The sequence below is a fragment of the Sturnira hondurensis genome, unplaced genomic scaffold, assembly GCF_014824575.4.
Source record: "Sturnira hondurensis isolate 20B ecotype Veracruz unplaced genomic scaffold, ASM1482457v3 Scaffold0001389, whole genome shotgun sequence".
In the NCBI taxonomy this organism is placed as follows: domain Eukaryota; kingdom Metazoa; phylum Chordata; class Mammalia; order Chiroptera; family Phyllostomidae; genus Sturnira; species Sturnira hondurensis.
In genome coordinates, this window is record NW_028074020.1 from 248,219 (window position 1) to 536,576 (window position 288,358).

The 288,358-nt window shown below is 36.3% G+C and overlaps 3 protein-coding genes, 1 long non-coding RNA gene and 1 pseudogene across 6 annotated transcripts; 2 read left to right on the plus strand and 3 right to left on the minus strand.

The window, feature by feature from the left end:
- The first annotated feature begins 51,357 nt into the window (after window positions 1-51,357).
- On the plus strand, window positions 51,358-62,729 carry CYLC1 (cylicin 1). Its single transcript, XM_037027860.1, has 5 exons — window positions 51,358-51,392; window positions 56,859-56,899; window positions 58,488-58,606; window positions 60,626-62,131; window positions 62,670-62,729. The coding sequence occupies exons 1-5, from the start codon at window positions 51,358-51,360 to the stop codon at window positions 62,727-62,729; spliced, it is 1,761 nt and encodes a 586-aa protein (XP_036883755.1).
- A 35,420-nt stretch (window positions 62,730-98,149) lies between these two features.
- Window positions 98,150-219,971, minus strand: RPS6KA6 (ribosomal protein S6 kinase A6). Of its 3 annotated transcripts, XM_037027886.1 has the most exons (23): window positions 219,303-219,386; window positions 217,570-217,674; window positions 194,377-194,436; window positions 185,751-185,867; window positions 178,938-179,019; window positions 177,942-178,022; window positions 177,065-177,144; window positions 167,378-167,484; window positions 167,061-167,098; window positions 155,628-155,770; window positions 152,260-152,330; window positions 151,936-152,024; window positions 151,110-151,168; window positions 146,088-146,190; window positions 145,149-145,279; window positions 143,877-143,999; window positions 143,078-143,167; window positions 139,360-139,518; window positions 137,381-137,542; window positions 127,593-127,669; window positions 125,865-125,982; window positions 104,092-104,232; window positions 98,150-103,629 (listed from the first exon to the last, which is right to left on the minus strand). In XM_037027886.1, exons 2-23 carry the CDS (start codon window positions 217,642-217,644, stop codon window positions 103,504-103,506), a joined length of 2,232 nt encoding a protein of 743 aa, XP_036883781.1. In that variant the 5' UTR covers window positions 217,645-217,674; window positions 219,303-219,386; the 3' UTR covers window positions 98,150-103,503. The 3 variants fall into 3 exon arrangements, with proteins under 3 accessions (XP_036883781.1, XP_036883792.1, XP_036883770.1); XM_037027897.1 differs by lacking the exons at window positions 217,570-217,674; window positions 219,303-219,386 and adding an exon at window positions 219,759-219,971; XM_037027875.1 differs by lacking the exon at window positions 217,570-217,674 and having other exon boundaries at window positions 219,303-219,672.
- LOC118974479 (putative monooxygenase p33MONOX) lies at window positions 141,548-142,511 on the minus strand (annotated as a pseudogene).
- A 16,123-nt stretch (window positions 219,972-236,094) lies between the features above and the next one.
- On the plus strand, window positions 236,095-236,666 carry LOC118974493 (28S ribosomal protein S36, mitochondrial-like). Its single transcript, XM_037027936.1, has one exon. The coding sequence runs from the start codon at window positions 236,111-236,113 to the stop codon at window positions 236,420-236,422; it is 312 nt and encodes a 103-aa protein (XP_036883831.1). The 5' UTR covers window positions 236,095-236,110; the 3' UTR covers window positions 236,423-236,666.
- A 166-nt stretch (window positions 236,667-236,832) lies between these two features.
- On the minus strand, window positions 236,833-239,900 carry LOC118974503 (uncharacterized). Its single transcript, XR_005063916.1, has 2 exons — window positions 239,862-239,900; window positions 236,833-236,886 (listed from the first exon to the last, which is right to left on the minus strand). It is a non-coding gene; the product is annotated as an uncharacterized LOC118974503 (long non-coding RNA).
- Window positions 239,901-288,358: the final 48,458 nt, after the last annotated feature.

The following is a 288,358-nucleotide window of genomic DNA, read 5'->3' on the forward strand; positions in this document are numbered from 1 at the left end:
TTGAAACTACATGATCTTATTAACTAATGTCACTCCAATAATTTAATTAAAGAGGAAAGCTGGAAAATTACAAATATGTGCATAGTAGACAACATTTCACTGAACAACTATTGAGTCAAAGAAGAAATAAAAAGCTACATAAAAACAAATGAAAATAAATATAACACATAAAAATTTTTGTGATGTAACAAAAGCAGTACAAAGCAGAAACTTTATAGCAATACAGGCCTATTCTACAAACAAGAAAAATCTCAAATAAGCAATTAAACATTACACCTTAAGGAACTAGAGAAAAGAGTATATAAAGCCCAAAATCAGTAGAAGTAAGGAAATAAAAGCAATCATAGTAGAAATAAAAGAAATAGAGAATACAAGTACTACAGATACATTAATGAGCTGGTTGTTTGAAAAGATAAACAAAATCGACAAATCTCTAGTTAGACTCAATAAGAAAAAGAGAGAAAGCTCTAGGCTATATATAACCAATTTGGACAGCCTAGAAGAAATGCGCAAATTCTTAGAAGCTTACAATCTCCCTACACTAAATAATGAAGAACTGGACAACCTAAACAGAGGAATCACTAGTAAAGTAATTGAAACAGAAATCAAACATCCCCAAAATAAAAATTCAGGACCACATGGTTTCACTGATGAATTTTACCAAACATTCAAAGATTTAATACCTATTTCTCTCATACTCCTGCAAACAATTAAAGAAGAGGAAGTGCCTAACTCATTTTATGAAGCTTACATACCCTGATACTAAAACCAAGTAAGGATATCACAAAATAAAAATTATAGTCCAACATCTCTGATGAACATAGATGCAAAAATCCAAAACAAAAGACAAATGAATTGAATACAATACATGAAAAGTTTCATACACCATGGCAAAGATAGTTCAACATCTACAAATCAATCAATGTGATACACAACATGAAAAAATAAAGGATAAAAATATTATTATCTCAATAGATTCAGAGAAAAAGCATTTCCAAAAAACATTGATTAATGATTAAAACACTCAATAAAATGAGTATAGAAGGAAAGTACCTCAACATAAGGCTACACCTTGGGGGACCCCCAAAAGCTGGAATTATCTTCTGGAGGGCAGGCCTCTTGTAGTAGAGGCTTCCCCCACCAAGTGAGTGTTTTAGGAGCCCATCTGTATTAGTGTACCAGCTGGCATTGTTGTGAGAGGCTGCATTTGGCTCCAGTGAATTTTTTCAAAATTCTTTGAATGCAATTACCCATTTCATGATGGATGATTTATGAGCACTCCTGCCCACCCCAGTTTTTGACTAAAAGTGGCATGTTCAGCAGTTTTTGACTAAAAAGGGCAAGACACCTCTGTCCTATTCTCCCTGTTCACCCAACCTCTCCTGGATTGACTTTTTCCCCCTTGATGAAAAAAATCCTCAAAGGGGAATGTTTTCCTGATGTGGAAGAGGTGAAACAGAAAAAAAAAGCTGAAGGACTAAAAGAAATCAAAATTGACAAGTTCAAAAACTGTTTTGAGCCCTGGCTGGTGTAGCTCAGTAGATTGAGCACAGGCCTGCGAACCACAGGATCGCAGCTCTATTCCCAGTCAGGGCACATGCCTGTGTTGCAGGCCAGTTCCCAGCAGGGAACTCACGAGAGGCAACCATACATTGATACTTCTCTCCTTCTCTCCTTCCCTTCCCCTCTAAATATAAATAAATAAAATCTTTTAAAAAATCCATGTGTCTTAAAAAAAACTGTTTTGAGTAGTGGAAAGAAATGCCTCAATAGGTGTATTGCATCAAATGGAGAGTACTTTGAAGGTGACTGAAGTTTAAGTATGTAAGAATAAATACAAAATTTTTATAAATAAATTCTGGTTTGGGGGACCCTTTGTATATGGCAAATGCTCAGCTAATATCACATTCAATGTTCAAAAACTGAAAGCTTTTTCTGTAAGATCAGGAACCAGAAAAGGATGCCTGCTGTTGATACTTATTCAACATAATACTGGAAGTCTAAGCCAGAACTACTAGACAAGGAAATGTAATAAACAGCATCCAAATTGGAAAAAACAGTAAAACTCTCAATATTTGCAGATAATATGATTTTATATGTAGAAAGCTCTGAAAGATTTTATCAGAAATTATTAGAAAAAATAAAAGAATACAGTGAAGTTTCAGGATACAAAATCAATATACAAAAATCTGTTGCATTTCTATGTACTGATAACAAAATATTAGAAAAAGAAAGATAAAAACGGTTCCATTTACAAATGCAATAAAAAGAATAAAATAAGTAGAAATACACTGCTCAAAGGAGTTGAAGGACCTGTATATTGAAAACCGCAAGGCATTGTCAAAAGAAATTGAAGGAGATACAAAGAAATAGAAAGATAATTAATGTTTGTGGTTCAGAAAAATGAACATGGTTAAATGGCATATAGGCTAATAGAGATACAGATTCAATTCAGTGTCTATGAAAATTCCAATGGTGTTTTTCACAGCAATAAAACAATGAATTTTCAAATTTTTATGGAACCATAAAAGATTCTGAATTGCAATGCATTCTTGATAAAAAAAGAATAAAGACAGGTATCACATGTCTCACTTAAAATTGTACTACAAAGCTATAGTAATCAATGCAGTATGGTATTGGCAGAAAATTAAACAGAACAATGGAATAGAATTGATATTCCCAGAATCAATGCATACATAAATGGACAACTAATTTTTTTAAGATTTCATTTATTTATTTTTAGAAAGAGAGAAGGGAAGGAGAAAGAGAGGGAGAGAAATATCAATGTGTGGTTGTCTCTTGCACGTCCCCTACTGGCACAACCCAGGCATTTGCCCTGACTGAGAATCCAACCAGTGACCCTTTGGTTTGCAGCTCACACTCAATACACTGAGCTACACCAGCCAGGGTGGACAACTAATTTTTGACAAAGGAGCCAAGGCCATACCACAGAGAAAAAAAGTCTCTTCAATAAATGATGTTAGGAAAATTGGACAACCACATGCATGACCAATCATTAAACTAAACTATCATGTTACACAATATGCAAAATTTACCTTCAAATGCATTAAAGACTTGAATGTAAGACCTGAAACAATAAAATACATGGAAGAAAATACAGACACTAACTTTATGGACATTGGTCTCAGAGGTGTTTTTATTCACTTATCTCCAAAAGCAAGGGAGATAAAAGCAAAATAAATAGGACTACATCAAACTAAAATTTTTCTGCACAGCAATAGAAACCATCAAACCATTAACAAATAAGGTAACCAACTGAATGGGATAAGATATTAGCAAATGATACTTCTGATAAGGAGCTAATATCCAAACATAAAGAATGCATACAACTGAACAACAACAGCAAAACGTCAGCAATTCCAATAAAAAATGGGCAGAGGATTTGAATAGATATTTTTACAAGGAAAATATGGATGGCCAAAGTACATATTAAAAGAAGTTAAATACCACTTGTTATTTGCAAAATACAAGTCAAAGCCATAGTGAGATCGCCTCATACCTATTAGAAGGGCTACTATCAAAAACCAAAAATAACAAGTGTTGGAGAGGTTAGGAGAAAGGGAAACCTCATATACCATTGGTACAAAGGTAAATTGGCACAGCTATGATGGAAAATAGTATGAAGGTTCCTCAAAAACTTACAAGGAGAACTACCATATAATCCAGCAATTCCTCTTATGGATATTTAGTCAAAAATTTGAAAGAAGACACTAGTTTGTAAAAATATATGTATATTTCTGTTAACTGCTGCATTATTTACAATAGGCAAGACATGGAAAGAATCTAATTTTCCATCAGCAGATAATTGGATAAAGATGACATATGGTCATCTTTAGAGTTCTATATGGTACATGTATGTATGTTAGAAACTACTCAGGCATAATAAAAATGAAATATTACATTTGCAACCACATGGCTGGATTTTGAAGGTATTATGCTAAGTAAAATAAGTCAGATGGACAAAAACCATTTGATTTCACTCTTGTAATGCAAAACAAAAAGTAACAAATGTATTAACAAAATACAAAATACACAAAAAGAAACTCATACATACAAACAAAAGAATGGTGGTTCCCAAAGGGGAAAGGGAGAGGGGGTCGGGGCAAATTGGGTAAAGGTGAAATATATGGTAATGCAAAGGAACTAGACCTTGGGTGGTGAACATACTATAGAGTATATAGATATTTAATTATAATGTTGCACACCAGAAATTCATATAATGTTTTACAGTAATAATTGGGGGATTTTATAATAAGGTTATTTTATAAAAAATTATACCTCAATAAATCTGATTTTAAATAAAGAACATAATTCTGAGGTACTAGCATTCTCATTATACTGTTATACTTGAAGAATACTTTGTAGTTTATAGAGTTCTTCACACACACAATCTTATTTTACCTCAAACAGGCAGACTTTGAAAAGTGTGATAATAGAAAAATGTATGAAACATGTGCAGTCCTTTTGAATTTTTTCTATTTTTTGTCATCAGAGCCCCATGTTCCTAGCAGATAAAGACATTACAATCGCTTCCACTGTATCATTTGGTATCTCAGCAGGAAACAAATGGCACGCTTAAGAAGATTTAATTTAAGAGACTTTAATAAAGGCACTTTTTGCAGAAGTGTTATCAGGATTAAAGAATCAATAAAGAATGAGGAAATATCTTGAGTTTAGAAACAGTGTTAAATCTTTACCACTTGTAGGTCTGAAGGGGTCTGAGAAAGCACTGTAGTACTAGAATATGGCAGGAGCTAGAGCTGAAGGAGAGGAGCTGACCAACAGGAACCCTGGTCACACAGCTGTTGCAGAAAGAAGGAAAAATATACCATGACCTCTGTCATCTGTACCCCAACTTCCTTTTTTAATGAAATATTTTTATTTAATTATTGTTCAAGTACAGTTTTCTGTACCCCAATTTCTTGACTCATATTGTGGAATCCAACAGAAAATCAGAAGGCAAGGGATTCTTGGTTATACAGTCCATAGAGATGAGTGTTTTAAGTAACAGAACACTTAGCAAATGTGAGGAGTAAATATTACAGGAGTAGGAAGCAAATAGAGACTATACAACACACCCACCATTTTATGAAGAAGTTTGTCCCTATAAAAATGCTATTACCTTAAATAGTCCAGCAAAGGGCTGACAAGTGCACTTAAGTGATGTAACAGAAAAGACACCTCTGAAATTCTATTATATTAGTATCTTCCTTTGGATTTTAACAAATTTCTTCATTTGCAAGAATCTTCTTTATTTTTTTCTTCTTTTATTGTTTTCAAGTAAAAATGAGTCTAGAAGTGGTAACACCACAACATGCTGTTGCTTAAAGGAGGGAAATTAGACTACTGTCTGCCAAATCTAGGTTGTGGTGATGCCATCTAGGAATAGGAGAGTTGTCTTGAAAAGTGAAAAAATTAAAGAAATGAATAACTGACTGCTGCCAAGGGCCAGAGTTAGTTGGTAATGATTGCTGGCCCATGTCCAGAAGAGTAGCCTGGTTACAGCCTAGTCAATTTGATAATAAAGCAAAACGCTACGCTTACACTATTTTACAACACACCTTCTCTTTCTGACATTTTGCAGGAACTGTGAAACATTTGCGTGCTGCTCAGAAGGTTTTGAAGGCCAAAATATTGTATGAACCTTCCTGCTTGAAATATGAAATAAAACTTGTTTCTAATACACATGACATTTAGGTTTTGAAGCAGTAAGCAATTATTGTTGCTTTTCAATGCCTAACACCGACTTCAAAGCTATTTCCTTCTTTCCGACACCTCATAACTAACTACTCTGGGAAAAACAGTTTATCTTGTAGCCCAGGCCTTCAAGTTCAGTATAGTAAGAATATATTTAATATTAAGGTAGATGACAAACTAAAAGACACAATTAAATGTACAAGTTTTTGCAACCTATTTCTTTATTCTCATCTCTAGCCAATAAAACCTTGTTGTTTTGTATATTTTATGTTATAATAAATTAATTTTTATACCAATAATCAGGCTCCAGACTACATGTTAGGTGTTTTGAAGACATTATCAAATTCAGTATTATATACATAATTATAAGAAAGTAAAGAGAGTTTAAGTAGCTTTACACTGCTTACACTTCAAGTAAATGGCAGAAATAGAATTTTAACAGACGTATAATTTTCTTGAGGGATTAGTTATTCTTCTACACTGCCTTATTTTCCCATTTTTTTTCAATTTTCCCCAATTGTTCATCTATCTGAACTGAGTATTTCTCAATATCTGGCTGGAAAAGGTCTATCTATCTTCTAGTTCAGTTCATATTGAATGCTTTCTAGAAAGACATTACCCTGCCCTCTTATTTAAAATTAGTCTGCATTATCTTCATGTTTTTCATTTTTATATACCTTCTCATATTCTACCTTATTTTTCAGTTATTTTAAATGTATATAGGACTTCCAGCCAAGATGGAGGCATAGGTAGACACACTGTGCCTCCTCACACAACCAAAATAAGGACAGCAACATTAAAAACAAAAAACAATCATAACTTCCAGAAAATTGAACTGTAGGGAGGTCTCACAACTAAGAAGCTAAAGAATAACCATTCATCCAGACCAGTAAGAGGGGTGGAGACAGGCAGCCAGACTGAGAGTACTTATGGCAAGGTGGCCTCTGGTTGACTGAGTGAGATGGTGGCTGGCAGACTGGGTGAGGCAGCAACTGGCAGAGCAGGCAGTCCCACATTTGCATGTGGGTAAACCAGGAGGAATAACTGGGAACTGAGACAGACCATGCAACCCAGGGCTCCAGTGTGGGGAAATAAAGTCTCAAAACCTCTGACTGAAAAAACCTGTGGGGGCTGACACAGCAGGAGAAATTCCCAGCCTCACAGAAGAATTCCTTGGAGAGATCCACAGGGTCCTAGAACATGCACAATATCACCAACCCAGAAATCAGCACCAGAAGGGCACAGTTTAATTGTGAGTAGCAGAGGAAGTGACCAAAATCCTGAAGAGAGCTGAACAATCAGCATTCTTCCCTCCTGAACCCCTCTTCCACAGACAGAGCCACAAGGCAGCAACATGAATTGCCCAGCCCTGGTGAATATCTAAGGCTCTGCCCTTTACTATGTAACAGGCATGCTCAGACAAAAAAAAAAAAAAATGGCCCAAATGAAAGAACAGATCAAAACCCCAGAAAAAAATAACTAAGCGATGAGAAGATAGACAACCTATCAGATGCAGAGTTCAAAACACTGGTAATCAGGATGCTCACAGAAATGGTTGAGTATGGTCGCAAAATAGAGGAAAAAGTGAAGGCTATACAAAATAAAATAAAGGAAAATGCACGGGGAACCAACAGTAACAGAAAGGAAACCAGGACTCAAATCAATGGTTTGGATCAGAAGAAAGAAACATTCAACCAGAACAGAATAAACAAACAAGAATTCAAACAAATGGGGACAGGCTTAGGAACCTCCAGGATGATGTTAAGTGTTCCAATATCAGAATCATAGGGGTGCCAGAAGGAGAAGAGGGAGGAAGGGCAAGAAGTGGCAATTGTTTTTGAACAAATAATGAAGGAGAACTTCCCCAATCTGGCAAAGGAAATAGACTTCCAGGAAGTCCAGGAAGCTCAGAGAGTCCCAAAGAAGTTGGATCCAAGGAAGCACACACCAGCACACATCATAATTACTTACCCAAGATTAAAGAGGAGAGAATCTTAAAAGCAGCAAGAGAAAAAAACACAGTTACCTACACAAAGGAGTGCTAATAAAACTATGAGCTGATTTCTCAAAAGAAAACTTACAGGTAAGAAGGGGATGGAATGAAGTATTCAAAGTCATGAAAGGCAAGGACCTACATGCAAGATGACTCTATCAGCAAAGCTATCATTTAAAATGGAAGGGCAGATAAAGTGCTTCCAAGATAAGGTCAAGTTCAAGGTGTTTATTATTACCAAGCCCTCATTATATGAAATGTTAAAGGGACTTATCTAAGAAAAAAGGATAAAAAATATGAACAGTAAAATGATAACAAACTCATAAGTCTTAAAAACAAAACCTAAAAAAAACAAAGTAAGCAAACAACTAGAACAGGAAGAGAATCACAGAAATGGAGATTACATGTAGGGTTATCAGCAGAGAGGGGGAGGTAGGGGAATGGGGGAAAAGGTACAGGGAATAAGAAGAATAAAGGGTAGTTAGAAGTTAGACAGGGGGAGGTTAAGAATAGTATAGGAAATGAAGAAGCCAAAAAAGTTATGTGTGCTATATCTATGGATATGAAGGAAGGTGGGGCTAAATTCTGATCGGAGGAAGGGTGCCAGGTGAAGGGGATTAAACAGTGGAAAAATGGGACAACTGTAATAGCATAATCAATAAAATATATATTTTAAAAGTATATAATTTCTTTAATTAAATATTAAGACTTTTACCCACAGCATGTATTAGAATCACATAGATTTGCAGATCATAGACTCCAACTCAAATATTTTATTCATTCATTTAATAAACATACATTAATTAGATGTGTGTATGTGCAAGTATGTGAGTGTGCATTCTTACCCAGATAGAATTTAATCCAACATCATCAAAATGCCACAGAAAATATCCCATACATTTTTTTTACAGCTTAGTTTCCCCATGAATAACAAGACTTCACTCAAGAAAGGACAATGTACATTGTAGATGAATCAAATTTGGAGTCAGGGTTGGCCAAAAGTCTGTATGATTTTTTTTCCATAAAAGACACATTTTTCACTTTCACTGATAACTTTATTGATTTGTATATTTTGAACATGTCAGCTATCTCCCAGATGGTAGAATGTTGATTATTCTCAACGAATGTCTCAATTTGATCTGTCATCTTCAACTGGTCTATCTGATCATGGAACATCATCCAGAAAGAAATCTCCAGCATGAAACTTTGCAAACCACCTTTGACATGTTGGATCAGTCACAGCTCCTCATCTATACACTGCACATATCTTTTTGTGCATTCCAGTTGAATTTTTACCTTCCTTGAAATAGTAAAGTATAATATGCCAAAAATGTTGCTTATTTTCTTCCATCCTCAATATTAAAATGGCTATACAAATATTCACCAATTTTAATGTTTTTAATTCATATTGATATGACAGCTGCCACAAGCAATCTAACAAAATTATTTCAAATGAAGTTAAAGAAAACCAAGCGCCACTAAAGCCATCCTATGGAGAAAACTATAGGATTGCCTCAAACTATATAATCATGTTTGACATCTATCAAATGGGGATAATACTAATATCTTCTTCACAAGTTTCTTATTAAATATAACAATAAAATAATAACATTGGAACTAATATTTATTGAACAATATACTATGCAAAACACCTTAAATTCATTATATGACATTTATTGCTGTAAAAAATAAGAGTTAATACTGGCAGAATATCATTTTACAAATGAAGAAACTGAAGTAAATTAAAGAAATTTTATCCAAGTCAGTTACATCAGTAGTAGATCTCAAAATGAATTTTAGTTTTGTTTGATTCTACAGTTTAACATGATGATATATATGAAAATGTGTCAGTTAGTATAATTTTTATAAATAGATAATTGCTAAGTGCTAATGACCACTTAGAGTTTAATTATTTGATCCTTCTAAGTGTATATTTTAAAAGAGGACTATCCATATAACAATGTTTTACTTTGGAGAAAGGAATCTTTAATGGTTGACTTTCAGACATTGGGATGTGGAAGTAAGGGCCTTTTATTCACACCATATAAAGCAGTGGTTCTCAACCTGAAGTGATTTTTCTCCCTAGGGGACATTTGGCAATGTCTGAATACATTTTGGTTGGTATGGCTCCTGGGGGTGGTGCTATGGGCACCAAGTCAATAGAGACCAGAGGTGCTGCTAGACATGCTACAATGCACAGGACAAGCCCTACAAGAAAGAATTATCCAATATAAGATGTTAGCAATATAAGGTTGGGAAAGCATGTTGTAGGTGACCCTTGCTCCTAGAAGTAGTATCTGGAAATAATCCGTTGAGATTTACCTCCCTATAATGTTGACTCATAGTTTACCTTTCTGTAGACATTTATCAATATTTATTTCTGCATTTAGGTTGCAAATTTATGAATGTTTCAACTGTTAGCTTAGACTTAGGTAGATGCAGAAACCAAATTTACAGCATTTTTTTTATTTATAAAGATCAGTAACACATTTGTCTTAGCACATAACTGAGAAGCCTCATCAGGACTCTTAGAGTTTGTATAAAGTTGGCTTCAGGAACTGCAGAACAGCATGCAACTCAGAGAATTGAGGGCCTTATGGTCTTGGTCTCATGACACATTACCTCAACCAAAGCCTCAACCACACATGAGTTATGAGACTGTTCAAGATAAAATATTTGGGTTACAAATAAAATCCATCTGTTGCTTGGGTTTTCTCCATCAGACAATTTAAAAGTATTTTACTCATAGAACATTTCTAGCCTGTATGATTTCAGTGAACTTTATAAAATGACTCTCTAATATCCTAAAAATATTCCTGATACTGTAGGTGCATAATGATTATTGTTAACTTAGAAAAATGGGAAGCAAGGTAATTATTAAGAAGCAAACTTTGCTTTTATCAATCAAGACTACAGCCAACAATTTTAGTCTTAGATTTCTCAGTCAAACCACTAATCATTCTGTTATGTTCCTGTTTAGCTAAAATCATTGACCCCAATAACTGGCTATTGACTTAGAAAAAAATACCTGTTAAAGTGACCAAACACCAAAACTGGAAGCAGAAGTCATTTCATTCATAGTTTTGGGATTCTCAAAGGAGATAAATATGAAAGGCAACATTTTGAGAACTGTGGGGGAGATTGGATAGAGGAATGCAAAAGCTCACCTTTATATTTCTTTCTTATTAAAATGCAATGGTGACAGACCACAAATCACCACCTTTTGGATTATATTAACCGCATCCCATAATACATCACAATGCTGAATAATAAATGAGATATTAACATTACTAAGCTTTCCAACAAGTTTAAAATATGTTATTACTTAGATATCCAGGCAGCAGTGTGTTACATTTCAATTTTGAGCAACAAGCCTTTCAGAAGAAGTGGAAGGGAGTGATGACAGTGTTTGCCCAGAATTCCCTCAAGTTAGAATGATCACAGTTGAGGACTGAGTACTTCAATATTAAATCTTAATAAATTATTTTAAGAGTGCTTTTCTCTAAAACTTTGATAGAGCAAGCTAAATTTAACTAGCAGCCCAGAGTCACTTGAGAATACAAACAAATATATATCAGCAATTGCACCTTGGGGAAGCAGTCAACATTCCATAGTTAAGATTCCATTGCATTCAATACTTAACACTCCATTTTTCCCTGCTTGGGCCAAAACTTTGTAATCAGAATAAGTGTTAAACTTAAAAAATTATTGTTTCCTATTCAAGGGACTAAATGTGTTAGGAAAATGAGTATGACTAATATATGTTCAAAATCACATTGCAACATAGGGCAAGTCCAATACTACCCTTTCCTTTTTCAAGGCTAATGCTCAGGCTACAGACAAAAGAGAGAAGATGAATGATGAGTGTGACTAAAGTGGACCAGTGCTAAAGTTTAACCAAAGGATTAATTCCCTCTGTAGGCAGTTTACATAAGAACAACAGTCCTAGAGTTTCAGGAAGATTCACATAACTTTTTTTCTTATTTTTTCTTATAGTATATCTGGCTGAGAGGAAGATATTTACAAATCTGAACTAGTGGAAAGAACATGAGCTTTGGAGTTACATAGGCCTAAGTGTGTATCCTAGTTTTCCCATTTTTCTAATTGGTTGATATTAGGCAAGATCCTGAATTTCCTAACTTTATTTATTTATTTATCTATTTATTTATTATTCATTTATTACTGAAGAAAGTAAATATATATAGTACTTTTCTGCAAAATATTTACTGATTTTTACCTGGCCAGTGGCTCAGCTGGTTAAGCATCATCTCATACACTAAAAGGTTGCAGGTTAAATTCTCAGTCAGGGCACACACCTAGGTTGCAGGTTTGGTCCCTGGTCAGTTGCAAATGGGAGGCAACTGATGGATATTTCTCACATTGGTGTTTCTCTCTCTCTTTCTCTCTCTCTCTCTCCCTCTCTCTCTCTCCCCCCACCACCCCCGCTTGTCTCACTTAAAAATTTAATAAGCATGTCTTTGGATGAGGATTTTTAAAAAATTACAGATTTTAAATGAACAATGTTAAATACACTTCTCAGTCATTCCTAAGTTTTCTAACCTTTAAATGAGAATATAATATCTGTTTCTCTTATAAAATCTACAATACAAAAAGCACATGGCAGTTAGTGGGCCTTGAAAAGTATACCCTTTAAGAAGCAAGGTTTTATCTGATTTAGCATTATTCCATATGTTTTAAAGATTAAGAAATTGATATTTAAAGTGGCAGTCATTTGTAGTGAGTATTATTTTGAACTTGACAATGACCTAGTGTTAACAAATAACTAACTTGGGGCAAAGAGAATATACACCATTCTTTAGGAATTACATATGTGGACTACCCTGTCTACAGTAGTTTCTTCCTTGAAAAGGGGAGCCACAATGTCAGCAGGCTTCACTCTCACACATGAAAGCCAAGGGAAAAAATCCTCATGCAACTTAACATATCAGAGGAAACAGATGATTAAGAGCATGGAAACTAAAACCAAAATTTTGGGTTCAAATCTCAGCTCTTTCCCTTACTAGCTGTGTGATTTAGGTCACAGCTCATATTACTTACCTTGTCTTGGTTTCAGTTTCTTCATTTGTAAAATGGGGTGACATAATCTACCTCATAGTGTCCTATAGCTGTATCATACCTGCTCATAAGGAATTGGTTTTTAATTTTAATGTACTTTTTAACTGATGTTAAACATAACCTTTATTAAAATTAAATTATATAAACTTAAAATTAAGTAAATTTTATTAAAGAACATGAATAGATACTGAAAAACTGTTGTTACTGGACCACTTCCATGTGGGGGGCTGGCCCTGCCCAAGTATGGTCCAGGGAATTTCATGTGTCAGGTAACCTCCAAGTTCTTGACTCAACCAGGAAAAAATTCAAGGATGATTCCAAGTAAGAAAAAAGCAAGTTTTACTCAGACAGGGAAACAAAAGGAGGACAGGGCACAGGTGCTTCTGTAAAATAAGTGAAAAGAATGTACCTGAATGGATGCAGGCCAACTCACTAGTGAATTGCACACATGGTCAGTTAGTTCTTGGGATTTTATGTTTCCAAGGAGGCAGTTGTCTGGAAGCTGTGTGGTGCCAAATTCTGACTCCTCCTTCTTGTTGAGAGGGGGTCTTTTTCCTAACTAATATGGTCCTTTTGGAGGCAGCATGAAGTTCTTCAATCTCTGTTCTCCTTCTACTTGTGGTATCAATTTTATTATAATGATGATATAATGAGCTTTGGGGCCATTCTCTGGTCAGTTTTTTTTCCATCTTGGATTAAACTGGATCTAACTGGTGTTTGTTATCTACCTCCCTGACTGTGATGATTTAAAACACCTCCTCATAGGCATCTTCAATTAGGAAGGATAGGTATTGTGATTGTTAGCTGGATATTAATTGCTCACTCATTCTGGTTATTTGTTTAGCCATTTGTCTCAGTTTCCCCATTCCACTTGTCAAGGAATTTTCCTTAGTTTCTTACCAAACTGACTCACCTAATTAGCTTAAGAACACCAGGAACAAACCTGCTGTCTAACAAAATCAGATTTCCTAATCCATTGCAATGAGAGACATTAGACACCAGAAGAATCATGGCATATCTCCAGAACAAAAGAGAAGATGGAGTTACAGAATTTTGGAGAAGAGTGGAGTTAGGTGAAATTTAAATGAAAGGGTTTTGATACACTCAAAGCAAAGCAGGGCTGTGTATACAAGAATCAACATCATGTATGGACTACAAAATGAACTCAGGGTCCTGTTTCCTTGGAACTGCTATGTTAAGATACATATGGATGTTGTATCTAGATACTATCTGAAACTCTGAACCTGAGCTGGAAATCGAGATTGCTTCTCTGAATCAAAGTGGCTTAGATTTTATAGACAAGTGTGGGATATTTCATTCTTACCAATATAATTTAAAACAGTGAAGTTTCCAAAATATTTTAGGAAGCAGTGTTCTCTAGTGAGTAAGAATGCAATAACCACTCAAAGGGGGATAATATGACATCTTACAGTTGCAAATGAATGTGGGGAAAGTATTGTTTCTTGTTTACATCACAGCTGCCTTTATCTCATCTTTTATTCCAACTTGATGATTGGCAGGGAAAATTTTTACAGTCCAAGTTAATTTCTATTTTCCACATTTCTTAATCGTGTAATATATAGGGTCTGGCACAAATAACATCCCTTTTTTATTACATAAAAATCTTTCATTACAAAATCATAAGCATGTAGTTCTGTAACATAACAATATCACACTCAAGCACACCAAATGACATTTTAGGTGAAATGTTCAAATTGCTCTTCGTCTCATGCAAGACATTCATGTACCCTATCAACTACACTCAATGGAGTTCCTTCTGCTGGACCCTATATTTTTACTATTATGTATGTTCTTGAGGTTATTTATATCTATTTTTACCTACATGATGGAAACACTACATAATGATTTGTTACTGCACACCCTTTCCCAACTGCATTTAGCAATGTTCATAGCAGCACAATTTACAATAGCCAAGAGTTGGAAGCAACCTAGGTGCCCGTCAGTAAATGAATGGATCAAAAAACTATGGTACATATACACAATGGAATTTTATGCTGCAGAAAGAAAGAAGGAGCTCCTACCTTTTGCAACAACATGGATGGAACTGGAAAGCATTATGCTGAGTGAAATAAGCCAGGTGTTGAAGGACAAATACCATATGATCTCACCTCTAACAGGAAGCTAAACAACAAAACAAACAAGCAAGCAAAATATAACCAAAGACACTGAAATAGAGAACAGGCTGACAGTGACCAGAGAGGAGAGGGGAGGGAATTTCAGGGGAAATAAGGGAGGGATTTAGAGGAACCTATATAAAGGATACATGGACAACTGAGAAGGGTGGAAATGGGAGGGAGGGGGGAGGATGGGGGGTGGGATGGGATGGGAGTAATAGACAGAAAACTGTACTTGAAAAATAATTAAATTAAAAAATTGGGGAAAAAAAGCAATATCATGCTGCTAGCTTGAAAATGACCATAGTAGAGTATTTATTACCACATAAATCAGAGCACTACACATTAGGTTTTCTTTTTTCTCCTCAGAGCTGATTGTTAAAGATTTACCAGCACATCACTGTTCATAAGTTTATTGTGAGGACTGAATAATTTAATGCATGCAAAGTGCTTACAGCATACTTGAATCCATAAGAATCGTTAAAAAATATTAGTTGTTATTATTAGCATCAAGAGGTGGAGGAGAAGGAAGAATAGTAGTAGTAGTAGTAACTATGAAACACACTTATAAGAATTCAACATTTTATGAAAAGGGAACCAAGTATAAGGGAAAATATACTTGCCAATGATACCTTGGACAAGAGATTTATTTTGAAAATATATAAAGAACTCACATGACTCCATTCTAGGAAGATAAGCAAACCTATTAAAAAATGGGCAAAGGACCTGAACAGACACTTTTCCAAGAAGGACATACAGAGGGCCCAGAGACATATGAAAAGATGCTCAACATCACTAGTCATCAGAGAGATGCAAATTAAAACCACAATGAGATACCACTTCACACCATTCAGAATGGCCATCATAACCAAATCAACAAACAACAAGTGCTGGCAAGGATGTGGAGAGAAGGGAACCCTAGTGTACTGTTGGTGGGAATGCATACTGGTGCAGCCACTGTGGAAAACAGTATGGAATTTCCTCAGAAAACTAAAAACGAACTGCCTTTTGCCTTGGCAATTCCACTTCTGGAAGTGTACCGTGAGAATCCTGAAACATCAGTCCAAAAGAACCTGTGCACCCCAATGTTCATAGCAGCACACTATATAACAGCCAAGTGCTGGAAGCAACCTAAGTGTCCATCAGAAAATGAGTGGATCAAAAAACTATCGTACATTTACACAATGGAATACTATGCAGCAGAAAGACAGAAAGAGCTCCTACCCTTTGCAACACCATGGATGGAACTGGAGAACATTATGCTATGTGAAGTAAGGCCAGGTGGTGAGGAACAAATACCATACAATCTCACCTATAAGTGAAAACTAATCAACAAAACAAACGAGCAAGCAAAACACAACCAGAAACATTGAAATAAAGAACAAACTGACAGTAGGCAGAGGGGAAGGGGGTGGAGGATAATGGCAGAAAATAGGGGAAGGGTCATCAAGGACCATGTATGAATGACCCATGGACAAAACCAAAGGGGATAGGATTGAATGTGGGAGGTGGGGAAGGGTGGGGTTGGGGAGAGTGTCGGGGAGAAAATGCAGACAACTGTACTCAAACAACAATAAAAAAATAATTTAACATTTTATAGTATGTTAAAACTAAAACTAGGAAATGGTAAGATGGCACCCAAAATCTTTTGTCCCTTATGTACATAGCTGCATAATTCCAGGGACTATGGTAACTGTTGATCCCATAAGTAAATTGTATGGCACACAGCTAATTTTATTTATTACATTGATTGGAGTGACACTGATTAATAAAATTATATAGGTTTTAAATGTACATCATCTGGATATTGCATTGTGTGTTTAGCACTGAAAGTCAAATCTCCTTCTCTCACCATATATTTTACCCTCTTTACCCTTTACTACCCCAACACACTTCCCTCTGGTAACCACCATACTATTGTCCATGTCTATGAGTTTTTCCATGTTCATTTGTTGCTTTCAGTCTTATATTCCACATATGAGCAAAATCATGTGGTTATTGACTTTTTCTGGCTGACTTATTTCATTCAGCACGTTATGCTCAAGGTTCATCCATGTTGTCACAAATGGCAGTATTTCATCTTTTTCTCATGGCTGAGCAGTATTCCATTGCATATATGCACCACATCTTCTTTATCCAATCCTCTATTGAAGGGCACTTCAGTTGTTTTCATGTCTTGGCCACATGAAAACAACTTCATGTGAATAAGCCACAATGAATATAAGGGTACATACATATTTACAAAGAAATGTTTTCAAATTTGGTGGGTAAATACCCAGATAAGGAGTTCCTAGGTCATATGGTAACTCCATTCTTAATTTTTTGAGGACCCGCCAGACTGTCTTCCATAGTGTCTGTGCCAGTTTACATTCCTACCAGCAGTGAGTGAGGGTCCCCTTTTCTCCACAAACTCTCCAACATTTGTTGTTGCCTGTCTTGTTGTTAATACCAAATCTAACAGGTGTGAGGTGGTATCTCATTATAGTTTTGATTTGCATTTCCTTAATAGCTAGTGAAGTTGAGTATCTTTCCAGATATCTGTTAGCTATTTGTTTGTCTTCTTAGGATAAGTTTCTATTCAGATCCTCTGCCCATTTTTTAATTGGACTGTTTTTCATTGTTGCTATTGTTGTTGTTGAATTGTATGAGTTCTCAAAATATTTTGGATATTAACCCCTTGTCAGCCGTTTTGTTGGAAATATCTTCTCCCATTCAAGTGGCTGCCTTATTATTTTTGTTTTTAGATTTTATTTATTTATTTTTAGAGAGAGAAGAAGGGGAGGAGAAAGAGAGGGAGAGAAACATCAGTGTGTGCTTGCCTCTCATGCACCCCCCACTGGGGACCCAGCCTGCAACCCAGGCATGTGCCTGGACTGGGAATTGAACCGGTGACTCCATAGCCTGTATGCCCACACTCAATCCACTCAGCCACACCAGCCAGGAATTTTATTCTTTTGCTAATAGTTACTTTTGCTGTGCAGAAGCTTTTTAGTTGATATGGTCCCATTCATTTATTTTTTGGCACAGATAATTTTAAGATAGGGAGATTAGGTGGGTCAGACCTTTTTACATGAGATCTTTAATTCTGAGTCTAGATGTCAGAGAGAAAGTTAAGTGAGAAGTTTGAAGCATGATGAGGATTTTATGCATTGTTGCTGGCTTGAAGATTGAGGAGAGTATGTGTCACAGAATGTGGGTGGCTTCTAGGAATTAAGAGCAGTCCCTGGCTAAGAGCCAGCAAGGAAATAGGAATCTCAGTTCTACAACTGCAAAGAAATAAATTCTATCAATAACTAGAATGAGCTTGGCAATTAATTTTCCTTTGAATCTCTCATACAGGAATTTAGTGTGCCCTACATGTGGATTTTAGCCTGGGCACAGAATTCAGTCAAGTCCACCCAGTATTCTGATCTCCATAATCCTCAAGTAATAAATGAATCTATAAAGATACTAAATTTGTAGTGAGTTTTTACACAGGAACTTTTTTTAAAGCAACTAGAGCCCTGGCTTGTGTAGCTCAGTGGATTGAGTGTGGACCTGTGAAACAAAGGATCGTGGTTCGATTCCCAGTCAGGGTACATGCCTGGGTTGCAGGCCAGTTCCCAGCGGGGTACGCACGAAAGGCAACCGTACATTGATATTTCTCTCCCTCTCTCCTTCCCTTCCTCTTTAAAGATAAATAAATAAAATATTTAAAAATTTGTTAAAAATATTTAAAAAATAAAAAAGCAACTAGAGCCCTGGCTGGTCTGACTCAGTTGGTTGGCGCATTGTCCCATAACCAAAAGGTTGTGGGTTTGATTTTCAGTCAGGGCACACACCTAGGTTGCAGGTATGATCTTCGATCTAGGTGTGTATAGGAGACTACCAATTGATGTTTCTCTCTCTCCCTTCCTCTCTTTTTTCCTCTCTGTCTAAAATCAATGAAAAAAGAAATGTCCTTGGGTGAGGACATAAAAAAAGAAGACAAAAACATAAATATGAATTGAAAAAAATGACTAAATACAATTCCTCGAGATTATTTCTTTTTTGTTATGTGATCAGTTTTGCCAAAATGAAATATAATAAAATCCTTATAGTAAAATGGCCATGCACTGTTCCACAAGGGCATCAGAAAGAAAGGGGCTAGCCCTGGCTGATGTAGCTCAGTGGATTGAGCGTGGGACTGTGAACCAGAGGATCTCGGTTCGATTCCCAATCAGGGCACATGCCTGGGTTGCGGGCCAGTTCCCAAGAGGGGACACACAAAAGGCAACCATACATTGACATTTCTCTCCCTCTCCCCTTCCCTTCCCCTCTACAGATAAATAAATAAAATCTTTTTTAAAAAAGAAAGAAAGGGGCTAGAAAAGCAAAATATATCATAAAAATACAGGCAACATTCTTGCATCCCTTCTCTCACCATCAATACCTTTAAGTTTAGAGCACAATAAAGAATAAAGGAAAGTAACCTTATATATTTTCTCCACATAGACCAATAAATTTCCTTCTCTTAGAACCTGGCTCCATGGACTGGAGTTAACTCTGCTGTAGGGTAAAAGTCATCTTCTCCAAACTGGAACTACAACCTCTATCTCCTCAAACTCTACTGACTCAGACCTGTATCTCACTTCAAGGATAGACTTCAGAAAAGTAAAGAAAGAAAAACCCCAATGGTAGAGTGGTATGTATTAGCCCATTAAGTCCTTTGTAGCATCCCAGAGCTTCATATAAGAGAATAACAGGGTAGGATAGGGAACAGTGCCCTTTAATCTAAGTTTGAGTTTTGTGGATGAGCGGTAGAGAAACTGTGTGGGATTTCACAATGGACATACAGTAAATCATCTCAAACTCAGTTACTGTGCAGATTAAATATAATAATTTATATACATTTTAAATTTTATTCATTTATTTTTAGAGAGGAAGGGAGGGAGAAAGAAAGGGAAACATCGATGTGTTGGTTGCCTCTCATGTGCCCCCTTCTGGGGACCTGATCTGCAATCCAGGGACGTGCCCTCACTGGGAATTGAACCAGCAACAATTTGGTTCACAAAGCAGCACTCAATCTACTGAGCTACACCAGCCAAGGCTAAATATAATAATTTATATATTAATAGATTGCTTGGCACATGGTAGGTGCTGATTTTTCTATTCATTCATATTTTATTAACTACTACTACTATTGCCTGTACTACTATTAATTATATATCACCCAAGGACACACCATGAGTTAGAATAATAGCTGGTTCTAAAGTTCAGGTCTCCTTTTTCTAAGGTTGTATATTGTAAAATAGTATAACAACATCAATAATAACTACCAATTATTGAACACTTTATATGTGGCACTGCTGTGCTAATACTTTGACTTTTTACCCTATGAAGGAGTTGCTCTCTCTGGGGCTTAAAAAACAGAAGTAAGGCTCAGAGTTTGAGGATGTGTCTGTTGGTATGAAAAATTTCACCATTTTATACCACCACACTGATTCACTAATACCTTCAGTATAAATGAATTTTGTTCTGCTTTTTCCTGGTGGAGTCAAAGAGGGTCATTATAAATAAGAACTAGAACGAGGAAGGCTGGAAGCTAAAGGTAAATCTTTTTTATCTATTTTCCCAAGCCTGATTGTAGTTGTGATATATAAATTTTGTGCAGAATATTGAAAAGTAATCAATGATTATGTATTTATGACACCTGACAAATATTTATATCATTGCCAATTTAAATACCTATAATTTTACAGTATGTTAGTGTTATTATCAGTATTACTGGATATTTACAATGATTGACCCTTACTTATGCCATTCACTCTGCTAGGTACTTTATATTCTTCATGTTAAATAACCTTATGTGAAAAGTATTAATATTTCCATTTTTAAAGAAGGAAATTAAAAACGATTGATAACTTATCCTAGGTCACAGAGCCTCTAAGTGGCTTGAGGTCAGGTATGACTGGCTCAAAAGTTTAAACGCTTAAGTACTAAACTGTACTAATTCTTCATAGACTATAACCTCAGTGTCCTCTATAGCAACACTGGTTCAGGACCAAATGCGCACTAGCTTTTCAACTACATGGATATTCATAAAATCAGCAACATGCCATACCTGTACATCAGGTTCTCATTGGAGAATACAACCTATACTTAGTGTTGCTCAACACTTTCAAAATCTAAATGGAAAGTGCTTATATTTATGCAGAAGTCTCATAATGGGTACCTATTCCCACTTGGATGCTTTACAATCTATGGCTGACTATAATCAGAGAAATGCGATTATAGACTATGGGTTACTTTATTTTGATATTGTATAGTTCTATAATCATTTTTGGGAAGACCACTTTAACATGATGAAATCAGTCCACAATTTGAAAATTTATTAAAAACAGACAATAAGAAACATGTTGCTATATTTACTCTGGAGGTGCTGCTGATATTGCTCACACATCTTCTTAAAGAGTGTTTATGAGAGAATAGTTCTCTGATCTCAGTAAAAATAAATCTTCTTAACAACTAGCTGAAATCTGTTTTTTATTTTTTAAACATTTTATTTATTTTTAGAGAGAGGGGAAGGGAGGGAGAAAGAGAGGGAGAGAAACATCCATGTGTGGTTGCCTCACACACGCCCCCTACTGGGGACCTGGCCCCCAACCCAGGTGTGTGGCTTGACTGGGAATCTAACCGGCAACCCTTTGGTGTGCAAGCTGGCACTCAACCCACTGAGCCATACTAGCCAGGGCTAAATCTATTGTTTGGAAAACTTGAATCATAAAGTGATAATGTTTCCCTCTTTGCATTGATAGCTTAAAAGTTCAGAATCAAATATGTAGCTCATGTTTAGCAAATGTGAATAAATTTTCAAGCAGAATTTTGCATGTTAACTGCATTCAGACATTGTTCATTAGCTCACTGCTATTTTCTAATTTTCAAAGTCATACATTTTCTAAGTTTTACAGATGTCATACATGTGTGTAGTGGTTATAATCATAGAATGTATGATTAGATCATCTGTGCTTGAATCTACTTCCTGTCCCTTTCTATGTGATCTTGGACAAGGTATTTACCTATTCTGTACTTCAATTTCTGTATTTGTTGAGGACATATCATAATAGTACCTACCTTCTAGGATTGTTATGAGTATGATATTGAGGTAATATATGTAAAATGTTTAGAACAGAGCCTGACACTCAGTAACACTGCATTCGATAACTCCAGAGGATATTATTTACCTAGAATGCAGTGTGAATGGCACCTCCTAGATTTGGACAAAGTAGTGGCTCTGCTGAGCCATAGTAAATGTCATGTACATGTTAACCATTTTTATTACTGTCACATATTCATAAAGTACAGTTATAGTGGACAAAAATAAATGGTATTTAACCTATTTTCCTATCTCTGTGTTTCCACAAAGTAAGGTGGATGAGCAAAAACCCAGCTGTCAGACAACTTTGTAATGCTTGCTTGCGAGGTTGTCTTTCTACCACAGCCAGCTGTAATCGTAATTTTGTTACTTTATTGTCTACAAGGACAGTGAGAAGGGAGCATCATTTGACATCCAAATATTATATGGCGATATGATGTTAGGAAGGCTATTTCATCAGACTTGTTATTCTAACTTTAAACAGCAAGTACAGCATTAAATAATTTTTAATTTGGCTTGTACCCACAAACTTTCTTAAGGGTTTGCTGTGATTTTCTAATACTAGGGTTACTGGGTTAAACTTGACATTTTGGGGCTCTTTGGTTTAAAGTCTCATTTGGAGTGAAGAAGATATTTTAAAAAGTAATGTCAAATAAGTATATACTTCCAATATACATACTCCACCACCATTGCCATCACCATCACCATCACCAATACTATCTTCTATAATTTGCTTAGTCTACCAAATTGCCTATCAATAACCATCTCAAAAGACAGAAATGTGAGATTGCAAAGAAGGCTTGCAGGGGTTTGTAAAACATATGAATGTCAAAATATTAACATTAAAATATTACATATAAATTTTTTAAATATAATAGTCTCAGTTCAGATGAAAATAGACCTGAGAGAAGAGGATTTTTCCCTTGGAAGGCATAAAATACATCTATTTGGTTACTGGTTTCAAAATAAGGTAGACCGTTTGGAAGGCAAACACGTCAGAATGACCACCATTAGTAAATCAACAAACAAGTGTTGGTGAGGATATAGAGAAAGAGGAATCCTGTGTACTGTTGGTGGGAATGCAAACTGGTACAGCTATTGATAAAAGGATTGCATTAGGTAATATTTAAAATGCTTAGTAAATGCCCTGGTACATAATGAGTGCATAGTAGTATATTATTACTCATATTTTTTAAAATTCAGGTTTTGATTGTTACTGATCAATCTGTTACCATTATTCTATTTCTTTTTTATTGTTGTTCAAGTACAGTTGTCTGCATTTCCCCCCACAACCTCCCCCACCCCAGCCATCCCCACCTCCCTCCCCTGATCCCACCGACCTTGGTTTTGTCCATGTGTCCTTCATAGTTGTTCCTGAAAACCCTTCTCCTCCCCCGCCATTATCCCCTCCCCTCTCCCCTCTGGTTACTGTCAGTTTGTTCTTAATTTCAGTGTCTCTGATTCTATTTTACTCTCTTGTTTGTTTTGTTGATTAGCCTTATTTTCATAGAAAAACAATATACAGATCAAATTGTACAACTTCAGAATAGATTCTAAGCTATAGAGTCTTGTAAAAATCATTGTCACAGTGCCATGATTATAATTAAATTAGGTCAAAAAATTCCAGTTATAATACTGGAATAATACAGTTTTAACCAAGAGTACATCCTAGCATGCATTCTTTTTATTATTTACCTGAAGAGCTTTATACAGACAAGTTGTATTGTCTGTATTACAAACAGTTTTGTAGATAATTAGAACTGTAGATCAATTACCACCAGAAAGACCAACTTATCTTAAATGAACTTTTTGTCCTTGATAGGTGTTTACCAACCTTTTTGTTATCAATCTTTAATAACTCCATTCAACATGTAAAAACATTTAACTACATGGAGATACATTTTAAAATTATGTAATTGCAGTTTCCTTTCAGAAATCCTCTCCTTTTTTGTGAAACACTCTTACTTGAATCTAATTAAAAGTGTTTTTTCAGTGTGCTGTCTAATATTCCATATATGTACCCTTTAATTGGTCATATTGTATAATTTTAAATGATGTAATTTAATGTTTTAGCTGTGGATTCTTGGAGAGTGACCTCTGTTAAATTCAGTTTTGAAATGAATAAATTAGGTCATATTATGTCAGAGAAAGAGTGGAGGCTTGCTAAATATATATATCTATATATTTATATAATAATAATAATAACAATAATAATAATAATAATAATGAACGCCTTGCTCTGTTCTTTCATTTGGGCCCTATTTCTTTGTCTTGGTGTGCTGTTTATATCTAGTTATAGATTATAATAGAAATAGGCTAGGCATCTATTAATATCTACTAGTATCTAGTTAAAGTTATAATAGAAATAGGCTAGGCATCTATCATATGTAACATTTTAAAATTAAGATTTCCCTTAGTATTCATTGTTATTAACTCATTTACCATTTCGTACTACATGTTCTGCTTTTTAGTTTCAAGGATTTTTTCTTCTTTCAGTAATTCACTTATGTAAATGAGATTATAGCAACAGAAACATTCAAAAGGAGAAACTCATGGTATAACTCTGGAATTTTGAGATCTGTCTGCATCCAACATTTTTAAATTTAGTAAATGCAGTTCTAACTCTCTGAGGGGACAGAGCCAGTAACAAAGTCAATTCTAGTAGAAACAATGAACTTCTAATGACTAGCCATATACATGCTGGTCCAATGAGATATGATCACTAATGAATTGGGAAGAGTTCTAACCAATGTAGAACTTTTAGTATGCAAGACAATCCTATGAACATGACAAGAGAAAACATACAAGTGGAGATCTTAGGCACTAGAAGAGGATCTATGTTTCTTCTTACATTTTACTCTAAATAAAAATAAACTCTCTACTACTAGTTTCATATTTATATTTCAAATAAACTCCTTTAGAAGTGCAAGTACCATCCCCCATTCTCCCAAAGTGTGTTTTTAAGTATTTTTTAAAATTATGCTATTACAGTTTTCTTAATTTTTCTCCCTTTACCCCCCTTCGCCTTGCCCCCTCCAAACCTCCAGCATTCCCTGCCTCAATTAATGTCCATGGGCTCTACATATAAGTCCTTTGAGTCCTCTGTTTCTCATACCATTTTTATCTCTCCCCATGTATTTTATGCCTACTAATTATGCTTCTTCTTCCCTGTATCTTTCCCCTCCCACTTCCCACTGAAATCCCTCCGTGTGATGTTCATTTCTCTGATTCCATTCCTGTTCTGATTGTTTGCTTAGTTTTTGTTTTTGTTGTTTTTCTTTTAGGTTCACTTGTTGATAGTTATGAGTTTTCTGTTATTTTACTGTTCATATTCTTGATCTTCTTTTTCTTAGATAAGTCCCTTTAAAATTTCATATAATAAGGGCTTGGTGATGATGAACTCCTTTAATTTGATCTTATCTGGGAAGCACTTGATCTGCCCTTCCATTCTAAATGATAGATCTGCTGGATAGAGCCATCTTAGATGTAGATCCTTGCCTTTCATGAGTTTGAATACTTCTTTCCAGCCCCTTCTTGCCTGTAAAGTTTCTTTGAAGAAATCAGCTGATAGTCTGATGGAACTCCTTTGTAGGTGACTGTCTCTTTATATCTTGCTGCTTCTAGGATCCTCTCTTTCATTTTTATCTTGGCTAATGTAATTATGATGTGCCTTGCTGTGTTCCTCCTTGGGTCCAACTTCTTTGAGACTCTTTGGGCTTCCTGGACTTCCTGGAAGTTTATTTCCTTTGCCAGATTGGGGAAGTTTACTTCATTATTTTTTCAAATAAGTTTTCAGTTTCTTGCTATTGTTCTTCTCCTTCTGCGACCTATATAATTCAAACATTGGAATGTTTCAGGTTGTCCCAGATGTTTGTAAGATTCTGCTCACCTTTTTGAATTCTCGTTTCTTCATTTTGTTCCAGTTGGATGTTTATTTTTCCCTTTTGTTCCAAATTATTGCTTTAACTCCTGGTTTCCTTCTTGTCACTGTTGGTTCCCTAAATACTTTGCTTTATTTCACTTTGGGTATTCTTCATTTGTTTTTTCATTTTTGACCAAGCTCAATCGGTTCTGTGAGCATTTTGAATTCCAGGGCTTTAAATTCTCTATCAGATAAGTTGGCTATATCCTTATAACTTAGTTCTCTTTCTGAAGTTTTGCTCTGTTCTTTCATTTGGGCCCTATTTCTTTGTCTTGGTGCGCCGGTCTGGTTGTTCTGGTGGATTTTTTCTTTAATTCCTTGGTTGTCAGAGTTTCATGCAGTTTGATTTTCTGGCAGTTCTGGTTGTTTATTGATTTTAGATTGGTTGCTACCCACCTTTTGGTTTTACAAGGAAGCAAAGGGTTTCTACCTATACCTCCATGTTGGCCAGAACTCATATTCTCCAAACTGTGTTAACTAGAGACTTTCAAATTATGATTGGAGCCTCCTACACAACATGGTTCTTGTGCTCCCTGTACATGTAGGTGCATACACACGTGGGGATTGTATCAGTAAACCCTAAAGATGCCCACAGGATGGCTTTCACAATTGTAAATGCACATTCCCCTTCATTCTGAGGTTACTCTTGGGGAATTTAGACTCAGAAATGCTGTATGTACATAAAGATGTATGTCCCAAGATATGTACAGCACCATTATTAGTAATAGCAAAAGACTTGGAACCAGCAAAAGTCCATTACTAGGGAGATGGTGAAATAATTTTGGTACATCCATGCTAGAGAACATGGCAACAAAATGGAAGAGTCCATGTGTGGCATGGGGGATTTTTAAGATGCACCATTAGGTAGAAAAATTCAGGTTGCAGGAGAGTGAGTGTAATATTATGCAATTTTTTTCATGTTTTTTAAAATAAAACTGTTTTGTGTGTGCATATTTAGGTTATTAAAATATATTAAATGTCTAGAAAATTATGAATGGAAGCTAATCATTTCAATTATTTCACCTAAAAACAGTTTGTTTTTCCCTTTCCCCAAGATATTTTAATGTCATTTGGTTAATAAAATAACAAGTCTAAATTTATGAATGAGAATCTTCATGAAAAGAACATTTTGAATACTTATTATTTGAAGGTTAAGGTAAGCATACCCCCTTTTTTGTGAACACAAGCCAATGCTTTTAAAATTACACATTGGGAATAATCTCTAAGACACAGTTTCATAACATTTTGCATTCATTTAAAAGAGAATGTATTTTATTTGTCTCATAGCCAACATTTTGAAGTCTCCCTCCTAGGCTTCTGTTCTTTTTTTAGGAGCCCCTTAGGACTGCTTTGATGCTCCTCAAATGAAAGATTCTACACTCTATAACACATGAGATTGTCAGAATTGGACTCTTTCCCAGAATGAAGGAGATTGCTGGAGGGAGAAGAATTTAAATAGAACTACATCTAATCCATCCTGAGCTGGTATTCCTATCATCAATATTTTTTAAAAAGTGCTGGCAAGGACAGTAAGCACAGCACTATACCTGAATAACTGAAGCAAGCATCATAACTTTCAACAATAAATGAATCTATTTTTTGTAACAACATTTCCTTCCTAGTGACATACTTGGCTCCAATAATTTGTGGGTGAATGCTCAGTGCTCCATGTTATAATTACAAAACAAAATGATCCAGAGCTACAACTAAAAGACTATCTTTATTTAGTTAACCCTCCAGCCTTACTAATAATAATAAAATGTTTATATCCTCATACAATTTTGTCCTTAATTTCATAGAAAACTCAGATTAATGACCAACAATATTAAAGAAAATTTATAGTATATTTTACATTGAATGTGATGTCTTTAATTCTAAATGAGGATATGCATAACCATAAATATTTTTAAAGCTGCTATAGGTCTTTCTTAAACCTAATGGAAAGTGTTAAATGCTACTAAACTAAGGGAGGTAGTAGGGAGAGTGTAAATAGCAAAGGACTAGGCAGTGGCAAGCCTAATTTAGTCCTAAATTTGTTAATTCTTGGCTTTTTAACTTTGGGAAAGCAGTTTACTGTATCTGAGTTTGAGTTTACCAGGCTGTAAAATGAGGATACTAATATGTTCCGTGCCTCTAATATGGTTATGCTATGAGGATTAAGTGAGGTAGTACATGTGGAAGCAGTTTTCACAATTAGATCTCAGAGTAGGTTGTATGATACCAAAGGATCAACCTCCAATGCAAAAATGTCAATCAACTAGTTTTTCTCAATATGACACCAGTAAAAACAGATTTTGTTAACAAAGTCGATTAGCTGCTTTTGGTGACTTGTAGTACAACCCCAGCAAGTTATATGAAGTGCCACTATTTATAATAAATGAATTTGCATTTAAGCCTCTGATCTCCAGTAGCAAGTGTCAGACTGCCCTCTGCAGTTCTCAGAGGAAGATCACATTTGGTTAGGATGAATCAGATAAAAATTCTAAAGAATTTATTTGAAAAATAAAATATAAATCAGAATACTGAGAAACTGGCTTTAATTCACATTTTCAGCTTTATTTCTCACTAAAGTTGCCCCCACGCACTTGAAGCTGCTAAGTACCCTGAATGATCCCAGCACTACCTGTTCTCTGTTCATTTTACTCCTGCCTGTAGTTCCTTTCTCACTGACTGATCAGAACACTGCACACCACCTCTGCCTCCATCATCACTTGGCACTCTCCCTGTCTGTATGCACATGTGTCCAAATTTTGTTCTTCTCATAAAGACATCACTCATTGTATTAGGGCCCAATTTATCCAGTACTTCCTCATTTTAACTTGATTACATCTGCAAAGACCCCATTTCCAAATTAGGTCAAGATCACAGGTACCAGATGATAAATAAATTTTTACGTGGAACATGACTCAATTCACAAAACTAGGTATTGTATTTTCTTCATTAAAGACATAGCTTCTAGAATTAAATCCCGTTGTATATCATTTATTTATATTTCTCAACTTTATTGAGACATAATTAATATATAACACTATGGAATTTTAAGGTGTAAAATGTAAGGGTTTGTTATACATGTATATTTAAAAATGATTACCACAGTATGATTAGTCAGCACCTTAATCGCACCACACAATTAGCATTCTTTTTTAAAGTATTTTTATTGATTGTGCTATTACAGTTGTCCCAATTTTCCCCCTTTATTGCCCCTCCACCCTCCACCCCATCCCTCCAACATTCCCCCCCTCAGTTCATGTCCATGGGTTGTACCATATAAGGTCTTTGAGTTCTCTGTTTCCTATACCATTTTTATCTCTCTCCATCTATTTTATACCATTCTATTTTTTGTTCTGATAATATTTAATGTCTACTCTTTTTGCAATTTTCATGTATATAATACAGTATTGTTAACTCTATCTGCCATGCGATATCTTAGATCCCAGAAACTTCTTCATCTTATAATTGGAAGTTTGTAGCCTCTGACATCTACATTTCCTGCACCCTCAGACCCCGAAAAACTTCATTCTACTATCTGTTTATATGAGTGCAACTTTTTTGCATTTTACATATAAGTGAGATTGTACATTTTTTTCTTTCTCCTTCTGACTTATTTCACATTAGCATAATGCCTTCAAGGTACATTTATCTTGTCACGAATGGCATGTTTTCTTTTTCTCTCATAGCTGAATTTTTCCATTATATATCCTTCCCCTCTGACAGGTGTCTGTCTGTTTCATGTGTCCATGTATCTGTTTCTATTTTGATCTTCAGTTTATTTTGTTCCTTAGATTTCACATATGAGTGAGGTCATATGGTATGCATTTTTCTCTGACTGGCTCATTTCACTTAGCATAATATTCTCCAGGTCTATCTATCCATGCTATCACAAAAAGATAAAGTTTCTTCTTTTATGGCCACGTAATATTCCATTGTATAAATGTACCAGTTTTTTACCCACTCATCTACTGATGGGCACTTGGGCTGCTTCCAAATTGTGGCTATTATAAATAATGCTGCAATGAACATAAGGGTGTGTTTTTACTTTTTAATTGGTGCTTTGGGATTCTTATTCCCAGAAGTGGGGTTGCTGGGTCAAAAGGCAGATCCATTTTTAGTTTTTTGAGGTATCTCCATACTGTTTTCCACAGTGGCCACAGCAGTTTGCATTCCCACCAGCAGTGCACTAGGGTTCCCTTTTCTCCACAACCTCATCAGCACTTGTTGTTTGTTGATTTATTAATGATAGTGCTTCTGGTAGGTGTGAGGCAAATATCAATTGTTCATCAACAAGTGGTTTGCAAATATTTTTCCTATTTAGTAGCACTTCTTTATGTTTTGATGATTGCTTTTTTTGCTAGATGAAAGATTTTCAGTTTAATGTAGCCCCCTTACTAATTTCTTTTGTTGGTTGCACATTTGGTGCATTTTTTCTTATACCTATTGGCCATTTGTATGTCGTCTTTGAAAACATCCATTCAGGTTCTTTGCCCATTTTTAATTAAGTTGCTATTTTACTACAAAGTTGTATGAGGTCTTTAATTATTTTGGATATCATTGTCTTATTACAGGGGTGTCAAACTCATTTTTGCTGGGGTCCACATCAGCCTCATGATTACCTTCAAAGGGCTGAAATAATTTTCAGACTGGATAAATGTAACTACTCCTTAACTACAGGCAAGGAGCTTGGTGCTTCTGCCAGTCAAAACAAGGTGCCAGGCCAGATAAAACAAGGTGGAGGGCCGGATTCAGGCCTTGTGTTTTCCACCTGTGTCTTATCAGATAATTCGTTTACAAATGTTTTTCCTATTTCACATGTTGCCTTTTCATTTTATTGATGGTTCCTTTACTGCACAGAAATGAAGTGATTTAGTTTTACATACTATTTCTACTTTATTTGCTTGTTTGTGGTTTGGTGTCATGTAAAAAAAAACTCAATGTCAAGAGAATATCAAGAAGATTTTTCTTATGTTTTTCCTATATGTACCTTTCATAGATTTTGCTTTTACTGTATGAATGCACAACTGATTTGTGTCTGTTGATTTTATATTCTGTAACTTTACTAAATTTTATTTCTAACAGTTGATTAATTGGAACAGTTCTGATGGAGTCAGAATAATGTTTCTAAGACATTTTCAAGGATAATACTATTCACATATTTGAAACTATTCAATATACCTATTGCCCACAGAATCATATCCAAACTACTTTACATGAAATTCAACTTACTCAATTTTTTGTTCTAAACATATTATCACCCCAACATTATTGCATTTTGCATTCCCACATTACATTTTAGTCAAATCAAATGTTTGCCATCTTATGGTTCCTGTTTAACAACTTTACTGGATTTACATTTGTTTTTAATATTCCCTTCTAAAATATTTTTCTCTCAGCTTCTTAAAATCCCACTTATTGTTCTGGATTTAATTTAAACAGTCTTTCATAGTTGCTACCAATGCATTTTTAGAACACTCTTAAATTATTATATTCTGCTTTCTGTTACACTTAATCATACATATTTTATGTATGCTCTGTCACCTCTACTTGAAGGGTGAAATTATTTTATGTTCATTTATATATTTCTCTATAGTGCCTAGTACATAAGACACCCTCAGCAAATGTCCATTTAATGGAATTTAAACTGAAAAAAATTTTCTATCTTGCCAAAGTTGCTCTTAATAAAATTTATAAAGAAATTCAGGACTAAAATTTTTAAAAGTTACATTAATAATGATGTTAGTGACATTTGTGATTGAATATTAGAAGGACTAGAGTATATTTCATGGTTCAATAATGTATGTAATTCTAAAACCATGTCAAATCTATGCTGCAATAAGAAACAACATATAGAAAAACATAGAGCTTTAAAGTTCTACATGTGACATTGTGAACAAAAAGAGGAGCTACCTTTATAAGCCTGAGAGGCTCAATAATGGAATGTAATTACACGGGATGTTTTCATCACGAAACAACTTCTAACTGAGCTCCCTATAATGGAAAGTCACATGCTAAGTCCTATGTGATAGACTTATCTTTATATCACACAAACCTTATTCATTGTTTTTGTGCATCTAAGATTACATACTTAAAAAGTCAGAATGATTTCTTCTCCAGGCCTCCAGAATTAAACACCCCTGATACTGAATCAAAACAACCCCAATATTCCTCATTATTGTATTTTACCCTCATAGCTCTGTAAATTGTGTATGTTAAATATTAACTACCATGCTCCCACCAATGTAAAAAATTTTTTTCTTCATTTTACTACTTATTTAATCCTAGAGATTTCTCTACTTTACTTTCTGCTACCTTCTTAATTTACTACCAATAGATTTCATGTAACTTCCTCATGTTTTATCATGTTATTATAATGTACAAAATAAATGGCAAAACTGCTATTCCTCAGGGCATTTCCTCAATCCTTTGAGTTTTTGCTTCTGGTACTGTACTTCAACATTTTGACTCAAATAATCCCTTTAAACATTTGGGTTTGGAATTTCTTTTATCAACATCTATTTTGGTGACTCAGATATGACTCCAAAGAAGACCACCCAGGATTAACCTGGAGCCCCAGACATGGTGTCACGTACCATCAGAGGCACACTGTGGCCAACTTTGTTGGCCAACTTTGTTCACTTTGCACAGTGTGAACTCAGGAGAGTTCTGTTTTGAAATTCAAGACCTCCCTTATTTTGGTTGCAGACTCTGATTTTATTTGAGTTTTTCTTTAAAAATCCTCAAGATGGCAGTAAAGGATAAAGGAAAGGAAGAAAAGGTAGCTTTCTGTTTTAGTCTTTCAATTGGGATTGCTTTCTCAAAGTCTAAACAAAGAAACAAATAATCTTTTGCTAATTAAATGAGAGCTAAATACATTCAGCTTCAAAGACAAAGGGGCACCTACTACCTCCAACTTGCATTTTGGGTGTTCTTAAGAGATTAAGAATTTTTGTGGAGGTGCATGGGGGAACTTTCAAGGTATAAAGTAGCCCCATAGAGAATTTATGTAACTATAATGTAATGAATAACTTCTGTATTTGTCATCTAGGCAAGTACATAAAGACCTTTTATCCAGCACTTCAACTCCTCATGATAGTATTAAATTGCTGGTCAGAAAAACAAAAACACATGAGAGGGTTTGAATGACTTGGGACAAAAAGACCTGAGGTGATGAACTCACAAGCAGCACACTATGACCCATGACGTAATATCCCTAACATCTTGTTCAGATTCTTCAGCTTTCAGAAAGAAACTAAACTGCTGGGCTACAGAGTAGATGGTAGCTGTGTCCACTTGCTCCTGCTCCCAAACTGCATTTACAGCTGAACTTCTGAACAGTCAACGTGCACCATCAACTGAAACCTAGCTGATATGCAACATTGTGACCCAGGAGTACAGAAGATGCTACCTAGAGACCGGAGGAAGGGTTCAGACATGGAAGGGGAAGCCCCTTCACAGAGCTGCAGGGCAGCTGGGAGAGCAGACAGATTTGCAGCTGCAGAGCTCTTTCTCCCAAGGAACAAGGGAATCCTCAACTCACAGAAAACAGAAGGAAAGAAGAGACTGTGTATCATCTGTGGGTGGGAATCACTGGGGACCCCCCAGGCCTAGGAGATTCAGAGTGCACCCTCACAGGGCACAGTGCTCCCACTGTTGTAGCTCCAGCCTGGCGAGCTCACAGTGCAGCTGTGACTGCTGGAAAGGCCAGCCGGTTCCCACACTCAGGTACCATGGAGCAGTCTGCTGGCTGCAGCCCGCAGTGACTTTATGGGCCATATTTTTCTGGGGAGGCTTTGGGCATAGACCCAGACAATGAGTTAACTGAGTGGCTTGGAGAAACGACCGGTCTCCCCCATTCCTAGCACACAGGCAGTGCTCTGCCCTCTCTACCTGTAAGGTCACACCTCATAAGGGTTTAATCTCCAAAATATACAAAGAACTTACATACGTCAACACCAGGAAGATGAAGAATCCTATTAAAAAATGGACAAAGGACCTGAACAGACACTTCTCCAAAGAGGACACACAGATGGCCCATAGACATATGAAAAGATATGCAATGTCACTAACCATCAGAGAAATGCAAATTGAAACCATAATGAGATATCACCTCACACCTGCCAGAATGGCTACCACCAATAAATTAGCAAACGACAGGTGCTGGCATGGTTGTGGAGAAAGGGGAATCCTAGTGCACTGTTGGTGGGAATGTAGGCTGGTGCAGCCGCTATGGAAAACAGTATGGAGTTTCCTCAGAAAACTGAAAATGGAACTGCCTTTTCACCCACCAATCTTACTGTTAGAAATAAAACAAGTTTCCTGAAACATCAATTCAAAAGAATATATGGACTTCTATGTTTATTGTAGCATTTTATACAATAGCCAACAAGATCTGGAAACAGTCCAAGTGCCCATAAGTAGCTGAGTAGATAAAAATGTTGTGGTACATCACAATGGATTACTACTAGCCCATAAAAAAGGAACGTTTACATTTTGCAACATCATGAATAGACCCAGAGATTATTATGCTAAGTGACTAAACCAGTCAGTAAAAGATAAATACTGTATTATGTCACTTATATGTGGAATCCAATAAACAAAATAAACTGAGGAACAAAATAGAAACAGAGGCATGGACATATACAACAGACTGACAGCTGTCAGAGGGGAGGTAGATTGGGGGACTGAATGAAAGAAAGAGAAGGGATTAGCCAAAGAACGTACACACATAACTCATAGACATAGCAGTGTAGTGATGTCCAGAAGGAAGGGGGTCCAAGACTGGGTAGAGATCAGCAAACGGGGTGAATATCTGTACTAGTGTAAACAATAACAATAAATAAAAAATATTTTCAAATAAGTTTATTTTGTATGATATAATTATTAGTACCTCAGGTCTAACATTCCATTTTCATCAAATATGTTTCTAATCCTTTGCCTTTCAGTCTGTGTGTGGCTTTTGTTCTGAGTTGAGTCACTTGCAGATGGCATATAAGTGGGTCTTTTTCCTTATCTAATCAGTTCTCTGTATCTTATGATTGGAGCATTTACACTTTAAGTGATTATTGTAGGTATATATTTATTGCCATTTTATCTTTATAAATATGTTTTTCCCCTTCTTAAAGAAGTTCCTGGGGGATTCCAAGATGGCGATGGAGTAGGACAGAGCAGATTACATTTCCCCATACACATGGAAGAAAATCCTGGCCGATATATGGAGGAACAGCACAAACAGCCAACAGTTCCCCAGCATATATGAAAATAAGAGACCAGAAATGGTAAGGGAGACTGAAAAATCAGACGATCCAGCTCACAAGCCTTTCCTCCCCAACAAGAGACTTATCTTTTGTTCATCCTCTCTTAAAAGTGGCAGGTTGGGTTGAAGATTATGGTTCACACTATATATAGCCTAAAGATCTTCTATCTCTTCTCTACCAACTGTAACTGTAAATATCATAACATACTCTCCCTCTGTCATAAACCATTTTGCCTCCCCTCCAACTGATCACACACACACACACAAAAAGAGTAGGTGGAAGTGGAGAACACTGCTAGGATATCTGAAGGAGACTGCACCACTGAATTTCACAGGCATTCTACCACAGAAGTTCACACCACAAACCCAGGGAGTAAGAACAGATCAATTTAAGAAGCTGAGGCTAACAAGAAGAGTCTCACAAACAATGGGGAGACAAAGAAACAACCCCCCACTGAAAGGAAAGGAGGAAGCCTCAGAAAGAATGCTAGATAAAATAGAGGCAGGTCAACTGTCAGCTATTAAATTCAAAGCACTGGTTATCAGGAAGTTTGAAGAGCTCACAATGAGCTACCAGAAACTACAGGGGAGCTACAATGAACTCACTGCAAACTATATCAACATGAAAAAGGAAATAGAAACCATCAGCAAGGGCCAAGAGGAAATGTAGAATACAATTTCTGACCTGAAGAACACAGTAGAAGGAATGAAAATCAGAATCGATGAAACAGAAGATCAAATCAGTGAGTTAGAGGAAAAAGAAGGAAAAATCTCCCAGAAAGAGCAAGAAAAGGAAAAGAGGCTCAGAAAGAATGAAGAGGGATTACGAGAAATACAAGACAATATGAAACATAATAACATCTGAATAATAGGGATACCAGAAGGAGAGGAAGAAGAACAAGGGACAGAAAACCTATTCAAAAAAGTAATGAAGGAAAACTACCCTAATTAGATGAGAGAAAAAGTCACATAAATCCAGGAATCACAGAGAGTTCCAATCAAGAGGAACCCAAAGAGGCTCATTTCAATACACATCATCACTAAAATGGCAAAATTCCAAGATAAAGAGAGAATCTTAAAGGCAGCAAGGGAGAAAAAGGAAGTAACATACAAGAGAGCCCCAATAAGGTTAGCTGCTAACTTGTCAGCAGAAACACTCCAAGCAAGAAGAGAATGGCAAGAAATATTCCAAGTAATGAGAACCAGAGACCTACAATCAAGGCTACTTTACCCAGCAAGGCTCTCAATCAAGATAGAAGGCCAAATAAAGAGCTTCCAACATGAAAGAAGTCTAAAAGAATACACCTTCGGTAATTATTTAAATAATTTGGTAATGAGCTCTGCAAGAGATGCTAAAAGGACTGCTTCAAGGAAAGGAAGGAAAAGAGAGAGAGGGAGAGGAACACAGGTACATAAATGGCAATGAAAAAGTAGCTATCAATAATAACATTAAATGTAAATGGATTAAATGCTCCAATCAAAAGACATAGAATAGCTGAATAGATAAGAAAGCCTGACCCACAGGTATGCTGCTTAAAAGAGACCAACCTCAGGACAAAACACCTACACAGACTGCAAGTGTAGGGCTGGAAACAAATTTTCCAAGCAAACAGACAGGGAAAAAAAAAGCCAAGGTAGCAATTCTCATTTCAGATAAAATAGACTTCAAAAAAAAAAAGGCCATAAAGAGGGACCCAGAAGGTCACTTTATAATACTGAAAGGAAGAATCCACCAAGAAGATATAAACATTGTAAATATATATGCACCCAATGTAGGAGCACCCAAATATGTAAAGAAAATCTCAGAGGACTTCAAGAAAGATATTGACAGCAACACAATTATAGTAGGGGATTTTAACACCCCACTGTCAAAAATGGACAGATCTTCCAAACAAAACATCAACAAATATTGTGGCATTGAACAACACCCTAGGTGAAATGAACTTAACTGATATATATAGGGCCCTTCACCCCAAAAAAGCTATACACATTCTTTTCAAATGCACATGGAACATTTTGAAAGATAGACCACATGATAGAACACAAAATGAGCCTCAACAAATTAAAAAAAAATTGAAATCATGCCAAGCATTTTCTCTGACCACAGGGGACTGAAACTGGAAACAAATCCCAAAGGAAAAACACAAAACACCCAAAATCATGGAGATTTAATAGCATGAAATTAAACAATGAATGGGTCAGGAATGAAATTAGGGAAGAAATCAAAAAGTTTTTGGAAACAAATGAAAATGAACTCATAACAACCCAAAACTTATGGGAAACAGCAAAGGCAGTCCTGAGAGGGAAGTTCATAGCAATACAGGCTTACCTAAAAAAAAGATACAAACATTTCAAACAAACAGCCTAACCCGACACCTACAAGAATTTGAGGAACAACAAAAAAGACAGCCCAGAGCAAGTAGAAGGAAGGAAATAACCAAGATCAGAGAAGAATTAAATTACATAGAGACTAAAAGCACAATTCTAAAAATCAATGAATCCAGGAGCTGGTTCTTTGAAAAGATAAACAAAATCCACAAGCCTTTAAGCAGGCTCATCAAGAAAAGAGAGAGAGGACCCAAATAAACACAATAAGAAATGAAAGAGGAAAGTTTACAACTGATACCGCAGAAATGGAAGGGATTGTAAGAAATTACTATGAAGAACTGTATGCCAAGAAGGTTGAAAACCTAGGTGAAATGGACAAATTTCTAGAAAAATATAATCTTCCAAAATTCAGTGAAGAAGAAGCAGAAAGCCCGAACAGACCAATAACAGGAGATAAAATTGAAGAAGTAATAAAAAAACAATGATCACACAAAAGCCCTGGATCAGATGGTTTCACAGAAAAATTCTACAAAGCATTTAAGGAAGAGCTAACCTCTATCTTTCACAGACTATTCCAAAGAATTCACAATGATGGAAGACTCACAAACTCTTTTTATGAAGCCAGCATCATCCTCATTCCAAAACCAGATGAAGACACAACAAAAAAGAACACTTAAGGCCAATATCGCTGAAGAACATAGACGCTAAAATCCTCAACAAAATGTTGGCAAATTGCATCCAACAACACATTAAAAAGTCCATACACCATGACCAAGTTGGATTCATCCCACAGATGCAAGGATGGTTCAATATCGGCAAATCAGTAAATGTAATACATCACATAAACAAAAGGAAAGACAAAGATCACATGATCATATCAAAGATGCAGAAAAAGCTTTTGATAAGGTTCAACACCTATTTATGATAAAAACACTTAGCAAAGTGGGAATAGAGGGAGCATTCCTCAATATAATAAAGGCCATATATGAGAGACCTACAGTCAACATCATATTCAATGGGCAAAAACTAAAAGCTTTTCCACTAAGATCAGGAACAAGACCAGGTTGTCCACTTTCACCACTTCTATTCAATATAGTATTGGAAGTTCTAGCCATAAAGATTAGACAAGAGAAGAAAATAAAAGGCATCCAAATCGGAAAGAAGGAAACAAACCCGTCATTGTTTGCAGATGACATGATAGTGCACATGGAAAATCCTATAAACTCTACCCAAAACTGCTTGACCTAATAAATGAATTTGGCAAAACAGTGGGATACAAAGTCAATATCCAGAAATCAAAGGCATTTTTGTATACCAACAATGAAACAGCAGAAGCAGAAACCAAGAAAAAAATCCCATTCAATATAGCAAAAAGATAAATAAAATACCTGGGAATAAACCTAACCAAGGAGGTAAAAGACCTGTATGCAGAAAACTACACAACACTGAAGAAAGAAATCAAGGAAGACACAAACAAATGGAAACATGTACCATGTTCATGGATTGGAAGAATTAATATCAAAATGCCCATACTACCCAAAGCAATGTACAGATTCAATGCAACACCTATTAAAGTACCAATGGCATATTTCACAGACATAGAACAAACACTTATATAGAAAATTTATATGGAACCATGCAAATTTTTGGACCATAAAAATTTATATGGAACCATAGCAGCTGCAATTTTGAGAAAGAAGAACAAAGTCACAGGGATCACAATACCTGATATCAAACTTTATTACAAGGCCATTGTAATCCAAACATCCTGGTACTGGCATAAACACAGGCACATAGACCAATGGAACAGAAGAGAGCCCAGAAATAAACCCAAGTCTCTACAGGCAATTAATATTCTACAAAGGGGGAAGCAACATAAAATGGAGTAAATATAGCCTCTTCAACTAATGGTGTTTGGAGAACTGGACTGCCACGTGCAAAAAAAGGAAACCCAAGCACCAATTTACAGCATACACCAAAATAAATTCAAGGCGGATAAAAGACTTAAATATTAGCCATGACACCATTAAAATTCTAGAGGAGAACATAGGCAGGAAAATCTCAGATATTTCACACAGCAACATTTTTACTGATATATTCCCTAGAGCAAGGGATATAAAGGAAGGAATAAACAAATGGGATCTCATCAAAATAAAAAGCTTCTGCATGGCTAAAGAAAATAGTATTAAAATAAAAGAGATCCAACTGTATGGGAAAACACATTTGCCAATGATACCTCAGACAAAGGTTTAATCTCCAAAATATAGAAAGAGCTTACATGACTCTACTCTAAGAAAACAAGCAACCCAATCAAAAAATGGGCAAAGGACTTGAGCAGATACTTCTCCAAGGAGGACATACAGAGGATCCAGAGACACATGAAAAGATGCTCAATATCACTAGCTATCAGAGAGATGCAAATTAAAAACACAATGAGATACCACTATATACTGGTCAGAATGGCTATGATAGATAAAGCAACAATCAACAAATGTTGGAGAGGTTGTGGGGAAAATGGGACCCTCGTTCACTGTTGGTGGGATTGCAGACTGGTACAACCATTATGGAAAACAGTATGGAATTTTCTAAGAAAACTAAAAATGAACATGCCTTTTGACCCAGAAATTCCACTATTAGGAGTATATCCTAAGAACCCTGAAACACCAATCCAAGAGATCCTATGCACCCCAATGTTCATAGCAGCACAATTTACAATAGCCAAGAGTTGGTAGCAATCTAGGTACCCATCAGTAAATGAATGGATCCAAAACCATGGTACATTTACACAATGGAATTCTATGCAGCAGAAAGAAAGAAGGAGCTCCTACTCTTTGCAACATGGATGGAACTGGAAAGCATTATGCTGAGTGAAATAAGCCAGGTGGTGAAAGACAAATACCATAAGATCTCTCCTTTTACAGGAACCTAAACAAGAAAACAAACATGCAAGCAAAATATAACCAAAGACACTGAAATACAGAACAGGCAGACAGGGACCAGAGGGGAGAGGGGAGGGAATTTCAGGGGGAAAGGGGAAGGATTTACAGGAACATGTATAAAGGACACATGGACAACAACTAAGGGGGGTGGACATGGTAGGGAGGTGGGGAGCACTAGGGGGGTAGGCTGGGAGGGAGTAAAAGACAGAAAACTGTACTTGAACAATAATTAGAAAAAAAGAAGTTCCTTAACATTTCTTGTAATACTGCTTTGATGGTAATGAACTCCTTTAGGGTTGTGTGTGTGTGTGTGTGTGTGTGTGTGTGTGTGTAGGGTAGCTCTTTATTTCTTCTTTATGTTTTTCATTTTTAAGTATATTTCATAGATAACACTATTACAGTTGTCCCAATTTTTCTGCCCTTTATTCCTCTATGCCCTGCACCCCTCCCAGTGTCCAGCATTCTTCCCCTAGTTAATGTCCATAGGTTGTACATATAGATTCTTTGGCTTCTCTATCTCCTACATTATTCTTAACCTCCTCTTAGACAAGAGGAGGCTATTTTATGCTTACCAATTATGCTTGTTATTCCCTGTACCTTTTTCCCCATTCTCCCCCTGGCCCCTCCCTGCTGATAACCCTCCATGTGATGTCCATTTTTCTGATTCTGTTCCTGTTCTAGTTGTTTGCCTAGTTTTTCTTTTTGCTTTTAGGTTCAGTTGATAGTTGTGAGTTTGTTGTCATTTTACTGTTCATGCTTTCTGATCTTTGTCTATTTCTTAGATAAGTCCATTAAACATTTCATATAATAAGGACTTTATTTCTTCTTTAATGTTAAATAATATCCTTCCTGATTAGAAAAGTCTGGTTGTAGGTCCTTGCTTTTCATCACTGATTATTTCATGCCAATCTTTCTGGCCTGAAATGTTTCTGTTGAGAAATCAGCTGACAGTCATATGGGGATTCCCTTGTAAATAACTATCTTTTCCTTGTTGCTTTTAAGACTCTCTGTCTCTGACTATTGCTATTTTAATTATGGGATATCTTTGTGTGGGCCTTTCAGGGTTCATCATTGTTGGGACTCCGCATTTCTTGGACTTGTGGGGTTTTTCTTCATTAGATTAGAGAAGTTTTCAGTCTTTATTTCTTCAAATATTGTCTATTCCCTTTTTCTTTTCTCCTATTACTTCTACAATGCAGATGTTGTTATGTTTCCTATTGTCCCAAAGTCCCCTAGACTATCCTAATTTTTTAAATTCTTTTTTATTTTTACTTCTTCTATTGGATGTTTTCTGCTACCTTATCGTCCTCTTTTTCTGCTTCATGGAACCAAATGGCATCACTTCAATTAATACATGTGATACTAAACCTAGACTTAATAACTGATTTAATTGCAGTTTCAACCTTCACCAGAAAAGTGATCTTAATCAATCTGTCTAGAAATTTTTGGTCAACAAAAATAATGTAATCTGCCACTTACACTTACTCTATCCCTGTAAGAAGAGGGAATCTGCATAACAAAATCCTTGCCATTCTGTTCTCCCCCCAAAAAATGTTCTAGCCTAAAAATAATCATGATTTTTCTTTTTCTAATAGCTCGCTTGCTCCAACCATTTTTCTATAAAAACCTGCCATTTTGCACAATTGCTCGAAGTGCTCTTCCAGTTGCTAGATGGGATTCTTCCTCATTTATGAATCACTTAACACCTATAAGGTACTCAGATTTACTCAGTTGAATTTTGTTCTGTAATACCATTCATTCAATGATGGACACTTGGGTTGTTTTCATTTATAGGCCACTGTAAATAATGCACCAGAGAACTTGAGAATGCAAATATCCCTTTTATACAGTTATTCCATTTCCTTCATATGAATACCCAGAAGTAGCATTATTAAATCATATGGTAGTTCTATTATTAATTTTTAAAAACCTTCCATGTGGACTTCTGGCCAAGATGGAAGCCTAGGTAGACACACTGTGCCTCCTCACACAACCAAGAGAAGGACAACAACAAATTTTAAAATGAAACAACTAGAACTGACAGAAAATAGAACTATATGGAGGTCTGACAACCAAGGAAATAAGGAAGAAATATTTATCCAGATGAGTAGGAGGGAAGGAGATGGGCAGCTGAGTGGAGAAGACTCACAGCAAGGCAGCAGCTAGAGGACCAGGTGGAGTGGCGGCTGGTAGACAGGGTGATCCCACATTCATGTGGGAATAAACTGAGTGGAACAACTGGGGAGTGAGACAGATTGCACAACCCAGGGTTGCAGTGCAGGGAAATAAAGCTTCAAAACCTCTGACTGAAAAAACCTGTGGGAATTGTGGCAGTGGGAGAAACTCCCAGCCTCACAGGAGTGTTCACTGGAGAGGGACCCACAGGGTCCTAGAATGTACACAATCTCACACCTGGGAATCAGCACCGAATGGCCCAGTTTGCTTGTGGGTAGAAGAGGAAGTGACTGAAAATGGGCAGAGAGCAGAGCAAGCAGCACTGTTCCCTCTTGGACCCCTCCCCCACATACAGCACCACAATGCAGCTATGTGGGTTGCCACACCCTGAAGAATACCTAAGGCTCCGCCCCTCACTATATAACAGGCATGCTGAGACAAAAAAAAATGGCCCAAATGAAAAAAACAAATCAAAGCTCTGGAAAAAATACAACTAAGTGATGAAGATGAAGAGATAGCCGACCTATCAGATGCAGAGTTCAAAGCACTGGTAATCAGGATGCTCACAGAATTGGTTGAAATGGTCACAAAACAGAGAAAAAAGTGAAGGCTATGAAAAGTGAAATAAAGGAAAATGCACAGGGAACCAGCAGTGATAGGAAGGAAACCAGGATCCAAGTCAATGGTTTGGAGCAAAAGGAATAAATAAACATTCAACCAGAACAGAATGAAGAAACAAGAATTCAAAAAAATGAGGAGAGGCTTAGAAACCTCCAGGACATCTTTAAATGTTTCAACGTCCGAATTACAGGGGTACCAGAAGGAGGAAAGAAACAGCCACGAGTGGAACACTTATTTGAACAAATAATAAAGGAGAACTTCCCCGGTCTGGCAAAGGAAATAGACTTCCAGGAAATCCAGGAAGCTCAGAGTCCCAAAGAAGTTGGACTCTGAGAAGGAACACACCAAGGCACATCATAATTACATTAGCCAAAATTAAAATGAAAGAGAGAATCCTAGAACCAGCAAGAGATAAGGGGACAGTTACCTACAAAGGAGTTCCCATCAGACTGTCAGCTGATTTCTAAAAAGAGACCTTACAGGCAAGAAGGGGCTGGAAAGAAATATTCCAAGTCATGAAATCCAAAGACCTACATCCAAGATTGCTCTATCTAGCAAAGCTATCATTTAAAATGGAAGGGCAGAGCCCTGGCTGTTGTAGCTCAGTGGATAGAGTGCAGGCCTGTGAATAAAAGGATCATGGTTCGACTTCCAGTCAGGGCACATGCCTGGGTTGCAGGCCAGTCCCCAGCAGGGGACACATGAGAGGCAACCACACATTGATATTTCTCTCCCTCTCTCCTTCCCTTCCCCTCTAAAGATAAATAAATAAAATATAAAAAATAAAATGGAAGGGCAGATAAACTGCTTCCCAGATAAGGTCAAGTTGAAGGAGTTCATCATCACCCAGCCCTTATTATATGAAATATTAAAGGGACTTATCTAAGAAAAAGAAGATAAAAAGCATATACAGTAAATGAAAGCAAACTCACAATTACTAACAACCACACCTAAAACAAAAGCAAACTAAGAATACAGCTAGATCGGGAGTGGAACCATAGAAATGGAGATCACGTAGAGGGTTAGCAACAGGGGAGTGGGAGGAGGAGAAGAGGGGAGAAGGTACAGAGAATAAGTAGCATAGACGGTAGGTAGAAAATAGATAGGGGAGAGGGCAAGAATAGTAGGGGAAATATAGAATCTAGAGAACTTGAGACATGTGGTCATAAACTAAAGGGCGGAAATGGTGGGGGAGGGGTGCGCAGAGTGGTGGGGAATGAAGAGGGGGAATGGAACAACTGTAATGGCATAATCAATCAAATATATTAAAAAGAAAAAAATTAAAAAAGGAAAAAAATATTGTCATGACCAATGTCAAAGAGTTTTTCCCTATGCTTTGTTCTATAGATAGTTTATATGTTAATCATTGTCTTGACCTACTTCAGTCTAGTATGTTGGATACTTTTTATTTCTTTCACAGATTTCCTTTTATCTAACCAAGTTCCCAAATGTGAGTGTAATTTTTATGAATTTGTAGATATACAAGTGGCTTTTACATTATTGGTCAAAGAGCATTGAAATAACTATAAAATTCAGACAGTATTCATTTCTAAGAAGTTGAAGCCAATTTATAGGTAGTTGCCTTGACCTTCAAATTAAAACCCATAAGAAATAAAAACTCTGAACATGAAAAAATCTTATCTGTCACAAAAAAATGGTGTATTATGAATATGTGTCTGTGGATATAACCTTCTAAATGAAAACTGTGGCTATTTGCCTGTGCAGCCCTATTTTTATGGAAAAATATCACACTTATTACCAGGATGCCTAAAAATAAAGATTAAAATTTGCTTAAAGCTAATGCCAATTGCCAGAGGTTTACAGTAGCTTAAAAGACACACAGATAACATGGAAAAGCCATGGCCACAGACAATATCTATAATATCAGCCAGCTATTTTTCAGATAAGCACAAAGGAAGTGGGATCATAAAACTGAATCAAACTTCCCACTGCCAATGAAAAAATTTCATGCCCTAAAAACAATGTCAGTAGTGAAATCTTTGATCTACAAATAATCAGCAAAAATAATTTTTGTGGTCCATTTATATGCTCAAGAATGAGCACATACTTATTTTGTTAATAAATAGATCCAAAGAAATTTTCTCTGGTTTCTTCATCATTTACCACCTTGTTTTTATATTTTCTTAGTGAGACTGTTAGTAATTGTGCTTTTAGCTGCAGATATTAAAGGCTCCTCACTCAAATAAGCTTGTGCAACCAAGATATTTATTATGTTACATAGCAGGATGTTTAAAGGTAGTATAAGTTTTAGGGTTGGTTAATTCAAGAGATCCCCAATGTCATAAAGAATATAATTTATATCTTTAAATTATACCACCTTAGTTGTTTAGCTTTATTTTTTGTCTGGTCCTCTTTAAGGTTACAAGATTACTGTTACAATGGTTTCAAGAACTGCAACACAAGTGTTTCTAAGAGATGAAAGTGGTCTGTCTTTTCTGGTAATTCTTACTTTAGATTATGGGAACCCTTTCCAGAACATTTCCCTCATATATCATTGGCTAGAACTGAATGTGCCTACCCATACATCAGTCAGTAACAAAAAGTATTAAACATGACTTAAAGCAACAGTGATTTATATTTAAAGCTCTAGGTAATTTTGTCCTCTTTTAAGTTATATAGGGCAAGTATAGGTAATGAAACAAAATTAGGGCTTTGTTACTAAGGAAAAATGGGCAAATGTATGTTGGTACATAACCAATTATAGCTACTATGGACCTGTAAGTGCCAGAAGAGTCTTTTAAAGGTCAAATTATTAGCATCTAGTACAATATCTGGCATAAAGTAGTTCCTCAATAATTACCTTTTGAATTGATTATTAACTCTGCCTGGCAAGCAACTAACTCTGGAGAATAATGGAGAAAGACCTCCCAGAAAAAGTGATATTTGATCTGGTTCTTGATTTTTAAAATGGTATAAAAAACAGAGAGGGAGAATACTATTTGAGACAAAGAGACACACTAGAAAAAGACACAAAGTCATAAATTGACATGGAAGGTTAGATCAGTTGCTATTACTTTCTGAAAAAAAAACACACAACAGAAATTGGTATTGACGGACAACAGCTTAAACCATAAGGATATTATTGTTTTCTTTTTTTACTAGCCTGTAGGACTATCCTCAAAGCCACATATATTTCCCTGCCCCCAGGTGTTATCTAGTTGTCTAATTTTTATTGATCTAAAGAGCGTTTAATAGTATTTGATTGTGTGAATTTACAGTTTTTTTAATTTATTTAATTATTTTTCAAGTACAGTATTCTGTCTATTACTCCCATCCCATCCCGCCCCCTGTGCTCCCCCCTCCCTCCCATTTCCACACTTCTCAGTTGTTGTCCATGTATCCTTTATATAGGTTCCTCTAAATCCCTCCCCTATTTCCCCTGAAATTCCCTCCCCTCTGGTCACTGTCAGCCTGTTCTCTATTTCAGTGTCTTTGGTTATGTTTTGCTTGCTTGTTTGTTTTGTTGTTTAACTTCCTGTTAAAGGTGAGATCATATGGTATTTGTGAAATAAGCCAGGTGTTGAAGGATATTATGGTTTTCTTAACAGGATTTCTGAAAGGAATATTTCCATAATTCATTCAGTGGCTTAATAATGCCATCAAGACCCAGTCTCCTACTATCTTTGTTCTCAGTTGTCTTTAGTAATGTCAATATGCCCCTTTATGTTTTGCAAGATGGCCACTGAACTTTTGAGTATTTTGCCATTAGGTAACAATATACAAAACAGGAAGAAGGTAGGGATTTTATCACAAAATAGCATCTCCAATACCTCCTACAAGTATTTTTATTTATTATTGTCTCAATCTAGCTCAAGTGGCCACTCCTAGCTTCAAGGAAGACTTAAAAAGTATGTACATGGACTTCATAGTTTCTATGGTGATGACAAGCAAGGAAGACAGAAGAAAGGAAAAATATTGGGCACACAACCAATAAGGCTTATCACAACATTTTTCAGTGGGTGTGGGTATCAAGGGTATGAGGAGAATGACCAAAAAACAGAAAAATGAATTGAATTCACATGTTCACCTACTAAAATGTGGGAGTTTCATATGTAGTTTCCTTCATAAGGAACAACAACAAAAAAGCAGTGCATGGGTGTTACCTGTCTATTTTTCTGATTACTTCTTTTTAAAAAAAAAAACTCACCATTTAAACAATCAGAATAAATATCTAATGAACTCTATCACTGACTTTCAGTTGTCTTTTCAAAGTTTAGTCACCATTTAGTTGCTATGGGCCTTACATGTAAATACAACACTTAGTAAAGTTTTCTCATATGTTTTAGACAAGCAGCACTTTTAAATGGCAAGCTCTTCTTTTTTTTAACATTTTATTTATTTATTTTTAGAGAGAGGGGAAGAGAGGGAGAGAAACATCAATGTGTGGTTGGCTCTCGAGCACCCCTTACTGGGGACCTGACCCACAACCCAGGCATGTGCCCTGACTGGGAATCAGACTGGCAACCCTTTGGCTTGCAAGCCAGCACTCCATCCACTGAATCACACCAGCCAGGGCAAATTGCAAGTTCCTCTGATTTACACAGTTTTTTGTGAGCATGTGGTTATAGTATATGTTTGAAAATGAGAACTTTTGAGCACATGCTTCAAGTAAAATATTCTAACAAAAACTATACAATACTGCACTATTTGCAATATAAAAACTATTGCAATATTGTCACTCAAGATCTGTAGAACATCCACTTTTGTATTATTTAAGTTATTGCCTGTCAGCCCTTTATGTCTACTTCAGTACAGGTATTTTTTATAATACATTCTCTTACATTATATATGCATTCAACAAATATTTATTGAGTACCTATTCTGAAGCAGTATGCTGATAAGCATGAGTGCAACAACAAAAACAAACAAGCAAACCCAAAAGTGGAAGTAGCTATACCTTCATATAGGGCTTGCTCTGGAAGTTCCAGGGAACATAAGACTGTGGGGTCAAATTTGACATCCTATTTTATGTTTTTTAGTTTGTTAAAAGTTTCATCTCACTAAATGTCAGTCACCTTAAGTATCCTTTTGACAAGCCTTGAGGTGTCCATCCTCAAGGATGGACATGTAACAATTATTTATATTATCTATTGATCAAAGTTTGATAGTGCACTCATGAATAATTAGAGTTAAGAGCCATTGTTCTAAGTAGATGGAGATACATCAGACTTTGTTTAACATGCTGGACCTTCCAGGGTAATGGTGAAAACAGGGCTTAGAAGGGCCATTTCAGATTTTTTTTTACCTTAAACTCTAACATCCATGAAGTTGTAGTTTTCACAATTATTCTCATTGTATATGGTTGCCCAAAACGATGTCTGATTAGTATGAAATGGCAATGCTAACTTAGTGGATCAATATACTGCATGCAAAAGAATTTAGATTTCTTTGCTTTATGTAGAACATATCTACACAGAATGGAACAATTTTTTGATGGAATATAGCTCTGGATCAATCTATTACTGTCCTCCTAGGTCCTTAACATTTTATATCACCTCAGGTGAACTAGATATGTAGTTCATCCTTGTTGCATATTGAGACACTAAGGGAAATTTAATTGGCTTGTCCAGGGCCATATAATAAGTGACAAGGTAAACATTTCAGTACTGGTTGTCTGAATCCCAATTCAATATGCTTTTACTGCCAAGGGTATCCTTTCAAATCACTCCATCCTCACAACAAGGACCAGCAGGGGCCAGTATAAAATGAAAATGCAACATAGTCACAAATTCTGGCTTAAAATTAGTGGCTAACATTGTTCTATAACTAGTAGGTGGCAGATTTATTTTTTAAATCTTATTTTTTAGTGGTTATTGACATCAACAATGCTCCCTTAGTGAAAGCAAATACCTGAGATAGGCAACATTTTATTATGTAATAATAGATTAGATTGTATAATTTATATGTTTAATAAAAATTTGTGAATGCCATCTATTTCCCAGGCACTATTCTTGGCAGTGGGGATACATAAGTATACGAAACAGAGAAACATCTTTGCTGTCATTGACTTTATTTTCTATTGGTAGGAGATAAACAGGTAAGTTCTGTAGAAGGTAATAAGAGTTAGGAAAAAATAATAATAGGGTGACAGGGAGGACCACAATAGGGTAGAAGATGTTAAAGGGGCTTTATGTTCAACAGAAGTTGTGATTGATCTCTTGCCAGTCTACTTGTAAATGTTGGTAAAGACTGAAAGTGGTGACAAAAAAGGGGAAAATGGAGGAAAATGGAGACAACTGTACTTGAACAACAATAAAAAAGAAGTGGGAAAATGTCAATCAATCAATCAAAAAAGGAAAGTTTTCTTCTGTTTCTTCAAAACTCAGCTATCTTTGAAGAAGTGCAGGGTGCATGAGAAATCTCATAGTATATGTCCATATGGTATTACAGTTTCCTAATATCTATGCAGGCAAAATCTCATTAAAATTAATTTGGGAAAGCTTTGAGGTGAAAGAAAAGAGAGAGCAAGTGGAACAAAATAGAAACAGAGGAGGAGACACGTGCAGTGTTGGTCGTTTCATGGTATTGAGTTGGTGATGGGGTCATACAATGCATGTACTGTACTTCATCCCAAGACATACAAGGTATTCTCTGGTCCCTTTCCCTATTCATTTTTTTCCCTAAGATTCAAAGTTCAAATGAGCAACAATATGTACAAATAAAACCCCAAAATTTTTATTTTATTCTCTACAGTAATTAAAATAATCAATTTAGAGCTTTATACTTTTGTAGTTATTATTTAGTCAGTATACCTTAACTAAGCCTTAGAAATGTTGAAGTAATCGTTGTTCATTAAAGTTGTGTTTATATTCATATAATTTTATGTTTTAATTGATTTATAATATAACAAAAGAATTAAAAAAGGGTTTACAGGAAGTACTAAAAAGGACACATTTTAGTAGGGGAGGGAGGTGGGGATGGCTGGGGTGGGGGAGGCAATAAAAAATAAAACAAAATAAATTGAAGTAGTTTTGTTTATCAAGATTATTTTTAATTGGGCTTTACTTAGCAGTTTTTAAAGATAATGTTTATTTATCAGCAGAAATAATCCAAGAATAGAAATGTTCTATAAGATTTCTATTTCAGTTGGAATGTTTTACATATATTGTTAATATTATTTTTTGGTTGTTTCTATATACATAGTATACAGAAAGTTTTTTCAGTATGATATATGATAAATAGCCTTTTAATAAATTAGGTGTGAAATAATTTTGTGTTAAGCTTCTGAGTAGTATGTACTTTGACCTAAATAATCCACAGAAATTTACATTTAAAAAAATTTTAAGTGACTTTTAATTTCAAAACATTACATGAAAAAATTAAAGTATAATTCTACTATTAAAATTCTGATGTCTTTCTTTCTTTATACAATAAATATGTTAGCTTCTTATGATTGATATCTAACCATAGGTACAGTTTTATATTCCTGATTTTTTCAAATTCAAATTTGGGGGATAAAGTGAGTGTAAAACAGACATGATTATTGCTCTCATAAAATTTTAGCATAGACAATAATGAAAGAAATCATTCTGTAATTTTAGAACTGTATAGTGTTTTTAAATTTTGATGTTTTATGTAAAATTGTAGTGAACATTTTTCAGGCCAAAATAATAAGTAATTTAGGATAAATTCCTAGGAGTAAAAAGACTGGGTGTGAGGGTATGGAAATTTTTCAAGGCTCTTTACACATTGTTATTTCTTTTTATGATCATGGTTTATTTTTAGTTAAAACTTGAATGGCTTTGTATTAATTTTGTTCAGAAGCCAGTATTGTGTGACAGGTTTGTGAATTTACTTTGGACACTGAAAGGTTTTTGGACCAGGGTGTTGGAAATCGAGAACCTCACCAAGGCTGTCCCTGAGGCCCACCTCCGGAACCAGGAAGCACCACATCATCCGCAGGAGGGTTGGGAGGGCTGGGGACATCCACTTTTTATGTCCGTCATTTCTCCGCCTCCGCCCTCTAATTCTTTGGTGGTGGAAAATTGTGTGAAATTTTCGGCTCGCGGTGGCCCCTGAGGGCCGGTTAACGGTTAACGGCTGCTCCGCCGCCCGCGCACGCGGGCGGATGGCGCAGCGGTCAAATTCGCTGCTTGGATGCCGGTAGAGGCAGTGAAGGCCGAACCGACTACTTCATTTTCTATTTATTTTCTTGACTTTTACTGAATATTGTGGTTAACATTGTTTAGTGCACCCACACAAGTGACAAGTGTAACTTTATTACCCAATATCTGTAAGTATTACACATTTTACCTTTGCTTAATTTACAAGTCGAAAAACAAATTATACTCAAGTTATTTTATGGGGAAATCATCATGAACATATACATAGTTTTTAAGGGAAAAGCCTGAATATAAAGATAATGTACAAAATTACAGCTGTGCTTTGCGCACAAATGTTTATATTCTTTTGTGTTACTTTCAGACCATATACTTCTTTCACCAACACATACATACACATTTTTATGCATCTATGTGCACATATAAATGCTCCAAAGCACTGTTAAAATAAATTATCAAACATGTATATGTTTATAAAACAACCAGTTAGATTCACTCAATAAAAACTGATACTCTTTCAAACTGTACTGTAAAATATAGCTACTCTGTCATGTCCCTTTAACTCCCTGTTGCTCACAGCCTCTTTATGATGTCATCGCTAAACACTGCCAGTTCAAACTTACTTTCCTGTGGTCCTGGCAACATATACACAGGGGAAATGTCCCTTCTAAGATCGTAAGTACTCTATTTAATACTTTTTACTATTTTTAAAAACTATCATGCTCAATTTAAACTACATATTTATATTGTTTAACATAAGTAATATTTCTCTTACAATAATTTTATTTGTAAATTAAATTTTCTATTATAAACACGCAAATGGAAGAATATCTTGAGTGCTGTGCTTTCACATTTGACTACTTCTGGCTCTTTCACCAAATAGCTCCATAGACTTGACCATTTACTCTGTGTCATTGTGTGTACTCATAACCACATCTTATTTTAGAAGGGAAGGAACTAATGTGTGAAACCACTATAAAGTGGAAAGCTAGATAAAACATACTAAGACTTCATGAGTTTTAATACACTTAATTGTATGTGTAAAGAAAACTAGATCATGCCAACTTCTGATAAAAACAAGAACTTACTAATATTTCCAATTACAGATAAAGTATACTGAGTTCTCTTTCTAAAAGGAGTCCTTTTGTGGGTACTTAAACAACAGTATTTCTGGAGGCTTCACTGGTTGCATCTTTCAATATTGTTTGATATTTCAAAAGGAAATGTACTCTAAAATATTGTGAAAATTAATACACAAATTTACAATGATATAGGCCATATTGACTTAGAGCTAACAATTAATATTCATGTGTATTAAGATGAACCATATTAGATTATTAATATTAAAACATTCTAATAAAAATTTATTATGGTACAATCTAATGTAAAAAGCTTATAAATAAAAATCATTAACAAAGATACAATTAAAGTGGCATAAAAATAAAGCATATTACCAGAAAACTTACAGAAAAGCATATATGAGTAACCAGTAAACACATGAAATGGTGTATAACCTGAACAATGAAAACAAAATTTAGAAAATCTTTGACTTCAAAATTCAAATTTTAAAAATCTACAAGGCCTTTTTCTTCTTAAACACATCCTGTACTGTTTGGATCTTTTGTATTTGTATGTGTCACTTTTACAAGAAGGAAACTCAATATCTTTGAAAGAAAAAGAATGATTTTATCCACAAATTAAAGTTAGTTGGATGCTGCCCACACCTGATATTACTGCTTACATCACAAAGGTCTCAGGATTATGTTATCATTGGGAATTATCCCTATCAAACACACTTTCATTAGCAAAATTCTCTGCTTCCTCTGTGAATTACCTCCACTTTTTTATCTAAAACATGTCTCTTTTTCAAAAACAGTTTTTTAAATTATATTTTTTACTGTTGTTCAAATACAGTGTTTTTTGCCTTTCCTCCCACCTCTCCCCTCCATCCCAGCCATCTCCACCTCCCACCCCTGATTTCACCCCTCCTTAGTTTTGTCCACGTGTGTGTCCTTTTTGTTACTGAAAACTCTTCCCTCTTTTCCCCCATTATCCTCCTCCCTGCTCCCCTCTAGTTACTCTCAGTTTGTTCTTTATTTCAATGTCTCTGGTTCTATTTTGCTATTTTCTTAATAGCCTCTGTAGTTGGGGCTGTTTTCCTTTCAACATCCACTCTTAACTGTGGACCAGACATGAATTATGTATCTTCTTAGTTACCTAATAGGTTTTCTAAGTCATTCTCCTTCTGTTCCCTAGAATTCAGTAGCTATGGGACTTGTGTCCTCAGATTGTATCACCTGTTACCTTTTTTTTTCTCACAATTTTAAATTTACTTTTATTTTTTCCATCACCATTTTTTTCCTCCCACACCCTCTTTCACCTCCACCCATCCTTGTGCCCCTACCTTGCCACCACCATCATGTTGTTCATGGTCATAACTTTTTTTCTTTTTTGCTGAATCCCTTTACCACACCAACCCTTCCCCCAGAGCTGTCAACCTGCTCTCTGAGTCTGTTTCTATTTTACTGTTTAGTTTCTTCATTAGATACCACATATGAGTGAAATCATATGGTACTTCTCTTTCTCATTACTAAGTGTAATGTTTTCCAAGTCTATCCATGCTGTCACAAAGGGTAAAAGTTTCTTCTTTTTTAAAGTTGAGTAGTATTCCATTGTGTAAGTGTGCCACAGCTGTTTTGTGCACTCCTTTACTGATGGACACCTGGGCCACTTCCAAATCTTGGTGATTGTACATAACACTACAGTTAATATAGGACTGTATATATTCATTCAAATTACTGTTTCAGGTTTATTTAGATAAATTCCCAGAAGTGGAATCACTGGGAATTTGTTATATGTTATTGGTTATTCTCTCCTTCCATAGTTTGAACATTTGGTTCCTCCGGTTCTAAATCTTTTTTCTTTATTTTTGCTTCCTGATTCACTTTATATTCATCAAACTTCTCAAATTTCCTTTCTATTTTGTTGTTATATGTATTTACATTATACTTTTATAGTTATCTTGTAGGCTATAAAATAATCCTTTCAATTATTACAGTTTAGTATGAATTACTATTTTTACTACTCCCCAGACAGTGGAAGCACCTCACAACATTTTAACTCCACTTATTCCATTCTCTTTTATGCACTATTACTACCATAAATATTATTTTGCATAAAATTCTTTTATTTTTAAACTCAATAGATTGCTACCATTATTAATTGTAAGTACTTGATATTTTTGCACTCATATATTTACTCATTTTGATAGTCTTTATTTATCTTATATTAACTAACTGTACATCACCTTGTCTCATTTTCTCCCACCTAAAGAATTCTCATTGATATTCATTTAGTGCTTTCTACTGGCAATAAAACTGACACATTTTGTTTGCATAAAACGCCTTTATGTTATTAAAAATATGTTTGCTATGGAAAAAATCCTAAGTTGACTTTTTCTTTTATACCTTTAAAATATTGCTTTGTCTTCTGACATCTGTTACTCATTTTCTCCTTTATGTCAACATACAGTTTGGGCTCATGTACCAAAAAAAATCACACAATCATTTATAAAATTAAAATAAAATCCTAATATGCTCTGAAAGGGTGAAAACTATTCAGAGTTGTAATTATATTTAAGCTTCTAATAACCTGACACCTAAATTGCATCTATATAAAACAAGCATAACATACATATGGCTAAATTGTCCTTTTTCTGACTGTTCTTTGATTGCTTTTTCTACTGTTCTCCAAAGTGAGGTACATGTGCAAAATAACCCATTTAAGTGTGTGAATAAGATATTAGAACTTCAATTTATATGTTTTATTTCATCTATAAAATTGTCTATTTTAAAGTGTGATTTATGTTATGTTATTACAGTAAAATATAAATTATACACAAGTTGTGCTCAAAAGTAAGTTTTGAAAACACCACTTTCAACCATAGAAAAGGAGTCAAAATCAATGTTAAATGCAATGTCTTTTTCCAAGAATATGAAAACAATAATCCACTTAGCAGATTAGATTTTCAAACTAAAATTCCCAGGGTCACAGACCATAATATCTTGTAGTTACACTATTGAATGACTATGATTCTAATGCAGACTAATTGATCAATTGCCTTTGCAAAAGCAACAAGCACAAGCTTGAACTATTTTAGGAATCTATGAAGTTTTTTTTTTTAACATAAAGTTTTTTTAAGATTTTATTTATTTATTTATCTTTAGAAGGGAAGGAGAGAGGGAGAGAAACATCAATGTATGGCTGCCTTTCGTGCATCCCCTGCTGGGAACTGGTCTGCAGGGAACCAGCCTGCAGCCTAGACATGTGCCCTGACTGGGAATCGAACTGTAATCCTATGGTTCGCAGGCCTGTGCTCAATCCACTGAGCTACACCAGCCAGGGCTTTGAAGTTTTCTTTTTAAAGACTATTCAGATCATTGGTTCCTAACCAGAACTGAGTATCCAAATAACCAGAGAAATTTTTTAAATAACCAGAGAACTTTTTTAAATGCATACTTGATTAAGCACAGCCACATACTCTGCTTCATGAATCCAGTAGTTCTCAGGAATATTTACTTTTCTTAAAATTCCTAAGTTAATTCTGATGTTTATTCTCAGTTGAGAACCACTAAACTAAATATTTTTATTACTCAGTGTCTCCAAAATCTTTCCCAGGTCAGTAATTATTTAATGATGAGTATTGACCAGGCTTTGGGCTGGATACTTTGGGAACAGATTATATGTAAGTATAATCTCAGAATTAGGAATGGTCACAACTCATTGTTCCTGCTAAATAATAAGGAAATATTATTTTAAAAATAAATTATACCATGTATATTTTCAGTAGACTATGTGATAATCACCAGATCAAGTTGGCACTTTCTAAATAAAATATATCATGGATCAGTTTTCCCTGTGTCTAAGAACAATTCATAATCCATATCAATACTTACATAGGCCACTATCATACATTATTATTGGTTTGATTTTATTAGTGGTACTGAGAAAACTAAAACAGTAATTTTTTTCAGAACTTATTTAGTGAATTTAGAAAATATGTGCTTACTATTATTTTAGACCTTTACACTAGAAAAATTGGAGGGATACTGGTTGGATTTACTGTTAAATAAAATATTTAAATTTAAAGTTAAATTTATATAAAAATTTAAAATATAAAATATATATATTTTTAAATATAAAAATTTAAAGTTAAATAAAATATTTTATATTTTTTACAATATATCAACCTAGCATTTTATTTTAGCTTTTGTTCCATTATTTATTTTTGTTCAAGTTTCTGGTAAAAATACACTTTCATTTATCTATAACTTGATTTAGAGGAAAGGAACTGTGATATGATTTATAAGTATACTTTTTTTAGATATGGAGTTCTTAGAATGCATAAGACTTCTTAATTTTACTATTGATGGTTTAATAATATTATCATTATTATATCTTTCAATAGCCATAGTATACATTAATTAAAACATTTTCTTTTTTTTAACAGACAAGAAGTAAACATCGAAGCACATGATAATACCTTGCAAAGTAAGAATTTAGTCTCTTTGGAGTTCAATACTATTTGGATTATATTTGAAAGGATATTTAGGGTTAAATTACTAAGTATCTACTACTCAATATGATAAAGTATAGAATGCCTTGGATTTGTGTTGCAACTTAGGAGAATGATTTGTGTGTGTATGTGTATGTATATGTTGGTATGTGTGTATATGTAAAATATTTCTAGTCTTGATGGGGATTTTTTACTCACTATGTTAAAAAGAAATAGTTTATTTCTTCTTCTTCATAATAAAAAACAACTTTAAATTCATAAGGTTCCCTTGTGTTTAAAATTCACAATAACAAAACCAAAAGTAGAAAACAAAAACATAGTTTAAAACATGAAAGTGGATGGTCTATTTATTACACAGACACAGCTTTAGAAATGTTCTCCTTAGTAAATTGAACTTAAATCTGTCTGCACTACTACAACAGTTACCCATTCACTCTAGTTCCTCCTTCAGGAAACACAAAAGAAGCTTCCAACTTTGTGGTTAAGAGAATGAACACTGGAACCAAACTATCTGTGTTTGAATTTTAATTCTTCTATTTACTTTTTCATTTGGTGCAAATGATATAATCTCTTTCAGTGCTTTATTTTTCTACATCTATAAAATGGAGGCAATTATAAATTATATTATCTAATTCAAAGTGTTGTTGAAAGATTAAATTAGTTCATATGCATAAAGTGCTTAAAACACTGTCTGGCACATAATAAGCATTATGTTAGTGTTAGTAGTTGCAGCTATTCTATAAATGCTATTACTACTATTCCATATAATGGAGTAAGTAAATACTCCATAAGTACTTAAATGTAATGATCAAATTTTTTATTAGCCTTCCCATTTCCAGGAGAACTGTCTTCAGTTACTTTAATAGAGCCTTTTTTTACATAGCTACCAGATATGGTGATTCTCCTGATCAATGTATTTTGGATATATTCAAGTGCATATATGTTCTGTTAGTAAATTTTATTGAATTCCTTGGGGTGCCATTGATTAATAAAACTATTTAGGTTTGAAGTATAAAATTCTATGATGCATCATCTGTATGTTGTATTGGGTATCCACCATCCAAAGTCAAGTCTTTTTCCTTTTTTAAAATAGAGTTCACAGAATTGAATGTAGTATTTGAGTCTCTGGCCTTAATTTTTGTGCCTTGAAATGTCATTGAGATCAGAGGAGTGCTAAACAAAACATTTAGATTTAATCAATTGAGACTTCTACTAATTACTTTATTCTCAGCATTGAGCTAGCTATTATGGGGACTATACAAGAAGTCACATTGTCTATAACCTCATTAACCATTGCCCCTTGATAAATTTAATTAAAATGTTTAAAAATTACAAACGTCATTTTAAAATATAATTATTTTTAAATGGGGAGATAAGCTTTTATGGGAAAATCTCATTGAAATCCCTAAGTAATTTGCAAATAAACTACAAACTCCAGGGGAAACGGAGATATTTTGAGTTGTAACTTAATTTAAATAATATATTTCTTACTCATGAATATTTCAGTGCTTATGAGGGTCCAGCCTCTAATCGCAAACTGTTTATTGTCTTCTCTTGTGTTAGTGAGTGAATCAAGCAGCAAACTATGTAATCAAGAATACTCCACTTTAACATTTCCTAAACCACCTCAGCCAGGCAGAAAAAAGAGATCAAGACTTTCAGAATTACACATCACAGTTCCTGTGAGTAACAAAATGGTCATTTTAAAACTAAATTTAAGATTATATAATAAATAAATATTGGTATGTGTAATTATAATTTTACTACCTTTGGAAGCAGATATTTAAAAATTTATAACTTTCCTTAAAACAGGTTGCCTTCACCTACCTCATATTTAGCTTTTACTTATATGTGCCTCTCCATTTCAAAGACATTATATAGCTAATAGAATAAGCAAACTAGAGAACCTAATGCTGCAAATGGTGGGATCTATCAGGAAAGTTTTACCAGCTACAAAAATATAAAATTTGAAACTTAGAACATGAGCTGATCTTGATGATATTTCAGACCTTCTCCATTTTCCTTAATTTGAACTAGATACTGGAAGATTCAGATTTTCTACTGCTTTTATAAAGTAGTTATTCACTAGCAAAAAGAAAGGCTATGCATGTGACAACTACCCATAATAAGAAGCAGAACATGGTGGCCTTTTATGTGTGTGGGCAAGACTGTGAACTCCTGGCTACCAGTGTGCGGCAAGTGAAAGTGTTCACAACAGTGAAAAGTTAAACATTATATTCCCTACTATGTGTTAAATATTCTGTCAGATGTTATAGTCTGATTGATGAGTAATGCATATACCCTCTGTTTGTGTATTCATGCACTTACCTTAGGAAACAAGTGTTATCAGGAATCTCTGCACTAAAGAGTTACCCTTCCCCTCTCCAGATGTGACTATTGAGGGCAGTTGTGGGAGTTTGCTTCCAGATGTTTTTCTCTGAATTCTCTCTCTCTCTCTCTCTCTCTCTCTCTCTCTCTCTCTCTCTCTCACACACACACACACACACACACACACACGGTGCCACTATGAACATCTTCCATTTGCTTTTCTCTGGTAATAGAGTGTCCTTGGCATATCACAGTCCTTCTGTTTCCTACTCAGCAGGTGCACCTCACTACAAGCCCCCATTATTAATTTGCCCTTCAGTCACTGCTAGTTAATAAACACAAGTTTTTTTTAATAAAAAAGGAAGGAAATTTATCAATTAAAAAAAGGCTAGTGTTCAAAGGTCAACCGATGCTGATATCAAAATAGGTTTTGAGGGCATCTCCCAAAGCAGAGTTACATTCAATGAATTTATTTAAGGGCCATTCATTATATCTGTAGTGATACAAGTACAGGCTTCTGTTCATGATCTTCCTTTAGTTCAATATGACCATTTCATTGCCTGGTGATATCTCTGTGGAATAGTTGAAAGAATATAAAAAGTAAATGTAAAATTAATCTATGTGGCCACTATGACCTTCAGATTTGTCAAATGTTTGGCTGGGAGTTTAAAAAATTACACTACTTCACCACAAATTAGTGTGGATCAAACAATTGTTTTATTTTATGTCCTTGCTTTTGACAGTACTTTACAGCCTAGGACTCCTAGGCTTTTAATTTGATCAAAGACTTTGAAAGAGGAGTAGAAATGAGGTCATGTCTGAAGCCAACAGCTATCACAAGAATTGTCATGACAATCTTGATGGGAATAAGCTTATTTTTTAACTAATTTGAGGGTGAAGGATACACAAAATGTTCCAAAAGATCTCTTGTTTTGAGGTCCGAAAGGAGCCCAGTATCAATTGTAAGTACAGGCCCTGAAAAACCATCAATATGGATCATTGTGGGGCTGCTTCAGCTCCAATATAAATAATTGAGAAAATCCTTAAGTTTCTTCTAAAATAAAGTAATTTGATTTTTAAAGTAAATTTATCTCACATAAACACAAAAGCACATAAAGGACACTGAAAAATAAAGCAAAGAAACAGTTTTAAATGGATGGTTAAAAAGAAGCTAAACTATTTTCAACTTTCACAATATAGAGGTATACCTCATTCAAAATCTGGTTTTGATTTTATGACATTTTTAAAACTAAATTTATTGGGGTGACATTTGTTTATAAAATTTATTATAGGTTTTAAGTGTACAATTCTATGATATGTTATATGTATATTGCATTGTCAAACATTCTTATTATTCTAACCAACATTTTTAGAGATATGAAAAAAGAAAATTAGAGGAAGTCCATAAACCAGCTCAGATATGGATAAGGAATTTCTTAAGAAAAAAATTCCAAAGGCCATCTAATTACTTCACTGTCAGAAGACAGGCTCTCTCTAGTCATCCTTATACTCCTAAAACCCATCCTGAAAAGCCAGAATCTGAAAAGTCAGAAGATTCCAAGAAAAATACTGGCCCACATGAAAAAACACCAGAATCCAAAGTAATAGCAAATGATAAAAAACCTAGAAGAGGAAATAAAACTTCATCAAAATCATCACATGAAAGTAAACTATCTAGGAAGTTGAACTACAAATCAGAAACAAACCCAGAATCCAAAGATTCTAAGGCAGTCTTAATGAAGGATCGAAGAAAACGTAAGAGATATTTTAAAAATTTCGAGAAGACAAATATTGAATCCATATGTACCCAAAAGGATTCTAAGAGCTCAGAGAACAATTCAGATGCCAGATCTGAGGCCTGCTCAAAAAACAGTGAAAATATAGATTTAATGGTATCTTTAGAGGAGTCTGGTGCTGAATCCATGGAATTTGATATGTGGTTGAAGAACTGCTCACAGAATAATTCAAAGAAACCTTCAAAGAAGGAAGCAAGTAAAAGCTCTGATACTGATTCTGTAGATTCAAAAGGTGGAAAGAAGGGTAATAAAGATAAAAAGAAAGACAAAAAGAAAGATGCAAAGAAAGACACAGAGTCTACTGATGAATCTGAAGCCTCAAAGGATAGAAAAAAAGGCACAAAGAAGACTAGGAGAGATATGAAGAAACGTGACAAAAAGAAAGAATCAAAGAAGGACACAGACTCTACTGATGCAGAATCTGAGTCTGAATCAGATGCAAAAAAGGGTAAGAAAATTTTAAAGAATAAGAAAGGTTCAAAGAAAAAGGATGCCAAGAAGGACACAGAGTCAACTGATGCTGATCCTCAATCTGAAAAGATTTCAAAAGAGGGTGGAAAAGATGCAAAGATGGTTAGGAGAATGTCAATAAAATTTGAGAAAAAGAAATCTGCAGTAAAGTCTCAAGAGTCTAGTGAAACTGAATCTGATCTGGATACAAAAAGACCTAAGAGAGGTTCCAAGAAGCAGGATACAATGAAGAAGATAGAGTCTACTGATACTGAATCTGATGAGTCTTCCAAGAAAGGCCCCAAGAAACCTGGATTGATCAAAAGTTCCGATGCTGATTCTGATGATTCAATGTATAAATATTGGGCTAAAGAGGAAGGAGTTCAAGAATCAGATGCCACATCTACAGATTCAAAGAAGGGAGTACTGGGACTAAAAAGAGATTTAAAAACATCATTCAGAAAGACCACATTCAAAGAAAAAGAAAAGGCAGTTAGGTGTAGAGCTCTTCCATCAAGAAGTCCACCACTACTAGCAACTCCTTGTGAGCCTATTATACTATCACCTAGGATCAAACATCAATGTCACTGCAAGAGGCATTCTCCACCTCCAAAACCAAGATATGCTCCTTTGGTATGTTTACTCTGTTTTATTTTAGAGACAATTGTGTTGAAAATGAAAGATATTTTAAAGATTTGAATTTCTATTTTCTTTAAAGAATAGTTCTCTTTTACTGCAATATTGACGAGTTTGGCACTCTCAGGTAAGAGAGATAAAGGATACTTTGAAATGACTCAAAAGGGTTGCAAAACAAATGTCAAAAAGTTAAGAATAATATTTAGACTGGGGCATAGAGAACTAGCTCGTGACTTAAGAAAATATTTTAAATTACTTGTAAATGAAGTCATGTTACAAAAGTAATTAACTGTTCTATAATTAAGAAAAAATAAACATGAAAATTGACTAACACTTGTACAGGGGCAAATTTAAGTAAGATATAAATACATCTCCTAGGAAGTTGCTGAATATAGCATAAACATAACCAAAATGTAGATAGGGCTAGTTGGAAATATAGTATATGGGGATTCAGATAGGCAAATATTAAATTATTTAATTTATATCTGAACTAACCCTCTTTATGTACCAGTATTACTGATAATCTGTCCTTTAGGGGATCTCCTCTTCCATCCTCCTTCATCCAAAATCTGGCTACATGAGGAAGCTTAAGTAGACATCTCACCTTGGATGAAGGGGCCCCTTGTTGTCCTCTGTTTATGGATTTCTCTGTTCTTTCATTGAAGTGTAGTGTATTTGCATGGTTTCTGTGTATCAGTCTGTGTTTCCTTTCTCACAGAGTGTGCTTTGCCTAGTTTCAGTATGGTACAGCTATTGTACTCTACTGCTAAAATCAGAGAATCTATAGGTATAGCTGGATCTTGACTTTGAGCTTCTAATTTCAATTAATGTCCTTCCATTTTTTCTTTCAATATGGTGGGAGCCTCCAGATTTGCTTTTTTTGGGGGGGATTTATACATTTCTTTTATGTCTCTCAAAAGGCCTGGATTTTAAGTCCATTTTCTCCTAGCGGACTCAAAAATTCAGCTTTGGGACTTGAAGCTGAAATAAGCATGCTCTTGTTTAGAGGTCTGTCTTTAGAGGTTGAGTCAATGGGTGGGTAGTTATTAGGGCAACAGCAATGAATATATTGCTGGGCCATTTTTAAGGTAAATGAGAAAAAAGAACTTCATATAGCTTAATTGTTTTCCACAAGCAGTTTTTATGCAAAATAAGTAAAATGTGAGAAAACAAGTTGGGGCCAAATATTAAATTAATTTATGAAACACAACTTCAGGGTTGTGTTCTGGGCTTGTATATATTCACCACCAAGGGTCTTTAATAAATTTCTATATGCATAATTATCATCAAGTGAGGCTCCTCCACTCCTACCATTTTATTGAGAGTGCTATTTTCAAGATTACCAAATACCTTCTGGGGGCCACATCAATGGGTCTCTCCTCACCTTATTCTACAATCCAATAGCATTTAAGCTATCCTCTCCTTCTTTCCAAGAACACTTATTTTAGTTGACTTCTATAACTCCATGTTCTCCTGTTTTCTTTGTACTTACTAAGAATTTTTTACTACTTTTATTGCATCCTCCTCTATTTAACCTTTAATGAGGGAATGACCTAAAACTTGGTTTTTCAATCTTCCTTATCTACAATCCTCCCTTGGTGACTTTGTTAATTTCAATGGCTTTAAATACCATCTATGTATTGATGAGTTCAGAATTATTACATATAGCTGCAATCTTTCCATCAAGTTAAAGCAAACAAACAAATAAATAAATTTGCTTGATGTAAGAAACCTTAATAAACCATACCATGTATCCTAAGAAACCATATCCTAGAAACGATATCCTAGGAAACCATATTATGTATCCTAAGAAACCACATCCTAAGAAACCGTATTATGTATCTAAGAAACTATATGCTAAGAAACTATATCCTAGGAAACCATACTATGTAAGCTAATAAACCATGTCCTAGGAAACCATATCCCAAGAAACCGTATCCTAGGAAACCACATTCTAAGAAGCCATATCCTAGGAAGCCATACTAGGTATTCTAAGAAACCATATCTTAGGAAACCATACTATGTAACCTAAGAAACCATGTCCTAGGAAACCATGTCCTAGGAAACCATATCCCAAGAAACCATATCCTAGGAAACCACATTCTAAGAAGCCATATCCTAGGAAACCATACTAGGTATTCTAAGAAACCATATCCTAGGAAACCATATCCTAGGAAACCATACTATGTAACCTAAGAAGCCATGTCCTAGGAAACCATATCCCAAGAAACCATATCCTAGGAAACCACATTCTAAGAAGCCATATCCTAGGAAACCATACCAGGTATTCTAAGAAACCATATCCTAGGAAACCATATCCTAGGAAGCCATATTATGTAACCTAAGAAACCATGTCCTAAGAAACCATATCCCAAGAAACCATATCCTAGGAAACCACATTCTAAGAAGCCATATCCTAGGAAACCATACTATGTATTCTAAGAAACCATATCCTAAGAAACCATACTATGTATCCTTCCTGCACTCACCAGAGTCCCATTGATTATCATAGCAGGACATAAATAAGGCTATTGACATGTTTCAGGGTCAGTTGTGTTTACATTCTTGAGTTAAAATAATTTGCACTTGAAATTATGTTTGTAAAGCTTGCCATGTTTTTCAAACATAGATGAAGAATTCTTCATATTCCACTTCATGAGGTAGATAATTAAATTGTTCTGTTTAGAGTGTATGTTTTTTACTTTCTTTTTTCTTTAGGTATATTTGACATATAACATTATACTACTGTCAAATGTACCTCATAATGATTAAGTATATATTTTGAGAAATAACCATAGGAAGTTTAGTTAACATCCATTACCATAACAGTTACAAAATGCTTTTCTGTGATGAACCTTTTAGTACTCTCTTAACATTGTCAAATATATAATATACAATTATTAAATATAGTCACCATACTACACATTGCATCCCCATGACATTTATTTTAAAGATGGAAGTTTGTACTTTTTGACCCTTTCCACTAATTTCACCCATTCTCACCATCCCTTCATCTGACAGGTATTGACATGTTCTTTGTATATATTAAGTCTTGTTTTTGTTTTGTTTTGTTTTCCCACGTATAAGTAAGGTCATGCAGCAGTTGCCTTTTTCTAACTTATTAAATTTAGCATAATTCCCTTAAGTTTCATGGATGTTGCTGCAAATGGCAAAATTTTCTTTTTATGGTCAAATAATATTCCATTATGTGGTGTGTATACATGTATGTGTATGCGTGTATATATGCACATATGTGTGCACACACATATACATATATGTATACATATATGGGTATATACACATATACATGTGTATATACCCATATATGTATACATGTGTGCGGGTACATGTACACGTATACATGCTATATTTTCTTTATCCATTCATTGATTTTTGGACACTAAGGTACATATATCTTTTTGTTTTCTGTAGATAAATACCAAAAGTGGAATTGCTGAGTTATATAGTAGTTTTATTCTTAATTTTTTGGAAGAACTTCTATACTGTTTTAAAAAGGGACTGCACCAATTTGCATTCCCACCACACTGAGTGTCTTCCCTTTTCTCCAAAAACGTTTCTATCCTTTTCGATGGTAGCCATTTTAAGAGGTGTTATGTGATATGTCATTGTGGTTTTAATCTGCATTTCCTTAGTGATTACTGATGTTCAGCATTTTTTTATATGTCTATTGGCTATTGGTTTGTTCTTTTTGGAAAAATGTCTATTTATCACTTGTTTTAATTGGATAGTTTGATTTTCTTGCTATTGAGATGTATAAATTATATACATATTTTAGATATGTAATTTTCCTCTCTGTTTCATATATACAGTAGTCCTTTTTCTTTTGAATAATTCATATTTTAAAAGTGTTTTTAATGGTCCCTGTAATAATTTTTAATCAAATACTAAGTCTTGTTCCCATCCTTATTTCTTTGTGACCTCTTGCTCTTATCAAAAATATTTCTTCCTTAACTTCCCTGAATTTCTTCTACTATAGGTTTTTTCCTTCCTCTCTGACTATCTGTCTCCATTTTGAGCCCTTATTCCTCTGTCTGATTCAAAATAGTTTTATATGGATTAGTTCTTGGACATCCTCTCTTCTCCACATACTGTCTTTGGGAGCATTAATCTATTATTGTGGCTTCTATATTTCACTTCTCTGTAGATATTTCCAAATCTATATCCCCAGACTATTTTCTCATTCATATTCTTACCTTCTTTTTTAATATTCAATCAATTTCTAAGCTGCAGAAGACAGAAAATAAGTTTAAGACAACTCCACCATTAAGTAGCAGTTTTTTTGTGTGTATGTGTGATTTGAATTAAGTCATCTGTAAATGAGAAGACTATTACCTAACCTACTTATTATAACAAATTATTTTAGGCTCAAATGAGAAAGGGGGTGCAAAAAATTTCTTAATGATTTAAATTAAACCTAAGGGAAACAAATTAGCTTACCAAAAAACTCCTCACCATTTCATTCAGAATAAATGTTAAAATGCTTACAGTTGTTAACAAGATCCTAGGTAATCTGATTTGTTGTTCTCTCTGATTTTATTTTTTCTGTTCATCAATACGATTCAGCCACATTGACCTCCCTATCATTCCTTGAAAACCTCAGGAGCATTATTTAGGGTTTGTGCCCTGGTTCTTTCCTCTACTTAGAACATTATTTCCTCAGATTTCCATTTGTCTATTCTCCCCTTCAAACAATTTGCTCAAATGTCAATCTCTCACTGTGGCTAGTCTGATCATACCACTTTTTTTTTTCAGTTTTTAAACCAAGTTATGGCCAGTTTTATGAAAGGAAAAATTTTCATGATTTCTTTTTTTCACGAGTTTATTCTTTCATGCTTTTATCCTCACCCCTTGCACTCCAATCCTCACCTCATCTACTTTTTTCCATAGAGTTTGCTACCTTTCACTGCATAATTTACTTATTATGTGTGTTTTGTGTATCTGCTGGTAGAAAGTAAGCTCTGGAAGTACAAAACTTTGTTTTGTTTACAAATATTACCCACATGCCCAAAAGAGTGGCTGGTATGCAGTACTTACTGTATAAGTCAATTAATGCGGCATTTATTAGTTAATTAGAAAAAGAAATAAAAACAATTCTGGGCATTTTTAAGAATTCAGATGATACTGGAGAGTATGAATTTTTAGTGTACCTAGTTCAAGAATTAATTTATTCATTCACTCGTTAAACCAGAGTGAAGAAAATAATATTTGAGTTGGGTCATGAAAGATAAGAAAGGTTTTGACATGCAGAGACTGTGAATAAGTTTCTATTCATGAACATTCAGCTAGTTAATAGCGGAGCCAGGCTATAAAAATGCATTATGAGGTGGAAGATCAGAGTATGATGTTGAGAGATGATATTAACATAGGGAAGAAACAAAATTTACAGTCCAGAGGGCAGACAAAATGAATGGTGGGAGAGACATAGGGTTGGAAACTGGCATAATAAGCATGATGAAAGGCTAAGGAACATAAAACCAGTAACAAAAAATTGTTATGCCTCTACATGATATTTTTTAAAAGAAATACTACACAATAAAATAAATAGAAAGAAGATGAACTAAGTTCTTTTTTGTAGCTAAATTGTAAAAATTTAGACTCATAATATAGCATGGCTGAGACTTGATTCCTACACAAATATTGGTGAATGGGCTAAAATTCACCAATATTTTAATATTCATCTTTCAGTGAATATTAAAATCATCCAGGAAAGTTGTTGAACATGCACATTGTCAACTTCACCTCAGAGTTAATTTGGTATGTCTGGGGTGAAATCCATGGACTTGTATTTTAAATAAATAATCCAAACTTATATCCAGGTTCTCTTCCATCTGGTACATTCTGTGAATTGATGTGGTTCATAACATACCAGAAATTCTCTATAATAGATAAATAACATTTTACTTTTTCTCTCCTTTTCCTTTTCCCTTTTCTTTCCTTTCCTTTTCCTTTCTTTCCCTTTCCCTTTCCCTTCCCTTTTCATATCTCAGCCTGAAGCAAAGTGGATTCAAAAGCTGCTCTGGAACAATTGAGTGCTTCGTTTCACAGAATGACCTTACCACAGTAAACTCCAGTTACTCTCAAATGAGCATTGCTACTTCTGTGGGACAGTAATAAATAAAAACAAGTCTTCTGTGAGTACCAGGATCTGATTTTTTGCATGTAATTTACAGAGGTGCTTTATAGAAGTGTGTGCTTTATTTATTAAATGTCTGAACCAAAATACTGCAGCATTTTACCCCAATGTTCTGAAGCTTGAGTTTGGAAGCTGTTTCTGAGTTTAGATTAAAACTTAGTGATCTTCCTTTAGATGCACTTATTGTGCTGAATTTCTCTTTTTTTAATCATTAAGAAAGAATAAATACAATGGAAGGAAGCAAACAAATCTTTCACAGTCTTAAAAGAAATAGAATTCTATGTATATAGTAAATCTCATTTCCCACAAATGTATACAGAGTTCTCAATGTAATCATTTACCTTTAGATAAATTTCCCTTTAGTTTATTAGTTTATTTAATAAACTGAAAGTATCCCTAGAATAAAAACACATATTTGTCAATTATTTTACATCTTTTCATGATTATGCTTGTCATATTCTTTCCTGAGATTATGAAAGGGGTATGGAAGGAAAGATAAATAATAGATAGATAGATAGATAGATAGATTATTGTCTCAGTACTACAAACTGGATAACACATAAAAACAGAAATTTATTTCACATCATTCTGGAGGCTGGGGAGTCTAAGATCAAGGTGCCAGGAGATTTAATGTCTGTTAAGAGCCTACTTTCTGGTTCATAGACAGTCCTTCTCACTGTGTTATCACATGGTGGAAGGGGACTAGTAAACTTTGTAGAGTTTATTTTATGGAAACACTAATCCAATTCATGAGGGCTCCACCCTCTCAAAGCACTTCCCAAAGGTCCTACCTTTGGGGCATTAATCCTCTTCCTAATACCAACACACTGGGCATTAGAATTTTAACATGAATTTTGGGGAGCGTAAATATTTAATCTATAACAGTGATATATTTGCAGATAAAGTTTGATGTAAATATGGAGACATCTTTAACTTCACCCAGTCTGCTTTCTACCTTTTTGTTATAATCTTCACTTCCATGTGTTCTCGGAAATGACTACATTTCAGATCCAACTCTTAAAAAGGTGTCATTTTTCCAAACCATTTGATTATTTACATATGCCTTAAGTTACAAATATTTTTAATTGTAACATTATAAATAGAAAAAGTTTAGAAATAATCCAACTACTTATCAATAAGTGATTTATTGACAATATAATAGTAATTCTCCACAATGAAATGCAATGTAAATGTGAAAAGGAATACAGAAACTCTCTATGTGGTGAGATGGAAAAATCTCCAATTTAAATTTAGGTGAAATACATCAAGGTACTGAAGAGTCTATATGCTTTATGAGCTGTAATATTTTTAAAGATTTTATGATGAAATCATAGGTTCTTTTTATTTTTATTTTAAAGATTTTATTTTTTATTTTTAGACATAGGGGAAGGGAGGGAGAAAGAGAGGGAGAGAAACAGCAATGTGTGGTTGCTTTTTGCATGCCCCCTACTGGGGACCTGGCCCACAACCCAGGCAATCGAACTGGGAATCAAACTGGTGGCCCTTTGGTTCTCAGGCCAAAGCTCAATTCACTGAGCCACACCAGCCATGGCTGAGCTGTAATATTTTTAAAAAGGATGAAAGAAAATATGTATTATATATAATATATGTTTTATATTATATAGTATGTATTATACATAATATATGTTTTCTATACATAATAATTATGTATAGAAAATACATATTATATTATACATATTTTTAACTTTTTAAAAATATATTCCCTCCAGAAGATATCCAGCCATGTAATATGAAAAACAGAGATTTATTGGACAAGATACAAGATACAAGAAACATTGTATATAACTCAATGATGTCTCAGTCCCCTTCAGAGTAGGCACCTTGGGACCTCACACAGTTTTCCCAGATGGCAGTTTTCCCAATTGTCATCATCTGCCCTGTTGTATTTTCCTGAATTTCATCAACAGTCTGAAATCTCTTCCCTTCCAAAGGTAATTTTAGTTTTGGGAAAAGCCAGAAGTCACAGGGCACCAAACCTGGGCTGTAGTGGGACTGAGTCACCTGGGTGATTTGATGTTTCACCAAAAAACTCTGCATGAGACGTGGTGCACGAGTGGGCGCATTGTTGTGATGAAGCTGCCAATCACCAGTTGCCTATAGTTATGGCCTTCTGAATCATCTGAATAGTTTCCATGGAGGAATGTTCAAGTTTAACTCAAAACCTGATGCAGACTCGCTGCTCTACTTGCTCAGTCATTTTTAATGCAACAGCCACATAGTACACACACTCACTCAAAGACGTACGTCTACCACCCCCACTGACTAGTACAGTGAGGTTCATGCATGTGCATTTCAGTCAACTCTCCTTGGCTGCCAAGTCACATTGATGTTGCGCAAACAGTTCTCATTGTATTAACAATGGCTGGACTTTTTCTGGATAGACCTCGTGTGTGTGTGTTTGTATAAACATTTATAAAGAAGTTCTGGAAGGATATAAAGTAAAATAAAAGCAATAGTTTATAAAGGAAAAATGGTGTTTAGAGAAATAAATAAAAGAGGAACAGGGATGAAGTTTGGATCCAATGCTGATATTCAGCCAGTACAAAAGAATAGATCTATACTGGTTGATAAAATACAGTTGACCCTTGTATAGCACGTGTTTGAACTGTGTGAGTCCATGTATACATGGATTTTTTCAATAAATATGAACAGTACTCTAAATGTATTTTCTCTTCCTTATAGTTATCTTAATAACATTTGCTTTTCTCTAGTTTCTTTGTTGTAAGAATACAGTATATAATACAGATAACATACAAGATATGTGTTAATCAACTGTTTATGTTATCAGTAAAGCTTCCAGTCAACAATAAGCCATTAGTAGTTAAGATTTGGGGGACTCAAAAACTATACATGGGTTTTCAACTGCATGAGGGTTTGGCACCCCTAATCCCTGTGTTGATCAAGGGTAAACTGTACTTACAAAATAGTTGGTAAATGGTAGCTACAGTGTTAACCCTCCACCTTAAATATCACTTTGGCCTTCACCCTGGAACATGAGGTATCTTCCAGGTATCAAAAGCAAAAACATAATAAGAAATATGAAAGACTTATTAAAGGAAACACTGGTTAAGGGTAAAGGAGAAAGGAAACAAGAGTAGGTCGGGATATCCTTGAGAACCTCAAGCACTTCTGACCCTTGTAAAAGAAGAAATGAAAATGGAAAGCTGTGTAAGAAGAGCCTCAGACTGCGGCAGCTCAGTGAAAGTCCCAAGCAGGCCACTAAATAGCCCTGAAAAGTGGAACTCCCTTTTGACCAAGAAATCCCACTTCTGGGAATATACCCTAACAATCCAAAAACACCAATACAAAAAACATCTGTACCCTTATGTTCATAGCAGTGCGATTTATGATAGCCAAGTGCTGGAAACATCCTAAGTGTCCATCAGTAAATGAGTGGATCAATGAACTGTGGTACATTTACACATGGAATTCTACACAGCAGAAAGGAAGAAGGAGATCCTATCCTTCACAACAGCATGGATGGAACTGGAGAGCATTATGCAAAATGAAATAAGCTAGGCAGTGAGGGACAAATACCATATGATTTCACTCATATGTGGAATCTAACGAATAAAATAAACTGATGAACAAAATATAGAAACAGAAGCATAGATACATGCAGCAGACTGACAGCTGTCACAAGGGAGGGGGGAACTTGATGAAAGATGGTGAAGGGATTAAGCAACAAACATTAATGCAGGAAGCAAGAACCCAAAAAGAGTCTGTCATTCTCACTATGTTTAGGAAACAGAGTGCCAGGTTTCAGGAAGCCAAGACATAGAACATATAGAGCAGAGTACTAGAGAGGAGAAGTCTATGCAAAGTTAGAGCTCTAGAGACTTGTAGAGGCTTTCCCTCCAGTGTTCCACTAAGTTCTCATCATGTATGTGAGGAAACCTAACTTCAGACCATCAGAAAGGGGCAGGCAGAAAAATTCCTAAACCTCTGATAGGGGCTTAAAGACTTCACATTCCCAAAAGGCAAAGTCAAGAAATCTCCTAATGAGCGGGACATCAGATAAAGTACTGAGAAGAATTTTACCTCAGTAGAGAGGACAAATTAGTTTAGACCACAATACCTGGTAACTTCTGCTATCACCTAATAACTCTTAAAATTTTTTTAAAAAGTAAACAAGGCAAACTTCAAAATAAACTGCCTCCAAATATCTTAATTGCATCCAACAGCAAAGTTTAAAAACAAAGTAATAATAAACAAATCTGGTGCCCAACATTATGAAATTCACGATTTTTGGCATCCAATCAAAAAGTACCAGGCAAGCAAAGAAGCAAGAAAATATAACCTACGATGAGGAGAAGAATGAATCTGCTAGAAACTGTCCCCTAAAAGATACAGATAATTAAATAGACAAGGTTATTAAAACAGCTATTGCTAAATGCATTCCACATGTTCATTGCTTACCCACAAAGTCATAAATATACTTTATTATGTGAAATAACTTTGGATGGATTTTCATGTATATGCAAGACAGAGTTAAGATTCATTTCCTTTTTACTTTGTGGGTATCCAATTGATCAAGCATCAATATTTGACAAAGAGTGTTTTTCCCTTGCGATGTAGGTGCAACCTCTGTCACAAAGTGTTCATATATGAATGTCTTCTTTTGGTCTAGTTTATTTTATTAGTCTATTTTTCTAAATCTGTTTTTATACCTTTAGGAAACTTTAAAGGAAAGTGACACTTTCAGGGCTCATTTCTGGTGGTCTCTTTCCCCATGTCCCCCAGTTGCCAGTTCATAAATCCATCTATTACGCCAAGATGATCCTACCTGCCCCTTTTTCTACAATGTGGCTTAGACTCATGGTAAACTGAGTAATGTCTGTCATGCCTGACTCACATCCATAGAAACTATGGAGAAAGAGGGAGTTGCCTTCTTTCAATTAGTGGTATCACTTTGCCCTAAAGTCACTTCCCAAACCTTGGTCTTTCTGTACTAAAGTTGTTAGACATTCAACAACGCATGAGATCCCAGTTGCTTCTTCAATGAGACTCCCCCAAAGATCATGAGTGAGTTTCTTGGGGCCTCTGATATTTTGAATATCTCCTGCAAGTTAACGTTTCTGTTGGGATGTCTAGAATATTTTGCATCTCAGTACTGAAACATCTCTAAAATAATGTGTGCACTAGTCCTTCCAAGACAAAACTGTATTTTTGTGAGGTCTGTTTCCAGTATTCTGTACTTTAAAAAATAGGGCTCAATCTTAAATCCTTTATTTTAGAAATGGTGGCGTTCTTCTTTATCTCCACTAGGGGTCATAGAAGCCCTACTTTTTTTTAAAATGCTGCTGTGGTTTCAAATAATTTAATTTCATATACAAATGCACTGACTGCCCTGTGTAGAGTTTTAAGCTGCACAGTTATTCTTGGAAATCACAGACAGTTATTATTGAGAATAAAATGTCATCAAAATTTGACAGTTTTGATTAAACAATCACCGCTGAAATATGTGCAGAGAGGAAGTAGCTCATTTTATTATCAAAACTTCACACAATGTTCTTGGCCAAGAGACCCTGGGTGTCTAAATCATACACTGTTATTTCTATTTTATTTTATTTTATTTTATTTTATTTTATTTTATTTTATTTTATTTTATTTTATTTTATTTTATTTTATTTCAAGAAAGTATTAAGTGGTTATTCAAATGCCAGACTCAGTTTATTTCACTAGCTACTTCGCACACTCATATTATGCATTGAAATATTAAATGTATTTTTTATTATTGTTCAAGTACAGTTGTCTGCATTTACCCTCCACTACTTTCCCCTCCACCCCCGCCCTCCCCACCTCCCTCTCCTGACTCCACTCCCGCCTTGGTTTTGTCCATGTGTCCTCTATAGTTGTTCCTGAAAACCCTTCCCCCCTTTATTTTACATACTGAAAACATGTAGCATGGTCCATAAACCAAATAGTGTTTCATGTGCACTATTTTTGTGCAACATTTTAAAATTTATTATTTTCTGTTTATATTTTTGGAGTCCATTGGGTGACATTGGTTAATAAAATTACATAAGTTTCAGGTGTGCCATTCTATAGTATATCATCTGTATATTGTACTATGTGCCCACCACCCCAAGTCATGTCTCCTCTGTTTATTTTTTGTAAGAATGTTTTTCCATTACATACTTCTTTTCTGTTTAAGATGTTTTTTATGTATGTTCAAGCCAGAGTGGTAATGATGAGCTCAACCCCTCCCTAATAAAATAGTACTTATATATGAGTAGTAAAAAAAGGTTAATATCAACAAAAAATAGAAACTTAGTGACATTATTCAAATGTAGTGATTCTCTTTAAATGCATCTTATTTTATCCCTTTTAAATAGATTTATTAAAGCCTGCTACAGTGTCTGTCATTTCCTCTCCTTTCTTTCCCCACTTCCCAAGTTTATTGAGCTATAATTTGCATATAACTTTGTGTAAGTTTAAGGTGTACAACATGAGAATTAGATACTTATATTATGAAATGATTACCACAATAAGGTTAGTTAATGAATTCAATACCTCACATTACATTTATTTTGTGCTGAAAACATTTAACACTTGTCTTAACAAGTTTCAAGTATGGAATACAGTATTGTAAACTACAGTCACCATGCTGAACATTAGATTCCCAGAACGTATTCCTTTTTCAACTGGAAGTTTTTACCATTTGACCAACATCTATGTATTTGCTGACACCCCCAGCCCCTGGACACCATTATTCTGCTCTGTTTCTCTATGAGCTTAGGTGGGTTATTTCTCAATTGCACATGAAACAGAGATCAAGTATTTATCTGCCACTAGTTTATTTATTTCACTTAGCATAATGCCCTTAAGGTCCTTTCATGTTATCATAAATGTTAGAATTTCCTACTTTTTATGGCTGAATAATATTCCATTGCATATAATACTGCATTTTTTTATTCCTCCATGTGTTGATGGACACATTTTTTTCCATGTCTTATCTACTGTGAACAATGCTGCAATAAATGTGGGTGCAAATAACTCTTTGAAATGATAATATAATTTCATTTGTCTATATACTCAGAGGTGGGACTGCTGGGTAATATGGTAGCTCTATTTCTTTAGTTTTTGAGTGCTCTTCCTCCTCTTTTCAAAAGTGGTTGTAATAATTTACATTATTATCAAAGGCATGCTAGGGTTCGCTTTTCTCCACATACTTGCCAACACTTGCTATTTTTTTTTTTGTCATTTTGATAACATTCATTTTACCAGGCTTGAGGTGATGGCTTATTATGATTGAGATTTGCATTTTGCTGACCAATAGTGATGTTAGGCATCCTTTCATATACCTCTAAGCCATTTGTATATTTTCATTGGAAAAGTGTCTATTTAGGATCTCTTCCCATTTTAAATTTCATTATTTAGGCTCTTTTTGCAACTGACATATATTTTAAATATTAAGACCATAACTGATATATGACCTGTGTGTTGTAGCCTGTCATGGCCAGGCAGGTTCACTCGAGATTCAGGGAGACGGAATAATATTCATGGAGCTGTTGGGATGTCTCACATGCCTTTATTCATGGGTGGGCAAGCAACACACACTGCAAGCTGGTGTCCCCCTGCACATCTCTGCATGTCTCTCTATGACACCTGAGCCACCAGCATGGCACACAGTAGAGTATTAAATTGTTATATCTAACCACCTACTTGAAATTTCATTGTAGATTCTACTAGGCATCTCAAACTTAACATGTATTAAAAATACTCCTAACCCATCCTGGATTTATTCCTCCCTAATCTCCATCTTAGTAAATGACACCACCATTCACATCTTTGATTTTTTAAAGCCTGGATACCATCTCTATTTTTCTATTTTCTTTATCCCCCACATGTAATCAATCAGTAAGACTAATACACCTGGCTCCCAAAGTCATTCTGAATCATCCCACTTTGCTCCATGTCAATCACTATTACCTTTCTGGTCCCAATCACCATTTTTTCCCTGTAACACTGCAAGAGTTACTAACTAGACTTGCTCTCTCTACTCTGCACTGCTTAAAACATAATAGTGGTTTCCTACTACATTCAGAATAAAATTCAAACTTCTTTCTTAAACTTTCAATGCCTACATTATCTAGGCCCTATCTGTTTTCTACCCTCACCTGTATCACTTTTTCCTTCTCTTATGATCTAGCCAAAGTGGCATCCTTTGTATTCCTCATACATACCAAGATTGTTTTCTTGCCAAGCCATTACATAGGCTGTTTCCTTGGTTTCAAATGCCCCTCCCCAGATCGTTGCATTACTAATTCTTGCTATCATTTAGTTTTTTAAGCTTAAATGGTATTTCTTTTTTTTTATTTTTTTTCAATTTTTTTATTTAATTATTTTTCAAGTACAGTTTTCTGTCTATTACTCCCATCCCATCCCACCCCCCATCCTCCCCCCTCCCTCCCATTTCCACCCTTCTCAGTTGTCCATGTATTCTTTATATAGGTTCCTCTAAATCCCTCCCTTATTTCCCCTGAAATTCCCTCCCCTCTCCCCTCTGGTCACTGTCAGCCTGTTCTCTATTTCAGTGTCTTTGGTTATATTTTGCTTGCTTGTTTGTTTTGTTGTTTAGCTTCCTGTTAGAGGTGAGATCATATGGTATTTGTCCTTCAACACCTGGCTTATTTCACTCAGCATAATGCTTTCCAGTTCCATCCATGTTGTTGCAAAAGGTAGGAGCTCCTTCTTTCTTTCTGCAGCATAAAATTCCATTGTGTATATGTACCATAGTTTTTTGATCCATTCATTTACTGACGGGCACCTAGGTTGCTTCCAACTCTTGGCTATTGTAAATTGTGCTGCTATGAACATTGGGGTGCATAGGTTCTTTGGGATTGGTGTTTTAGGGTTCTTAGGATACAATCCCAGCAGTGGAATTGCTGGGTCAAAAGGCAAGTCCAATTTTAGTTTTCTGAGAAAATTCCATACTGTTTTCCATAATGGTTGTACCAGTCTGCAATCCCACCAACAGTGGACCAGAGTCCCCTTTTCCCCACACCCTCTCCAACATTTGTTGTTTATTGCTTTGTTTATGATAGCCATTCTCACCGGTGTAAAGTGGTATCTCATTGTAGTTTTAATTTGCATCTCTCTGATAGCTAGTGATATTGAGCATCTTTTCATGTGTCTCTGGATCCTCTGTATGTCCTCCTTGCAGAAGTGTCTGTTCAAGTCCTTTCCCCATTTTTTAATTGGGTTAGTTGTCTTCTTAGAGTGAAGTCGTGTGAGTTCTTTGTATATTTTGGAGATTAAACCTTTGTCTGAGGTATCATTGGCAAATATGTTTTCCCATACAGTTGGTTGTCTTTTTATTTTAATGCTGTTTTCTTTAGCTGCGCAGAAGCTTTTTATTTTGATGAGATCCCATTTGTTTATTCTTTCCTTTATAGTCCTTGCTCTAGGGGACATATCAGTAAAAATGTTGCTGCGTGAAATATCTGAGATTTTCCTGCCAATGTTCTCCTCTAGGACTTTAATGGTGTCATGGCTTATATTTAAGTCTTTTATCCACCTTGAATTTATTTTGGTGTATGATGTAAGTTGGTGCTCGAGTTTCATTTTTTTGCATGTAGCTGTCCAGTTCTCCCAACACCATTTGTTGAAGAGGCTATCTTTACCCCATTTTATGATACTGCCCCCTTTGTCGAATATTAATTGACTGTAGAGATTTGGGTTTATTTCTGGGTTCTCTATTCTGTTCCATTGGTCTATGTGCCTGTTTTTATGCCAGTACCAGGCTGTTTTGATTACAGTGGCCTTGTAATACAGTTTGATATCAGGTATTGTGATCCCTCCTACTTTGTTCTTCTTTCTTAACATTGCAGCTGCTATTCGGGGTCTTTTATGGTTCCAGATAAATTTTTGAAGTGTTTGTTCTATGTCTGTGAAATATGCCATTGGTACTTTAATAGGTATTGCATTGAATCTGTAAATTGCTTTGGGTAGTATGGACATTTTGATGATGTTAATTCTTCCAATCCATGAACACGGTATACGTCTCCATTTGTTTGTGTCTTCCTTGATTTCTGTCTTCAGTGTTGTGTAATTTTCTGCATACAGGTCTTTAACCTCCTTGGTTAGATTTATTCCCAGATATTTTATTTTTCTTTTTGCTATATCGAATGGGATTTTTTTCTTGATTTCTGCTTCTGCTGATTCATTGTTAGTATACAGAAATGCCTTTGATTTCTGGATATTGACTTTGTATCCCGCTGTTTTGCCAAATTCATTTATTAGTTCCAGCAATTTTTTGGTAGAGTCTATAGGATTTTCCATGTACACTATCATGTCATCTGCAAACAGTGACAGTTTTGTTTCCTCCTTTCCGATTTGGATGCCTTTTATTTCCTTTTCTTGTCTGATCGCTGTGGCTAGAACTTCCAATACTATATTAAATAGAAGTGGTGAAAGTGGACAACCTTGTCTTGTTCCTGATCTTAGTGGAAAAGCTTTCAGTTTTTGCCCATTCAGTATGATGTTGGCTGTAGGTCTTTCATATATGGCCTTTATTATATTGAGGAATGCTCCCTCTATTCCCACTTTGCTGAGTACCTTTATCATAAATGGGTGTTGTACCTTATCAAAAGCTTTTTCCGCGTCTATTGATATGACCATGTGGTTTTTGTCCTTGCTTTTGTTTATGTGGTGTATTACATTTACTGATTTGCGGATATTGAACCATCCTTGCATCCCTGGGATGAATCCCACTTGGTCATGGTGTATGATCTTTTTGATGTATTGTTGGATGCGATTTGCCAATATTTTGTTGAGGATTTTAGCATCTATGTTCATCAGTGATATTGGCCTGTAATTTTCTTTCTTTGTTGTGTCTCTCTCTGGTTTTGGAATTAGGATAATGCTCGCTTCATAAAAAGAGTTTGGGAGTTTCCCATCATTTTGGATTTTTTGGAATAGTCTGTGAAGAATAGGGGTTAGCTCTTCCTTAAACGCTTTGTAGAATTCTCCTGTGAAACCATCTGGTCCGGGGCTTTTGTGTGATGGGAGTTTTTTGATTACTGCTTCAATTTCATTTGCTGTTATTGGTCTGTTCAGGCTTTCTACTTCTTCTTCATTGAGTTTTGGAAGATTATATTTTTCTAGAAATTTGTCCATTTCACCTAGGTTTTCAAATTTCTTGGCATACAGTTCTTCATAGTAATTCCTTACAATCCCTTCTATTTCTGTGGTATCAGTTGTAATCTCTCCTCTTTCATTTCTGATTGTGTTTATTTGTGTCCTCTCTCTTCTTTTCTTAATGAGCCTACTTAAAGGCTTGTCTATTTTGTTTATCTTTTCAAAAAACCAACTCTTGGATTCATTGATCCTTATAATTGTGCTTTTGGTCTCTATGTCATTTAATTCTGCTCTGATCTTGGTTATTTCCTTCCTTGTACTTGCTCTGGGCTGTCTTTGTTGTTGTTCTTCGAGTTCTTGCAGGCGTCGGGTTAGGTTGTTTGTTTGAAATGTTTCTATTTTCTTTAGGTAAGCCTGTATTGCTATGAACTTCCCTCTCAGGACTGCCTTGGCCGTGTCCCATAAGTTTTGGGTTGTTGTGAGTTCATTTTCATTTGTTTCCAGAAACTTTTTGATTTCTTCCCTAATTTCAATCTTGACCCATTCGTTGTTTAATAGCATACCATTCAGTCTCCATGATTTTGGGTGTTTTGGGTTTTTTCCTTTGGGGTTGGTTTCTAATTTCAGTCCCTTGTGGTCAGAGAAAATGCTTGGTATGATTTCAATTTTCTTGAATTTGTTGAGGCTCATTTTGTGTCCTATCATGTGGTCTATCTTTGAAAATGTTCCATGTGCATTTGAAAAGAATGTGTATTTAGCTTCTTTGGGATGAAGCGCTCTATATATATCAGTCAAGTCCATTTCTTCTAGAGTTTCATTTAATGCTGCTATATCTTTGTTGATATTTTGTTTGGAAGATCTGTCCATTTTTGACAGTGGGGTGTTAAAATCCCCTACTATAATTGTGTTGCTGTCAATATCTTTCTTGAAGTCTTCTAGGATTTTTCTTATATATTTGGGTGCTCCTATGTTGGGTGCATATATATTTATGATGTTAATGTCTTCGTGCTGGATTCTTCCCTTGAGCAATATGAAGTGACCTTCTGGGTCTCTCTTTATGGCCCTTTTTTTGAAGTCTATTTTGTCTGATATTAGAATTGCTACCCCGGCTTTTTTTTCTTGTCCATTTGCTTGGAAAATTTGTTTCCAGCCTTTCACTTTTAGTCTGTGATGGTCTTTTGTCCTGAGGTGGGTCTCCTGTAGGCAGCATATGTGTGGGTCATGCTTTCTTATCCATTCAGCTATTCTATGTCTTTTGATTGGAGCATTTAATCCATTTACATTCAAGGTTATTATTGATAGGGACTTATTCATTGCCATTTTTGTACCACAGTTCCTCTCTGTCTCTCTCTTTTCCTTCCTTTCCTTAAAGCAGCCCTTTTAGTATTTCTTGTAGAGCTGGTTTGGTGGAGGCATATTCTTTTAGACTTCTTTTGTCTTGGAAGCTCTTTATTTGGCCTTCTATCTTGATTGAGAGCCTTGCTGGGTAAAGTAGCCTTGGTTGTAGGCCTCTGGTTCTCATTACTTGAAATATTTCTTGCCATTCTCTTCTTGCTTGGAGTGTTTCCATTGAGAAGTCAGTAGCTAACCTTATTGGGGCTCCCTTGTATGTTACTTCCTTTTTCTCCCTTGCTGCCTTTAGGATTCTCTCTTTGTCTTGAAATTTTGCCATTTTAATGATGATGTGTCTTGAAGTGGGCCTCTTTGGGTTCCTCTTGAATGGGACTCTCTGTGATTCCTGGATTCGTGTAACTTTTTCTCTCATCAAATTAGGAAAATTTTCCATCATTACTCTTTCAAATAGGTTTTCTATCCCTTGTTCTTCTTCTTCTCCTTCTGGTATTCCTATTATTCGGATATTATTACGTTTCATATTATCTTGCATTTCTCTTAGCCCATCTTCATTCTTTTTGAGCCTCTTTTCCCTTTCTTGCTCTTTCTGGGAGATTCTTTCTACTGTGTCCTCCAACTCACTGATCCGATCTTCTGCCTCATCGATCCTGCTTTTCATTCCTTCTACTGTGTTCTTCAGTTCCGAAATTGTATTCTTCATTTCCTCTTGTCCTTTGGTGATAGTTTCTATTTCCTTTTTCATGTTGATATAGTTTGCGGAGAGCTCATGGTAGCTCCCCTCTAGTTTCTGGTAGCTCATTGTGAGCTCTTTGAATTTCCTGATAACTAGTGCTTTGAATTCAATATCTGATAGCTGACTTGCCTCTCTTTCATCTAACATTATTTCTGAGACTTCCACCTTTTCTTTCATTTGGGCATTGTTTCTTTGTCTTCCCATTGCTTATGAGACTCTTCTTGTTAGCTTCAGCTTCTTAAATTGATCTGTTCTGACTCCCTAGGTTTATGGTGTGAACTTCTGTGGTAGAATTCCTGTGAAATTCAGTGGTACAGTCTCCTGCAGGTATCTTGATGTTCTCTGCTTCCACCTACTCCTTTCTTTGTGTGTGTGTGATCAGCTGGAGGGGGAGGCAAAATGGTTTATGACAGCAGGAGAGTACTTTATGATATTTACAGTCACAGCTGGCAGAGAAGAGATAGAAGATCTTTAGGCTCTATATAGTGTTAACTGTAATCTTCAACCCAATTTGCCACCTCTAGGAAAGGATAGACCAAAGATAAGCCTCTTGTTGGGGAGGGAAGGCTTGTGAGTTGTATCTAGAAAGCAGTGAGGTTGCGGGTGGTCAGATTTTGAGGTAAGGTGAGAGTAAAGAATAGTAAATAGACGTAGCGTGTGAGCAAGTAGAGTTAATCACTACAGTAATAGAATTCAGGAACCTGTAAAGTGGGCTAAGACTGGAGAGATGTGTTGTGAAGTATTTACAGTGCTATAGAAAGCAACAAACAAACAAACAAACACACAAAAAAAGGGCAAGAGAAGTGAGGAAAAAGCAATAAGTTTGGGGTGAAATGAAGAGGGACTAAAACAGGAAAAAAGAAAGGAGAGGAACAGAGTACTGAAAGATACAGCAACAATAAAATTAAAAAATATATACGATTACTGAAAAAAGTTTAAAAATAAAAGTAAAAAACAAAAACAAAAAAACAAAAAAAAACCAACAACAAAAACTCCTTCCTTGTTGGTTTCAAACTGTCCAATCCGGTTTTTCTGGTTTCGGTGGGACCCCTCTGTGGACTGGGTTGTAGGCCCAGGCGCACACCCGCCCACCAGCCAGGCTACCAGACTGGGGTGCAGGCGCCCGCCCACCTGACAGGCTGCCTTGGTCCCACGGGATCTGGTACTGTCCTGTGGCTGGGTGAGAAGCAAGTCAAGCTGCCTTCACAGAACACCTCAGTCCACTTTCCAGTAAAAACTTCTCCAGAAAGCGTGCCTCTCAGCCCAGCCCAATCCCCAACCTGACTGGTTAGGACAATGCTCCTCTCAAATTTCCTGGGCTGGCAGGCTGGTGGGCTGGCGACCACAGAGATCGCAACTGAACACGGCCCCCTGTCCTTGCCACCCTCCCTGCACACCTAGGCAGACAGGTCTCTGCCACCCAGCCCCTCCTAGATGGTGAGGGAGGGAGCCAGCTCTTCCAGGGACCCCGCAGCCGGCCCAATCCTCCACTGGGTGCTGGGCTCCCTATGAGTCCTCCGTGGCACTGGCCGCAGACGGAAGCCTGTACACTCCTAATGTGGCGGCAATGGCGGCTCCGTGGCGTTTTTGGCTGGTCGAGGGCAGCCAGCCCTGCCACTGCCGCTTTTGTCTTTACTCACAGGTGCTGGGCTCCGATGAGTCCTCTGTGACAGACGCCTGGACGCTGGCCATAGACAGAAGCCTCTGGGCCCTGGAAGCTGCAGGAGCAGCAGCTCCGAGGTCTTTAAATGCTGGCCAATGACTGCCTCAGGCTGCTGCCGCCGCCACCACCACTGCCCTTGACTTTATTCAGGGTTGCTGGGCTCCCGATGAGTTCTCTGTGGCAGACGCCCCTGTTGCTGGGCACAGACAGAAGGAAACCTCTGGACTCCGACCGCCGAGGCAGCCACGACTCCTAGGTCTTTACGCGCCAGCCAATGGCTGCCACCAGCCTGGCTGCCTCTGTCCTTACTCACGTCCCTTAGACCCCAATGACTTGTAGCTGTCTGGTTTGTCACTATCTTTGGTCTCTTATTTTCATAAATGCTGGGGAATTGTTAGTTGGGGGCTTGATTGTGCTGTTCTTCAGTAAATCTGCCAGGATTTTCTCCCAGGGGTGGGAGAACTGGAGTTGCTCCTTCCTACTCCACCCCAATTTTCCTTGCAGAATCTGGGATATGGTTTCTTAGGATGTGGTTTCCTAGGACATGGTTTTTTAGGATACATAGTATAGTTTCCTAGGATATCCTTGATTAAAATATGTTTTCTTAGGATATGGTTTCCTAGGACATGGTTTCTCAGGATACATAGTATAATTTCCCAGTATATCCTTTATTAAGATATGATTTCTAAGGATATGGTTTCTTAGGATACATAGTTTCCTAGGATATATTTTAAGACATGGTTTCTAAGGATATGGTTTCCTAGGATATGGTTTCTTAGAATACATAGTATAGCTTCCTAGGATATCTTTTATTAGGATATGGTTTCTTATAGTTTCCTAGGATATAGTTTCTTAGGATAGATAGTATAGTTTCTTAGGATATCCTTTATTAAGTAAGATATGGTTTCTAAGGATATGGTTTCTTAGAATGTGGTTTCCTAGGACATGGTTCCTTAGGATACATAATATAGTTTCTTAGGATATCCTTTATTACGATATGGTTTTCAATGATATGGTTTTCTAGGATATGGTATCTTAGAATACATATATGGTTTCCTAGGATATGGTTTCTTAGGTTACATAGTATAGTTTCCTAGGATATCCTTTATTAAGATATGGGTTCTAAGGATATGGTCTCCTAGGATATGGTTTCTTAGGATGCATGTATGGTTTCCTAGGATATGGTTTCCTAGAATACAGAGTATAGTTTCCTAGGGTATCCTTTATTACGATATGGTTTCTGAGGATATTGTTTCTTCGGATATAGTTCCTTAGAATATAGTTTCTTAGTATACATATATGGTTTCCTAGGATATGATTTCTTAGGATATGTAGTATAGTTTCCTAGGATATCCTTTATTACGATATGGTTTCCTAGGATATGGTTTCTTAGGATATGGTTTCTCAGGATGCATAGTATAGTTTCCTAGGATATCCTTTATTAAGATATGGTTTCTAAGGATATGGTTTCTTAGGAAATGATTTTCTAGGACATGGTTTCTTAGGATATCCTTTAATATGATATGGTTTCTTAGGATGCATGTATGGTTTCCTAGGATATGGTTTCCTAGGATACAGAGTATAGTTTCCTAGGATATCCTTTATTACGATGTGGTTTCTGAGGATATTGTTTCTTTGGATATAGTTCCTTAGGATATTGTTTCTTAGTATACATATATGGTTTTCTAGGAAATGGTTTTCTAGGATACATGGTACAATTCCCTAGGATATCCTTTATTATGATATGGTTTCCAATGATATGATTTCCTAGCATATGGTTTCTTAGGATACATCATATAGTTTCCTAGGATATCCTTTATTAAAATATGGTTTCTAAGAGTATGGTTTCCTAGGATACGGTTTTCTAGGACATGGTTTCTTAGGATACATAGTGTAATTTCCTAGGTTATTCTTTATTAGGATATGGTTTCTAAGAATATGGTTGCTTAGAATATGGTTTCTTAGCATATGGTTTCTGAGAATACATATTATGATTTCCTGGGATTGATTTCTAAGGATATGTTTTCTTAGGATACATAGTTTATTTTGCTAGGATATAGTTTCTAAGGATTGGTTTCTTAGGATACATAGTTTGAATTCCTAGGATATGGTTTCTTAGAATAATTTTGATTCCTTGGATCTGGTTTCTTATGATATGGTTTCTTAAGTAATATTTTCTTAGAATATGGTTTCTTACAATACATAGTTTGGATTCCTAGGATATGGTTTCTTAGTTTGTGGTTTCTTAGAATATGACTTCTTCGTATGTGGTTTATTCAAATACATGGTTTTGATTTCTAGGTTATGGTTTCTTAGGATATGGTTTCATAGGATACTTATTTTGATTATCTAGGACATGTTTTCTTAAGACATGGTTTCTTAGGATATGACTTCTTAGGATATGCCTTCTTAGAATACATAGTATGGATTCCTTAGATATGGTTATTCAGGATATGCTTTCTTAAGATGTAGTTTCCTAGGATATGGTTTCTTACTCAATGGTGTCTTAGGATATGGTTTCTTAGAATGTATAGTTTGTATTCCTAGCATATCCTTTATTTGGATATTGTTTCCCAGGATATGGTTTCTTATATCATTTGCATTCCTGGGATATGGTTTCTTAGTATGGTTTCTTAGGATACATATTATGTTTTTCTAGGACAGTGTGTATTAGGATACACATTTTGGATTCTTAGTATATGTTTTCTTAGGATATAGATTTTTAGGATATGGTTTCTTTGGATATGGTTTCTTAGAATACATAGTATAGATTCCTCAGATATTTTTTCTCAGGGTATGCTTTCTTAGGATGTAGTTTCCACAGGTATGGTTTCTTTCTTCTTACTATTATTTTATTGTTGTTCAATAATAGTTGACTCTATTTTCTTCCAACCCCCACTACCTCCAAACCCACCTCCCTCCCTTGCTTCCGCCCTCTCTCTTGGTTTTGTCCATGTGTCCTTTATAGTTGTTCCTGAAAACACTTCTGCCCACTGTCCCCTCCCCCCTCCCCTCTGGCTATTGTTTGTTTGATTATTCATATTTTCAATGACTCTGGTTATATTTTGTTTGCTTTTTTCTTTTGTTGATTATGTTCCCATTAAAGGCAAGATCATATGATATTTGTCCCTCACTGCCTGGCTTATTTCACTTAGCATAATGCTCTCCAGTTCCATCCATGCTGTCATGAAGGGTAATAGCTCCTTCTTTCTCTCTGCTGCATAGAATTCCATTGTGTAAATGTACCATAGATTTTTGATCCACTCATTTGCTGATGGGCACTTAGGTTGCTTCCAGCACTTGGCTATTGTAAATTGTGCTGCTATGAACATTGGGGTGCATAGGTTCTTTTGGATTGGCATTTCAGGGCTCTTAGGATATAATCCCAGCAGTGGAACTGCTGGGTCAAAAGGCAGTTCCATTTTTAGTTTTCTGAGGAAATTCCATACTATTTTCCACAGTGGCTACACCAGTTTGCATTCCCACCAACAGTACACTAGGGTTCCCTTTTCTCCACATCCTCTCCAACACTTGTTTGTTGATGTGTTTATGATGGCCATTCTCACTGGTGTGAGGTAGTATCTCATTATGGTTTTTATTTGCATCTCTCTGATGGCTAGTGATGCTGAGCATCTTTTCGTGTGTCTCTGGGCCCTCCATATGTTTCTTTGAGAAGTGTCTGTTGAAGTCTTTTGCCCATTTTTTAATTGGGCTTTTTGTCTTCCTGGAGTGTAGTCATGTGAGTTCTTTATATATTTTGGGGATCAAGCCCTGGCCATACTACCCAAAGGGATTTATAGATTCGATGCAATCCCTATTAAAGTACCTATAACATATTTCACAGATATAGAACATTTCAGAAATATATATGGAACCATAAACAACCCCAAATAGCTGCAGCAATTTTGGAAAAGAGGAGCAAAGTAGGAGGGATCACAATACCTGATATCAAACTGTATTACAAGGCCACTGTACTCAAAACAGCCTGGTACTGGCATAAAAACAGGCATGTAGACCAATGGAACAGAACGGAGAGCCCAGAAATAAACCCAAGTCTCTACGGTCAATTAATATTTGACAAAAGGGGAAGAAGCATAAAATGGAATTCCCATAAAATGCTTTTGGAACTGTAGATACAAGAATAAAAAACATATAATTTTCACCAGGTGAATGTCGCCTGAATTCTTGTTGAATGTAATAAATAAATAAATTCATTTTGTTAAAAATTGAGAGAAACATTCAATTTTGGTCCATTTTTTGGCATACATTGATTAATTCTTTTTTTAGAGTCCAGAGGGAAAGAGAAACATTGATTTGTTGTTCCACTTATATATGCCTTTATTGGTTGATTCTTGTATTAACCAAGGGATACAAGGTACCCTGACCAGGGATTGAACCTGCAACCTTGGCATATGGGATGACGCTCTAACCAACTGAGCTACCTGGCCATGGTAGTAAGTAAATAATTTTAGATAAAGATACATTCTATAAAGAGAAATAAAGTAGGATTCAGGGTTTGGAGAGTGACTGGACAGCTGTTGGGAGGGCATAGCATAAGATACAGCCATCACAGAAGTCTTCTCTAAAGAAATACCATTTAAGACTAACCAAAATGGCGGCGGAGTAGGACGGAGTGACTGCAGTTCTCCTACACTTGGGGGAAAATCCTGGCAGATTTACAGAAGAACAGCGCAATCAATTCCCCAACCAACAATTCCCCAGCATTTATGAAAATAAGAGACCAGAGATAGTGACGAACCAGACAGCTAGAGGTCCTTGGGGTCTCAGGGATGCAAGTAAGGACGGAGGCGGCCAGACCGGCGGCAGCCATTAGCCGGCGTGTAAAGACCTTGGAGCCGCGGCTGCCTCAGCGGTTGGAGCCCAGAGGCTTCCTTCCATCTGAGCGCAGCGACAAGGGCGTCTGCCATGGAGAACTGGAGAACTCATCGGGAGCCCAGCAACCCTGAATAAAGTCAAGGGCAGCGGCAGCGGTGGCTGCGGAGGCAGGAGGGCAGCCATTGGCCGGCGCATAAAGACCTTGGAGCCTTGGCTGCCTCAGCGGTCGGGGCCCAGAGGCTTCCCCCTGCGCCCAGCGACAGGGCCGGGGCGTCTGACACAGAGGACTCATTGGGACCCCAGCACCTGTGAGTAAAGACAAAAGCAGCAGCGGCAGGGCCGGCTGCCCTCGGGAGCTAGGCACCCCAGAGTAAAGTCAAAAGCAGTAGCGGCGGGACCAGCAGCCATTGGCCAGCGCGTAAAGACCTTGGAGCTGCTGCTTCCGCAGCTTCCAGGGCCCAGAGGCTTTTGTCTACGGCCTGTGTAGGGGCATCTGCCACAGACGACTCAGCGGGAGCCCAGCACCTGTGAGTAAAGACAAAAGCGGCAGTGGCAGGACCGGCTGCCCTGGGCCAGCCCAAAACGCCTCAGAGCTGCTGCTGCCACTGTGTTAGGGGTGTAGAGGCTTCCGTCTGTGGCCAGTGCCACGGAGGACTCAAAGGGACCCCAGCACCCAGTGGAGGATTGGGCCAGCTGTGGGGTCTCTGGAAGAGCTGGCTCCCTCCCTCACCATGTAGGAGGGGCTGGGTGGCAGAGACCTGTCTGCCTAGGTGTGCAGGGAGGGTGGCAAGTACAGGGGGCCATGTTCAGTTGCGATCTCTGTGGTCGCCAGCCCACCAGCCTGCCAGCCCAGGAAATTTGAGAGGAGCATTGTCCTAACCAGTCAGGTTGGGGATTGGGCTGGGCTGAGAGGCACGCTTTCTGGAGAAGTTTTTACTGGAAAGTGGACTGAGGTGTTCTCCCATGAAGGCAGCTTGACTTGCTTCTCACCCAGCCACAGGACAGTACCAGATCCCATGGGACCAAGGCAGCCTGTCAGGTGGGCGGGCACCTGCACCCCAGTCTGGTAGCCGGGCTGGTGGGCGGGTGTGCGCCTGGGCCTACAACCCAGCCCACAGAGGGGTCCCACCGAAACCAGAAAATCCGGATTGGACAGTTTGAAACAAACAAGGAAGGAGTTTTTGTTGTTGGGTTTTTTTTGTTTTTGTTTTTGACTTTTATTTTTAAACTTTTTTCAGTAATCGTATATATTTTTTAATTTTATTGTTGCTGTATCTTTCAGTACTCTGTTCCTCTCCTTTCTTTTTTCCTGTTTTAGTCCCTCTTCATTTCACCCCAAACTTACTGCTTTTTCCTCACTTCTCTTGCCCTTTTTTGTGTGTTTTTTTGTTTGTTTGTTGCTTTCTATAGCACTGTAAATACTTCACAACACATCTCTTGGCTCTTAGCCCACCTTACAGGTTTCTGAATTCTATTACTGCAGTGATTAACTCTACTTGCTCACACGCTACGTCTATTTACTATTCTTTACTCTCACCTTACCTCAAAATCTGACCACCCACAACCTCACTGCTTTCTAGATACAACTCACAAGCCTTCCCTCCCCAACAAGAGACTTATCTTTGGTCTATTCTTTTTTAAAAGTGGCAAATTGGGTTGAAGATTACGGTTAATACTGTATACAGCCTAAAGATCTTCCATCTCTTCTCTACCAGCTGTGACTATAAATATCATAAAGTACTCTCCTGCTGTCATAAACCATTTTGCCTCCGCCTCCAGCTGATCACACACACACAAAGAAAGGAGTAGGTGGATGCAGAGAACATCAAGATACCTGCAGAAGACTGTACCATTAAATTTCAAAGGTATTCTAACACAGAAGTTCACACCATAAAGGTAGGGAGTCAGAACAGATCAATTTAAGAAGCTGAAGCTAACAAAAAGAGTCTCATAAGCAATGGGAAGACAAAGAAACAATGCCCAAATGAAAGAAAAGGTGGAAGTCTCAGAAATAATGTTAGATGAAAGAGAGGCAAGTCAGCAATGGGATATTGAATTCAAAGCACTAGTTATCAGGAAATTGAAAGAGCTCACAATGAGCTACCAGAAACTAGAGGGGAGCTACCAGAAACTAGAGGGGAGCTACCATGAGCTCTACACAAACTACATCAACATGAAAAAGGAAATAGAAACTATCAGCAAAGGACAAGAGGATATGAAGAATGCAATCTCAGAACTGAAGAACACAGTAGAAGGAATGAAAAGCAGGATCGATGAGGCAGAAGATCGGATCAGCGAGTTGAAGGACACAGTAGAAAGAATCTCCCACAAAGAGCAAGAAAGGGAAAAGAGGCTCAAAAAGAATGAAGAGGGACTAAGAGAAATGCAAGATAATATGAAATGCAATAATATCCGAATAATAGGAATACCAGAAGGAGAAGAAGAAGAACAAGGGATAGAAAACCTATTTAAAAGAATAATGATGGAAAATTTTCCTAATTTGATGAGAGAAAAAGTTACACGAATCCAGGAATCACAGAGAGTCCCATTCAAGAGGAACGCAAAGAGGCCCACTTCTAGACATATCATCATTACAATGGCAAAATTCCAAGACAAAGAGAGAATCTTAAAGGCAGCAAGGGAGAAAAAGGAAGTGACATACAAGGGAGCCCCAATAAGGTTCGCTACTGACTTCTCAATGGAAACACTCCAAGCAAGAAGAGAATGGCAAGAAATATTTCAAGTAATGAGAACCAGAGGCCTACAACCAAGGCTACTGTACCCAGCAAGGCTCTCAATCAAGATAGAAGGCCAAATAAAGAGCTTCCAAGACAAAAGAAGTCTAAAAGAATATGCCTCCACCAAACCAGCTCTACAAGAATTACTAAAAGGGCTGCTTTAAGGAAAGGAAGGAAAAGAGAGAGACGGAGAGGAACGCAGGTACACAAATGGCAATGAATACCTATGAATAATAACCTTAAATGTAAATGGATTAAATGTTCCAATCAAAAGAAGTAGAATAGCTGAATGGATAAGAAAGCATGACCCACACCTATGCTGCCTGCAGGAGACCCACCTCAGGTCAAAAGACCATCACAGACTGAAAGTGAAAGGATGGAAAGAAATTTTCCAACCAAATGATCATGAAAAAAAAGCCGGGGTAGCAATTCTCATATCAGACAAAATAGACTTCAAATAAAGGGCCAGAAAGAGAGACCCAGAAGGTCACTACACAATACTCAAGGGAAGAATCCAGCACGAAGACATTAACATCATAAATATATATGCACCCAACATAGGAGCACCCAAATATATAAGAAAAATCCTAGAAGACTTCAAGAAAGATATTGACAGCAACACAATTATAGTAGGGGATTTTAACACCCCACTGTCAAAAATGGACAGATCTTCCAAACAAAATATCAACAAAGATATAGCTGCACTAAACAACACCCTAGATGAAATGGACTTGACTGATATATATAGAGCCCTTCACCCCAAAGAAGCTAAATACACATTCTTTTCAAATGCACATGGAACATTTTCAAAGATAGACCACATGATAGGACACAAAACGAGCCTCAACAAATTCAAGAAAATTGAAATCATACCAAGCATTTTCTCTGACCACAAGGGACTGAAATTAGAAACCAACCCCAAAGGAAAAAACCCAAAACACCCAAAATCATGGAGACTGAATGGTATGCTATTAAACAACGAATGGGTCAAGATTGAAATTAGGGAAGAAATCAAAAAGTTTCTGGAAACAAATGAAAATGAACTCACAACAACCCAAAACTTATGGGACACGGCCAAGGCAGTCCTGAGAGGGAAGTTCATAGCAATACAGGCTTACCTAAAGAAAATAGAAACATTTCAAACAAACAACCTAACCCGACGCCTGCAAGAACTCGAAGAACAACAACAAAGACAGCCCAGAGCAAGTACAAGGAAGGAAATAACCAAGATCAGAGCAGAATTAAATGACATAGAGACCAAAAGCACAATTATAAGGATCAATGAATCCAAGAGTTGGTTTTTTGAAAAGATAAACAAAATAGACAAGCCTTTAAGTAGGCTCATTAAGAAAAGGAGAGGACACAAATAAACACAATCAGAAATGAAAGAGGAGAGATTACAACTGATACCACAGAAATAGAAGGGATTGTAAGGAATTACTATGAAGAACTGTACGCCAAGAAATTTGAAAACCTAGGTGACATGGACAAATTTCTAGAAAAATACAATCTTCCAAAACTCAATGAAGAAGAAGTAGAAAGCCGGAACAGACCAATAACAGCACATGAAATTGAAGCAGTAATCAAAAAACTCCCATCACACAAAAGCCCCGGACCAGATGGTTTCACAGGAGAATTCTACAAAGCGTTTAAGGAAGAGCTAACCCCTATTCTTCAGGGACTATTCCAAAAAATCCAAAATGATGGGAAACTCCCAAACTCTTTTTTGAAGCCAGCATCATCCTAATTCAAAACCCAGACAGAGACCCAACAAAGAAAGAAAACTTCAGGCCAATATCGCTGATGAACATCGATGCTGAAATCCTCAACAAAATATTGGCAAATCACATCCAACAATACATCAAAAATATCATACACCATGACCAAGTGCGATTCATCCCAGGGATGCAAGAATGGTTCAATAGCCACAAATCAGTAAATGTAATACACCACATAAACAAAAGCAAAGACAAAAACCACATGGTCATATCAATAGATGCGGAAAAAGCTTTTGATAAAGTACAACACCCATTTATGATAAAGGTACTCAGCAAAGGGGGAATAGAGGTAGCATTCCTCAATATAATAAAGGCCATATACAAAATAGCTACAGCCAACATCATACTCCATGAGCAAAAACTAAAAGCTTTTCCACTAAGACCAGGAACACGACAAGGTTGTCCACTTTCACCACTTCTTTTTAATATAGTATTGTAAGTTTTATCCTCAGCAATTAGGTAAGAAAAGGAAATAAAAGGCACTCAAATTGGAAAGGAGGAAACAAAACTGTCATTGTTTGCAGATGACATGATAGTATACATGGAAAATCCTATAGACTCTACCAAAAAACTTCTTGAACTAATAAATGAATTTGGCAAAGCAGAGGGATACAAAGTCAATATCCAGAAATCAAAGGCATTTTTGTATACTAACAATGAAACAGCAGAAGCAGAAATCAAGAAAAAAATCCCATTCAATATAGCAAAAGCAAAAATAAAATATCTGGGAATAAACCTAACCAAGGAGTTAAAAGACCTGTATGCCAAAAAGTACAGAACACTGAAGAAAGAAATCAAGGAAGACACCAACAAATGGTAACATGTACCGTGTTCATGGATTGGAAGAATTAACATCATCAAAATGTCCATACACCTCAAAGTAATTTACAGATTCAATGCAATACCTATTAAAGTACCAATGGCATATTTCACAGATATAGAATAAACACTTCAAAAATTTATATGGAACCATAAAAGACCCTGATAGCAGCTGCAATGTTAAGAAAGAAGAACAAAGTACGAGGGATCACAATACCTGATGTCAAACTGTATTACAAGGCCACTGTCATCAAAACAGCCTGGTACTGGCATAAAAACAGGCACATAGACCAATGGAACAGAACAGAGCCCAGGAATAAACCCAACTCTCTACAGTCAATTAATATTCGACAAAGGGGGCTGTAACATAAAATGGGTTAAAGATAGCCTCTTCAACAAATGGTGCTCGGAGAACTGGACAGCTACACGTAAAAAAATGAAACTGGAGCACCCACTTACATCATACACCAAAATAAATTCAAGGTGGATAAAAGACTTAAATACAAGCCATGACACCATTAAAGTCCTAGAGGAGAACATTGGCAGGAAAATCTCAGATATTTCACGCAGCAACATTTTTACTGATAAGTCCCCTAGAGCAAGGAATATAAAGGAAAGAATAAACAAATGGGGTTTCATCAAAATAAAAAGCTTCTGTGCAGCTAAAGAAAACAGCATTAAAATAAAAAGACAACCAACTGCATGGGAAAACACATTTGCCAATGATACCTCAGACAAAGGTTTAATCTCCAAAATACAGAAAGAGCTTACATGACTCTACTCTAAGAAGACAAGCAACCCAATCAAAAAATGGGCAAAGGACTTGAGCAGATACTTCTCCAAGGAGGACATACAGAGGATTCAAAGACACATGAATAGATGCTCAATATCGCTTGCTATCAGACAGATGCAAATTAAAACCACAATGAGTTACTACTTTACACCGGTGAGAATGGCTATCATAAACAAAGCAATAAACAACACATGTTGGAGAGGGTGTGGGGAAAAGGGGACTCTAGTCCACTGTTGGTGGGATTGCAGACTGGTACAACCATTATGGAAAACAGTATGGAATTTTCTCAGAAAACTAAAATTGGACTTGCCTTTTGACCCAGCAATTCCACTGCTAGGATTGTATCCTAAGAACCCTAAAACACCAATCCCAAAGAACCTATGCACTCCAATGTTCATAGCAGCACAATTTACAATAGCCAAGAGTTGGAAGCAACCTAGGTGCCCGTCAGTAAATGAATGGATCAAAAAACTATGGTACATATACACAATGGAATTTTATGCTGCAGAAAGAAAGAAGGAGCTCCTACCTTTTGCAACTTCATGGATGGAACTGGAAAGCACTATGCTGAGTGACATAAGCCAGGTGTTGAAGGACAAATACCATATGATCTCACGTTTAACAGGAAGCTAAACAACAAAACAAACAAGCAAGCAAAATATAACCAAAGACACTGAAATAGAGAACAGGCTGACAGTGATCAGAGTGGAGAGGGGAGGGAATTTCAGGGGAAATAGTGGAGGGATTTAGAGGAACATATATAAAGGATACAGGGACAACTGAGAAGGGTGGAAATGGGAGGGAGGGGGAGCACAGGGATGGGATGGGATGGGAGCAATAGACAGAAAACTGTACTTGAAAAATAATTTTAGAAATTGGGAGAAAAGAGGGCACATAATGAGGGCACATAGTCAGCGGGTGCCTTATTTTCTCTGAACACTATTGACAGTATATGTTCAAATAAATCCATCTACCCTTCTTAAAAAAAAAGAAACAATATCCCAATAAAGGATATGCTAGAAAACTATACTATGTATCCTAGGATACTATATCCTAAGAAAGCATATCCTTAGAAACCATATCTTAGCAAAGGATATTCTAGGAAACTATACTATGTATGCTAAGAAACCATATCCTAGGAAACCATATATGTATTATAAGAAACCATATCCTAAAAACATATCCCTAGAAACCATATCCTAGGAAACCATATCCTTAGAAACCATATCCTAATAAAGGCTATCCTGGAAACTATAGTATGTATCCTAAGAAACCATATCCTAGGAAACCATATATGTATCCTAAGAAACCATATCCCAAGAAACCATATCCTTGGAAACCATATCATAATAAAGGATATCTGAAGAAACTATACTATGTATCCTAAGAAACCATATCCTAGAAAACCATATTCCAAATACCTATATTCTAAATAACCATATCCTAAGAATCCAAACTAGATATTCTAAAAAACCATATACTAAGTAACTGTATTCTAAGATACTATATCCTAAGAAGTCATATTCTGGGAATTCATAATATGTATGAATTCATATCATATGAAATCATGTGATTTGAATATCCTAAGAAAGGATATTATTATTTCTTAGGATTTCATATCCTAAGAAATCATATCCCAATAAGCCATATCCTAAGAATCCAAACTATGTATTCCAAGAAACCATTTCCTAAGAAACTATATTCTATGAAAGAATATCCTAAGAAACCGTATCCTGGGAATCCAAACTTTGTATGTTAAGAAACCATATCCTAAGAAATCATAAGATTCTCCATCCTAAGAAACCATATACTAGGAAAGCACATTCTTAGAAACCATATCCTAATTAATAGTATCCTAGGAAACTATACTATGTATCCTAAGAAACCACATCTTTAGAAACTGTATCTTAATAAAGGGTATCCTGGGAAACTATACTATGTATACTAAGAAACCCTATCCTAGGAAGCTATATCTTAGGAGACCATATATGTGTCCTAAGAAACCATATCTTAGGAAACTATATCCTAATAAACCATATCCATAGAAACCATAATCTAGGTATCCAAACTATGTATTCTAAGAAACCATATTCTGAATACCTGTACTCTAAAAAACCATTTTCTGAGAAACCACATTCTAGGAATCCAAACTATGTATCCCAAGAAGCCATATCCTAAGAAACCATATCCTAAGAAACTATATTCTATGAAACCACATCCTAAGAAACCCTATCCTTAGAAACCATATCCTGAGAATCCAAACTCTGTAGGTTAAGAAATGATTTCCTAAGAAATCATAAGACTCTCCATCCTAAGAAACCATATCTTAGGATATGGTTTCCTTATCCTATAGTATAGATTGGCTTACTATATCCTATAGTGACTTACTTTATAATATTTATAAAACTACAATATCTAATTTCAGAAAATATAACAAATGTATCTGAACATCTTGATGCAGGAGGGCAAAAGGCAAGGTTGGGTACTAGCCTGCTTATGCAATGAAGTGGAACAGAAGGAAAAGTGAAGGAGAGCTACATTTGCTTTAACAGAGTAGGTACCAATTCTAGAAGAGGCCAGTAGTAAAATCACTTAAATTCTACTTTCAAAAATATTAAAAAAAAAAACCATGCCTCCAGTCCTGGCTGGTGTGGCTCAGTTGTCTGGAGCATTATCCCAAACACAAAAAGGATGTGGGTTCAATTTCTGGTCAGGGCTTGTACGGTAGGCAACCAATTCATATTTCTCTCTTCCATAGATGTTTCTTTCTCCATTCCTCTTTCTAAAATAAGTATATCCTTAGGTGAGGAATATACACACACACACATGCACACATAATGTCTCCAACATTTTCAGTTAATCTCTCTCTCCAAGTAAAGAGGAGGGCACTGGAAGAATCATGGGAGAAACAAACTGTAGTCAACTTCTACCTCCTCACTGCCCTACAAGTCGACCTAAAATTAAATCAGGTATAGCCTGGTAGGCCTACATTATTTCAGGGCCTCAGTGACCCAAAGTGCATTATCTTGGAAACTGATGCTTAAAAGAAAAATGCACACTGAAGTAACATTTTGGTGGGTATAAGCTGCTTATAAAGTTTTTTAATTAGAAATGGTGATCAGATATATACTAAATGGTTGGGGGCATGGGAAATGTAAAAGGAGCAGTAGCAAAAGAGAGATGAAAAAGAGGTAGTCAATGGGAAAGCAATTTTTGTAGACTTCCCATTTGCTCTAGGTCTATGTTGCTTACCTTTAAGAAGTTGAGAGAAATGTAAGAGATGCATGGAGATCTTGATTGCTGAGCTCTAAATATATTTCTGAACCTTAAATGAAATCAAGTTTTATGTATACAAATAGCTGTTATAACCTGATGTGGCCTATAAACGTTGGAGGTGGGACTGGCAGAAGTTATTATTGTACTTGATGCCAATCTTTTTTTGTACTTGACTCCAATCTTAAAATAATTTTTCGAGACTTAGAGACTAAGATTTTCATTTGTTTTTAATGCATAAAACGTTAAGATGCCACTTCAAATAACTTGCACACATGCATTTCCTGATAAGTTCTAAAATTATTGTAACTCTTCATTTCCTTTTCCTCTTTTTAAAATTGTTTATACTGTTACAGTTGTTCCCGCTTTTTCTCCTTTTCCCCCTTCCACCCATTCCCACCCTCCCCCCTCCTCTGTCAATCCCCATATCTTCTTCATTTTCTTAAATCCTCTTCCCTTAGAAGCACATTAGAAGAGTAATCCTAAAATAAGAAAAATATTAGTTTCAAATATACCACGGTATATACACAAACAAATATATTCAAACACCTTTTCTACAACTGGTTCCTAAACAATATACAGCTACTTTCAATGAAATCTGCAAATAGCTGTACATGTTTATCAAAGCAGACACTGTTTTATACTAAGAAATGATCAAGCAAGGTCAACTGTAAATGTTAGAAAGTTGTAGCCTTTTTATTTAGTACCCAGAAAATGCCAGTAATTTAACATGATATGTTGATAAATGTTGCTCACAGAGTTTTAACAAAAACAAAATAAATATAATTTCTATGTCATCTTTGGCATGTTGTAAATTCAAAATTATAGCCATTTCTTTAGCAGCACTGTGAGGGGAAAAAGCACTATAAAGTACACTACTGGGGTGGGGCTTACATGAAAAATGTAGAACAATGAAAACTTTCATGTCAAAAAGAGCAATGCTTTTAAAAACAGGTATAAAGTAAATGATGGTATAAACTCCATGATGTAGTCAGAAAAAGAAAATACAGTTATCTGAACAGTGGGGACCTTTTCTTTCAATAGCTGCATTTACATTTTTAAGTACAAGTGAATCAAATTTACACATGACTGTTACTTAATGCCATTTCTGTCTAAAGAGTGCAACAAAAAGCCAGTGAATGTCATATTTTCTATGTCATGATATAAATGTAGGAATCCCAAAGTACTTGGGAACTGTTGGCAAGACAACGTATGTGGTTTTGTTAACTGTGGCTACAGCAAACTATTTACTCTGCATAAACACAGTGCTAACTAATATTACATAATGTTTTTAAAAATTAAACACAGAAACACCATATTCTCCCTTTTTTGTACTGTGGAATTTAGTGCAAGATAAATTCTCATTTCCAAACAATGCTGGCATCTGAATATTTAATTAGGATTTCTTATATAACTGTTAAAATGGCTATTTCTTGTTAGAACACTTTCGTGATGTTAAAAAAATATTTATCATATTAAAAAAAATTTACTTTGTTTTTGCTACAAATGGTCTCAACTTCATAGACAGTGAACTTGAAAACTCAAATGTGACCTGAGTAATATTAGTTGATAAAAAAGAAAAAAAGCAAATAATCCTAATTGGTCACATTATGCCAATTTATTAAGAAACTAAAGCACTTAGTTCAATGTCTAGAACTGTCCCACATGAAATTAGATGCCTAATAAATAATTTTTGAAGAGACTGATTTATGAAATTAGACAAATAGAATGAAAGCAAAACAGATGCTCTATTGTCCAAGGTTTAGAAATGTGAATACAGAGCAAATCCTAACTCGGTAATCACATATATATTGTTTCTAAAAATTTAGCTAAGATTTCTTGCTGGTCAACAAACTAAAAAGATACATAATTTGTGCACTAGAATATAAGTAAGCAAGCTTCAATTTCTGTATTCTAAAAATACTTTTCCTTTCTGTTGTTCTTCAGAGTTCAAAGAAAGTTATGCCTATGATTTAGGAGTTACTATACTTCCAAGTATTAGCAATCAACTTGAATTTTAAGTAATCAAGCATTTTATTAAAATTATATGATGGACTTCACTATATAATAAGAGTAAAAGCAAGAATAGTGCATTCATGATTAAAATGTATTTGTGAAAAATCACTATCAGTGCCACTACAGTCTTGCATAGGAATGCAGAAAACACACTACTGAGTTGCTCTACTATTTATAGCAATCATTCATTTTTGTGATACATGCCAAAATAACCTGAATAAGTTGAAAATGTAAGAAGTTGTTCTAAAAGTTTAATTGCAGCTGACCAATTTATATTCAATATGGCTTGCATTCTTGTTGAGAAATATTGTGATAAATAGGGTCTCTGTGTCCTGAAATCTAGACAAAGGATCTGGAGGCTTTGACCCCCCATCACAGTTTGCATTCAACCTTTCTGTGCTCTCCTTTTTTCTGTAAATACAATAGGAATAAGAGCCTGGGGCACGGGAAGACTTCTTATGTTATAGGTCATATACTATGAGAAACAGATAAATATTGGTTTAACAACAACTGCCTCCCTCCACACCATTCTGTCATACAAAAGTCATTGTGATTAAAAAGCATGGAAGGTTTTAAGAAAAAAATGTAAATTGAGAAGTAGAAAGACAAGAACTGTGCAAGTAACAATAATAAGTGAACAAACGACAATTTACTGGGGCATACTGTGTAAATGTCTTGCCCAAAAATGTCTTCCCTGATAATAATTAAAGTTTAAATTAATCTCATTTGGTTAGATTGCCTGAAAATCCAGCAAGTAGAATAACAGACATCTTTCTTGAAAAATGCCAATTTTCTACTAGTCACTGGTGGAAAAATGGGAACGAAATAGCTCTTCTTTCGCCTTTTTCACTGAAAATAGCTGCTCTGTGAAAATGGAAGTTCAGATTAGAGGAAGGGGAAGGATGTGAGGTTCTTTTGGGTTACAGAATCTTTCAGGAATAATTTAATCATAGAGTCCTCTGTGAGGTAATTAAATAGGATAGCACACAGGGGCTAGAGAGCCAGAGGAAGAGAATGTAGAGAATGCCAAAGACATGCTTTGCTTAGTTTAAAGCCTATGTCTTCTAGTTAACCTTAAGGCCAAGATAAGTGGTTCTCTACCTTCTTCAGATATAAAGGGTCTCTTATGGTCAGGAAAATACCATTCAATCAATATAAATAAGTTGCTGTGGTCAGTACTATTTTAGCATGTTCTACTAAAACACCAAGCATCTGTCCTTAAGTTTGTGGGCTGCCTAGAAATACGGAATCCCTTTGGGCTAACCAGAGGTGCTATCAAAATGTTTCACTATGTTTAATTACCAAAGGCAATAAATTATAAAAATCAATGTTTAGGTATTACTGGATCTAACAAAATAGGTTAAAAGTTCAATTTTCCCACAAAATCACCATCTCTGGCACTACATTTTAATTTTCTTGCAATTGGTTTCCTGAGTTTATTCATGATACTATGTGCTTTAGGACATTAGATTGTTAGTCTATCTGGGTAAAATTGGTATTTTCCCTTTTAGGAAAAAAAACTACAATATTTTCTCCCTTCCAGACAATGATAAAAAAACCCAAACTGTGCTATAATGAAACACTACCAAGAAACATCAACTAGAAACAAAAGCAATGCAAAATCATTGTTCACTAATCCATTATAAACCAAGTGTTCTAAAGTCTTATAAAAAGGTTTTTTTTTTACTGTTTAAGCATTTACAGAAATCCCATTAAAAAAGTCCCATTTATGTCTGTGTTTGTTGCTTTGCAGTTGTAGCCAAAATAGACATGATTAGGCATCACTACTTGGGTTCCTTCTAAAAAAAGAGGGTATAGTTTAAACCTTTCACTTAAAATAAGGTTGCCCCCTACAACTATTAAGCTACCATGTTTGAGTTTTCCACCAGAAAACTCTTGCACAATTGTAGGAAAAACCCAGTAGCATATATGTTTCTTTTACACACTGTCAGTCCTCATTCAGCGATGAGGAATCATGCTGTTCACTGCTTAATTCTGATTGTTCCTTTCATGAAGGACTGTATGGCATGACCATTCTGTGCAAATTCATTGACAAATTAAGATAATCTATTTTTTAAAAAACTACTGATTATGGAAAGACAAAGTTAATTTTGATCAGTTTGCATTTTCCAATTTCACTAACCCAAATTCTATTACTAGAAAAGCACACATGGAAACAGTATCTTTGTTCTGAAAAGTTTAACATCAAAATCATACCTCTGAGTTTGTCATATTAATTTTGATAGGAACCTATAATAGCACAAAAAAGATAATGGCAAGACAAAAATAAGTGCATGAGCACACATTGTTATGTGTAATTACATATAGTCATAAAGCAAAATGAGGAAAGAAAAAGCCAAACTGGGGCATAAAAATCGACAAGATATAATACCAGTCTATTTCTAAGTACTGTTTTCCATGTGACATTAGATGTTCTTTAATGTCTTTGAATTACTGCAAAAAGACATTTCAAACTAAAGACATATACTTTATACATCACACCCAAAAAACAGATCTTTGTGCAGGGAATATATATCACTTACATTATAGAGAATATGTATAGTTTCTTTTATTAAATACCAAAGTTATGTCTCCTAGGCTAAATTGTGTACTTCAATCAGAAATCAACTCTCTCTCTGAACTAAACAAAATAAAATACACAGCAAACAGTACACCTAGCACACACAAGTAGTTCATTTATATTCACGAAACGAAATTGTTAAATCTTCCAAGTTTACATTCATGTGTTCTGTCAGTAGTAGTAGTAGTAGTAGTAGTACTAGTAGTAGTAGTAGCAGTAGTAATAATGGTATCTTATTCAATGACACAAAAAGATTCTTTAAAATTTCATCATTTAGATAAAACAATACCTAATACACAGTGGTTCTGAATCATAAATTGAATAAGACCAGATCAATTTGGCCAGATTTCTTTTACAATATAATTTAAAAATGTGTTCAAATTTTATGCAGATTATTAATATTACTTCCTATTTTAAAATGTCAGTTCATCTCTTTGAAAGTTTAACTATTATGTAGCATTGTCTAAAGTTTACTGAAATGCATTATACTATATCATGTGTGCTAAGCTCACAAGCCCACTACAGTAGAATTTCAACTATACTGCCATAAGATTCAAGGTAAACTAATATGCTACACTAATTCAAAGCACATGGAAACCCCCAAAACAACAGTGTAGTTTCTTATAAGGAGGGACAATAATGTCTAAATCCAATTGGTTCACCTAAAAGTCAGCTTACATAACACCAAGGTAGTGTGAACACCATGTATTTTATTTTCAAAGGCTTAATTATGACCTATTCAGTAGGTCAGAATACCAATAAAAAGCCTTTGACTAAAAAATTCTTCACTTTGACTCCAATTCCTTTAGAGGTGAAATTTGCAGAAGCCTTGTAGAAATCTTTATTTCTAGATGAGGCCACTTATGGACAATATACAGGTCTGACTGCACACATTATTTGTGATTTAATTCTTCTGTAAAAACTTTGGCAACAACCATATCAGGAGTTCACATATTAGCACAAATAACTTTTTCTCTGGCACCAAACTACCATGTCTACATTTCAGTAACTGCAGAGTAGAGTTCATACAAAATGAATGGAGTCCTTTGGTTGTGCACAATAACAAGCTTCTACAATTCATTTTCAATTTTTTTTTTTTTAAGAAAAGCTTATCCTTCAGGATCTGATGTTTAAACCCCCCCTGAAATTGACTGGCATTATACTATCATATTTGCATCTTGATTATAGGTAATGATCCCCCCAACCATTATTGTATAAAACCAGAAAAATAATTAAAGTAACATTATTTAAAAGGAACTATTGAAGTGAGTGTGCAGAGAAGTTGTTGGGACCTTATGAACACCAATTATATACTTAAGTAAATCTTGGACACTACTGAAAAACAACATTATGAATATTGTGGACCTGTGTATGTTTAATTTGGAATCTCACTCCCCCTAAATAAGGAGGCTTACACAGAATATTCAAGTAATGTAGCAGAAAACAATGCCTTTAATATAAGATTAGGCAAAAGCCACACATGTAATTTTCTCTTTGTCCAGCTTGGCTGAGAAGCACTGGAAATCTTACAAGCCCGTTGAGGTGCGCTTCTTCATACTCCGTCGCTGAGCTAAGCTTGAGGCAGCAACAGGCTCTAGGACTGGTTGGTAGGTCTTGCGAGTCAGGGCCGAATATGTGGCAACTACTGCTCCCTAAAATAATGAGAAATATCACGAAGTGAATAAAAATTTCTGGAAGTGAAAAAAAAAAAAAACTTCCAAGCATATCATGAGAGATTTAACTAGAATACAACTTTTTTTCTCTAGGAAAATAATTAAGGATACTTGATTTACATATTGATGCTCCCTTGATGAATTAATACCTGATTACTTGTATATTTTTTATTTCAATAACTGTGTCATACAATATATCATTATATCAGTATTTGATCAATAATTTGATATACTTTTAAATTTTATCACCAGAAAGGCAGTAGGTCAAGGTCAAGGAAAGCCCATGTTTGTTATTTTGAAAAACAGAATAAAACAAATCTAAAAATGTATCTTTAAAAAATAAAGATAGTTCAAGGTAATTATGTAAGTGTCATCAGTTGGTGGCATGCAGTGGCTTTATTAGATATCGAGCATTTGGAAGGTACATAAAGCATGTTTTACCTTTATGACATGTGTTGTATCATTTCTATTTGGCTGATCACTCGCCAACTGGTCTCTGTGGGTTATCCATGAGTGTTTTAATACTTGTTCTGTAGTGTACCGCTGATGTGGGTCCATATGTAGCATATGGGAAAGCAAATCCTAAATTAAATGAATATGTATATGAAACACAATATATCAATAAAATTTTTAGCAAATATATTTTACATTTTCTCAAAATATGAAAGCATCAGCATATTTTCAGTCTCTCTGACTTGACCTACCCTTAGCAAAAACAAACCTATACTCTGAATAGTTAACTGTCAAAAGAAAATCTTGAAATAGATTTTTCAATACACAGTAAATCTCTATTATTTCTAAATCAGGGGATACCAAATCTGTGGAACTGGAATGCAGTTAGTGAAGGAGAAGGGAAATGTAAAGTAGCAGGAGTTATCCTAGAATGTGCTAAATGGTTAAGAGGAGAAAGGAATTCGTGATCTTAGCTGGTAAGGTGGGCCCCAAAGTATAAGGGTATTTGTATGAAGATTCAAGATGGAAGGGAGGATTTCAGGTTGTTAATTCACCTAGCAGCTAATGGTTTACTGTGTAAAATACTAAAGAAAGCAAAATATAAATAAAAGGTTAGAAGCTGATTGACAGCATAGTAGTATTCAGAGTATCAGCTGATTGACAGCATAGTAGTATTCAGAGTATCATAAGTTTTTCATCAGAGTAACTGTGACTATGCTTATTTTATCTTTGATAATAAAGGTTATAAAAGTAATGCAACCTAATGGTGAAACCCAATTGTAAATATATGAAATTGTGTGTTAATTTTTTAAAAATATTTTATTTATTTATTCTTAGAGAAGGGAAGGGAGAGAGAAAAAGAGGGAGAGAAACATCCGTGTGTGGTTGCCTCTCACACGCCCCTTACAGGGGACCTGGCCTGCAACCCAGGCATGTGCCCTCACTAGGAATCAAACCATTCACCTTTTGTTTTGCAGGCTGGCACTCAATCCACTGAGCTATACTAGCCAGGGTGAAGTGCCAGGGTGAAACTATGTGTTAATTTTAAATAAACTCTGCAAGCACGTTATTTTAGAGAGAGGAGGAGTAAAATCTCCTTAACAAGCATTTTCTAAAATGGAAACAAAATCATCATTTTGTAAACTTTTCATCAGTACATGAAGCCATGAAACTAAAAACTCCAAGGAATAACACCAGAATTCGAAGAATAATGGGAATGACTGAAACTATGTAAAGCAGTAGAAAAACCAATAAAAAATCTGCTGGAAAAAAAAGACAAATGGGAATAAATAAATGGAAAGTAATATAAAAAATGTAACAGTGGTTACTTCAATAAAACAGACCTAAATGATAATCATAAAAATGATAACTATTCAACAGTACACAGATTTCTCCCTCTGGTCAAGATAGAACACCAGGGGCTGGACTCACCCACCTGCTTGAAACAACCTTCTCACCTCCTCCCCTGCAAAAACCCATAAATATAGGACACAAAAGCTTTCATTAGATCAGAGAGTGGGGAATGAAGGAGAGTGATCCCTAAAAGACAGGAAACAAATCAAGTAAGCCATATGATTATCCCAGCTTACCACCTTGAAGAGAGAGTTTTCAGGCTCTGGTACACATAAAGCAGAGCCTGGCAGTTTCCCTGAGTTGAGGAGATGGAACTGAGAGTTAGAGAAGAGCAAGGCAGACAGAGAGTTAGGAAGACAGACTACCAGAGAGGTGAGAGGATCAGAGAGAGAACTACAGAGATCTGAAGAAGGTCTCCTGTAAGTATTCAGGAGATTACTGATAAACCTGTACGTGTGTGTGGTGGTAGTGGTGGGGGAAGACTACCAAAGGCAATGGGAAGAAATATCTGAAAGGACTGTAGAGAAATCAGAACTCCCATGTTGGAGAATATTGCCTGTTCCCACCAGGTAGATTGGAAAATTTCCTAATTCATGAAGTATTTGGTAAAGTACTTAGAAGCAAGATGCCTGAGTAGTGAGTAGCCCAAGACTAAAAAAATATTAAAAGGAAAACCTAAAACTACCAAATTACTTCTCTAGCTTAACTGTGATCCATAATAAATTTCAAGAATATTTACAGAAATAAAAATATGCACTGCATCCACTGGAGTAAAATTCACTATGCCTGGCTTCGTAGCAAAAATTATCAGATATACAAAAAGAAGGAAAATAAAATGCATAATGAGCAGAAAAAAAATCAATCAAAATTGATCCATGACTGACATATGTTAGAATCACCAGATAAGGACATTAAAACATTTAAAATTCCATTCCATATGTTCAAATGTTAAATGGGGACATAGCAGGTATAAAAACATAGAAATTGAATTTCTAGAGATGAAAACTAAAATGTGAGACAAAAAATAAACTAATGAGATTAATACCAAATGTGGTATGGTGAATAAAAAGACTGATTGGTAAGACATAGCAATAGATACTATCCAAGAGAAAGAGTGTGGGAGGACTTCCAAGATGGTGACGGAGTAGGAGGGAGCTGATTCCATTTCCCCCGTACACATGGGAGAAAATCCTGGCCAATATACAGAGGAACAGTGCAAATAGCCAACAGTTCCCCAGCATATATGAAAATAAGAGACCAGAAATCATAACGGACACTGAAAAACCAGACAGTAAGGAGATGTCTGCAGTAGAGTGTCAGGTACTGCAGCAAAGACAGGAGCAGCAGTGTCCTCAGATGGCGCCCAGTGCCTGGTGCCCAGTGCCCGGTGCCCAGCACCCAGCTCCTGGTGCGTCTACCACTGACTCTTTGGGAGCCCTGGGCCTGCTGAAGGGTCCTAGGAGAGAGCTGGGTTATCAGCTCCCTCCCTCCCCAGCCAAGCTCAAGGTTGGGCACTGGGAGAGACCTATTTTCATGGGTTTGCAGAGAGGGTGCTGAGGACAAAGGGCCGAGATCAACCTAGGACTCTGTGGGCACCACTGTGGTCGCCAGCCGGGGAGAACTGAGAAGCACAGTGTCAGGCTCTGACTCCGATAGTCACCAGTCTGGCTGGGGGATTAGGCTGTGCTGAGAGGCAGGCTTTCTAAAGGAGAAAGTTTTTGGAAAGTAAACTGAAGGATTCTCCTGGGACAGCCGCTTGGCCTGCTCCCCACTCAGCCTGGCAGCGAAGCCCGAGGTTGGGCAGAGGGCCTGGAATTCCCCAATAGAACTGGGATGAGTCTACGCCTGAACCCCTGGGACACAGGCAGCCTGGCTGGCGCACCCCACAACCCAGCCCACAGTGATGACCTCCGGGGAAAAAAGTGCTATGAGGAAGACCTAGATCCCCTTCCTGTGGCGCTGGGGAGAGACGCCAGGTTGGCTCTTGAGAGAGCACTCACAGAAAGACCATATCAATTTCCCCTTAGCTTGCTACAGCCAGAAAAACCCGTTTAGCCAGTTTGCAACCAACAAGAGATATTTTTTTGTTTTGTTTTTGTTTTTTTTAAGTAACCATTTATCTTTTTATTTTAACTTTTTAATTATTTTTATCTTCTTTTTCTTATTTTTTTCTAATTTTTTAATCTAATTATTTTTCAAGTACACTTTTCTGTCTATTACTCCCATCCCGTCCCACACCCGTGTTCCCCCTCCCTCCCATTTCCACCCTTCTCAGTTGTTGTCCATGTATCCTTTATATATTCCTCTAAATCCCTCCCCTATTTCCCCTGAAATTCCCTCTCCTCTCCATTCTGGTCACTGTCAGCCTGTTCTCTATTTCAGTGTCTTTGGTTATATTTTGCTTGCTTGTTTGTTTTGTTGTTTAGCTTCCTGTTAAAGGTGAGATCATATGGTATTTGTCCTTCAACACCTGGCTTATGTCACTCAGCATAATGCTTTCCAGTTCCATCCATGAAGTTGCAAAAGGTAGGAGCTCCTTCTTTCTTTCTGCAGCATAAAATTCCATTGTGTATATGTACCATAGTGTTTTGATCCATTCATTTACTGATGGGCACCTAGGTTGCTTCCAGCTCTTGGCTATTGTAAATTGTGCTGCTATGAACAATGGGGTGCATATGTTCTTTTGGATTGGTGTTTTAGGGTTCTTAGGATACAATCCTAGCAGTGGAATTGCTGGGTCAAAAGGCAAGACCTGTATGCAGAAAACTACACAACACTGAAGAAAGAAATCAAGGAAGACACCAACAAATGGAAATATATACTGTGTTCATGGATTGGAAGAATTAACATCATCAAAATGTCCATACTACCCAAAGCAATTTATAGATCTAATGTAATACCTATTAAAGTGCTAATGGCATATTTCACAGACATAGAACAAACACTTCAAAAATTTATATGGAACCATAAAAGACCCTGAATAGCAGCTGCAATTTTGAGAAAGAAGAACAAAGTAGGAGGGATCACAATACCTGATATCAAACTGTATTACAGGGCCACTGTAATCAAAACAGCCTGGTCCTGGCATAAAAACAGGCACATAGACCAATGGAATAGAACAGAGAGCCCAGAAATAAACCCAAATCTCTACAGTCAGTTAATACTCGACAAAGGGGGCAGTAACATAAAATGGAGTAAAGATAGCCTCTTCAACAAATGGTGTTGGGAGAACTGGACAGCTACATGCAAAAAAATGAAACTTGAGCACCCACTTACATCATACACCAAAATAAATTCAAGGTAGATAAAAGACTTAAATATAAGCCATGACACCATTAAAGTCCTAGAGGAGAACATTGGCAGGAAAATATCAGATATTTCACGTATCTTTTTTATTTTATTATTGTTTTATCCTTCAATACTTTTTCCTCTCTTTTCTCCTTTCTTGTTTTATTCCTTCCTTTCTTTCCAAACCAACTGCTTTTTCCTCCCCTATCCTGCCTTTTTTTTTTAACCCAAAGTGACACAAACAACTTGGAACTGCAAAAAGACCAGAGATGGACCCAAAGAGGAGCATCTCAATAGTAGAGACAGAGAGACAAATTTCACTTTGCTATAGCAGAGAAGCCACAAGTTGCTGCATATTTGTATTATTATTTTTTTCATTATTCTCACTTTTTTATATTTTAATAGTATCTTTGTATTCCTCCTCTTTTTACATAGGCTTCTTTCCCTTCGCTGGTTATGTTGTATCATTTGACAGACTTCCCCTGTTCTCTTCTCCACAGTGTATTGCTAATTTTCTATACTTCACACCACTTGTTTTCATTTAGCACACTACCCAAAGTTCTATCCCCCCTATTCATGTTATCCAGATCACATAGAGTCTGTCACATGATTGTTGCTCTAATATTATTCTAAATAACACCTATTCTATACAAAAGTAAATACTTCACAACACACCTCCCGGATATTAGGCCACTTCACAGTTTCCAGAAATCTGTTACTGTAGTGATTAACTCTATTTGCTCAAACACTACACCTATTTACATTCCTTCACTCTCACCTTATGTCAGAATCTGACTGCCCGCAACCTCACTGCTTTCTAGATCCAACTCACAAGCCTTCTCTCCCTAACAAGAGACTTATTTTTTGTTCATCCTCTCCTAAAAGTGGCAGGTTGGGTTGAAGATTACAGTTAACACTATATATAGCCTAAAGATTTTCTATCTCTTCTCTACCAGCTGTAACTGTAAATATCACAAACTACGCTCTCGCTGTCATAAACAATTTTGCCTCCCCCTCCTGCTGATCACAAAAAAAGGAGTAGGTGGAAGTGGTGAACATCAGTATACCCAAAGGAGACTGCACCACTGAATTTCACAGGTATTATACCACAGAAGTTCACACCATAAACCCAGAGAGTCAGAACAGAGCATTTTAAGAAGCTGAGGCCAACAAGAAGAGTCTCACAAACAATGGAAGACAGAGAAACAATCCCCAAATGAAAGAAAAGGTGGAAGTCTTAGAAAGAATGTTAGATGAAATAGAGGAAAGTCAGCTTTCAGATACTGAATTCAAAGCACTGGTTATCGGGAAATTCATAGAGCTCACAATGAGCTACCAGAAACTAGAGGGGAGCTACAATGAACTCGCTGCAAACTATATCAACATGAAAAAGGAAATACAAACTATGAGCAAGGGCCAAGAGGAAATGAAGGATGCAATTTCTGAAGAACACAGTAGAAGAAATCAAAAGCAGAATCAATGAAGCAGAAGATCAGATCAGTGAGTTGGAGGAAAAGTAGGAAAAAAACTCCCAGAAAGAGCAAGAAAAGGAAAAGAGGCTCAGAAAGAATGAAGAGGGATTAAGGGAAATGCGAGACAATATGAAACATAAGAATATCTGAATAATAGGGATACCAGAAGAAGAGGAAGAAGAACAAGGGATAGAAAACCTATTTGAAAAAGTAGTGAGGGAAAACTTCCCTAATTTGATGAGAGAAAAAGTCACACAAATCCAGGAATCAGAGAGAGTCCCAATTAAGAGGAACCCAAAGAGGCCCACTTCAAGACACATCATCACTAAAATCGCAAAATTCCACGATAAAGAGAGAATCTTAAAGGCAGCAAGGGAGAAAAAGGAAGTAACATACAAGGGAGCCCCAATAAGGGAAGCTACTGACGTCTCGATGGAAATGCTACATACAAACAAGAAGAGAATGACAAGAAATATTTCAAGTAATGAGAACCAGAGGCCTGCAACTGAGGATACTTTACCCAGCAAGGCTCTCAATCAAGATAGAAGGCCAGGACTTCTGGCCAAGATGGAGGCATAGGTGGAAACACTGTGCCCCCTCCCACAACTAAATTTAAAGACAGCTAAGTTTGAGAAACAAAGATGAGCCCCAAACAGTGAAAACTGAACTGTACGGAAGTACGACAACAACGATCCACTCAGGCAGACCGCATCACAACCCAGCAAATCGGTTGCCCGGCCCTAGTTAGCACCTAAGGCTCTGCCCCTAAAACATAACAGGTGCGAACAGACCAAACATTATGACTCAAGAACAGCTCAAAGTCCCAGAGCTTATAATTCTAACTGACCAAGAAATAGCCAACCTTTCAGATGCACAGTCCAAAACACTGGTGATCAGGATGCTCACAGAATTCGTTGATTTTAGCCACACATTAGAGGAACATATGAAGGCAAAACTAATTGAAATGAAGGGAAATGCACAGGAAACCAATAGTGATGGAAAGGAAACTGGGACTCAAATCAAGGGAGTGGACCAGAAGGAAGAAAGAAACAACCAAACAGAAAAGAAGGAAGAAAAAAAAATTCAAAAAAATGAGGAGAGGCTTAGGAACCTCCAGGAAATCTTTAAACGTTCCAGCATCCAAATTATAGGGGTACCAGAAGGGGAAGAGGAACAGCCACAAGTGGGAAAACTTATTTGAACAAATAATAAAGGAGAACTTCCCCACTCTGGCAAAGGAAATAGACTTCCAGGAAGTCCAGGAACCTCAGAGTGTCCCAAAGAAGTTGGACCCAAGAAGGAACACACCAAGGCACATCATCAATATATCAGCCAAGATGAAAATGAAGGAGAGAATTCTAGAAGCAGCAAGAGATAAGGGGACAGTCACCTACAAAGGAGTGCCCATCAGCAGACTGTCAGCTGATTTCTCAAAAGAGACCTTACAGGCAAGAAGGGGCTGGAAAGAAGTATTCCAAGGCATGAAATCCAAAGACCTACATCCAAGATTGCTCTATCCAGCAAAGCTTTCATTTAGAATGGAAGGACAGATAAAGTGCTTCTCAGATAAGGTCAAATTCAAGGAGTTCATCATCACCAAGCACTTATTATATGAAATGTTAAAGGGACTTATCTAAGAAAAAGAAGATAAAAAATATGAACAATGAAAGGACAGTAAACTCATTTATTAACAACCATACCTAAAACAAAAGCAAACTAAGAATACAGCTAGATCGGGAGCAGAACCACAGAAATGGAGGTCACATGGAAGGTTAGCAACACGGGAGTGAGAGGAGGAGAAGGGGGGAGAAGGTACAGAGAAGAAGTAGCATAGAAGGTAGGTAGAAAATAGACAGGGGGAGTGCAGGAATACTATGGGAAATACAGAAACTAAAGAACTTGTGACACATGGATATGAACAAAAGGGGGGAAAGGTGGGGAGGAGTGAACAGGGTGGAGGGAAGTGGAGGGGGGAATGGGACAACTGTAATGGCATAATCAATGAAATATATATTTTTAAAAACAGATAGAAGGCCAAATAAAGAGCTACCAAGATGAAAGAAGTCTAAATGAATACACCTCCACCAAACCAGCTCTGCAAGAGATGCTAAAAGGACTGCTTTAAGGAAAGGAAGGAAAGGAAGAAAAGGAAGGGAAGGAAAGGAAGGAAGGAAAGGAAGGAAAAGAGAGAGACAGAGGAACACAGGTACAACAATGGCAATGAATAAGTAGTTATCAATAATAACCTTAAATGTAAATGGATTAAATGTTCCAATCAAAAGACATAGAATAGCTGAATGGATAAGGAAGCACCACCCACACATATGCTGCCTACAAGAAACCCACCTCAGGACAAAAGACCTGCACAGAATAAAAGTAGAGGATTCGAACAAAATATTTCAAAAAAAACAGACAAGAAAAAAAAAAGCCGAGGTAGCAATACTCATATCAGACAAAATAGACCTCAAAACAAAGGCCATAGAGAGAGACTCAGAAGGTCACTTCATGGTACTCAAGGGAAGAAACCACCAAGAACATATTAACATCGTAAATATATATACACCCAATATAGGAGCACCCAAATATATAAGGAAAATCTTAGAGGACTTCAAGAAAGATATTGACAGCAACACAATTACAGTAGGGGATTTTAACACCCCACTGTAAAAAATAGACACATCTTCCAAACAAAATATCAAAAAAGATATTGTGGCATTGAACAACGCCCCAGATGCAATGAACTCAACTGATATATAGAGAGAGCCCTTCATCCCAAAGAAGCTACATACACATTCTTTTCAAATGCACATGGAACATTTTCAAAGACAGACCATTTGATAGGACACAAAATGAACCTCAACAAAATTCAAAAAAATTGAAATCATATCAAGCATTTTCTCCAACCATAAGGGACTGACACTGGAAACGAACCCCAAAGGAAAAAATCCAAAACACTCAAAATCATGGAGATTGAATGGCATTCTATTAAACAATGAATGGGTCAGGAATGAAATTAGGGAAGATATCAAAAACTTCCTGGAAACAAATGAAAATGAACTCACAACAACCCAAAACTTATGGGACATGGCCAAGGCAGACCTGCAAGGGAAGTTCATAGCAATACAGGTCTATCTAAAAAAATAGAAACATTTCAAACAAATGACCTAACCCCATGTCTACAAGAACTCAAGGAACAACAACAAAGACAGCCCAGAGCAAGAAGAAGGAAGGAAATAACCAAGATAAGAGCAGAAGTAAATGACATAGAGAATAAAAGCACAATTATAAAAATATCAATGAATCTAGGAACTGTTTATTTTTAAGATAAACAAAATCCACAAGCCTTTAAATAGGCTCATCAAGAAAAGAAGAGAGAGGACACAAATAAACACAGTTAGAAATAAAAGAGGAGAGATTACAACTGACACCACCGAAATAGAAGGGATTGTAAGAAATTACTATGGAGAACTGTATGCCAAGAAATTTGAAAACCTAGGTGACATGGACAAATTTCTACAAAAATATAACCTTCTAAAACTCAACGAATAAGAATCAGAAAGCCTGAAAAGACCAATAAACTGCAGATGAAATTGAAGCAGTAATCAAAAAACTCCCATCACACAAAAGCCCCGGACCAGATGGTTTCACAGGAGAATTCTACAAAGCATTTAAGGAAGAGGTAACCCCTATTATTCACAGACTATTCCAAAAAAACCCAAATGATGAAAAACTCCCAAACTCTTTTTATGAAGCCAGCTTAATCCTAACTCCAAAACCAGATAAAGACACAACAAAGAAAGAACACTTAAGGCCAATATCGCTGATGAACATCAATGCTAAAATCCTCAACAAAATATTGGCAAATCACATCCAACAATAGATTAAAAAACATCACACACCATGACCAAGTAGCATTCATCCCAGGGATGCAAGGATGGTTCAATATCTGCAAATCAGTAAATGTAATACATCACATAAACAAAAGCAAAGACAAAGACAAAGATCACATGATCACATCAACAGATGCAGAAAAACCTTTTGATAAGTTACAACACCCATTTATGATAAAAACACTCAGCAAAGTGGGAATAGAGCGAGGATTCCTCAATATAATAAAGGCCATATATGAGAGACCTACAGTCAACATCATACTCAATGGGAAAAAACTAAAATGTTTTCCACTAAGAACAGGAAAAAGACAACGTTGTCCATTTTTACCACTTCTTTTTAATATAGTATTGGAAGCTTTAGCCACAGCGATTAGACAAGAAAAGGAAATAAAAGGCATCCAAATTGGAAAGGAGGAAACAAAACTGTCATTGTTTGCAGATGACATGGTAGTGTACATGGAAAGTCTTATAGACTCTATCCAAAAACTGCTCGACCTAATAAATGAATTTGGCAAAACAGCGGGATACAAAGTCAATATCCAGAAATTGAAGGCATTTTTGTATACTAACAATGAAACAGCAGAAGCAGAAATCAAGAAAAAAAATCCTATTCGATATAGCAAAACAAAAATAAAATACCCAGAAATAAACCTAATCAAACAGATAAAAGTTCTGTATGCAGAAAACTGCACAACATTGTAGAAAGAAATCAAGGAAGACACAAACAAATGGAAACATATACCATGGTCATGGATTGGAAGAATTAACATCATCAAAATGTCCATACTACCCAAAGCAATTTACAGATTCAATGCAATACCCATTAAAGTACCAATGGTATATTTCAGAGACATTGAACAAATACTTCACAAATTTATATGGAAACATAAAAGACCCCAAATAGCAGCTGGAATTTTGAGAAAGAAGAACAAAGTGGGAGGGATCACAATACCTGATATCAAGCTGTATTACAAGGCCACTGTAATCAAAACAGCCTGGTACTGGCATAAAAACAGGCACATAGACCAATGGAACAGAACAGACAGGCCGGGTATAAACCCAACTTTCTACAGTCAATTAATATTTGACAAAGGGGGCAGTAACATAAACTGGGGTAAAGATAGCCTCTTCAACAAGTGTTGTTGGGAGAACTGGACAGCTACATGCAAAAAAATGAAACTCGAGCACCACCAGCTTACACCATACACCAAAATAAATTCAAGGTGGATAAAAGACTTAAATATAAGCCGTGACACCATTAAAGTCCTAGAGGAGAACACTGGCAGGAAAATCTCAGATATTCCACACAGCAATTTCTTTACTGATACGTCCCCTAGAGCAAGGGACATACAGGAAAGAATAAACAAATGGTATCTCATCAAAATTAAAAGCTTCTGCAAGGCTAAAGAATATAATATCAAGATAAAAAGAGAAACAACTGTTTGGAAAATCATATTTGCCAATGATACCTCAGACAAAGATTTAATCTCCAAAATATAGAAAAACTCACACGACTTCACTCTAAGAAGACAACTAACCCAATTAAAAAAAAAAAGGACTTGAACAGACTCTTCTCCAAGGAGGACATACAGAGGATCCAGAGACACATGAAAAGATGCTCAATATCACTTGCTATCAGAGAGATGCAAATTAAAACCACAATGAGATACCACTTTACACCAGTGAGAATGGCTATCATAAACACAGCAATAAACAACAAATGTTGGAGAGGGTGTAGGGAAAAGGGGACCCTAGTTCACTGTTGGTGGGGTGGAGACTGGTACAACCACTCTGGAAAACAGTATGGAATTTTCTAACAAAATTAAAAATGTATATGCCTTTGACTCAGCAATCCCACTGCTAGGAGTATATCCTAAGAACCCTGAAACACCAATCCAAAAGAACCTGTGCACCCCAATGTTCATAGCAGCATAATTTACAATAGTCAAGAGCTGGAAGCAACCTAGGTGCTCAGCATTAAATGAATGGATCCAAAAACTATGGCACATTTACACAATGGAATTCTATGCAGCAGAAAGAAAGAAGGAGCTCCTACCCTTTGCAACAGCATGGAGAGAACTGGAAAGCATTATGCTGAGTGAAATAAGCCAGGAGGTGAAAGACAAATACCATATGATCTCACCTTTAACAGGAAGCTAAACAAGAAAACAAACAAGCAAGCAAAATATGACCAAAGACACTGAAATCAAGAACAGGCAGACAGGGACCAGAGGGGGTGGGGAAGGAATTTCAGAGGGAAAGGGAAGGATACACAGGAACAAGTATAAAGGACACCTGGACAAAAACTAACAGGAGTGGAAATGGGAGGGAGGTGGGGAGCAGTGGGGGGGGGGCTGGGATGGGAGTAAAACACAGAAAAGTGTACTTGAACAATAATTTTTTAAAAAAGGAAGAGTGTGAAACAAAAAAAGCAAAAGAGAAAACCATTAATGGGGTGGGGACAATCTCAAGCAGCATAATACATTTAGTCCATTTACTGTCCCAAAGAAAAAGAGGGGGAGGAAAAATATTTGAAAAAATAAAGGCCTCAACATTTCGAAATTTGGTGAAAAGTATAAACCCACTGATCCAAACTACTCAATGAACACCAAGTACAGAGCTTATAGTAAAAGAAAGACAAGGATAGCAGCAGATTTCTTACCAGAAAAATTCAAATGACAATAAAACCAATCTCCTAAAAATTAATGGCCAAAGAAGAAATCAAAAGGGAAAAATAACAATAAAGAAAAATAGATTAATAACATACAAGAACTTATGAGAAGCAGCAAAAGCAGGGGTCTAAGAAGGAAGTTTAAACCAATGAATGCCTATATTGAGAAAAAAGAAAAATCTCAAAAAGCAACCTATACTTTTACTTCATAGTCCTAGAAAAAAGTCCAAAATTAGCAGATGAAATTTGGTAATAAAGATCAAACAAGAATAATGAAATAAAGATCAGGAAACAATAGAAAAGATCAATGAAACTAAGAGCTAGTTTTTGAAAAGATAAACAAAATTGACAATCCTTTAGTTGGACTACTCAAAAAAAGACTCAAACAAATAAAATAAAAATCATACCATACTGATACCAATAATAATTATAAATAATACCACAGAAATACAAAGAATCATAAAAAACTACTATGAAAAATTATATGCCATAGAACTAGATAAACTAAAAAATGGGTAAATTCCTAGAAACATACAACCCACCCAAACTGAATCATGAAGAAACAAAAATCCTGAAAAGACCAATTAGGTGTAAAGAGCATGAAGCAGTAATAAAAAACCCCACAACAAAGAAAACCACAAGACCAGATGGTTTCACTAGTGAATTCTACCAAATAGTTAAAGAAAAATGTTGGGGACCGCTCTGCCTGGTTTCAGGAATTGTAACTGCCTCCCATGGCTAAGGATGAGTGAGCGACCTTCAGAATGCAAGCCACAGGAGACAAAGCTTGTCTCTAGTAGCAAATGCCACCTCAGTTTCCTCCCTGCCCCCAAAGCATGGTTGGGAGTCCATGATGGGTAAATCTCCTCACAGCGATCAGCAATCTAAGTCAGACTCGATCACTTGGGAGGCCACCATAGAAGGACTTGGGGGGCTGCAACAAAGAGTGAGCGACAGACCCGTGGCCCCCAGCTATGTGACATAGCCCAAGTCCCCACGTCCTCTGGGAGAAGTGCTTCCTGGCTCTAATCCACTTAAGACTGAATACCTGATCAGGAGGGGTGCAGCTCCTTACTTTACCAGAGCGGATCCTGGGAAAAAATCTGGCATCACAAAAATTTCCTAAAAAACCTGTGAAACCTGCTCTTCTAAGACTGTTTTCATTCATATGTTAAGGGTCGGAGCAAGAAACCCTAAAATTTCTGCAAATCCCCTTCCTGACAGACACTGACTCAGACTAAGCCCTCAGATTTCTTTGAAATGTTATCTACTGTTTGATCCTTGCCGCCCTGTATTCCTGTGTATTACAACCCAATAAAAGTCCCTGGAGAAAGGAGCTTGAGGCCCTTCCCTTTTGAGGGATTGGCCACCTCTCCTCCCCAAGTAGATCATGTCTTGGTAATGTTTACTTTCATCTGTGGCGGATGGGGGGACTTGTGGGAAAAGTCACCCCCACAGAAAAATTAATGCCATTTTTTTCCTAAAACTCTTTAAAAAATCAGAACAGGAGCAAATATCCCCAAACTTATTTTATAAGGCCAGAATTACTTTGCTGTCAAAGCTAGGTAAGGACAGTACAAGAAAAGAAAACACAGGTCAATATCACTGATGAATACACATGTAAACATTCTCAACTAGATTATAGTAAACTGAATTCAACAGTGCATTAAAAACAACATACACCATAATTGACTGGAATTTATCCATGGGAAGCAAGAATAATTCAACATACACAAATCAATAAATGCGAATTACCACACTAGTAGATTGAAGGGCAAAAATCATATGATCCTCTCAATAAATGTAGGAAAAGTACCAGATAAAATTCAACATCCTCTCATGATAAAACTCTCAACAACTCTAATCTCTATTGCATTATTTCTGGTTTATTTTTTATTACCACCTTCCATTTGCTAATTTTGTATTTTTAAGGTCCCTTTGGTTTTAGAGAAAACATACCTTAATATAATAAAGGCCATATATGACAAGCCCACATCATTCCTATTCAAAACAATATGAAAACTCCTTGCCAGAAAAGTTAGGCAAGGAAAAGAAATAAAACATCTCTGAATCAGAAAGGAAATGTAAAATCATGTGTGCAGATGGCATGATCTTATATACAGACATTAAAGATTTCACGAAAAAAACTGTTAAAATAAACAAATTCAGTAACTGCAGGATACCAAATCAATATATGACAATCAACTGTATTTCTCCAAACAAACAACTATCTAAAAAAATAAAGAAAACAATACCATTTATAAAACACCAAAAACAATAAAATAATAAGACAGAAACCTGTACTTGAACAAGAATTGAATAAAAAATTATATTAAAAAACAATAAAATATTTAGGAATAAATTAACCAAGGAGGTGAATATTTCTTATACACTGAAAAGGATAAAAAATAAAAGAAATTTAAGATGATGCAAATAAATGGAAAGATACCATGTGCTCAAGTACTAGAAGAATTAATATAGTTAAAATGTCCATATTACCCAAAATCATCTACAGATTCAATGCAATCCCTCTAAAAAGCCAATGGTATTTTTCACAGAAATTAAAAAAAATCCTAAAATTCATATGGAATCACAAAAGACCCCAAGAAGACAAAGTAATTCTGAGAAAATAACAAAGTAGAGGCATCACCTTTCCTTACTTCAAACTATATGGTGCTGAAATAAAAACAGACACATAAACCAAAAACACAGAATTGAGAGCTCAAATATAAACCAAGTAATCTACAGCTAGGCAATATTTAGTAAGAGGTCCAATACTTAATGGGATAAAGATAGTCTCTTTAATAAACAGTACTAGGAAAACTGGAAAATTATATCCAAAATAATAAAATTAAACCACTATTTTACACCACACACGGGAATTAATTTGAAATGGGTTGAAGACTTTAAGACATGAAACCATAAAACTCCTACAGAAAAAGCTTCTCAACATTGGTTTTGGCAGTGATTTTTTGCATATGTTGCCAAGTGGGATTTAAAAAGTGGGACTACAGCAAACTTAAAAGCTTCTGCACAGCAAAACAGTCAAAAAGATGAAAATGAAACCTATGGAATGAGAGAAAATTTGCAAACCAAATATTTGATATAGGGTTAATATCCAAAATATACAAGAAACTCCTACAACTCAACCACAAAAAATCCTTCACAAATAATCTGATTTTAAAACATAGCAGAGGATATAAATAGACATTTTTACCAAAAAAATGGCCAACAGGTACATGAAAAGATGCGAAATATCACTAATCACCAGGGGAACACAATTTGAAAAAAAAAGAGATATGAATTGCAGCCAAGAGGAAGGTGTAGGTAGAAATGCTTCACTCCCTTGCACAACCAAAAGAAGTATAACAACCAATTTAAAAACAGAGAACAAGCAGAACTTCTAGAAAATCAAACTGCATGGAACTCCAACAACCAAGGAGGCAAGGAAACATTCACTCAGACTGGTAGGTGGGGCAGAGATGGGCAGCCAGGTGGGGAGAATGTGTGGTAAAGCAGTGACTTGAGGACCAGGCAGGCTGGATGACTGGGAAACTAAAGATTCAAAGCCTCTAGCTGCAAAAACCTGTGGGGGTTGCAAAGGTGGGAGAAGCTCCTAGTCTCACTGGGGAAAGGAGAGCTAATTGGAAAGAGCAGAGCGAGCCAGCAGCACTGTTCCCTCTCTGACCCCTCCCCCACAGACAACATCGCCACACAGTGAGGAGGGTTGCTCCACTCCCTTACAACTTAACAGGTACACCGAGACAAAGAAATATGGCTCAAATGAAAAACAGATCAAAACTCCAGAAAAAGAACTAAGCAATGAGGGGACAGACAACCTATTTGATGCAGAGTTCAAAACACTGGTAATCAATATGCTCACAGAATTGATTGAGCTCAGGACTTCTGGCCAAGATGGAGGTGTAGGTAGATACACTGTGCCTCCTAGTACAACCAAAAGTAGGACAATAACAAATTTAAAAACAAAAACCAACCAGAACTGCCAGAAAACTGAATTGTATGGAAGTCTGACAACCAAGGAGTTAAAGAAACATTCATTCACACAGGTAGGAGGGGGGGCAGTGAGGTGAAGAGTACTCACGGCAAAGCAGTGGCTGGAGGACCGGGTGAGGCAGCAGTTGGTGAACTGCGTGAGGTGGCTGCTAGCAGAGTGAGTGGTCCCCGTATTTGCATGTAGGTAAACCGGGAGAAACAAGTAGGGAGCGAGACAGGCCACCCAACCCAGGGTTCCACTGAGGGGAAATAAAGCCTCAAAACCTTTGATAGAAAACACCTGTCAGGGTTAAGGCAATGGGGAAAACTCCCAGCATCACAGCACAGTTGGCTGGAGAGACCCACAGGGTCCTAGAACACACACAAACCCACCCACCAAGGAATCAGCACCAGAAAGGCCCAGTTTGCTTGGGGGAAGCAGAGGAAGTGGCTGTAAGCTGGTAGAGAGCTGAACAAGCAGCATTGTTCCCTCTTGGACCTCTCCCCCACATACAGCGCCACAACCCAGTGATGTGGGTTGCCCCACCCTGGTGAATACCTAAGGCTCTGCTGCTTACTACGCCAAGACAAAAAAAATATATGGCCCAAATGAAAGAACAGATCAAAGCTCCAGAAAAAATACAACTAAGCTCAGATGCACAGTTCAAAACACTAGTAATTGGAATGCTAACAGAATTGGTTGAGTATGGCTGCAAAATAAAGGAAAAAGTAAAGGTTATGAAAAGTGAAATAAAGGAAAATGTACAGGGAACCAACAGTAAAGGGAAGGAAACTGTGACTCAAGTCAACAGTTTGGAGCAGAAGGAAGAAATAAACATTCACCCAGAACAGAATGAAGAAACAAGAATTCAAAGAAATGAGAAGAGACTTAGGAACCTGCGGGACAACTTTAAACATTTGAACATTTGAATCATAGGGGTGCCAGAAGGAGAAGAGGAAGAGCAAGAAATGGAAAACTTATTTCAACAAATAATGAAGGAGAATTTCCCCAATCTGGCAAAGGAAATAGACTTCTACGAAATCCAGGGAGCCCACAGAATCTCAAAGAAGTTGGACCCAAGGAAGCACACACCAAGGCACATCATAATTAAATTACCCAAGATTAAAGATAAAGAGAGACTCTTAAAAGCAGCAAGAGAAAAGGGGAGAGTTACCTACAAAGGAGTTCCCATAAGGCTATCACCTGATTTCTCAAAAGAAACCTTACAGGCAAGCAGGGGCTGGAAAGAAGTATTCCAAGTCATGAAATGCAAGGACCTACATCCAAGATTGCTCTATCCAGCAAAATTATCATTTAAAATGGAAGGACAGATCAAGTGCTTCCCAGACAAGGTCAAGTTACAAGAGTTCATCATCACCAAGCCATTATTATATGAAATGTTAAAGAAACTTAGTTAAGGAAAAGATAAATATATGAACAGTAAAATGACAACAAACTCACAACTATCAACATCTAAACCTAGAAAACAAAAACAAACTCAGCAAGTAACTAGAACAGGAACAGAAACACAGAAACGGAGATCACATGGAGGGTTACCAGTGGGGAGAAGGAGGAGAATGGGGGGAAAGGTACAGAGAATAAGAAGCATAATAGGTAGATACAAAATAGAGAGGGGTAGATTAAGAATAATATAGGAAATGGGGAAGTCAAAGGACTTATGTGTATAACCTATGGACATGATCTAAGGGGGGGAATGCTGGAGGGTGGCAGGGTGGCAGGGTGCAGGATGGAGGGGGGATAAAAGGGAAGAAAAAATTGGGACAATTTTAATAGCATAATCAATAAAATATACTTTAAAAAAAGAAAGTGAGAACAAATATATGGCCATATCCTAAATGCTTACAATACATTACAATTATTGTTTCCTAGGAAAGATAGGAACAGAATGCTGATTGGTTTATGCTATCAAATGGCATCATAGCAGAAGTAACATTTTGCTATGTAATTTTAAAGAAATCAAAGTAATTTTAATAGGACTTAATTTATCTTATTTCATTTTAACCTTCTTTAGAAATAAGTAGCAAGATCTCCTTGACAAAATGACAGGTAGATGATGGATGACAAATGAAAGAACTTAAGTGTCATTATCTTAAGTAATATATTCACTGAATTTTCTTGATAGCTAAGAGGAAAATGAGCTTACCCACAGTTCACAAAAATCTGTCACTTCCCTATGAATAATTTTCCATTTTTTCAAATGGGTGCAGTAGTGCTGTCCAGTTAAAAAAGAAGATACTGAACTATGACAAGAAGGATCACTTATATATAATCACTTGGGTATTTAGTTAGATAACCTAATTGAAAGAGAACCATTACTAATGAAAATGATTAATGTAATTTAACCTAGACCTTAATGATTTCTTTTTTTATACTCATTTTAAGTAAAAGCTAGAAAAACTACAAATTCATTAAACATATATGAATACAGGAGAACAGTAATTTTCCTATTTTCACAATACTCAGGTGGCAAAATCAATTTAGGTTTAGAAACAATAGTTCATCATTTCTCTTTCAGTTTTAATCATGTGACTGAGGTAAATCATTTTATCTTACTTATTACTAATTATACTATAAGCACTTCATTTGGTTAAATGCATTACAATTCATACTTCCTCAGCATAAAAGACCGAGTTCCACATATACTTAATACTTTGTGTATTGATCACAGGTAACAACAAATAACTTATTTCTCACAATAAAACTAATTGAAGAATTCTAATAATGATTGCCTTTGCCTGTGTATTTCCCTAGCTTAGTGTATACATTATAGTCATTCTCCAGTATGATTTATCACAAGATATTTGAAAGCTCTGGTACTAGAAGTTCTAGAAAGATTTCAATGTACTCTTTTAATTGTAAAAATGCTCTGCAATATAGATTATATAAAGGGTAATAAGCTTCAGTATGCTGATAATCAGCTCCAGCTCTGCCAATGATTAGTGTCTGACTATGGACCAGATAAGATTCTACACACCTTGGTTTACCTATCTGCAAAATAGTGGGCCAGATCCCTTCGACCTCTAGAAGTCTATGACTTGTAAATACATTAACAAACTACTCTTCTACTAAATGCAACCAAAAGCCAAAAGGGAATAGAAATATATATGTAAAACTTCACCACTTATTTAAAATTTACAGTCATTCACAAGAAAATATTTATGTTTATATAATAAACAAAAAAGCTTACTCTGTAAATTAACAAGGTATACATAAATAAAAGTCTAAATAAATGTCTAATCACTATGTTGTATACCTGAAAGTAATATAATACTGTGTGTTAACTATAATGGAAAAATAAATTTTAAAAATAATCTAAAAATATTAAATAGCTAATGAAAAAGTATTCATTTGCGTGATGTGTAAGAAAATGCAAAAATGAATATGACATTTAGAGCTCTCCATGTGGGGAGACCAAAAAATGTATACAAAAGAATGTATGAGAAGGGAGAATGTAATAAGCTCTCTAATAAAGCATATATAATGTTGGAATGGGTCGATGGTAAGAGGAAAAGTAGAAGCTATTATTTTTTAGAAGAGGCAAAGGAAGAGGCCATAAATATTCATCCCACAAGAACTTCTACTGGGCAATTCTTTGTTGGCTAAGGGTATATATATGTGAAATAAGTCACATTTTACTTATTTAAAATATTCTAAAATTTAGATAGATTGGTCCTTTAATTATTCGGGCATTATTGTGTTTATTCTTTTTAAAGATTGTATTTATTTATATTTAGAGAAAGGGGAAGGGAGGGAGAGAGGGAGAAAAACATTGATGTGCAAGGGAAAACATCAATCAGCCACCTTTTACATGCACCCCAAATGGGGACCAGGCCCACCACCCAGGCATGTGCCCTGACCAGTATGTAATCAACTGGTGACCCTTTGCCATGCAGGACGACGCCCAACCAACTGAACTATACCAGTAATGGTAGTCTTTATTTTTAATATGGAGTAACACCATAAAAGATTCTTCTCTCTGTCCCCCTATGTTTATAAAAGGGAAGCATCAGTGCTAATGTTCTCTAAGCCTGGGGCTCAGAGGTGAGGAGATGGCTGAAACTATTTAAGCAATAAGACACAAAGTTAACATGACTTCCACTATCACCCCCAACATTTAACTAAATAAACAAGGCCTACAAACTCTGTGTGGACAGGAGCCAAGCAGAAGCAATCTTCTGTAAACCTCTGCTGGTAGTGCTAATTGCAAGAAAAGCATTTGAAAGGGAAAAGTAGCTTGTAAGGAACTATAATGAAGTAAAACAAGCGTTATCAGGTGACAACATATACCACAGTTCTCACAACTAAACAAAACCATTTTAAGGATTTATGAGCAAGGGAAGATTAGTCGACCTTATCACTAATTTAAAACAGAAAAAAACTGAAGTGTAAAAATATACAGAAGACAATTTTTTAAAAGATTCATAGAGTCAATTTGTTTGGGAATTTGCCACCGTTTTTAGAAAAGTTTTGAAGACAGAACTGAAGTCAGGTCATTCATAAAAAGAGACTATATGAGCCCTGGCTGGTGTAGCTGGGTGGACTGAGCACAGGTCTCTGAAGCAAAGGGTCACCAGTTTGATTCCCAGTCAGGGCACATGCCTGGGTTGTTTTGCCAAAGTGGAAATACGACAAATCATAAATAAACCAAAATGCATAGAAATGGAATTTGGAACTTGGAAGGAATCAAAATGAGAATTTAGCCTCCACATTTTCCAGCTAGTTAGTAGATCAAAACTAGAATTCTAGTTCTGGCTTCTGATCAGGTGTTCCTTCCACTATACTACACAGCACACTTGTGTTATTGGTAAGATCCAAATATGATCCCTTTTGTGCCCTGGCTGGTGTAGCTCAGTGGACTGAGCACGGGCCTGTGAACCACGAATATAATCCCTTTTGTTTTTCTAGTGTTTAAAAGATACTGACAATCACATTCCCCACTTATTTATTCTACAAGGATCAGGATATGAGATTTACTCCATAATACACCCGACAAATATAGACTAGACTACAACTTAAATATTTCAGCAATTTAACATTAATGCAACAACATGAAACACACTTATAATTGATACCTTTGCTCCATCTGAAATATTGTCCCAGTTTCCACCACTCAAAGAGAACTTTCCATTGCCTATACGCAGTAGTATCTCTTCAGGAGTATCATTGGGGCCATTAGCAAACGGAGTGTAGCTATTAATAAAATAGATTTTAATAAACATAGGGTGTAATATACATATCAAATCTAATTGAAAGTGGTAAACATAAGAGTACATGCACATATTTACTATAGCAAATTAAGAATATCATTTAACATTTCCCTTCACTGTGCATATCCAATTTGATACTTCGAGCAGTGAACTTAACCCTAATTTAATTAATAGAGAGTCCTGTCTATATCAATGTTCCTTTGCCTTTGATAAGGCAAAATAAATGTGGCTTTTCATGTAAAGCTAGTATTAAAATCAGACCAGAATAAAACACATACATTTTGTATTCTTCCAGGCATAAGTCAGTAAAACAAATATATCAACTATGAGGAAATTGTTAATTTTAAATATTCATAGAAATACATTTATTATATTGGTTCAAATTATTCATTAGAGTTTTAAAAACATATTGGTGAAAAGAGACTAACAATAATTTTAATTAATGTCCATGAAAATGGGTTAAATATTCATATCAAAATAACAAAAAACCCCTCTATAGACATTAAAATTATTATGTGGATCCATGTTCATAGACAAGAAGACAAATACATTGTACATAGGTAAAGTAGTTCAAAAATTAATTACACAGTGACAAAAAGTGATCAGCTTTGTACTATTTCAACAGATGGAACTGAAAATGGTATTCAAATTTAGGAACAAAAAGACTTAAAAAATATGAGAAATGTATCTTAACATCTCAATGTCTTAATTTCTTCATATAATAATTAAGTTGATATAACACTAAACACACACATATACAATAACAATCATGTTTTGTTTTGTCATAAAAGAAATAATAGGGAGCAGTAATCCAGAAATGATATCCTATAGTTCATTTGCAAATGTTGGTTATCCTTAATTTTAGCACTTGCTTTTGACAATAACTATTTTGCAAAAGTTTACTAATGTACATTAAAAGTATGTGGAATACGCTGACATATGTAATCATCACCAAGCCAATAATTTAGTCACCATTTTCACAATATATTTACAAACCTTTTATTGTATCAAGAACATTTTATTTATACTAAATGCTTTTTCTGAAAAGTCAAACACAACTGCATTATAACTACCATATAATTCTTCAAACTCCATTCTATGCATTAGATTTTGTTAAACTTAGCCTTTTTCTACAGCCATAAATTTTTATTCCTAAATAAAAATATTGAGAGTAAAACAACACTTGTAAATTACCAACACTAACATAATCCAATTATTACCTTTATAAAGTATTTTTCTTAGCCCTCTAAGAGAAGGTAACCATGTGTATTTCTGTAAGTTAGCATTTCATTATTATATATATTTGTTATGAAGCTCAATCTCACTAAATCTCTAGTGCCAGGAGAGCCAGAATTCAAGTGCTTTTTACTTCAATTTCCATTGAAAACTCTTCTAATTATGTATCTGCATATTGCCTCATTAAATGCCTTGCTTTATGTTTTTTTTCAATTTTATAAAGTAAATAATATATAATATTTTGAAATGTCAATAGAACTTTCCTTAAGGTAATTCTCATCTGTCCTCATTTTACAAAATAAAGAGGTGAAATTTAAATAGTGGTGTGGATTATTTTATGTATAAAAGGTTTCTTACCCAGCCAACATTGTGTAAAAAAGGACTCCCAGACTCCAAATATCACAAGCAGCATCATAGCCCTGTTGCATAAGAACCTGAGAAAGAAATACTTAAATGGTATTACTCAGTATAAACTCTGTTTTCTTATCTGAAAGTTGTGCTTCTAATAATGTCACAAATGTTCACAATTTAAAAACTGAATTATTTTAATATTTTCAAAAATAGATTGATGGAATATTAAAAGCAAAAATCTTTTGCTGTTAGCAAGTATTGAATAAATGGCTATTAATATAGTAAGTAACATGGGCCGTGGCTGGTGTGGTTCAGTGTATTGAGCATGGGCCTGAGAACCAAAGGATCACAGTTCGGTTCCTGGTCGGGGTGCATGCCTGGGTTGTGGGCTGCTTCCCAGCAGGGGGTGCACGAGAGGTAACCATGCATTGATGTTTCCCTCCCTCTCTCCTTCCCTTCTTCTCTAAAGAGAAATAAATAAAATCTTGAAAAAAATTATTAAAAAAATAAAGTAACAGGGGTCATATAAAAAACACCCTTGTAAAATGATCCCTGACCTTAATGAGCTTTCACTTCTCCTGTTAGGAAAAAGAAATACAGACATCAAAATTTAAGATTACTATATACAGAAAACTTAATATATACTATACACAGTACTCTCTTTAATCCTGACACTGACTCTATGAGGTAGATATTATTTCCACTTTGAAGACAAGGAAAGTGAAGCAAATGTTCAGAAATTTGCCCAATACCACAAAACTACTAAGTAGTAGAACAGGTATTCTTACTCTAGAGCTTGTGCTTTTATTATCTATGATAATTGCCTCTTTATTACATAAGAGATGGTAAGATAATATATGATCTTATGAAAGAAAGATGAATTTATATTTTATATACAAAGTTTATGTCTTGAAAAGACCAGTATATTTCTGGAACACAAACACACATTTGATAAATTCTGAATGGCTTCATTAATTTTTCATACAATAATTTAGGTAGTTCATGTTTTTGCTCTTGGCACTAGTGGTAATAAAAATCAAATAATACATTTATTATATATTCATGTGAATTTTCTCCATGAGCTTACAAAAGTTTATAGAAAAACAGATGAAATGTAGTCTTTTCATTTGGAAAAATAAGCCCACTGTTAAGGCCTTTAGGCATAGGAACAAAATAGACACATTATTAATGCATTAACAGTGGGGACTGTATAACTACCATCATGGACATTTCATTTATAAAAGGCTAAATATATTAATGTTTGTCTTTGACAATTGCCAGACATGAATAATGAGTCTGTAACTTAAAATTCAAGATATAATGTTTTTTTTCCTAGTTAAATTGGATTTATGTAAACACACATATGTGCAAACCTGAAAAACTGAAGAAGCTATCAAAATACTTAGATAACTAGCTTATGTAAATAGCACAAGTAGAGACTACAACAGCCCTAATAAATAGTGAGGCACAGTTAAACCACTAAAATCAGGGTAAACCAAAGTTGGCATGAATCAGTAAAACATAAGCCTCTCCTGTTTTCTTTCCTACTCTATTTCTTTTCTCATCAGCTCTTACAGTTACAGGCACCAACACCATGTTTCCCCTGGTTCCCTTATGACAGTATGTTTGTTCATTGTTCGTCTGACTGAGGTCAATATGTTTACTTTAAAAAAATTTTAAAGCATTATGTTAAGTGAAATAAGCCAGGAGGTGAAAGACAAATGCCATATGATCTCACCTTTAACAGGAACCTAAACAACAAAACAAACAAACGAGCAAAGTATAACCAAAGATACTGAAATAGAGAACAAGTTGACAGTGACCAGAGGGGAGACGGGAGGGAATTTCAGGGGAAAAGTGGAAGGGTTTATAGGAACAAGTATAAAGGACACATGGACAACAACTAGGGGCAGTGGAAATGGGAGGGAGGTGAGGAGGACTGGGGGGTGGGTTGGGATGGGAGTAAAAGACAGAAAACTGTACTTGAACAACAATAAAAATAAAAATAAAAATATTTTATTTATTTTTAGAGACAGGGGAAGGAAGGGAGAAAGAGAGGGAAAGAAACATCAGTGTGTGGTTGTCTCTTGCGCATCCCCTACTGGGAACCTGGCCCACAACCCAGGCATGTGCTCTGACTGGGAAACGAACCAGCAACATTTGGGTTAACAGCCCAGCACTCAATCTACTGAGTCACATAAGCCAGGGCTGACAACAGTATTTTTAAAGTGTCCCAGTCTATAGCCAAGATTGAGGGACTTCCCAGGAACTTGTTGGACAGGTGAAGGTTAATCAGTGAGTCACCTATAAGTATTTCACACTCCCATTTCCTTCCTAGGTAATGAGAAAAAGGGCACAGGATGTGTCATATTGCTTACTCTAATTAGGACCAACTATGAAAAACTTGCTTTACATATTTACCACACACTTAAACCCATTTTGTACGGGTACAGAAGAGGCAGTCCACTTTTGCCCTAGGGAAGGCCTCAATGCCCTGTAATGTTAAGAACATACACCCATAAAAGAAACAAGGCAAGCTAGTGGTTGGGTACTCAAGGTGTATCCTTCCTGCAGGCTGAGTACACCCTCCTCTGGTAGTTGAACCTTGGTCACTATTGGCAGATCAATGGAAGGGATTTTCCCAAGCCAGTCAACTGCAAGGATTGGCTGTGACCACTACCAGCGACCTCCACCCTCCATGGAAAATGAGCTGTGCAGGGGCAGGGTGGTGGTACTTTGATGTGGTCTGTAGCTGTTCTCTGGGTGCAGTGGCACCTAGGGTTTCACGGGTAGTGCCGGCCAAGGTCAGCCCCAACCTGCCTTTTGCCCCAGGGCCAACCTGTGTGAGTCATAAAGCAATCTGAAATGGCTGCTTCTTGGGCTGGCTTGGAGATTTCCAGGTGAAGCCAGCTACTCGAATCTAGGCTGCCAATTCCAGCCCTAGAGCTCACTGAGGCCAGCTGCTGCTTGCTTGGGAAGATTTAGGAATTTGCAAAGCAAGAGCCAAGATGGGTCATTGATATGGAAAAATAGCTTGGGTGGGGCAGAGTCTGAGAATCTCCAAGGCAGGTCAAACAGTGTTAGCCAGGTTGATGGAATACTAGATATGGCACCAGTCTGCTATATGGGGAGGGCCCAGAAAAGGGAAAATTGCCTCTGCTTGCCTTGATGCCAGACATCTCAGCCTCCCCCTACACACCACTGGTGACCCTCAAGCCACCACCCAGTTGCTGGTGCCCACAGGGAGTGAGTCTGAGTACGTTCATCCATGTGTGGGTTTTTTAAGAGGAACTGCTTAGGGTTCCAGAAGTTTCTTCCACTGACTCAATCCCTGCTGGTTTTGTAGCCAGAAGTTGCGCATACTTATCTTCCTGGCACTGGAACCCTGGGCTGGCGGGCCTGATGTGGGGCTATGACTACTCACTTCCAAGATCTCTCTCCCAAATTTTATCTACCACATGTGGATGTGGGACCAACCTGTTCCTCGTCTTTGCCACTCCTGCCAGTCTGGGTGGATGGGGTTTCTTTCTTTTTTAAAAATTAGTGTTCTTTTTAATTTTTTTAATTTAATTATTGTTCAAGTACAGTTTTCTGTCTTTTACTCCCATTAGATGTGGTTTAATTCTGTATTTGTCGGACTTCCATTCAACTTGATTTCTATCAGTTCTGAATGATGGTTGTTGTATATCTTAGTTGTAATTTTGCTGTGGTTGTGCAAAAAGGTAAGCAAAGAGGTAAGCCGAGTGGGCCTATGCCACCATCTTGACAGGAATTCCCCATTTCTCATTTTGTTTATTTGGGTTCTCTTTATTTTTTCTCTGGATGAATCTAGTTAAAGGTTTGTCAAACTCATTTATCTTTTCAAAGAATCGGCTCTTCTTCTCATTGATATTTTATATTTTTATACTCTATTTCATTTATTTATGCTCTGATCTTTATTATTTCCTTGTTTCTACTCACTTTAGGCTATGTTTCTTGTTCTTTTTATAGTTCCTTTAGGTGCAAAGTTAAGTGTAAGATTTACTTGAGATTTTTCTTATTTTTTTTTTTAGGTAGGCTTGTAATGCTATGAATTTCCCTTTTAAGACTGTTTTTGCTGTGTCCCATAGATTTTGGGGTTGTTGTGTTTACATTTTCATTTGTTTCAAAGTACCTTTTGATTTTTTTCCATGATCTCATTGTTCACCCATTTATTCTTTAGTAATGTGTGTAGCCTCCATGTCTTCTGTGTTTTTCAGTTTTTCTCCTGTTATTGATTTGTACTTTCATATCACTATGGTCAAAAAAGATGCTTGACATGATTTCTATCTTCTTAAATTTACTGAGACTTGTTTTTTGACCTAACATGTAGTCTATCCTAGAAAATGTCCCATGTGCACTTGAAAAGAATGTATATTCTGCTGGTTTGGGTTAAATGCTCTGAAGGTATCAATTAGATCCATTTGAGCTAGTGTGCTGTTTAAGGCCTCTGTCTCTTTGTTGATATTCTGTCTGGAAGATCTATCCATTGAAGTCAGTGGGGTGTGAAGGGTCCCTAATATGACTCTATTTCTATTGATTTCTCCCTTTATGTCCAACAAGATTTGCTTTATATATTTAAGTGCTCCTATTTGGGGTACATAAATATTTATAAGGACTATATCCTTTTATTGGATTGCTCCCTTTATCATGATGTAGTATCCTTCTTTGTCTCTTACTATAGCCTTTTGCTGTAAAGTCTATTTTGTGAGATATAATTATTGCTACCCCATCATTTTTGTCATTTTCATTTACGTAAAATATCTCTTTCCATACCTTCACTTTTATTCTGTGTGTATCTTCTGATGTGAGGCTGTGAGGTGGATCTTTTGTAGACAGCATATATGTGGGTCTTGTTTTCTCTTCCATTCAGCTAGCCTATGCATTTTGATTGGAGCATTCAACTATTTACATTTAAAGTTATTAATAGTCACAAATTCATTGTCATTTTATTCTTTAGAACTACGTTCCTCTTTCCTTCTCCTTTTTAAAAAAGATTTTATTTATTTTTGGAGGGAGGGCAAGGGAGATAGAAAGAGAGGGAAGCATATATCAATGTGTGGTTGCCTCTCATGTGCCCATTACTGCAGACCTGGCTCGCAACCCAGGCATATGCCCTGACTGGGAACTGAACTGGCGACTCTTTGGTTTGCAGTCCAGCACTCAAACTACTAAGCCACATCAGTCAGGGCTCCTTCTCCTTAAAGAAGACCCTTTAATCCCTGGCTGGTGTATCTCAGTTGATTGAGCATGGGACTGCGAACCAAAGGGTCGCTGGTTTGATTTCCAGTCAGGTCACATGCCTGGGTTGTGGGAAAGAACCCCAGGAGGGGGCACTCAAGAGGCAACAACACACTGATGTTTCTTTCCCTCTCTCTCTAAAAAAAAAAAAAGAAGAAGAAGACCCTTTAACATTTCCTGCAATACTGGTTTGATGAAAATGAACTCCTTTGGCTTTCTCTTGTCTGAAAAGCTATTTCATCTTCAATTATAAATAGTAGCCTTGCTATGTAAAGTCATCTTGTTTGTAGGTCCTTGCTTTTCATCACCTTGAACATTTCACGCCAAATTTTCTGGCTTAAAGTGTTTATTGTTGAGAAATCAGCTGACGATCTCATGGGAGCTCCCTTGTAGGTGTGTCTTTCTCTTGTTACTTTTAATATTCTCTGTTTTCCTGTAACCTTTGCCATTTTAATTATGATATGTCTTGGTGCAGGCCTGTTTGGGTTCAACTTGTTTGGGAATCTCTGTGCTTCCTGGACTTGAGTGGCTTTTTCCTTCATTAGGTTAGAAAATTTTTCAGTCATTATTTCTTCAGTAAGGTTCTAAATCCCTTGTGCTCTCTCATCTCCTTTCCTACTCCTATAATATGAATGTTGTTACATTTCATGATGTCCCAAAAGTCCCTTAAACTATCACCATTTTAAAATTCTTTTTGCTCCTTGCTGCTCAGATTGGGAATTTCCTGATAACTCGTCTTCAAGTCACTGATTAGATCATCTGCTTTATCCAATCTATTTATTACTTCTAGTATATTCTTTATTTCAGATATTATATTCTTCATTTCTGACTGGTTCTTTTTTAAGGGTTCTATGCAACTTTTTATTATTGCTATTCTTTGTCAAAGTTCTCACCAAGTCCCTAAAGATTCCTTATAATCATTTCTTTTGAACTCTATATCCGGTAAATTGCTTACCTCCATTTCATTTAGCTCTTTTTTAAGAGATTGCTTCTATTCTTTCATTTTGGATATATTTCCCTATCTCCCCATTTTGGCTGCCTCTTTGTCTCTGTGTATTAGGCAGATCTGCTATGACTTCCAGTCTTGGTAGGGTGACTTTATATAGTAGGTGATCCGTGGGACTCGTGGTGCAATCTCCTTTATCACCTGAGGTGGGTGCTCCAGGAATGTCCCTTGTGTGGAGTATGTGGGTCTTTATGCTGTAACTCAGTGTTGATTTCTATTGGCCTGTAGGTACATGGTGTTGACTGTCATGCTGTATGACTGTAAGGATCAACCTGTACCTCAGTTGACAAGCTGCATTACGGGTGCTGACCACACAAATCAGAATTCACCTCATCAGAGTCTTGCGCCTGCCAAGATCTCTGACATGCCATTTGTAAAGCTAACTGGATCCTGCTCTGATATTGTCTGAGCAGGGACTCCGGTTGGTGCTAATGTCAAACACTGCCTGTGACTGGCCACGGGTGCCTGTTTTGAGCTACAAAGCAATCAAAAGTTTGTGGCTGTCTTTGCTGGGCCTAGGTTTGTCCAAGAAGGACCAAGCTATACAGCAAGTCCAGCTTTTACCAGCACCAGACATGGGGGCATGTCACCAAAAGTCCCAAGGCACCACAAAATCCACCTCTACCAGCCTTTGACTATTTGCTGTCTGTTCAACTCAGTCACTGAAAGAGTAGCCTCTGACCCTGATCCACACAGTTCAGTCTGTCCCAGATTCTGCCCAGATCTTGGCAGGGGGTCTGTCAGGAGTTAGGAGGGTGGGGCTGCCAGGAGCGCAGAAGGTGGGGCTTGCACATCTGTGAGGGGAGGCTGCCAGTTAAGATCATGGGAAACTGAGGGGAATGGCCTCCACTGTATGCTACACAACTCAATCACTGATGCCCGCTGAGTCTGCCCAGACTTCTACACAGGCAGCTACTCCTCAGCAGGGCACAAGCTCTGCAGTGTGGGGTGACAGGGAGTCCAGAAGGTGGGGCTATTGCATTCCTTCTGGCTAATGCCACATGGAGTACTCCATTCAAGAAAGATGATGTTTGCAATTTAGGACAGTGACTCAGCACAGGTATCCTAGTGGCTGTATCTTCAGCTCTCTCCCCGGAGACTCAAAACCCAGTCTCTCCTCATGCTACTCTAGTCTGTTCCACCCTCTCCCTACTAGACTCCATGGTGAGTGGCTGCAAATGAGAATTTGTGCACTGGCCCTTTAAGAGGATGCCTGTGTCTCTGGCAGACAACTGTCTCTCCCTGGCAGACAGAATCCCTACTGATTTTCACAACAGATGTTATGTGGGCACCTCTTACTGAGTCCGGTGCCTTTGGGCTGGGAAGCCTGGTTTGGAGTTGACACCCTACACTTCTCAGGGGGAATCCCCTACAGCTGTGATATCCCTCCAGAATGCCAGCCACCACCCATGGGTGTGGGGCTTGCCCTTTTCACCTCTCTGCCAGTCCTAGCAGTCTTGATGTTGCTTCTTTTGTAAACCCTTGGTTATAAGTTATTCAGGTTGATTGCTCTATATTTTCATTGTAAATCCAGTTTGGTCCTAGAAAAAAGTGGATGGGTGAATAACATCTACCTTCTCTGCCACCATGTTGGATTACCCCCTCAAAGCATTTTGAAAATACAAATATTACCCAAAGGTAGTTCAGGCACTAGTTATGGAGACGTGGTATCCACATGTCCACCTAAAAAACTTCACTGTTACAGTGGTGAGAGTGTCTTACTATAATGGCAGTCTGTTAGGATAAAAAATTATCAATGGTCTATATTCTAGTCTGTGGGCTTGCGCTCATTTAAAAATATTTACCAAGCCATTAATCTAAAAATGTTTACCTAACCATTAATCTAAAGACAGACACACCATATATTTTTCATTTTAATGTCTGTTTTTGAGATGTTCATTTGGAACACGTTCACCCCTAACCTTTTCCCAATGAGATATTTCCATTATACTCAAGGGTCCAGGTCCATAAGATTAAGTCAGTATTAAGAATTTGGCTATTAAAATGGTTATTCTTTATTCTTCTGTTTTACCTACCACATAAACATGTTAGAATATTTATGATGACTATATATCCTATATTTAACAGAAGAGCCCTAACATAAAATATTCTGTCCACCTGTCCTATATGAAATCATTGAAATGCCTGAGAAAGGCTAATTTTTTAACGTCTAAGTTATATTTCTTCCACTAGGAGTAAATACAATAATCCCTTCTTGGATCATGCATGTGTTCCAATTTGTATTTGGGGAAATATAGTTTCTACATTACTTTAGTTTGATAAAAACTTGTACATTCATTATTCTAGGAACTTAATTAAAATACAGATTAAAGCACATTTTCTGGATATGTACATAATTTCTCATAGGGAAAATCTTGTATAAAAATCCTGTAAAGCAGGTGTTATGCTTCTTCCTCAGCATCAACATCTTAAAGATTTAACAAATTTTAACTTGGGCAATTTTATTCAGAAACTTATTGCTCTATTTTCTACATTTCTGTTTTCATTATTAGAAATATTATTTCTTTTTCTAACAGCTACATTACAATAAATATTTGCTGACATTTAAATACAAATGGCCGATGCTAATCTGATATACCATATTATCCTAAAATGGCTAGAATTTGACGTAAAAGTAAAATCAGAAAACATGCACATGAGGTAACAATTTATCCTCAAATTATTTTATTCTTCTTCTGTGACTTAGAAATTTTAATTTTTCAAATGTGAAGATTTTTTTGGTATTTTGATTTGTGTCGAACATATAATGATTCATATGAGTTAGCATTACTAACATATGAGAACAGTTTCTGACTTACAAACAAAACTTAAAAAGAATCTATGTAAGCATGCCATCCTTGATTCATTCTTTTATCAACCATACTTTCAATTGCTATGACAGTTGGTACTATCAGAACTCCACATGACCAGACCCTCCCTAGCCTCACCTTTCCTGGCTCTTCCCTTGAAGATCTATGTATGAATGTTATTTGCCAAGAAAACATTGCTTCCATAACCCCCGTGAAGCTGTTCTCTCCAGGAACTGGAAGTTCCTAAAAACAATCAGGGAGAGCACTGCCTCTATATATTTCGTATAACACTCAACAATATAAACTACATCATGTTCAACACAAACCAAAATACCTGAAAATCTATCCTGGCTTTGCTACTAAGTGAATTCTAGGTCCTGAAAATGCTATTTAGGTACTTTAAGCCTCAGTTCTCATATGTCGAAGATGAAGTTATCACTGCTCTCCCAGCTCTGAAAGGATATAATTCTAAAACTTGTGTATCACCTAACAAAATAAAATAGTATGATTATTAGCCTCAAGATGGTCTCATATGCTACCTCCTAGTCTGAATATTTATATTAGGGGTTATCAAAATTCACTCATTTAAAGAGCTTTATAGTTGAGAATGGACAAGATAACACAGATTTTTATCTACCTACTATAGCATACACATGCCATCAAATACATTCAACTAAAGAAAAAGACTGAAAAGCAAAAACTGCAGTTTTGAAAAATACCTCCGGTGCTACAAAGTTTGCTGTGTAGCATGGAGTTAAGAGAAGTCCATTTTCTCCTCGAAGCTGTTTTGCAAATCCAAAATCACAGATCCTAATGGAGTCTGCACTGGCCGATTCATCCATGTATAAAATATTACTAGGTTTAAGATCACGATGAACCACCTGGAAAATAAAAGAAAAAAAGCATTATATTTCTATAGCTAAGTAAATCTCTGTGAAATACAATATTTTGATTTAACACACTTCCAGGTAAACAAACTATCTTAATCATAAAATTTTGACAATGATACTTTGTCCAACCTTTACAGTGTTGGAAGCCTGAAGGAAATCAGAAGGTATAACCTCTGTCAGATAGATGCTCTACTTTCTATTGAAGCCACCAGTTTCATTAACAACTTCCAATCTCAAAGTATCAAAACTCAGTTCTAATTTCCACTTCTGGTTCTAATGGACTAAGACCCTCCTTAACATGCCCCTCCTCACAGTAAACAATTATAAAACCTATACATAATTTTAAAAATCAACTACCTGAAGGTACTAGGGAGTAAACAGATGCACAGAGACTCTGGTGGGGAGTGAACACTTGGTTGAAGGAGTGAATACAGGGAGCTATATGAAAGACTTTTAAGTTAGGATTAGTGCAGTGCATATGGTATTCCATTGTGGTGAAATTCTCTATATGATGATTTTCCTACTGGTTACTGTCTTATTTCATTCCTTAATCAGCTTACTAAACTGAAAGATATTTAAAGACAAGGACCTAGTCTTATTCATATTTGAATCTGCAACACCTTTTATAATGCCTATTATATAGAAATGCTCAATACATCTCTGTCATTAACTTATTTAATTGATATAAGAACTGGAAGGTTTCTAAAATAATAACCTGAAGAAAAGATGTTTAGTGTGCCCACCACCCAAAGTCAAATCAACTTCCACCACCACATATTTGGCCCCCTTGAAATATACAAATCATGTATTACAGAAATGTACACTTGAAACCATATGATCTTATTAGCCAATGCCATCTCAATAAGTGTAATTAAAAATAAATGAATAAAAATAAACATACATAAAAAAGAAAAGACGGTTATCATTTTCCTCTTAAAATTTCTAGCCATCCTTTATTTTACAGAGTGTTGATAAAGACAAGCAATTAAATTATAAAAGATTTACTCCTTTAGTATTAAACAATTTATATTTTATAATACTAAAAATGTACTCTGTTAAGCAAACACAAAACTGAGTACTGGCTTATTTTTCTTTCATATAAAAGGGAACCATGTAGAATTTTCACTGTGCCAATTCTGAGTTGTCCATTATTTTACTGTTTACACTAACGTGCATATATATCCACTATTACAACTAATTCAAACTGAATTTTTTAAATTATTTATGACTTTGTTTCCTTGTGGAGGTGTATATAATAAAAGTTAACCTTTTGGTAACATTTCCTTTATTTATGAACAGGTGAGAAGCAAAATAACAGGCCTGCTCCATTATTTCACATGTGATTAGATTAATACCTCAAATGTTTAAAGCCAAATTTCTTACTGTATTTGGAGGAGGGGTTGGCAAGGCTCAAGATACATAGTCCACTTACTTCCAGAAGGTTATGTTAGGTATAGCATAATTTGAATACTACCCACATGCCCTCAAATAATTTTTATGTTTCATGTTAAAATTTGATTATGTTTAATAATTTGAAAGCCAGGGTTACATACATTTATATAACTCAAATCAGTTTTAAAACCAATAGGCTATTAAATTAGGGCCAATAGGCAGAGTGAAGAGAATTAAGAAAGCATTTTCCAGTTTCCTAAATCTATAACCTTCACTACTTTATGAGTTTTACTAGGATATTTTCTATAAAATATATGGTACAGAAAAAGTAATTAATTTTAAGTGGCAGCCCTTACATATTATTTTATGAGTATATAAGTCCCAGAATTGAGGGGAAGAATATAACCACAACTTACTCCTTGGCAATGAAGATAGTCAACTGTCTTAGTTATTACAAACAGCACATCACTAGCTTCCCGTTCTGAGAAACATTTTTGTTTGAGAATACGGTCGAGTAGCTCTCCTCCTTTCATCAAATCCGTAACAAGATAAACATATCTACCATCATCATAAACCTAAAAAAGAACACATTTTTAAAATGTTATTATTTATAATTATAATTCAGGAGCATTTAGATTACATTTGCTTTTCTAGTGAACCTCTAATGGTAAAAAATACATTATTTCTTTACTGTTAATATAGTAAGGGCTATACTGAGGATTAAATTGGCTGAACAACCTCTTATGCAGTCCTGTGACACCATACTCAACATAATTTTATTAACTTTTCAGGCTGTATATTATACTTAATCAAAGGATATAAATGGAAAAACAGAACTCTGTGCCTCTCAAATGGCATCTATCTCATGTTGGATCGTATTATAGACACTTTTCTCCTGTGCTAATAGCATGCATCCATCTGGCAGTAAATATATTATTAGTTTTTTAATATCCTCCCCACAGTCCATTACCTTACATGATGTCTTAAATGTTTGTTGAATCCAAACACTATATCAAAGAGAATAAATAGGAAAAACATGTGTACACTTTCACTCAGGACCTCTGAGGTAGATTACATTAGATAAATAGATAGAGGGATGTAAGCTACTGTTTAAAGGTTACTAATCAAAAGCTATAGCACATTATCCAAAACAAACTGACTGAGGTGACGGCTGCTATGCCAGCCTTCTCTAAAGAGAAAAGAGCATTATTTTGTTATGTGAAAAGTCAGCATTCAGTAACAACTGCTTTTTGAAAGGAGATTTTTGTCAAAACAAGTAAGATATTCGAACATAACAGACGCAACAAATGAATTGTTTTTTCTTATCTTTCAACACTTTAGGGACTCTCTATGGAAAGGTCAGCCCAGCTAGCTCTGTAGACATGATCCTTCCAAATAAGAACAACAGGGATTTGAGACAGTGTTCAGGATAATGAACGAACGCGTCCACAGTGAGCAGAAATGAACAGGTGCTTTCCCTGGTTCCTTTCCTCAGGAAGCTCAGTGTTTACACAGGTATGAGGCTCATTTGGGGGGAAATGATGACATGTAGAAAATGTCTCTGTCCTTCCACCTCTCAGAAATAGTTTCAGGCCCTGGTGACACTTGCTTCACATGAACATCCAGACTATGATCTATGTACAGTTATGACCATCTTTACTTTAAAAAAGCTTAACGCCCATTTCTATATACCAAAAGCAGTAGGCTGAGTTTTCTCCCTTACAGGGCTTTCCACCAAATTAGAGTTAACTTACTCTCACTTTCAAGTGCAACAGGATAAGGATATGCAAGACTTGTATTTGTTGACACATGAAAAAGAAACACTGCCCAGCAGAACTGTCCCAGAGGCACTGCAGTAAGGGCACAGAGCAGGCAGACAGCTCTGGGGGTGGGGGGCAGGGTGGAAGGATTGAGCAAAAAAGAGAAAAACTGCACAACAGTGGACCTGAACAACAGTGTGGTGATGGCAGTGGGGGGTAGAGGGGATGAGTGGAGGTATAAGAGGTATAGGGGGATAAATGGTAATGGAAAAATACAATAAAATAATGTAAACATTAAAATAATAATAAACAGAATTGGCTCTGCCTGATAGCGAGGGCTCCAGTCTCCACATAGGAGGAGGGTCATTGCCACGTCTGGCTTTCCTTTGTGCCCAGATCAAAACAGACCACAGGGCCCATCACTACAAGGTTGGAACATACATCCCCAGCAGTCCAGATGGCAGAGACTAGTCAGTGAGTGCCTCTCTGCCACAGCTTGTCCATTCACGCACTGACTGTGGTAAAGGAACAACACAAACATCATCTACCTAGGAGGCGACGATCAGCTTCTTGTCTAGGCCAAATGATGTAAACACAGGTGATGAGGCCCCCACACATCACTGGTGAGATTATTTAGTCTAATTTTAAATTAAAGAAACACACAATGCCTTCTTAAATACAAGGACAGGCTTTATACTAATGTTTCTCAGAAGCCAATTATGTCTGCAGTTCTAGGCTCAGTTTAAGGGGTTAACCCCCAAAAAAACCTTCCTACATCAGAGACAGGTTAATAGGGAGGTGGGTGCATGACACCCTCTATCCAGAGTCATTGAAAGAGAAAGCTCTAGAAGCTGGTGGGTGTGAGCACATCCAAGATACAGGATTTGAGACAATGGGTCTATGATGGTTGTTTCTTCCCTTTGATCACTTGGATGTCCATCTTTGGCAACTTGAAGGCTGCTGGATATTCTGCCATTTGGGTAACCTGTGTGCAGATCAGCTTCACTGGAGAAGGTTTCTAGGCCTTGGGTCGCAAAATCTCCCAAATCAGACTTCCAGAGGCTCTTAGTCCAAAGAGGCCCCACTTATCTGCTGAGTTCTGTCTTTATCCCTGCTTCCAGAACCCATGGTGCTAAGATATGGGCCAGATTAAGGCTGTGGAAGAGCCAGAAGAGAAACAGCCTCTAGGCTTCTGCTTAAAGGAAGAGCGTGGGCTGTTGAGGGAGAACTGGGCTAAGGCCAGCTGTATCTCTTCTCTCATTATTTCTCCACTCTGTGGTTTTAATTTGTGGAGTATTTCTGCCACTCAAAGGTACTTGGTCTCCTTGGTGGTAAGGCCATTGCAGGGTGTGTGCAGCCAGTATCTCTCAGCCCTACCTGTTGCTCAAAATGCTGAATACTCTCCTGTGTTTGTTTTGTGGTCAGAGAATTCATGATGACATGGGTGGCTTTAGCCTTCACCATGGAGACACTGTCCATACTGTCAATGGCCAATGACAGGATCGTGCAAGGAGAGGACACACTGGCCTCTCCTTCCTCCACCAGGCACTTCTGATAGTCTCGAAGCCACTGAAAGACTGGGATCCAGGTGCTTTTTCTATATAGATTTCAGAGCTGAATCCCTGCCACTGGAGTGAAATGATGTGATGATTACATTCAGAGACAGATATTAATGAGGAACATTGTCCAAATGCTACAAATTATCTAAGTTGCTTGGGAAGAGTCCATTCATTCCAGAGGTTTTGTTTCACTGCCACAAAGCTGCCTGCAGCCTGAGCTTCAGCACTAAAAAGGCTGTGAGGACCCATGTCTCTCTAGAGGTTGTGGCAAAGTTGGGACCCAAGCCATGGTATGATTAGCACTGTGTCAGCCACAACCCTAAAGACCTTGGGCACCAACCAGGGAGCATAAACTGTGTGATATCTCTAAATAACGAGTTATATGTTCACTTTATAAAACTATGGAGTATTACTGTTTTATACACAAAAAAATCCACAATGCAACAGCCCACTACTGCACAGTCAAGAAAGTAAAATCTAGAATTTGGCAGGTTCCCAATGTCTATATTTATAGTACCACAGAATAATAAATGGTGCTGGTTATAATGTTAATGATATAGTTAACTAGCCAAAATATATTCACATAATCAGGGCACTCTCATTTACCAACAACATAGTTCCTTTCTGATGTCCTATAAGGAGGGTAAGAACACAGAATCATAGGGAAAAAAAGAATTAAAGTAGCAAATTTAAGAGTCTTCAGATTTTGTTGCATGACAGTAAATATTCCATAGACATGAAAAGTAAAAAATAAAGTGCCAAATTATAGCTTCATTAGCTTAGCTCTTGAAATAGCTTAGATTTTAAATACCTACATCCTTTAAAGTGATGATGTTGGGGTGTTGTCCATATCGCATCAAAATTTCAATTTCTTCTGAAGGATCTCTCTTATTTTTGTCAATGATCTAAGAAATAAGACAAGAAAAGGTTTAGATAAAAAGAAATTCTTTTCTTTGTCTAAAAATTAATGATATTATTTTGCCCTGGCTGGTGTAGCTCAGTGGATTGAGCACAGGCCTGCGAACCAGAGGATCGCAATTCGATTCCCAGTCAGGGCGCATGCCTGGGTTGCGGGCCAGTTCCCAGCAGGGGACACATGAGAGGCAACCATACATTGATGTTTCTCTCCCTCTCTCCTTCCCTTCCTCTCCAGAAGATAAATAAATAAAATCTTTAAAAATTAATAGTATTTTCAATTTGATATTTTTAAGTAAATGCTTAAAACTCAAGAGTGATGCTTGTCTCATATTATTTTAACATTTAGAAATGTCCTATAACTAAAACAATAATAAAAAGACCACTTTCTTTAACATTATATTCCATTTAATTGAAGCTATACTAACTCATAATGGGATCCACATGTAACAGTGATTGTCACAATTAGTCAACCTTAACATACTACATTAAAATAAAACTATTCAGAATCAAGACACTGACAAAATACATTGTTCCCCCAAATTAAAGCCTTAGAAAAAATTTCGAAATAAAAATATTAAGTTTTAATAGTCCTTCATCATTATCTTATCGTTGCAATTCTTCACTAGCTCCACTGGAAAATGTCTGTCATTTAACTCACATATACAAGACAAGAACAGTTATGTTCAAGGACAATACCTTCACTGCAAATTCCATGTTGGTATCTGTATGTATGCATCGCTTGCAAACAGAATATGAGCCAACACCTATATCTTCTTTCAATTCATATACTTCACCAAATTGTGCAGCATTTCCATTTATCTGTTTTTTCAAAGTAAAATACTAAGAATAATGAAATACTTTCACATTTTTATCTGTTCTCCTAAATATTTACAGGGTTGGACAAAGGTAGGTTTACATTTGTTCATATGGAAAATAATACAATAATCAATAAATCATAATACAAGAATATACTCTGTTTTGTGTACTTACTTTTATAAACCTACTTTTTCCCCACCTTGTATTCATCTTAAAATTTTAAAAAATCATGAATAATCCATTTTAGAAAGCTTTTATCAGTATATATGAAGGGATTAACCAGCTCAGAGCTGATCCTAAATTGTAGGCTTTCTAGATCCCCAGAGCCAACACAATAAATCAACTGGCTTTACATATCGTCATTACATTTCCTTGTCAAAAGAGATCATATAAACATAATTAAAGGTTAGTACTGTCTGACTTATTTTAAAACATATGGAAACATCTTTAATTCACTATTATATGAAGGAGGACCCCCCCAAAAACTGGAATTATCTTCTGTAGGGTGGGTCCCCTGTAGTACTGGTTTCCCCGCTAGGTGAATGTTCTAGAATCCATCTGTATCAGTGGACCAGAAGGCACTGTTGTGAGAAGCTGTGTTTGGCTTCAGTGAATTTTTTTGAAGACTCTTTTAACACATTTGCCCATTTCATGATGTGTGATTTACGAGTACCCCAGCCCACACTGCTCTGAGTATCGGCAATTTTTGACCAAAAAATGGCAGGACCCCTGTGCTCCACCTGCTCTATTCACCTCATCTCACTCCAAGTGACTTTTTTTTATCCCCCTTCCCTGATGAAAAAAGTCCTCAAAGGGCAACATTTTCCCGATGTGGTAGAGGTAAAACCAAAAAATCTAGAAGCACTAAAAGGCATCAAAATGAATGAGTTCAAAAACTGTTTCGAGCAGTGAAAAAAATATCTTGATAGGTGTACCTCATCACATGGAGAGAACTTGGAAGGTGACTGAAGTTTAAACTTGTGAGAATAAGTACACAGTTGTTTAAAAATAAATTCCTTTTTTAGGGGTCCCCTCTGGCCTCATACACAGAAATAAAGGAAGTTAAAAATCATGTAAAATTATTATAAATCCATTAAAAATGACCAAAATATAATTATCCCTAAACAAATAATCTGATTAAGCAAAATTTACCTGAACAACTGGTAATACATTTGCACTGGTAATAGGAGTAATTTTATATTCTTCTGCAATAGATGTTGCAACAAAGCTGAATCCTTTGAAGAGCTGGTGAGCATTAGCACTGGCTGGCAAACCAGGAGAATCTAATATCCAAATAATTATATTTAATTAGAATTATAAAGACTTATATGGTATAAAATGTTGGCATTTCTTTGAATATAAATGAAACCATTCAATGTTATCATCAGACATACTATATCACTTATTTGATTTATTGTATGTTATTTGTCTCCCCACCCTACTATGCAAGTTCCATGTGGACTGACATTTTCATTTATTCTGTTCACTGCTGCATCCTCACTGGTAGTGTATTATAGGTACTCAGTATTTGTTGAACTAGTGTATGAAATAGATTCTATTAAAAGTAAACCTAAGAATCAGAATAATATATTTCATGTTTTTCCTCCTATCCCCTACCATTGAATATATTAATTAGCATATCAAAAGACTTTTAAAACAAAACATTTTATCCTTGGCTCTAGTCCCTGCTTCTCTGATAAACATTTCCCATTTAAAAGCCTGTAGCTGACAGTTACGCAAGCAAAGAAAGGTGTATGTAAAATCCACATTTCCATAAAGAGCAAACTAACCCTACACAAGTATATCATTCCTTTAGATTTTTACCTGAGAAGCTAGTATACTTTTTAACCATCTAATTCAGGGGTGTCAGATTCATTTTTATCACAGGCCACATTAGCTTGCAGTTGCCTTCAAAGCGCCAAATGTAATTTCAACTCCTTAACAGTTAAGGAGTAGTTACATTTACCCAGTCCTGAAATCATTTCGGCCCTTTGAAGGCAATGGTGTGGCTGATGTGGCCCCCAGTGAAAATGAGTTTGACACCCCTGAAACTGAATAAAAGCCCTGATGTTACACATAAACATACATTACCTTTAGGTGTTTTTGCAGTAAATTCTGGGTCAAAACAGAAAGTATCATCTGGCTTTCCAGAAGCAGGTTTGAAAGGAGGTTGAACTTCTCTTTTATATAATTTCTAGGAGCAACAGCATAAGACAAAAACATATTAACACTTAAAATTATTATACTCGCCCTGGTTGGTTGTGGCTCAGTGTATTGAGCACCAGCCTGCAAACCACAGGGTCACCAGTTCCATTCCCAATTGGGTCAAACACCTGGGTTGTGGGCCAGGTTCCCAGTAGGGGGTGCATGAGAGGCAACCACATTTTGTTGTTTCTCTCCCTGTCTTTCTCCCTCCCTTACACTCTGTCTAAAAATAAAATAAATAAAATCTTTAAAAAATTATTATAGTTCTTAAGGGAAAGCAAAACATAGTACAGTCCTGAACAGAAAAATCAGTTTCATAAAATTTCAATAAGATTCAGATACCTGTTGACCAAATTCCAAATATTTGAGAGAGAATGAACAGAATCAAGTGAGATTACAAACAAGTATTGATGCAACACGTTGCATTTACAAAGAATAATGGTGCTGAGTTTTCGATATCAAAAACAGTTTTGAATTTTTCTGGTAAAATAACCATACAGAATATGTCACACTGTTACCATGGAGAAATAACTAACAACACTCAATGATTTTGAAAGTAGTAATTAGACTATCTGCAATAACTATATGCAAGATCTGTCTAGAAAATGCCCAGCTATTGTTAATATAATGTGAACAGTTTGCCTGAAATCAATGTAACCTGGCAGCCTAGGAGAGTGGACTGCAATGGACAAACACAAATAATGATGATGTCACTATATAGTTGGTGGGGGCGTTACACACCCTTGAGTAAGCATGTGTACTGTGTGGCTATCACATTCAAAATGACTAAATGAGTAGAGCAACAAAATCTGCATCAAATTTTGCACAGAGCTTGAATATTCCTGCATGGAAACTATTCAGATGATTCCAAGGCCGCAGCTATGGGCAAATGGTGACTGGCAGCTTCACGGCAACAACATGCCCACTCATACTTCACATCTCATGCAGAGCTTCTGGCAAAACATCAAATCACCCAGGTGACTCAGCCCAGCTACAGCCCAGATTTGGCCCCTATGACTTCTGGCTTTTCCCAAAATTAAAATCACCTTTGAAAGGGAAGAAATTTCATACCATCAGTGAGATTCAGGAAAATATGATGGGGCAGCTGATGGCAATTGGGAGAACTGTGTGAGGTCCCAAGGTGCCTACTTTGAAGAGGACTGAGGCATCATTGCCCTATATACAATGTTTCTTGTGTCTTGTACTTCTTCAATAAGTGTTTCTACTTTTCATATTACATGGCTGGATACCTTCTGGACAGGCCTAGTATTTCACCTAAAATATTTTGTTTTCCCATAAAAATGTGCATTAAAGGTATTACCTAGGGATCTTATTACAGAATTCAAAAACTTAATCATGACTAACAATCTAACTTCTTAACATTTATGTTTATGAAAGACACAAATTCTTACAGTATATGAACATCTACCTTTTTGAGTAACTCTACATTTTTTTAATGTTAGCAGACCCATAGTAGGGGAAAATTAATACAAAATTAAAATAATTTTCATTTATTTTTATATAAACATTCCATTGTTTATTTAAATTATGAGCAATGGGGGACTTCCGCCAAGATGGAGGCGTAGGTGGAAACACTGTGCCTCCTCCCACAACCAAGTTTTAATACAACAGAGGTTTGGAGAACAAAGATACAGCCAAAGAACAGAAAATTGAACTATATGGAAGTCCGACAACAACGAAACCCGTTCAACCAGACTGGTAAGAGGGGCAGAGCCAGCAGCGGAGTGGGGACAGGCAAGAAAGATCCCCTGACCCCAGGCAGTTCCGCGTCAGGCTGACCCAGTGAGGGCTCACAGTAGCAGGCTGGCTGCAGTCACACATTCGCACAGATAAACCAGCAGGAAAGTGAGCAGTGAGACGGACCATGCAGCCCCCAGCAGTGAACCCAGCAGCATGCTGACCATGGTCACACGTGCGCGCTCACAGACCACGCAGCCCGCAGTAGTGGCAGGAGGCAGTAGAGGGGACCGCCATTGCTTTCCTTTGGCCCTGCTCCCACATACAGCGTCACAACCAAGCGACTGAGTTGCCCCGCCCTGGTGAATACCTAGGGCTCTGCTCCTCATACATAACAGGCACGAACAGTCCAAAATATGGCTCAAGAAGAACTCAAAGCCCCAGAGCCGATAGCTCTAAGTGACCAGGAAATAGCAAACCTCTCAGGTGCACAGTTCAAAACACTGGTGATCAGGATGCTCACAGAACTGGTTGATTATAGTCACAAATTAGAGGAACATATGAAGGCTAAACTAATTGAAATTAAAGGAAATGCACAGGAAACCAATAGTGATGGAAAGGAATCTGGGACTCAAATCAAGGGAGTGGACGAGAAGGAAGAAAGAAACATCCAACCAGAAAAGAATGAAGTAACAAGAATTCAAAAAAATGAGGAGAGGCTTAGGAACCTCCAGGACATCTTTAAACATTCCAACATCTGAATTATAGGGGTACCAGAAAGGGAAAAGAAACAGCCATGAGTGGAAAACATATTTTAACAATAATAAAGGAGAACTTCCCCAGTCTGGCAAAAGAAATAGACTTCCAGGAAGTCCAGGAAGCTCAGAGAGTCCCAAAGAAGTTGGACCCAAGAAGGAACACACCAAGGCACATCATCAATACATCAGCCAAGATGAAAATGAAGGAGAGAATCCTAGAAGCAGCAAGAGATAAGGGGATAGCTACCCACAAAGGAGTTCCCATCAGACTGGCAGTGGATTTCTCAAAAGAGATCTTATAGGCAAGAAGGAGCTGGAAGGAAGTATTCCAAGTCATGAAATCCAAAGACCTCCATCCAAGATTGCTCTATCCAGCAAAACTTTCCTTTAGAATAGAAGGGCAGATAAAGTGCTTCTCAGATAAGATCCAATTCAAGGAGTTCATCATCACCAAGCCCTTATTATATGAAATGTTAAAGGGACTTATCTAAGAAAAAGAAGATATATGAACAGTGAAAGGACAGCAAACTCACAGTTACTAACAACCACACCTAAAACAAAAGCAAACCAAGAGGACAGCTAGATCAGGAGCAGAACCATAGAAATGAAGAACACATGGAGGGTTAGCAACAGGGAAGTGGGAGGAGGAGAAGGGGATGAAGATACAGAAAATAAGTAGCACAGACGGTAGGTAAAAAATAGATAGGGGGGAGAGCCCTGGCTGGTATAGCTCAGTGGACTGAGCACGGGCCTGCGAACCAAAAGATTGCAGTTCGATTCCCCATCAGGGCACATACCTGGTTTGCAGGCCAATTCCCAGCAGGGGCCAGTTCCCAGCAGGGGATGCCCAAGAAAAATAGATAGAAGGAAGGGCAAGAATAGTAGGGGAAATACAGAATCTAAAGAACTTGGGACATGTGGTCATAAACTAAAGGGGGGGAATGGTGGGGGAGGGGTGTGCAGGGTGGAGGGGAATGAAGGGGGGGAATAGAACAACTGTAATGGTATAATCAATAAAACATATTAAAAATAAAAAATAAAAATAAATAAATTATGAACAATGAACATAAACTGTTGAGATATAAGAATGATGGAAAATAAAATTGTCCAGTTTGTCCAGTTTAGGGAAAAGGAAGAATATAGAAGCATTACTAAAAAATGACACATGTGTACAAGGACCCCAAAAGAGTTAGGCATGCAAATATGGCAAAGGGAACTCCCATGTACCATGTGAATTGAGTGGCCTTTTAGGGTACTAACATTAATGATTTAGAAAAAATAAATCAAAATATTACCTTCTAAAATGTGTTCTATAAGCCAGATTAAATAATGATTTGATCAGCAAATAGTGGCTCTCTACCTCTGCCCTAGAATTCAAGACATTTTCTTTTGAAAAAATGATCAATACCAATACCAGAACTAGAAAATCAAAAACACTTACCTGATAGTACATATGATTGATAGTACATAAAATACCTAAAGCTGTGTGGCCAAACAGATTAACAAAAATGGGTTTTTCTAAGAAAAGCTTACTAGCTAGAAATTGCAACTTTATATATATTTATAAATACACACACACACACACACATACACACAAAGACCTAGCAGTTTCACAATGGTTCTGTTTTCACCTCTTCTCAAAATTTAGTGAAATACCTGTACCAAGATATTCAGTCCTTAAGAAATTTAATTGTTTCTAATACATGACAAAGAACCACTTGAAACAAAATAACACCTTAGATTCTTCAGAATTCATTTTGTGTAATAATCTGCCCTATCATTCATCCTTTTTCCCCTTTCACATTCTCCTCCTCCACATTCTCCAATCTGGAACAGGGGAGAATATTAATCATACTTAACAGGTAAAACAAATGAGAAACAAAAATTCAGTAAATATTATCCACACATTTACTGGTTTAAGGTATTTTTATTTATAGGTGTAGCATATTACGGAAGTTACCTTGACCCAGAAGATGTCTGGATGAATTTGCAACAATACAGATGGATCTTGAGGGTACTATACTAAGTGAAGTAAGTCAGGTGTGAAAGGATAAAACCATATGATTTCACTCAGATGTGAAATATTAAAAAAAAGAAAGAAACAAATGAACAAACAAAAGAAAAAAAAACAAGCTCATAGATACAGACAACAGATTGCTGGTTATCAGAACAGAAGGAAAGTGGGGGGAGGGTGAAATGGGTAAAGATGCTCAAATATATGTTGATGGATGAAAACTGGACTTTTGGTAGTGAGCATGCTACAGTGTATATAGATATCGAATTATAATGATGCATACTTGGAACTTATATTATTAACCAATGTTACCCCAATAAAAAATTCTCATACTAGTAAAACAAATGAATTTATCGGCAAAGTCCATATATTACCATTTACTCTTCAGTTTTGAGTTATATTAAAATTGTTCAATAAGAAACTTTCTACTGAACTTACATTCCAGTCAACATTTGCAAAAAAATTATGTCTTTTGATGTCCTCAACTCCTTCTGAACCTATAAAAACAGAAAGACTTTTTTACTGGTGTGATTTTCTTAAATGTTTATATGTGGCTTTCAGGCTGTTATCTATAAAGCAGAGTACACATATTTTATACATTCCTTGTAAGGTTTATGATTTTTCATTTGATATTTTATTAATTGGTTCTTTCCATTTAATATGAAAAAATAAATGATATATATATATATTAAGCACATAGAATACCATGAAATACTAAAATACTTTCCAAAGCAAATAAAAAGCATGTTTGATATGACATCAATATGTAAGTAAATATTCTTTTCTTCATAATGAACTCATGACCTCATGTTTATATGCCAAATTAAAAAGTACATCATAAAGTGACTGGAATTTTAACCTAAGGACCTACATAGGATAGATAATAGAATTAGCTGAAAGTGGCCAAGTAACAAGCAGTTATGAAAACACAGTATTCACCTTGAAGTACATTGGGAGGAGAAAATAATTATCTTCAAATATCTAAAAGGATTACCTGTACCATTATGTGAATTATTTCAGAAGAGGAAATCCACATGCTATACGTAATGATGTATATTAAACAGAAGTACTGAATAGCTAGATCACTCCATTTTTAATCAGAGACGTAACAGAGCTTACTGGAATCTTTCAATGTATAAAACACAAAGTTCTAGGTATAAATGTATAATGGCAGTAAAGAACTTAAGCCAGAATACATAAAGTTCTAATTATCCTCTCAAAGCATGCAGTGTATTATTACAAAAGCTAAGAAAATAAACAATACCCAATCTATTTGCTGGATTCCTTTTGAATAACATCCTTAGCAGACTTTGTGCTTCAGCACTAAGAAACTGAGGCATTCCAAGTTTTGCTCTGGAAAAGATGATTTTAGAAAATTTCATTTAAATCTAGCCACACTTCTCACTTTACAAATTTCCAAAAGAACTTTAAAGAATGCTTTCACAGTAGTAAATAATGTCCCCCATATGGTAATAAAATAAAACACAGCATATAAATGTTCTTTTGTATGAATTTAAACACACAACAAATTTCTCAAAACTGAAAGCAAAAAATTTTCCCAAAAGAAAAAAATAATGTGTATACTTACTTTAATATCATATTCATGGTCTCATTTCTGTCTTTACCTTGAAATGGCAGAGTACCAGTAAGCATTTCAAACTAAAACAAACAAACAAAAAGATAATATAATCAACTTAGCACACCTTAGAATATACAATGAAATTCTTTAGGAAAAAAATTACGACTTATAATACATGATCATCAAATCACACAGAATCTATTGTACATGATAGTATGACAAAATAGGAGCAAAAAACTAGGTCACTTAAGGAAATACACTTCTGGTACCCAACTATATATAACTCAACTGATAAATGACCAGTAAATTAAACCAGCCAATTGTTTTCAGTGCTGTTGGATTTGGTTAAGTTACCAAAGAAATTTGGAAATAGACACAAGGCATTTTCTTTGCAAAGATATGCTCTTAAAGCAAACAATTTAATCAACAAAGGAAACTAAAAATGAGCATTAAACAATTTCAAATTTATAAATTATCAAGAAAGATTTAACCATTCTCATTCCCCTCACTCCTCTAAAAATAGGAACCAAAAAGGAGAAGTTACACACACATACATACAACACACACTCACCAATAACTTCTTTAAAAAGAAAAAACTGAGACAGTTGTACACATCATGAGGAAAACATTTTCCCTAAAAGATTTAATTGCAATGCAAATGATTAGAATGTTAATTAATGGTATAAAAAAGACTAGGTCTAAAAATGATCATCATAGTACATTAAAAATTTTTATATCAATATTAAAACCTTAAACTTAGATTCAATAATGGCTTTGGCTTCAGTCCTCTGTTCATTTATGAACTCACAACCTTAGTTATTAGCTTATCCATTCAACACTGTCCTATATCCTGATGACTCTCAAATCTGATTCAGCCTCAGTCTCTCCCAAGCCCCAGTTTTCCCCACCAAATTGATACTAATGGTCCTCAATTGGAGACTGAAGGGATAGCTATGAGAGTCAAAGAAGAGGGAAAAAGAAGGGAATTATGATGTATGGGAATCATCTCTCTCAAGCTCCAATCTCCCACCCCAAAACCTTTCAACTGTCTTTAAGATTTCCTCTTCTATATTCTATAACTTTACAACTGTTTTGTAAGGAGACCTTGTTGACCTTTCTACTTCTAGTTTCCTCCATTTACAGTCCACTTATATAATTCTGTCAAGGCCAATCTTCTGCGCGAAACACTTTTTCCTGTAATTACCATCCTGTTTAAGAATCTTCAAAAGTTTCCTGCTACCCAGAAAACTGCATGCAAATGCTTAAGACTTACAGCCCCATTTCCTCCACCATCACCCTCATTCTTCACTACTATTCTAGTCAACTTATTCTCTGGGTCTTTGCTAATATGATCACAATATTATCCTTCTTGACATGGAGCTATTTAAATTTTATCCATCTGTCAGGAATGATTTTGAGGCCCCTCCTCCACTTTTCATACATCAGCTTATATTTAATTCTAGCTTAAATTTCTAAGGTACTTCTAGTCAGTTTACTAGCTATCCCAATTGTTTCCTCAACCAGACTGCATGCCTTCCTAGGTCACAGAAAATGCCAAATATTGTACTTCTAGTCAGTTCCCACCCCACTGCCTTCCCCAGATGCTGGTCTTATAAAAGGCACTCAGTATACTGATGTGAGTCATATTAAGTGTCATTCAGTGATAAATAGGCAAAATGGACTATCAGGCTTCAAAAGCGAACTGTATTTATTTCAACAGCTATTCATTTATTATCCTAATTAATACTGCAACTTATATGTTTAATCTTCTACCACATTAGTTAGTCAACATGCCAACTATAGTAGGTACCGAGGGTAGTGTGACATATGACTGTTCTCCTCAAGAGGTTGAAAATCTTACTATGGACATGCCTGAAACAATTTGACAATAAGGCACTATATGGTAATGTGTTAAATTCTACGATAATTAATTAAAATACTATATAACTACTAAAACCTGGTAGACCTTTTTCTATTGTTTTTAAAGTTGAAATACAATAGTAAATAAGCTTCAGGAGTATCACATAATAATAAAACATTTAGGTATCTTACAAGTAGCCATGTCACTATAATATTCCTTATGCTGTATATGTTATCAGATGCTTATGACTTATTTTATAACTAAAAGTTTGAATGTCTTAATCTCCTTTACCCTTTTCACCCATCCCCCACTGACCTCCCCTGAGGCAGCTGTCAGTCCATCAGTTTATTCTCTGTCAGTCTGTTTCTGTTTTGATTTGTTTGTATTATTTGTTTAGATTCCACATGAAAATGAAATCATTCAAAATTTGTGTTTGTCTGTCTTATTTCACTAAGCCAAATACTCTCTAGATCCATCCATTTTGTCTGAAACGGTGAGATTTTATTCTTATTTATGGCCAAGTAATATGCCATTGTGTAAAAGTACCACATCTTTTTTATGTATTAGTGGATACCTAAGTTGCTTCCACATCTTGGCTATTGTAAAGACTAATGAGATGAACACAGAGGTGCATATATCATTTCAAATTAGTGTTTTGATTTTCTTTGGATAAATGCCCAGAAATGGAATTGCTGGGTTGTATGGCAGATCCATTTTTAATTTTACTTCATACTGTTTTCCACAGTGACTGCACCAATTTAAAATCCCACCAACAGCACAGGAGGGTTCCCTTTTCTCCACAACCCCTCCAACATTTGTTATTTGTTGACTTTTTGATAATAGCCACTCTGACAGATGTGAGGTGCTATCTCACTGTGGTTTTGATTTGCATATCCCTGATGATTAATGATGTTGAGAATATTGTCATGCATCTACTGGGATCTGCATATCTTCTTTGGAGACATATCTGTAAATAGATATTTCTGCTCATCTGCTCATCTTTTAATCAGATTTTTTTGATGTTGCCATGTATGAGTTCTTTATATATTGTGGATATAAACCCCTCATAATATACATCATTTGCAAATATTTCCTCCCATTAAGTTGCTTTTTCATCTTGTTAATGATTTCCCTTGGTGTATAAAAGTTTTTTTAGTTTGCTATAGTCCCGTTTGATTATTTTTGCTTTTGCTGCTCTTCCCTGGAAGACATATCTCCCCCCAAAATATTGCTAAGACCAACGTCAAAGAGTTTACTGCTTAGGTTTTTCTTCTAGGCACTTTATGGTTTCAAAAGAAAGCTGCCATTTGCCTTTTTATCTAGTAACTTTAAAATAAACCAGAACACCAAAATCCTAATTCTTACTGTAAACAGCTAGCCAACCAGAGATTTTAAAATAATAATCATGAATTATTGAAATCCTATTCTCACCTGACACCTCCTCAAATTTAAATTAAAATTTTCTAAATACTACTGATTTTATATTAGCATAATTTTAGAAAATAACACTACTTACCATAAGCACACCATATGACCACCAATCAGCGCTCTGGGAATGACCTCTCCTATTTACCACTTCAGGAGCCATATATTCCACTGTACCACAAAATGAGTAGGCCTTCTTTTCTTGATCTACTGATTCCTTGCTGAGTCCAAAATCTGTAATAACAATTTACATAAAAATATATCTGAAGATCTTCAGAAAATAGAAAATAACAAAAGAAAAAATTATGTATTTAAACCTTAAAATTATTCATGGATGGTCTTTAATTACTGTTAAGAAAGCTGTGATACCAATAATAGAAAATAGCCTATATTTAATAATGATACTCTTTAACAGCATTTAAAGATTACTCAGTTAAATCTCATCTGAAAATACGTTTTCATGTCTATACTAGAGTAACATTCAACAATTTTGAGTCAACAATTAAATCAAAGCTGTCATAGAGGTCTAAGTTTTTAAAATATACTAAAACAAAAGAGATAGTAACTTATACTTTTAAAAATATTGAAAAGGCTTATTTTGATTTAGTTTTGGTGAGTTTCCATTTTTGTTTAAAATTAATCTTATTTTTATATACTAGCAATGAAAATTTAGAAATTGAAATTTTAACAGTGCCATTTATAGTAACACCAAAAATACCCTTGAAGTCCATAAGTATGAATGTACAAAGTATATGGAAGACCTGTGTGCTGAAAATTAGGAACACTGATGAAAGAAAGTAGATCTAAGTAAATAGCAAGATATACTGTGTATATGGTTTAGAAAATTTGGTGTAGTTAAAGGCGTCAATTCCCCCAAAACTGATGTAAAGAGTCAGTTAAACTTTAATAAATTTCCCAGAAAGTTTTTTTTGTAGAAATTAATAAGCTGAATAAAATAAATAAAATTTATATAAAAAGACAAAGCAATATGATACCCAAAACAATTTAGAAAAAGGGGAAAATAATTGAAGAACTTATACTACCTGACTTCCATACTTATTATAAGCTTACAGTAATCAAGAGAACGTGGTATTGAGTAAAAGCTAGACATATACACACAAATAAATGAACAGTCTCCAAGAATAGACTGACACATACAGTCAACTCTGCTATAATGTTTGTTTTGAAAATACAAATTTTTCTAATGCAATTGATACATTAGGAAACAACTTGAAGATAACGTGAATTTGAATATTATATTTTATGTTGGGTTATGTTCAATTTGTCTGTAAGAAGCATTCGATGAAACACCAGAAAACTGCACCTCGCTGAACCAAGCCCAGTAGAAATTCATACATTCACACACGTTTAAAGTGAATCTACCAACTCTTTCAGCTCATCATGTGTGTTATGAGCCACTCTTGTCCACCTGCAGTGTTATACTTTCCTCCGAATTCCAAATAATCTACCTTACACCTCTTCACAATAACTTTAAAACTGCCACCTTTCTGACAGTAATTCTACAAGTGAAATTAAAAATTTTTCAAGGTGAGGTACCATATTTCTTGCAGTATTTATATACTCAATAATTTAGAATATGTAAAACAATGACTCCATTTTTATCAGTTTCCTATCTTGCTCTAATGTGTCAATGGTTATATAGTTACCACTAAACTCCTAACCCATATTCAACATAGTCCCATGCTTTTAATTATGCAATACTGCACAATGCAATCATTTTGAAGATCAAATGTGTTGTATTATAATAGAACTGGCTATATATTGTCAATTGATTTCTGACAAAGACCTAAAAGCAATTCCATGAAGAAAGGTCAGTCATTTTAACAAATGGTGCCAGAACAACAGGATATTGACATAAAAATCTATATCCATACTATAAATAAACATTAAATCAATATGAATTATAGAACTAACTGTAAAACCTAAAACTGTAAAGCTGCCAAAGAAATATAAGAGACTATATTTGTGATTTTGGATTTGGCAAGGATTTCTTAGACATAACATTAAAACTACAGTCCCTAAAATAGAAGTGTTGGTAACTGAACTTTATCAAAATCAAAAACTTGTTTATAAAGATATCATTGAGAAAATGAAAAAGAGGCTGTAGTCTGAAAGAAAATATTTGCAAATCAAATATCTGATAAAGGACTTCTATTCAGAGTAAAAGCAAAGGCACAGGAATAGAGGGACAATTGGGGGGATGGACTGTGAGAGTGGCAGAGATGGGGTAGGGGTGAGCAATAAAGGAAAAGGCAGGACAACTGTAACTGAACAATAACAAAAATAAATAAATAAGTAAATAAGTAAGTAAATCTCCAGCTCAAATTTTGTTAGATTTGTTTATAAGTGTTTTTATCTTTTGCAACTATGCCCATGTCAATTTTCAAAAATTAAATTTGTCCACTAACATAAACAAACACTCATAAATGAATAATAAGAAAACAAACAATTATTTTAAATGGGAAAAAGATCTGAACAGACACTTTTCCAAAGAAATAAATATATGAAAAGATGCTCAATGTCATTAGCTACTAAGGGAAATGCCAATTAAAACCAAAATGAGATACTATACTATATGGCCATTAGAGCTAAAATAAAAAAGGCTGCCAGTACAAATAATGGTGAGGGTGCAGAGCAAACAGAGCTCTCATATATTGCTAGTGGCTATGCAAAATGGCACAGACACATTAGAAAACATTTTGGACTTTTCTCATTAAGTGAAACATACACTTACCACATGACCATGCAATCCTACTCCCTTAGTATTTACTCAAGTGAAATAAAAGTTTATGTTCACATAAAACCTGTATGTGAATATTTATGGTGGCTTTATTCTTTACTGCTGAATTAAACAGGAAACAACCCAAATTCCCCTTAATTGGGGACTAGATAAACAAATCATTGTACCATTATAAAATAGAACATTACTCAGCAGTTAAAAAACAAACACTGGTACGTGCAACAATATAGATGAATCTAAAATGTACCATCCTAAATAAATGAAGCCAGACTCAAAAGACTATATATGTACTTTAAGCCTATATTACATGTGGAAAAGGCAGAACCATAGGGCCAGAGAGCAAATTGATGGTTGTCTATGGATAAAGGGAGGATTGACTTATAGTGGGAAAATTGGGGGTGGGGTGTGATGGAACTTTTATATCTTGATATTTGTGGTAGTTTTAAGACTGTATGCATTTGTCCAAGCTTGCAAAACAAACTATACATGAAAGAGCAATTTTTTAAAATTAAACTTTATATATATAGACTATTGAAAACTGACTGCAGTTATATGAAGGACTACACAAATGCTGTTTACCCTTCGCCCAGTTTCCCCCATGGTGACACCTTACAAACACTATATGACAACATCACAATCACAGTATTGGCAATGATGCTGTCAAGATACAGAATAAATCCAGCACTATAAAGATCGAAAGGATAACTTTTACTCTATATAAATTATACCTTAATTCTATAAATGAAGAAACTTATGAGCCCTGTTTATTTTTTAAATAAAACACCAACATTAATATTTCAATTTAGAGACCACAGAAACTGATTTTCTCACCATGCTCAATATTTTAATTTCAAAATCTCTTCTCCTTGTATAGTAAACAATGTATTACAATTTTGAGCATATTTTAAAAATATTTTCAATGTCCTACTATGTTCTTTTTTTATTGTTTTTCAAGTAAAGTCATGTCCATTTCCGCCTCCTCCACTCCCCACTCCCTGGCTGCATATCCCATTTCAAAAGTAAATGTAATAAAAGCTATTCTTCAAGGTCAGTTCAGCTGAATATAACAACCTTGTAGACAAGAACATTGGCATCTTTGACATTCCAGTGACAAGAAGAAAGGGAAGAGAATTTTCTTATCCAGAATTAGCTTTTAGAGATTTATCACACTCTACAGAGGTCCTTTGCTGCACTATTTCTCACAAAATGATATTTAACACTAGAATTGGCTCAGTAATGAACTGAACATTTATGTTACATTAAGGGTTAGCTACAGGATTTAAAAAGACATGTTAATCAGTGGTTTTTCCAAGTCACTAATTTGAAATAAAAAGAAAATGTAGAAATCAGCTATATAAAGGTTTTTGGGGGGCTGTGGATAGTATATATGTGTAACTGTATATACCGTCCCCAACCCCCCAAAAATATAACACTTTTATGAGACTTTAAAATTTTAAAAAACATGCCCAGAACGCAATAATTTAATGAGTATTTACTATTACTAAAAGTAATCTCAGTGATTAATTTGCAGATAATCATAAAATTACTTAAAATTATTTTCTTATGTATATGTTTGTCCCTTAAATACTTAGCTGAAGTGCAGTATGATTTAAATTTCTGACACTGTATGTATTTATTTCCTCTCTTTATAGAAGTTACCCTGAGTTATGCCCCTCAGGAAACAAACAACTGCAACCACAGAAAGTTAAAATCAATTGTGTGTTTGATATATGATTTTAATGGCAAATTATGAGTAAATTTTTTTTATAAACCAAGGAAGTCATATTAAATAGTTTTTAAACAGACTAGTGGTGGGTGCTACAGAAAAGACATAAAGACAATATAAATGCTACACTAGCAAATACGCAGATATTTGGGGGGTACACACTCTCATTCTACTGATCTTCTGCTATACAATCATAATCTCACTATGAGGTAAATCAAGGTCAAAGCAAATCAAGTTCAAAGCACAGTCACACCAAGGCACCTTTCTATAGTCCACTGCCATTCAGAGCAACCTATTAAACATTACGTTCAGTCTTGTGCCTGGAGTAATTTTAAAGTGTACTTATAAAAAAAAATGTATTGCCCTCTCTTAAGATTATTATGGGGAAACACAGAAGGAGAGTGAAGACCATGTCCAGATGGGACATTCCTATATCACTACAGCCTACTGCTATAAATGACAAATAGTAATTAATCTAGTACTTTTGACTATAGTATTTAAAATAGAAGGAAGGAATAAGACAGAAAAAGAAGAAACGAAGGAGGGAAGAAAGACACAGAAGGTAAGAAAGTAAGAAAGGAAAAAAAAGCATGAAAGGGAAAGACAGGAAGAAAGAATGGAAAATGGAAGAACAGAAAATTAAAAGGATTTTTAAAATACCTGCTGTGAATGGTCACACATTAACCAATCATATTGGACTGTTGAGATGTTACATCTGTAAGTTCATCATTCATTATAAAACCTTGAATCAGGTTATGATCATAAAACAGTGTAAATTACCTACATATTTATTATTGAAGCCATTTTAAGAATGAATATATGTGTGTGTACATTTCTCAAGATGGCCGCAGACTCGGTGGAAACTACACTCAGGTCCTCCCAGCACCAAACCATATTTACAGAGCAATCAACCTGAATGACTAAAGGAAGGAGAGCTGAACAAGAGTATTATATCCAAGGAGTTACAGAAGAAGCCTCACAGAGACTGGTAAGAAGGGCAAAGACACAGAAAGGGCTGGCCCTTGCACCCACATGTGGCAACTGAGAAGTGGGGGGGATAGCTTAGCAGCAAAATCCCCCCTAAGGAGCATGAGGTCTCAACCCCGTGCCAGGAATTACACCCCAGACCCTCAGAACCAGGAAGTGGAGCCTGCGTAGCATCTGGCAGTGAAAATCAGCAGGGATTCTGTCTGCTGGGAAGGAGTGGGCTAACACCCCAGACGCCCTCCTAAAAGGCTGACATGCACTCTGGAAAACTCGCCCAGGGCTCTGGTAGAGGGAAGACAACTCAGGGCATACAGGAGTCTTAAGGAGACTATCTGGGTGGCATGGCTCTGAAGAGAAATCTGGAGGGTCAGCTACTGAGGTCCCTGTTCCGAGTCCCTATCACATACCACCCTTAGATGCCACCTTTCCAGGGTCAAACAATCCTATTTTCACAGCACCAGCCCGGAGAGTACAGTAACCCAATCCTCCAAATACTGGTGACAGCACCCTGCTGGGTTTTAGTGCAGCAGAAAAGACTGGTGGCTGCACCCAAGAGGAACCTCTGGTATACTCCTTCTCTGGAGAAACTATAGACTGAGACAGATAACGAACTGTGAGGCTTTGGAATGGGGGCCAGTCTTCACCCCTCCTGTAGGTTTGTTTTGTCCTATCTTCCTGAGTCCTGGTGGCTACACCCCACTGAGCTCAGTTCCCCTGGGGTGGAGGCGAAGGAAGGGCTGGTAAGACTGGGACATTTGTACCACTTCTCCCTTACAGGCTCCAGTCTGGAGCTCAAATGGGCATGGCTAGGGAGCTAGAGGAGGCATGGAGCTTGCCTCCAGCCTACGGGCTTGGCCAGTACCACCCACAATGGGCAAGATGGACAAATTCATAGAAATATACAATCTTCCAAAACTGAGTCAGGATAATCAAAAAATCTGAATATACCAATTCAGATAATCAAAAAAATCTGAATATACTAATGACTGAAGCAGTAATCAAAAAACCCCAGGAAACAAAAGTCATGGACCAGAGGGCTTCACAGGTGCATTTTACAAACATTCCAAAGAATTCAAGAGGAGGGAAGACTTCCAAGCTCATTTTACAAGGCCAGCATTATGCTAATTCCAAAATCACATGAAGCTACTACAAAGAAAATCATAGGCCAATATCCCTGATGAACATATATGCTAAAATCCTGAGCAAAATATTAGGAAATCAGATCCAGCAATACAATAAACCATAATACACCACGATCAAGTGGGATTTATTCCAGGGATGCAAGGTTGTTACAATTTTCACTAATCAATAAATGTCTTACACAAACAAAATTAAGAATAAAATTTTGATGACCTTATCAATAGATGCAGAAAAAGCATTTGCTAAAACCCAGCACCAATTTATGATAAAAATTCTCTGCAAAGTGGGAATAGAGGGAACATACCTCAATGTAATATAGGCCGTATATGACAAACCTACAGCTATCATCATAATTAATGGGCAAAAACTAAAATTGTTTCTTTTAAGATAGGGAACAAGACAGGGACGTCTGCTTTCACAACTCTTATTCAACACAGTATTGGAATTCCTAGCCATAGCAATCAGACAAGGAAAAAAAAGGCATCCAAATTGGAAAGGAACAAGTAAAACTGTCATTATTTGCAGATGACATATACTGTATATAGAGAACCTCAAAATTGCACCAAAAGACTACTAGAACTGATGAATAAATTCAGTTAAGTAGCAGGATACAAAGAATGAACTCAAAATGGATTAAAGACTTAAATGTAACCTGTAAAACTATACAAATCCTGAAGGAAAACATAGGCAGTATAATCTCAGACATTTCTTGTAGCAATATTTTTGGCAATATATCTTGGCAAACCAGTGAAACAAAATAAAAAATAAACAAAAGGTACTATGTGAAACTAAAACTCTTTCACACAGCAAGATAAACCATCAACAAAACAAAAAGGGAATCCACTGCATGGGAGAACATATTTGCCAGTGATACATCTGACAGACAGTTAATATACAAAATATATAAAGAACTTATAAAACTCAACACTAAAGGGAAAATAAAATCCAATTTAAAAGTGGGCAATAGGTCTAAATAGACACTTTTCCAAAGATGACATACAGATGCACAATGGACATACAAAAAATGCTCAATGTCACTAATCATTAGGGACATGTGATTAAAACCACAACGAGAAATGAGATTTCATCTCACACCTGTCAGAATGCCTACCATCAATAAATCTACAGACAATAAGTGCTGGCAAGGATGTGCAGAAATAGAAATCTTGTGCACTGTCGGTGGGAATAGAGGCTGATAAAGGCACTGAGGAAAACAGTACAGAGTTCTATAAAAAAATTGGAACTGCCTTTTGTTTTCATCTTTACCCAAGGATATGTTTATTGATTTGAGAGTAAGAGAGAGAGAGAGAGAGAATGAGTCACTAATGTCACTAATCATTAGGGACATGATTAGTGACATCCCACACTCTTCCAGACCTGAGGTGGAACCAACAACCTAGGAATGTGGCTTGACTGGGAATCAAACACACAACTTTTTAGTGTATGGGATGACTCTCCAACCAACTAAGCCACCAGGCCACAGTTGGAACCACCTTTTGACCCAGTGATTCCACTTCTGGGAACATATCCAAATAAAGCCCAAACACTAACTTGAAAGAACAGATGCACCCCCAGTTCACTGCAGTGTTATTTATCATAGCCAAGATCTGGAAACAGTCCAAGTGCCCATAAGTAGATGAGTAGATAAGAAAACTCTGATGCATTTACACAATGGAATATTACTTGGATGTAAAAAAAGAATGAAATCTTACCTTTTGTGGCAGCATGGATAGACATGGAGATTATTAAGCTAAGTGAAATAAACTAGTCAGAGAAAGACAAATACCATATGATTTCACTCATGTGGAATCTAATGAACCAAATGAACTGATGAACAAAACAGAAACAGAGGCATGGACACATGAAACAGACTGACAGCTGTCAGAGAGGAGGGGGACTGGGAAACTGGGTGAAAAAGGTGAAGGAATGATGCAATGTACACACACACAACAGTGTAGTCATAGCCAGTGTGAAAATGGGGGTGGGGGTCTGTGGCAGTGGGTACATGTGGAGGAAATGGGGACAGAAAGAGACTTTGATTTTGATAATGAGCACACGACGCAGTGTGCAGATGATGTTTTTTGCTGATTTGTATACTGGAAACCTATATGGTTTTCTCAACCAGTGTCACCTCAATACATTCAATAAAAATATATATTATATTTTCTTCCTGTCACAAGCCTTGTATCCCTTGCTTATAAATTAACACTGAATCTAACCACTCTTTCCTCCTCATCTAATTTAAGTCTAAAAACTGTAAAAGCAGAATTCACCCAGTTAACCTTACTGTAGAAGAGAGACACAGGTATATGAGTTATTCTACTCTGTTTGCACCTTCCTTCCTCATACCTGACAAACAGGTATGAGCTAATTTAAAAAAACAAAAAGCATTAAATCCTAATTAACTTTGCAACTAAAGTTCCATTGCTATAAAATAAAAATTATATACTGAGTAAAAATGTCAAAACTCTGTTTTCATATTTTTTCTTTTCCCTTCAATCCTTTCAAATCTATTTTGCTTCCTTTATATATGAATAAGGAACAAGGCTATGAATCAGTAAGATTCACTAAACTTTAGTTGAACTTTATCATATTTGCTTGAGTTTTCAAGTTAACAGCTTCATACTTCATCTTTACAGTGAAGCAGTATCCTTAGGAATTTTATTTTATTTTATTTTTCCTTAGGAATTTTATTTTATTTTTTCTTTTTTTTTATAATTTTTTTATTTTTTAATATAATTTTTATTTAATTCTTGTTCAAATACAGGTTTCTGTCTTATAATCCCAACCCTGCCCGCCCCCCGCCCCATGTTCCCCGCCTCCCTCCCCTTTCCACCCCCCACCCTTAGTTATTGTCCATGTGTCCTTTATACTTGTTCATGTGAGTCCATCCCCATTCCTTAGGAATTTTAAAGCAACTTGCCTTTAAAGTGAACTAGTCCATAATTCTCTATAAAACCACATCTTAATTTTATCTGCTTTAACATTCTGTTAATTAAATATATAATTTGCTATCTATTTAAAACATAAGTAATCTTTTGAGATTGACTCAGTCAGCAAAATGCCCTGAGTTCATCCAAATTGCTGTACATATCAAAAATCCTTTCCTTTTTAAAAAGGGACCCTAGTTCACTGTTGGTGGGGTTACAGACTGGTACAACCACTATGGAAAACAGTATGGAATTTTCTAAGAAAACTAAAATTGGACTTGCCTTTTGACCCAGCAATTCCACTGTTAAGAGTATATCCTAAGAACCCTGGAACACCAATCCCAAAGAACCTATGCACCCCAATGTTCATAGCAGCACAATTTACAATAGCCAAGAGGTGGAAGCAACCTAGATGCCCATCAGTAAATGAATGGATCAAAAAAAACTATGGTATATTTACAGAGTGGAATTCTATGCAGCAGAAAGAAAGAAGGAGCTACTACCCTTTGCAACAGCATGGATGGAACTGGAAAACATTATGCTGAGCGAAATAAGCCAGGCAGTGAAAGACAAATACCATATGATCTCACCTTTAACAAGAACCTAAACAACAAAACAAACAAGCAAGCAAAACATGACCAAAGACACTGAAATAGAGAACAGGCAGACAGGGACCAGAGGGGAGAGAATTTCAGGGGAAAAGGGGAAGGATTCACAGGAACTAGTATAAAGGACACATGGACAAAAACTAAGGCGGTGGGGGGAAGAGAGGTGGGGAGCACTGGGGGGGGTGGGCTGAGATGGAAGTATAAGACAGAAAACTGTACTTGAACAATAATTAAATAAATTAAGAACAAACAAAGAATCCTTTCCTTTTTGTAAGTGGGTAGTGGTATTCTATTGCATGGATGTATCACAGTTTCTTCATTCATTCACTCTTTAAAGGACATTTAGGACATTTCTAGTCTTAAGCTATTACAAACAGAGCTGCTATAAAAATTTAGGTAGAGGTTTTTGTGTGCACATAGGTTTTGTTTCTCTAGGGCAAATGCCCAGATGTGTGACTACTGTATAATTCCATTTATATAATACTCTCAAAATAACAAAATTAGAGATGTAGAACCAATAAGAGGTTGCCAGGAGTGAGGAAAAAGGTAGGGAGTGAGTGACAATGAATGTACAGCACAAGAGAGTTCTGTGCTTGCAGGACAGTTTTGCTTATTGATTGTATTGATAGTATTCATATCTGTATATGTGATGAAGTGTCACAGAATTATACACAAAGACAAACAAAAAAACAAATGTATGCAAAAACTAGTAAAATTTAAGTAAACTATATAGTCCAATAATTTGAACCAATTTCCTGGGTTTGATAATGCAGTGCAGTTTTGTAAGATGTCACCACTGGAGGAAGCTGGGTGATAGGTACATAAGAACTCTCAATACTATTTTTGTAATTTACTGTAAATCTATAATTATTTCAAAATAAAGTTTTTAAAAATGATATAGTAAGAACAGATTATGCCTAAAATGCCTTTGAGAACTACCACAGTATATAAACTCTCAATATTAAAAATAAAGTAAAATAAAACATGATTTTGCAAATAAAGAAGAAAATAAACCTTTGATTGTAAACACTTGGTTTAAAAGTCTACAATTTACTGTATTTCAAATGCGATAACTAACTACTTAGGATAATATTTCAGTCTAGACTAAAACTAAGATGTTGTGTTTTTACTTAGAAAGCCAAATGTCATTTCTGAATTAGGATAGCAACTTTATTGTATACTTTTTGGTATTATAATTAGGACATATTAAAAGCTATCTTATCTACCTTTTAAATGAAATTTAGTTCACAAGAGATGAATAAAATGCAAATTAAATCAAAAAAGAGGAAAAAAGAAAATGGGCTTAGATAAATCTATAAAAATAATAAAAATTATAAAACAAATTTATAGTAGAATAAGAAAATTTGCATACCTGTTAACTTGATATGTCCTATTTCATCAAGCAGAATGCTGTAAATCAAAATTCACATTCAACAAGATGGAATAAAATAGTTTATATCAAATATTACATAAAAACCATCACAAGGTTAAAAGAGGTCAGTATTTATTTGAAATACTAAAAAATGATAAATTTAAAAACAATATCTTGTGAAGATTAATTTTACAAGTTTCATATAATTGTAAAATTCATATATAGTTTCATATAATGTTTAAAATAAGAAACTTAATGGAGAAAAAAGTTTTTATATAACACTGGTAAGAGGGATATATAAGAGAATACAGCCATACTTTTCGGGCTTCAGGTCTCTATACACAATTCCTAATTGGTGCAGGTGATCCAAAGCAAGGGCCAGTTCTGCAAGGTAGAATTTCACGTCTTCCTCTGTAAACAGAACCTAAAATAAAATAATAATTTACCATTTGATTGTTTTCTCAGTGTTGAAGTTCTAAAAATTTACTTCTTTACAAAACAACAGACAAATCTAACAAAAAAGAAAATATGAGTAGATAGATGAAACTAACCCCTTTAAAAACCCTTCTCTTCAATATTAACTATTTTAATGTTAAACTTCCTAAAACATAGTATGTAGTTTGTATATCTTCTTACACTGAAAACACTGTACAGGATTTACTCTTTCTTTTAATGGCTTAGTGTCATAATACAATTAGTAATTTTAGTACTCTACTACAGTACAGTGATACCTGCAAGATCTTTGAAGTATATAGAACATTTTGGTTTAGCACTGGCAATTCCGCTATTTCTACAATTTTTTCTTTCATTTCTATTACTTCTCGGAAATTTCTCTGAGCAGCTCTATTAAGTCAAAGCTTCTACTATACCAACACAAGGTATTCAATTAGCAACTCATATTAAACACAGTCATAAAGCAAATCTCTGACCTCAGGGGTAGCTCCAGGCCTCTTCTACTAGTAAATTAGATGAGTTTAAAGGTAATGTATTCCTCAGTCTTTTGTGCCTGGGAATACAGCTGCTATGATGAAGTGAAAAGAGCAACTAGACTTGGAATCAGAATTAATAAATGTTTGACATGACCACTGGCCTTCAGTTTCTAAAGCTGATAAACAAGAGTAATGTCTGCTGTATCTATCTAAGAAGGTTGTTGTGTTAAAGTAGTTTATGTGGGAAAAAAACTTCATACATTATAAAATGCTATGTGTGCAACCATGAGGTATTATTACAGATTTACATCTATATTCTTCTATAAGTGTTAATGTACACACAAAATTTGGCACTACTGAACCAGTAAATGTAACTTTTTAATTTATCAAGGGCTTCTAATTGCAAAACAAGTAACTTATCTAGAAATTGATTATTTTCATTAAAGAAATTTACAGATTATTAGGAAAGGGTAAAACTTAAATGAACTATAAAGATTTTATAGCTGGCTTGCCCATTTAGAGTTATGGCCACTGAATTACACAATGCAGATTTAAGTTACTAGTAAATTTGTAGAGAAGGAGCAGTGACATATAAATTTTGATACTCCATCTACTTTTAAAAATGATTTATAAAAAATGACTGTTCATTATCTAAGTTTCAAGAGAGTTCATTTAATATAATGCTAAAAGTATGAGAACATCATTTTCATTTGGTATTTTATAAAAAATATTCGTTACTTATTTAAGTTCTGAGGAAGGGTAATAAAATGTTCATTGAGACCTAACACATAAGAAAAACCTAAGCAAAAATCTTTCAAACTCTAAATTAAAGAATCTATGCCTAGGTTACAGTTTATGGCAAGCATACTATCTTGTCATAAAGGTGTCTCTATGGAAAGCCTCATGATGCATGTATATAAGAAAGTTACTAAGTAGAAGTTATGTGCCAGTCACTTTACATTTATTAGGTTATTACAGTCCTCCAAACAATGCTATGAGGTAAGTATCAACATCACTTTACATTCAGTGATGAAACTAATTTGCCCAGAATAAAAGAGCAGGCGCAGGATTTGAACTCAGGAATACTTCTCCCTAAGAACTACCTCTTCCCCATAAGCAGCTTCTACCATGTTATGTCACAACTTTTTTTTCTTAAGTTTTAGGTTCACTACCATTACTGTTTTCCTATTCACCAATCATTCTATCATAAATGACCCTGAAAATGAAATTAACCTAAAACCCTAGTACCCTGGGATAAGCACTGCAATTCTTTTGCTGTCTTATCCTCAAATCATGTATATATGTATGTATAAATGTGTATATGAGTATATGTGTTTTAACACATTTGAGATTGAACAATATATGTACATATATATGGATATATAAATGTGTGTGCACATATACATATATACATACACACACCAATGGTTTTTAGTACTCCTTTCCCCCTATTTATTATATCATAAGCATTGTCCCATATCTTTAAAACTTGAAAAGAAGTTTCAATAGTGTTATAATATCAACATACTGATATACCATAATTTATGTAAATTTAGCTTATATCCAGTTTTTCATTATTTTAAATAATTATTCAATATACATATATATTTTTGATATGCATTTATGCATTCAATTATTCAATATGCATTTATATTTATGATTATGTCTCCAATATGGGTTCCTGAGAAATAAAACAAGAAATACTGGGTCAAGGAGACTGAATCATCCAAGATTCTTGATAAATAGAGCAAAATTATTTTCCAAAAAGGTTACAATAATTCCCACTCCCATTAGCAGTTTATAAAAGCACTTTTCTTACCACATCCATAATAGCACTGAAGATTGCCCTTTTTAAAATCTTTTCGAATGTGATTTTAAAAATGACATCAACTGTTTTAATTTACATTTTTATTGTTAGGCTACACATTTACTTCACATTAGTGGATTATTGTTTTAATGAATTATTAGTAATGTTTTTGCATATCTTCCAGTATTGAATTAAATGTTTTTCCAATTAGTGCAAGGCTCTTAAATACTAAAAATGTCAGTTTTCCATTATATATTAGTTGTATTTTCCCCAAATTTGTGATCGTTTTTGATGTTCAATAATTCACAATTTTATGTAGTCAGTTATATATCATTTCTCTTTGATTTCCTTAATCACTTTAATGATTAAAGAGACCTCCATTCAATGGTCTACTACACATTCAGCTAGATTTTCTTTTAGGATAATTATTTCCCCAGATTTATAGCATTTTAACAAAAGTCAATTTTATCTTTGGGTACAGATGACTATTTAAATTTTTTTTTTGTGTGTGTGTGTGTAATAATGTCAACAAAAATAAAAATAAATAAAATTATATTTCTGAAATATCTAACTAATTTCTCATATACATGTTTACTGAACAATCAATCTCTTTGCCATTAACTTCTGATTCTCTCTCTAGCTTAATAACATATGGTAAGTCATATATACCAGAATATTCCTGGGCTATACAGTATGTGTCTACTCTTCTGCTGATACTATGGTTTGCTTATAAGAGCAGCTTTATAAAGTGTAAAACAAAAGGCAGAGCAAGAAAAGAGTATTCTTTATTTTTAAAATGTTTTAGTTCTTTCCATTTGTTTACTTTTCCAGAAAAGCTGGCAAAATCATTCTGTCAATTTCAAACAAATAAAAATTCCTATTGGAAATTTGTTTGGAATTTCTTAAGCCTATAAACTAAAGAACTGGCAACATTACCATTATCAATCACTTATTCCAATACATTTTCTTTATATTAGGAAAGTAGGGCATAACCTAAGACTTTTGTGTGTTTCTGTACATGTGTATTTTGCACAAGAGAAATTTAAGGAGATACTGTTCACTCTAAAATACACGAGGCACATTATAAAATTCTTTAACATGTAAAACATGTAATTTTTAAAAGTCTCATTCTAAGGCATAAATAATAAGTCCTCATTTTGGATGATATAACAGTTTTCTGAACACACAAGTGAAGTATAACCAATAAACAACTTATTAATAAGCTGTCTATAGAGGTAACCATTAAATCATTTTTCAAAGCCTGTTCAATGAATATACTAATTTATTGTCTTTTGGGAAATGCATTTAAAATGCTTGCTCTTACCTAATATTCCAGACTTAGGAATCAAAACTTACTGACTGCATCTCTGTGCTAGTATGGGTTTAGATAGTCCCACATCGAGAATGGAGGTCTGAAGAGTTTAAAAGAAAATTAGAAATGACTACAAGGATTCTCAAACACATTATTGATAGTTCTACACTCTAACTAAAGAGTTCATGAATACTGGAGCCTTGTTATACCTGTTTGTCCCTCTATGTCTTGGGACCAGCTTTTAACAAGGTCCTTTAAAGACCCTCCTTGGAAGGGGGCCCTAGACAGACACTACCACAAACTAAATTCTGCTCTATAGTAAACAATATACCAAGATCACAGTCTATGTGCATGCATGGCATGGTCTGCACTAGAGGGAGGCATATAAACCAGAGATCTTAGCCACTTAACACTAGGTAGGATCCCAGAAGCACACTTCTTTTAAAACAGCAAGTTCCAAAGTTCTGGGAATGAACAGTAGCTCTCCCACACTCAACAGTTTAATTCTGCAAGTGAGATGTTGAACCACATTCACCCAATTAAAGTGCTACCCCCAGACTACCACTTTAAAACAAAATGAAGTAGACAAGGACAGGATTTACTTTCCCATCTGAAACCAGTAAAGAACAGGACAAAAATATGTGAAATGACGCTTCTCAATACATTAAACATCAGGCAACAAAAGGACAGTGAATACTAACAGATGGGAAACAAACGAGATAAGCCCTACACCTGTCCTAGCTCACTACTGGGAAAGACTGTTTCAAGCAGCAGTGCAGGGAGGAGTGAGACATAATTTGCATATGACATGACATTGTGCATAGCGAACCCTAAAAATTCCCCCAAGGAACTACTAGACCTGATAAATGAATTCTATTAAGTAGCAGGATGTAAAATAAGTATCCAGAAATCAGATGTTTTTTTTATACACCAATAATGAACTGTCAGAAAGAGAAATTAAGAAAACAATCCCATTATAACTGCATCAAAAAAATAAAATACCTAGGAAATTATTTAAACAAGGATGTAAAATACCATACTCACAAAATTGTAAGACACTTAAGAAAGATATTGAAGTAGATACAAATAAGTGGAAGCATACGCTGCATTTACTGAAAGGAATAATATGCCTCATAAGAATGTCCATAGAACTGAAAGCAACCAAGAGATTCAACATAATTCTTATCAAGATACTAATGGTTTATATCACATAACTAGATAAAATCTTCCAAAACTTGGTATGGAACAACAAAAGAGCCTGAATAGCCACAGCAATCTTGAGAAAGAAAAATAAAGTTGGAAAAAATCATGCTACCTGCTATTATCTACACTGTGAGGCTACAGTAATCAAAACAGCACAGTACTGGCAAAAAACAGAGATATAGATGAAAGGAACAGAATAGAGACACCAGAAATAAACCCACACCTTTATGGTCAATTGATATTTTAGAAAAGAGGCAAAAACATACAATGGGGTAAAGATAGTCTACTCAATAAATGGGGTTAGGAAAATTGGACAGATTCTTGCAAAAAAAATTGAAACTAGACCACCTTCTTACACCGTACACAGTATAAACTTAAAGTAGATTGAAGACTGAAATGTTAGACTGAAAACCATATAAGTCCTAGAAGAAAACAGGTAGCAAAATCTCAGACATTTCTGGAAGATATATTTGTTATGATTTTCTCAGTCAGTGGAAACAAAAGAAAAAATACAGAAATGGGACTACATCAAACCAAAAAAGTTTTTGCACAGCAAAGGAAACCATTCACAAAATTAAAAGAAAACCTACTGAATGGGAGAACACACTTGCCAATGATACACCTGATAAGAAATTAATTTCCAAAATATATTTAAAAACTTATACAACTCAACACCAAGAAAACAAACAATCCAATTAAAATATCTACAAAGGACCTGAATAGACACTTCTCCAAAGAGGACATACAGATGGCCCATAGACATAGAAAACAATGTTCAACATCACTAATCATCAGAGAAATGCATATTAAAACCACAGTGAGATATCATCTCACACCTGTCAGGTGGCCACCATCAATAAATAAACAAGTGCTGGAGAGGATGTGGAGAAAAGGGAACCCTAATGCACTGTTGGTGGGAATGCAGACTAGTACAGCCACTGCAAAAACCAGTATGGAGTTATCCCAAAAAATTCAAAATTGAACTGCCTCATATCCCAGAGATTCTACTTCCGTGAATATATCTGAAGAAACCTGAAACATTAATTTGAAAGAATATATGCACATCTATGTTCAGTGCAGTGTAATTTATAACAGCCAAGATTTGAAAGCAGCCCAAGTGTCCATCAGTAGATGAGTAGATAAAACAACTGTGGTACATTTACAAAATGGAGTACTACTTGACCATAAAAAAGAAGGAAATTTTAGGTCCAGCATGGATGGACCTAAAGAGCATTAAGCTAAGTGAAATGAGCCAGTCAGAAAAAGGCAAGTACCATATTTCATTTATATGTGGACTCTAATAAACAAAATAAACTAACAAAATAGAAACAGACTCAGAGATAGAGAACAGACTTATAGGTATTGGGGTGGGGAGGTTAGGGGACTTGGTGAAAAGGGTAAGGGGATTAAGCAAAAAAAAACAAAAAAAAACACTCATAAACACAGACAACAGTATGGAAATTACCAGACAGAAAGGGGATAGGAGAAGGTTGAAGATGGTAAAGAGGGGATAAATGGTGATGGACAGAGACCTGGCTTGGGGTGGTGAACAGTCAGTTCAATACACAGATGATACATTACAGAACTGTACACCTGAAACTTACATAAATTTATTAACCCATGTCACACCAACAAAGTTAATTAAAATGTATAATTGGTATAAAGAAAGATGAATAGGTAAAGTGTCTAGAAATATGAGGTCTGTCCAGAGAAAGTCCATTGTTAATATAATGAGAATGATTTGTGTGACATCAATGTAACCTGGCAGCAAAGAGAGTAGACTGGAATGTTCATGCGTGAACAACGGTGACTTCACTGTACCAGTCAGTGGTGGTGGTAGACACCGTTGAGTGAGCATGTGTACTGTGGCTTTGACATTCAAAATGACTGAGCAAGTAGAGCAATGAATCTGCATCAAATTTGTGTTAAGCTTGAGGATTCCTCCACAGAAATTATTGAGATGATTCAGAAGGCCACAGCTATGGGCAACTAGTGATTGGCAGCTTCATCACAACAATGTGCCTGCTCATGCATCATGTCTCATGTAGAGTTTTTTTGTGAAACATCTAATCACCTAGGTGACTTAGCCCACCTTCAGCACAGATTTGGCCCCTATAACTTTTGGCTTTTCCCCAAATTAAAATCACCTTTGAAAGGGAAGAAACTTCAGACCATTGATGAGATTCAGGAAAATACAACAGGGCAGCTGATGGCAACTGGGAGAACTGTGTGAGGTCCCAGGGCTGCTACTTTGAAGGGGAGTGAGGTGTCATTGTCCTTTGTACAATGCTTCTGGTATCTTGTGTCTTCTTTAATAAATGTCTCTATTTTTCATAGTACACAGCTGGCTATCTTCTAGACAGACCTCATATACCTTCATATTTTAGTCCATTGATTTTCGATGAAAATGCAAGGTAATTCAGTGAAGAAAACACAGTTTTTTCCAAAGATGGTAGTAGAACAATGAATATCTATATACATGATGGGCAAAAGTAAGTTCACAGTTGTAAGTATGCAAAATAATAATACAAGAGTTTATTCTTGTATTATTATTGATTCATTATTGTTATTTTCCACACAAGCGACTGTAAACCTACTTTTGTTCCACCTTGCATAAAAAAGCACTTTAGTACAACACATACATATTACCAGTACAAAAATGAATTCAAATGGTATATAAACTGAAATATAAAACCTAAAACTATAAAAGAGGAGAAAATCTTTGTGACATGGTATTAGACAACTATTCTTTAAACAGGACATCAAAACATAATTCATTAAAAACACATATATTCATAGCCCTTGAACACAGACAATAGTGTGGTGAAGGCCAGAGGAGTGGGGTGAGGGCTGAATGGAAGTGGGCAAAGGGGACAAAAACAGGGGACATCTGTAACAGTTTCATCATCAACAACAACAATAACAACAACAAACTGTGAAGTAGGAAAAGCCTGTGAAGTGGGCATGAAAGTGAATTAGGGGCTAAGGAGGACATTCACATTTTCCTGCATGTATATTTGTATTAAAGTTTTTTCAAAAAAATACATAAACCAGACTTCATCAAAATTAAGAACTTCTGCTTTTAGAAAGACACTGTTAAAGAGCATAAAAAGACAAACCATGGACCAGAGGAAAATACAGGCAAACAACATATATGATGAAGGAGTTACCACCCAAAATATATGAAGACTCTCAAAACTTAGTAAGAAACAATCCCCCCAAAATGGGCCAAAGACTTAAACAGACTTTTTATCAAAGAGGATACACTGATGTCAAATAAGGGCACAGAGAGATGCTCAACATCGTTCGTCTTTAGGGTAATAACATTCAAAACCACAAGGCACTGGCACATGCTTATGAGACGGCCATAATGAAAACAAGACTGATCACACCAAACGCCGGCAAGGATGTGGAGGAACTGAGACTCATGCTGCTGCTGGTGGGAATGTAAAAATTACATAACCACTTTGGAAATCAGTTTACTGGTGTCTTTACAATAAGTTAAAACATACATCTACTATATAACCCACTCACAATTGGGGAGAAAAAAAGATGAATAAGTAGAACATGAAGGATATTTAGAACAGTGAAACTACTCTATATACTATAATGATAGATACATGTCATTAAACATCCTTCCAAACCCACAGAATGTATAACACCAAGAATAAAACCTAATGCAAACTATGAAAATATATTTATACACATACATATATTTATAAATTTATTTATATATAAGTATAAGGGGAAGGGTCATCAAGGAACATATATAAAGGACCCCATGGACAAAGCCAAAAGGAGAATAGAATTAAGGGTGAGAGGTGGGGGTGGTTGGGGCAGGGAAGAGTGGTGGTGGGAAAATGGAGACAACTGTACTTGAACAATAAAAAAACTATATATATATATATATATATACATATATATATATATACACATATATATATATATATCCTACTCATTATACTCTAGATATTCAACCATAAAAAATGAAAACATATGTTGATACAATCACTTGCATGTGACTATTTGTAGCAGCTTTATTAGTAATAACCAAAAACTGTAAACAAGTCAAATATTGCTTAACAAGTGAATGAATAAACAAGTTGTGATGTATCCATACAGTGGAATATTACTAAGGAATAAAAAAATGATTAAACTATTGGTACATGTAACAACACAGATGAATCTCAAAATAATTATGCTGAGTGAAATAAGTCAGACAAAAATACATACTATAGGATTCCATTTATATAATGTCCTAGAAAATACAAACCAAACAGAAAAGCTTTATCATGAGGCACAAGAAAACTGTTGGGATGATGGATAAGCTAATTATTTTTATTGTGATGATGGTTTCATAGGTATATACAAAGGTGAAAATTTATGAAAGTGTGTGCTTTAATACACACAGTTTATTGTGTATCAATTATACTACCATAAAATGTTTTAAATATAAATAATTTAAATACTACTCCCAGAGGCATTTTGGTAGCTTGTGTAGAGAAAGATCTAGGCTTGCCCTTATGTTTCATCCAGTTATTTAATTGATCTTGAGCCTAAGAGAATAATGAGTAGCACACTGAGATGATCTAAATAACAGGCACAGAAAATGCCATTAATTGGCATATGCACTAAGAACTATGCAATGGAAAAAAACAGAATAATTATAATTTAAACTTTCTATAGGGAAAAACAAGAACAATTTTTTTAGCTTTGTTTTAAGACAATATAGTAAAGATTAACAAACAGATACCTCTTTGGATAATCTTGTGAAGACATCGCCTCCCCTGAGAAAATCCAATATTAAATACAGCTTCCCTTCAGTCTGAAAGGCTAGTCAGAAAACAGAATGTAGTAACAGAACAATCTTAAAGTCTTAAAAAGCTTAGTATACTTTTAAATTAGCATATATGTTTAGAATTGTAGCACTAAACACAATATGGCAATTAAGCATTTACTCATATGGTCTATTATTGGATAACATTCTGTCAAAATTAAATTTGCTGTTAAAATAGCTATAAAACCCTTCCCAGAACATAATCAACTTTGGGTATGGCTTTACACAGAAACTTCTGCTACCCTCAGTTTTCTTGATTTATTGAACATCATGTTATACTGCTATGCTGAACTCTGCATCCCCATCTATTGAAAATGTAGTAATTCTTTCAAGCTCAGCCAAAATGCTGCCTCCTTCCTTTACCTATTAAACTTTCCACTACTAATGATTTAATATTTTTCAAATTTTCCTACAGCATCCTAACCCTCTTCCCAATCATCATTACTTGCTATTACTTTGAGATCTCACTGTACTTTATTTATATTTCTCTTATGGTACTCCATTTGATTTGTATAATTTGTTCACATGTCTGTATTGTGCATAATTATAAATTTCTTAAGAGCAGAGATTGTGCCCTGGCTGGTGTAGCTCAGTGGATTGAGCATGGGCTGTGAGCCAAAGGGTCACTAGTTTGATACCCAGTCAGGGCACATGTCTGGGTTGCAGGCCAGGTCCCCAGTAGGAGGCACGTGAGAGGCAACCACACATTGATGTTTCTCTCCCTCTCTTTCTCCCTCCCTTCCCCTCTCTCTAAAAATAAAATAAATAAAGTTAAAAAAGAGAGATTACATACCATAATGCAATTTGACAATAAATGGATGATTTACTTCTACCAGTATATCCCTCTCCATCTTTGTCCGAACTCTGTCTCGAACTAAAAATTACAGAGGGTTAGAATATATTACTATTGTATATAATTTCCATAGAGATCTCATAAAAATTCATCACACAAGAAAATAAAAATATAAAATATAACTTTATAAGTACCTAAATTTGAAATGTATATATTCCTTAACAGTAATTACCTTATTCTCAGAATGCCAATAAATTAGTTTAGATCTCAAGATGGATTAAAGTGACATAAACAGGTATATGACTAATATGCATTTATTATGTATTAATTTCTAATTGTTCAAATGAGTTTAGTAATTAAAACTGCACACAGTGCTATTTCTATCAGAGCCTACAAAATGATGCATAAAAAGTGTTTGCAGGCAGTTGTGCAGTCAATAGGTAATACCCACACAGATGGAACAGAAGAAAATAAAAGAATATCACTTAATAAAATAAATTCATATTAATAAAATGTGTCACTTTTTATAGCATTAAATTTTAATCAAGGTATACTCTCACTAAATTAAAACATCTCAACCCTAGAAATAGCAATTCCTAGCTACAAACTGTAATGATTACTAACTGGAAAAAAATAAGTCAGACAAGAACTATATAATTTTAATTATATGTGGGATATAAAACTGAAAGCAACAAATGAACAAATAAGACAAACAAAAACTTGTAGACACAGACAATATGGTGGTTACCAGAGAGGAGGATGTAAAGAGTAAAGAGGTGAAATATATGATGATGGAAGATCTGACTTTGGGTGCTATCTCACAGAATTGTACACTTGAAACCTATACAATTTTATTAACCAAAGCCAACCCCATAAATTTAATTTTAAAAAGAAAAAAGGAAACTAAATCTACCAAACCTGCACGAGCAATACACAGCATATTTCTTAAAACAAGCTTTACCAAATTCTATTTTAATAAGCTTTCTAATTTTCTACCTTTTAACGAAGCTTTTTTTAACACCTTCATAGCATAGAGCTGCCCAGCATCAGGACCAGTCTTCTTTCTAACAAGAAAAACCTAATAGGAGAATTTTTAAAAAGTAAAATTTACTTTCAAGTCATTTTTGCTGTACATATATTAGCACACACATATGTCCTTATAGTTTTTAAATTTCATAAAGATATATATATATTTCCCTATAAATTATATACTCTTAGTTAATACTTTCTCATTTTTATTCATTTATTAAACCACACTTTCATACATACTATTGTAAAAAATTAAATAGATGATATGGTAAATAGATAAATAACAAAAAATAATTAAGCTAAAGGAGCTCCATTTTGTTAATTTAATACAGAAAAACCATTGTAGTGACTGTTAATTTGACATCATGATTTCTACTTCCTTATTGGTCCATTCTAGAAGTTACCAGGCATTTTAATTTCTAATAATAAATCAAGTGCAATTCTTATCTATCTGGTTGGTAAAAAGAATCATGATGAGCCCTGGCTGGTATAACTCAGTGAATTGAGCACTGGCGCGTGTACCAAAGCATCACTGGTTCAATTCCCAGTCAGGGCACATGCCTGGGTTGCAGGCCAAGTTCCCTGTAGGGGGCACACAAGAGGCGACCACACGTTGATGTTTCTCTCCCTCTCTTTCTCCTTCTCTTCCCCTCTCTAAAAATTAATAAATATTTTTTAAAATCATGATGACAAATTAGCTCAATAAACAAATGAAAGTTAAACTCTCTAAAGTTACCAATCAAGCTTAAAGAATATTATGACTCATGGAAAGCTAACTTTTTAAAAGCCTGTTATAGAGATAAATATGAATAGACTACAGTTTTATAAGTTATTAGTAAAATGGGGGTTTAAAAATAATTAGTATAGCCTGTTCACTGCGTGAACATGCCTCCCCACCTCTAGCAACTTCTTTTTTAAATCCTCACCTGAGGACATGCTGATTGATTTTAGAGAGAAAGGAAGGGGAGAGGGAGAAAGAGAGGGAGACAAAGAAACTTCGATGGGAGAGAGAAATATTGATCAGTTGCTTCTCATAGGCACCTTAACTGGGAACCAAACTCACAACCTTTCCATTTATAGGACAATGCTCCAGGCAACTGAGCCATACCAGCCAGGGCTCCAACTCTAGCAAGTCCTATTCATGTGTTGCCATCATTCACAGACTAGAGAAGTAACTGTTTATTTGTTCATAACGTTATTTATTCTTTTGAGATATTAAGGATAAACTTTCCTAGCAAAAAAAAAAAAAAACACACGTCACTCAGCTCTTTTCCTGATGATCAACTACAGAAGTTGCATGGCTTCCAATTACTGTATCTAAAAACATACCTGTCCTGATCAGAGAGGTTTCTTTTAATTCATTCTAATCCAGTTATTGGAAACTGCCCACAACAGAAATAAGTGAGTTATTCTAATATACATTTCTCTTGGTAATACAGACTTTTATATTTTCTTTATTTGAAATATATTTTATTGATTATGTTATTACAGTTGTTCCATTCCCCCTCCCTTTTATTCCAATCTATACTGCACACTTCTTCCCACCTACATTCCCCCCTCTTAGTTCATGTCCATGGGTTGTACATATAAGTTCTTTGGCTGCTTGATATACTTTTCCTATACTATTCTTAACCCACCCGCCATGTACTTCATACCTACCAATTATGCTATGTGGGAGTGCCTTTTCTCCCACCCCCTCCTCTCCCATCCCATGGGATCTCCATTTCTGTGATTCTGTTTCAGTTCTAGTTGTTTGCTTAGTTCACTCTTGTTTTTGTTTTTCTGTTAAGTTGTTGATAGTTGTGTTTGTTGTCATGTTACAGTTCATATTTTTTAATCTTCTTTTTCTTAGATAAGTTTAACATTTCATATATAAGGACGTGATAATGATGAACTCCTCTAACTTGGCCTTATCTAGGAAGCACTTTATCTACCCTTCCATTCTAAATGAAAGCTTTGCTGGATAGAGCAATCTTGGATGTAGGTCTTTGCCTTTCATGCCTTTCAATACTTCTTTCCAGCCCCTTTTTGCCTGCAAGGTTTCTTTGGAGAAATCAGGTGATAGTCTTACAGGCATTCCTTTGTAGGTAACTGTGTCCTTTTTTCTGGTTGCTTTTAAGATTATCTCCTTAACTTTAATCTTGGGTAATGTAATTATGATGTGCCTTGGTGTGTTCCTCCTTGGGTCCAACTTCTTTGGGACTCTCTGAGCTTCCTAGAAGTCTATTTCCTTTGCTAGATTGGGGAAGTTCTCTTTCATTTTGTTTTCAAATAACTTTTCAATTTCTTGCTCTTCCTCTTATCCTTCTGGCAACCCTATGATTCAGATGTTGGAATGTTTAAAGTTGTCCCGCAGGTTCCTAAGCCTCTCCTCATTTTTTTGAATTCTTGTTTCTTCATTCTGTTCTGGTTGAATGTTTATTTCTTCCTTCTGGTCCAAACTGTTGATTTGAGTCCCAGTTTCCTTCCCTTCACTGTTGTTTAGCTGTACATTTTCCTTTATTTCACTTTTCATAGCCTTCACTTTTTCCTCTATTTTGCAACTATACTAAACCATTTCTGTAAGCATTCTGATTACCAGTGTTTTGAACTCTGCATCTGATAGGTTGGCTATCTCTTCATCACTTAGTTGTATTTATTCTGGAGCTTTGATCTATTCTTTCATTTGGGCCTTTTTTTTCCCCCTCAGCATATCTGTTGCATAGTAAGGGCCAGAGCCTTAGGTATTCACTTGGGCAGGGCAATCCACATGGATGCTTTGTGATGCTGTATGTGGGGGAGGGGTCTGAGAGGGAACAATACCACTTCTTCAGCTCTCCGCAGACTTTCAGTCACTTCCTCTGCTACCTAGAAGCAAATTGGGTCCTCCTGTTGCTGATTCTCAGATGGGTGGTTTTGTGTATGTTCTAGGACCCTGTGGGTCTCTCCAAAGAACTCTCTTGTGAGGCTGGGAGTTTCTCCTGCCACTGTAACCCCCACAGGTATTTTCAATCAGAAGTTTTGAGGCTTTATTTCCCTGTGCTAGAATGCTGGGTTTCGTGGTCTATTTTGCTCCCCAGTTGTTCCTCATGGTTTATCTGCATGTAAATGTGGGAATGCCAGCTGCGCCAGCCACAGCTTTGCCTGGTCCTCCATCTGCCACCTTGTCATGAGTCCTCCCCACCCTGGCTGCCTATCTCTGCCCCTCCTACCAGTCTGGATGAATGTTTCTTCTGTAACTCCTTGGTTGTCAGACTTCTACACAGCTCAATTTTCTGGCAGTTCTGGTTGTTTTTTATTTTTTATTTTTAAATTGGTTATTGTCCTTCTTTTGGTTGTGTGAGGAGGCAAAGTATGTCTACCTACACCTCCATCTTGTCCAGAAGTTGACTTTTATATTTTCCATTAAGAATTAGTCAGGGTTTGTGGAAGACAATTTAAAAAACACCCAGCTTTAATAATAATTAAAGACAAACTACAACTACAAGGAATTTTAAGATAGAAACATTTTTTCAGCTAGTTTTTGATAATGAATCAATTACTCAACAGGAGAAGAGTTTAGTATTCTCAAAAATTCATTTTAAGTCCTGTAGTTAAAGTCTCTACTACCACAAAAGCCAAAAAATGGTATAATCCAAGGATGTTAAAATGTATGTTTTGTTTACATATGCCTTGGCATGTGAAATACAAGGAAGGCTAGTGTTACAATTTCAAACAAGTATTCATGTGCTTTATTTCATTGTGTTTTAGGTTCTTTTGAATTGGTGTTTCAGAATTCTTAGGGTATAATCCCAGCAGTGGCACTGCTGGGTGAAAAGGCAGTTCCATTTTTAGTTTTCTGAGGAAATGCTACACACTTTTCCACAGTGGCTGCACCAGTCTGCATTCCCTCCAACAGTGCACTAGGGTTCCCTTTTCTCCACAACCTCACCAGCACTCGTTGTTTGTTGATCTGGTTATGATGGCCATTCTGACAGGTGTGGGGTGATATCTAATTGTGGTTTTGATTTGCATCTCTCTGATGGCTAGTACTGTTGAGCATCATTTCATGTGTCTTTGGGCCCTCTATGTCCTCCTCAGTGTCTGTTCTGGTCCTTTGCCCATCTTGTAATTGGGTTGTATGTCTTCCTGGAGTGGAGTTACGTGAGTTCTTTATATATTTTGGAGATCAAACCCATGTCCAAGGTATAATTTGCAAATATATTTTCCCATACAGTTCATTTCCTTTTCGTTTTGCTGATGTTTTCTTTAACCATACATAAGCTTTTTATTGATGAAGCACTCCCCCCCATTTGTTACTGTGTTTTAAAATAATTAATGTAAGTTGTTTGGTATACTACATTTCAATCCACACAACATAAATGATGATAGCATTATACTTAGTGCATTTAGTACAAAATTTTATATTCATCTTTCATGATAACACATGCTTCCTTAAAGAACAATTTTACAAATGATTACAATAGAGTTTTCCCCTATTAAATGGACTATAAAGATATTTAATGCTTCAAGACTTTATATAGGCTAAAATTCCTTTTATTGTGTTTTAACAGTGAACTTTTGCATAAAAAGTTAAATAAGGCTGCAGCCCAAAATTTCTTGGAATTGCTCCTACACTTTTCTGATTCATAGCCTTGGCCAAATTCCTAAATAGGTTCAGCATATAACAAGTCACACCCATACAATGCCTACACAAATGATGTAATACTGACAAGCAAGCATGGTCACATGCTGGGAAGAAAAAAAGCTACCTCCTTAATATTTCTTTGGTTGATGAATTGCATAAAGATCACTATTCTGTACTTTAATATTTGGGATTTTACAAAGGCTTCTATGATATACTTGTTAAAGCACAGACAAAGCTGAGTGTTTCCTGAATTTAAGGACTATGTTGACATCTTGTCAGAATGTTGCTATATTTAAACTGAAGATGTTATTGAAGACATTTCATTACATTATACTGTATTCTCCTCATAAAGAAGACCCATGAGAAAAACTTCTCTGGTCTGTTTGATCTGCTTGTACATTGAAGGTACTGTCAAATAATCATTCAGTTAAACATATCAGCTTCTTTTTAATGGCTGCCAAAAATTTTAAATCTTCATTTATATTTTTGTCCCACTTCTAGAAGATGTACAGGCTCTTATGCCATGCATTTGTGAACAACAGAGTATATTTCTGGCTTCATCTAATCTGTCCTGGTCTAATTTTTTCACTTCCATCATCTCCTCTAGTTATTTTATTTTATTTACCATTCATCTATAAAAGTATTAAATGCTTTCAGAAATAAAGCTGGATATAAATAAATATACATGTAAATAAATATATACAATTACTTTTAATGGCTTGAAATATTTGCCTGGTATGATTTTATTTATGTTGATATTTAAGCAGCTGTACATTTGGGATGAGAAAGAATTTCATCTACATTCTAAAATTAATATTACAGAAATATAATGTAAATAGTTAAATGAGTATTATATTTTTAAAAACTTTTAAAGTAAAGGTGTGCAGAATGCACATACCTACTCTAAGGGTCAATTCTATAAACATCCCCAACACACACAATATTTTAAAAGCTCCTTCTAGTTTTAGGACAGCTATTCGAGTCTTATCTCCTTGTCTTCATATGTCTCCTGTACCAATTTATTGTTGAACTACAATCCACTATAATTTGTCCTTTTTGTGTCCTGGAAATTTTTCTCTATACTTTAATTGTTATCAGTACCATATAGACATTGGGATACTTTAAGACAATTAATGTCTATTTTATATTAACCAATACTGCTTTAGCAACTGTTTGGCATGCACTGGGTATTCAATAAGTATCTTTCTTTTAAAATGTTTTGGAGCATAATAAATCACCACTACTCCATTGGTTTACTCTCTACCTTTGAAATGAAATCTCAGCCACCGTAAAATTAGTAGTTTCTCCTTCTCTTTCTCCCTTAAATTGTTGTTGTTACGTGGACACAGACAATAATATGGGGATTGACTTAGGGAAGAGAGAGAGTGGGGCTGAGTAGAGGTGGGGAAAGCAGGAACAATTGTAATAGCATAAGCAATAAAAATAAATAATTAAAAAATTATTTTTGTTGACATTTTCCTAAAGGCTGTTACTATGTGTCTGCAATGATTTTTGTGTATTAGATGTTAGGTACACAAAAGTCAGGAAGCAGACTTACATTCTTCTTTTTCAAAAATCACATGCCATTGAGCATGTAATAAACAATTTTAATAACAAGTGTCACAGATGATGTTTCTCAATTTTGCTTTCTCCCATGAAATTTAAGCTTCTTGAAAGGAAGGAGGTTCACATAATAATTATTATTCAGTACCTATCCTAGCTATACTTTATACACATCTAGCAGATGATAGATGAATTCACGCATTTATACATAAATTGATACATGCATTCTGACTTCTGTGATAGAGCTAAGGAACATGGATGAAATCTCCAGGAGAGAATGAGCTGTGATCATATTAGCATGTGAACAGGGAAAGAACTTTTTTTTAACCAAAACCAAACTACCTTGATTTAGACAGCTAATAAATAGCCTGCTATATTTTGTTCTAGAGAGATACATGAGCTCAGGGGATTGGAAAACTTTGATTGTTATAAAGAGGTATAAATAAATGGGACCAAAAATACAATGGAAATAAAATGAGTAAAATTAGGAAGTTATTGTTGTGCATATCCTTTGATAAGTACAGAAACTGTACAATTAACAGATTTCTATGTGCACACTTTTTGGCTAAGTGTTTAGAAGAGAAACAAATGTGGAAAAAAACATTCATTACCTTTCCAAAGGATCCCTGACCGAGAACCTTGAGCAACTCAAACTGTGCAGGGTCTGCTTTCTCATATCCTTCCTTAACATGATGAGTAATGGGAATTTCTTTAACAACTCCTTCATCCTGCAAAAATGAAATCCAAAGAATACTCATATCCAGTTGCAGCATCTTATGATAAGCTTAGAGGCAGAAAACATACCGGAAATACATAATTTAATATCCAATTCCTTCTACCTAGCACAGAGTTTTACAGGCTACTGTTATTCCCATTTCCCTGTTTCCTAACAAACATACACTACCACCAACATCCTTATTATATAATTTCATGCAAGTAAAAGGAAATAAAATCTATGCTTCAGCCTTTCTTTCCAATTAGTTATAAGAAAAACAAAGAACAAAGAGACCCTCACCGCAATGTAACTCATGAGGTAGATGCAGAGAAAGTCAAAAAATAAATAAAACTTTGTAAACTGTAGAGCATGGCAAATAAGTGTAAACCTCAAGATTTCTTTTAAATAGTATTCTCTAAACCCTTTTAAGCAACATATAAATAATTAAATGTCCAATTAGCCACATCATTGAAAAATATGGCATAGACACACAATCTGCGAAGCCCAAACACTATTTTTATTAAAACACTCTATATAAGTTATGTGCCAGATTTCCTAATACTTGGTTGAGGCAGAAAGGAAACCACCCAGGGAATGTTTCTTGCCTTGCGTGTGCAGCACTCCACTCCTCTGTGAAGACTACAGTCAAGCAAGGTGCAATGCTTGTCACTAGAGAAGCACAATAGCTAGGATAAAAAAAAGACTTCACCTGTATTACATATCACAAAATAAGAGCTGGGGCAGATTATCCAACCTTCTCACTGTACAGAGGAGAAAACTGATATCTAGAGTTTAAGTTCACATGACTAGTTTACCACAATGCCTAGAAGTCCTGATAGCTTTCCATGATACAGGATGTTGCAAAAGTGGGCTCACACTCATTCAGATGAAAAATAACAATAATTAATAAAAAAATAATACAAGAATAAACTCTGGGGTTCATGTAAGCAAAACTGTAAACCTACTTTTGCCATACCCTGTGCCATATCATTGTGGGCTGGATGGCAAGAATGTTCTCAATAAATTTACCCTTTATTGAATGGACTAATCAACTGTGACCCTGGCCAAACTGAGCAAGAGCATAGTCCAAAGTAAGCTAGGTAGGCTTCATGATACCTAAAATAACTTCCATGTTACACAGGTAGTCAGACATTCACCCTCTCGAGAGGGGTATCTAGTCAGAGAAATGGTATCTTTACTTAATAGGGACCACTAATCAGTCAGATATGGAGAATCAACCCTAAAACAATAACTGTGGATGTTTTTATACATCAATATAGCATTTCACAGGACCCTTTTAAGTGGCTATGAGACTGATTTTCACCTTTTTTAAAGTCAAGAACCTTTTATGATGTTATCTTTTACTTCTTCTTTGACCCAGTCATTTTTTAGTAGTATGTTGTTTAATCTCCACATATGTGTGGGGAGGTGGGGGTTACTTCTCTTTGCTGTTCATTTCTAATTACAAAGCATTGTGTTCAGAAAATATGCTTGGTATGATTTCAAACTTCTTTTATTTTCTTGTTTACACTATTACAGATGTCCCCCATTTTCTTAAACTTTGACCCCCTCCACCCAGTCCCTGCTTCCCCTGTGGTCTTTACCTCATTGTTGACTGTGCTCATGGGCTATGCATATATGCATATGTTCTATGGTTAATCTCTTCCAGTCCCCCCACCCCTCACCTGAGTTTATTTTGTTTATTATATTCCACATATCAGTGAAATCATACAGTACTTGTCTTTCTCTGACTGGCTTATTTTGCTTAGCATAATAATCTCCAGGTCCATTCACGCTGTTGCAAAGTGTAAGAGTTCTTTCCCTTTTTATAACTGCATAGTATTCCATTATGCAAATGTACCATAAATTTTTTATCCACTCATCTACTAATGGGCACTTGGGCTGTTTCCAGATTGTGGCTATTAACAGATAATGCTGCTATGAACACAGAGGTGCATATATTCTTACTGATTGGCGGTGTGGGATTTTTAGGATATATTTCCAGAGCAGGATAACTATGTCAAACAGAAATTCCATTTTTAGTTTTGTGAGGAAACTCCATACTGCTTCCCATAGCAGCTGCACCAGTCTGCATTCCCACCAGCAGTGTACAAGGGTTCCCTTTTCTCCATAACCTTGCCAGCACTTGTTTGTTGATTTATTGATGACAGCCATTCTGACATGTGTGAGATGAAACCTCATTGTGGTTTTAATTTTTATTTCTCTGATGGCTAGTGACATTGAACATTTTAATGCCCTTCTTAAATTTTGAAACTAGTTTTGTGACTAACATATGGTCTATGCTGTAGAATATTCCATGTACACTGGAAAAGAATGTATAATCTGATGTTCTAGGATGAAGGCTGCGTAAATGTCAATTATGTCCATTTGGCCTAATGCATCATTAAAGGTCGACATTTCTTTATTGATTCTATGTCTGAACTATATATCTATAGCTATCAATGGAGTATGTAAGTCCCCTAAAATGACTGAGTTTTGATCAGTTTCTCCATTTAGTTTTGTTAGTAGTTGCTTCATATATTTCAGTGCTCCCTGACTGGATGCATATATATTAAGAAGTGTCATGTCTTTTTAATGTACTGTCCCCTTTATTATTATAAAATGCTCATCTTTGTCTTCTGTTACCTTTGTTATCTTGAAATTCATTTGGTCAGATGTAGTTATGGCTACACCTACACTTGCTTATAGAGCAATAATTTTCTACCCTTTTACTTTGAGTCTATATTTGTCTTTTCAGCTCAGATGTGTCTCCTGAAGGCAGGATATGGTTGGGTTTTGTTTTTAAATCCAGTCTGTTACTCTGTGCCTATTTCATCAGTGAATTCAATCCATTTACATTTAGGGTGATTATCGATGTATGAGGATTTCCTATAGCCATTTTATCTTGTGTTTTCTGGTAGCTCTGTGCCTCCATTTGTTCTTTTCATTGTTTCTGTCTGTTGCTTTTTTTTGGGTGGTATTCTGTGTTTTTCCCATTTCCTCTCTCTTTTTTTAAAAGTTATGTGTCTCAATTTTGTTTTTTCTGTGTGTGTGTGTAGTTACAATTAGGTTTATGAGAAAGAGTTTCATATGTATGTATGTATATATATATATATATATATATATATATATATATATCGTAATCCTCTTACTTTTGAATGCATTTCATCTCCATCCTCCTTTGCGAATTCAGACCCTTACCCCTATCCCTTTTATATTTTAGTTGCCATATAGTATTCCTTTTTACACTGTGAGAATTTTTGTGATCTTACTCATATTTTTGTGACATTTTGGTCTTTGTTTCAAGTACAATAACTCCCCTCGAGTATTTCCTGCAGTAGAGGACATCTGGTGATAAATTCCCACAGCTTCTGTATGTCTGAAAAAGTCTTTATTTCTTCCTCATAGCCAAAGAATATCTTTCTGGATACATTATTCTTGCCTGGTAGTTTCTCTCTTTTAGTAGGTTGAATATTTGGTTCCACTTTGTTCTGGCTTGTAGGGCTTCTGCTGAGAAGACTGATGATAATCTAATGGCCTTTCTTTTATAGGTTACTTTCCTCTTTATAGAGACAAATGAGCATAACAACACACATATCAAAAGTTTAGGGATGTAGCAAAAGCAGTAATAAGACAGTTTTTATCACTACAGGCCTATCTGCAGAAACAAGAAAAATCTCAAGTAAACAAACTAACATTATATCTTAATGAACTAGAAAAGAAAAACAAAAGAAGCCTAAAGTTAGTAGAAGAAAGGAAATAATAAAAATTGGAGCAGAATTAAATGAAATAAAGAACCAAAAAGCTATACAAAAATTAATAAAATGGAAAACAAGTTCTTTCAAAAGATTAATATATTTGACAAACCCCTGGTGAGCCTCACTTAAAAAAAGAAAAGGCACATATAAATAATCAGAAATGAAAGAGAAGCAGCTACCACAGATATCACAAACATACAAAGAATTGCACTAGAATACTATGAAAGACTATATGTCACCAAATTCAATAAACTAGAAGAAAAATACATAAGTTCCTAGAAATATATATCCCTCCTAGACTGAATCATGAAGAATTAGAAAATCTAAATAGACTGATCAACAGTGAGGAAATTGGAACAACCATCAAAACCTCCTAAAGCACTAAAGTCCATGACCAGATGGCTTCACTAGTGAATTCTACAAAACATTCAAAGAAGATTAGACACTTATCCTCCTCAAACTCCCCCAATAAACCGAAGAAGAGGAAATACTTCCTAACATATATAATGAGGTCAAATCAACCCTGATACCAGAACCTGGAAAGGATGACACACACACAAAATTAAAGTGACAGACCAACATCTTATGAATACAGATGCAAAAAACCTAAACAAAATATTAGCAAATCATATACAGTAATACACTAAAAAATTAATACATCATGATCAAGTGAGGTTCATTCCTGAGCACCAGTATGGTTCAACCTATGCAATTAGATCAGCATAACAGACCACTTTAATAAAATCATGAGAAAAACAATATTATCGTATCATTAGATGCAGTAAAAGTATTTGGTAAGACATAACATCCATTTATGATTAAAACACTCAATATAATTGGTACAGAAGAGTAGTATCTCAACACAATAAAGGCCATACATGAAAAACACTCAGGCAGTATCATACTCAATGGTGCATAACTGAAAGCTTTTCCTCTAAGATAAGAAATGAGACAAGCATGCCCACTCTCACCTCTCTTACTCAACACAGTGCTGGGAATCCTAGCTAGAGCAAATAGGCAAGAGAAAGAAATAAAAGGTATCCAAATTAAAAATTAAGAAGTAAAAGTGTCACTCCTGGCAGACTACATGATTCTGTATATAGAAAGTGCTAAAGAATCCACCAAAGAAACTATTAGAAACAACTGACAAATACAGTATAGTTGCAGAATACAAAAATCAATGTACAGAAATTAACTACATTATTATACACTAGCAAAGAAATTTCAGAGTAAGGATGAAAAAAGCAATTCCTTCTGCAATTGAAGAAAAAGAATAAAATGCCTAGAAATAAAATTAAGAAAGGCTGTAAAGGACCTACATACTGAAAACTACAAAGCATTATTATGAGATTAAAAAACACAATGAAATGGAAAGCTATTTTGTGCACTTGAATTGGAAGAACAACATAGTTAAAATATCCACATTACCCAAAGCAATATACAGACTTAATGCAATCCCCATCAAAATCGCAATGACATGTATTAAAGAAATAGAACAAAAATCATCAGATTTGTATGGAACTACAAAGGACACCAAATTGCTAAAGCAATCCTGAGAAAAAAGAATGAGACTGGAGGTATCACACTGACTTTGAATTATACTACAAAGCAACAAAAATCAAAACAGCATGTTACTGGCAGAAAAACAATCACACAGACCATAGAACAGAATTGAGAACCAAGAAATGAACCCACATACAAGTGAACAAATCATTTTTCAACAAAGAGTCAAAAATACATAATGGAGAAAAGCAAGCCTCTTCAATAAATGGTGCTGTGAAAATTGGAAAGCCACAAGCAAAAGAATGAAACTAGATTATAGTTTGTTCCCATAAGAAAAAAATAACTCAAAATGGATCAAAGACCTAAATATAAGATCTGAAGTAATAAATTACAAAGAAGGTACCCCCATTCACTGTTGGTAGGAATAAAATGGTATACACACTATGGAAAACAACATGGAGGTCCCTCAAAAAATTAAGAATAGAGTTACCATATGACCCAGCAACCCATCTTCTGGGTAGCTACACAAAAATTTGAAATTACTTACTTGCAAAGATCCATGCTCCCCTATGTGCATTGCAGCATAATTCACAGAGGCCAAAACATGAAAAAACCAAAGTGTCCTTTGACAGATGATTGGATAAAGATGTAGTACATGTATACTCATTTCACTGTACATGTAGTACAGTGAAATACTACTCAGCCATAAGAAAGGATACAACACTGCCATTTACGACAGCATGGATGTATCTGAGGAGATTATACCAAGCAAAATAAGTCAAACAGAAAAAGTTACAAGCCATATCATGTCACACCTGTGTGGGATATAAAACTGAAAGCAACAAATGAACAAGCAAGAAAACCAAACAAAAACGCATAGACACAGACAACAGCATGGTGGTTACCAGAGGGAAGGGGATTGGCGGGTAGTAAAGGGTAAAAGGGATGAAATACTTGGTGACAGAAGATGAAAGAAATTTTTTAAATGAAAATACAGATGGGCTGTAGCTGACATTTTTAAATTACTTTAAAGTATAGCATATTTGTATAAACCTTTGCAATATAATATACGTGTACCAAAAGAAACATCAGACTGTATACTCTTATTAATATTATAGTTAACTGAGTTTTTATCACATATCATGAATGTAGTTTTCAAAAAATGGATTATAACAAAAACATACTGTTTGGAAGTTTTCTCTAGCCAAAAGAACATGGCTGGAAGAGTCGATAGACTTTATTAATTTTGTTCCTACCTCTGCCATGTGTAAGTGAAGCAGCCTTCACCAAATCAGAAATTACTCTACTTCAGTGCTCTCATATAACAAACTGGTTATGTCAGATGGATCTTTAAGGTCCCCTCCAAGTATGTGATTTATATATTGAGCACAACACAGTATTTTTATGTTTAAGAAGGCACTTCAGTTTCAGCAGTGATGAAGATCATTATAAACCTGGATCACCACCTTAAAAAACATGTTCACAGTTATGAAACAACTGTACTCTGTTTCAGTTAATTTCACTGAACCTAAGCAAGTCTTCCAAATAAAAATGTCTGTCCAATGCCTCTTCTCCTAATTAAAATCCACATATCCCATCCTTTAAATGTGCTAGGTAAAAATAACTCAGTCTGAGAAAGACAAATATCATATCATTTCACTTATATGTGGTATCTAAAGAACAATATACATGAACAAACAAAACAGAACCAGACTCACAGAACAAACTGACAGTAACCAGAGTGGAGGTGGGAGGGGATAATGGGGGAGGGGGAGGGGTTTTCAGGAATATGTATAAAGGACACATGGACAAAACCAAAGGGGGTAGGATCCAGGGTGGGAAGTGGGGATGGCTGGGGTGGGGGGGGAGTAGTAGGGGGAAAATGGAGACAATTGTACTTGAACAATAAAATAATGTAGAAAAAAGAACTGAGATTACTTTAACATCACCACTATCTGCAGAGACAGTTGATTTTTATATAGAACATTTCAAAGGAGAGTCTTGAACAAACCTAATTTAAATCCCTCAGCTGGTTCCTATCTGAGGGAAATCCACTTATGAACCAATTTTGTGTGGAAGGGGACATCAAAGTTGATTTTGTCCACAACTGAATAAGAAAGGAATGTGCTCTCCTTATTTCCCGCTTCTTTGAATCTGCACAATACATGGCTGACCTAACATGAGGCACACTGAATCATAAGTTTTGATTCTGCCACTTGTTAGTTTTATGACCTAGTGTAAGTCACAAGCTGTCTAGTTCTCAGTAGATTTATCTATACAATGAAGATACTAAACTACTGTATCTCAGGTTACTCACAGCTTTAAAAAACGGCAATTCTATGAAAATATCTACAGAAATGAAAATCATAAAATAACAACATAAACAGAGATGTCTACCTTAGTCATACCCTCTCTAAAATCTTAACTCCACTCCTCTGTAAAACCAGATCTTGTAAAATTAGAGACTAGTATATAGGCCTCACATAGTACAACCTAATAGCTAAGCATTCTTTAAAACTAATTAGAACTTTCTAAAACAATTTAGATGTAATCCTTTTTGAAAGAAAGCAAACTGATTTTAAATGACCTCATGTTATATTTGTAAATGTTTCCATGTTATGTCTCCTTTCTACCCTAAAGATGAATACTATCTTATTCAATTTTTTCACTTTTCCTTTCATTTCTTTTATTTAAGTGGAGTTGCTCTTAGTTTCACGTGTACAATATAGTGACTCAACCTTACAATGCAATCACCTCACTGAATCTAATTATCTGCAAATTTATCACAGTATTATTGACTATATTCCCCTTCACCTTTTTAGGCGCATCTCCCTACCCTTTTCCCCCTGGCAACCATCAGTTTGATCTGTGTTTATGTGAATCTGTTTCTGTTTTGTTTCGTTTGTTCATTTGTCTTAGAGTCCACATATGAATGAAATTTAATTCAGAAGATTATGTATCTAAGCAATACAGTTACTCATATACTAGCAAGGGAAAATTTCATCCATTACACTAAAATGGATGAATTTCATGGCATAAAAATTATATCTGAATAAAGTTGTTTTAGAAATTCATGTGTAAGAGTGTCTGACAAGAAATCTGTCTTATAGTTTGACCTGCTATTGTTTTATTAATAATTGGATTTGCCTGTTATTAATGTACCTGAACAAATTCCTTTAACTGACAGATTTTCTACTTTCAAATTACTCTCTTTCCTTTGATTCTAAAAATGTAGATTAATAAATTAGCACGAGTACTTACCTGGCAAGAATCTGCTTCTCCCTCTTCCATTGGCTCATCAACCATTTTAAGATGATTTACCTGCAAAATATTGTTCAAAAACTGAAGTTCAAGAGTACTAGAACAAGAGTAATAGCTAAGAAAATATAACCCTAGGCATTTCTCTTTGCAATCTAACAATAGCCACACTTACTGAAACACAAAAAACAAAGGACATACAGAGGGTACTTAGAAAAGGAACATTATTAATACAGATTCCAGCTTGTCTATGAGGATCATTGAATTTCAGAGCCAAATGTTTTATTTCATATTATTTAGAGCTTCACTGTGATGAATGAAACATATGACATGTGTACTTTCATTAAGACTGTCCTCAACCAAATATTTATGAGATGAGAGAAAACTGCCACAGGAAAAAATCTATTGTGGGAATCTATTCAAAGCAAGTTAGAATGGGAAGAGTTTTACATAATTACACTGTTGTGAACCCACTTCCTTTCTTTCAGTTCTATTAAATTTTTAGTTACTCTACAGAAGAATAAACTGTAGGAGAAAAATGTAAGTGGTTGTGGAAAAAATATTTTAACATACAAAGCTCAGTAGGTAATAATATTTACTCTTCAAGCAGTCCTTCAGGAAAGAGTAAGTGTAGAGGACTTAGAACAAGGGTCTATAAGCTCTGGCCCATGGGCCAAATGTGGCCCACTATCTGTTCGTGCAAATAAATTTTCACTGAAATGCAGATATCCATTTGTTTCCATATTATCTCTGGCTGCTTTCTCATTGCAACAGCAGAGTTGAGCAATTGACAGAGACCCTATGCCTACAAAGCCTAAAATATTTACTATTTGGTTCTTGACAGAAAAAGCCTACTAACCACTGATCTAAGATGTTTTAAAACTAAGCAACAGAAAGATAGTATAAATGAATGAATTTTACCAATGCCTATTTATGAGCCCACAGAAAAGTAAAAAATACAAATAAATAAAAAGAGAAAACTAAATTAAACAAAGCTTTTAGTGACGACCGAGACGGAACAGGTCTATCCCTCCTCTGATTATAAACTAAAACCTTTAGACAAAATAGAAAATGAACTACCTGAGTACTCTGAAAATTAATTAATAACATGAAGTTCATGGAGGGAGATCAAAATTCGAAGAATAACCAGCACTGTAGTGAGTTGCTTGAGTTTATTTTCTACATTTATCTCCTGACTTTGACCCAAAGAAAGACTGATTCATGGCATTCTACAATGGGCATAAAAAATTTCAAACAGAAATTCCACTTTCTGAACAGAGGACCAAGAAAAGATGCACTTTGAGCAGGTGGACATAAGAATCCCAATTTTTCCCCACTTTTTTTTCACTTTTTAACTCCTGATCCTGGTCCAAAACAAGCCCTAATCAAGATAAGACCTACATCTCTGTAGTCAGAGGAACCAGAAAAGAGGCCCATGGGATAACAAAAGTATGGAGGTAATCACTGTTATTTTTTTTCACTCTCTCCTTCACTTCACTCCAAGGCCAGCCCCAAAAGGGCAAAGCTGTGTGACAGCATGAAAGGCTAAGGCCCAGAGAGAAACTCACATTTCTGGTCAGATGAACAACAATAAAGGGTCCATGGTAACTGGAGAATCCATAGAAGAAATCATGGGGAGGATAGAATGGGAGGAGATCCCCTAATTCTCTCTATGAAGAGACAGGAGTCCTGGTGTCAAGTACAAACTGTGGAATAGAACCAAAGACACCTAACGAAGCTTTGGAAAATGAACTGCAGTATCAAGCACTGCTTAAGCCTCAGACTAGCCACTGAATTAGCACATGCACTGAGTGGCACATGCAGGGTACTAACACAAACACTCAAAGTCTAATTAACACAGGAACCATCATCCAGAGAGGGTGAGGTAAAACATTAAAGCCCTGATCAACCCAGGTAGATTTTCTGCTGAAAAACAACAAAAAAGTAAAAATCAATAGGCTTCAGTTACAGAATAACTCCATACTGAAGTATCTAACAAGGAATTAAGAAAACAATATAAATATGCTCTTTTGGGTGAAAAACACACTCAAATGAAATAATAAAAAGTTATCAGCAGAGAAACAGAACCTATAAAAAGAATCAAATGTAAGTAATTGTAGAACTAAAAATAATATACATGAAATTTACAAAATCCTAGATGAGCTCAATAAAAAATGGAGATGACAGAAGTACAGTAGCACCTCATTACTCACCAGCTTCAGAACTCATCAAACCATTTTTATGAGAAAAAAAAGTTTCAGCACTCGGTGCTTGCTCAGGACTCACAGCACTTGGCTAGAACTTGTATCAGTCACCATGCCATCAGGCAAGAGAAAATGCTTCATTGTTCAGTACGCATTGGTCTCAGCACTCATCTCAAGTTCCAGAACGAATTAACAAGGACCAAGGTACCACTGCAATAGTAAACTTGAAGACGGATCATTAGAAATTAACCAATATGAACAAGAAAGTGAAAAATTATCCAAAGCAAATCAACAGAGCCTCAGAGACATGTGGAACAATAATAAAAGATCTAAAATCAGCCCTGGCTGGTGTAGCTCAGTGGATTGAGCTCGGGCCTGCGAACCAGATGATCGCGGTTCGATTCCCAGTCAGGGCACATGCCTGGGTTGCAGGCCAATTCCTGGCAGGGGCCAGTTCCCAGCAGGGGATGCATGAGAAGCAACCATACATTGATGTTTCTCTTCCTCTCTCCTTCCTTTCCCCTCTAAAGATAAATAAATAAAATATTTTTTTAAAAAAGATCTAAAATCAATCTCATTAACATCCCAGAAAAAAAAAGGGTGGTACATAAGAAGGTACATAAATAATGGCAATTCCAATCATATAAAATGTTGAGAAGAAGAAACTCTAGAGACAGAAAATAAATTGGAGGTTCCTTATGGCTGGGGGATGGATAGATGTGAGTGACAGCTAAAAAGTAAAAAAGATTATTTTTAATGTGATACAAATGTTTTAAAACTGACTGTAGTGTTGACTGTACATATATGACAATATACTAAAACCAATTAGGTTGTCCATTTTAAATGGGCAAATTGTATGTTTCTATAAATTACGTTTCAATAAAGCTGCTTTTAAAAAATGGTTGAGAATTTCACCCTGGCTGCTGTGGATCAGTGGATTGAGTGTGGCCCTGTGAAGGAAAGAGTCACTGGTTCGATTCCGAGCCAGGGCACATGCCTGGGTTGCAGGCCAGGTCCCCGGTGGGGGCATGCGAGAGGCAACCACATATTGATATTTCTCTCCCTTTCTATCTACCTTCTCCTCTGTCTAAAAATAAATAAATAAATAAAATCTTTAGAAAACAATTAAAACATGGTTGAGAATTTCCCAAATTTGGTGAAAGATATAAATTTACAGTTTTAAGAAGCTCAATGAACACCAGCAAGAACACAATTAAAGAAAGCCACCCCAAAACATAATAAACTATTCTAAACAAAAGGAAAAAGGCAAAGTTTTGAAATCAGTAAGAGAAAAACAAAATATTACATAAATATCAAATGAAATAACTACAGATTTCTTGCAAGAAGTCATGAAGGTCAGAAAACAGTGGGAAATATTTATGTGAAGTAAACTTAAATTTATGTAACACAAAAAAGTACACATGAATACATATAGAAGCTTTGTCCATAATTATCAAAAACTGGAAACATTCCAGATATCCTTCAACTGTTAAGTGGAGAAATAAAAAACCATTCATCAATAAAAAGGAAAGAACTACTGATACTTGTAATAAAATGGATAAATCTTAAATGCATTTTGCTAACTGAAGAAATTTAAATCCAAAAGAATAATATGTATGGCAACAAGTATATGACCCTCTGAAAACTTCAAACCTATAGTGAAAGAATTCATATCATTTGTTTCCAGCGGAAGGGAGTAGAAGAAAGTGTATACCACTCAGCAATGAAGAGGAACGATCTATTGATACATTCAACAACATGGATAAATCTCAAATATATTATTGTACTTAAATGAGAAAAACAGCCTCAAAGGCCTACATACTGTATGATTCCATTTATGTGACATTCTGTAAAAGGTAAAACTAAAAAGTATGGAGAAGAGATTGGCAGTTGCCAGAGGTTAGGCCTAGGGTTAGGAGTGTACTACAAAGATGCATCAATGGGAATGTGGGGGGAGGGTGAAGAGACTATTCTGTATCTTGATTGTGATGGTGGCTACACAAGTCTCTACATTTGCTTCATCTCAGAAATGTGCAAGAAAAAAAGAGTGAATTTCACTACATGTAAATTTTAAAATAAATGTGTTAAGAAGTCAATTACCAAGCATTGTTTATTTGACTAGGACTTTATTCTAAAAAACTGAATGAGGAATAAATAAAGTCATCAATAATGTCTATTTTGCTAATAGATCCATCAGTCTTTATCTTACTTGACCTTGCTGCAGCGTGCTGCAGTAGACCATTCTCTCTTATATGAGTCTTTGTCTTCTATGATAACACTTTCATTTTCTTTTGCTTCAATTTATTTTTCTTTTTCAAAATCCTTGAAATATTTTAGATCCTCAGGAAATGGACTTTGGTCTCCTCATCTCACTTCAGACAGCTAATTTACTGACAAGACTCACACTTACTGAGACTACTCTTCTTAGCTCTTGATCCACACACCCAAGTGCCTATTTGACATTCCCACTTGCTTATCTCATATGCCTCTCAAAAATAACCAATACAAAAAGGAATTGGTGACCCTCTACATCTGCTTTCCTCTAGGTTTACCAATTTCAATACACAGCACCATCTACCATCTTATCTTAAAAGCACAGATAGACTATGAGGGATGGGAAAAACAGTGATGGATTTATCATTAACGTATAGGAAAAGGCACATTCAACAAAGCAGTGCACAAACCAATTTTAACAGGATTCTGATCACTGACATTTGACTACAAAATGACTCTCAGGATGACCCATGTAAAAAGGAAATACTGCTCACTTACTCACTACTTCCCATTGATACCATCTCATGACTAATTTATCATAAAACTGTGAGTCTGAAGGAACTAGAAATAAAATAAATCTAAATAATCCAAAAAGATCATTGTATCCTAAAAATCATTTCAGTCTATAGAAAGAACCTTTTAAAAACAGCCTCTCCAGCACTCCCACCTCATCCACATTCAGCAAGGTACCAAGTTGTCACTATAAGAGTATTAATTTGTATAGAAGACCTCAGTATTCACTGATATTTAATAAAATGTAAGACATTTTCACCTGCATGAAAACAAAAATATTTTCAGAATTCTAGAGGACATTCATTTATTAAAAAAAACATTTGTAATATGAAAAGACTGTTTCCCAGTTATTCTGACATATTGTATGTGTATGTGTATGTGTATTGTATTGGATGTGTATGTGTATGTATTGTATGTGTAGCATATTGTATGTGTATGCTACAATACATACAGTTTCCCCAGTTGCCAAATAAGGAAGAAACAATTTCCTACAGAAGACTCTGAAAAGCTTATCAACAATTATAAAGGTAACAATAACTAACTTAAGTACTCCAAAACCCAAGTGAATAGACTATCCTAGTAAAGAATTCTTTAAAATTACTTTCTTCTTCTCAAATAGATCACTTTAAAAGATTCTTGGCTTATATTTAAGTATTTTACCCATTTTGAGTTTATTCTGGTGTATGGTGTAAGTTGGTGATCTAGTTTCATTTTTTTCCATGTACCAGTCAGTTCTGCCAACACCATTTGTTGAAAAGACAGTCTTTATTCCACTGTATGCTTATGCCCCTCTTTGTCAAATATTAACTGACTGTAGAGAATTGGGTTTATTTCTGGATTTTCTATTCTGTTGCATTGATCTATATGTCTCTTATTATGCCAGTACCAGACTGTTTTGATAGCTTTGTAGGATTGCTTGATACCAGGTACTGTGACCCCTCCTACTTTGTTCTTCTTTCACACCATAAAAGCTCTGAGGAAAATACAGGCATGAAAATTTCAGATATCCCATATAGCAGTATTTTTGCCAATATATCTCCCAGGACAAGGGATATAAAGAAAAAAATAAACAAATGGGACTATATCAAACTAAAAAGCTTCTGAACAATCAAAGAAGCCATCATCAAAATGAGAAGGGAACCAACTGTATGAAAGAACATTTTTGCCAATGATACATCAGACAAGGGTTTGATCTCCAAAATATGTAAAGAACTCACAAAAGTCCACACCACAAAGACAAAAAATCCAATTAAAAAATGGGCAAAGGAGGGAGGGCTGGGGTGGTGGAGAAGGGTAGGAGGAAAAGGCTGAAAACCATACTTAAAAAAACAATAAAAAATGGTTAAAAAATGGGCAAAGGACCTCAACAGACACTTCTCCAAGGTGGACATACAGAGGGCCCAAAGACATATGAAAGGATGCTCATCATCACTACCCATCAGAAAGATGCAAATTAAAACCATAATGAGATACCACTTCACACCAGTCAGAGTGGCCATTATAACCAAATCAACAAACAATAAGTGGTGGGGAGGCTGTGGAGAAAAGGGAACCGTAGTACATTGTTGGTTGGAATGCAGACTGGTGCAGCCACTGGGGAAAATGGTATGGAATTTCCTCAGAAAACTAAACAGCCAAGTGCTGGAAAAAGCCTAAATGCCCATCGCTAAATGAGTTGATCAAGAAACTGTGGTACATTTACATGATGGAATACTACGCAGCAGAAAGAAGGAGCTTCTACCCTTTGCAAAAGCATGGATGGACTGGGAGAGTATTATGCTAAATGAAATAAGCCAGGTGGTGAGGGACAAATAGCACATGATCTCACCTATAAGAGGAATCTAATGAACAAAATAAACTAATGAACAATATATAACCACAGTCATGGACACATGAAACAGCCTGAAACTGACCAGAGGGAAGGAGATAATGGTGGAAAGAAGGGAAAGGGACTAGACAAAACAAACATATGAATGACCCATGGACATGGACAACAGTGTGGGAATTGACTGTGGGAGTTGGGGTAGGATGGGTGGACAGAGGCAAAGAGGGAAAAATTGGGACAGCTCTAATAGAATAACAATAAAACTTATTTTAAAAAATAAATAAAAGATTGTTGTCAAATAGAGATACTAAAGTGAGATACTATACTCGCGCAATCTCAGAAAATCACATGGGTCATCTCAAACCTCTCATTTTCTTTACTAATGACAAAGGCAATTAAATATGGAAAACTGAACAAAAATATATATTTTTCCCCCCAGATCCTTAGAATTGGAGCTGGTGTGGGAAATGGACATATAAGTACATATAATTTTATAAAAGGGTTATTATCTGTCCACAATAACTCTGTTCCTGTGTTGAAGTCAAGACCAATTAACAGCGCTCATGGCTTGGTGCTGAAAGATATACTGAAGAAGGAAGTAGAGAGATAAACAAGTAAAAAAGAACAAGGTAAGGGTAAGTGAGAAGAAATATGGGTGATAATTATTAACAAAACATACACAGGACACCAGTCTTCACAACAAATTTGATAGTGTTAGAAACTTTCAAGTGGCCTCTAGGATCCTCAAATTCCACCTAGTAAACAAAAGCACTACATTTATACAGTACCTAATGTTAAAATGTTTAAGTTCACTTCTAGAGAAAATTTGCTCTCAAATGAGCTTCAAGTTTATAGGTTAGTCACTGACAGATATGGAAAGAAGAGTTCAATTTTTTTTCACTGCCTTTAAATAACTACAGCAAATTAGATCTAAACTTAGAGGTGAGTCCACATCTGCCTAGCATAAAGGACTATGTCTGTATAATAAATTAGCCCATGGCAAAATTAAAGAAAGCTCCCAATTTACCAATGAGGCAAAGTGATTCTAAGATGAGCCTCCACAATTCTCACCTCTTGGTGTTCATGCCTTTGCCTAACACTCACCGCTTTGAGTGGACTGCACCTGTGCCTTGCTTCCACAATCAATAGAATATTGGAAAGGTGATGCAATTTCATTTCTATTCTGTTATAGAAGACTCAGGAGACTCTTTTTGCTGGCCTGATTGAAGTGGTCATGTTGAAGAAGTCTACATAGCATGGCAGCCTCTAGGTGTTATCAGTAGCCTCCAGTGAATGCTCCAAAAGAAGCCAGGGTTCTCAGTACTACCACCACAAGAGAAAGAATTCTGCCAAGAATCTGAGAAAGTACAGCATACTTTCTCCAGTCAGTCCTCCAGATAAGAACATAGGACAGCTGAAATCTTGATAACTGTTTGTGGGACCCTACAAAGAAGATCTAGTTGAGCAATGCCTGAACTTCTAACCAATGGGAACTGTGAAATAATAAATATCCTGATTTAAGCTGCTAAATTTGTGGTGATGTTATGCAACAATGAGTAATTAATACAATCAGTATTACTATTGTATAAAAATGTAATTTAAAATTATCCTCTAAAACACACTTTGTAAAAAATTATAGTTTAATATTTTACAATATTATCTTTACTTATTAAACTCATGTCTTTGTTCTCATTTGGTAGACATGAAACTATAAGTTATATACTAGTAAATGAACTAGGAAAAATAATCAAGTAGAGCCAAATTCCTGTTAAACAAAAATAATAATAGAAATACCTAAATAATTTTGGTCTTAATTAACTTAAGATTGAGTGGTTATATTTTATCCTTTATCTTATTTTCTGAGAAAATCAATTACCAACTTTATAAACACAACATAGAAAGTAAAATGTCACATTCCTTTAACAATCAGGGATATTGCAGTGTCTCAAGAACCATCACCTTATATACATACAATGGATTATTACTCAACCTTTAAAAGGAAATTCTGACATATGCTACAATATGGATGAATCTTAAAGACATTATGTTAACTAAAATAAACCAGTCACAAAAAGAAAATACTGTGTAATTCCATTTATGTCAGGTATCTAGAGCAGTCAAATTCATAGAGACAGAAAGTACAATACTGGTTGCCTGAGGCTACAGAGGGAGAAATAGAAAGTTATTGTTTAATGAGTAAAGAGTTTCCAATTTGCAACATGAAAAGAGTTCTGGGCCTGACTGGTATGGCTCACTTGGTTGGGTGTTGTTACACAAAGCAAAAGGTCACTAGTTCAATTCCCAGTCATGGCACATGCCTGGATCACAGGTTAGGTACCCAAATGGGACATACAAGAGGCAACTGATCTCTCTCTATACTGTTTCTCTCTCACATCAATGTTTCTCTCCCTCTCTTCCTCTCTCCCTTCCCCTCACTCTAAATATACACAAATAAAATATTTTTTTAAAAAAGAGTTCTAAACATTGATTGTACAGCAATGTGAATGTACATGATACTGTAAACTTAAAAATGGCTAACACGGCAAATTTTATGTTGTGTAACAATTTCAAATGCTATAAAAATAATAAAATAATTATTCTACCATATTCCATATATTTCTTGTCATAAGCATCTAAACTTAAAGCTACTTATGGACAGATGCTGTGATTTATTCATGAGGCAGGCAGAGTAGTACTATCATGAAAAGAGCAATGCTTTGGTTATAAGCAGACCTAGGTTTGAATTCTAAAAGTGTACTTTTACTGCCTTGAAAAAGTTTCTGCAACTTTCTTGGTTTCAATTTATTCATCTGTAAAATAAGCAATTTAGGATTGTTGTCAGATTAATATAATGTTCTTAAAGCAGCTAGCACAGTATCTGATATGTGCCCAAGAAATGCCCAATGTGTGAATATTTTCCAGCCAAAACAAAATACAGGAAAAGCATATGAAGCATTTTAGTTAATAATTTACCAAAGTTGAATACTGTTACCTGTATACAAAATAATACATCTGTGAATCAAACCTTACTACTACTCTATCATACACTACTGACTTAACAGTTTTACTTTTGGCATGTCATATTATTATGGGATGATTACTTTTACCAATAGAACCCCTTTTGATCAACTTTAAAATAGTATTCCAAGAGAAAAATCTTCCAAACCACTCCAAAAAGGTACATACATACTAATGCATATATACCTTGCTTTAGAGAAACACAAATTGAAGGGAAGTACAAAGTATCTTTGTATATTACTATAACAAATTTTATAAATTTCACAGTCTTTTTTGAGGGGGAGGGGTGCATTTCCAAAACTATGTGTCTTTTTGTTTTGCATCCCACATAGGAGGTTTAATTTATATCTCAAATTTTAAAATACTAGATATTTTCATAGGGTTATTAACAGTTATGACCATTTCCCCAGTAAATGTTTTATCTTTTTAATCTTTTAAATTGAACTCTATATTGACCACAGTACTTATGGAAAATTGGATAGTGCCTACAACATTCATGTAAAATTATTTCTTTTAATGTCACATGGCTTTTTAATATCCCTGCAGTTTTTACCCCAAATGCTTTATCATTTTAAACTCACTCACCTAACCACTGTCATTGCTTCAGTGAAGATATAAAAAAGAACAATTCTGTATGAAATTGATCTGATGGAATTGTCTTTTAAAGAGTCAGGATAGGCAAGTGTGCACCACCTCCAAGCTATTCATTTAGTTGGGTATTTAAAACCAATTATGAGAATCTGCTATAAAATAAATTAGTTGATAAAACATATCCATGCTCAAATCAATTTATAAACAAATTTAAATATGGATGATCTTTGAAGTATTTCATTCTGGGTTACCTGTGCTTTTGAACATCAAACCAATCTTTACCAAGATTTGATGTCATATCTTCTTTTTTTCCTTCCTCCTTACCATACACTGACTCCTATCCATAAATACTATATTACTTATTAAGTATCTGTTCTATCCCTCTAACAGATTACAAGCTCAGTGAGGGAAGGAATCACATCTAATGATGCTCTATAACCCCAGTATATAGTATATCCTCTGAAACATAGCAGAGCCTAGAAAAATACTTGTGGAATGACTGAATTTGTAATGTGAATAAATATAAAAATAACTTCAATAATAAATAACTGCCATAGATTTTTCTTAGATATTATTTTCTTACCTGAAACATTTAAAAACCATTTTCAAACCTAATTTCATAAAGTATTTCCTATGAGTCAGTTTGCTTCTCAATTCTGAATTTTAAATTCTGATAGATAACAGAAATTCAGCTCTTTCAAAATCATTTTATTTTTTTTAAACATTTTATTTATTTATTTATCTTTAGAGGGGAAGGAGAGAGGGAGAGAAACATTAATGTATGGTTGCCTTTTGTGCGTCCCCTGCTGGTAGTTAGCCTGCAAGGAACCGGCCTGCAACCCAGGCATGTGCCCTGACTGGGAATCGAACCGCTATCCTCTGGTTCGCAGGCCCGCACTCAATCCACTGAGCTACACCAGCCAGGGCCTCAAAATCATTTTAAAAAGAACCCATACACAGATTGGGTCATTCATAAGATTTTTTAAAAGTACTGACAAATTCTTGGTATTTCATATCTATATGCAAATTAATTCAAAAGATTATATTTTTTTAGTTAGATTCATAACTCTAAAATTTGTCAGCAGCATTAGTACAAACTTAACTTCACAAAACATATTCTGAAGCTGTTAGTCTAAACTGGGGCCAATGGCCTAAGACTATTTTTTTATATTTTTAAAGAGTTGTTTTTAGAAAAAGAATATGTGATAGAGGTTATATGCAAAAAACAAATTCTAAAACTCTAAAATACTTATCTGGATCCTAACGAGGGTGGGAGGTGAGGATGGCTGAGGTGGGGAGGCGTGGTGGGGGAAAAATGGAGACAACTGTACTTGAACAATAATAAAAAATAAAATAAAATACGTATCTGGCTCTTGGTCTAAACTATATACGTTTCAATATCTATAAATTAATTAAATTTTGGATGACACAGGAATGGCAACATAAGAGATCTCCTTGGTCTCTCCCCTTGAAATTTTAACAATTTGAACAGCTATAATTCAACAAAGGATTCCCCTCTAATGCACAAACACATCTGAAAGATCCACTCACTGAGTCATCTAAAGGTGGGCAAGTGGGAGCAAACGAGGGAGGCAAGAAGGGAGAAAAGTTGAGATGAGACACCGGTGCAGTCCCACAGCCAGGAGCTTATGGCTGGGCTCAGCCCAGACACGGGAGGAATCAGGCTGTGGCTGGCACTCACTCCAACTGGTAGGAGCAAAGAGATTTGGTGGGCTTTCCCACAGAAGTGAGCAGTACAAGCTGGGGATGAACCCAAAGACCTGGGCAGAGACACAGCGCCTTGTGACCATGGTTGTCAGGCAGTCCACATTCCAGGCAGAGAAACAAAACCACAGAGTCTAGCCACCCTGTAACCTCCCAGAGCCCACCTCCCTTTGGCCTTGGTGTCAGGTTGTTGAGCACATTATCTGCAAACCTGAGAACTTATACTACAGAACCACTTATTTCCCTGACCAAAGGCTGCACTCTGTGACACAGCAGGGACCACACAGAGGTTGAGATCACCTTTTTCAAGAGAGCAAAACAACAAAGAAACCAGCTGGGATCCCATAGACCAGTACAAACCCACACACTGCTACTCTGATGACAGCATCTGGCTCCAGAAGACAGCCTGAAATTTCACTAATTTGGAGACCCAACACTCACTGCATTTCCCTGCAGTTTTGGACCCCCAGGGCTGGGGCAACCACAGCATAAGTGAGGAATCAACCTACCCACGGAACACCGCAGGGTGGAGGTCTGAATAGCCACAGAAGAGCAAGAGAGCTAATTAGAAACTGGTGACTCAGTGCTACCTACTAAAAATCAATAGAAAGAGCCCTTCATATTGATCTGCTATATAAGTGCCAGTAATACATAGATGCCTACACAGAGAAAGAATCCATTAAATAACATGAGTAATCAAACTAACAAGACAGCTCAGAAGGGTAAGATCTCCAGGGGGGGGAAAAACAACTTCAAGACTTGGAAATATGTGATATAAACGAAAAATAATTCAAGAATGCAGTTGTGAAAAAATATAGACAGGCAACTCAATAAGCACAGAAAAATCACTGAACGAAATGAGTACCCTACCAAAAGAATTGAAACTTTCAAAAAGAACCAAACAGAAATTCTGGAGATGAAGAACTCAATAAAAGAGATCAAGAATGAGCAAGCAAGCATAGGAAATAGTCAACCAAATGGAGGAAGGAATTAGTGATGTAGAAGATATAAACCTAGAAATGATGCAGAAGGAAAAAGAAACTTGAGCATAAAAAAAAAATATGAAACAACTCCACATGAACTAACTCCATCAGGAGAAAATCCCGTTCATTACAGCAAGAAGAAAAATACTTAGGAATGAATTTAACCAAGGAACTAAAAGACCTGTATCCAGAAAACCACACAACACTGAAGAAAGAAATTAAGGAAAACACAAGTAAATGGAAGCATGCACCGTGTTCATGGGTTGGAAGAATTAGCATCATCAAAATGCCCATACTACCCAAAGCGATCTATAGATTTAACACGATCCCTATCGAAATACCAATGACATATTCTGCAGATCAAGAACAAATATTTCAAAAATTTATATGGAACCATAAATGACCCTGAATAGCCTCAGAAATTTGAAAAAGAAGAACAAAGTAGGAGGGATAACAATACCTGGTATCAAACCATATTACAAGGCCACTGGAATCAAAAGAGCCTGGTACTGGCATAAGACCAGACACATAGATCAATGGAACAGAATAGAGAGACCAGAAATAAACCATGTCTCTATGGTCAATTAATATTAGACAAGGAAGCAGGAACATAAAATGGAGTAAAAATAGCTTCTTCAATAAATGGTGTTGGGATATCTGCACAGCTACATGCAAAAAAATGAAACTAAATCACCAACTTACACCATATACAAGAATAAATTCAAAGTGGATAAAAGACTTAAATATAAGTCATGACACTATGAAATTCCTAGAAAAGAACATAGGCAGGAAAATCTCAGATATTCCATGCAGCAATATTTTTATTGATATGTCCTCTACAGCAAGGGACATAAAGAAAAGAATAAACAAATGGAATCTCATCAAAATAAGAAGCTTGTACACAGTTAAAGAAAACATCAGCAAAATGGACAGAGGACCAACTGTATGGGAAAACATATTTGCCAAGGACACATTGGCCAAGAGTTTGATATCAAAATATATAAATAACTCACACAACTCCACACCAGGAAGACAAACAATCCAACTAAAAAATGGGCAAAGGACCGCAACAGACAATTCTCCAAGGAGGACATACAGAGGCCTCAAAGACACATACAAAAATGCTCAACATCACTAGCCATTAGAGAGGTGCAAATTCAAACGAGATACCACTCTACACCAGTCAGAATGGCCATCATAAATCAACAAACAGTAAGTGCTGGTGAGGTTGTAGAGAAAAGGGAACCCTAGTAAACTGGTGGTGGGAATACAGACTGGTGCAGCCACTGTGGAAAACAGCATGGAATTTCCTCAGAAAACTAAAAATTGAACTGCCTTTTGACCCAGCAGTGGAACTGCTGGGATTATACCTACCCTAGGAATCCTGAAACACCAATTCAAAACAACCTGTGCACCCCAATGTTCATAGCAGCACAATTTACGATAGCCAAGTGCTGGAAACAGCCTAAGCGCCCATCAATAAATGAGTGAATAAACACACTGTGCTACATATACACAGTGGAATACTATGCAGCAGAAAGAAAGAAGGAGCTCCTACTCTTTGCAACAGCATGGATGGGATTGGAGAGCATTATGCTAACTGAAATAGGCCAGGCAGTGGAAGACAAATACCATACGATCTCACCTATAAGTGGAACCTAACCAACAAAACAAACAAACAAAATAGAACCAGAGACATGGAAATAAAGAACTGACAGTAACCACTGGGGAGAGGGATAACAGGGGAAAGAAGGGGAAGGGTTATCAAGGAACACATATAAAGGACCCATGGACAAAGCCAATGGAGGGGGAGAAGGGGGAGGAAGGGAAAATTGAATGTGGGAGGTGGGGGTGGGTAGAGCAGGGGAGAGGAATAGGGGGAAAATAGGGACAACTGTAATTGAACATCAGTAAAAAAAAAAGTGTCGTATCTTTCTCCCTTAAGTTTAGACACATTTGAGATAAAACATCTCTTCAGGAAAAGCATTTACATTGGGTGTTAAAATTACTGTATTTCCTCTTAAAGTCTATCCCCAACTACTGTATAGGAGAAATAGATAGGTCCTATAATAAGAATAATTATCCATGACCTTTGAACTTTATGTTAGAGATTGAGAGATATTTTATTCATAATGAAGTCACTATCCCCTTACTTACCTAGTAATAAGGTATGCAGATTATACAACCTCTGAATTATAAGAGTAAACTATGTCAAAATCAGAACAACACTAAAATTGTTTTCATTGTTATGAATAAGGAAAATTTCAAACTACACAGCAAAAGCATACAAGACAGCTCAAATATATCCTTTGCCTCATCATATCTTAAAATAGCAGAATATACTGAAAAACATTACAATTCACAGAAAATTTATTTTAAAACTAATTGCTTAGGAACTGCTTTTTTTTCTTATTGGATGAGAACTACATATTTCTCTTTTAACTTTGGCCTCAAGTTGTAATTCTGTATCCTTGGCTATACACTATAATCTGGGCAATAACGCCCAGGCTCCCACCAGAGAAGTTAATTATGAATCTTAGCAAGTAAGGCACTATCATGGAATTTTTAAACTCCCAGGTATATTTAAAATGCAATCAGAGTGATTAGAAACACCAGCCTCAGGAAATCCAAGGCCAAATATGCAATCCAACTATATTTCAAATGTGTAGTATACCCTCAGAGACTGCCTACCTGTGTTCTAGTTCACCCTCCAAACCTATCCTCCATTCTTTCCATACAATTCCTAATTTATATTTTTCCTAATCTTCAATATCAAAATAGTTTTGTAGAGGAATACCTCATTTTATTGTTCCTTGCTTTATTGTGCTTTGCAGACATTGCATTTTTTGTGTACAAATTGAAGATTTGCGGCAACCCTACATCAAGAAAGTCTACCCACGCCATTTTCTAAAAGCATTTGCTCATTTTTGTCTGTGCCACATTTTAGTAATTCTAAAAATATTTCAAACTTTTTCATTGTTATTATACTTGTTATGATGATTTGTGATCAGTGATCTTTGATGTTACTATTGTAATTATTTGGGAGAGCCACGAACTGTGTCTATATAAATATGGTGCACTTAGTTGATACTAATGTTTTGTATGTTCTGACCCCTACACTGACCACCCATTCCCCAGTCTCTCTCCCTCTGCTTGGATCTTCCTATTTCTAATTTGCAACAATATCGACATTAGGGCAGTTAATAACCCTACAATAGCCTCTAACTATTCAAGTGAAAGGAAGAGTCGCATCTTTCTCACTTTAAATAAAAACCTAAAAATGATTAAGCTTAGTGAGGAGGAAATGTCAAAGCCTATATAAGCTGAAAACTAGTCCTCTGGAGACTAACAGCCAAGTTGTAAATGAGGTTTAAGGAAAGAAGCCATAAAAGCGCAAGGTGATGGAGGGGGTGGTATGAATGTGGGAGGTGGAGGTGGGAGTGGGCAGGGGGAGAGTAATGGGAGGTAAATGGGGTAACTGTAATTGAACAACAATAAAAAATTCAAATAAAAGAAATTGCAAGGCAAAGCAGCAAATGCTGACGTTAGAAGCTGCAGCAAGTGATCCACAAGATGTACCTGAGACAATTAATGAAAGTGACTACACTAAACAACAGATTTGCAATGTAGATGAAATGTCCTTACATTGGAAGAAGATGCCATCTCCGATTTCATAACTAGAGAAAAGTCAGTGCCTGGCTTCAAAGCTCCGAAGAACAGGGTGACTCTCTTGTTAGGAACTAATGCAGCTATTGCCTTCAAGTTGAAGCCAGTGCTCATTCACCATTTGGAAAATCCTAGGGCCCTTCAGGATTATGTGAAATTGACTCTGCCTCTGCTCTATAAATAGAACAACAAACTCTGAATGACAGCACATCTGTTTACAACATGGTTCACTGAATAATTTAAGCCCACTGTTCAGATCTATTGCTCATATTTTTTTTAAAAAAGATTCCTTTCGACTCATTGACAATGACCTGGTCACCCTATGTATAGCTCTGTGTATGTGTATGAGACAGACGGGCAGAGAGAGAGAGAGAGAGAGAGAGAGAGAGAGAGAGAGAAATGGAGAGAGTTTTATGTATGATTTGCTTCATTTCAGAGAGTATTTGAGATGGGTTACAAGAAATACAATTCAATAGAGGTATGCTTTGGAGATGTTGCTAGTTTGGTTTGGACCACCATAATAATACGAATATCACCATAAAGCAAGCCACACGAATATTTTTGGGTTTCCAGTGTATATCAAAGTTATGTGTACACTACACTGCAGTCTATTAAGTGTGCAATAGCATTATGTCTAAAAATGTACATAAACTTAAAGATTCCACTCATTGATAATGACCTGGTCACCCTATGCATAGCTCTGATGAACATGTACAACAAGATTAATGTTGTTTTCATGCTTACTAACACAACATTCACTCTGCAAACCATGCAACAAGGAGTAATTTAGACTTTTAAGTCTTATTACCTAAGGAATACATTTTGTAAGGTAATCACTGCCACAGATTGTGATTCTGCTGATGGGTCTGGGTAAAGTAAACTGGAAACCTTCTGGAAAGGATTCACTATTCTAGAATCAATTAAGAACATTAGTGATTCATGGGAAGCAGTCAAAATATGAATATTAACAGGAACTTGGAAGAAGTTGATCTCAATCCACATGGATAGCTTTCAAGAGTTCAAGACTTCAGTGGCGGAAGCAACTGTAGATGTGCTTGGAAACAGCAAAAATTAAATTAGAGGTGGAGGCTGAAGATGTGACTGAACTGCTGCAATCTCATGATGAAACTTTAATAAATGAGGAGTTGCTTCTGATGAATGAGCAAAGAAAGTAGTTTCTTGAGATGGAATCTACTCCTGGTAAAGATGCTGTGAAGACAGTTGAAATGATAACAAAGGATATTACATAAACTTAATTGAAAAACTAGTTGCACGGTTTGTGAGGATTGACTCTAATTTTAAAAGAAGTTTTACTATTTGTAAAGTGCACTCAAAGAGCATCACTGCATGCTACAGAAAAACTGTAAGAGGAAGAGTCAATTGATGTGGCAAACTTCATTGTTGTCTTATTTTTTTTAAGATTTTATTTATTTATCTTTAGAGGGGAAGGGAAGGAGAGAGGGAGAGAAACATCAATGTATGGTTGCCTCTCGTGGGTCCCCCACTGGGAACTGGCCTGCAACCCAGGCATGTGCCCTGACTGGGAATCAAACCGCCATCCTCTGGTTCACAGGCCCGCACTCAATCCACTGAGCTACACCAGCCTGGGCTCATTGTTGTCTTATTTTAAGAAACTGCCACAGTCACTCCAACATTCGGCAACCACCACCACCCTGGTCAGTTAGCAGCCATCAAAATCCAGGTGAGACCCTCCACCAGCAAAATGATTACCACTCACTGAAGGCTCAAATGATAGAATGTTTTTAGCAATAAAATATTGTAATTAAGTTTATGTAAATTTTTACACATAATGCTGTTGCACACTTAATAGACTATAGTATAGCATAGACATAGCTTTGGTATGCACTGGAAAAACCAAAAAAAATCATATGACCTGCTTTATGGGGATATTCACTTTATTATGGTGGTCCAGAACCAAACCAGCAACATTTCCAAAGTATGCCTCTATTGAATTGTATTTCTTATAAACCATCTCAAATATTCTCTGAAATGAAGCAAATCATACATAAAACTCTCTCTCTCTCTCACACACACACACACACACACATATACACAGCAGGACATCAAGTACACAAATAGAGGCTAAAATCTAGCTGCAACATAAGTTATATAGAATGCCTTCACCACAATTCAGAAAACATCTCTATGATCTACAAAAGACAAATTAGGCTTAGCTCTAAATCTATCTCATATTCAACTTCTTTCCTATCAGCAAGAACATGAAATAATCTTTAGAAATGACATAAAAGTGTAAACATGGTATAGGAAATTCTAATAAAGTACTAAAAGGCCTATCTTAAGATTGCAAGCACTCACCAGATCTTCAGAAATGCTGCTCAAGACAAAGACAGCATCCACCAAAAGAGAAATTACAGGAAGGGAAAAAAATCTTGTATTTCCTCCTCAAAATTATAGATGAGGGAGACTATGAAAGGAATGGTATTAAAACAATATGGCCCAAGAAAGCAGCAGCACCAAGACAGGCCTTACTATGGAATGAGGTAATGATTAGCTCTCTTGATGAAATAATCAAGGTAGGGAAACACAGAGGCCCTGCCCTGAAGGAACTGACCTGAATATTTCCAGACCAAACTTGTTTAAAGAAGACAGTCTTGGAGGAACTGGGAAGGGACCAGCGGAGGGGAGGGGCCAATAGCACCTTTTGTTTTAGAAATAAACCTTGTGAAAGCAGGTAAGAAATACAGATGTCCCTATTGTCTTTTCCGTGTTACAAAAAGAAGCACCAATCACTATTTTACAGCAGCCCTCTGCACCCAGGGTGCAGAAAGGACCAGAAATCTTTAGAGTGTTTTAGAGTGTTTTCCTCCTATTCAAGACAATGTGAATAAGGGAGTTAATTTTATCTTTCTATCTCCCCATTCTGCAAAGATCTATTTATTTTTGTATTAGTCCAGTGGCTAGTATAGACACTTATATTGGCAGAATGGTATTAAATATCCATTAAATTGAATTAAGCCCTAACACAACACTCCTAATCTCTGTGGTTTTTAATTCTTTCCTTTTAGTCCCCAACATCTAATCAGTTTCCACATTATAACTGTTTTATTTTTGCAAGGTGTCTACCATCAGTCCTCTCCTTTCTACCCCTTCTGCCCTAGTTCAGAAATCTCACTACTACTTCCACTGACTAATACAATAGCCTCCTCACTGGTATTCCCGACCTTCAGTCCTTCCCCAACTCCAATCCATCCTACACACTAACAGGTTATTCTTCAAAGCATAGATCTGGTCATGCCCCTCATGTCTTCAAAGAACTTTAGTAACTCCAATTTACAGAATAACACTGAAGCCTTAAACTGGCTTCAAAAGCCCATACAATAAGGGCCTAGCCCTACTACCTTTAATACATTGCTTACATTATCTCACACTATATTCTCACTATCACATCACAGCCTTATATCCTAGCAATATCGGATCCTCCCTTCCTCCAAACGTACTTCCATGCCTCTGCTTATATTGTCTCCATCCACCATAAATAAGGTCCTTTCATCTCTGTGAAAATATTAGACTCCCTAAGGCCCTGATCAAATTCCACCTCTTTCACAGGGCCTTACCAGATCGATCCCTAAACCACAACCGTAACTACCTCATTGTCGCTTGTCTTATGACTCGTATAATAACAATTTCTGCAAATGTCTATCTTGCCCATCTGAATGTAAATCCATGGGGGTGGGGCAGACTACCTGCCTTGTACCCAATAAACACTGGATGAACTAAACCAATTCCTACTATGACAAAAGTTCACACTAGGAGATAAAAAACTAAAAATTAAATGTGAAGCACTTCATTAGTCAGTAATAAGAAATTGTCTCTTCTTATGCCCCAAAGTATTCCTAACTATAAACTCACATTTACCCCTGAATCACCCTATCTGTGATTATAAATATGATTACTATGCTCAGATGAAATGATCAGATCTAGGAAAAAGATCTTAAAAACTGTTCATAATAGGGAAAGCTACTTTTTTTCTCTCTTTTAGCTATGGCAGTGGCTATCTAAACCCTAAGGTTTTAATACAGGTGACAACAATTCAGAGTTTAGGGGCACAGAAAGGGGCATGATAATGACTGTAGGAAAAGAGAAGAAGATACTGTGTACTGGAGAGTAACTGTGTACAAAGTACCTTACAAAGTGTATTAAAGCCAGAAAAAAAAAAGCCACTACAGCATTTTAAAAAATATAACGAATCTTGCCCTGGCTGGTATAGCTCAGTGGATTGAGTGTGGGCCTGTGAACCAAAGAATCCCAGTTCGATTCCCAGTCAGGGCACATGCCTCGGTTGCAGGCCAGTTCCCTGCAGGGGACACATGAGAGGCAACCATACATTGATATTTCTCTCCCTCTTTCCTTCCCTTCCCCTCTAAAGATAAATAAAATCTTTAAAAAACACATAATGAATCTTTTAAGATGTTTTTTCTCCCATTTACAGATGAGGAAACTGAGGCTCAAGGAGATTAGGTAACTTACAGTGGGTCACATAGCTGGTATGAATGCAACTGAGATTGGAACCCAGATTAACCACTCTGAAGTCCATGTTTATTTTCTCTATTACTACAGAGTGTCATGAAATTCATTAAAGCTAGCAGTTTTTTTCTAATTTGCCATATATTTGCAATCCTGATTAAATTTTTAAAGTATGTGGCCTTAATCCTGTACTGTTTTGTTTTTCAGTGAACTATATTACACTCAAAACTAACTTGCTTAGACAGAAGTAGTATTGATAAATAAATATCAAAGTACAAATCACAATTTAATATACAATATGATATAATGATATATTAAATTTTAAAACTCTATTGTTAAGTCATCCATCAAGAAACACTCTCACCAAAAAAAAAACACAAAAAACAAAAAACCACACAACTGACTGCACAAGCTGTAATGAACATGGCACTAACTCATGAAAAGTTCACTTTACTAAAACATATTGTTCTTTTATGACTCTTGCCCAGATAGCCAATACCCATCATAACTCAAGTAACACCTCTTCCACAATCCTGACAGAATCAGGCACGAACTAAAATTGTGGGTGCCTGAGAGGCCACGGTGCCCTTTGAAGTCCCAATTCCCAGTAGACCTACCTGAGACAGTCCCTGCAAGACCTTCCTGCTTATCCTATTTCCTTTCTCCCTAAAACCCTTTCCCCAGTAGCCAACAGAGTCCACATTTCCCCTTTTCAGGTCCATTCTCTACCTCTCACTACAACCAAGCTAGTTCTTGTTTGAAACCTCCAACAAATTTTCCCATAGGCCAATTTTACAGTGTTCAGGTTCTTCATCATTATACATTATTATTGTGCACTGGTCTGAAAATTAACTATCCTTACTAATTCTTCCTATGGGAAAACATGTTAATAGTCTCAAACAATTTTCACACTTCTGAATGATGATTCAAAAGTTAACAATGACCTGTGAAACAAGACAGGTAAAAAAAAAGATACTGAAAAACACTCCACAACATGATAGTGTATCTAATCTTTAATTTTATCATAATTCAGAACACCAGAAATTGACGGAAATTATCTCATTTGCCCTTAAATTTAATAGATTCTTAATTACATTTTCTTTAAGAATTCTAACATAATTTCAAAATACAAGGTCTAGCACAAATAATGCCCATTTTATTACAAAAGCTTTTATTACAAAATCATAAGCAAGTAATTCTGTAACATAACAATATCACACTCAAGCACACCATCTGACATTTTAGGGAAAATGTTCAAATTAAAACTATAAATTATTACACCCATATTATTACCCTACCAACCACACTCAATCAGGCCTTTCTTCCGCTGGACCCTATATATGTTCTACAATGAAAGCACCCTCAGTCCCAAAAACTATCACAATTAGGGCTGCAAAGCTTATACTCAAAGGTTAATATTTCTAAAGCCAATATCAACAAATATATAATTAAATATAAATTCTGGGAAGTAAAATTGTTTCCTTTTTATAAAAAGAATACAATTATAAGCCCTGGCTGGGGTAGCTCAGTGGATTGAGTGTGGGCCTGCGAACCAGAGGATCGGGGTTCGATTCCCAGTCAGGGCACATGCCTGGGTTGCAGGGCAGTTCCCTGCAGGCCAACTCCCAGCAGGGGACCCACGAAAGGCAACCATACATTGATGTTTCTCTCCGTTTCCTTCCCCTCTAAAGATAAATAAATAAAATCTTAAAAAAATACAATTATAAACAAACAAGAAAAATTCTTGTAAGTACTAAGCAGGTTTGGTGATATGTAGCATTTAGTTTCCACTCAGAATATTTTAATTAAGTTACTTTTAGGGTTGAATATAACCAATCATTCGCTATTTTAGACAAAGAAGGCAGAAATACTATCTTCACATTACGTTTACCTTTCGTTTTACTTCATAGGGATTAACAATTTCCACTCGAGTATTTTTCCAAATTGCTGAGGTAGAAACACCCATTGTTTAAATCTCTATAATACCTAAAACATACTGCAAACAATAAAAAACCACATGTGGTAATTACAATACAAAACATTTCTACATTGAAACTTAACAAAACTAGTGAAGTAATAGGCATGCGAAAGGCTCCGCACCTCCCACCCCATCCTTATATCCATGCATTCAACTGTTTTTATAAATGAGATGCCTGGGTCTATGTCAACAGATTACACACATGAATAAAACAAAATTCCTCTCTTCTTGAATAGTCTTGCTAGAAAATTCTTGCAAGCATAAAACATTCCCATAATCCAAGAAGTGAACTCCTCTTCATCTGTCCTGTTCTGAAGAGATTTAGAATATTAAAGTGTACTTTAGAATTGCATAATTTTGTGTTAAAAGATTTCTTATAAGTAGAGAAGGCTCAACTTTTGATTCCTGAATGTGTTTCCACTACATTTGTTGTTAAATGTTATTGTAGCAGGCACTTTTAACCCCAGTTCAGCTGAAAATTTAAAAGGAAAAGAGAACGAGTTAAACAAGTAAGAGTCCAAAGTGTGTTAAGGATCCAGCAACACTTAAAGACAAATTTGCACTTTGAGACGTGGAGGATTTTGAGTTTTACCTCAAAATATCCTACTGGGATTCAGTTTGGCATTCAAGTATTTTTAGGAGGTCTATGGTGGCCTCTACTGGAGTACTCAGCTGTCAATCCATTAAATTGCCAGGAAAGGACCAGACTTTCTGTCCCAAGTCTCGTTATTGTGTTTAAATGCTGCCTCCTTTTAATAGTAACAACAAACAACAATAAAGCAAAGTACCTGCGCACATCTAAGTTCTTACTTGCACAGCTGATGAAAGTTGAGCCAGAACAGTTTTAGAAGAAGAGCGGGAAGAGAGGAGAACCAAACTATCATGGTTAAACTTCGCTGTCTTAGCAAAGGCACGTCTCAGAAGGGCTGGGGTTTAGTTTGCGTCTTTTATGGACCAATGGGGGCGGGGACAATAGTTGTGAAAGGCAGAAAGAACAGGCGGAGGGAAGAGGGCGGCACAATGAGGGGACCACAGAAGAGGGAAGAGAACATCACCTGAATGTAGATTAAGAAATCTGGCGTGCAGTTAATCTGCATCTCGGTTGCTACAAAGAACTACAACAAGCCACACAGAATGGAGAAAGCTAACTAACTAAAGAGCACTCATCCCTAAGTGCAAACGTCCCCAGAGTTACTTTAGTCACCTTGGTGTGTTTTTCTTGCGCCGGGTCCCTAATGCACCCAGGATTCAATAGCCAGCGGGAGTTAACAGCTGTCCCCTAAAGTGCTGCCAGCGAGAAAACCGGGAGCAGCGGAGAAAGAGGGACGTGTGGATCCCAGCGCGACACCTGACGCTTCGCCCAGTCCCACTGCAGGTCAAAAAGTGCAGAAACTTAGTCTCAACTCCGCACGGAGCCCGCAAGGCAGGCACTTTCTCCCCACGCCCGAGCCAGCTCGGTAGTCCCTGCCTGCTCACAGAGAAAGCACACTCGGGGCAGTGCTTGTTCCACCGCTCTGCAGCCTCCAGGGGGCTTGCCTGGGCACCCCGCTCCCCAGCGTGGGCCCACGCCCCTTCTTTCTGCCGCCCGGCCGGGGTCTGGAGGGAACAGGGGGGTGGCTCCAGCCCCCGTTGGCCACCACACTAACCTCGCCGCTGGTCGCGCTGCCACCGAACACCTCCATGTCTTCGTCCCAGGGCTCCTCCTGAGGAGCGAATGGTAGCATCGCCCCTTCAGGAGCACTCGAACGGGAGCTGCCAACCTCCAGCACCGCCGTGCATCCTGTCTTTGGAGGTTGCCCGCCACCGCCGCCGCCGCCGCCGCCGCCGCCGCCGAGACTCCCAGCCCCGCCTCCGGCGACCGCTGCCCTCGCCACAGTGTCCCCCACAGGCTGGGAGCAGGAGGTCACCCCCGCCGCGGGCTGCTGCTCCCCATAGAGAATACAACTCTCTGCTGTCTCTCCGGTAGCCGCCGCTGGGCTCCGCTCAGCCCTGCCGCCGCCGCGACTGTCGCCAGGCTCCGACTACCCCCCGCCCCCACCCTGCTTCCCGGGGCCCCCTCCCCGCTCCCGGCTCTGTCAATATGGCGGCAGCAGCGGCGTTACCTGTGCGGCGCCTGGAACCCCCCACAGCGGCGGCACAGCAGCGTCACCCGAACGTCAATGGAGATTCCCCAGCCTGTGGTGATGGGGGTGTGGGAAAGAAGGGAGGGGGTGGCTGCGGAGGACCGCGTGGTGGGGGGTGGGAAAGAGGGGAGGGGGGCGTGCTGGGCGGGGGAGGCGGGAGAGGAGTAGTAAAAGCCAGCGCTAGCGCCTGGGTAAACCTGCCCACTCCACGGAGCATGCGCGGCGCTGCTCACACATGCTCAGCAGGCCCTCTCAAGTCTATGAAGCCGCCTCGCCGGCGGGAGGATTCCCAAAAAAAGATGCGGGAACTTGGGGACCCTTCTAAACGTCGGAGGAGTCGGTGCCAGGGGAGGACGCCGTGAGTAGCTGCTTGCAAGGCTCACAAAAGCAGGTGTCCTACACACCAACCCACGCCCATTTTAACACTTAGTCACAAATACTAGGGCGAGGATTTTAGTCCATTATACATTAGCCTCCAAGGAGGAGGAGACCGGAAGAAAATGCATTTAAAACAAATTAGTGTATCTGTCGTCCCCAACTCCCCTCCTCTCCCACTTGACCCTCTCAGGCTCTTTCTGCTGTTTGCCTTCGTACTGTGTGAACACTAGAAACATTATGTTGTTTCTAGTGTTCACACACACACAAACAGCGTTACTAGACTTACAGCAATAAAGGTAAAATATACGTGGGTGGGCAAAAGTAGGCTTACGGTTGCCAGAACGTAAAACATTTGGTTTATTTTTGTGTTATTATGTATTAATTATTGTATTCGCTTTCAAGCAACTGTAAACCTACTTTTGCCCACCCCGTAAAAGATAACCTCATCCGCCCCCCCTCCCCGCTTTACTGCTTTGCTACTCAAAGTCACATTGCACTAGGCGCTAGTGATATAACTGGGATAAAGTACGTTCTCATAATGGAACATGGTCAAGATCCTTCTCATGAAATCACTTTGGAACCCAAGGTGAAGTTATTCCTTCGACACTTCAAACACACTTAAAAGAAAATGGTAACAGTGGCTGAAGCGGCTCAGTACCTTGGACAGTCTTCTAACTGTGGAGGTACAACACAGCACTCCCTACCTAAAGCTGTTGTGTTGTGCTTGCAGAAAACAATGAAGTGTGTCTTCCATTTATTTCACCATCTGGCTTCCAGCGGACTACAGAGGTTGGCGCCATGAATTGCAAACAAGGATCACTAATAGTGCCCTCCCAATTACTCTGTGTAAAATCACAGGGAGAAAGCTTTATGAATATGATTCTGTAAAACTGAAAGATTTGAGAATAGTGGGTGAATGGGGTTATAAATAGTGAAAATATGTGGGTATGTGTGCACACGTGCATGAAGTTATATTTGGCCAAAATGACAGTGTTCTTAACTAAGGCCGACCTTTTTGAGCACTGGATTGCATCCCTTCTTGCCTATTCAAATGCTTTGTCCTGCCATCCCACCCTCTTCTGTTTCACAGCAACTATTTTCATCCCTTTACTGCACTTCTCCATCAGCAAAAAGCATGATGTTACTGATTTCAACTTACTGGTGCAGTTCATGACTCTGTTTCTATTGTTCATTTTCCTCTTACATCGTTGGCCATTTCTTCTCAGTGTTCTTTGGTGGATCATCCCTCATCTTCACAATCTCTAAAAGTTGTTGACTTCAAGGCTTAGTCTTCCACCTCTATTTCCTGCAATATCCTATATGGGATATTCCCATACCCCATCCAGTTTCAATGCTTAAATCACATGTGTATGCTCAAGACTCTTACGTTTTATCTTTGACTACAAACTCTTAAAATCAATACTTGTATATGCAATTTACTTATTCTACTTGGAGATTAACTGGTATGCCAAACTTAACCTATTCCAAACCAAGTTATTGATTCAACCTCAACCAACCTGACCATCAGACTTCTCCAGGGAAGTTATTGACCTCCACCATCCACCTAGTTTACTGCTCACTGTTTAATGTCACTTCCAAATCCTTCTATAACCACACTTTCTAAAACACCATCTTCATACTCTCTAGCCTTGTCCTTCTTTTTCTTCATAACACCTATCAACATGTGGTTATGATACAGTTTTAATTTATTCCCTACAGCATCTAGCATAATGTCCAGAACATGGTGGGACTGAGTAAATATTTTCTGAATGAATAAATTTGCTCTTTTGTTAGTGCATTTAATAAATACACCACATCACCTATTTTAGGAAGCTTACTCACTGTGAAGGTATTACTTCGCTTCTATATGAAAGTTAACCTTTATCTATGTTCATTCATTCAACATTCCCCTTAGCATATACACATGCACACATCTCTCATTTTAAAAAAATTATTAAAACTCCATCCTCAACTCAATGGTTTTAATAGGCTCCTGTTTCTCTAATGTTTCAATCAGTTAACAAGTCTTATTTTTATCTCAAATATTTTTAAGTGTCTGTGTCCATCCCCATTGCCTTTGCCTAAATTCAACTCATGCATTTCTTTGAACTAATGATACTAATGATCCCTCTCTACTGATAATTCTGACTCTAAATTTATATACTCTCTCTGTCCAATCCATTCTTCTCACTGGCAGCCCAATGGTGAAAATTCTTCAAGGATTTTCAATCATTTCCAGTGAATTATCCAAACTCGTTTATCTCTGAATGCAAATGCTTTCACCATCTAGCCTCTGATTGTCTTTCCGGTTTCATCTACCATCTCATATTCCAGTCAAATCCATGCACATGTTATTGTCTCTTCCTTGTCCTAATCTCCCTGGACAACTTATTCTTAATAGCAATCAATAGTAACAACTCTAATTTACTGAAAACCCACTATGCCCCAGGTGTATGCCCTTCATGAAATCATTTAGTCCTCCTGACAATTTGTAATATATAATCTGTATTTTACAGATGAGGAACATGAGCCTGGAAAAGTCTCAATAATTTTTCTGAGACCTTACAGATAATAAATGGAAAACTTAGAATTAAAACTAGGTCTGCCTGAATGTCAAATGTTCTATCCCACTCTGATGCTCTGCAAAGCCTTTCTGATCTTACCCCACACCATACTCTCATTTCCCTCATCTCTGGGGAAAATCAATTACCCATTCCTTTGTAGTTCAATAACATCTTTTCCATATCCATATTTCAGAATGTCTTTATCTTTCTTTACCAGCAAACTTTGAATTTTGTTTTGTGTGAGTGAACTAACCTACTAAGCTCTTCATTCACAGCATATGGCTGGTATTCAATAAATACGGACAAACAAAAATTTCTCTACTCTAGCCAGACATTAAAAGCTGATATAAAAATGTTTGGCAGTACTTAACTCTGCAAAGTTTAATGCTTATTGGTTCTGTGTTGACTCCCTATATCAAAGACATATAATTTGATTTTTTTAAGTTACTAGTAAACAGGACCTACTGGATCTAATTCTACTAGCTGAGAAGGCCCTTGGATTATTGGTGAAAATCATGATGACTTTATTTTTAGCACAACAGCAATTATTAGGGAACACTTAACCTTCTCAATCTTCTGCAAATTGTACACAGAAGAGATTGTTGCTTTCTTTTCAGTCATCAGGAAAATTTTCTACATACCTATGTATCTCTGTATTTCCACTTATTGTAGCACTGCATTAAAATTATACAACATTTGACTATATTTTGCTGCTTCTGGAACTGGGAATGTACAATATCTAGTTTCTAAATAATATGTTATTCATAATAAAAGATTATAAGATGGGCTCCACCACCATTAGAACATTAGAATGTGTTCTGAGTATTTCTAGGACTAGAGAAGGGTATTCTTAAACCTCCGCACTGACTTCTTTACCCTGGGACAAATGATATACTTTGGATGACTAGGATTAGGGGGTGAAAGATGTGTAATTTAACTGAAAAATTTAACTGATCCATATGGAGATAAAAACCAATTCACCTTGCCCTACTAACAGAGTGTGAAATATGAATCCAGGGCCTTTGATCAGCAGTTCACAGACCACTCACAGATCCTACAGAGTTGTTTGATTTCTATACTGTGACATATGCAAAATAATGCATATTTGGGATGTAATTATAAGAGTCATACAGTCTATCAGTATTCTCTGACTATTTCCCCAAAGTTTATAATCCAAATAGCTGGGAAATGGCGAGCCAACAGGGCATAAAAGCACGATCAGAAAAATATTCAATATTTTATTTTGAAGGTACTCTGATTTAAAGTATAAAAATGGAATTGTGCACAGAGAGCCAGGGTACTTTTAAGTGTTTAAATTTTAACAAATATGTATTATTTTTCATTCTTAGGAGTGTCAGAGAACTTTTATTCTCTAAAACACTAAGTAACTTTGGGTTCCCTAAAATCAGTTTCAGGAGGGGGATCAATTAATACTTGTGAAATATAAGCTCATTATTACCTTTTTGTTGCAATGAATGGTGTTAAATAATAAATAATTATGACCACAGTTTAATAGGTTTTCACCCTTAAAAATACTAGAGAGCAGGAAGAGTAGTAACCATTGTAGTCTAACTCAAGACTTTTATGAAAGATATTCACATTTCATGATTTAGCTAGAACTGCATATCATTTAATTTTAACAATGCCACCTATTACAAATGAGTTGTGCTCTATTATGTATGAGCCAAAAATCAAATAGTAAAATTTTAATTTTATTGTTATTTCTAAATCTTTTAAAGTAAGTTCATCATATTTGGTTATAATGTTATTTTCTGAGGGAAAAACACAGTTGATCTTATCAGTGGGTTTACCAAAATGTTAGAATGATGAATCTACAAAACAGGAAGTGAATTTCAAGGATGACATACATAAATGCAACAATCAGCCATAGTTAAAAAACAGATACACTTTTACAAGCCAAAGCAATACTGCAAGATATGAAGGTAATCCAGCTGCCCACATTTTTCACAGGTTCGCCAAGGTTGAGTTAGCCCATGTGATTGGTTATTCTTCCCTAACTCACTTTTCCATTTAGGTCCCTTGCAAATCTAGGAACTCTGTTGAGGAGAGTTCTTTACGAAAAAAAAAGTTGAAGCAGTCTTTGATTAAGGATATGGGAATCACTATATTACCCTATTCAAACTTCCGACATATTAAAAAATCTGTAAAGCAGTAAAAAAATTAAATTTGCACATCTATCAATTAACCTAGTTTCAGACTCATTTGCATGTAATTTGCAAAAGTGTTATCACCTACAATAAACACATTTGATCAGAAATACAGACAAAGAATTTCCATGAGCCCATGCATACCTGCTCACTAGGTTCCCTGGTATTTAAGGGTTTTTAAATATGATTTATATGAAACTGAACCAGATAATTTCACACTTATAGTCACGGTCTTATGACATCATACTCTAGGTCATTGGTAAGTATACATCATCTGCAGGGCTTTATCAAAGCACAGATTACTGAGCTCCAGTGTTTCTGATTCAAAAAATCTGGGTTGGTGGCTGAATGTTTTCAGTTCTACCCAGTTCTCAGGTGATTTTAATTGTGCTCATATGAGACCACACTTTTAGAAACACTGCTCCGTTATAATTAGCTAAAGTAAGAGACATGTATTTTTTAAAGTAATTTTGTTCAAAAAGGCTAGGTGATTCATTCAAATTTTATATATCTTGAATTCATGACAACAATGAATAGGGACTTGGAAAATAAATGAAAATTTAAACTACAAAAGAATTTATAAAAGAAATCTTATGTAAGGTACAAACTCTATTGAGGCACTTTTATAAGAAGACCTCCTTATATAAAAACAGTTAGCATGCTAATAACTACTTACTAGTATACTCAGCTGAATATAATAAAAATGCCTTTTCCCTCATGCCCTGTTTAGGAATTCAACTGGTAAGATGGGAAAATTTGGTGGCTACAAAAGAAAGAGATACACACACATACACTGTCCAGAAAAGGTCCAGCCATTGTTAATATAATCAGAATGGTTTGTGCAACATCGATATAACCTGGCAGCCAAGAAGAGTGCATGAACAATGACAGCTTCACTGTACTAGTCAGTGGAGGTGGTAGGTGCCATTAAGTGAGCATGTGCACTGTGTGCCATCACATTGAAAGCATCTGAGCACATAGAGCAATGCTCTACATCAGATTTTGCATTAAGCTTGAACATTGCTCCATGGAAAATATTCAGATTATTCAGAAGGCAGCTATGGGAGAATGGTGATTGGCAGCTTTATCACAACAATGCACCCACTCATGCATCACGTTTCATGCAGAGTTTTTGGTGAAACATCAAATCACCGAGGGGACTCAGCCCCCTACAACCCAGATTTGGTGTCCTGCAACATCTGCCTTTTCCCAAAACTAAATTCACCTTTGAAAGGGAAGACATTTCAGACCATAGACGAGATTCAGGAAAATACGATGGAGCAGCTGATGGCAATTGGGAGAACTGTGTGAGGTCCCAAGGTGCCTAGTTTGAAGGGGATTGAGACATCATTGTGCTATGTACAATGTTTCTTGTATCCTGTATCTTCTTCAATAAATATATGTTTATTTTTCATATTATATGGCTGGATATCTTCTGGACAGACTCTCTCTCTCCCCCATATATATGTTTCATTCAGACTGGACACAAATAGGGACAAATGGGGGCAGGTGTCAAAGTTCTACGTTATTTGTGGTCAACAACAAGCCAAATATAAGCAAATCAAAATTAGGAAAATAGGTAGACATTGATATGGATATGGGTGTAGGGTTCTTGTCCAGTGGATCTGGACAACTTCAAGTAGATGTAGTGTAGTACCCTGGAGAGCTCCATGGAAGAGAAATTGCTTTCCATCAAAGCCAGGCCTTACCAAACTAAGCCTTTTTCTTTTCTATTTAGAGCCCTATTTCTTGTTAGAATTCTGAATGCCAAAGGAGCCCACACATTTATGTAAGCTTGTGTCCTTGGGAACTAGGGGATGGAGAATTATTTTAATATTCCAAGTAACATTTGAACACCCTGTCAGATGAAAGGGGTACATATTTTGATCTACTTCAGAGCAACGGCACCATCCATAATCCCAAGTAGACCTATGTCAGGATCCTGATATATTTAAACAAAACTACACTTTTAAAAACCAAGAATCAGTTTCCATCCTAAAACTGATAACTATTTTTTTATTATTTTTCTTCATTTAGTGAATAAAAGTTCATTTAGCTCCTAAATTATTTATTGAATTGACTTATTGTCTAGTTTCAAGCTGTTATGAAAATAAATATTATGCAAAATAATCTTGTACCTCCTTAAAAAATTTCTTGAATGTACATCCTACATAACCATGAAAACTTCTTAAAGGCAGCATAGCTTCGATCTAACTTCTTTGCTTTTTATGTCTTGGAGTATGATCTACTATACTTAAATGGACATTTATTTGAAGCAAGATTAAAACTTATGTTTCATAAAATTACATATGTTTAATGTGTACAATATAATTTGATATACATTATACATGGTGAAGGTATTACTACAGTCAAGCTAATTTACATATTTTCTTACAGTTATCACTTTTTATGTGATAATAGCACCTAAAATTTATTCTCTCAGCAAATTTTCAGTATTCAATACAGTATTATTAACTGTAGCCATCATGCTGTAGATGATATCTAAAATTATTTATCTTACATAATTGCAACTCTGTATCCTTTGAACTCCCCATTTCCTTCACCCCCCAGCCCCTGTAACCACCATTCCACTCTTTTTTCTATGTATTCAATTTTTTTAGGTTTTACATATAAGGGACATCATGCAGTGTTTTCTTTTCTGTGTCTGCATGACTACACATAACAATATCCTCCAGGTTTATCTATGTTGTTACAAATGCTAGTATTTCCTTCTTTTTATGACTGAATAATATTCCAAATATAACATTTTCTTTAACTATTTATCCATCAAGAAATACTTAGTTTGTTTCAATATCTTAGCTATTGTGAACAATTTGCAATGAACTTGAGAATGCAGGTATCTCTTTGAGGCACTGAGTTCATTTCTTTTATGTATATACCCTGAAGAGGGATTGCTGGATTACATCTAATTTCTAGCTTTAGTAAACTTTACCATTAATTGGAGGTCCAATAATGGCATTTCTTGTCTTCTGAACTTTAATCCATTTGAATAAAATAATTAAGTTACAGTCTTACTTAAATGAAAAGCTATTCAAACTGAATCTAATATCATACCATAGAAACATTTTCTTTTTTTATCATATGCATTGAAATGAGAATAAAATTCATTAAAAACATAAATAATATACCTTAAGTCATAAGAGATTTGTCAGCCTTCCAAATAGTAAAATATTAAAGCTGCAAACACCCTAGAGCTAGAATAGATAATGAGGCCTATACACAAGGAACAATGACACCAAAGGACACTCATATATGTCCTACTCATCACTATTCTTTAAATAAATTGATTTTTTAAAAGGTGATAGCTACTTGAGTTACATTTCAGCTTAGGATGTAAAAAAGATGGAAAGTGCATTACTTCTAGCCTAACAACAACAAAAAAAGCAAGAAGCAACAAAATCATAACTTTTTATTTTTTATCATTTCTTAAAGAGTTTATTTATTTATTTTTAGACAGAGGGGAAGAGAGAAAGAGAAGTTGAGAGACATCAATGTGTGCTTGCCTCTCACGTGCCCCTTACCGGGGACCTGGCCCACAACCCAGGCATATGCCCTAACTGGGAATTGAAGCAGCGACCCTTTGGTTCATAGGCCTGCACTCAATCCACTGAGCCACACAGGCCAGGGCTATATTTTTGTCATTTTTATTGTTATTCTGTAAGAGTTTTCCCAATTTTTCCACCTTTACCCTCCTCCAACCATTTCACCCCCCATTCCCACAGTCAATTCCCACACTGTTGTCCATGTGCATGGGTCATTCATACATGTTCCTTGATTAGTCCCTTCTCCTTTGTTCCTCCATTATCCCCTCCCCCAGCCCCTGTTGTCACTTTTAATCTGTTCTGTTTCCATGCCTGCAGTTCTATTTTGTTTGTTAGTTTCTATTTAACTTGTTCATTAAATTCCTCTTATAGGTTAGGTCACATGGCATTTGTCTTTCACTGATTGGCTTATTTCACTTAGCATAATACTTTCCAGGTCTATATCTGCTGTTCAAAGGGTAGGAGATCCTTCTTTCTTTCTGCTGCATACTATTCTATTTTGTGAGTGTACCACAGTTTTTTGATCCACTCATTTACTAATGGGCACTCAGGCTGCTTCCATCACTTGGCTATTGTAAATAGTGACTCTGTGAACATAGGGGTGCATAAATTCTTTTGAAATAGTGGTTCAGAATGCTTAGGGTATATTCCCAACAGTGGAATTGCTGGGTCAAAAGACAGTTCCATCTTCAGCTTCCTGAGGAAATTCCATATTATTTTCCACAGTGGCTGTATCAGTCTGCAATCTAACCAAAAGTCCACTAAGGTCCCCCTTTCTCTGCCTCCTCAACAGCACTTGTTGTTTATTGATTTGTTTATGATGGCCATTCTCACCAGCAGGAGGTGATATTTCATTGTAGGTTTAATTTACGTGTGGGGGTAAAAATAGTCTGTTCAATAAATGGTGTTGAGAGAAATGGACTGGTACACGCAAAAGATGAAACTAGACCACCAACTTACATCATATACCAGAATAAACTCAAAACGGATAAAAGACTTAAATATAAGTTGTGATACAATAAAGTGCTAGAGGAAAACATAGGAAAATTTCAGATATCCCATGTAGCAATATTTTTGTTGATATATCTTCTAGGGCAAGGGAAATAAAGGGAAAAAATAAATAAATGGGACTATATAAAATTAAAATGCTTCTGTATGGCTAAAGAAAGCATCGGCAAAATGAAAAGGAAACCAACTATATGTGAAAACGTACTCACCAATGATACCACAGACAAGGGGCTGATCTCCAAAATGTATAAAGAACTCGGACAACTCAACACCAGGAAGACAAACAATCCAATTTTAAAAATGGGTAAAGGACCTGGATAGACACTTCTCCAAGGAAGACATACAGATGGCCCATAGACATATGAAAAGATGCTCGACATTAATAGTCATCAGAGAGATGCAAATCAAAATCATAACATTTCTCACACCCATCAGATAGCTGAGGTCACATGGCAACAGAGTAGCCTAAAATCTAAGGAGAAAAGGTTCACTTATAGCAGAACAGAAGGGTAAGAGACATAGGGCACCATAAAATACTAAGGAGAATTGAATTAAAAATTTTAATGAATTGCTTCAGACCATATGTCTAGCAGCATGAGATTATAGAACTCCTTGGAGCTGTAGAGACAAGGAAAGTTGACATCCACTCTCAGGCTGTCCTCCACAAGCTTAACCTAACATCTAGTGATCATGAAAGAGATGAGTGGCAGGGCAGAACACCAGATAAAGCCTTCCTGAACATTGCAGGAATGCAAGAGGGATACAGGAACTGTTGCAGCAAAGGTGAACATTCTGCACAAATGCTACTGTGTGATCAGGGGGAGCAGGGGGAGGAGGGGGAGGAGAAGTAGAATCCTTTTATTCCTTAGATGAGGGGCAGAAAGCTTTCTTAGATCAAGACAATTAGAGGTTTGCTACCACTGAGAAAGGGCAAAAAACTTCCATCAAAGACACACCAAATATACAAGGTGAAATTTGGCTGCCATATGTAAGACAGGCGGCATCACTAAAAAAACCAAACAACAAACAAACAAAACAAACAAACAAAACCCCCTCTACTCTGAAAATCAGGGACATGAGGCCTAAGACTGAGGTTAAACCAAGACAACAGAGACACCACCTTGTTCCACCAAACATGCTAGCATGCACAAAATAAAAAGCAACAACAAATTAGTCAAATATGGGTCATACTGTAAAATGAAAAACTAAACCTTTTAGAAGAAAACATAGGGAAAATCTCTGTGACTTAGGGTTACAAGTCTTAAGTGAAGAGTTCTGAAATATGACACCAAATCCGTGATCCATGAAAGAACAAATTGATAAATTATACCTCATCAAATTGAAATATTTTATTCTGAGTGACAGGCAAAACAATGAAACTATACTACTGTTTGTTCCCCTATATAAAAATTAACTGAAAATGGATCAAACACCTAAACATAAGACTAAGATAAAAAAATTACGTAGAAGGAAATATATACACTAAATTTATGGACCTTAGTTTTAGGGAGGATTTTATAAATTTGACCCAAAGGCAAGGGAAGTAAAGGCAAACATAAATAAATGGGGTTATGTCAAACTACAAAGCTTCCGTACAGCAGAAGAAACCACCAACAAAACAAAAAGGCAACCAACCAAATGAGAGAAGACATTTGCCAACAACTGCTCTTACAAGGGGCTAATATCCAAAATATATAAAGAATTCATACAACTCAACACCAAACAAACAAGTGAGCAATTCAATTAAACAAACAGCTCTCCCAAGAAGGCATACAAATGGCCAACAGATGTATGAAAAGGTGCTCAACATCACTAACTCTTAAGGAAATGTAAATCAAAACTACAATAAGATACCACCTCATACATGTTAGAATGGCTATAATCAAGAAGACAAGTAATAGCAAGTGTTGGAAAGATTGTGGAGAAAAACAAACCCTCATTCACTACTGGTGGGAATAAGAACTGGTATAGCCACAATGGAAAACAGTATGGAGGTTCTTCTAAAAGTTAACAATATAGTTACCATATGACCGAGCAACCCTCTTCTGAGTATTGACCTGAGAATTTTGAAAACATTTATTCACAAAGATATATGCACACCTATATTCATTGCTGCATTATTCACAGTGGCCAAGACATGGAAACAACCCAAGTGTCCTTCCATAGAAGAGTGGATAAAGAAGATGTGGTACATATATACAGTGGAATACTATTCAGTCATAGGAAAAGATAAAATGCTGCCATTTGTGACTACATGTGGATCATTAGAATATCATGCTATGTGAAATAAATCAAACAGAAAACATTAAGAACCATGTGATTTTACTCATATGTGGGATATAAAACTCAAAGCAACAAATGAGCAAACAAAAACTTTAAATGAAGAAAAACTCATAGGCACAGACAACAATACAGTAGTTACCAGAGGGAAGGTGGGTGGGTTAGTAGTAAAGGGTAAATGGGCTCAAATATATGGTGATGGAAGAAGATTTGACTTTGGGTGGTAGGCACATACTATAATATAGAGATGATATAGAATTCTACAATTGAAACATATACAAACTTATTAACCAATGTCACCCCCATAAATTTAATTAAATATATTTTATTATGCAAAAACTCTTAAGAGTATGAAAAATAAATCACAAACTTAGAAAAGTATGTATAAATCATATACCTGACAAGGACTTGTTTCCAGAATGTATAAAGAATTTTATAAATAAGAGGGAAAAACCACAAAGAATACAATTTAAAACTAGGAAAAATACTGAATGAAACAAACACTTCACCAAGCAGGAAATATGTGTGAACAAGCACATATGTAAAGATATTCAATACTGACAACACCAAATGCTAGCAAGGATATAGAGCAGCAAGTACTTTTATACATTGCTGGTGGGGATGTGGAATGGTACACCAAGTTTGGAAAACAAAACTTAACATATGATCCAGAAATTGTACTTCATAGTTTTGAAAATTTAGGCCCAGATACCATTATGGTTCAATTTTAATAAATATTTAATTAAGAAATAATACCAATTCAACACAAGATCTACTAGAAAATAAAAAAGGAGGAAACGGTTTCCAAGTTGTTTATCATTCCAATATTAACCTAATACTAGAAAAGACCAAGATTACAAGAAAAGAAAAATACAGACCAATATACATCAAGAACATAGGTGTAAATATTTTCAATAAATATATAGGCAGAGTCCTCAAATTGATTAATTAAAAAAGAAAATACATTAAGACCAGCAAAGATTTCTCATGAAAATTAAAGGTTAGTCCAGCATTGGAAAAGAAATCAATATAATTCATCATATTAAAAGACTAAAGTAGAAAAATATTCTTGATTGTTTAAGTAGATGTAGCAAAAGCATTTGACAAAATCTGACATCCATTCATGATGACAAAAGATGACTCAGCAAACTAGGAACAGAAAGAAACTTTCTCAACATGAATAGGAATATCCATGAAAAACATACAGATAACATTATGGATAAAGATAAATACTGAATGTTCTCCCCCCTAAGATCAGGAACAAGAAAGGCACAATGTTTGTTCTAACCATTGCTATTTAACATTGCACTGGGGGTTATCAAAAGGCATACAGACCACAGAGGGGGAAAAAATAAAACACGCCATTTATAGAAGACATGCGTGTCTACATAGAACAAAATTAAAAAACATTAAAAATCTACTAGAACAAGTAAATGAATTTAACAAGATCATAGACTACAATATCACTATATAAAAATCTTTTTATGTCTGTATACTATCAATGAATAATTAGAAGTTGATATTAAATAAACTACACCATTTATAATAGCAAAAATATGAAATAGATATAATTGTAAAAAATTTATATAGGATTTGTGTGATAAAACTACAAAATGTTAATGAAAAAATCAAAGAGAACCTAGATAAATGGAGAGATATATTAAATTCGTAGACTGATTTGAAGACAGTATTATTAAGATGTCAATTCTCTCTAATATGATCTATAGATTCAAATGAAAATCACAGTTAGATAATTGATAAGCTGATTCTACAATTGATACAGAAAGGCAAAGACCTAGAATAGCCAAACAATTCTTAAAAACAACAAAGTTGAAGACTTGCAGTATCGCACTTCAAGATTTATAAAGATGTAGTAATCAAAACTACATTATTAAAGAAAGACAAATGAATAAATAAAATACAATACAGACTCAGAAATAGAACTATACATACCTGGTCAAATGACTTTTTACAAAGTCATAAAGAGAGTTCAATGGAGAAAGAATGACTTTTTAACAGTGTCTATTTTAAAAACTGGGCACCCATGTGGAAGAAAATGAACTTTGGTGCATTCCTTGCAGCATACACAAAGAGCAATCAAAATGGATATAAACATAAATGTAAAACCTAAAACCATAAAATTTCTAAAAGAATGAATATAAAAGGCAAGAAAATTTTTGTGACATTTTATTAGGCAAAACTTTCTTAGATTTGACCCTAAACACACTAACCATAAAAGGAAAAAAAGGAAGTCATCAAAATATAAAATGACAGCATTTTAGAAGTATAGAAGATGGCAGCAGTATAGAAGATGGCAGCATAGGTAAACATGGTACTCACCTCCTCCCACTAACCACATCAAAATTGTAGGTAAACTACACAACCATCATTCATAACTGACAGAAATCAAGTTGAATGGAAGTCATATGACTAGGGAATTAAAGAGGCCCCATTAAAACTGGTAGGAGAGGTGGAGACACAGAATGGTCTGGTCCCACATCCATGTGTCATACATAAAAATAAGGAGGAATATGTTGGCTCTGGAAGTCCCCCTGATGAGCAAAGTATCCCATCCCCCCACCAGGCCCCCCCAGCCCATTTTTCTAGTGCCATGAAGTCTATAACTTCTGGCTGTAAAAATCCAGTGAGAATTGAGAATGAGGAGGCTGCTGCAGTCCAAGGCAGTAAGTTTTTTTTTTAATTTTGAGAGTATTTTTATTAAATCTGGGGACAGTGAAACAAGGAAGGGCTTAGGACTGAAGAAGCAACAGGAGATAGATTGTGGGGGATGGTTTGGTTCACTGAGAAAGAAGTCAGAGAGAATGGGGCCTTGGACAGAGGTTCAGGGGGTTAGCCCAGGATGAGCTACTGCTGCACATTGTTCCCCTGGTTGCAAGTTTTGGGGGATCCTTAGAGTTTCGGATATGCACCCCTGAGGGGAAAATGGCATGAGCATGCTCCCACGGGGGAGAGTGCATGCCCACAGAGTTCCTCTTAGAGGGCCTACATAGACTAACTCAGACTCACTCCTTCTGAGCTTCAGCATGGTGGCAGCAGCTTGAAAGGCACCAGAGACATACAGGGAGGAAATAAATTGTCCATCATCAGGGCGAGAGCTAGGGGCAGCTTTCTCCCAGACAGAAGTGCTGGCAAAGGCCATTGTTCATTTTTTTAGCTCTTCTTTCCCCACAGAGCCAGCAGGCAGGACCATGTCTGAGACTCCATCAACCAGTCAAACGTTTGCTCCACCCTGGTGATTCCCTGAGACCCTGCCCCACCCAACTTTAGGGCTCACCTGAGCTGTTTCCAGCAGCTTTTCCATAGAAATGGCCTGTCTTGGCTTATACTTCAGATTTTCTTGAAAACTCTCAAACAAGCAGCATATGGCCTCAGGGAGCCCCCTCCCTCTCACTAAGTGTCCTCAAGCCTGGCACTAGCAGCAACCAGCCTTGGCTTACAGACTAGCTTTGCCTGGGTACCTCCAAGCCCAACATAAACAGCAGTCACCTGAAGATCACTTTGTAGCTCATGCTGAGTGACTCCTGGCAGAATACAGGCTGTGGCTGACCTTGGCCTGTACTTTCTGAGAGCCCCCAGAGTCAGCTCACCCAATGGACAGTTTCAGACCACATCAAAGCACCACCCAACCACCCTCATAAGCAGCACACTCAAGGGACAGATTCAGTGGGCACCAGAGCCTGCTGAAGTAAATCCTGTTCTGTGGGGTGGACCCCTGCACAGCTGATTCTTCACTGTAACAGAGGTCAGTGTGGTCAGAGGTTGTTTTTTGTAGGTTGCAACCAGTCCTTGTAGCTTATAAGCCTAAGGGCAAATCCCTCATATTGACATGCCAACAGCAATCAAGGCTCAACTACAAGAAGAGAGTATACCCAGCCCACACAGGGGGCACACCTTAAGTGCCAAGGTTGATAGGGGAGGCTGTGCCACTGGACCCTAGAGGACACTTACTACATCAGGCCACTCTACCAAGCTTGGAGAAGTAGCAGCTCCATCTAATGCATAGAAACAAACACAAGGAAACAGTCAAAATCAGGAGACAAAGAAACATGGCCTAAATGAGAGAATAAAACAAAATTCCAGAAAAAGAACTAAACAAAATGTATACAAGCAATCTACTAGAAGCAGCATTGAAAACACAGGTTATAAGGATGCTTGATGAACTTAGTGAGAACCTCAACAGCTTAAAAAAAAGGATCGATCAGAAATAAAGGATACACTAACTGAAATTTAAAAAAAATAATTTCCAGGGAATCAACAGTAGAGTAGATGAAGCCGAGAATCAAATCAGTGAGTTGGAATATAAGGAAGTAAAAAATACCCAATTGGCAAGCTACCCCTTCTCGGGGGTCATGATGGGCAGTAAGATGGCGTCTGCCAGCAGGGTCGTTCAGGTAGTCAAGCCACATCCTCCATTAATAAGTTTCCCTGACAGAAGAGACCATCCTAAACCCAATGTATCAGAAGTTCTGAGATCAGCAGGACTACCATCTCACTATTCTTCAATTTCACAGCATTTTAAGGGAAGTAAATCACCAGATTGGCTGATGCATCAGGGTCCACCAGACGCTGCGGAAATAATAAAAACATTACCTCAGAAATATAGAAGGAAACCTATGTCTCAAGAAGAAATGGATTTTATTCAGCGTGGAGGTCCAGAATAATCACTGACAGTGCTGCTGTTTGTCATCAGACAGGAGGATAGTCTTTACAATAAAGGACTTCCAAAAATGACAAATGAGAAATTGTACATTAAACACCTTAAATATTCTGTAAAAAAAACTATATAGAAAATTTAGATGGACACTTATAACATCTCATAATTTATGTATCTTGGTCAGCTCCTCCACAAGCTTACCTAATTGTTTATATACTTTATACTTATTAAAGTACACTTTTAAAATGTTAGCCTATTATTTTACTCTTGATCGTTAAGTATTATTAGTATTGAACTATAAGAGAACACGATGTCTAGTAAACCATCATAGATTTCCCATAATTTCATTTTTCTTTCAATTTCTGTTTAGATATGAATTTATCAGGCAGAATTGCTGCTTTTTAGAAGTGATTTTTCTGAAATTGGACGAGTATCAGTGAAATAATGTCTCCATTATTTATTCTTGATTCTCTTAATATTGTTTTCATTCACAAAGTTACTGGAGTATAACTGGCTTAACAAACACATCCTACTCTGAATGATAAAAATATAGCCAAAGTAAAACCAGTGACTTTGTGGTAGTAAGACAGGGGAGTTAACACAAAAGATTATTTGTCACCTATTTTTAGAAAAAAATAAAGTCAGTATAAAATCAGAGACAACAGGAATACAGTGTAGATATAATGACCAAAAATTGCAATTTCTTATGTTTTTAGGGGTATTAAGAAAGTATTGTTCTTTGGTTTATTTTACTGTTTTGATTGTAATAATGTATGCAAATCCTGGTAACCATTAAATTTCTCAAACTTAATGTCTGAAAGCTTCATAAAATCAACCTAAATATTTACCTTGTTAAGGTGATTTATGAAACTTTAAAAAAGATCTTCCTGTGCCAAGAGTATATATTACTGTGAAAGTAAAGTCTCATAAAGTAAAATAAATTTTCTTCCATACCTTAAAAAAAAAGAAAAAAATACCCAATTGGGACAGAAAAAAAAAAAACTTCCCAAATGAGGATAGTGTAAGGAGCCTCTGGAACAACTTCAAGCATATTAACATTCGCATCATGTTGGGGGTAGAAGGAGAAGAGAGTGAGCAAGAAATTGGAAACCTATTAGAAAAATGACAGAAAAACTCCCTAACTAGGTGAAGGAAATAGACAAGTCCAGGAAGTGCAGAGAGTCCCAAACAAGATGAACTCAAAGCGGTCCATGCCAGGCACATCATAATTAAATGTTATGGCAAAAGTTAAAGACAAAGAGAGAATTTTAAAAAAATTATTTACTTTAATTGTTGTTCAAGTACAGTTTTCTGTCTTTTACTCCCATCCCATCTCACCCCCCCCAAGTACTCCCCACCTCCATCCCATTTTCACCCCCCTTAGTTGTTGTCCATGTGTCTTTTATACTAGTTCCTGTAAACCCTTCACCTTTCCCCCTGAAATTCCCTCCTCTCTCCCCTCTGGTCCCTGTCAGCCTGTTCTCTATTTCAGTATCTTTGGTTATATTTTGCTTGCTTGTTTGTCTTGTTGTTTAGGTTCTTGTAAAAGGTGAGATCATTTGATATTTGTCTTTCACCGCCTGGCTTATTACACTCAGCATAATGCTTTCCAGTTCCATCCATGCTGTTGCAAGGGGTAGGAGCTCCTTCTTTCTTTCTGCTGCATAGAATTCCATTGTACAAAGAGATAATCTTAAGAGCAGCAAGAAAAAAGCAGTTAGTTAACTACAAGGGAGCTCCAATAAGACTGTCAGCTCATTTCTCAACAAATTTTGCAGGCTAGAAGGGAGTGGCAAGAAATACTCGAAGAGATGAGAAGCAAGGACCTATCACCAAGATTGTTCTACCCAGCAAAGACATCCTTTAGAATTGAAGAACAGATAAAGAGCTGCCCAAACAAGATAAAGCTAAATGAATTCATCACCACCAAAACAAAATTATATGAATTGTTGGAAGGGCAAAGGAGAAGGAGAAGAGAGGGAGGGGGAGGGGAGGTGGGAAAGTAAAAAAATATGAACAGTAAGGTGACAAAAAACATATATAACAACAGTTGAATCTAAAAAGCAAATAAACAGAATATAAACAGATTCATAGATACAGATAACAGAATGATGATTGCCAGATGGGAGGCAGGTTGGAGGGATGGGTGAAAAAGGTGAAAGGATTAAGATGTACAAATTGGTAGTACAGAATAGTCATAGATTTAAAGTCATTGGCAATATAGTCAGAAATATTCTAATAATGATATATGGTGTCAGATGGGTGTGAAATTTACCAGAATGATAATTTAGTAAGTTATGTAATGTCTAATCACTGAGGTATACACTTGAAACTCATGTAATAATGCATGCCAAATGTAAATGAAAAATAAAAAGTGATTTTTAAAAAGAGAAGTCAGATCATATTAAAAGAAAATTTAAATGTCTGCTCTTGTAAGACATTTAAAAATGAAGAGACAGACCACAGGATGGGAGAAAATATTTTCAAATAATATATCAAAGGACTTTTATCCAGAACATATAAGGAACTTAAATGGAACTGCCTTTTGACCCAGCAATCCCACTTCTGGGAATATATCCAAAGAATCCTGAAACACCAATGTGAGAGAATATATGCAACCCCTATGTCCATAGGGGAATTGTTTACAATAGTGAAGATATGAAAACAGCCCAAGTACTCATCAGTAGATGAGTGAATAAAAAAGCCATGGTATGTTTATACAATGTAATACTACATGGCCACAAAATAGAAGAACTCTTACCTTTTGCAATAGCATGGATGGACCTGGATTATTATGCTAAGTGAAATAAGCCAGTTGGTGAAATACAAATACCATGTGATCTCAGTTATATGAGGAATCTAATGAACAAAATAGAAACAGAGATATGTACACATGGAACAACCTGACAGCTATCAGAAGGGAGGGGAACTGGATGAAAGAAGGTGAAGGTATTAGGCAAAGAACATATATGCATGACTCATTGACTCAGTGGTGATGGCCAGAGGGAAGGGGGGCAAGGGCTGGGTGGAGGTGGGCAAGGGGTAAATAGGGACATCTGTAATAGTGTCAGCAATAAAAATAAATTTAAAAATAATACGAAGAAAAACAATGTTTTATTTTTTAATTTTTTACTGTTCCTTTGTTTTATTTATTTTTACATATTTTTTCTCTTTTAAAAAATATTTTGTTATTCAAGTACAGTTGACTGCATTTACCCCCCACCACTCCCCCACACCCCAACCATCCCCACCTCCTTCCCTTGCTTCCACCCCCTCTTGGTTTTATTCATGTGTCCTTTAGAGTTGATCCTGAAAACTCTTCTCCCATTATCCTCTCCCACCTCACCTCTGGTTACTGTCAGATTTTTTTTACTGGGGTACATCATATTTATTTTGCATATGCTAACACACTTTGAAACTCTGCAGACTTTTCTTTGGGAAAGTACTTTTTTAAAATTTTAATTGTTGTTCAAGTACAATTTTCTGTTTTTTACTCCCATCCCAGTCCTCCAGTCCTCAGGACTCCCCCAGTCCTCCCCACCTCCCTCCCATTTCCACCCCCGCTTAGTTTTTGTCCATGTGCTTTCATACTTGTTCCTGTAAACCCTTCCCCTTTTCCCCTGAAATTCCCTCCCGTCTCCCCTCTGGACACTGCCAGCTTATTCTGTATTTCAGTGTCTTTGGTTATATTTTGCTTGTTTGATTGTTTTGTTGTTTAGGTTCCTGTTAAAGGCAAGATCATATGGTATCTGTCCCTCACAGCCTGACTTATTTCACTTAGCATAATGCTCTCCAGATCTGTCCATGCTGTTGTGAAGGGTAGGAGCTCTTTCTTTCTTTCTGCTGTGTAGTATTCCATTGTGTAAATGGACCATAGTTTTTTAATCCATTCGTTTACTGATGGGCACTTAGGTAAAGTGCAAATTATTTGGACACCTCACCAAAGAAGATATACTGGTGGGAAAAAAGCACATGAGAAAATCTAAACACATTAATCATTAGGAAAATCCACATGAAAACCACAATAAGACATCACTGAATACCTGTTATGGGCTTAATATTTTCTCCCAAAATTCATTCTTTGAATTTCTAATACTCAATGTGATGGTATTTGGAGGTGAGGCCTTTGGGAGATAATTAGATAATGAACATGGAGCACGAACAATGCTATTAGTGCCCTTATAACAGGTATTCCAGAGTGCTCTTGCTCTCCCTCTCACCTTCCCCCATATGAGTACGGAATGAGAAGATGGTAAGAACCAGGAAGCTGGTGCTTGTAGCACCTGAGTCTTGGACTTTCCAGCCTCAAGGACTGTGAAAAATAAATGTTTGTTGTTTGAGATACTTATTCCATGGTATTTTGTTATAACAGCCCAAGTGGATGGAGATACCACCTATTAGAATGTATAAAAACAAACAAACAAACAAACAAGTAAAAGTTGACAATACCAAGTGTTTAAGAGAATGTGCAGTAAAAGATTTCTGTGGAAAAGATTTCCGTGGAGAATGTGCAGTAACTGGAACTCTCTTACACTGCTGACTGGAATGCAGAATTTCACAGCCACTGTGGAAAACAGCTCGACAATTCCCTATGAAGTTAAACACACACTTATCAAAAAACCTAGCACCCAGGGAAAATAAAATATATGTTCTTACAATAACCTATATGTGAATGTTTATAGCAGCTTTAATCATAATGTCCAAAAACTAGAAACCACCAAAATCCCTTTCAACTATAGAATGTGTATACAGACTGTGGTACATACATTGAAGGGAATACTGCTCAGCAATAAAAATGAAGGAACTGCTGGTAGCTGTAACAACATGCACGAATTGCAAATACTACATTATTCTGAGTGAAAAAAAAAGCTAGCCTCAAAAATCTTCATATAGTATTATTTAATTTGTATGACATCTAGGAAAAGGAAAACTATAGGGGGCAGAAAACATGGGTTGCCAGGAGCTGGAGGTAAAGGGAAGGGTTTTGTACAAAGGGTCAAAAGATCTTTTGAGGGGTTATTGAAAATGTTCTGTAGTTGTGGTTATGTGACTGTAAGTGTTTATCAAAATTTATAGAAGTGTACTCACATAGTGTTTTATTGTATTAAAAGTGTTCATTATTAAACCTGACTTATAACAAGGGCACTAAATAGGCCAAGAGAAAGAAAATACAAACATGTAGACATACAAAATATGAAAAATAGTGGAAGGGAATGTTAAGAAGATTGAGGATTGTATTGGGACAACAAAGAATAGATGTTACAACATGGCATTTTGAGGCTGAAGAAGTGTATATTAAGGATAGGAAACCTTTGTGACCAAACTAGCCTTGTTACCTTGGTTATGGGTGTGGGTGTTTATGTGCTGATTACATAAGAACACATCAAATCCTTTTTAGCAATAGCCTGTTATGTCACCTGATTTATCCCTCCCACTAACATACTGAGTCACTGTTTTTCCAGAGTATCTGTGCAGCACAAGAAACATACTGCCTGCTATAGTGCAGAGCATCCTAAAATTGGAGACCCAGAGGGATAGCTCTGATATGCTATACCCTAGGGTCAACTGCCCCACCTAAATGATTTTTGATTGTTACACCCAGAAAGCAGCACATTCAAATTTAGGTACTTAAAAAATTATAATAAAAGGAGATGATTATTCTTTATTGCCCTGAAAGTAATCAGATTCGTGTCCTGAGGTTACAGTTATTTTAAAAAATTAAAAAAGAATTCAGTAAAATATTACATGAGATCAATGAGACATTGACTAGAAAGTTATTTTAAATAAATCCCTTTGATCTGTGGATAGATATTTGTACATGTTTTTTAAATGTGGCTACTGTAGAGCTGAAATTCGTTTATTAAATGGCAGAGAAATCACCTTTCCTAAGTGTATTTTAGTCACATTCATTTAACATTATATAAGAATAGAAATCATTATTTTAGTGCTCTTAGATTAATTTTTCTTTGGGATCTGTGTGAAATATATATGGTTAAGAATGTATATTTGGGAAAAATATCATTAAAATGTAACATTCATATTGATATCACAGACATAAATATGCTATATGTATAGATTTCATAAATACTGATGTTACAAATATTTTCTTAAAGTAAAAAGTAATGCTACTTCTTACATGCATTCTCTTGTACTTTCCTATGACCATTTACAACTATGCTACCAACTCTGATTATCATATTAGCACATTTCAAATTATTGAAAATTTAAGATAGAAGTATTTCATAAAAAGAAAAAAAACAATAACTTATTTGAAGAGAAAAAAATAGCTGCCATACCAGTCTGTTCAGTAACTAACACCCCTCCTAACCAGGTGGCTACATGCCATGCTAATTATTCTATTGCTCAATCTTAATTATAGCTCTTTTTTAGAAGGTAGATTAGTAGTGGAATGGTTAGAATTATTCATTAATATATACTTTACATGTAATTTATTTAACCTGTCTATGCCCCAAAATGATTTCAGGAGCCAGATTGTTTATACTCACTGGAGCAAAGAAATGGGAATTAAATAAATGACTCATATTAATAGAAGTTAAATTATCCATAGATGACACCCATCCTCCTTGCTTTGAATACATCAAATTTGTAATAACCAGCTGGTTGCCTTCACAGTACCCCACCTCTATCAACCTCACTTCCCTCTTCTCCTAGTCTCCTCCCACTTCTGCCTTCTCACTTCCTTCTGTCCCCATTGTATGTTCAGGCTCCCTCAGCCCCTTTGCACCCTCTCCATCCCCTTATTCCATTCTTGCTCCCAGACAACATACTCTTACTGTCTCCTTTTTACTGTTTCCTTACTACCTCAACACTTTCTCACCAGACCCAGATCCTAACTCTGTCACCTTTTCTCTCACTCCTTTATGTCTTTCCTGATCTCCTGCCCCAAAGCCCTTATGCTCTGGGTGTTTATCTGATTTTAGGACCACAGGTCAATTACCTTGTTAATACTACTTTGATTACCACCTATTGGCTACCACTATGCCCTCTGAACACTCCCACCAGCCTTCTAGCATGTCTTTTCATTATCTGCAGATAAACTTATTCCAAAGTGGTCATCTTACTGCACATATGAAACTCTAATTACTCACCTCTCATGGCATATGGGCCATCATGCTTTTGACTGAGTTCCCATTTTCACATGTTCTGATTTCTGTTATCCTTATGATGTAATGTAATACAAATATGGGATACTAGAACAGCTGAGTATGCCTAATGAATGGATAGGACAATTATAGAACATATTTTATGTTAAATAATCAAATTTTATTAAGATGGTAGAAAGACCAACCAGCATGCTTTTATATAAGAAATTTGAAAAAATATGTGTCACATCTCCTGGTAAGACTCTTTCTAAACACATTTCTCCTTTAGTGATTGGGACAGAGAACTAGTGGTAGCTAAACTACAGAAAGAATAAAGATCATCAGTAATTTATGAAAAAAGAATAAGAAATGGGCACAGAGGACCGAGGATTTAGGGGTCAGAGAAAATATTCTGTATAGTATTATAATGATAATCATGTCTTTATATGTTTTTCCAAACTCATAGAATCTACAACACCAGAGTGAACTCTAAGATAAACTGTTGACTTTGGATAGTTATTATGTATCAATGTAGGTTCATCCTTGATACAAAAACTGTACCATTGTGGTGAGTGATGTTGAAAATAGAGAAGGCTATGCATGTGTGTGGGCAGGGAATATACAGAAAATCTCTCTACCTTCCTCTCTATTTTCTTGTGAACCTGAAATTGCAGTGAAGAAATAAAATCTTATTTTATTTTTTAAATTTTTTTCTAGATTTTATTTATTTATCTTTAGAGGGGAAAGGGAGGAGAGAAGGAGAGACATATCAATGTATGGTTGCTTCTCATGAGTCCCCTGCTGGGAACTGGCCCACAACCCAGGCATGTGCCCTGACTGGGAATCGAACCGCAATTGTGTGGTTTCCAGGCCCACACTCAATCCACTGAGCCACACCAGCCAGGGCTAAAATCTTATTTTTAAAAAAGAACTTGGGGCCACACTATCTTTAAACCCTTGGAAGTGTAGTGGTTATAAAATCTCTAGTGAATAACTTGTTTCTGCAATATTGACCTCCAATGACCCGAGTCAGTACAACACTTGTAGTCAGTAAAAACTTTAATTCTGTCACTGGCAAATAAGTAGGGACCATCAGACTATTAGGCCTACGTGATGGCCTTCCATAACTATCATCTGCTGTTGGCAGAGGGCATTCTTAATTCACTTACTAACAGGTAGTATGCTTTTCTTCCCAGCATGCTGATTCTGTCTGCTACTACCCAGTGACTTCAGGCGGTTGTTATTTTGATAAACTCTACACAAATGACTAGATAGGAGCATGGAGTCTTTATAATTTATCTATTCAGTCCTTGCATCTCTGTTAATTCCTCAAATAATGATACTTATCAGTTCTAATTGTTTTACTCTGATATGGCTATCCATCTACTCAGGCCTGAATTAATGTCACCCATTTCTTTTCATCTGCACTATAGAAAGAGAACAATGAACTATTGATCTCAGCTTGATTAGAACCAGCACTAAAACCTTTATCAAAAGCACAGGGCTCTGCTTAGATTAGACTATCTCCATCTACCATAGAAGCTAATACGCTTGCAATTTAAAAGCAGATTATCTTTACTTTTCAACTTGTACTTCTAAAACTAATCTGCATTTTTAAAATCTATTTAATTATTTTTCAAGTAGTTTTCTGTGTATTATTCCCATTCCATCCCACCCCACCATGCCCCCCCATTTCCACCCTTCTTAGTTGTTGTCCATGTATCCTTTATATTTGTTCCTCTAAATCCCTCCTCTATTTTCCCTGAAATTCCCTCCCCTCACCCTTCTGGTCGCTGTCCCCCCTCTTCTCTATTTCAGTGTCTTTGGTTATATTTTGCTTGCTTGTAAAACTAATCTGCATTTTGAATTATGTGCCTAATGAATAAATTAGAGTTAGATCCATTGTATGTGGTGTGTCCCATTTACTTTACAAATATTCATTCATCATGATAAATATCCAAAGTTGTTTTCAAAGATAAATATCAAGCTTCCTGAAAAATATTTAATCAACCTGACCTTATAACCATTACAGAAATGAACTTTGTATCATCACTGACACATGTTCTCATAGTTATTTTTTTTTTCAGTCCTTGGGAAAAAGAAGTTGTTTCTAGCTAAAATATTTATAATTGTTTTCTGCTTTAGTCTCTCTTAGAATTAAATGGATAAAATAAGTAAGGACAACTTGTAGGAAAAAATCATGAGTAAAGTATCATAATATAAAGCTTATTTTACATTGCCACTACTATTCCCCACTGGGCTTGAGTAGTCAGTATCACGGTGAAATGCAGTGCTGCCAGGAGGCTGGCATTACTCCAAAGAACAACTCCCAGTTCCTCCAACTGCCAACCATTCCCTGTCAGAATCTCCCAAATGGTTGTGTTCTAAAACAGATTTTGGGGGTGAGGAAGGCGGGAACTCCTAGAACAAACAAGGCATAAACTCTTGTCCCCAAAGGCTGGGAGTCTTTAAAGCCAGAATAGCTCACTCAGCGCGTATTATGTCAAAGAAATGCCTTGACCACACTGTTGCCAGAAATATTTGGCTACAAACTCCTGTCAACCAACTATTCCATTTGGGAAATCCCCCCATTGTAACATTTGGTCCAGAATCAGCTGCTCTTTCTGCAAAAACCTCAAACAAAGATATCTCTGCCAGCCCCCAACCCATCCTTTTGATTTAATTTCCTACCCATTTCCCCAGATAAAACCTTATTGCCACAGAAGATTCCTTTACTATTTGTTCCCTCCAGACCTAATCTCTATAAGTCCTAACCTCTAACCTACTACTTTTTATTATGCAATTATGTTATCCTTTTTATAGACCCAGCCTGAGACCAACTCCACAGGGAAGATCCCAGCCCTTACCCTGGGGGCAAGCCTGTCTCATCCACAGTTATTCTGTGTAGAAATAGAAATTAGCTGCCAACAGCTTTGTGTTGGCTACATGGCTATGAGATCTTCCTTTTACAGTGTGTCAAGTGTGCATAAGTAGGAAATCCACAAGAGCTTCACTTCAATTCTTTTCTGCTAACCTGAGCCTTGCCAGCATAATTGATGCTCATTAGCTCCTACTGGGCAGTGCTGTGTCAATCTGACAGTAGTAAATTTTGTTAGAACTATGACACCACAACACTATTCTTGGCAGTAGTGTTTAAAAATATTTATATTTAGATATCTCACTAACTATTGTGAAGCTAAAGTACAATAATCCATGTGTAAAAGTTTTGTGAAATAGAATATTATAGAAGTACAAGGGATTATAATGTTATTTAATTAGTTTTGTTTCAATGTATCATCTTTAAAACTGACTTTCATAGTCATTCTGAATATCTGATTTTGTGATTGGAAATTTAATAATGTGTAGTATACTATGAAATCTGCTAATTTTTTTCTTGATGTAGTTGAAGTCACAAATCTATTTTCTAATTACATCATTATTAAGAGACATGAAGTTGTTCTTGATGGAGGCTATATTACCTCTTGATTCTTTCTTCTGAAGTATATATATATATATATATATATATATATATATACACACAATATATATATATATATATATATATATAGTTAGCAAAAAAGTCCATTTACTTTCTTCCATAAAATAAAAGACACACTTTTCATTTTCACCAATAACTTTATTGATTTGGATATTTTGAGTATGTTGGCTATCTTCCATATGGTAGAACATGGATTATTCTCAATTACTGTCTTGATTTTATCATTATCAACTTCAACTCATCTACCCAACTATGGAGTAGAGTCCAGTGAGAAATCTCCAGCACAAAAGTTTGCAAACTACTTTTGACACATTCAATCAGCCACAGCACCTTCTTCACACACTGCACAAATCTTTTTTTGCATTTCAGTTGTGTTTTTACCTTTACTTTTCATAATGTGCTGGAAATGTTGCTTATTTTCTTTTTTTTTTTAACATGTCCTCAGGTGAGGATTTTTTTAAAAAAAATATTTTATTTATTTATCTTTAGAGGGGAAGGGAAGGAGAGAGGAAGAGAAACATCAATGTATGGTTGCTTCTCATACATCCCCTGCTGAGAACTGGCCCCTGCCGGGAATTGGCCTGCAACCCAGGCATGTGCCCTGACTGGGAATTGAACTTTGATCATCTGGTTTGCAGGCCCGAGCTCAATCCACTGAGCTACACCAGCCAGGGCGAAATGTTGCTTATTTTCTTCCATGTTCAGTATTAAAATGGCTACATAAAAATCCACCAATTTTGATAATTTTTGAATACACACTGACATGACAGCTGTTACAATATGATGTAACAAAATTGTTTCAAATGAAGTTAAAGATAAGAAAGCACTAGTAGAGCCATCTTACTGGAAAAAAACGCACAAACTTTTTGGCTATATATATATTTTTGGGGGGGCTAAAGATTTTTCATTCTGAAGAGAAACCAAAGGATTTGAGCATATATATATATGCTCAAATATATATATATATATATAAATTGAGAGTAAATGTATATTATATAAAATATATAGAATTGCTCTATACCTAGTATTTTGCATATTATTCAGCAATGTATGTATTCATTCATTCTTCTATCAATCCAATGAATACTTCCTAAGCATCTACAGGCACTCTACTAGGTAATGGTGATAGTAAAGTGAACAAAATACAGCAACTCATGTCAACAAGAAGTCTAGTAAATTTAATGTGATATCCTGAATGGGAACCTAGGGCAAAAAAAAAAAAATATATACCAGGTAAAAACTAAGGAATCTGAATAAAGTATGGACTTTAATTAGCAGTTATGTATCAATCATTAGTGTTAACTATACCTATTTACATAAAATGTTAACAGTACAGTAAATTAGTGTTGGGTATTTGGGAACTCCATTCTATTGTCACAGCTTTTCTGGAAATCTAAAACTGTTTCAGAATGAAAAGTTCACTAAAAAAGAAGAGTGGGAAAAGAATACTGAAGAATGGATAAATAAATACAAATTTCTGTGATAAAGTTTATAATCTAAATGCACATAATGCGATTAAGAGAACACAAAAAGGGTGCAAAAATCAGTGTTGTGGCAATCAGTGGGTGGACTGATTGACAAATGTGAGAGTTTCTAGGATATGTCTTAAAGGAAAAAAAGGGAATTTGTTTGACTTGTTTTGCATATGCCCCAAGGATGCAGGGAAAGAGGAAGATTAGTGGAGACAAAGATATTCCAGGCAAAGGAAACAGTATGTGTAAAAGTCCTGAGGCATGAGAAAACCTATTGCTTTGGGGCAACCAAATAGGGTGAGTTTGTGCTGGAGCAAAAGGTAACTTTGTATGTGAACTCTGACATGCACGATGCATAATGTTTCTGGAAAATGTGGACTTATGATGCTATTATTTGTTCATCCATTGAATTTACCCTCGTAATTTGACCATTTTCTTTTATAAGTCACCTGTTTACCCTTTCCCTGTATTCTTCCATCCACATATAACTATCCTGGTAGTTAAATGATGGAAATCAGCAATACTTAGCACTTGATAGACAGATTATTTCCTCAAGGACAGATGGTCATTTCCAAGAATACAACAAATGAAAGTTTTGGAGCTGCATTGAGTTTTGATGGATGCCAGAATTAGACATTACAGATTTCATAAGGAAAAAACCTACTATAAATGTTTATGCCAGAGCACTTATGCCAAACATTCAACTGTATAATCCATTTTAGAATGTGTCTGAATGATTATAAAATATCTTTGGGCTTTGCTATACATAATTTTAGGTTTTTCCCTAATGTACCCTTTAGGTTCCCTCATAACTTTCTGATCCTTCCCCAGTCTTCTATGATGCCTACTCTTTCTATGAAGACCTATAAAATACAGACATTTTTCCTTTCATCCCCCCATCCCATCAATCATCCTATAGCTTTGGTCATCCTGTTATAAACTGATAACTCCTAAATCATTGTCTTTAGTCAGATTACTTTCCTGGACTCTAAATATAAACTGTGAATAGGTGCTAAACATTTTTATATGAAATTCCTCAGTCACCTCAAATTCAGTGTGTCAAAAACCAAAGATATTATTTCTTCCCTCATAAAAATTCTACTATTGGTATTTTTTTTGCTACCTTTGTTAATGTATCATCTTGCAGACAGTCATTTGTGCTAGAAACATTGTCATTATCTTTAACTCCTACATTTTTCTCATTTCCCACATCCAATTGACAAATTTGGACAGTTTTGTACATATGAGACCATTATATCTCTTTTCCAGAAAATATTCAATGGACCTTGAATGTACCTAAAACAAACTTCAAATTCCACCCACAGATGTATAAGGCTCTATATATCTCTCCAGCCTCATATTACTACTAAATTTTGGCCAGACTGATTATTTCCCCCTCGTTTTCCCTCATGCCTTATATTTCACCTAGAAATCCATGAGTACCCAATGCAACTGCCCCTTTCCTTTCCTTAGGAAAGCTTTTTCTGACTCCACCCCTTCCAGTGCATTAGAATTTCCTGTCTAGTATTTTCAAGGCATTCTATTTTCCTTTTATGTAACTTACTAATATCAGAACTTACTATGAGATAGGTGATATTTGTCTCTCTACTTAATAGGTAAGGAGTCTTCAAAATGTTAAATAATTTGTCCTAGGTCACAAAACTAACAAATAATGGAACCTGGGTTCAAATCCTAACAATCCAACTGGTAGCCAGTACTCTGAACTACCATATTATTACACTTCATCCAAATTTTGGAGGATGATAAATATCCGTCTTGTTTGATACTGTATCTTCAACAGCTAAGTTGGTTCCTGGCATGCTCAGTAAATATTTGTGAAGGAATTAATATATGTATGAAGAATCCTTTAGATGTGTTTTCTCCATTCCCCCTTTTACTGGTTCCAGTTCAGTAACTCATCGTATCTCACATGGAGTCTTTCAGGATCCTCCAAGTAGACTTCTTAACTTGCCTTTCAGACCTACACTGGGAGTCTAGCTTATAAGGCCTTTGAGACTTCCCTTTTCATCTCTCTGGCTCTTCACATATATCCTTCCCTTGCAAATGTGCTGTGGAGGAGACCAAGATATTTCCTGACCTTCAGAAATGCACAATTTAATGTGGAGGACAGACTCATATGTTGGTAATATTATTAAAAAAACATATTGTATACTGTAAGTATGAAAATGAAAATATTTTTCTTACTAGAGTATGGGAAAATCAAAGATGGCCTTTTAGAATTTAAGATGTGAGATGGACTTTGAAAGAAGGATACAGTGATATTTCTAACACATGTATCTGATCATGTCATCTCCTGGCTTAAAAACTTTCAATGACTGTCCATCAATTCAGTATTAAATCTAAACTTGGTAGCATACAAGACTCTCTATGAACTGGTACCTGTATAATACTCCAGCCTCACCTTCTGATATATCCCCATTTACACCTTATATTTCCCTAACTATGCCATGTTGCCTAGGCTTATGTGTCTTTGTATAAACCATTTCTGTATCTCTCTATTCCTGCCCTTATCCAAGTGACCCAAGTTTCCCTCATAGCCTAATAAAAGTAACCCCTCTCTCTCTGAAATCTTCTTAAGTCAGCAGATTAGGTCAAATTCCTCTTCTTTTCTTCTAGTAACATCACATACCTTTACATCATAGCACTTACAGTCTGTATACATACATCGATTGTGAGATTATTTTATTACAGTATGATTCTTCCGCTGAAAAATGGCAGAGCCATGTCTGCTTTTTCTCACCAGTACATAACTCCATCATCCATCACAGCTCCTAGCATATAGTAAATGCTCATTAAATAACTTGGATTAATAAATATGGATCCCGCGTGCCAACTCTTTATCTTGTACATATCTCTTTTATTGCACTTATCTGTGATTATCTGTGTACATATCTATTTCTTCAATTAGCTTCAAAGCAAAAAGGCTTTGATGAAATTACATACATGATATAAATGGAAGCACCAAAAAAGGCTTCAGAGATTTTCATGTTTTTCTGCAACTGAGGAAAATTGGGCCCATATATAAAAATGCATCCAAAACCATACAGCTAGTAAGTATTATAAATTGAATTTCAAATAAAACTTCATAATATAATAGATTTGTTTGTAAATGATGGCATCTATTCTCTGAAAATTGTTTTAATGACTGCTCTATTTATATATCTTTTCTCTCATCAACAAGTAGTAGAGTGATATAGCATCTGACAGACGTGGATTTAAATTATTCCTTGTACCATATATTAGCTATGTCATCTTAGGAAAGATACTTTAACCTCTTTTAACTTCCAGTTCCTCAATTTTTAAACTTATGTCAGCAAACATAATGTATAGAAATGCCTACATTTTAACTTATGCACCCCAATGTTCATAGAAGCACAATTTATAATAGCCAAGGGCTGGAAGCAACCTAAGTGCCCATCAGTAAATAAGTTGATCAAAAAACAGGACCTGGCTGGTGTAGCTCAGTGGATTGAGCGCGAGCCTGCGAACCAGATGATCGCGGTTCGATTCCCAGTCAGGGCACATGCTTGGGTTGCAGGCCAGTTTCCGGCAGGGGCCAGTTCCCTGCAGGGGATGCATGAGAAGCAACCATACATTGATGTTTCCTTCCTCTCTACTTCCCTTCCCCTCTAAAGATAAATAAATAAAATATTAAAAAACAAACAAACAATGGTACAGATCATGAAGAAGAAAATGGTGGCGGAGTAGGATGGAGCCAGTCCAGTTCTTGTACCCTTGGGAGAAAATCCTGGCAGATCTACTGAGGAACAGCACAATCAATTGCCCACCAACAATTCCCCAGCATTTATGAAAATAAGAGACCAGAGATAGTGACGGACCAGACAGCTACAGATCGGTGGGGTCTCAGGGATGTGAGTAAGGATGGAGGTGGTGGGGCCGGCAGCACTCGGCTGGCTTAAAATGGCCTCTAAGCCGCCGCTGCCACTGTGGTAGGGGTGTACAGGCTTCCATCTGCGGACAGCATGGGGGAGTCTGCCACGGAGGACTCATCGGGAGCCCAGCACCAGGCGGGGTCTTGGGCCAGCTGTGGGGTCCTTGGAAGAGAGCTGTCTCCCTCCCTCCCCACCTAGGTGGGGCTGGGTGGCACCAGGCAGAGACCTGTCTGCCTAGGTTTGCAGGGAGGGTGGCAAGGACAGGGGGCCATGTTCAGTTGTGATCCCTGTGGTCGCCAGCCCATCAGCCCAGGAGATTTGAGAGGAGCATTGTCCTAACCGGTTGGGGTGGGGATTGGGCTGGGCTGAGAGGCAGGCTTTCTGGAGAAGTTTTTATTGGAAAATGGACTGAGATGTTCTCCTGCAAAGGCACCTTGACTTGCTTCTCACCCAGCCACAGGACTGGGAAGGACCAGTTCCAGATCCCGTGGGACCCAGGCAGCCTGTTGGGTGGGCTGGTGCCCACACCCCAGTCTGGAAGCCTGGCTGGCATGCGGGTGGGTGCCTGCGCCTACAACCCAGCCCACAGAGGGGTCCAGCTGAAACCAGAAAAACCGGATTGGACAGTTTGAAACCAACAAGGGAGGGTGGTTTTTCCCCCCTTTCTTTTTTTCTCTGTTTTTTTTTTTACTTGTTTTTTTAGTAATCGAATATTTTTTTAATTTTAATATTGCTTTATCCTTCAATACTTTGTTCCTCTCCTTTCTTTTTTTCTGTTTTAGTCCTTCTTCCTTTCATCCCAAACTTACTGCTTTTCCCTCCCTTCTCCTGCCCTTTTTTAAATGTCTGTTTGTTTGTTTGTTGCTTTCTATACCACTGTAAATACTTCACAACACATCTCTTGGGTCTTAGCACACTTTACAGGTTCCTGAGTTCCATTACTACAGTGATTAGCTCTACTTGCTCACACACTGCACCTATTTACTATTCTTTACTCTCACCTTAGCTCAAAATCTGACTGCCCACAACCTCACTTCTTTCTAGATCAAACTCACAAGCCTTCCCTCACCAACAAGAGACTTATCTTTGGTTCATTCTGTCTTAAAAGTGGCAAGTTGGGTTGAAGATTACAGTTAACACTATATATAGCCTAAAGATCTTCTATCTCTTCTCTACTGGCTGTGACTGCAAATATCATAAAGTACTCTCCTGCTGTCATAAACCATTTTGCCTCCCCCTCCTGCTGATCACACATACACAAAGAAAAGAGTAGGTGGAAGCAAAGAACATCGAGATACCAGAAGGAGACTGTACCACTGAATCTCACAGGTATTCTAGCACAGAAGTTCACACCATAAACACAGGGAATCAGAACAGATCAATTTAAGAGGCTGAGGCCAACAAGAAGAGTCTCACAAACAATGGGAAGACAGAGAAACAATCCCCAAATGAAAGAAAAGGTGGAAGTCTTAGAAAGAATGTTAGATGAAATAGAGGAAAGTCAGCTTTCAGATATTGAATTCAAAGCACTGGTTATCAGGAAGTTCAAAGAGCCCACAATGAGCTACCAGAAACTAGAGGGGAACGAAAATGAACTCTCTGCAAACTATATCAATATGACAAAAGGAAATAGAAACCATCAGCAAAGGCCAAGAGGAAATGAAGAATACAATTTCTGAACTGAAGAACACAGTAAAAGAAATGAAAAGCAGGATCGATGAGGCAGAAGATCGGATCAGCGAGTTGGAGGACACAGTAGAAGGAATCTCCCAGAAAGAACAAGAAACGGAAAAGAGGCTCAGAAAGAATGAAGAGGGATTAAGATAAATGCAAGACAATATGAAACATAATAATATCCAAATAATAGCAATACCAGAAGGAGAAGAAGGAGAAGAAAAGGGGATAGAAAAACTATTTGAAAGAGTAACGATGGAAAGTTTTCCTAATTTGATGAGAGAAAAAGTCATACAAATCCAGGAATCACAGGGAGTCCCAATCAAGAGGAACCCAAAGAGGCCTACTTCAAGACACATCATCATTAAAATGGCAAAATTCCAAGACAAAGAGAGAATCTTAAAGGCAGCAAGGGAGAAAAAGGAAGTGACGTACAAGGGAGCCCCAATAAGGTTAGCTACTGACTTCTCAATGGAAACACTCCAAGCAAGAAGAGAATGGCAAGAAATATTCCAAGTAATGAGAACCAGAGACCTGCAATTGAGGATACTTTATCCAGCAAAGCTCTCAATCAAGATAGAAGGCCAAATGAAGAGCTTCCCAGACAAAAGAAGTCTAAAAGAATATGACTCCCCCAAACCAGCTCTACAAGAAATACTAAATGGAGTGCTTCAAGGAAAGGAAGGAAAAGAGAGAGAGACAGAGAGGAACACAGGTACATAAATGGCAATGATTAAGTACCTATCAATAATAACCTTAAACATAAATGGGTTAAATGCTCCAATCTAAAGACATGGAATATCTGAATGGATAAGAAAGCATGACCTACACATATGCTGCCTACAAGACACCCACCTCAGGACACAAGACCACCACAGACTAAAAGTGAAAGGCTGGAAACAAATTTTTCAAGTAAACGGACAAGAAAAAAAAAAGCCGGGGTAGCAATTCTAATATCGGACAAAATAGACTTCAGAAAAAGAACCATAAAGAAAGACCCAGAAGATCACTTCATAATACTCAAGGGAAGAATCCATCAAGAAGACATTAACATCATAAATATATATGCACCCAACATAGGAGCACCCAAATATATAAAGAAAATCTTAGAGGACTTCAAGAAAGATATTGACAGCAACACAATTATAGTAGGGAATTTTAACACCCCACTGTCAAAAATGGACAGATCTTCCTAACAAAATATCAACGAAGATATAGCTGCACTAAACAACACCCTAGATGAAATGGACTTGACTGATATATATAGCCCTTCATCCCAAAGAAGCTAAATAAATACACATTCTTTTCAAATGCACATGGAACATTTTCAAAGATAGACCACATGATAGGACACAACAGGAGCCTCAACAAATTCAAGAAAAAGGAAATCATACCAAGCATTTTCTCTGACCACCTGGGACAGAAATTGGAAATTAACCCCTTAGGAAAAAACCCAAAACACCCAAAAGCATGGAGACTGAATGGTATGCTATTAAACAATGAATGGGACAAGACTGAAATTAGGGAAAAAAATCACAAAGTTTCCGGAAACAAATGAAAATGAACTCACAACCACCCAAAACATATAGGACCCAGTGAAGGCAGTCCTGAGAGGGAAGTTCATAGCAATACAGGCCTACCTAAAAAAGATAGAAACATTTCAAGCAAACAACCTAACAATACACCTACAAGAACTCAAGAAATAACAACAAAGACAGTCCAGAGCAAGTAGAAGGAAGGAAATAACCAAGATCAGAGCAGAATTAAGTGGCATAGAGACTAAAAGCACAATTTTAAAAATCAATGAATCCAGGAGCTGGTTTTTTAAAAAGATAAACAAAATCCACAAGCCTTTAAGTAGGCTCATCAAGAAAAGAAGAGAGAGGACCCAAATAAACAATCATAAAAGAGGAGAGATTACAACTGACACCACAGAAATAGAAGGGATTGTAAGAAATTACTGTGCCCTGGCTGGTGTAGCTCAGTGGATTGAGTTCAGGCCTGCGAACCACATGATCACAGTTCAATTCCCAGTCAGGGCAATGCCTGGGTTGCAGGCCAGTTCCCAGTTTCCGGCAGGGGAAACAGGAGAGGAGACCATACATTGATATTTCTCTCTCTCTCTCTCCTTCCCTTCTCCTCTAAGATAAATAAATAAAATCTTTAAAAAAAAAAGAAATTACTATGAAGAACTTTATGCCAAGAAATTTGAAAACCTAGGTGAAATGAACAAATTTCTAGAAAAATATAACATTCTAAAACTCAATGAAGAATAAGCAGAAAGCCTGAACAGACCAATAAACAGCAGATGAAATTGAAGCAGTAATAAAAAAACTCCCATCACACAAAAGCCCTGGATAAGATGGTTTCACCGGAGAATTCTACAAAGCATTTAAGGAAGAGCTAACCCCTATTCTTCACAGACTATTCCAAAGAATTCAAAATGATGGAAGACTCCCCAACTCTTTTTATGAAGCCAGCATCATCCTAATTCCAAAACCAGAAATGAGACACAAAAAGAAAGAACACTTAAGGCCAATATCACTGAACATAGACGCTAAAATCCTCAACAAAATGTTGGCAAATTGCATCCAACAACACATTAAAAAGTTCATACACCATGACCAAGTGGGATTCATCCCAGGGATGCAAGGATGGTTCAATATCCGCAAATCAGTAAATGTAATACATCACATAAACAAAAGGAAAGACAAAGATCATATCATCATAACAATAGATGCAGAAAAAGCTGTTGATAAGGGACAGCACCCATTTCTGATAAAAACACTGAGCAAAGTGGGAATAGAGGGAGCATTCCTCAGTATAATAAAGACCATATATGAGAGACCTACAGCCAACATCATACTCAATGGGCAAAAACTAAAAGCTTTTTCATTAATATCAGGAACAAGACAAGGTTGTCCACTTTCACCACGTCTATTCAATATAGTATTGGAAGTTTTAGCCTCAGCGATCAGGCAAGAAAAGGAAATAAAAGGCATTCAAATCAGAAAGGAGGAAACAAAACTGTCAGTGTTTGCAGATGACATGATAGTGTACATGGAAAATCCTATAGCCTCTACCAAAAAACTGCTGGAACTAATAAATGATTTTGGCAAAACAGTGGGTTACAAAGTCAATATCCAGAAATCAAAAGCATTTTTGTATACGAACAAGAAATTAGCAGAAGCAGAAATCCAGAAAAAATCCCATTCAATATAGCAAAAAGATAAATAAAATATCTGGGAATAAATCTAACCAAGGAGGTAAAAGACCTGCATGCAGCAAACTACACAATCCTGAAGAAAGAAATCAAGGAAGACACAAACAAATGGAAACATATACCATGTTCATGGATTGGAAGAAATAACATCATCAAAATGTCCATATTGCCCAAAGCAATTTGCAGACTCAATGCAATACCTATTAAAGTACCAATGGCATATTTCACAGACATAGAACAAACACTTCAAAAATGTATATGGAACCATAAAAGACCCCGAATAGCAGCCGCAATTTTGAGAAAGAAGAATAAAGTAGGAGGTATCACAATACCTGACATCAAACTGCATTACAAGGCCACTGTAATTAAAACAGCATGGTAGTGGCATAAAAACAGGCACATAGACCAATGGAACAGAACAGAGAGCCCAGAAATAAACCCAACTCTCTACAGGCAATTAATATTCGACAAAGGGGTCAGCAACATAAAATGGACTAATAATAGCCTCTTCAACAAATGATGTTGGGAGAACTGGACAGCTACATGCAAAAAAATGAAAATTAAGCACCAACTTACACCATGCAACAGAATAAATTCAAGGTGGATAAAAGACTTAAATATAAGGCGTGACACCATTAAATTCCTAGAGGAGAACATTGGCAGGAAAATCTCAGATATTTCACGCCGCAACATTTTTACTGATATGTCCCGTAGAGCAAGGAATATAAAAGAAAGTATAAACAAATGGGAACTCATCAAAATAAAAAGCCTCTGCTCAGCTAAAGAAAACAGCATTAAAATAAAAAGACAACCAACTGTATGGGAAGACATATCTGCCAATGATACCTCAGACAAAGGTTTAATCTCCAAAATATACAAAGAACTCACAGAACTCCACTCTAAGAAGACATCTAACCCAATTAAAAAAATGGGTAAAGGACTTGAACAGACACTTCTCCAAGGAAGACATTCAGAGGATCCAGAGACACATGAAAAGTTGCTCAATATCCGCAGCTATCAGAGAGATGCAAATTAAAACCACAATGAGATACCACTTTATACTGGTGAGAATGGCTATCATAAACAAAGCAATTTCAATCTTGTCCCATTCATTGTTTAATAAACAACAAATGTTGGAGAGGATGTGGGGAAAAGGGGACTCTAGTCCACTGTTGGTGGGATTTCAGATTGGTGCAACCATTATGGAAAACAGTATGGAATTTTCTAAGAAAACTAAAATTGGACCTGCCTTTTGACCCAGCAATTTCACTGAGGGATTGTATCCTAAGAACTCTCAAACACCAATCCCAAAGTACATATGCACCCCAGTGTTCATTGCAGTACAATTTACAATAGCCAAGAGTTGAAAGCAAACTAGGTGCCCATCAGTAAATGAATGGATCAAAAAGCTATGGTACATATACACAATGGAATTCTATGCAGCAGAGAGAAAAAGGAGCTCCTACTTTTTGCACCAGCATGGATGGAACTGGAAAGCATTATGCTGAGTGAAATAAGCCAGGTGTTGAAGGACAAATACCATATGATCTCACCTCTAACAGGAAGCTAAACAACAAAACAAACAAGCAAGCAAAATATAACCAATGGCACTGAAATAGAGAACAGGTGTACAGTGACCAGAGGAGAGAGGGGAGGGAATCTCAGGGGAAATAGGGGAGGGATTTAGAGGAACAAATATAAAGGATACATGGACAACAACTAAGAAGGGTGGAAATAGGAGGGACGAGGGATCCCGGGGGGTGGGATGAGATTGGAGTAATAGACAGAAAACTGTACTTGAAAAATAACTAAATAAATTTTAAAAAATAAAATAAAAAAGAAAAAGAACAATGGTACATTTCCAAACGAGACACTATACAGCAGAAAGAAAGAAGGAGCTCCTACCTTTTGCCACAACATGGATGGAACTGGAGAGCATTATGCTAAGAGAAATAAGCCAGGTGATGAAAGACAGATACCATATAATCTCACCTGTAAGTGGAACCTAATCAACAAAACAAACAAGGAAGCAAAGTACAACCACAGACATTGAAATAAAGAACAAACTGACAGTTATCAGAGAGGAGGGAGGAGAGGGATAATAGGGGAAGGTCCATCAAGGAACATGTATGAAGGACACATAGACAAAGCCAAATGGGGTAGGTTCAAGGGTGGGAGGTGGGGATGGGTGGGGCAGTGGTCCATGGTGAGGTGAAAATAGGGACAACTGTACTTGAACAACAATTTAAAAAATGCCTACATTTAGAGGGGGAGGAAATGAGGCTGGAGGGTGCCATGTTAATGGTTAATTATTACAAATGTATGCCCAGCCTGTCACTAATTTATATTGACCACACTGTATCAGAATTCAGATACTTGTGTAATCTGTTTTTATGATTATACAAGCATTCTTAATTTAGAAATCCTAAATTTGTTGAATCTACAACTTGTTCCATAGTCACATTATATGCATTGATTTGCTTTTCTGCTTTCGTTATTTGCAAGAAAAGATGATAAATTAATTACCTTGCATTTTCTATTGCTCTAAAGTACTTTTTAGCAATAAATGAGTATGGTTGCCTTGGTTTTGCTCATAGTTGCAAATAAGTGATGTTGGAGTAAAGGTGCATGCTTATAGTAGAAAAAAGACACACTATCTATTCAGCCACCACTGTTTGTAGGCACTCGTTAGTATGTTCTGTAGCATTTGACTTGCTGCTATTTAAAATTTTAATTTTAGGCCCTCTTTTTTTCTCGTTACACATTTTTTTTTAACAATTCTACAGCAGTAACTGCAAGAAACATCTTAGAACTTCTGTCATCTTTATCTCCTTTCCTAATAAGCTCATTCTTACAAGGATAATTTAGAATTGTTATTTGTCTTCAAACAATGAGTTTCTTATCAGGAATCAATACATTATACATTGCATAAATCAGCACCATCACAGTCAACATTCAGACACACATAAACCAGTGCAGAAGTTGAGAATTGAGGCAGTTTTCTGAACAAATTTTACATTTGTAAATATTTAACATTAACAGTCTTACCAGATTTCAAGCAAAACTCACATTTTGTTTAAAATATTTAGGTATTATAATTGAGGTCAAAGGAATCAACTTTTTGTTTAAGTCATGTGTATAATTGTTCCAATTTTCCACTTCACTTTGGGTGAAGCAAGTAGTTAAGGGAAATTTTCACTGATAATTTCAGTGAAAAAATAGTCAGAAAACCAGTGTTGAATACCTTTAAGCTCAAAGAAGCTGGTAATTGCATGGAATTATCAATTGTTTGGTTATCAAGTCTTGGTGCATTTAGATATAGCCATGCTGAATTTGGAATTAAGACAACATAAATATCCCTTCAGCATGCCTACCACAGTGCTCAATCATATACACTCAATGAGTTATCATGTTTAAAATTATTTTCTTTAATTCCCCATTTTATTTCTTTATAATTTTATTTATTTATTTATTAGATTTTATTTATTTATCTTTAGAGGAGAAGGGAAGGGAAGGGAAGAAGGAGAGAAATATCAATGCATGATTGCTTCTCATGCGTCCCCTGCTGGGAACTGGCCTGCAACCCAGGCATGTACCCTGACTAGGAATCAAACTGCGATCCTTTGGTTTGCAGATCCACGCTCAATCCACTGAACTACACCAGCCAGGGTCCATTTTATTTCTTGAAACAAGTTTATGCTATGAAAATTTATGTCAGTAGAGAATAAAAAATGAGCTGAGGGGCAGCTAAACAGCTAACTTAATTTCACCCAATTGTCACAAACACGCTCTTTAGATAGGGAGGAAAATTCTAGACAAAAGTAATAACTAGAATAATTTGAAGAACTAGAAATGTGATGATTATATAAAAATATTTTCACATATATCATTTTTATGTTGCTAGAACACAACCTAGGAAGTCAGGATAAACAAATGACAAATTAGTAGGCACTTTGAGAACTGGATAAAGAGGTAAGTGTTAAATATTTACAAATGTAAAAGAGGTCTGGGAAATCTTAAAGTCTATGGAACTGTTTAAAAACATACCTGAGGGCAAATGCTATAAAAATTATAATGAAAAACAAAATGGATATTTAGGAATCCAATTTTCCTCTTTGAATTGCTGATACTGAGGTGAATGAACTTTATTTCATAGACTTCAACTACTTAAAAGGCTTTCCAAAAATCTATTAATAGACCCATTTTGCCATAGAGCCAATCTGCAATAGTCATTTTACAAAGTTAGCTTTTTGCCCTACCCAGATAAATCTCAGAGGAAAAAATTTTTATCTATATTTACTTTTAAAGAGTTCTACTTTTTCAGTACTGTAAAGTGAGGAGAGGTGTTACATAAAAACAAAGTTCTAACTTGCTCCACTATAATTAAAGCTCATCTCTCTTCTGGTCCGACTTGAGTGGATTATGTTGAACAGCTGCCTGATCCACCCCTTTTACTCCTCATGTGATATCTTTCCAAATATTTGAAGACTTTTTGGTAAGCTAACACTTCAGTTCTCTTAGGCTTCATTTACAGGAGGAATTTTTTCACATCTTTCAAAGGACTCACTTTGCCCTTCTTACCTTCGCCCTTCTCTAAATACTCCACACCTCATTTAAGACATAGATACTGAAACAATATATTATTGCACATGAAAGACATGATAAATACCTAATAGAGTGTCCCCTTCCCTTTTTAATGCTATTAATATATCTATATCTTTCTATGAAGTAATATTCACCATTTTCAACCACATATGACATTCTATTGATGGCATTATTGATCTATGACTTCCACAGTCTCAAGGCAGTTATTTACTATGCTTATACATAACCAATCCAGGCAGGATCATCTTGTACTCATTTCTGTAATTTGGTATTCCTTCCTAAGTGACATTATCTTTAATACTTTATCTTGTTTATTTTTACTCACTTTGGCCTTGTAGTATTTGTTTAGAATCCCAATTTTTCTCACTTCCCCAATCTCCTATACTTACAAAGGCAGAATTTTTTGACTATATGAGCTTTATAGAGAAAGTCTCAGTATGACACAGCTATTTAGTAGATCTGCACACAGTCATAACACTAAGACATTCAACATTTCCCACTCCTTTGCCCCTTAGTCACAGTTTAATAAAACCCAAATCTTTATTTCTAGGTGCTCTTACCTGATTCTCAGGTCTCTGGTGATGTTCAAAGAATGGAAAGCAACAGTACAGGCTTAAATTGGAGTTGGCCCTACGGCCAGACACTCTATGATGTATCCTTCTAGAACTCATTGCACCTCAAAGTGGACTCTGTCTATAAGTGTGTTCCCCCTGGAGTACAGCCTAAAAAAAAAACCACAAAACAAAACATGTGACTCAGGGTGGAACAGTGGTAGGGCTGAGAAACATGGCAATTCAATACATGGGAAGGGGGAGGGCATGGGGTGGGGAAGAAGTTCCCAAAATAGTAGATCTCACCTTAACCCTTGCTCTCTGGAGATGAAGAAAGGAGTTTATGCTGGTTGTAATAATAATAATAATAATAATAATAATAATTGCAACTCTTTAGGTCAATTGTTCTTTTAGACAAGAGGAAAAGAATGAAGAAGAAAAGCCTATGTAAAGCCTAGGCTTGGTAGGGGTCTCCCCTACCAAGCCTAGGCTTTACATATCCTTCAGGCATGGAAGAAGAAAATAGGCTGACTTATTCCCTTTTCCTCTATTTTCTTCTGGGATCTTCATGTATTCTTTCTCACTTAAATTCCTGGCATTCCCATCTCAGAACTGTTTCTATCCTTGGGCAGTTCCTGACATAAATATACCCTTCTACCTCAGCCCAGACCTTCTCGGCCACCAGCCAACTGGCCATGTCCCTTCTATCAATAATTAGATTGTGTCTAATTATACAGCATTTAGATGCTACAAATATCAACATGAGTAATTAACTTGGACCGTGAACCCAATTGACAGCATCTACTATGCCATTAACATTTAATATACATTAAGTTATAATAAAGCAGTGTACTAGTATGTCAATGTAAGTTTCTGGTGAAACAAAATAGATTATAGCAAGCATTAAGGATTTGGGGAGATTAACATGTTTATCAATCAAAAGGATACTTTGCACTTCAGTTTCTCTGTTAGATGTAGGTACAGTTATTTTGCAATTTAAAGCACTTGGATTTATGTCGGACAAAGGACAGCTGGAGCCTGACACTGAAATTTTATTTATTTATAATTTCTACACCACCACCTTCTAAAAAGGATTCAAGGCAGCTGACATTTAATTGGAGATGTGCTATTGTCAATTATTGTTGAAGTATTTCATTCACATATTTTATAAAGATTCTATATATTTGCACCATTCTTGTATTTATTTAAATATCCCCAAATAACTAGGTTGAAAAACAGGTTTTATACTTTTATTGTATTATTATATTTAATAATCCTAACTTGAGGATATACTTATTGATTTCAGAGAGAGAGAGAGAGAGAAATATTGATGGATTCTTGCATCCTGTACGCACCCCAACTGGAGATCAAACCTACATATATGCCCTGATGGTGAATCAAACCCACAATCTTTTGGTGTATGAGATGATGCTCCAACCAACTGAGCCACCTGACCAGGGTGGTTTTACCCTTTTAATGAGAACATTTACTAATGATGAGGACTGTACAGTGTGTTACTGTAAAGGACAGATCTTTATTCTAAGGAATGAATAGGTAACAGAACATTTTTCTCTATCAAACTAATGTTTACCTATCTCCATCCTTTTAAAATGTCTTCAGTAATGTACAGTAATTAAAAAAATATAGAATTTGCCCCATTAGAGGTAAATATTGAGACTACCACCTGACATTGTCTTTTTATTTCTTATTCTTCAAAGGCACCCTTTGAAACATTGCTTCGCATTAGCTCTTAGAATCAATTACCAAGATCACCAAATTCTTGATTGTCAGTGATCCTGGACTGAATTAATAGTTTTTTATGAAGGTTATAGTTGATGTGAATAAAAACAATGAAAATAGCATCTGTAGACAAAAATGTTTAGGTTTAAAGAAGAAGAAATGCAACAAGAAAAGGAAACAAACCTAGGCTAGGCAATGAGCTAGATGCTTTACATAAATGACTTCATTAAACCCTCAATATTCACAAAATAGATTATATCCCTATTTTTCAGCTAAGAAAACTGAAGATCAATTAAGTGCCCACAGTGAATTAGTGGCATAACTCATACTGAAGTTAAATTCTGAACCTGAAGGCTGTGCTTTTTTTTCACTACTCACCAGTCTGGTAAAGGGAGAACATACTGAAAAATGAGGAACAGAAACAAAAACTAATTTCTAACAGAATAGCTACTCATTCTTTCCCCCAATGATAAAACAAAATAATATATCTTCTCTATTTGGTTCTAAAGTATATTTACATGTTCTTCTCAATAAATTATGTTCATAAAAATTGATGTATGAATCACCAATCCAAAAGAACCTATGCACCCCAATGTTCATAGCAGCACAATTTACAATAGCCAAGTGCTGGAAGAAATCTAAGCGCCCGTCAGTAAATGAATAGATCAAAATACTATAGTACATTTACAGGATGGAATACTATGCAGCAGAAAGAAAGAAGGAGCTTCTACCCTTTGCCACAGCATGGATGGAACTGGAGAGCATCATGCTAAGTGAAGTAATCCAGGCAGTAAAAGAGAAATACCATATGATCTCACCTGTAAGTGGAACCTAATCAACAAAACAAACAAGCAAGCAAAATACAACCAGAGACATTGAAATTAAGAACAAACTGACAGTAACCAGAGGAGGGGGGAGTGGGATAATGGGGGGAAACGGTTTTCAGGAAAATGTATAAAGGACCCATGGACACAACCAAAGGAGGGTAGGATCAAGGATGGGAATTGGGGATGGCTGGGGTTGGGTGGAGTGGTGGGGGGAAAATGGAGACAACTGTACTTGAAAAACAATAAAAAAGTTTAAAAAATTGATGCAGATTTTGCTTTTCTGAATCCAGGAAATAACAAAAATAAATTCTAAGAATTAAGACTTAAAGCTGTTATTTCTAAGCATTGAATACCATTAGTATTCCAAGCTCCCAATCTTAGCTTTTGTGTTTATAATCTAATCATTTACCGCCATAAAAAACTCTTGGGGATGCATTCCAAAAATCACATTTAAAAATTGTCAGGATATATTATTAATGATTAAGAATGAGCTGACATGGATGTAACATTGATATTCTAGCATTGACTGTACAATCAACTAGAGGTCTTTATTGGCTCTACATTAGTTGATGGTTTGATGGAATTGGTGATGAAGTAGAAGATTTCACATGCAGAACACGCATGTAATAATTAAACATTTTAATTTTTAACACCTTTCTAGAAGTGTAAGTATACCCAACTTTGAAAACAACTATTATGTAATCCTACTGCTCTGTCTGGCACCACCTTACTATTTTTTTTCCTTTCATGGTCAAACTTCTCAAATGGTCTATGTAAGTTTTTTCATGTTTTTTATTTCTATGTACTCTCTGTCTCTTCTCTCTGTATGTGTGTATATGTGTATATACATACACACATGTATATGTATATGTATATGTATATGTATATGTATATGTATATGTATATATACATGTGTGTGTGTGTATATACATAGTCATATATATACAATCACTTCAATTTTCACTTATGCTCCATCTCACTACGACAGTTGTTTCCTCGGAGTTCACCGATGATCTCTGTTAAGACACACCTTTTCTCTTCATAGCACACTGTTGTCCATCATCTCCACCTTGAAATTCTTTCTTCCTTTGACCTCCATGACAGTATATCTATCTTGAGTCTTTCCTTTCTCCCCATATATTCATTCTTTATTTGCTCCACTGGTTATCCTTCCTTGAACACTTAGTTCCTTTCTGAGGACTTAGTTTTTTAATGCCCCTACTCTTTTTTTCACTCTTTACCTTAGAAATTTCATTCATTTTCATGATTTCTTTCACATCTGTGTTGGTGACAGCTAAAGATAGATCTTTAGACAACATCCAGTTTCCTAATTCATACTGAAAATGTTTACATGTCTACTAATCATTATTATAGATTCCTCAATTCCAAAGCATAAATAATCATAGTTCCCTCAAAATTGTCCTTCCCCTTCTCTCACACCTGTATTTTAACACTTTCCCTCCCTACTAGTTTTTTCCAGCGTCATTGAAAGATGCTTAAGTCTCTATTTAAAAACAAACGAATATGTTTTTTTTAAATCAGATGCCCCCTCTAGTTATTACAATATTACCTGCTTCTACATAATAACCAAGTTTCTTGAAAGAGTTGTCTGAATTCGCTGGTTCAATGTCCACATCATTGTCCAAAATGTCCTTCAACTTATAATACTCTGATTTGCACTCCACTGATCCATGGAGATTGCTATAGTCTCCAAAGACCAATATATAGCTAAATTCAATGCTTACATTGATTTCTCCCTCTTACCAGTATACCTCTTATCCATTTGGTTTCTAAAACACTGTCCTGCTTTTCCACCTATCTGTGAGGCAACTCCTTCACTGTTTTTTTGAGGGGGGAACTCTACTTCCATCTAAAGTTTCTAAAATATTCTCAGTGTTCTACCCTCAGCCATCAACTTTTCTCATTTTACACTTTCTTATTGATGCAAACTTATTCCTATATGCCAATATGTAACAAATTTCTTATACAATCCAGATCTCCCTTCTAAACTATTAGATATATTCACTTGAACTTCCTTTGGGCTGCTCTAATTCAACATATCCAAAACTGAATTTATCAACCTCCATCCCCAAACCCAAAATACTAGAACTGCTCTTCCCCCTTCGTTTATATTCTCAGTAAACACACTCACCAACTATCTTGTCCTAAGCCAGAAACCCAGTTGTCAACCTTGACTCTTCCGTTTTTACTGAACTTCTCACCATTTCTTAGTCATGGTCAGTAATTTCACAACTCTGTGTGTTTGCAAATAGTGTTTCCTGTGCTTAAAATGCTCTCAGTGCTTTCTTTTTACCGAGGACACTTCCTACTTACCTCACCCAGATTGACTATTGCAGATTTGATGTTAAGCACCTCTCCAAGACTTCATTCCTCTGAGCTTCCATAACAGCCTATTCATAACTTTGCTATAATAATTGTCCCATTGTTTCATTCATTTATCTGTGTCTGCCATAAGATTGTAAGTAATGTGAAGGCAAATGCTGTGCCTTAGTCATATTAGTATCTATGTAGTTAGTACATTGACACTTTAAAAATGCTCATTCAATACATTTCTAAAATCTTAGCATAATGAAAAAGGAAGACAGGGAGGAAAAATAGAGAAATATGTAAAACAGATTTTGGTAGGAAAACATAGAAATGTTTAACCTATAGAAAATTGAGGTAATTCCTTCATTTCTCAACGTTAACGGCTTTAATAATTTTATCTCATTATTTTAAAATACACTGTTCATTTGAGGGTTATTAGAAAACAGATAAATTTTAAAAAGCAAATAATGTCATACAATGGTACCTTTGTTCTTTTTTATTTTAAAATATCTTTATAATAAAAAATTATGAAGAATGTTATATAGCAAGTTACTGTATGTCCATGATTATTCTTCAAGAACTCTTGAAAATTTCCCAAACTTTCTCACATACTTTCATTCCCATGGATTTTTTAAACCTAATGCTCAAAAACTTGTTTTTTGAAAACCAAGATCTGACGTGCTTTAAAATTAAGTTGATATTTTTCTGTCTGAACTATTGTATGTTCATAGGAGCCAAGTGATCAACATGTCCCTTTTCTCTAAATATTGTACTTTGCCCTGCATAATGCACACTTTTTTGCCCAAAGTTTTGAGGGAAAAATAAGGATGCACATTGTACATTTGGTATAATGAGTACATAGCATGAGCATCCCATGTATAATGTGCACAAAAACATAGGTGCACATTATATATGGTAAAATACAGTAAACCCTTTTCAGTTTGTTGCAGACAGCTATTACATTATCCCTTATCCTCTCTTCTTCAAAAAGAATAACCTTAATTGTGTTAGGGCCTAATCTCCATCTTGTTGATTATTTGGATTCATTTTCATCAGAGTCCCTCCAGTTTTTACAAGTCTTAAAGCAAACAAAATGCTATTTCCCAAAAGAAAACAGCTTGTTTTGTTTTTGGAAAAGAGCCATTTTAATAGGGGGTGGAGATCTGCATTTTAACAAAACACCAGGAATGCTTTTGTCTTTTCCAATCCTCTGTCCAAGACCACATGAAGGCAATGTCTTTTTTACTTATTAATTCATTCCTGAAAATTAGGGTGTTCAAAGGTTAAAAACACTAATGTATCTGTCTATACAATTGCTAGCTCTTTATCAGTGCTGCTCTTCTTCACAGCCATATTCTATGTAAAGGGATTTCTTCTGCAAATTCATTGATTTTCTACTGACTCATTTGACTGGGTTGAAGCTGCTATTTTTCACCCTTAACTTTCATAACCACCTACACAATAGAGACAAAAGAGTTTCTCATTAAAAAAAAAAGAGTTTCTCATTACTCCACAAACTTCCTTACATGTGGCTTTTCACAAAGAAGTCTGTTAACCAACCCAAACTTTTTGTCGAAATTATTTCCAATTAATTGATATTATACTCCATTCATTTGAAAACTTTTCTCCTCAGGTCTATACTCAGTGTCCACAGGAAAGGACAATACCCTAGCCTCCTGTGAGCTAGGCTGCTTTATTTCTTTTTCCTCTTTGAACCTGAAAAGGACCAAAAAGATACGGAAGTGGTCTTTGATTATTAAATGTCTACTTTCACTACCATGGCCATCTTTCTGCTAAAGTCTAAGAAGAAAAAAAAAGATGCCATAGACAGAGGGCAGGGAAAGAAGTTTTTTTCTGGCTTTGTACTTATATCTTCTTTCTCTATCTCTTTTCTTCCAATCCCTGCTCATAGGATGCCCAGACCTCCACTGTCTATTATCTCCTCAAATGCCCATATTCCTGTTCAAGTGTTTTTCGATAGTTTCCATCTATGCTCTGGGTCTTTGTCCTGTTTTTTACTAGCAACTCTTGCCTATATTGTGTTTTATCCTCAAGGATTTACTAGGCACTTGAAAGTGATCTGAGAAAAGATAGCCCTGGCTGGTGTGGCTCAGTGGATTGAGCTCGGGCCTGCAAACCACATGGTCACGGTTCGATTCCCGGTCAGGGCACATGCCTGGGTTGCAGGCCAGTTCCCAGCGGGGGATTCACGGGAGGCAACCATACATTGATGCTTCTCTCCTTCCCTTCCTCTCTAGAGATATATAAAAAAAGATATTGATAGATGATAAAATCCTAATGAGTTTCCACTTTAAAGTAGCAAATTAGGACTGTGATAAGAGACTTTCAGGTCTTCTTAACCCCAAAGTGTGATACTTTCAGGTATTATGGAAGACTTTTGAGAGAGAAATTTGTGGTCTTCTCTAGTACTCTTTAAATCACCCTATAGATGCTAACCAGAACCCCCAGAGCTTCTGTTGCAGGTGATAACAGCCACAGTTTCCTTTTTCTCTCCTTTTTATTCTTACCTATCAAGCTTCATCCCCTATCAGATTCAGTCAATGAAAGTAAAAGACTTCTAGAGTTTATCAAGCATTGCCTGCGGCCATCTTTTCCCTTTCTTCCCCTCCATAATTTGGGCTCCCAATTTGGAAAGTGCTTAAGTGCCTGGACAAAATGGCCTGTTTTCTTAATTATGTATATATACTCAAAATGCCTCTGTAACAGGCTCTTTCTATAAATTGAAAGAATAAACAAACCAGTAAGAGGATCACATTGGTTAGCACTTAGGGGCAAATGGACACTCTAAGTTTTAGTGCCCATTTCAATCCCACACTCCTGGCAGTACCCAATTAGTGCTGTGCTTTGCAAGGGAAAGTCAAAGGGGGATATTTAGTATCCAAGTAGCCCTAGCAGAGATCCATTCTGTGCTACACTAATAAAATCATTAGACCACATTCAGTGAGTTACTTATATACATGCTGGGGATGGCATTTTAAAATGTTAATACCATGGATAAATCCAAACCCATTTCAGAATTGCTCATATGCTCATTTCAAAATACTAAAGTTCAAGTATGTTTAATTATTTCCCGTAAATACCATGCTGAAAGCCTTTTTGGTTCATTTCAAGTGAAGAAAATCCATTTTCTCCCTGATGTTAATAACTCAAATGGTAGAGGAAAAAGGTTCTATTTACTTTTTTTTTATTATCTCATATTTTTCTAGCTTAAGCTCTGGTTTACATAACACCTATCATAGAAGTTCTAAAATGAAAGATCATACAAATCATCCAAACAGGATTTTTGAAGGAAAAATATTTGGTAATGTTAAACACAACAATTTCTCCTTAGTGATGAGCTTAATGGGCTTATTTTATAGACTATCACCCATTGCTTTTAAAATTACCTTTGTCTTTATACTTGCCATGAATCACTATTAACTCTCCATCTCCCTTTCTGTGTCTAAGTCTCTTTTCTCCCTCATTCACACCTACACACTCATTCACAGCCCACCTTGTCAGATGCTAAATGAACCAACATTCCTTGCAGCTGCTCTAACCAATGTCACTTGTTTGTTCTGAGTCATAGAAGTCAGTTACAGGTGTTAGAATTCTTCCTGCCAATCTGCCTAATTACTGACCAAACACTGCATCAAAAGTTGCAATAAACAATAGCACAGAAGAAGCAAATACTGTCAATTATCTTGGGAGAGGGTGAACTAATAGGCAGAGATGATGAAACATATTTCCCTTGGCTTTTAGCTGATATTCATTCTTAATTGAGTTGCTTCTTAAAAGCCTGCCATGGGTTTTTACCTGAGATCTGGAGTGCATTTTGCAACAGCCTTTCTCTGCACCTGGAAAAAGGAATGATGTATGGCTGCAGTAAAAATAAAAATGCTAATGTACACATGAGTAATGTTTTTCTCCACTGAACTCAGGCTATGTGGAATCACTTACTGATGCATGTACTGATTTAAACCAAATCGTCTTTGAAATTAATAACCTATTCAACATTCTTGGGGAAGATTATGGCAATGAAGGCAAATATTACAGTCTCCTTTTAAGACACATTCCCATGATGGGTCAAATCTCTTGATTTTCTATACAAATTGAAAGTCTAGTGTAAGCTCTGATTTGACAATATACAAATTGCCTGACTCAAACTTTTATCCCAATAAGCTCAATGCATACATTCATTCCAAGAGTTTCTCTGTTTGGGTACTGGATGAGATTCAAACTTTCCTTTCAGTTGGTTTTGGGTATCCAGACTGGCAGAGACTACTATGGTTTTATTTTCTTTTGTTTTTTTTAATATATTTTATTGGTTATGCTATTACAGTTGTCCCATTTTTTTCTCCCCTTTATTATTCTCCACTCTGTAGCCCCCTGCCAACAGCATTCCCTCCCTTAGTTTATGTCCATGGGTCATACATATAAGTTCTTTGGCTTCTCCATTTCCTATACTATTCTTAACCTCCCCCTATCTATTTTGTACCTATTTATGCTGCTTATTCTCTGTACCTTTTCCCCATTCTTTCCCCTCCTTCTCCCCGCTGATAACCCCTCCATGTGATCTCCATTTCTGTGATTCTGTTCCTGTTGTAGTTGTTTGCTTACTTCACTTTTTTTTAGTTTCAGTTGTTGATAGTTATGTGTTTCTTGTCACTTTACTGTTCATATTTTTTATCATCTTCATTAGTCGAGTCCCTTTAACATTTCATATAATAAGGGCTTGGTGATGACAAACTCCTTTAACTTCATCTCATCTGGGAAGCACTTTATCTGCCCTTCCATTCTAAATGATAGCTTTGCTGGATAGGGTCATCTTGCATGTAGATCCTTGACTTTCATTTGGGCCATATTTTTTGTCTCAGCATACCTGTTACATTATAAGGGGCTGAGCATTAGGTATTTGCTGGGGGTGGGGGTAACCCTTGTCACTGCGATGTGGCACTGTATGTGGGCAAGGGATCAGAGAAGGAACAATGCCATTTGCTTGGTTCTCAGCTGGCTTTCAGTTACTTCCCCCGCTACAAGCAAATGGGGTCCTTCTGGTGCTGATTCTGGGTGGGTGGGTTTGTGTATATTCTAGGACACCATGGGCCTCTCCAATGAACTCTCCTGTGAGGCTGGGATTTTCTCCCACTGCTGCAGCACCCACAGATTTTTACAGCCAGAGGTTTTGCGGCTTTATTTCCCTGCTCTGGAACCCTGGGTTGTGTGGTCTGTCTCATTCCCCAGTTGTTTCTCCCAGTTTATCCGCATGCAAATGTGGGACTGTCTGGTCCACCAGACTGGGCCTTACCATGTATCCTCTCTGCCCTAGCTGCTTATCTCCTCTCCTCCTACCAGTCTGAATGAATGTCTCTTCTTTAACTCCTTGGTTGTTGGACTTCCATACAGTTCGATTTGGGGGCAGTTCTGGTTATTTTTTATTTTTAAATTTGTTGTTGTGTTTCTTTTAGTTGTGCAAGGAGGCAAAGTGTATCTACCTACGCCTCTATCTTGGCCAGAAGACAAGATTATTATGGTTTTAAAGGAACAGTTGTTTGGTGAATAGATATAATATTTAATTGGTTTCTAGATTTTATTTATTTTTTTCATGACTGTAGTCCTTGAACTGATTTAAGGAGTGGACTCAAGTTAGAAGCAGGGAGGCACCAGAGGAAATATTAGATTGAATAGAGGGATACCTGGTTTATTCATAACACTTACCTCCTAACTTCTTTCCTCTACTTGCAGAATCACAGAAGAAAATCACTTATAACTGCACTGTGACTGCCACTTTACAGTCTATAAATTGGAATAAAAAGAATGTGTTCTACATTTTTAAAATTACACACAAAACTTTAATTACACTTTTTAAAACTTCAATTTGCATTATATGTTCAATAAATAGTTGTTGACAAGAGCATCAATTTTCAAAGAAAATCATAAGCTCCAAGCTGTATCCTCACACTAACATTTCACCACTCTAGCTTTATCTTCTCAAATTATAAGTGGAGTCTCCCCTCTAGAGCTGTATTAAAAATCAAATGGCTCGGCCCTGGCTGGTGTAGCTCAGTGGATTGAGCACAGGCCTGCGAACCAGAGGATAGTGGTTCGATTCCCAGTCAGGGCACATGCCTGGGTTGCAGGCCAGTTCTCTGCAGGCCAACTCCCAGCAGGGGACGCACGAAAGGCAACCATACATTGATGTTTCTCTTCCTCTCTCCTTCCCCTCTAAAGATAAATAAATAAAATAAAAAATTAAAAAATCAAATGGCTCATACTTGTGAGGTAGTAATAATGAAAAGATCTAAGGATAAAGCAGTCCACAAAACAGAATCACCTGTTTCTGAATGTGCTTAAAAGCAGTTTACTGTAACTAGATATGAAGGTATAGAGAGAGATAGATAAAGCAGTTCATTATTCACCACTTAAGGCAGTCATAAAAAGGTACACATTTTCATTAATCATGGGCTGAATCATTAGACTACCTAAGCTACCTAATCCATATTCAGTGCTTGCTCTGCTCTGCTAAATTAGTACTGCAAAGGTGGGTAGATTGCCTTCAAATAAGATTCCAATTGAGAGCTTATTTCTCTTGTGAGCCAAAAACAAGAGCTCAAAACTTCAGAGGTAATTTTTTTCAGCCTTTTAGCAGTATAAAGTTTTGAGTCAACCCAAAGATTTCAGATGACTTAAAAATCCATCTTATCTAGCAATAATTTTGAAGCTGTTAATTCGTCTTCCCTCGCTTACTTTTACCACAGTGTTGCCCCATGTTATGCCAGCTACCATTGCTTTCTATCCATCCCATTCTCTGTTTCTTAGTTTTCTATCCATATCTCCCTCTGCTTCCTTAATTTTTCATTTTAATATCTTCTCCTTCCAACAAATCATTGCAAAGTCACTTTGCAATCTAGTCTGTAATCCTTGAATTCTGACAGCTTTAAGGTGCTTCATTTCATTTTTTCTCATTTTGAATAATCATTTTTCTTTTCCAATCTTCCAGAAAAAATTGGAGGAAGATAGGTATATAAGAAAAGACATTACTATTTCATTTCCTCCCCTCTATTTCAGGATATATATATATATATATATATATATATATATATATATCTCCTGGCAATAAATGTCTACCTCTATTTCCTCTATAGCCCATCACTCTTTTTTTTTGTTGTTGTTTTTGGAATCATTATTATTATCTTTACATTTTCTGCAACAATCTTTTCTTCTCTTATTAAGTTTTTTCCACTCTTTAAATCCTCCTATAATTTTAATTCATTTTATTATCTGTAATTTTAAGCTTTGATGGTTTACCACTCTGGAGTTTCATGACTCCTTTGCTGACACACTCAGTCTAGGAAATATGGTTTGGTTGAAATGAGAAGTAATTTTTAGAAAAAAAGCAAGAACAATCGTTTAAAGATTGTGCTTTTAAATATTCTTTTCAGGATAAATTTTGGCTGAACCCTTGGTTAGGAAGAGAATCATAAAGGTTTCTGGAGATATTATCTCAGTCATCATTTACAGACAGATATACCATCCACCTTGCATCATCAAACACAATCTCATGGAGAAGAGTAGTGGCTATGGTGTCACACATTGAGTCAGTGTGTCCTTTTTATTTCCCCATGGTTTTTTCTCTGCCTTTCACTTCTTAGTGTGATATTTAGTCATTAATAATACTAATAATAACAACTTTCTAAAATATTACATCTTATTGTCTAGTCAGCCTAGGTCAGCTGTCCCCAACAACTAGGTGGTGATCTACTGGTAGATCTCAAAGCCTTACCTGGTTGGTCTCCAACCCATGTAGATCAAAAGTTAAAAGGCTGACATGTAGGTGGGCTTTCCCAACCACATATTCCTCCCTAAGGCTTACAGACAGGCCCAGTGGAAGGAGGTTGCTTGCAATATTCTTTTAAAATATGCAACAATTTTAGCATATTGTGTTTTATTGTTTTTTAAAGATTCTATTTATTTATCTTTAGAGGGGAAGGGAAAGAGAGAGGGAGAGAAATATCAATGTATGGTTGCCTCTCTTTTGTCCCCTGCTGGGAACTGGCCTGCAATTCAGGCATGTACCCTACTGGGAATTGAACTGCGATCCTTAGGTTCGCAGGCCCGTGCTCAATCCACTGAGCTACACTAGCCAGGGCTGCTTGCGATATTCTTGTTAAAGGGAACTAATCCTTTAACTTAACAACTGCAATTCCCCTGCATGCCTGCAACAATCACAAAACTCCAGTTAAGTACAAGTGACTCTTCATTAAGAAATGGTTGCCTTTCAAGATACTTTGATAATAACAAAACAGAGAAATAAAATTAATATTTTGAAGGCTTATTTGTGGATGCCTTGATTACTGTGACCAAAAAATGAAAAGGCAAAGCAAAAGAAGGGTCTTGCTTTCACTGAACTCAGTCTTAAATTGTGAACAGTACAATGGATTGTTACTACCCAGTGATTAGGTACTACAAAAGATTTCAAGAGCCACCAAGACAAAAGTCTCAGGGGTTTAGGAATTACTGGATGATTGGCTGAAATATGAGTCAATCAATCACCAAGTCACATTTCCAAGGACTCACATTAAATAGACAAGGGGAATGGATTTATGCTATTCTTATAAGGTCACTCGACTGGAAACTAACAAAACAAAGGATAGGCCAGCAATGGTTCCCTGTGGCTTCTCTCAAACTTTTCCCTTGCATCCTCATTCAGAAAATGAAAGTTTGTGAAAAAGACAAAATATTGCAGATTGACATAAAGCCATTGTGGAATAAAACACTACAACTGCAGCCAAAACCAATGCCATTAAGTAGGAGGTTGCAGAAAAGTACAGACTTAACCAAACAGTACATAAAGGGCCCCTGCAGCTGATAAATCAGAAGATAAAACTATTGCTTTAAGTGATGAAAGAAGACAAAGAAAGAGCAAATGGTGCCTGTGAATGAAAGACTATAAATGACACCATAAAAACCATTTTAATGTTATGGTGAACTTAAAGTTACTAAAACTCTGTTAGACAAAATTTTAGCAATGCTCTCCTCCAGAAGGTACATATCATCAAATGTGTCAAATATATAAAGTAGCCCAAAGAAAGCACAGTGAATTTATTTTCAACTATTTCTTTCCTGTTAAAATATTTATTTAAAGGTTATAGCTATAAAGAAGAAAGAATACCCTAAATAGTTACATAACTAAGCCCACAAATAGAAAGGTGTGTCTCATAATAGTAGATATTATGGACATCACAGCACTGTCTAAAGGAAGTATTAATCAATAACCTTGAATAATTTGGTATGAAAACTGGGAGTTTATACTAGCACTAGTGCAGCTTTTCTTTGAAGCACCAGCCTCAAAGAGCAGAATCTGAGCTGGGTAGAAGAGGAAAACCAGTCACCTATTTACAACTGCTCCAATTTGAATGTTAGGAGAATGGGCACTCAATTACAATATTTTTCAATTTTAGGCAATCATTTGGGCAACAACAAAATACCATAGCACTGAAGCAACATGCTCTAAACAAAAATGGGAAATTATTTAACAGATAGTCAAATTTTACCTGTAGATTATCTGAACAAATGTTTGCTATCCAAACCCATTTGCCATCTAAAAGTACTAGTTTCTGGACTACTGCATAATTTTTAGTACAAGATGCTTATGCCAATACTCAGATATATTTCAAAATATTTCTTGGTCATATTGTAAAAACAGCACTAGATAGTCCTGCTTTAAATTCTACCATGTGGACATTTAACAATTAATTTTAGAAAATACCAACTCCAATTGTGACAGGAATGACATTATGAATGATGAACAGGGCAAATTTTAAAGTAGCCAAAACAGGTACTTGATTTAAGGTATGATTAAAGAGGCATTGGGAAAAGCATATGCCCCATACTACTTCCGTAACTAATGGTTGAAATTCCATCTTTAGTGATTTATTAATTTAAGTGTTTCAAGCTGGTATAATTTAGCACTAAATTAAAATGCAATTATTCCTGAAGAAGGCCAAGGGTCAATATTTTTGTAATTATTACTTATTAACACCATAGCACTTTATATCAGCTACATTAAAAAATATAGCCACTAGTTGAGAGAACAACACTGTATGGTAGAAAGGGCCCATAAGGCAAGACTGCAGCAAGAGAAGATATGAAAATAAAATAAAGGAAGAAGACAACTTTACTTAACTTTTTTTTATTGGGCCAACAGTTGGTCCTGTCTACAGATTTGGATAACATATGAAGCAAAATTCCTTTAAAGACTATGAGTAGAATTAAGGACATGAGTATAGGGGTTAGCACTGTAAATAAAGTAAGGACACATGCAATGATAGAAGAGAATATTGAATTATAGAGAATGAAAAGATAGAGATTTGAGGTGGAGAGAACAGAAAGGGTTCATTAATACAAACATCTATTTGGCAGTTTGAATGTGAGAACTGTTGAGACAGAAGTGATGAGGATGAAGTTGAAATTTAGGATTTAAGTATACTAGTAATCACTTACAAATATGATAGAGGTTTTTTAAGAGCCTCAACTTTCTTTGGTGACACTTGACTATCCACTTACAGAAATGGACAAAAGAGAAAGTTCAGACTACTAATGACATTATATTGTATATGTCTCAACTAAAAGTCATAATTGAACCACAGGCATTTCACATGGAGACAGAGAATATCGAAAATTCAAATTGCTCCCAAACTGTCACACGAAGTAATCCTTTTAGAGCAAATATGATTATAATCTATGTAAGAGTGTCAGCGGGGAGGGGGGAATAATGGGGCTAAATGGCAATAGAAAAAATACAATAGCCTGGGCTGGTGTGGCTCAGTGGATTGAGTGCCAGCCTATGAACAAAAGGGTTGCTTGTGACCCTTTGCCAGACCCTTTCCTGGTCACATGCCTAGGTCAGGTCCCAGTAGTGGGTGTGCAAGAGGCAACCACACATTGATGTTTTTCTCCCTCTTTCTCCCTCCCTGGCCCCCTCTCTAAAAATAAATAAATAACATCTTTAAAAAAATAAAATAATTTTTTTTAAAACAGTGTTAGGGAAATGACTAGCTCTATATCACTAATATGATGAATGGGAGATGACACTGCACAAAGAGAACCCCAAAGATTCCACCCAGAAACTACCATAACTGATAAACAAATTCAGAAAAGTAGTAGGATACAAAACTAATATCCAGAAATCATTTGCACTTTTATATGCCAATAATGAACTAGCAGAAAGGAAAATTAAGGAAACAATCCCATTCATAATTGCTTCAAAAAGAATAAAGTATCTCAGAATATACCTAAGCAAGGATGTAGAATACCTGTATTCAGAAAATTATAAAACACTGAAGAAAGAAGATACAAATAACTGGAAGCACATACCATGTTCATGGATAGAAAGAATGAACATCATTAAAATGTCCATGATCCCCACAGCAATCTATAGATTCAAGGTAATTCCTATCAAGATTGCAGTGATATATTTCACAAAACTAGAAAAAATACATCAAAAATTTATATGGAACCACAAAAGGCTCTGCAAAGCAACAACAATTCTGAGAAAGAAAAAAACAAAGGGATCACACTACCAAATATCAAAGTTTACTACAAGGCCATAGTAATCAAAACAGCCTGGTACTGGTATAAAAACAGACATGTAGATCAATGGAACAGAATACAGAGCCCAGAAACAAACCCACACCTTCATAGTCAGTTAATATTTGACAGAGGAAGCAAGCACATATAATCGGCTAAAGATAGTTTATTCAATAAATGATGTTGGGAAAATTGGACAGATATATGCAGAAAAATGAAACTAGACCACCTTCTTACACCATATACAAGAATAAATTAGCCCTGGCTGGTGTAGCTCAGTGGATTGAGTGTGGGCCTGCGAACCACACAATCGCGGTTCGATTCCCAGTCAGGGCACATGCCTAGGTTGCAGGCCAGTTCCCAGTTCCCAGCAGGGGACGCATGAGAGGCAACCATACATTGATATTTCTCTCTCTGTCTCTCTCTCTCTCTCCTTCCCTTCCCCTCTAAGATAAATAAGTTAAAAAAATCTTAAAAAAAGAATAAATTAAAAATGGATTAAAGACTTAAATGTTAGACCTGAAACCATAAAAATCATAGAGGAAAACATAAGCAGCAAAATCTCAGACATAGTTCATAGCAATATTTTATTGAATATAGCTCCCCAGCCAAGGGAAATAAAATAAAAATAAACAAATGGGACTACATCAAACTGAAAAGTTTTTTCACAGCAAAGGAAAACATCAGTAAAATAAAAAGACAACCCACAGAATGGGAGAACACATTCACCAATACATCTGATAAGGAGTTAATATCCAAAATTTATAAAGAACTTTTAAAACTGAACACGGAAAAAAACAACAACAACAAAAAACAAACAAACCATTATGCTAAGTGAAATAGGCCAGGCAGTGAAAGAGAAATACCATATGATCTCACCTACAAGTGTAACCTAATCAACAAAACAAACAAGCAAGCAATATATAACCAGAGACATCAAAATAGAAGAACAAATGGACAGGAACCAGAGAGGGGGGAGGGGGATTATGGGAAGAAAGTGGAAAGGGTTTTCAGGAACATCTATAAAGGACCCATGGACAAAACTAAAGAGAGGGGTAGGATCAAGGGTGGGAAGTGGGGATGGGTGGGGTAGAATGGGGAGTGGTGGGGGAAAAATAAAGACAACTGTACAGTCATTGCTCACTATATTGTGATATAAGCCACTTATTGTGGCTTCACTGTATCATGGGTTTCAAAAAACCTGCTGCAAATAAGTGAACTGCGATATAGCATGGGATTACTGTATACTTCACTGGTGAGTACCCATATAGAATTTTATATGTTGTTAAAATTACATAGTTCTAAGAGTGTAGAAAGTGTTTAAGAGCATATGAAGTATTTATAAGAGTGTGGAAAAGGTTAATAAGAGAGTAGGAAAGGTTTATAGGAGTGTGGGAAGGGTTTATAATGCCTTAAAATATATATAAATAATAAAATAAATATAATACTGCTACTTTGCGGATTTTCACCTATTGTGGTGGTCTCTGGAATGTAACTCCTGTGATAGGTAAGGGATCACTATATTTGAACAACAATAAAAAATAAACAACCCAATTAAAAAATGAGCAAAAGGCCTCAATACACTTCTCCAAAGAGGACATACAGATGGGCAATAGACATATGAAAAGATGCTCAACATCACTAATCATCAGAGAAATGCAAATTAAAACCACAGTGAAATGTCATCTCATATCTGTCACAATGGCTATCATTAATAAACAACAAACAGCAAGTGCTGGTGAAGATGTGGAGAAAGGAGATGTCTTTTGCATTGTTGGTGAGAACACAGACTGGTGCAGACATTGTGGAAAGCGGTATAGAGATGCCTCAGAAAATTAAAAATGGATCTGCCTTTTGACCCAGCAATCCCACTTCTGGGAATATACCCTAAGAATCCTGAAACGCTAATTCAAAAGAATATATGCATCCCTATGTTCATTGATGCATTATTTACAATCACCAAGTTATGGAAGAAACTCAAGTGCCCATCAGTAGATGAGTGGATAAAACAACTGTGGAACATTTACAAAATGGAATACTACTTGGTCATAAAAACAGAAGAAAATTTTATCCTTTGAGACAGTATGGATGGACATGGAGAATATTTTGTTAAGTGAAATAAGCCAGTCAGAAAAAGATAAGCATCATATAACTCCACTCATATGTGGAATATAATGAACAAACTAAAGTAACAAGGAAAATACAGAGACTCATAGATGGAAAGCAGGATGACAGCTAAGGCTGGAGGCAGGGGGTATGTGGTTAGTGGTTTCAGGGATTGAGAAAAAATGAAAAAGGACTCAGACATGGACAATAGTATGGTGATTGCTGGGGGAGGGGAGTCTAATTTACTAAATGGGAACAGAAAAGTGCAATAAAAATTACCATAAAATACAATAAAAATGTTCAAAAGGAGTGTTGGGGAAAATGACTGGCCCTATATCACTAATATGATTAGTGTGAGATGGTGTTCATTAATCATGCTATCTAATAGTAAAATCCAACATAATAGCTCAGTTTTACTGTCCTGAGTTATGTTGGTTTAGCCAAAGTTTAAAATATAAAACTACATTAAGTTATCTTAAAGCTAAAAACGTATAGCTTCGTTAGTGGCACTGAAAGGTGTGTTGATTTAGGATAGGGATAGTGATAGTCATTAAAAATAATACACAGAGACTTCCACCAAGATGGAGGCGTAGGTGGAAACACTATGCCTTTTCCTCAACCAAGTTTGAATACAACAAAGGTTTAGCAAACAAAGATGCAGCCAAAGAACAGAAAATTGAACTATACAGAAGTCTGACAACAATGAACCATTCAACTGGACTGGTAAGAGGGGCAGAGCCAGCAGCGGAGCAGGGTCGGGCAGGAAGGATCTCCCAACCCCAGGTACCCAGGCAGCTGTGGATGGATCCCGCGCATAGGGTAGCATCGGGTGGACCCAGTGAGGGTGCAAGGCGGCAGGCTAACTGTGGTCAAACATTCGCCCACAGATAAACCAGCAAAGGAGTGAGCAATGAGACAGACCATGCAGGCCCCAGCAGAAGAACCAGTGAGGGTGCAAGGAGGCAGGCTGACCACGGTCACACATTTGCACGCAGTGGGACAGACCACGCAGCCACAGTGGCAGGAAGCAGCAGGGGGGACCTCCATTGCTCCTCTTTGACCCTGCCCCCACATACAGCATCACAACCTAGCGACTGAGTTGCCTCGCCCTGGTGAACACCTAGGGCTCCGCTCCTCACACATAACAGGCACAAACAGTCCAAAATATGGCTCAAGAAGAAGTCAAAGTGCCAGAGCCGATAACTCTAAGCGAAAAAGAAATAGCGAACCTCTCAGATGCACAGTTCAAAACACTGGTGATCAGGATGCTCACAGAACTGGTTGATTTTAGTCACAAATTAGAGGAACATATGAAGGCTAACCTAATTGAAATAAAGGGAAACACACAGGAAACCAATAGTGATGGAAAGGAAACTGGGACTCAAATCAAGGGAGTGGACCAGAAGGAAGGAAGAAATGATCAAACAGAAAACTGTGGAGTAACAAGACTTCAAAAAAAAATGAATAGAGGCTTAGGAATCTCCAGGACATCTTTAAACATTCCAACATCCAAATTATAGGGGTACCAGAAGGGGAAAAGAAACAGCCACGAGTGGAAAACTTTTTTTTATTTTTTAAGCTTTTTATTTTATTTTACTTTATTGATAATACCATTACAGTTGTTCTATTCCCCCCCTTCATTCTCCTCCACCCTGCACACCCCCTCCCCCACCATCCCCCCCATTTAGTTTACGACCACCTGTCTCAAGTTCATTAGATTCTATATTTCCCCTACTATTCTTGCCCTCCCCCTATCTATTTTCTACCTACCATCTATGTTACTTATTTTCTGTACCTTCTCCCCTCTTCTCCTCCTCCCACTCCCCTGTTGCTAACCCTCCATGTGTTCTTCATTTCTATGGTTCCACTCCTGATCTAGATGTCCTCTTGGTTTGATTTTGTTTTAGGTGTGGTTGTTAATAACTGTGAGTATGCTGTCCTTTCACTGTTCATATTTTTTCATCTTCTTTTTCTTAGATAAGTCCCTTTAACATTTCATACAATAAGGGCTTGGCGATGATGAACTCCTTAACTCGACCTTATCTGAGAAGCAGTTTATCTGTCCTTCCATTCTAAATGAAAGCTTTGCTGGATAGAGCAATCTTGAATGTAGGTCTTTGGATTTCATGCCTTGGAATACTTCTTTCCAGCTCCTTCTTGCCTGTGAGGTCTCTTTTGAGAAATCAGCTGACAGTATGATGGGAACTTCTTTGTAGGTGACTGTTCCCTTATCTCTTGCTGCTTCCAGGATTCTCTCCTTCATTTTAACCTTGGTTAATGTAATTATGATGTGCCTTGGTGTGTTCCTTCTTTGGGATTCTCTGAGCTTCCTGGATTTCCTGGAAATCTATTTCCTTTGCCAGACTGGAGAAGTTCTCCATTCGTGAAAACATATTTGAACAAATAATAAAGGAGAACGTCTTCAGTCTGGCAAAGGAAATAGACTTCCAGGAAATCCAGGAAGCTCAGAGAGTCCCAAAGAAGGTGGACCCAAGAAAGAACACACCAAGGCACATCATAATTACATTACCCAAAATTAAAAAATAAGGAGACAATCCTAGAAGCAGCAAGAGATAAAGGGACAGTCACCTACAAAGGAGTTCCCATCAGACTGTCAGCTGATTTCTCAAAAGACACCTCACAGGCAAGCAGGAGCTGGAAAGAAGTATTCCAAGGCATGAAATCCAAAGACCTACAGCCAAGATTGCTCTATCCAACAAAGCTTTCATTTAGAATGGAAGGACAGATAAAGTGCTTCTCAGATAAGGTGGAGTTCAAGAAGTTCATCATCACCAAGCCCTTATTGTATGAAATGTTAAAGGGACTTATCTAAGAAAAAGAAGATGAAAATATAAACAGTGAAAGGACAGCAAACTCACAGTTATTAACAACCACACCTAAAACAAAAGCAAACCAAGAGGACAGCTAGATCAGGAGCAGAACCATAGAAATGAAGAACACATGGAGGGATAGCAACAGGGGAGTGGGAGGAGGAGAAGAGGGGGGAAGGTACAGAAAATAAGTAGCATAGATGGTAGGTAGAAAATAGATAGGGGGCAAGAATAGTAGGGGAAATATAGAATCTAGAGAACTTGAGACACATGGTCATAAACTAAAGGGGGGGAATGGTGGGGGAGGGGGTGTGCAAGGTGGAGGGGAATGAAGGGGGGAATAGAACAACTATAATGGTATAATCAATAAAATATATTTAAAAATAATACTCAGATATAATTCTTCATAAATACATGAAAACTAAAACAATATACATCTTTTAGAAAAACTAAAGATGGCATTTTGTTTGCAAAATGTAGAGTGATTGAGGCACACATTTAACTTTGACATATATCTGTCAATTCTTAAGTTATATTTGGCCAAAATAAGTAATGGTCCCAAGATTTACCAGCAAATTAAGAGAGCTTGACATGGAAAAACATAGGGTTGATTTAAAAAAGAAGCAAAACCTCAGCAGTTTTGGTTCAGTGGCAATTAGCTCTCAAACAAAGCTGCTAAAATAATTCTATGGCTGAGGAAATTAAGATGGTGGCAGAGTAGCACAGAGGGAACCCAGCTCCCCTGCACCTGGTGAAAATCCAGGCAGATCTACTGAAGAACAGCATAATCAACCAACAATTCCCTAACATTTATGAAAATAAGAGACCAGAGAGTGTGACAGAGGAGCCAGCCAGCTGCAGGTCAGCGAGGACTCCAAAAGGCGAGTGAGGACAAAAGCGGCTGTACCCGATGCCTCCTCGGCAGGCTGAACCCATGGCAGGCTGCGACCTCGGCCTGTGCGTGAGTATGGACAAGAAGTGGCGGGTGATCTGGGCCGGCACCTAGCGGCATCAGTGGGAAACAGGCCCCAGTCTGGGTCCAGTGCCAGTGCCGGGGCACCTGTGGCAGAGGGAACTCTGGAAGCCTGGCACCCAGTGGGTCTACAACAGACTCTGTGGGAGCCGTGGGCCGGCTACAGGGTCCATAGGAGAGAACTTACTCCCTCTATCCCCATCTAGGCAAAGCTGGGTAATACCGGGCAGAGACCTGTGGGCATAAGTTTGTGTAAAGGGTGGCAGGGGTGGAGGGCCCTGTTCAACTGCTGACTCTGTGGTCACCAGCCCACCAGTGCACCAGCCCACCAGCCCTGGAGATTTGAGAAGGACACTGTCCTTGCTGGGCTTTTGGGATTGGGCTGGGCTGAGAGGCAGGCTTTGTGGAGAAGTCTCTATTGGAAAGTGAACTGAGGTGTTCTGCAACAGCAACTTGCTTCACAGCCCAACTGCCCAGCAGCCATCCAGGGGAGGGACAGGAACACCTGGGTCCCGCCACGGGACTGAGAAGGACAGCCAGATACTGTGGGACCCAGGCAGCCTGCCGGGGGGTGCGGGCGCTCACATCCCAATCTGGTAGTCCGGCTTGCATGCGTGAGGGTGTGTGCCTGCATACCAGCCCAGAGAGAGGTCCTCCTGCAACCAGAAAAACTGGTTTGGACAGTTTGAAACCAACAAAGGAAGGTTATTTTTTCCCCCCAAATTCTTTTCTAAGTAATCTTATATTTTTTAAACTGCATTGTTGCTCTCTTTTAATATTTTGTCCCTCATTTTTTTCTTTTTGTCCGATTTTAGTCCTTCTGCCTTTCTTCCCAAACTTTTTGCTTATTCCTTCTTCCTCTTGACTGTGTATGTGTGTGTGTGTGTTGGATTGTTTGTTTGTTTTTGCTTAGTTTTCTTTTAGGTGTATTTTTTTGCATTATTCTCACTTCTTTTTTATTTTAATAATATCTTTGTATTCCACCTCTTTCTGCATAGGTTTCTTACTCTGGCTGGTTATATTGAACTATTTGACAGGTTCCATTGCTCTTTCCTCCACAGTGTATTGCTAATATTCTATACTTCACGCCACTTGTTTTCCTTTGGCATACTACCCACAGCTCTATACCCCCCATTCAGACAGATCACATAGAATATGTCACGTGAATGTTGCACTAATATTATTCTAAATAATAGCTGTTCTATAAAATGGTAAATACTTTATAACACATCTCTTGGACCTTAGACCACCTTACAGGTGCCTGAATTCTATTACTCTATTTGCTCACACGCTACACCTAGTTACTAACCTTTACTCTCACCTTACCTCAAAATCTGACCACCTGCAACCACACTGCTTTCTAGATACAACTCACAAGCCTTCCCTTCCCAACAAGAGACTTATTTTCTGTTCATCATTTCTTAAAAGTGGCAAGCTGGGTCGAAGAGTATGGTTAACACTATACGTAGCCTAAAGATCTTCTATTTCTTCTCTACCTCTACTGACTGTGACTATAAATAACATAAAATACTCTTCTGCTGTCATAAATCATTTTGCCTACCCCTCCAACTGATCACAAATGCACACAAAAAAAAGGAGTAGGTAGAAGCAGAAAACACCAAGATACCTGCAGGAGACTGAACAACTGAATTTCACAGGTATCCTGCCACAGAAGTTCACACCATAAACACAGGGAACCAGAACAGATCAATTTAAAAAGCTGAGACCAACAAGAAGAGTATCACAAACAATGGAAAGACAAAGAAACAATCCCCAAATGAAAGAAAAGGAGGAAGTCTCAGAAAGAATGTTAGATGAAATAGAGGCAAGTCAACTATCAGATATTGAATTCAAAGCACTGCTTATCAGGAAATTCAAAGAGCTTACAACGAGCTCCCAGAAACTACAGGGGAGCTACAGTGAACTCTCTACAAAATATATCAACATGAAAAAGGAAATAGAAACCATCAGCAAAGGCCAAGAGGAAATGAAGAATACAATTTCTGAACTGAAGAACACAGTAGAAGGTATGAAGAATAGAATCGATATAGCGCAGCACGCATAAGCGAGCTCGAAGACAGGGTAGAAAGAATCTCCCAGACGGACCAAGTAATGGAAAAGAGAATCAGAAAAAATTAGGAGAATTTAAGACAAATGCAAGACAACATGAAACGTAATAATATCTGAAGAATAGGAACACCAGAAGGAGAAGAAGGAGAACAAGGGATAGAAAACCTACTTGAAAGAGTAATAATGGAAAATTTTCCTAAGTTGAGGAGAGAGAAAATCACACAGATTCAGGAGTCCCAGAGAGTCCCAATCAGGTGGAACCCAAAGAGGCCTACTGCAAGACACATCATCATTAAAATGGCAAACCTCCAAGACAAAGAGAAAATCCTAAAGGCAGCAAGGGAGAAAAAGGAAGTAACATACAAGGGGGGCCCAATAAGGTTGGCTACTGACTTCTCAATGGAAACATTCCAAGCAAGAAGAGAATGGCAAGAAATATTCCACGTAATGAGAAACAGAGGCCTACAACCAAGACTACTTTACCCAGCAAGGCTCTCAATCAAAATAGAAGGCCAAATAAAGAGCTTCCAAGGCAAAAGAAGTCTAAAAGAATAGGCCTCTACCAAACCAGCTCTACAAGATTTACTAAAAGGCCTGCTTTGAGGACAGGAAAGAAAAGAGAGAGATGGAGAGGAACACAGGTACACAAATGGCAATGAGTAAGTACCTTTCAACAATAACCTTAAACGTAAATGTACCAATTAAAAGACATAGAAGAGCTGAATGGATGAGAAAGCCTGACCCACACATATGCTGCCTACAACAGACCCACCTCAGATCAAAAGACCATCACAGAATAAAAGTGAAAGGATGGAAACAAATTTTCCAAGCAAACGGACTAGAAAAAAAAAAGCCAGGGTGTCAATTCTCATATCAGAAAAAATAGACTTCAAAACAAGGGCCATAAAGAGAGACCTAGAAGGTCACGTCATAATACTCAAGGGGAGAATCCACCAAGAAGACATTAATATCATAAATATATATGCACCCAACATAGGAGCACCCAACTGTAGAAAGAAAATTCAAGAGAACCTCAAGAAAGATATTGCCAGCAACACAACTATAGTAGGGGATTTTAACACCCCATTGTCTAAAATGGACAAATCTTCCAAACAAAATATCAACAAAGATATTGCAGCATTAAATGACACCCTAGATGAAATGGACCTAATTCACATATATAGAGCCCTCCATCCCAAAGAAGCTAAATACACATTCTTTTCAAATGCACATGGAACATTTTCAAAGATAGACCACATGAGAGGACACAAAACCAGTCTCAACAAATTCAGGAAAATAGAAATCATACCAAGCATTTTCTCTGATCACAAGGGACTGAATTTGGAAGCCAGCCCCACAGGACAAAAAAAAAAAACACCCAAAAGCATGGAGACTGAATGGTATGCTATTAAACAATGAATGGGTCAAGATTGAAATT

Coding starts and splice junctions, on each gene's coding strand:
- CYLC1 (XM_037027860.1), top strand. CDS start 51,358: ATGGCGCAGCGGTCAAATTCGCTGCTTGGATGCCG. Junction 56,900..58,487: donor ACATGATAATACCTTGCAAA/GTAAGAATTTAG, acceptor CTCTTGTGTTAG/TGAGTGAATCAAGCAGCAAA. Junction 62,132..62,669: donor AACCAAGATATGCTCCTTTG/GTATGTTTACTC, acceptor TCTGTCCTTTAG/GGGATCTCCTCTTCCATCCT.
- RPS6KA6 (XM_037027875.1), bottom strand. CDS start 219,380: ATGCTACCATTCGCTCCTCAGGAGGAGCCCTGGGACGAAGACATGGAG. Junction 155,771..167,060: donor AGGACATATCAAGTTAACAG/GTATGCAAATTT, acceptor TTGTTATTACAG/ATTTTGGACTCAGCAAGGAA. Junction 104,233..125,864: donor ATATTTCAGATGGAGCAAAG/GTATCAATTATA, acceptor CATTTAATTTAG/GATTTGCTTTCCCATATGCT.
- LOC118974493 (XM_037027936.1), top strand. CDS start 236,111: ATGATGGGCAGTAAGATGGCGTCTGCCAGCAGGGTCGTTCAGGTAGTC.